We start from the raw sequence: 250795 nt of genomic DNA on the forward strand, positions 1-250795 counted from the left end.
GTAAATAAGTGTGGTGATTAATTAATGGAACGTGTTTGCTTTCACCCTGCCCTCAGCAGCTGCTTCAGGACCTGTGGCAGGTACGAGGCCGGGTTTTGGTGCCAGCAGTGCCGGGAAGGGGCAGAGCAGAGCTGGGCAAACACGACTCAGCCCTTCCCGCTGCCCCTGTCGCAACCGGCGTCGGCCAAGGCAGCTCCTGGGCTTTTTGTCCCAAACAAAACAGGATTTTTTTTCCCTTTGCTGCCCTCTTCTTTTGCCCCTTGCTCTTGCCCTCATCTTTCTCCTTTTCTCTCCCATCCTCCTTCCCCCCCCATCCCATTTTCCCTTTACTTTTTTTTCCTTCTTGCTCCCCAGCGCTGTGGCAGGATGGGCACTGGGATGGGGCAGCGCAGTTGGGAGCCAAGGGCATCCCAATTTTGTTGTGCATTTGGCATCAGGGGAAAGTATGGGGTGTGGGTTTGGCTCCTCAGGTCACCTGGGGGAACCCCTGGGAGATGGGGTATTTTTGCACCTCTTGCCCACCTAGTTTTTTTATGAAGAACCAAAAAGAAAAAAAACCAAACCATTCCAGTCCTGTTCCATTGCCTCAGTTTTAAATATTTATTTAAAGTTTAAAAAAAAAAAAAGGAAAAAGAAAAGAAAAAAAAAAAAGCTTTAAGAAGAACTAATGGTACCTGCAGCCTTGAGAAAACACAAAATCAATGGCATGGGATGAGAAATGGAGAGATCTGGAGTATGGGGGGTGTGCAGGGAGGCAGCAAATGATGGGTGGTGGTGATTTTGGCCTGGGGATGAGGTATTTCTGGCAGGGGCTGCGTGGAGGGCGAGGTATTAGGGACAGATCCTGTTAACCTTTTCTGATGGTGGTTGGGAACCAACCAGCAGGCAGTAGTGACAAAAAAAAATAAAAATACACGAAGAGAGACTCACAGATAATTTTTTTTCCCTCAAAAAAAATAAAATCCATAGTCCATATGAGACATGAAAACTCCAAACAGGCACTGAAGAGTTTCTGATACAGTACAGCTCTGATTACATCAATATTATTCCTTATATAGAATTAAAGATTACCATAATTATCCTCTTTAAAAAAAAAAAAATCCTCCAAATTTACATATAGAGACTAAATTTCTACAAAACTTAACAAAACAAAACCCTTCCAAGCTCAGCTGGATTCTGAAACAAGGTACCATCATGTCAGTCTTGACAGAGGGGCCGAGGGAAGAGTTGCAGAGCTTGGTTTAAATGTGAGCTTAGTCCAGGGAGTCATATGGGAACTCAGTACAGCCCAACTCAACCAACTCCAGAGGAGCTCTCTGAGACTCAACACTTCTGGATGAGCTGTGTCCTTCACTCCCCTCCCAAAGTAGTGAAGTGCTGATGAACAAAAAAAGAAAAAAAGCAAATTTGTTTGTAAATTTTCCCGTAAGTGATGTTGGCTTTGGTGTGAGTTGTGTTATTGACACCCATGGCCACTGAAGGATCCCTTTTAAGGATGGCTGTTTCTCTGATTTAACTGTAGAACATAATCTCCTCTCTTCCCAGAGAGGGCTTTATTCTATGGGGCTTTTTGTTTTTTTGGGTCTGTGGCAAGACATTGTAGCACCTTCACAACCTTAAATAAAGTCATATATATAAAATAACACACTTTTTTAAGAGCACCAGAGATTTCACAGTGAGAGGTAGAAACAAATCAGATGAGCCCATTCCCTCTCTCTATTTTAGCACCAATCTCTTCCCCTCTCCTCTTTCCATTCCCCCTTCTTTGCTTCATGACTCTCCCCTACTCCAACACCACACATTGAGAGGGGGAATGTTGATTAAACTCACGGAAGGAGGAACTTGGCTTTTTTTTTCTTTTTTTTTTTTTCTTTTTTTTTTCTGCTTTAAATAATATAATATATATATTTTGTTTCTTCTAATATTGCACATCAAAATGCTTCCTGTACACAGAGCAGCCAGATTCAACTTGCAGCTCCGCCTGGGAGACCTGATGCAGCATGTGGCTGTCCAGAAGGTGACAAGCTCTGAGGGAAGCTCTGTTTTTTTAATTATTTTTTTTCAATGGAAAGAGCATTTGGTAACTCAGGAACCAGACAAAAATGGGTGGGTGGGGTGGGTGGGTGGGGGGGGAAAGAACGAAAAAACCCACACGCTGCAAGTCGCTTGAGGTTTCTGTCAATGTTTTCTTTGGTCATGGAAAAGGCTTTGTGTGTGGAACCACAACATCCAGTCCCCTGCTCCCTTTTCACTGCTCACATCCTGACTGATGCCCGCTTCCCCCACGTCCTTGTTCTTCCTCCTTCCAACAACTGGCTGAGTTCAGTAGATCATGGGTTCTTGGAGACCTTGAGCCAAAGGCTGGAGCAAGAGTTGACCCAAAAGATACAGCCCAGCTGTCCTTGCTGCAGAGAGGGGGGAGAGCCCCTGTGAGGACAGGCCACTGGCGGGATTGGAGCCTCAGAGCCCGCGTTCCATAGCTTGGTTCAGAGGAAGCAGACGGGGCCGACCTCGAGGTGATACTGCTGTCCTGGCTCGGACGGGGGCAGGTTGTAGATGTTGACAATTGGCAGCTGCTGAGGGTCTTGTGTCCGAAAGGAAAAGAGGGTCCGATGCCAGCGCCCATCCTTGATCTGTGTGGGAGGGGGGACAGAGAGAAAACTGATTAACCAGGGGGTGAACCCTGCTGGAAAGGAATGTATTCCATGAGCTGTAAGCCTGAAAATCCCTCTGTGAGACAAGGGGCTGTCCCTTGGGCTGAGCAGGGCTGGGGTGGGTTTAGAGAGCATTTTGGGGAACCCTTTATCAGGCTGATGGAAACTGAGCTGGAGTGGTACCACCAAGACAAACTCCTAATGCTGTGGGCCCGAATGCAGCCCTGTGTCTCCTGACTCCACGTGGCACCAGACAAGAGCCAGGGTCACCACCCATGGGGAGCCATTTCCTCTTCTCTCATTTAACTGCTGCTATCCACGACCGGTAACTTCAGAATTTCATCTTTTGCTTTCTATTTGAAGGCCATCTGCTTCACAGGAGCTGCTGTAGCATCCCAGACTGGAAAATTACTGGAGAACTGGTAAACCTGATCCTTCTCCCTTGTAGGATGAACAGCATAGGTGTTACGTGAGCCCCAGAGTGGGCTCTGGGATCTCTCTCCATCTCTTCTCCCCTCTTTCACAACAACATACCTTGCAATCATCAGCTGCCACTTCTGGCCTGAGCTGCCCACTGGCTTCAAACATCTGCCCGTTCCAGGCCCTGAAGCGCACGGCTTTCTCCGAGGGTTTCTCAGCAGAGCCTTCGCGCCACACAGAGGTGTTCAGGCAGTGGATGGTGATGTGCTGCACCACCTCCGAGCTCAGCAGTCGCAGGAAGTTCATCTGGACTCTCCCGATGTCAAAATCCAGCTGTAAGGTGACAGAGAGGTCATAGGGGGACCCTGCAGAGGGGCTGAGGGGAGCAGGGATAGTGCAAGGTGGGATTGCAAAGGGGGTCCCTGTCCTCTGCTTCGGTCTGCACCAGGCTCCAAAGCTGGATCTGAGGTGAATATGGACAGGAGGGACAGATGCCAAGTCATTTTGGGAAGTTTTCATGGGGACACAGCAGGTCCTTTGCTTTGCAGAAAAAACTGGAAGGTCCTTGAGTAGGAAGAAAAGCATGTAAACTTTAAATTCAATACAACTTGCAAAGTGGGTTCCAGTTCATCTGCAAATGAGCCCAGATATTGCTATTTGTATTTTTAGTACAGGTACTTCCTCAACAAAAATCCCATAGCAGTAACTTCACTGGAAACTTGTGTATTTAAGCTGATCTCGCTTCTCCAGGTGCCGGAAAACAAAATGCGAGCGTGACCCAAACATAGGTCAATAAAGGATTTGGGAGCAGCATGTTTGTGAAATTACCGGTCATGTTAAGCCTGTGGGTTCATTAAACATCATTGTAACACATGGCTTTGTCTTGACAAGAGCCAATAACAGCCTTAGGTGTATTTTTTAACTCCTGAGGGCAGTTCTGGGTGCTGGAGCTGCACTAATCCTCCCCCAGCCTGTGCGCTGTGTCCTCGTGGTCACTGTCCGGTGTCCTGGGACAACACACGCTGCGTCAATATTGGGCAACATCAGTGTGGGGCTGAGCTGTGCCTACCTTGGAGACAGTGACAGGGCTGAGACACGTCTGGCCACCGTTGGTGAAGTTACAGATGACCTTTATGGTGTCTGAGGAACAGCCAAGGTTTGGGTCAATCCAGTAGGTACCTGAGGAAATGGAGGGTTCAGGGATTAACAAGGGCACTTAACCTTTCCAAATGAGAGTTTTGGTTTCTTTGTGACTGGGCCCAGGGAAGGAGACCACGTGAAACAGCCCTGTGGAGGATGCAGCCTTTGCACATTTGGGGCTTCCTACCATCGGTCATCTTCTCTTCACAGTTCATCAGGTCCCGGCAGATGCGCGCAGGGTTTTCCTTGGTTCCCAGGGGTCTTTTGATGCTCTGAATGAGGTTGCTGAGGTAGTGTAGAGTCTTAAAGATCTCCCCTCCATGGTCCAGCATGAGAAGGTCTGGATGTTGGTAACCCTGGAGAGACAAGAAGGTCAGTCAGGGGTGCCTTGGGGGCACCGGGTGCTACAACCACAAGGGCTTCTGCATCATTTTGAGAAAAATCAGTGGTCAAAGGCTGTGCTGGCATGGGGCCAGTGAGCCACAGGCCTTGTATTGTCCCAAACAGAACATAGCTGAAATGCTGGCAAAGTCACAATGGCAAAGTCAGGAGGTCTGAAGCTTCACAAATCAGTGACACAACAGAAATATATCCTTTGACTGGACCTTTGCCTGCATAAATTCCGGATATTCCACTAGAACAGTGACAAATCAGGGCTTTGTATAAATTTTCTGCACACAGAAAGCACTGATGAGACCATTCCCAGTCTCCAGATCAAGCAAAGGCCAGAGAGTTAAAAAATTCCCCTCGTACCTCTCTCTTGAGCGCGGTGTTGGAGTCGATCAGTGTCTGGAAAGCTGCCCCAAAGCCATCTTGCTGCTGGTGTGGTGTGAAAAGGATGGAAACTGAGACTGTTAGAAAATGAACATGCCCTGACACAGGAAAACACTTCTCAATCTAAGGCTGCAGTTTGAGCATTGCCCTGCTGACAGAGCAGGACCTGGTGTGTGTCTCAATGGGCCCTGCAGGACCTGTTATCATCATTAACAAAAATACAGAGAATGGCAACTTACAAATGAGGCTGGAACTCCTGGCAGTCCCTGGAAAGCAGAGGGGAAAAAAGGGGCATCAGCCAGAAAGCTGGGCAGTCACTGTTGCACAGATATTCAGCCATGGCCTTTTGAAATCCCCCTTCCCGTGGAGGGAAGTGAGAGAGGCAACAATGCTGGCTCTATGAAACTCTTGGATGGTTTGGACTAAAGCACAAGAAACACTGGTCCATTCACACACATGGTTTTGCATATGGGGAATGGGGCTAAGCTGTAATTTCCAGGGAGGGAGCAGTCCCTCTGGAGAGCATCACAGCAATCATTTCAGCTTCTTTCAGTCATGAACCCTTCCCACATCTACGTACCGGAGGGCCAGGGTGTCCTTGAGGGCCTGGAGGACCCTAAAGACAGAGTGGCATCAGTTAGTGAAATATCTTCAGTTTTTATTTCCATTTCTGTTTTTTACCAGCAGGAATCTGTTCCCAGCTGGATTTTTGACACCTCACAGCAGCCCCAAAACTTTCAAAGGACAAGGGGGTGGCCCCATTTTGCCCCTGCTCTGGGTACATCTGTCTGCACCTGGTCTATTCCTGCTGCATCCCTTGTTCCCAGCCCGTTAAGCTCCTCAGCTGTCACTAATGCCACGTCCCCAGGTACTCATCACATTCCATGTGTGCAATCACCCACCCTGCAGCTATACACTTGCTAAAAGCAACTGTTTTATTCAAATACAAACTATCAGTCAGAAAAAGGGGTGTCAGACACTTACCCTTGGACCTTGAAGACCCTGCAGGGTGAAAAAAAAAAGTGGAGAAGCTGTCAGAAAATGCTCATTACTGATCCCAAATCTCCCTGTGCTGTTCCCAAGGCACCTGTGTGAGGGCTGGGTGCTGTACTGGAGATACCACAGCTGTGGACAGCATGGTGAAGTGCTGCTGGGTTAAGGAAATGGAAATTTTACCAGCAGAGTAGTGTGGATGTGTGTGCACGTCTGTAATCAGTGTCTTGCCCTCGTGGGAGCCTGTGGTCACAGCAGAGCCGGGAGTGACTCTTGACTGTTCAAAGTCAGGGACCCTCTTAGGGGCACCGGGGTGGGACCAGCACTTACCATCTCCCCACGGCTGCCTTTGTCACCCTTGGGCCCCTGCAAAGCACAGGAGGTGGCTGTCACCGACCATTCACAACCTGCCTTGCTGGGTGCTGCCCCCCAGAAGCTCCTTGCAAGGACTCCAGTGCATCTCTAACTCATCAGCTCAGCTTGTCACGTTGGCCTCCCCATCCCAAAGCAAAAAATGTCATTACTGCCTGTTTTGGCAATGTTTGAGCTCATCTTATTGGTTTTTATCTCTGCCAGTAGCAGCCTCTGGACAGAGCTCTGAGTGGTGCTATGCTTGTGTTTTCATGAAGAGCTCACTTGATCTTTCATCTGTGGGGATCATCTTTGCCATTTTAGGGCAGGCAGGGATTTTCACCACTTCCCAAAATCAAGTGGTTCCCAGTTTAATACATTTAAAAAAAAAAAATTATTTAAATGTGTTCCTCCCCCACCCCAGGCCAAGTTCTTTGGAAAATCTGGCATTCAAAAGTCTTGTCTTCCATTCTATTGAAAATCTTGCACTTATGTATGGCTGCTCCTCACTTTTCAGCTAATACTCTGCCAGCAACTATCTGTGCAGCCAGAAACTAAGCCTGCACTTTTCTGAAGCTGCTGATCTTAAAACCCATTTTGTTTTCCTGATTATAGCAGGATTTGGAGGTTACTTATGCTGGCCTCAAGCATTTTGGATCTCACACAAACTCCTAAAAAGTACAGGCAGGGAAAAAGTGTGGATACTTACAGGACTTCCTGTGGGACCTTGAATGCCGAGAGGACCAATAATTCCTTCTTTTCCCTAGAAAAGACAAGATGTGTGACCCACCACGTGGGACCTGACAGTCATTTCCACTAGGGCAGACTCAGTGAAGACACTGAATCTCTGCTGCTTTTCACAACTTGGTGGTATTTGCTGTATCTGGAATAAAAAACCATTTCAAACTGCAAGTCCAAAGAGACAAGTCCTCACAGTATAGTTGTCCTGAGCCTTGTTAAACCTCAGAAATTCCATAAACAGAAGGATTTCAGTGTGGCTGGAGTGCTCTGTGCAGCGTGGCTGTCTCCAAGCCCTGTGCAGATGTGGTCACTGTGCTCCTCACAGCCCCTGCAGCCTGACAGAAACAGGCCTAAAGGAAGAAAATCCTCCCAAACCCACAAACTGGAAAATCACTCACCATGAGACCTGGTGGTCCACGTGGTCCCTGAATACCTTTGAACCCAAGGTCTCCTGGGGGGCCCTGTGAGCAAAAAATGAGATGTGAGGTCCACTAAATCACCAAGCCCTGTGTTTATGCCCTTGCTTAGAGCTCTGCTTTAAGGACAGGGGTGCTGCCTCTTGTCTATGGGACTGGGAAGATCCAAATTGTTGTAAATTCTTTTCCCACTCCTGTTTTGCAAGGATTTTGCTTTTGACAGAAAACAGTTTCCTCTTCACCTGGGAAATGATATGCTGATAAAATGAGTCAAGGCTCTCAGTGTTAGGGGTACACATCGGTGTCTCAGGTGCAGGCTGATGGTTCATGCTGGAAATATAAATGTCAGAAAGAGGGAAAACAGCCACAGAATCTCTAGGAGAGCCTTTTTCCTCCAACAAAGCATATGTAAGCACACACTCATTTAACAAATGGAGATTCATGAAGTAAAGAAAGTTTGGATCAAAATTCAATTTCCATAGTTTCTGCAGAGCTGCTAGAAATGCAACAAGTGTGGCACTGCCTGTCCCCAGTAAAGTGAGACTAGAAAACCAACTGGTCCCCAGCAGCCTCTTACCTTTGGCCCAAACAGTCCTGCAATCCCTGGAAATCCTGCCTCTCCAAAGTCGCCCTGCACGTGACAGCCAAGACAAATACAAGAACAAAGGACAACAGTAAATTCACACTGATGGCTGGGGATGTCATTCAGAGATGCACCAAGAGTTCAGCAGCTCCAGAGAAAGAGAAATCTCCAAGTATCCCTCAGTCTAAACAGGACTGATGAGAAAGCAGAAGGAAAAAACCCTGGAGGAGGAACTATACAAACATCAGGCTCGAAGCAACTCACTTGATCCCTTAGATCTCACCAATGCCACCTTTTTGCCGCCAAAATGGGAGGCAAACCTGCACTATTCCTAGCAGATGCTTCTCTGGCTTGGCCCAGCAGAAGCAGGATGCAGAGCATCTATTCTGAGATTTTATCTTGGAATTTCATGCTGCAAAATAACAGCCTCAAAGTTCTTTAAAACAAGCTCCTCTTTTATTTCTAATACAAACTGGACTGACCTACTGATCCAAACTGTATTTTTAAACTATGCTCATTCAAGCTGTTAAAATGTTCCTACAACATAACCTCCTACTCAAGCCCAGGATAACCATGCATATCCTCTAATTCTTTTCCTATTCTACTCTGTGGGGATTTTTCCTTAATTTCGTAAGAAAAATAATAATAAAATAGTTGAAAGACCATCAAGCTTGAATCAGCACATAGCATGTACTCTGAGAATAAAAAATCCACCCTGGGCAGCTTGTCCTTATGTAAACATCCTCCTTTCAGCATGTTTGACATGGTCATCCTTTGACATTTTTGGGCTTCTCAGATGTCAAAATTCAAGATGGTTCAACGTTTAAAAGAAAAAAAAAAAAAAAGGGATCATAAACCTTCACCAGATGATTCTTCTCCAGTGTTAGGAACATCAGAGACAGATAAGGCTTGTTTGGCCTTTTGGCAGGACTGTCTCACCCACTCTGACTGTACTTTTTGGGGTGTATTACTATGGCTTGTTCACTCAGTTGTTCTGCAATTGTGAATGACCCAAGTGATGTGACTTCCACCCCCTTTATTGCACAGTTGTTCCAGCATCAGCCTATAAACCTCATTGTTAGGAAGTTTCCCCTTGAAAAAAGGTCATGACAGTGAGAAACCGCTTGGCAAGAAAGGGATTGGTTGGACTTGGTGGAGCCTAAGAAACTTTCCAAGGATACAAATTGATTTAACTGCCCATTTCTGGGTCCTGGAAAGGAAAATTGCTACTAACAGGGGACTAAGGTCTTTCCTGCATTAGGAGAATCAACCAAGCCTCCTTTCTAGAGGAATTTCAGGCAAAAGCACGTGGCGAGTCAGAAGGGTTTAAATGTCATGGAGTCATCTCAGCCAAAGGGACATGGTCACTAGTCCTGCAGCAAATCAGACAGTGACAATAAGGGGCAGAGGAATGTGTCACTTGTGTCACAGAGACAAAATAATCTGTGAGATTGATCTGTGATCAATGACAAAATTAAATATGGTGGTGTTGGTTACTACCTTTCATCTTGAAAACTGTTAGCACGAGGTTTTATGTAAAATAGCCAGACAAGTGTATTTCAGTTGAGGTAGTTTGGGTTCATTCTGTGCCTTGGTTCGTATCAGTCCTCTCTCCCAAAATCATGCTCAAGCTGGATATGGGCTCCCCTGTAAAGACCCTCCCAGGATCACCCTGCTGTCCAAGGCTGTGGATCCGCACCCTCTCCTGCAGGAGAAGCCTGGAGTCAGCTCTGATCAGCTCCATCACCACTAACCAGCTGTCCTTTGGGTCCTGGGTCGCCAGGGCTCCCTGGAAGGCCCGTTCCTCCTGGTGATCCTCGCTTCCCTGTTTGGCCAGTCTGTCCAGGCAATCCTCTTTCACCCTACAAATAACAGAATTCAAGTGATTCCAAAGGACAGGAGCTAAATATAACAGCACTCAGCTGAAATAGCCATAGATGGAAGGCTGGAAAAGATGGCTCATTGGGATAAGGAATGTGGTTCCACCAGGGGATGCCCCAGGTTTGCTGAGGCAGGTTGTTCAGGATGCACAGGTGAGACCAAGGTGGGCATGGCTGTGTCCCCTCCTGGGCTGCCCACAGAGCAGGAGCCTCAGCAGAGCTCTCCCACCTGCATGGGGGGAGGCAGAGAAAGGGGCTCAAATGTTTTCTCTTTGCACTTCCTATGTTCTGTGTCCTGCCCGACAGTTTCCCATAATCTCTTCCCCCAGCAGGCTGGCAATTGATGATTAATTCATGGAAAATGCTGAAGGCATGCCAAGAGCAGGACTTCAATGCAAAGCCAACATTTCCCCTGTGTTAACTCTACAGCTTCCATCCCGAGAGGGCCCTCTGCCACCCAGCACCACGCTTTGCTCCCCACCTCCTCCTCTTGCCAAGCACCAGGAGCAGCACAAGCTCCAGCTCCTCAATCTGGGGCAGGCTGGGAGAGAGGAGTGAAGGCAGGGAGAGCCTAGGATGGTGGAACAGCCAGAAAAGGGGCAACAAATTCCCCTGGAGGCAGGGTGTGAGTGTGTGACAAGGACACAGTCTCAGTCACCTCCTGTTGTACTGCCCAAGGCAGCTGGAGGGCAGCAAGTGACAGATCAAGGGCGATGTGCTATGGAGCCCTAATTTAAATCAGATCCCAGAGCCTCTCCAAACCCAGCTGGAGTCTTCCTATTTACAGAGTCTTTATACAAACGACTGAATTGCTGTGGGTCTAGTTTAGATGCTGTGGTGAGCCTGGATCAGAGCAAGGACCAGGAAGAAACCCCAAAGTGACAAAAGCAGCTTGTCCCTGCTCCCACCCAGCGTGATGTCCAAGCCCATACTGGCTCCAGTAGTTCTAATCCAGTAATAATGCTAAAAACCAAGAAGCACAAATTTTCCTCCAGCAGTTCAGGTCTTGCAGAGCAGCCAGAACACCTGAATCTCCCATGGAGTCATCTGTTCTGGACATCCTACAGGCAGGCTGCAGCAGCTCCTCTGCAACTTCTCCATGTTTTTTCTAGCCAGGTTTCTAATAATAAAAGACTCAAGTGTTTGTAGTGTGAGTATGTGTGTCTGCAGGCTCCTCTGGTAGAGGAGGAAAGGTCTCTAAAACATTCAGCTGCTGTGTACATCTGGAAAATGGATGGAGGGATGGAGGGGAGGGAAGGATGAAAAGAAAGATCCACGGAGCCTCTAGCTAAGTGAAACAGGAACTGAGACCATTAGACCTTGGAGAGTTCAAGCTCAGAGGCATCAGGCTCACAGACTGGATCACTCACAGCAGCATCTTAGGGAGTCAGAAACTCACCTTGAATCCTGGTGGTCCCTGGGCCCCTGGGAGTCCTGGCACGCCGGGGTTCCCTCTCTTGCCTGACATCCCGGTCACACCTTCTTCCCCATCGTCACCCTGCTCTCCCTAGAAAGGAAACACACAAGAGGTTATGAAACAAAACCCTTTCACCTTTTGCACAGCTTCTGAGGGGACAGGGGACTGGTGGGGTTCTACCCTTACAAGAAGGGGATATGTTTGCAGGGGTGGGTTTGCAGATGTGGACAGAGTTGTGTGCATGTGAGTGTCTGTCAGGCTACAAACCCCACTTTATTTACAGATCTGGCCATGCAAAGGCAGCTGCTGCCTCTATGTGCAAGTGGTATGTGAAGAAGATCCACTCTGGGTACATATAAACTGGAATATCCATAACTGGATCATGATTTGTCCTGTGCTACCTTTCAGGTCTCCAGCTCCAGCGCTGTGTTTGCTGTCGATGCCACAAGGTTGAAGTTGAAGCTTACCAGCGTCCCAGGCACGCCGTCCTTCCCGGGCACTCCGTCCACTCCAGGGGCACCCTCCTGACCCTGCCTTCCCACCACTCCTCGAGGACCTGGTAGCCCAAGGATGCCCTGAAATCACAAAGGTATTAGAGAAGGAGCTCCCAGACAGCATTTCCTGGGGCAGAAAACTCAATTTTCACCTACCGGTGAGCCTCTGCTCCCTGCACTGCCCTGTGCTCCTTGCTTTCCTTTTTGACCCTGCAAGTAAAAAAAAAACAACAAAAACATCTAAAATTGCAGGCTCCACTTGGGACTGTGACTTCAGGGTGTGCTTTTGGATAATGACTGGAAAGAGTTTTATAAAAGGGAGATTTATAAAGTCAGTTGCTCCAGTGCTGGGGAATGAACTGCTACTTGGTTTTATTGCAAGTGATTCTTCGTATGTCTTGAGAGTTCTAGGGCAGGAATGAATAGCTAGAAGGCAAGGACCTGCATTTTTCCTAATACAGAGCAGATGAGGACAAATAAAGCAGGATGAACTCGAGGGAGGACTTGGTACACTGGCAAACATTAGAACAAGATGCTAAAACCCTGAGTGCTCTGTCAGTTTATTGACAGCAAACCCAGGACCCAGCGAGTCCTCCGAGGGTGTTCAGGGAGGGGCTTCTCTCTGAGAAGTAACTCTGTTTTGGAGAGCTAATGGAAATTAAAAAGGGTGTCTTCTGTCTGAAATTTGCAATGCTGTTTTGTGAATAGAGGCAGAAAAGAAATACTCCTGAGGTTTATTAGCTGTAAAAAGGATTAATTTGTGCAGAATGAATGGAAAACTCAGCCTCATCACCTTCACTAGGGCTCTCTTAGCGAGGTCATGTACTGAAGCACTTTTAAATTGAAGAACTCATTTTCTGTGCATTGTTTCTCCATCTGCAGAGGACCAGACTGGCCAGCTACATGAAAGAAATATTCCTGGGGGTGCTTCCCCTGCTATTCATTAGATCCAAAGGCAGTTCCAGCTTGTCTATCGATGGGAAGAATTTATTTACCTTATCACCTGGTACACCTCTTGCCAAGAAGACCTAAAACTATCTTCTGGCATTACCCCCAGCAGGGTCAGATTAAAAACCCTGACATTTGCCAAGAGAGAGCAGGAATTTGCTGAGTATTGAGGTCACATACTTATGTTTTAGCAAATAAAGTCCCTGGACTTTGAGAATAATTAACAAGCTGTCATTACAGCCAGATGTGGAGGTAGGAGTAGGTATGAAGTGCCCCACTGAACCTTGAAGGATCCATGTGTCCTGGGTTTTCTTGCTTAATAAGGACAAGAAGTTAGAGGGATTGTTCCAAGGAACAACTCCATGGATAAATGGACTCCAAACCCAGAAGGTTTCAAGCCAGAGAAGTTCATGGCTCAAATGAAAGGGAGAGACTCTTGACTGGCTCAGCCCTCCTTGGGGCTGGATGAGCCAGCTGTGTCTGGAGACAGCACAAACAGGGCATGGGAAAGAGACACAACCCATGGCAGGGACTAAAGACCTGCCCAAGAATCACCCATCATGCTGGAGCTGGAATTGTCTTAATCCTCCCCAGCTCCACAAAGCAAACAAACCACTGGGCTTAAAGTTTACAGCCATCCCACAAGGATCTCCACAGCCTTTCAAGGAACAGACCATAAGCAAAAATCCCACATGCTGGGCAAAACCATGAGAATCCTCTTAATTAGAGATTTTCTTTAAACTTGTGACACTGTAAATCCACCCTGCTGAAACCTACCACTTCACCTTTGGATCCCTTTGCTCCTGGCTTGCCTGGTGATCCAGGATCTCCCTACAAAACATAAACAAGAAAAATCTGCTTAAAATTCTCTTCTGGCAGTGTCTTGCATGAAGTACAAAGAACAGCATTTTTTGTGCCCTAGTAACGCTGACTGTATGGAAACAATTCAGGGAAACTGCCTGTACTCAGACAGGCCCCTGGGGAAAAAGGAGCAAGGAACTGTCTCCAGAGAGAATTTAACAGGGTGTCATTGGGGAAGAAGCAACTCTGCCCTGCACTTGGGTGGTGCCTGTATTTGTGGAAATCATTCACCAAATTCCAGATGGCTCCTGGACAGCAGTGCTGGGAAGGGGGCAGAAAGGAGCCTGTGTGCAGAACGAGCAGTTTTTACACAGAGGCTGCTGGTGCCACCTCCCTTTTGCACACTGCAGCCCTTGCCTTGGCTTCACCTGGGGGTCAGGTGTTAGAAAACTGCCTATGGAGTAAAGCAGAGAGGGTAAATCACTGCTCTCTTGCTGGTCTCTTCCCCATCACACCCATCTCAGCCTTTTCTCCTGGGCAGCCAGGTTGTTTTTTTGGTCTATATTTCTGTCAGTGGCAATTTATGGACTAACATCAAATAAATAGTTTGGAAGGACTCCCTGCAAAAACTCTCCTTTTTCAGCTTGTTTTTTGAGCCATGTTTCTAATGGACCTTTACTAAAGACAATCCAAAGTTCCTGCTTCCATCTGAATCATCTGAGGGGCTACAACCCCCAAATAAATGACATCCACTGGGGAATGCAGCAGCTCTACTCATTTCTGGGCCATATAACAGAGCACTACCATTTTAATCCCAAAATAGAGTCTGTTGCTCTTCCCAGCATCCTTACAAAGAGTGGGAATCGATTCAACTTTATTTCCCAATATGAACTACATTTAATGTGCTGCTGCACTCACAGTTGCCACATATAAAGATCAGATGCTACTGTATATAACAAGGGAATAACAAGTCCTTCCCTTGAGTTTGGATTTAATTTAGTTTTTCACAAAGTCTTCCACTAGTTTGAGAGTAAACAACCTGCAAGTAGAATAATATGGTTTCACCTCACACTGGACCAGCAGCACATCAAATGGATCACTACCAAGCAGACCTTCCCAGTGTCATTGTCATCTCCCACCACCCATCTCCTAAGATTTCTAGTCCCTGATGGACCATTCAGAAAGGATGGTTTTGGAAACAGGCACTGGGAGTGCTCCCTATTTTGTCACCCATTTATAAGTCTCAAATGTGGCTCAAAATGTCCATTCCATAGGCCTGGCTGATGGAAATGTCCACATTTCACACTCACCACACACTCCTAACTGCAGCCCTTCCCACTTCCCACTTTCTTCCCTGCCTGAGGCATTGGGTACCTCACAATAAACAGCATCTCTTACCGGTAAGCCTTGCTGCCCAGGTTTTCCTCTTTCTCCATCAAGCCCTTCCTGACCCTTAAATAAAAAAACAGAGAGGGAACATGTCTTTGTTCTTTTGTGGCAATGAGAAAGAAAAATGAATGTAACGTGATTTAAGGGGCAGGAGGAGACACATGTGCCTGCATTCTGCTGATACAGAAATGAAGTTGTGGGTAGTGCCCATGTTCCTGTGGATATGCTTTGGAAAGAGGAACTGCTCATCACCAGCTAAGCAGCAAAGAAGGTGTTCTAATGCATCCCAAAATACACACAGTACTAATGGAAGTGAACAGTTGGAGACAGCTGTCCTAGAAAATAAGGCAGCAGCACTGCTACTCTAATGAATTCAAAATCTTCTGTAAATTACTGTAATGGGTCACTCTGATCAGGTGCTTTTGAATGGAGGTAACAATTTATGGAGCCTTTGCAGATCAGCCCCAATCATCTGAAAATGTCCTGCAAAGAGGGTATAAGGAGCACAGCAGGATAATTCATAGCCCTGGTTTTGCTTTTGAGAGAAATCTTGCAAAGATTTTGGAAGTCTCCAAATCTTAAAGTTCACAGATCTTCCCATGGAAGAATCTACAGCCACGGGTACATCAGTCTTGAAATTTATCCAGCACTGATATGGACTCTCTTGCACACACCTTGTCTGGGATGTCTCCTTGATAATCACACAGACCTGTGCTCACATGGTCCTGCTCATTCTTTTAGCCTCACTCAGGCAGGTGCAGGGCAGGGTGAGGTGCTGACTTCCTTGCCTTCAGCAATGTTTTTACTGCTTTAGGTAAAGACAACTGAATTGTTCCTTGTCTGAATCACAGCCATGTGCAGCAGCTGACCAGGGACAACAGCAGGTTATGAACTGGGGCTGATGTGGACTGGGAGCACTTCCCCAAGGCAAACATTTTTGATTCATGCATTTGGAATAAGACTCACAGGATAACCAGTGTCTCCAGGCTCCCCTCGGTCACCTCTGTCACCAATGGGGCCCTAAAGAGCACAAAAAGACTTGAGGGGGATGTAAACAAGCTGTCATCTGCAATATCTCAGTGGCTTGTGCATGCTCAACAAGTAAGGCTGCAACCCAACTAATCCACCCATAAAAATCACTCCAGGATTGATTAGAGAAGGGATTTAACATCTTACTCTGTCTCCAGGTGGTCCTTGTGGGCCTTCTACCTTCCCGTCATCACCTTGTTGTCCCTGTGAATAAAATGTTAGTATTAATATAAACAGCAGATTTTAGAGCAGATGCTCCTGTACAGACCCAATCCAGTCCTTCTGTGTCATGGGAAGTCAAAGCCTCTGTTGAATTTACTCCCTTTTCATCCAAAGAAAGACTAAACAATTTTTTTTTGTTGTTTGTTTCACTGACTCTTCACATTGCTTTCCTGATTTCTGGTGGTTGTTTTTGCCTGGTCTAACTCTCCTCCTTAAGTAACCAGGTGCAAGGGGTTATTTTCAACAATTCCTAAAACTAAGCAAGCAGGATGTAATTACGACAATATGGGAAATAGCTCTCTGCCTCTGAATTTTATTGCTGACAGTTCAACCAAACTCTTTAATCAAGCATTTCCCCACCCTGGCTGAGTGCTGTCTGGGCTGCTGTGAGAGCACGGGTGGTCTGGATGGGCTCCTTGGTTGTGTGCCACCACTGTGGGCTTGTTTTACAATCAGCCAGGTGAGACAGCCACTTACACACTCCTCTCCTTGCTGGGATGCTCCCCAGCACGAGCTCAGAGCTCATGGATTGGCTGGTAGATAACATCACCCAGTTTATTTATGACTGAGGTCCCTCCAAAACATCCACAGAAAGATCCCTTAAGACTTAACAGAGACACTATCCTTTTAAATTCTGTTGTGAAAGTCACTCAGGGTCAAGATGTCCTGTTTTCTCTGGAGTCTAGCTCAGAGATGGCTGTTTCTCTGCTCCCCATGGAAGAATGTGACATTCCAGCTCCTCCAGCTTTTGACTGCTCCATAGCAGTCTCTGGCACTTTGGCTCCTTAGGATGAGCAAGTCTCAGAGCTCTTTTGATGCAGTCTGGGGGGTTCTGGCACAGTGGAGCTGCTGTATTGTGGGTGTTTGGGTGCTTCAAGAAGATCCAAATCTCCAAAGACTCCTTTGGACAAGTTTTTCACAGACCTGTGTAACTCTCAGTGGTTGTACCAGCCCTTTCTGGTGTATTTACATTTCTCTTTGATGTTCTCTCTGGCCTACTCTGCTGTTGGAGCTGCAACTGCGGATAGTAAGCACACTTGGGAAATTTCTAGGTGAGCCTGCCTGCCTCTGAGAGAAACTTGGGTGGCAGAGAAGAGAGGAGGGGAAGCAAACCCTCACAGGCTCTGCCGATGGTTTCCAGCGCTACTGAACTTGCTGCCGGAAGCCAGCAGCAAAACACCTGGCAACTGGTTTGCTTTCTAACCACTATCTGAGGAATGTTGACTAGAAGGAAAACAAAGCCACCATTTCTCAACTCTCAGGGAAAAAAAAAATCATCCCAGTGCATCTGTTGCTATGCAGAAGTCTTGGCACTGATTGCTTCTTCCCAAGCTGGATGTGCACACCTTTGCCATTTGGGAGCTGAGATGAGTGTGATGAACTCAGAGAAAACTCCTAATTCTGGGGACCCCTGAAGAGCATCAAGACTCACAGACTTTCTCCCCATTGTGGCTTTGTTTCCTCTTGGCTAATCCCCACCTTGTTCTCTGTCTCCTGCCTGAGAAAATCCTGCAGCCTGGTCAGCTTTAGGACTGCGAAACCGAGCTCCTCCAGAGCTTCCTGGTGCCTCAGCTGCTTGAGAGAGAGATGAAAGGTCTGCGCTAATTCTTCAGAAAGTTACAGTGAAAAAAGTTAGAGTAAAGGGCAGCAAAGTAAACATGTTAGGATACAAATGGAAAATGCATGGAGAAGAAGGGAAGGCTTGTTGTTGTTGGCTCCTGTCCCAAAGTGAGATACACCAGTTTGTAATTTTTAAAAGGATCCCATCTGGACTGCTTTAAGCAGCTGCCAAGAGCAGGCGTCTGTTGTGAGCAAGGCCTCTTTGAGGAGCTGCAAATGTATGAAATGTGGTGGAGTAGCTGGCTGGGATGGCACAAGGGAGCAGGATTCCACAGCAGTGCCTCTCTCCAAACTGCTTTCTTCTCTGACAAATGGAAGATCTTCCCCAGCATTTTATCCTCCCCTTCAGCACGGCTCCATTTACCACGTTACTTAAAGCTCACGGAGTACTCACAGCCCAGTTCCCATTTTCTCTTCCTTTCTTTCTCACTTTCAGGCTTCCATTTTTGTGTTCACACACTTGTGAGAGGTTACAGATGTCTGGAGGGAAGGAATCTGCCTGTCTTTAGGCTGGGATCCAGGCAACTCTTGGGAGATGAGGGAGGGCGGGTAGGAAAACTTCGATGCAAGATTTTGTGGAGCACCTGGATGCTGCAGGAAGCGGTGCTGGAGGCTCAGTACATGATTTTGTGCCCTCCTGGTTCAGCATCTCCTCCTTCTGCTCCCCAGCAAAGTGTCAGCAGACCCACTGGCATCCCAGGAGAGCATTAATGAGGAGATCTAGCTGTCAGTGGTCATTAACAGAGCTGACTGCTCTTAGCAGGGAGCATTGGATGCTTTGGTGGCTTCATCAGGCTTCAGCTTGGACACTTGCATGTAGAATTAATTTATCATAACGCTGCTGTGCTCTTTTGACACCAGATCCACTCAGGGGGTGCTTTTCTAGTGTCCTTTGCAGAGCAACATCTTGTTGGTGAAGGACAAAATGCTCTACTGAGCTCTTCAGATGAATAATTTGGGGATCATTTGCTACTGAAATTACAGGAGCTTTCAAGATGGCAACTTTAAATGTTTTCAAATAAAACTACAGCTGCAATTTAAGCAATAGACATACATATCTGCACATCTCAATCATGTAAATGTCTTAGTAGAACACAACAGCTTGCCCTGCCTCAGGGATTCCTGGGTGCATGGGGAATCTCCAGGCAGAGCACAATGTGAACAGGGTATCCTGACACCAGGAGCCTGAGCTGAAAGGATCCATTCAAAGCCCCAGCAAGGGCAAGTCCTTATAAACTCATTCTGTAAGTGATGAAGCTCCTGTCTGCACTACAGCTGCCCTCCCACCTGTGTGCAGAGGCAAAGCTGAATGCTGTCTTGGTGATGGGGAGTAGAAAATGAGCAGAAAGAGTTCATGCATCTCTCTTCTTCATGGGGACCTCACGACTGACCAGTCCCCATCACCATCACTTCCCTTCCCACACCAAGGGAGAATCACAGAATGGTCTGAGCTGAAAGGGACCTTAAAACCCATCTCCTTCCACCTTCCACCCCTTGCCATGGGCAGGGACACCTTCCACCAGACCAGGGTGCTCCAAGCCCCATCCAACCTGGTCTTGGACACTTCCAGGGATGGGGCAACCCTGGAATCCTCCTGATTAGAGAACTTCCTGACATCTAACCAAAATCTTTACACTTTTGTTTTGAAAGCATCCCCTCTTGTCCTATTGTAGGAAGCTGCTCCCCTCTTTTAGACAGCCCCCTTTAAGTTCTGGAAGGTCACAACAAGCTCTCCCCAGAGCCTTCTGCAGAGAGATCTCAGCGGGGAGGGAGGGAGCATGGCTGTGGAAGGCATGTGAAGGACACCATCAGCTCTGGGAGCGCCAAGGGGCCAGTGGAGCCGACAGGAAACCATTAAAGCATGAGTCACTGCTCCAGCCTGAACTGGTTATGGCTGTGCTGACTCAGCAAAAGGGGGAAAACACCAGGGAAAAGCCACCGTGGAAAGAGGGCTCTGAGTCAGGGCAGCTGCAGCCAGGGGGCTGTCGAAAGGTGGGGCACAAGGAACATGGAGCAAGGGCCATGCAGAGGAGAAACGCCAGCAGCTGAAGATCAGCTGTTTGTGTAGGGAGTTATTCTGACCCGATCACAGAAAGCTGCGGGTCTGATTCCTTCTGGCCTGGGGATTGAGCTGAATTCCTGTGGGTGCAGGGAGAACACATCCTCAGGGCTCCTGCAGGCCTCTGGCACGAGGGCATGTGGTGTCTGGGAAGCACGTGCTGGTGCCACGGGTGTCCTGGCACTGACTGGCAGAGGCAAGGCTTCAGCTTTGAGGGGTTGTGTAAGTGGCTGTGTGGTTGAGGAGGCACCTCTGCCACTGCCACAGGGTGAGGAGCGTGCAGATGCATGGGAGTTACAGCATTGGGACTCATTCAAGGGGAAATGAGATGGCCAAAGCCCTGAACCTACCTTTTCCCCCTTTGGCCCTGGTGGTCCAATCGGCCCCGGTGGTCCTGCATGTCCCTGTGGAGAGCAGACAGCATGTGAGGAGGCAGGAAAGAGCTGTGGGACTGAAAGTCCTCCCTGCTTCCCTGCCAGATCTCACAAGCCCTGGGTGGTTCATGCCAGCTTTGGAGGGACACGTGGGTCACATGGGCAGAGATGAACCAAATGCAGGTGGTGCAGATGGAGACTCAACAAAGAGCTAAACTCGAGATCAGAAATAAATCACGGTTTAAGAACAATTTGCATCCTGGAGTGGCAGTTTTGTTGTGTTTAAGAACAGATAAAAGCTGGGAGATGAATATAAAAACCTTACCTGGTAACCCTTTAAGCCTGGGTCCCCTTGAGCGCCCATCCTTCCTGGAGCTCCCTGGAGAGGCAAAGACAGAGGGACTGAGAGAGCAGCCCACGGTGTTGGCACGAGACGGGGATGCACTGGGCTGTGCAAAGCAAAGCTCAGCACCACGTGGGACTGTGGCTAGTTCTCATCCTGGCCACCAGTGAGCTCTGCTGCAGCCACCAGGACACCCCAGGAGGCCATTCTGTGCCTTTGCCAGCCTACAGCAAGAGATTCCTCACCTCACTCAGATTTGCTGTCAGAAATGGCTGCATTTGTGTGCTCCTCATCTGCCCTCCTGTATGTCTCTATATACAAATTAGTGTTGTGCTAGGAAGTCCACCTGACTTCCACAGACCAGAACAACATCTTTAGCAAAGTGAACAAAAGGGTTTAAATCAGATCATCAGATTAAAGTGAGTCACAGAATTTCCATTTAATTCCATTTAGCATGGAATAAAGCCATTTCCACAAGACAGAGACATGTCCACTCCAATAGAGTGTTGCTCAGATATTGCTTTTCTTCCTTGTGAAATAATCCATGGAGGCTTTGCCAAAAACTATTAAGGGAGAATATATGGTGAGGCCATAATTTTTAGTGCAGGAAAACACTATCAGCAGAACCTTCACTCCATCACTCATTTGCTACTGTTCTGAAATATCACCACTACTTCTAGTTCATAAATAACTCCTGATTTTGCACTAAGTTCTATCAAATAGAGTGTAAGAAGTTTCCTAACCAGCCTGTAATGCATGGGAGGTACTTTTATTTACCACTGCTGTCCCAATGTATTTTTCTCTTGGGCCTAAAACAAATTAACTTTCTCCCCTCTCTGCCATACTATGGCTGTTCTCTCTGGAAGCCTCACCTTCAGTACCCAGTTCAAACCCTTTCCATGCTATATTTCTTCTTGCTCCAAATGTTTTAGATAAGTAGATCAAGAGTGGGTGTAGAAACAGGGCAGAAATCCAAGGCAGAATTCCTTATAACAACACAGCTTGACTTGGAAGCAGCTCTTGCCATGAGTGTGCAGTCTCAAAGGGGAAGATCTTAGCAAAAAATAGCTTATCAGCTCACTCAGCTGAGGAAAAATCCCCAATATTTCAGCAATTTCAGCCTATCTGGGGAGTTGTGAAGAACTGCCTCAATGAAACGTGAGCTGGGCTCACGGGGCACCAACCCAACCACCCCCATGGACTCTCCCGTGCTGCTTGGAACAAGGGTTAAGATGTTTTGGCCAATTAAACCCATCTAACAGCATTTCCCTTTCAGTGTCCTGAAGCCTCTGCTGGGCTCTCTGCTCCATTCAGGCCTGTGCCCACCACTGCCAGGCAGGTTTCTCTGTGTTGTGTTCAACCGTTTGCAGAGCTCTTCTCACCATCGGTCCCAGGGTACCTCGGGATCCTTTAGGGCCTTGGTTCCCCTTCGGCCCCTGCTTCCCTGGGGATCCCATCCCACCGAGCTGCCCCTGGTAGCCTTTGCTGCCCTGCAGAGCAAAGGAACTGACATCAGTGTAGGACAAAACTTCTTCTGTAGGAAAATATCCGAGACGAGTAACGAAAGGGAGAACCGCAGGCTGTGATGTTAGCAAAGATGCTCCTACCTTCTGGCCAGGCTTGCCCTTTTCCCCCTGTTTTCCTGGTTTCCCTTCTGGTCCCTGGAAGAGGGAAAAAAGAACAACAAGCTGTTGGAATGGGAAAGCAATGAAGTCTCATCCCAACCAGCTACTCCCAAGGCATTTCCCTAGTACACACAAACCTGAGAGCATCCTCACCCACCCACGGGGGCCAACAAGGAGGCCAGGAAATGGTGCAGGTCACAATCCACAGGTGCTACAGCTGGGGTATGGCTGAGTTTGGCCTTTAGCTGCTCCAACACATGGAGGAAACCTCATTGCTTAAAGGTGGAAAGATCTTTGTGCTCAGGTGACTATTGGGCAACACAGCTGAAAGGTGATACTGTGATAATTTTGATGATGATGACTTTAAAATGACATCTTGAAGATAGGAGGGTCATGGAAAACTGCCATCAGATGTGTCCATCTGTCTCCAAGGGTGCAAAAGAAGGATTTCCAGAAATGCACCTACCCAGCCTCTGCTACAGAATGGGAGGAAATGTGGAAAACACATTTACCCTGATTCCCACAAAAGGTTTCCTCTGGTTTGCACCTGAGCTGCCATCTCTGCACCACTACTCTACCAAGAGCTGTATCCTTCATCAACTTTGGCACTAAATTAGGTATCAACCTTATTTATAACCTTTTTATATAGTTTTAGGGCCCTACCAATAGAACCTTTGATTCCACAGCACTTCTTATTTTTACCTCGTGAAAACAGACAATGGTTTCATCCTCTATCCACACACAACTTCCTGCTCACAGTGAACACCCCCTCCCTCTATTTCTATTATTACTGCCACATGCAGAAGCCACAATCTTCTGATCAAGCTTCTAGAAATGCAGTGGGATGCAAAACTTCAGGTGGGATCTGTGGCAAGCACAGACAGGAATGCTGAACTGCTTTCAGAACCTGCTGCCCCTCCTCACACCCACACCACAGAAATGTGCCATGATGAGCAGCTAAATTCAGCAGTCTCTCCTTAGGGACCTCAGGGAGCTCATTTTTTCCAGTGTTTGACCCTGTTGGCTGCAAGGGAGACAGAATATTTTGAATTTGACAAAAAGAAGCAAAAAGTATAACTGAAGAAAATAACTCACGCTTTTTGGCAATTTTGACAAACTTTTCAACAGCATCTCCACACCAGCACTACATCTCTCCCTCTTCTCCCCTCCCTCCCAGCTAAGGGAAGGTATAATTTTCACCATGATTAGTGCTGCAGTCTCAGCTGAATAAAAGCAACTTATAAAGAGAGACATATCAGGGGGTTTTCACTCTGATCTGAAACACAGGCCTCAGAAGTGCCTGCTCTGAACACAAAGCAGCAATTCAGATTTATTCCCACCCTAAAGACTTGTGCCAGTTCACTTCCCCAGAGGGAATAGCTCCATTTTACCTAAGTCAAACATTTCAGAAGCCCACCTTGCCAACACCATTAGGCTTCACAAAGGACAGGTCCCTGCTGAGGAGCACATGAGCCTTGTTCTGTGTCTCTTCCATACTGCTCAGGGTTTTTTTTTTGTGTGCTATTTTTTGCTGCCACTTTCCAAGAGATCACTTTTGGAACTACTTTCCCACAGATGCCGAGCAGCCGCAGTAGATGATGGGTGCCAAGCCTCCAGCATCACCCACATGATTTACACTTTTGACAGGAATACAGAGAAGCCCTCACTAATGAAAGCATCAGAAATGGTCAGACCCTTCCAGCTCTGCAGCAGCTCACTGTGGGACCTGCTGCTCAGCACCTGAAGCACGGTAACTCCCACAGCCCCTGCTCTGCAGCAGTGCCCTGGCACATTATGATTTAAAAATTTGGAGAGGGAAGAGTGGAATCACTCACAAAACTTTGCTGCCAAAACAAGATGTGACTGAATAAAGAGACAACTGGGGCTTTTAATCAGTTGCATACTGTTTTTCCATCAGTCTCCCTGGACTGTGCTTTAAGAGCTTGTGGAAGCACAAGCACTAGATGCTTCTGGAGATGGGAGAAAGCCCATTTTAAGATAGATCTGTTCCTAACATGGCCAAGCCCTTGGTCTTCTCCAGCAGAGCAGTTTTGCACACTCAGATGTGCTCCTGGAACTGCAGTGCTGTGGCAGCTCATGAAACAAAGATTTCCATGCAGAGGTTCCATCCCCAGGTTGAGAATGTATTCTGTTGTCTGTAAAAAATGCAGGTACCAGCACACTGATGAGACACACTCTTTGTCATTGGGCAGAGCAGGTGAACCCTGCTCATGGGGAGGTCACCAGGATCTCACAGCTAATTCAGAAGAGCCTGAAGTACAGCCTGGCTCCCTCCACCAGGATACATCTCCCATGGAAGTTTCATGACTGAAACTTGATTCTACCCTGCATTGGAAAATGCCTTTGTTTTTTGAGAAGTTTAAAGTTTAGGCTTTAAATTTTCCTATCTGAGAAACAAAATTTCCACACTGCTCCTAAAATCTGCCAGCATTCAGGTTCCTGCTTGCACTCACCATCATGGAGTACAAATAGAGGGGCTAGAGTCATCTGGGAGAGGGTAAACAACAGAAACCAAGCCAAACTTTGACAGTCCTGCTCACAAAAATGAGCTCAATCCACAGTGAGACTGTGCCATGTACAAACAGCTTCTCCAACTTCCTCAGGGCTCCTTCAGCTTGTCTTTTCCCTCGGTGGTGGATGTGAACACAGATATGGGCTGCAATGAACTCCTTGTACCATTTTCCCCTTATCATAGAGCAGGGATGTTCATCTGCTCCAGAAGGCTCTCCTGGATCCTCCAGCTGGGTGCAGCTCTTTCTCCATTGCTGAAGAAAGAAACATTGGCAGCATCACCAGCTCCTGTCAGTGATAGCGAGATGAGCTGTCACTCACAGGAAGCCATGGAGACCTCGTTCCAAGCCTCCCTTGCTGTTCTTGACTCTCATCCACTAGTTAAAAGCCTGGCTGGCATAAAAAAATGGGTCAAACCACTCTGGCGACACCACTGGCAGAGACGTGGCTCAGATTTTGACTCACTGAGTCATCTCCTCGGGAGGAATAAGCTCTATCAGTCAGGGATATTTCTGTGCTCTCCCAGCACACTTTCTAGGACTTCGGCCAGCAAGCTCTGCTGGTGAGTGGGAAGCCTACCATGTGTCTGATTTTCCTGGATATGCTTTCTCCAACTGCGCAGGAATTCTGCCCAGATGAATTTAGAGGCAGTTCAACACTTGTCTGGGGTTCCCAGATATGCGATATCTCTACTTGTGATGATCCAGATGTGGTTGCTGTTGCAATCCCAGATGTTCCCAGGGCACAAATGCAGAGGTTTGCACAGTTCCCAGAAATCACTGTACTGCCACACTCCACACATTGCACAGGGAAGAAAAAGCCCAGCAACATCTTTTGTAGCCTTCAGAAATAGTCCCATTCTTTCTGTCTCCATTCTTCTGACTCATCTGTCCAGTGATGAAAAATATCAGGGCAGAAAGAAAAATCAGAACAGGAAGAAGAAGAAAAAAACATAAAAATAAAATTCAATGAGATAGTATCTTCATCCAGGCTCTCGCCAAACTTCATTGGGAATGTGTCACCTTTTGGTACCTCTTCTACTGCAGTGTGAAGTTCCTAAGGTTCCTAAGATTTTTCCTCTCTTTAGCAGAAATAGGACTGAGGGCAGAAGACGTACAAAAGCCTGCACATCAAAATAATGAAATCCAAGTTCCCTTTGCTGGACTCACATCAGCTGGGTCACTGTGCCAAGGCACTGAACACTCAATGCTTTTGTTCCTGGGTTTGTACACATTTTGTTGTATGCTTTGGGTTACTGGTTTGCTGAGAAAATGTATCTTCTTTCCAAACTTCTTCTGTCAGTGGGACTATTTTTAAATGGTGATTTCTCTTTAGATTCTGCATTCTTTACTGGAGAAGCATATCAGTACCTCCAGATGATGATGGTATTTGTGACCAGGGACAGTGGAAAGCAGCAGTTTTATTAAGTCACATGCCTTCAGATATGCCAAAATATCCAAGGAAAGCAAAAAAAAAAAAAATATATATATAGTCTTAGGTCTAGCATGTTTAAAATTTCATTGTCATCTTCAGTAAGGACACAGATTTACAAGGATTTTTTTAAAGTATAGCCTTAGATATTCCCCTAAGGGAAAGAAGAATGGTTTATTTTCCAATGCAAATTGGTTAATTTTTAAAGAAAAAGAGACTTCCAGCTGCTGATGGCCTCAACAGAAAAGTCAGATCTATTGCCCAGCACAACAGCAACGTTTAGTGGGAGCAAATAGATGAGCAGCTCAGCTTTAAATTCTCCAGACATCAGCAGTTGAAATCTATGTTCTGACAACAACATCCAGAAAAACAAAACAAGGAAGTTGAATGAACTGCAGAGAGATATGCCCTGAACAGAGCCAAACAACAAACAGGGCAAAAATCCTGACCCAAACTTCCCCACACCCATTGATGCTCCTGCTGCAGGGAACGGGTCGGGGAAGTGGTAACAGAGATGTGACTCACCATCCTGCTTTGGCTCTTGGCATTCCAGAGGGCAAATATATTCCTGCCTTCCTTGCAGCACAGCACAGGAAGGAAGCTCTCGAGGGCACAGAACTGGTGGGAGAGCTTCCCAAAGCTTGCCTCAGGCTGTTCAGGGTTGCTCAGGACTGCTGTGGAGCAGCAGGACATTTTCAAACTATTTTTTTCTGGATGTCATTGAGTGAAGGTCTGAGGTCACTCCTCACTCCCAAAAAACGAGGCAGGAAGAAACAGAACCACCAGAATACAGCTAGTGAGCAGAGGAAAAGAAGTTACATGGTGATAGAAAAATAAAAAGAAAAAAAGTGATACTTTGAGGCACTGAATGAGAAAAAGGCAGGAAACCTAAAGCAGCAATAAAGGTAGGAAGCATGAACCATAGGATGACCATGCCCATATTGTCCAGGCCCAGCCAGTGAGCTCATTTAAAGGGAAATGAAAAAGCCCCATATAATTTCCTACTGCTCAGCAATGTCTCTACTTAATAAACTTTGATCGAGAGAAGCCTCCCCCCATGGAGGACAGTTCACAAGCACTCAGGAAATTAGTGGGATTATTTAGGCCGGGTATTTGAAGACATAAATGTTTTGGATTTATAAGAAACACATTTCATAATCACTCTGCCTAGCAGTAGTCTGGAAGGGGAGGAGACAGGGCAGCAGCTCCTGAATGAGTATGGGGAAAGAAGAAAGACTCAACTGTTCTCGAGAAGAAAGACCTGATTGTGCTGTGAGGTTCAGAGGGTTTCACTGGGAGCACTGGGAAGTAATGGGCTCTTGGCCTGCTTGTGGAAACCCGAGTGGGGAGTGCAGGTAGAGCTGGCTGGCTGAGCCCAAAGAAGCAGCAAATTGGGGAAATCCTATAAAAAGGTCTTGGATGGCAAGACTACAGCCAGAGTTGCTGTGACTTTCCTTTCAGATGAGCTCCTCAGCTTAAAATGGGGATCCAACCCAAAATTGTGTATCCTGAACTCTCTCCTTAAGAGCAAACTCTTATCTGCATGCAGCTGTTGCTCTGAAACTTGCTGCTTTCGGTTTTGAGGAGGAGGAGGTCTATTTAACTTGATTTTCCTAAGCAGTCACAGTGTAAGGCAGCAGAGTCATGTACAGAGCAGAGCTGTGTGCTGTGAGCTGCTCTGGGTCAGTCTGATAGCTCTGAACTGCCACTAATTAGCTGTTTCTGGGAAAATCCTTTTTATCCCCACTCTCTTTGCCTCTACTTCCTCCTCTTTAAGAGCACAGGAGACAAAGGTGACACTGAAATGCTTGATAGATGAGTGGGAAGTGTAGGAAAAGTGCAAGGCCTCATCCCCACTGAGCTGTGAAGATTTTATACACAATGCAACATAAATGCCCCAAAAAATTAGTAGCAGAATTTGACAATGGCAAAGAAAAGAATAGAGAGTACCTGGGTAGCACAAGTCTGACTGACACTCCCCCAAACACTAAGGGTTAATATCTTCCTTTTGAAGGACACAGATGCCCTGGGGCTGAGGAAGAGGAGGGGAATGAAATCCTGTCTTGCAATAAGGAGGGGAATCTTGGAGCAACTGCCCAAAAAGTGTGGCTCCTTCGTCTGAGTCAGGAAAGAAACCGTGCCAAGTCAATGGGATTTATTTCAAATTCTGGCTCATTTTGACTCCTATTAACTCTAAACGAAGACCAGCTGGGATCAGCCTGCCTCCCCCAGCAGCAGAGCCTGCGAGGGCCAAACGGCCCCTCAGCCGCAGGGGAGCAGCCTCAGCTGCTGCAAGCAGCAGTTCCCTTGGGATTGGGAAAGCCCTGTGACTCCCTGTAGGATGCACAGGGCTCACAGGCAACGCTGGCCTGCTCCAAAGGTTTCAATGGATTTGGTGGACTGAGTCACAGAGAGCAGAATAGCAAAAAAAAGGGGGAAAATCCCACACAATAGTATCACCCAAACAACAAAATCCAGCATGTACCTCTCCACTAAGTGGGGTGCTCAGAAAAGGCTGACCCTGGGGCCATCAGCACGGATTATCAAGGCAGGAGAAGCTGATTGCAGCTATGGGCTGAGGTGCCCAGGCATGATCAGGGAGACCCAGGCTTGCAGCTCCACAGAGAGGCATCACCCTGACTCCTGGTCTCATACTCTTTAAAGCAGAGGTTTTCAGCATATTTGACTGCACTTCTGAGCAACTTCATTCACCTTTGGTTTTTGATGCAGGACAAATACCTGCTTAAGGCTTTCCTGGGTGTTGATCTGCATGAGTAATGATACTCTAGGGCTGTAACTCAAGAGCAAACACCTTCAGCTCTGGAGACTGGGCTCCAGTATAGGAGCTGGCCCCACTGATACAGCAGCTACTGGAAAGGACAGGCTGTAGGGCAGGGGTATGGCCTGTTGTGATCTCCTGGGCCCCCTCTGCCACCACTGATCTCCTGCATGACCCTGGGCAAGCCACTTCACTATCTTGTGCATCTACTCCTAACACATTATTCAAGAGCAGGATTTGGAGTAACACCACTCATTTGCTAAGGTTAAGGGTGTGAGGATCTGGCTGATACCAGTGACACACTGCCCTGCCCTGCACACCAAGCCTGGTGCTCTCCATTCCTTCCTCTGCTCAGCCAGAGGGTGACCCCACACCCTCTAGCTGGGGGAGTTTAACAAATTTCTTTCAAGTAATTACTCCACAGACAGACCATGGTCCAGGGCACAAAAAACAGCTTTTCCAGGAAGCAACAGCTCAGTACATTATCAAAAAAACCCATACATTTCTGCATGGAGAGCAGAGATTAAAACCAGTGGTGACTCCAGGATTGTCCTTCGGCAACCTCAGTGTTTTCAGGGAGCTGAATGCCATGGATGTGGTGCTGCCAGCTGTGGCTCATGTGCATGCAGTGAATGGCTAGATTCAGTGACAGTAGAGCAAGGCACTTTGTTGCAGAAAACCTTTGAATCATGTTTTCAGTGGCAGGAAACAGAAAAGAACAAAGAGCAAAAACCACTCTGGGACAAATTCTGCTGTAAGTGATGTTTGGACAACTTTGTGCAAGAGCAATGTGTTGGATGAGAAGCTCCTGCTCTGCTCTGGCACTGCAGAGCCCAGACAGCAGCCCCATCTCAGCATGGCATTTGTGGAGCAGCTCTGCTAGCTCAGAGCAGAAGGTCCATCCTGGCCAGAAAGCCCTCCTACCACTTTAGAATTGGAGCCTGTAGATCAGAGAGGGACAAAAATGTGATGGGAAGGATCCTCAGGACACCATCCAGAGCTGTGTGTGGGGTTGCTGCTGCTCTGGGGAGTTACCACAGCACCAGAGCCAAGAGCCATGAGTTCACTCCATGCTCTGTACTGGGCTGGAGTGTGGCTTGATCCTGTGCATTTCCTCAAAAAACCTTCTCAGCTCTCCAGCCCAGCCCAGCTCTGTCACCCTACCCTACTCCTGAAGAGCAAATGAAAGGACTTTGGATCTTGTAGCACCAGAGCAAAAGGATTTACAGCCCTTCCAGCTCTTCTGGGCTGACGGTGCACATCTGCATGCCATAGCAGGGCCGGGAAATGCAGCAAGATCTTCTCTGATGTAATTGTTTATGGCAATTTAGACCATTGGAGTGTCTGGCTCAAAGCTTTCTAAGTCCTGACATGGCTCGAATGACACTGCAGATAGGATTTCAGGTTAAAATTGAAGTGGAAAGAACTTCACTCCCAGTTTTGCTGAACAATGAGGGAATTTCTAGTTTCAGAGCATGTTGTATTTCAGTACTTCCGGGCTCTCAAATTGCTTTCCTGGAACTGTAAACCCCTTGCTATCAGATGTCTGCCGTGTATGGCAACCAGCACACTGTAGAAACCACAGTGCAGAGCCACAGAGTGCAGCTGGAAACCCATCTCCTCCCTCCACCAACTGGCCTGGGCCTTCCTCAGCCACCCCTGGATCTGTCATCCTTCCAGGGAAGGGCTGAAATGTCACATTTTCTGTCACTGCAGAGGAGAAGCAGCAGAGGGAAGCACTTATTGCTCTCAGGGCCCACTTGCCTGTGCCCAGGTTGTTGGTGGCACACCAGTGACTTCAGCCCCTGGCTTTCACCATCGTCTGATGTAATGAGCAGCTCTGACGGGCAGTCAGGTCCTCTGTGAATGCAGGTTACTCTCCAGGGATGTTCTCTGGGTGTTTCAGGCTCTGTGGCAATATTCCCTCACAGCCTTACAGATGAGCACATAAAGGATCTTTTTATTCTGGCAAACCACACCATGACACCTGCTGATGGATGCCTTGCCAGAGTTCACCAGGCTGTTGTACTTTCCCGTGTCTCCACACACTGAGGAGAATATCCTTGTTCTGCCTTGCCCATACAAAAAGTCTGGATTTGCAGCCAGTCTCTGAATGCAGATGCCAAAACAGTCCCTGGTGCTCTGCAAGGGGAAGGGATTTTCAGCCTTTTGCTGTTCAAACCAGAGGGAAAATGGCCATGCTCAGAAGAGACTCAAGGTCAAGTGAAGGCAACAAGTTTGTGTTAGAAGACAGAAACCTCTGGGAGGAGATAATATGTGGGTGAGCAGCTCAGGAAAGGTGCACAGCTCTGGAAATTCCAGCTGGATCTTGCACTGATGCTCTGATTTCTCTCTCATGGCCAGGGGGACAACTGGCCCATCCCTCCACTGAGCAGGAACTGGGGCTGAATGGAGCAGTGTGAACTTGGACAAAGTGACCAAAAGATAGAGGATACTCATTTATCTCAGCTCCAGCTGCCTCGAGCCCTGCCAGCCACAGCTGTGAAGCTCATGGACCATCTCAGCTGCCAGGTTTGTTTGCAGAAATCCATTGGCATTGAAACACGTACAAACTACCCCTGGAGACTTGACTGGGGCCTCCCTGCTGCTTTCTGTTTGAGATTCAAAACCACAGTGGAAACCGGTTTTCAGATATGTTAATGCTGGAAATGGCTGAGCCAAGTTAAAGCTAAAGATCTCTGAAAAAACGTTTCCTGAGCACAGAGGGAAGTTTGGTTGTGCTCAGGCAGGCATGTGCTATCAGCATCAGGAAGATGCTCTGGAAAATGAAGCCCTGCTCAGGAAAGCCAGATGTGCCTGTGCTGACTCCATCAGTCACCAGGTGAGTGTCTCTCTTCTGCAGGACCCAAAAGGGTGGCACCTCTGTGCTTCCTCCAGCTTTCAGAGTTGCTCTGGGGTACATCCCTTCATCTGCCGTCTCCAGGGAGCTCCAGGACTGCAGATCCTCTGTTCTCCTGCCATCCTTCATGCTGGCCTGTTGCCATGTTAGGTGTGAGCTGGTCGTGCCAAATTCCCCAGCTCCTGTACCTGCTCTGCCAGCACCAGCCTCTGCTCCAGGCCAGGATATACAAAACGGGCTGAAAATGTACCAGCAGTGAAGTCAGATCATTTCAGAGCAATCTGGCACCTCATTTCCTACATCTGTCACAAGGACACTTGATAGTGAAGTGTCACATTCCTGTAGACATAAGCAAAATAAAGATTAAGACTAAACATTTCCTTGGCACTAAGGACAAACCTTCAAGACGTGGTGTGGCTGCAGAACCTTGTGATGAGAAAGGGTTTTCCAGATGTTGTTGCTGTCCAGGGAGGGCATGTCCCTGTGGGTCCCCCTTCTGGAGTAACACAGGGACAAGCCAAGGTTTAGTAGAACTTTGTTTGTGTCCACAATTGCAGATGGGCATCAGCTTCCTCAAACTAACACCAACCTCTTCCAGAAGCAGAAGATGAGCTTCACACCCCCAAATGGAGTTCAGTTTGTTGGCACAGGTAACTGCACAGATCCTTGTGTGTGCATCTCCCCTGCGAAGGGCACAGAAGCATCAACATCCTCCCTGTCCCCTTTGTAGCTGAGCAGGATTTCCCAACAAATACTGGAGCTGAGGAAAAGCCCAGGAAAACATCAGTGGATCCACGCAGGAAGGTGGTGAAGCACAGATGCAAGGACTTGGGGATGTGAGGAGAGGCCAAATGCAGGTGCAATAGCTAAAGATGAGGTCCTTAAAACCATCTAAACTGATTATTGGACAGCAGAACACAGTCACATCAGAAGTATTAAAACCATTCACAACAGGCTGGTGTGGAATCCCTCAGTATCTGCAGCACCCAAACCCAACATGCTCCCTCTCCCTGCAATCCAAGTGCCTCCAACACCTTCCCCAATGAATTTCCATGCCACCACACAAATCCTGGACAGGAGTTTGTCACCTTGACATCTGCCCTTGGGTGAACAACCTTCACGACTTCCCCATTACAAGACTTTTTTGTTATCTTAGTCCAGTAGCCTTAAAGACTTCTGTCTTTAACAGAACATTGCAGTTTGTGGTGGGCTATGCCTGTGGTGGCTTTTGCAGCACTCCAGAGGGTGGCTTGTCTGGATATTCCAGCTTCTAACCTTCAGCTGGAAAGGAGGGGCTTGCAGTTATCTCTAGCAGTTTGCACCTGTGAGCTGAAAACCTTGACAGAAATCTAAGGAAGATCCCACTGATATTTGTACTTTCCACTGGAATGCAGAATGTAATTCTCAGTAATGGGAGGAGGAAAATGCTTCTGTCAGAGGACTTCCATATTTAAATGACCTCAGTGAGCACAGGAACACCAGCCTGTGTATTAGGTAACAGTGTCTGGCAGGGGAGGCAGCACTATCTGGAGCCTATGCAGGTCTGAAAGTCTGCCTGAGTTTAAGCATAAGGAAATACAAAGAAGTATATTAGAATAGTAAATGGAAATATAGCACTCTGCAGTAAAAAAAAAAACCAAAAAAAAACCAACTGAAAGGGAGTGATTATGAGCAGGAATCATGGCTCTATTGACTCTTTTTTTTTTTTTAAATAAAACAGAAAACAGCATCATGTTCCCAGGGACATGCTGGCAAACAGCAGGGACAGAGTCTGAGAGAATCTGTATTTTATACTTTATAACTTAATATGGCTTTTGCATGATTTTAGTATTTTTATTGGTTCTTAAAACATACACAATATAAACACATGAACCAGCCAGAAGTACAGCACATGGAGGGCGACTGTCCAGCTGTGCCAGCCGGCAGCTGGGAAGGAGCTGGGGTGTTGGGGACCACCCTTGCCTGTGGTATGATCCCAGTCCTGAAAGGGCTCCCTGTTGGGTGCATGGCCTGTGGCCAAGGGTGGCCTTATTTGGGGCAGGACTACAGGCTTATTCTGCACATTTATGGTGCTGCACTACAGTATGAAGCCAATGTTTCCACTTTCTAGTCGAGTCAGTGCTCAAATCCCAACCTCAGCCCAAAAATAACATAAATCCAACTCTTTTGCTGCTTCCATCCCCTCACACCCTTTTCCCTGCCCTCCTTTTAGCCAGCCACAACACCACCAAAAGGAAAATCAGTGTTTCACCACGGAGCATCCACCCAGGGCTCGGCGGTACCTGCTGGCCCTGCTGCTTCCCACCCGGCCTGGGCTGGGATTTCAGAGCTGCCTTTAAACTTGGGCTTCTTGTTCCTTTTCCACAGATGAGTGGGGTTGGAGCTGGTGTGTTCCCCAGCTGCATGAGGGGTAAGCCACGTGCCATAGGGGAGCAGTGCATCCCACTGAGCTGGGCAGCCCCTCTGCGGAATGAGCCTTGCAAGCCCTTGCTGCTGATAACTCTGATCCAAGACAGCAATCACAATGAATAAACCATGTCATCAACCTGATAAACTCCACATTTCAAGCAGGAAGGCCTGACTTGCAGAGCAGCCCACTGGGGCACTGGGGCAGAGCTTTCTTCCACCTGTCACCACCCTCCTTCCTCTCATCTCAGGGCCAGAATCAACCTTTTTCTTTCTACAGCACCAAGATCAGACCTCTATGTGAACCAGACATGCCCAGGATATTCACTGAGGATTCAGGAGTCATATCCTCCTGATTTCTTCTAGTTGTTTTCTATATTTAATGGGGAAATCTTAGAAGGGAAGACCAGAAGCAAGCAAGTAACCATCGGAGAAGGCACAAGGTGGCCAATTCCAAGCTCCAGGCCCAAGCCAGCTGTGGCGACCAGGGAAAAACCAGCTCCTCTCTGGGCCTCCCCCTCTGACACTGTGTGGGCTCCATCTTACAGGTGTGTGGGAGGGAGGCACCCTTTCTCAAAACCTGTGGCAGATCAGATTCACACTCTCCATTCTCTAGCTGACAGACCAAAACATCTCCTGGACATAGATTTTCATGAAAACAACACACTTTACCGTAGTTTTTACAAGTTATGTCTCAGGTGACCTCCTGCCCTAAAGCAGTGTCCTGGTTCACAAACTCATCCCTACAGGAACCCACGGGTCACCAAGGGCTGGTTCACAGACTCACTCGGACACCTGGGATGCCGGGATATCCAGGAGGTCCTTCTTTTCCCTTCAGTCCTTCACTGCCTTTTTCTCCTTTCTCTCCTTCTGGGCCTTGCTCTCCTTTGTCTCCCTGTGGAAGAGAGGAGGGTGGGAGGTTTTCATACCCACACAATACATGGGTCAATGTGCAAAGCTCTTGCAAGGGAAAACACCACCACATAATTAATATTTCAGGAGTCTGAGAGGAAGAGAGCCTGCAAGCAAAAGGATGAATGAGGATGCGTCATAAATACGCTTGACATTTAAAAAAAGGAGCAAACCCAGGTTTCTTTTCCTTAAAATCTCTTGGCTGAAGGAGAAATAACTCACCCATTTCACAGAGTAACCTGAACCCCTTTGCTTCTCCTGAAATAAGGCCTGAACCTCCCACGTGAATGAGGCAGGCAGACAAGATTTGGAAGTCTCCCTTGCGTCATCCAGAAGCTCTGAGTTTGGGATGCTGAAAGACTTTTAATAGGATGGGTTTGTCTGGAGCGGCTGCTGGCTCCTGCTGCCAAACAGAAATCAGCCCAGGGCTCCAATAAACACTCTGTGAAACTGTGTCACTGTGCCCTGTAAAGGATCTATGGCCTGAGCAGTGGGTATCCTGTCAAATCACTGCTCTGACAATTATAGAATCATACAGTCAAAGAATCATTTGGGTTGGAAAAGATGTTTAAGATGAATGAATCCAAATTTCAACCCAGCACTGACAAGCCTACCACTAAACCATGTCCCCCAAGTGCCACTTCTAGGGATAGTGACTCCAGCACTTCCTGTTCTAATGCCTGGCCACCCTTTCAGCAAAGAAATTTTTCCCAATACCCACTTAAAGTTCCTCTGGTGAAGCCAGTCATTGAAATTTATGAAAAAAGTCTGTCAGATAATAAAATTTCAATGTTTGGCAAGATCAACCACGTGGAACGCAGACCAGAAATACAATCATAGAGGTGTAAGAAATAAACTTATAGCTGCTTTTCTTTTAACAAGATAAACAAAATATTGTAAATATTTTGTATTATTCAGTACCACCACTCAAAATTATATGGATACAATGATAAAGGCCAGTTTTATACTGAGAGCAGCATGTGCAGCCAAGCAGCCTTGAGCTGAACCATTTTCCTCTTGCACCTGTGTTGGGAGAGCTCAACAAGATCTCATCTGGGTAAGAGCACAGACACATCTGGTTAAGTGTCCAGAGACACATTTGGGGTGGAAAGAGCTGGCTTGGTTCAAGAGCTCCTGGGCACAGCCAGCAGTGCAAGAGAATACAGAAGCCTTGATTGTCCTTAAGGAAGAGATTTTTGGTCCAACAGTCAGAGATAAGCAGAAGTAGAGACACATGGCAAATAGTTTAACTAGATGAAGCAATAAACTACATTGTTGTGGGATGGGCTGCTCTTTCTTTCCATGGAACAAAACTGTTGGCCTGTTTGGAAAGGCTGGCTGTGCAGGGACAGGAATCAGAGCCCTGTTCCAAAGGCAAGGTAGCAAACTTATAGCAGTGAGACACAGAGTGAACCCTGAGTGAGATCCTGGGGCTTTGCCAAGGGAAGGGGATCTGGTTTCTTTACTCTCTAACATTGTTCTGGTCAGTGGTGCAGGGGAGAGTGATGGACAATTCTTGATTTCCCTTGCCAGGCCCAGGAATTCCTGATTAACTGGAAATTTGATCTGTAAAGACTCAAAACAGACAAATCGTTGGAAACCAGATTTTGAAGAACTTGACCTTTTTGGAGATCTGATCAGATGCCAAAAAACGTGGGTAGAGGAGTGAAACAGGAGGGGTTTGTTAAGTGTGCTTGCAGTCCTTAGAGATTGCAGGGCAGAGGTTTATTCCACAGAGGACCCAATAATCCCCTTGGCCTCATCCTGGCTCTGGGAATCACAGGGACCTGGGTACACAAAGCTGTGGGTGAGAGCTACAGCTCCATGGCAGTGAGGTTTACCTTGATCCCATCTGGCCCGAGCTGCCCGCTGTCCCCTTCCAGCCCGGGTTCTCCCTGTGGACAGAAGCAAACACCATAAGGCTGTGCCTAAATGTGTTTTTCCCTGAGCTTCCTGCAGCTGGCTCACAGCAGCAGCCAGGCTGCAGTGATGGGAGCCCAGCCCTGCACTCTGACACGTGTCTTATCTCATACCCTAATGCTGAACAAGCTCTTCCTGGAGCAAGAGAAGGAATTCAGCCTCTCACTCTATTCTGAGCCACAGCTTCTCCTCCCTGGACCTGCTGCTGGTCTGGGGGAAGCCCTCCTTCCCTGTGTAAGAGGAGCTCTGAGTCCATTGAACCTGGAGCTTCCTCCTCCTGCTCCATCCTCCTGACCTCAGTCCTGGGAAGGGACACAGCCCCTGCCAGCCTCAATCCACACATTCATCCCCCCCTCCCATGCCTACACAGTGTATCCAGTGTTTCCCTGCTTAAAGCTGCCTTCTGCTCCAGTGTGCCTGGCCCTGCATGGACACAGCCGCTGGCAAACAGGAGGGGTCTGTTCCCACATCTGTTCCCACACTGCTCCTCTCACACTCGGTGTCACAGTGGCATCTGAGAGCCTCAGGCTGCTGAGCTGCGGCTGATGGGCTCTGTGGGGAAGGTACTTCCACGACCCGCAGAAGGAACAGGGGCTGGGAGGGTCATGGGATGCAGAGAACAGGGTCAGCCCTTGCAGGCTGTGGGAGAGCAAGGACAGGACCTCTGGGGAACTGATGAGGCACAGAAGCCCCACCAGAAGATGGCCATACTCACCCTTGGGCCAACGAGACCTTGCTCTCCAGGGATTCCTAACAGGCCAGGATCACCCTAAAAAGAAGGAAGCACATATGGGGAGACAAGATGTTTACTGACAGTGAGGGAGCATCAAGTACTTCCCATCCCACTCCTAATTTTGACTATTTCTTTCTTTCTCCCACACAAACACCTTCAGCTGTGTTTTCAAGGGCCCAGCAGAGAAGGACACATTTCACAGGCTCTGTTGCAATGATGCTTGGCAGGGCAAGGGTCACAGAGGGGTCTGAGCTGCCTGAAGCTGCAGATCCAGAAGGAATTCTCTGGCATGATCCTTCACAGACAAGCAGCAGGGTGGGTGCAATGTGGTGTGGTGGCAGTGAGGGAGGAAAAAAGCCCCAACAGCTCTTTTAGCCCCAGTTCCAGAAGGACCTGAATCTTTGACAGCAGTTAGATGAGTGAACAGAAGGCGGTGGAGCTGGCAAAGAAATGGAGCTTGCCAATGTGGCAGTGGGGGTAGGATGGCCATAGGGCAGCTCTCTGCCATCCTGCCCACCCAACGATCTGCTTTGCATGGAAGAGAGCTCAGAAAATGCAGAAGATTCAAGGAAAAAAGATTTTGAGTCATCCATAAACCTCATCCCACAGCAAACTGCTCTTGGTCCAACTCCTTCCAGCTTGGAGAAGGAGCAGGACAGGACTCTGACTCCAAAACTTCCCAGCAAGGCCAGCAGGTAAAGGGGTGTCTGTGCAAATCATCATGTCCTGCTCCAAGGAGGGCCAGCTGGGAGCACTGGAGTTGAAACACTCATGCAGTATCAGGATGCCAGAGACAGGGTAGCTCCAGTGAAGTGTCAGAAGATTTGCCAAGGAAAACATGGCAGAGGATGGGGTGGGGGGTGGGAGTGAAGAGCAGCACAGAGGAAATTGCATTTAATCCCCACATAGAATTTGTTCAAAAGCTCTGTTCACAGGAGCAAATCTTCAGACCAAGGGGGTTAGGATTAAATAAAGCCCCCTCTGAGCTGCTCAGCACTGGGATTTTACTCAGACAAAGAGATGGCTTTTATGTGGACAAGAAGGTGCATTCATGGTCTGAAGCAGGTCAACCTTCCCCCTTAACCATCAGAGGATTTCAGTCCCCAGAGAGGTGAGGCTTGGAAACTGTGTCAGGACCTTGTCTGAGGGTATTTTTAAGTCTGAGACCTTCCAAAGACTCTTCTGGTTTCAAATTAGAAGCTGCCTGGATCTCTGAGTCTCAAGGACTCCTCTCTCCATTGAGATTTCGATCTGCAAAGAGTTGAGCTTCATTTCCAAGGTCCTTCACAGCTCTTGAGGCACAAGATCCCTGGGATGGGGCTTCTCCCCAGCACTGACAGCCTCTCCCTCGGGATGGGGCTCAGGAATTTGTAAAAATGGCTAAAATTTACCCAGTTTTAGACTTTTTAAACTTCATCTTTTATTGAATGCACTATAAGCTTTGGCTGCTGAAGGGTAAACCTGCAATGTCACTCAGCCCTTCAGGAACACAAGCTGGCATTTATCTCCCCAGTCTGACAGAGAAATTACACTTGGTGTTTTTCTTACCTTCATGCCAGGTTCACCTGCAAGACCAGGTTGTCCCATTGAGCCTGGTGGTCCCTGGGAAAAAAAACCCAACAAGATAGTGAAAGAACCCATTGTAGCGGAGCAGAAAGCAAGATCAAAGACATAACTCCTTTAGCAGTCCTCTCCTGGGACAGCCAAGCCCTGGTTGCAATGCAATTACCTCCCTGGAGCTGGCTCAGGGTCCAAAGCATCAAAGAGGCCCCTCGTGCCTGGATGTTGGGAGGGCTCTGATCAACTCTCACACCTCCCCTCTCCCCAGCCTCTTCTGCCAAGCACCTTTCTCTGCCTCCTTCCAACCCCTCTGCTTTCTAAGGTTAGTAACCCCACCAGGGAGCAGCACTGGAACCAGCTGGGATAGAAGGGCAAAGGTCCAGAATTAGACTTGGAAGCTCTTTGTGAGGGTCCAGCAGGCTGGGCTGGTACAGTGGGTAACAGAAAGGTTTGGCTGTGCTCTTGCTCCCTGCAGCCCCACATCTCCATTCCCACTGGTGTGAGCACATCCTCTGCACCAACAGGCTCCTTCTGATGAGGGTCAAGCTGCCCCACAGGCCACATCTTCCAGCTGAGCCCTTGCCCCCCATTCCCAGAGAGGCAGGGGCACGATGGTGCTGCCAGCTAAAGGGAGGTGAGGGCAGCAAGGTGACACTCCAGCACAAGTTTTGGCCAGATGAGCATTGATATCCATCAGCCAGCTGTCTCTGGCTGTACAGGGCCAGCAAACATCCAAAGGCCAATGCCTGGGCTCAGACCAGAATCCACAGCCCAGGCTGGACTGGCTGAGAGGAAGTTTCTCACTCTTGTGTGAGCACAGACTCTGGTAGGGGGGTTTGGCACCCCCCAAAGAGCCAAAAGTGCGTGTTTGACCTGGGAAAAGACAGGAATTAAGATAGAAAGATGGAAGATGTGAGAATGACCTTGCAAACTATTCTCACTCAGTCCAGCTCCATGTGCAGCCCCTGATAGTGGGGTCACAGTCATTCACTATCTTTAGTACCAAGATCTGTTGGGAGCTTTAATCTTTGTACATTTGGTCCTACCTCTGGGAAGTGTGGGGAATGAGAGTCTGTAAAACAAGCCCCAAGATGGGACAGTAAAGCTTCTCTTTAAAGGATTTGAGTGGTTTATTTACTTATGATATTTGCATTCCAGACAACAATCTCCCTTCTCTTTACAGTTGGGAATAAAGGAAAAAAGAGCACATAGTCAAGGGAGCTACCCAGGGAATAAAGCCAGCTCCTGGCTTGCTGAACTGGATTCAAGCAGAGGAGGGAGCAGGGTGTGTGTTGGGTTTGTGAACAAATGGTCATGTCACGCAATGAGAAAATTCAAGCTCCAATGAAAGCAAAAATCCTGCTTTGGTTTCTCCAGAGGTGCCAGTGCAGAGAAAGGCTCCTGGAGGAGTTACAGATTTGAATGAAGGTCTGTACTTTCTTGGTTGGCAGCATCCAGAGTGGCTAAGTAGCTGCTTTCCAGCTTCCTAGTGTGGTTTACCATGCTGAGAGCTCGCTCCATCCAGTCCAGCAGCCATGAGAATGGAAACTTTCATGACTCATACACTTTGCATAGACTGCATTCAAAGCCACCTTCATGTCTGTGTTACAGCTCAGGACCTGCAGAAAGGAGCTGTACAAGGGGCACTGGCACATGTGATAGAAAGAGCCAAGACTATATTATTTTAAGAGGACTGAAATGAAGCCAAAAGTGCAGAGGAGTTGGGGGAAACCATGGAGGCATCCCCTGCACTCCACTGGGGCACAGTTTGGCAGCTGCTGCTGGGTTTTGGTGTGTTTGTGTCACTGCTTCATGGCAACCACAGCCCAGCAGCACCGTCAGCAGCAAAGGCGTCTCTGAGCTTCTTGCAGTGGCTGCAGCAGCCTCTGCCCTGCCATGGCCATCTGGGTGGGCTGGCAAACCTGTGGTGTGTCAGCAACAGCACCAGGGAGAGGGAAAGACTGGTACTCAGTCTGATTTGTGCTTGTATTGGCTCCCTGACTGTGCACCCTGGTGCAAAAAGTTGGTCCCTGCTGTGGTCACCCTTGAAATGTATCTTCTGTTGAGAAGATGGGTCTGCACTTCCACCAGCTGGGTATCTGTGGCCTGTGATGAAAAGGGTGCTTGAATTTCTGATTTTTGCTGTTTGTTTTGGAAGCTGGCTTTCAGATTTTAGGGGAATCCTTCCTGATCGTTCCACACTGCAAGGTGTGTGGAGGGATGTTCCCACATGTTTACTCCTCCCTCAGTCCTGCCACTCCTGATTGGAAAACAAACAGGAACAAAGGTCAGACCTACCTTATGCCCCATTTCTCCCAAAGGCCCGGGTGGCCCCTGTGGTCCTTGGGGACCCTGCAAAATAGAGACACAAGGCTCTCTTCATACAGCTGCTTTCATCTCTGAGGGGCCATCACTTCCATGGTCTGTAGGATAAAACACCAGTTCCCTCCCACATCTCAGAGGAGTTCTCACTGTGCAAGATCTGGCTAGTGGGATGGAGAGACCAGCAGTGGGTGTGCAGAGTCACCTTAGCAGGCAAAGAGCTCAGAAGATTCTTCATCTTCCTGGGTCCCATCTAAAACAGCTGCAGTGGGTAATCTGAAAGTGTCTGGTTAACTCTCTCCCTTCACAGTCCAGCACTGCTGGCCCCCCTTGAGGTCTGTGTCTTTCCCCAGTGACTCCCCCAAAGCTGTGGGCTCAGTTCTGACACCATCAGCCTCCCTCCTGCTCCCCCTTCCACTCTACTACCTACACTCCAGATCTTCTGTTACATCTGACCCTGTCCCAGACCCAGCCTTGCCCTTCTTTTCTACCTTCCCTTCCAAAACCCACCCCAGGCTGTATCCTACACTCTCCCTGGTAGATCCATGGCTCCCTTTTGCTTTCCAGGGGTCTGACCTTGTCTTTCCTTATGGCTCCTAGGACTCTAGCCAAGTCTTTCACATCTCTGACCACGCTGGAGTTGGCAAGGACAGAGAAGCTGGGAATGGGATAAGTGGTGGGGAAGAGACAGAGAAAGAAATGAAGTGTCTGTGTGCAAGGAAAGACAGATGGAGAGAGAGTGATAAGAGACTTGCCGGGTCTCCTGGAGCCCCTTTTGCTCCTGGAGGTCCAGAAGGTCCTTGGATACCCTAGAAAAATTAGAAACACCAGGGTCAGCTTCAACCTAGCAGCAATCCTTCACATCTCTTGGCAGAAATGTGCACCTCAAAAATGCTCCAGTGAAAGGAGGGGAAGAGTTGGCCCTGTAGGTGTGAGATGTGGTCCAGATTTTTCCTCCTGGACCAGGACTCAAAACTTAAGGACTTGAGGTTATGAAAGGAAGTGGAAGGTATGGACACTTACTGGGAAGCCACGTGCTCCAGTCTCCCCAGTCTCCCCCATCTTGCCCTGTGAAGACACAGTTACAGCAGTTATCAGCTGGCGATGTGCTGACACACCCGTGGTGCTTTGGCCTGGAGGGCTCTGAGGACATGTGGGTGTCCCCAGGGCTGGCAGCTGTGGTTCTCACAGAGGACATACCTGCAGCCCATCTGGGCCCACCCTGCCTGGCTCCCCTGGTCGGCCCTGCAAAACAAAGAGACAAAGACGCGTCAGCAGGAGCACAAGCTGTTGGGGATGCTCTTCTGCCCCAGCCCATCTGCTCTTGCATTTTTGTGCCTCAAATTTCCCTTCCAGCTCCCTGTAGCTTTTGAGAGGCCAAACACCCGCGATTGTGCGCCAAGGAACACCCCAGCCAGCTGGGAGTGTGGGCAAGGGCCCTGATACCGGTGCTGGGTAGATTTTACTCTGGTTGCAAGACAAAATCATCCCTGCTGGTTGATCCTCGTGGAGCAATTGAACATCCCTGTTCCTGGATGTGACCTTGAGCATTTCACAACACAGCTGAGAGCAGCCTTGGCACTTACCTTGACACCTCGCGACCCTGGCTCGCCTACGGGTCCATCAGGCCCTCTGGCACCCTAGAGGGAGGCAAAAGAGTGGCAAAAATAAGAAGACAGAGGATATGGCTCACTGGAAAAATCCAGCTGTCACTTCAGCCTTGGCCACCAGGACAGTCCATGAGATCAATCCTGGCTAAGCCAACTTGTACCTGCTCGGGTTGAGCACAGCAGCTCAGAGCCCAGGACTAAAAAGATTCTTTCTCTGTTTTATTGCTTCATTTCTCACCGTTACCAGCACACAGCACTTTTTATTCTTGTTAAACCAACTACCAAGCCAGAGGAGAAAAGCAGGCCAGGAACAGCCTTATTTTCTGACAATAGTTTTGCAATGCACAGGCAAACTTGCAGCTCCAGCCTTATTGACAACAAACATTTTCCTTCCTAGAAACCTTGCTTGTCCAACACCTTTGTCCTTAACCCTTGCCACACCCCAGTGTCATACAGTGGTGGCATAGAGGTGCACAACCCCCAGTGTACAGGACTTTCACACTGTCTTGAGCCCCAAACTCCTCCCAAAGAGAAAGGTGTATTTGCTGGCAGCTGAACTCCAAGGCCTCAGCTACAGCTATGTGATATTTGAAGATCTGGCTGCTGTTCAGGACGAGGCAGATGCTTGTGGATGTGGAAGTGGAGGTGGGGAGGGTCTGGTGCCATGGCCAGCATCTGCTCCTGGGTGTGTGAGTGGGCAGTGGGCACAGGGACCTCGGGAGGTGTGTGGGACACACATCCTGCTGCAAATGAGCAGGTGTGAGTAGCTAAAATTAAACAGCTCATGGTCCAGCTTGGGCATCACTGAGGAAGGGGCACCCTCGCTCTTTTAGAGGGTTCCAAGTGAGGGCTCCTAGGAAAATGGTAAAGATATGATCAGAGAATCACAGAAAAAATGGTTTGGGTTGAAAGGGACTTTAAAGACCATCTATATTTCAAGCTTATTTCACAAAAGCCGAACACACAACCCTCTGCAGCATTTGACCCCTAGAGACTAGTGCATCACACTGACAGAGAATAAAGAGCCGCAGTGAAAGAAAATAAGAGTCAAAAAAGGCCATATGAAGAGACTCTGCTAACAGATGTCATGTTTGTAATCAGTTCATGAGCTCAGTTAGGACTCTTAGGCACTACTGCAATATAAATAATAAATAAAAACACAGAGCGGTGCTAGATTGTAGTGGTAAGAGGAATTCTGAGAGCTGGCCAGTGCAGAAAGGGAAAACAGGAGCCAATGTGCTTAATCAGGATGCAAACCCAGTGCCAAAAGTAATAACAGGGCTAGGGAGCCAGTGTGTTAGAAAAGCAACTCCAGGATGACAGGCAAAGAGAGACACTCACAAAGAAAAGCAGTGTACAGCAGAAATGTATAGGAACCCCAGCCAAATTATTACAGCAGACAAACATTGTCAATATAAAATAATGCAAAAACTCCTACTGAGCTTGGCAAAGCCCTGTGCTGCTCAGAGGAGCAGGGAGTGAATAACCAAGAGCCTGTATTGCACTGCCAGTATGGCACAGCAGAGTGCTCAGCCTGGCCTCCAGGACAGACAGACAGACAGACAGAGGGCTGTGCCCCAGATGGGATCCCCACAACCAAAGGGGTGTTTCACAGCTGGGCTGTGCTGCACAAATGTCACAGCACCTCTCACCAGCCCCACATCCCAAGTGCTGTGGCTCATGCTGGCCCCTAGATCAGAGAGAAATAAAGACCAAAAGCTTTATTAAGCCATGTCCCTATAAACCTCAAAGCACAATGACAAAGACCAGAAGGTCACTTAAAAGCAGGGCTACTGACAGCTTGAGTCAGACAGCCCTGTTACTTGGGGTGGTGGAAGAGCAGGGCCTGGAGGCATCTTGGAGGCTGCCTGGGGTGACTGGGACATGCAGCAAATCCCAGACCTGCACTGGGAAGGGAGGTGTCAGCATGGGAATGATGCTGGGAAAACATCCTCAACAACCTAATGCTTATCCTCCCTGGAAAACAAACTGTTGCCCTTTCCTTTGAGCAGCCACTTGGATATTTTGTGCAACTACATCTTTGCTATCTGAGATGATGTGGTGACCTGCTAGTGAAGCAGGGGAAGGATGTGCAGAGGGCAAGAATTCCTTTAGCTCAGGCCTGGAAGAAGGAGCAGGGATCAGAAATAAGTGGGACATGGAAATTACAGTGATGATCTGGGTTGGGAAATTGGGCAGGAAACTGGAATGAGCCCCTCCAGACCCATCTTCTGTAGCCTGTCCTGCCCTGTCCAGCCCCTTTGCCAGTGCAGGGGCTACTCTGAGCCAGGTAGAGGCTGTCAGGTGCTCAGTGATGACTGTGGCTCTCACCAGGCTGGCTGGGGAAGTGTTTACAGCATCCTCACCTCTTCCAGCACAGCCCTGTCACCAGCATGGCAAGATGTGCCAGGGCAATCTCACTTCACAGCAGTCACCTGCCAAATCCCATCACAACACATCTCATCTGCATCTGACCTGAAGAAGGAGAAAGTGACTCTCTATCCTCAAATGTGTGTGGCAAGCTTCATCTTCTCCAGCCTCCTGGGCTGAAACCTGGGCTAAAGGCTTCCCCTAATCCACCCTGACAGGAAAAGCTACATGTAGTCAATTAGTTAAATTTTTAAATCTCTCTTTTACTGACAACACTGGTTAGAGATGAGTGAGTGAGGTCCTGGCAGCTTCCCAGGGAGTGTCCCAAAGCCAGGAGCCTCAAGGTTCCTCAAGGTGCCTTCCCCCTGCAGACTTGGCAGCCTGGCCTTGCCAGCAGGGCTGAGCGCAACCCCTGGGGTCCCCTTGGACCCTCAGTGCCCTTTGGTCAGTGGAGGCCAGGCCAGCATTTCCCAGTGCTTAACAACACCAAGCAGCGCTATCAGATACCCCAGACTAAACACGGGGTTGTGATGGTGCCTGGATGTGAATGGCTCACAAAGGCAGGGGAACTCAGCTCCAGGCTTTGTCACTGCAGGTGAGGCAACAGGGATATATCTTGCTGCTAAAGTGGACAATATTCCTGCAGAACTGTGTGTTCAACAGGGTGTTCCTGCAGAGCAGAGCTGCATTCCCTCCTGTTAAACACCTACTCAGAGCTCAGAGACAGTGACCAGCCTCTGAACTGCAGCATGAAGGAGCACTCAGTAGCTCCTCTCCAGAAACCCAAGGCTCTTTCCTTACCCAGTTATCCAAATATTGGTATTTCGCTATCACAGTCTGGCCAAACAACAAAGCAAGCAGATGCCTTGAGTGAAGCCAAAGGGAGACATCCCTGGCCATGGATCTGGAACGAGCTTTTCCTCAAACACTTCTAAGGCTTTCTCAGTCAACTAGAAAGATCCCTGGAAGCCAAACAATACCCTCCACTTCTCCATGAACAACAACTCAACTGGGCTTGGAAAGGCAAATATTTTCAGGTTTGTTTAGATAACACCACTTTACAAATCCCTGGCATTTACAAATTGCTGGAGTTGGTGATGCTGGAAATCATCAGGTCCACGTGGCAGAGGCAGCAATTCTTTCCCTCTGGCACGGAGCAGCAAAGGGCCTGGAGTGCAGGTGTGCTCCCCTTATCTTGGATTTGCAGGCTTCACCTGGGCAGCAGCTGATGCAGGAGCTGGATGAATGAATGGCAAAGTGGAAAAGAGAAATGTGCTTTGGGATTTGAAAAGCTCCTCTGTATCACCTGAGCCAAAACCCAGCAGAGAGAGGATAAAATTATAGAAATAATGACAAGCACCTTGGCCAGGAGAATAGGGCAAGGTAAGGCACTTTACAGTAGGATTTCACCTTTATAATGTGAGTTACAAAATCATGGCTCTGGTTGATATTCAGCCTTTCATAGAGATTCCCAGTCTTTTTGATGACATTATCCTTACCACACATCCTCCTGCTGTGAGGAGCTGATTAACAGAAATGTGCTTTAGGATTTAAGTGACATAGGGCGAGGGGCTTGCTGGACCAACTGCCTCCAAATTTAAACCTTGATTTGGTTCAGTAATTAGGTTTAAGCATGTACGTAGCTGTCACTAGCTGCATGTTAAGCACATATCCAGTAAGTGCTACACTGAGTACAGATGAAGGGAAATGAACCTGGGCTCACATCTCCAAGTTTCTTCTCCTTGGGGAAGAGGAGAAAGGAAAATAATGTTTGAGGAAGATTGCTCAGCATCAGTTTGGTGGAATAAACAAAGACTTGTGAAGGAACAATAGCTCTTGTCAGGATTAAAAAGAAGGCTACAATTTTTTAAAAGCTTTTCTTTTTAAAATATACATATCTTGACAATATAAAACCTATCACAACATAAGTGCAGACCCCAAAAAGTCTCCATTGTTCTTTACAATCAAAACCATATTTGCTACTTACGTTTCCTTCAAAAGCAGAATAACTTTAATGAAGCATCTACAAACAGAGCTCATAGAATCCACAAACATCTGGCAGGGGCTGCATTCATGTTTCCACTCTGAACTGAATTACATCCCTTCTGTAAGCTAGGATTGACAGAGGGTAATGTCTGAAATTACAATTGGGGGGTCATTTCCCCATCCTGAGTGAAGCAAGAGCCGGAATCACAGGAGCAAGTAAGCAAACATAGGATACTATGTGCCTGGAATATCTTCTAAGAGTATGAAGAGAAGGAAAATGTGAATGAGAGAGATTCAAACCAGAAATCCTCCAGGCAGGAGACCTGCTGGTTCTTACAATACTGACTTCTCTACATCATATCCACTGAAATCTGTAGAATTTCACAGCAAAGCCCAGGTTCCTCCTTCCTGCTGGGGATCTCAGAGAGCACATCCCTCTGCCTCACAAATTCTGTGTGGATTATATCAGTGCAGTGCTCAAACAACACCAGCTCTCCACCACAGCACAGCCCAGCAATGGGAGCTGAGAGCAGGAGCACCAGCAGCAGATCCAGAGGCTCAGTTCTTGCTGGTAGAGCTTTAGGCAGAGTTTTACCCCGCTCCAATACCGCTGCAGGAGAAGCAGAAAGTGGGAGTAGGTAAAATGTATAGTTTACTCCAGTGTATGTCCTTGAAAATGAAACAAGGAAACAGATACTTGGAGGGAGAAATGCAAAATATGTTGTTGTTGGGGACTTCAGCAGAACTCATGTATGCTTGCTATTAATACTTTGTAAAGCAGCTGGACAAGGAAAAACAATCCAAGCAGGAATGCTCCTGCAATAAATATCCCGTTGGAGAAGAAAGATTGAAGAGCTCAGTGGGACGGGGGCTGGATGTCACAGGCAGGAAAACAAGCAGCTTTGGCAGGTCTAGAGGTCAGTGTCCTGTCGGCTGTCACCCAAACAGGGTGGGGAGAACCACACAAGAACTGACTCTGAGTGAATGTGAGCTCTTTGTTGGGGGAAATGGGAACTGATAGCACTGCCAGTGGTGCCAGGCAGGGTGAGGAGTCACCTGTGCTTACAGGGTGGCTCTGTTGAGGTATGTACACATAAAATCAGGGCTGGAAAAATCCTTAGAAAGGCAAAGGACATGCTTATAATATGATCTACTGACAATGCAAAGCACACTTTCCTCACATGCCTGTGGAGCCCTGCCCGGAGAAGTCAATCCTGTGGGACTGAGGGGAACACATGGGTAGAACAGCCCAGCTCCATTTCTGTCAGCCTGGTCTCTTAATTCTATGTCATGACATACCCTTTCCTCCTTCATCTGCCTCTGGTTATATCACAGCACTTCATATCTCAGCTATTTTTTTCTCCCATAGCAATGAAAGCACCTTTTCTGGTTTTCTACCTGCACCCTTTCCCACAGCCCATCTATATCTTCAGGCAATTATATCTTCATCAATCTCACCAGAAGCATCCATAAACTGTGTTTTGACATGGCAGCTAGTTGGAAAAGACAGGCTGGACCACTTCCATGATAACCTGTACTCTGGACACCCCTCTGCCCTTACACATCCTTTGCAGTCACTTCCCTGTTAAGATTTATTTCAAGGACCACACAGCCTTTATGTGCAGCAGAAACGTGGGGGTGCTGCCCAACTTCTGCTCATCTTCACACCCCCAGACTAGACCTCCAGATTGTTTTTCCAGTGTCTGGAAGAGGAGAGGGATGAAAGCTCATGGAGAGCGCTTACCCTGCGGCCTTTCATTCCTCGGACCCCTGGTGCACCACGGGCTCCTGCCGGACCCTGCAAGGGGAAAAAGGAAACAAAATGAGGAAGGCAGAAGCTTTGGTAAGACCCTAAATTCCTATATGATCTGCAGGGCCCTCAGATGCAGACCCTTGACCAGCAGATTGATTCATTAAACACTTGCTAAAAACATCACCATTTTTACTTGTCTATAAATGGTGGTTTTTTTTTTTTTAAAGTCATGGATTGTCTTTGGATTGTGAACATTTAGGCCAAAGATCCTGGCTGAGGTTTGTATGCTTAATGACCTGCAGCCTGTTACCTGTGTCAGTGGTGTGATGTAAAGAGAAATTGAACATCCAGAATCCTCTGAATCTATTAAAAGCAGCTGTTGCTCAGCATCTGTTCAAAAATAATAATAACTGAGATCTGGTTTTTAGATGTCCAAATACAAAATCAGACACCTCATCTTTGGTATCCAAGTTTGATCTTTTCAGCTAAATACTATCTTAAAATAACTGTTGCCCTGTTAATGCTGCATAAATATTGATACTGGCAGACAGATATTAATTTAATGCGAACTGTTGGTGTTGTGGATGATCCTGTTCTTAAAATTAGAGAAAGACTTCAGGTTTTCTTTTAATCTGGATTTGTACACACATGATTCATTAATGTGCATACAGAAAATAGAGAAAACCAGGTTTTTTCCTAAAATATTTATCAGAGTAGAAAAAAAAGGATGTATTTATTTAACATGATGTAGTTCTGTATCACAGCTTTTAAACCTGATATTTAAAGTTAGTTAGTGCCTTTCTGCTGTCAGAAGAGAAAACCTCAAAATGACACATTCACTCCTTGCTCTCTCAAACATCCCACATCAAATTTGGCTGTTTACATATTAATAGCTTTTACCAACTGTCAGCCCTGCAAACTCCACCATGGATCAGAGGAGAATTGGACTGTGATCTTCCTACTGCTCCTACTGCTGCAATTTATGAAGATTTTGCTTTTGTGCATGGCATGTAAGTTCAGGATATAAATGCTGAGCTGTTCTCAGTATGGAAAAGTCAGCTGACTGTAACTGCATTTGTGATCACAGCACATCTCAGTTTTGGTAGTGAGGATAGCAATGACTGGCACAGGCAGTGGATGTGTTTGATGCCTGTTTTATAGAGATTTTGATGATAACCATGGACTGAAATGAAGTCCTTAGTTGGTATTTGGAATCTCTGGAAGTCTCAGCCTGTCCCAAATACCTTATGGAAATACAAGGACAGAAACATTCATGATGGCAAATGTTGAGGGAACAGCTAGATACCCTGCTGGAATTTCAATGAACTGTTTAGGAGAAGATACATGGCCAATATTCCTATATATACACATTATTTTCAAAACTGTATATTAACAGAAAAGATGCAGCATAATGGTAAGAAGAGGAAAAAGGAATTCACATGCCTCAGAAAGCTGAAACCAAGGGCAAAGTTTCCTACCACTGACTTTGCTTCCCATTTCCAGTCATCCTTTGTTGAATTAATCACCCATCACTGCTAAGGCTCATTCAAAGATTTTAACAGTTTAGGACAAACAACAATTGCATGCCTCAGGTCTGGCTTGAAAGGCAAATAAGGAATGTTTGGTGGAAAAACAGCTGGAGTTAATGAGTGGGGATTTGATATTAGGAGATTATTTGATTTACTGGCTCTGTGGGGAAGTTTGGCTTATTGAATTATGACTTTTTAAAATGCAGTTGTGGAGCAAACATTTTGCTTGGACGAATTTGTTATTTGCCTGCAGGAGAAGAGGGAACTGAAGGAAGCGGAAGGACCCAGGGACCGCCTCAGCTCCCAGAGCCTTGCTGAGAGGTTTTGGTATCTCCACCTGGATCTGATGCCTCAGCTCATGTTATTGTTATGGCCCAGTGAAGACAGACAAAATTTGGCTTCAGTTGAATGTACATTTAGTGGTGCAGGGATGGTGCTCAGGGCTTGAGCTCTCTGTCACAGAAACTGCCTCGGCCATGGGTGCTCACAGGCCTGGAGCAGGAGGGAGCCCACTGCTTCAGCTGTCCCCAACTCAGGGAGCTGCTAACATGATGGGAAGGTGCTAAAAATGGGACATCTACAGATATCCAGCTGCCCCCTCGGCTTCTGTCAACAGCAAGTGCTGCCATGAGGGGTCACAGAGCAGCTCAGGGCTGGGGGCTGCGGGTGGCATCATGCTGCTTTTACTGTAAGGACCTGGCTGGTGCCACGTTGCTGCTCTCCAGGCAGAGATGAGTCACCATGAGTGCTGCTTCACCTCAGATTTTCTCTTTTTTTCACCTCCACTCGCTTGATACTGCACAGTCTGTGCCCAGGCAGCAGCTGCCTGCAGCCAGTGTACCCAGAGCATCCTCGAGCTCCTGGCAGTGGCAGAATTGACCCTGGTTTGGAGGCCACACCTTTGGCACTTCCCAGGCATTTCACTGCTGTGCTCTTCCTCCCAGTTACCAGCACTGTGGGAATTCACACACTGAGCAAAATCCATTCCCTGCATCCACCCAGGGCTCTCTTTTTGTTGGCTCCAGCAACACTTGTGATGCTGGGAGAGCCCAAACTACATCTAAAGAACATCTGTGGGAAACTGGAGCCAGGCTAAAATCTGCCTCCATGGCAATTGCATGCTCCAGCCACGGCTGCAGTGTGCCAGATGAGCCTGTCCAGATGGAGGGACTGTCTGGGGAAGCTGCTCTGCTGCTCCTCTCATGCCAGCAGGGCTTTGACCACGCAGGACAGTCACACTGCATGACGTGGTCACTGTGATAAATGTGATAAATGACTGTGATGCATCACTGTGGTGTGATCACCACACTGCCAACCATTCCCAGCCCACAACACCTTGAACTAGGGAGCTTGTGTCCTGCTAAAAGATTGAGGCTGGATTGCGACTTCTGCATCCCTCCTTAGGGAAATGGGCTACAGCTTTTTGAATTAAGCACTGTTCTTTTCCTGTGTCTCTTTCCATGTTGCTCCCACCCATGTCCCATCCCTTTCCCCATATCTCTTGTTCATATCAAACTCAAACTGGAATACAGTTGCTTGACTTAGCCCATTACAAGGTGATGATAGCCTTTACTTACTGTTGGTCCAGGGATCCCAGGAAAACCCACTCCTCCTGGCATCCCAGGGTGCCCCTAAAAGGGAAGGAAGAAGAACATGCCTGCTGTGAATATCCACAATCTGCACAGACCTTCTTCCTCCAAGTGGGAAGACAGGGAAATGGCATTGTTGGTTGCTTGCAAGGTCAGGCAGAACTGATATTTTCAGGGTAAAATTGCTCAGGGGCAGAAGGAAATGGCCAGGCTGTCACTACCCCAGCTCCAACCCAGCCAGCAACATCAGCAGCAAGATTTTCTGAACAGCATAGAAGAGAATGGACTGAAGTAATATGAAAATATGTCTTTGGGTCTTGTACTATGGTAGACAGGAAACGAGTGTCAGAGCAAGACAAGATCCAGCTGAGGTCCCCACTGTTAAATTCCTAAATGTAGATCCCCGAAAGGCAGCGCACAGCAAGGCACAGTGACTGTGCTGCCCAAGCACCCTGCACTTCCAGCTGCTCTGGGCAGCTTGGACAGATCCTTGTTGGTGGGCACTGTGTGTTCCAGAGCCAGGATGCTTGGGAACAGGCAGTCCTTCAGCTGATGGAGCCACAGAACACACCTCAAAACTGAAGGGGAAACTGCTGGACACAACTTCTGGGGACAGGCTACGCCTCAATATCCACCCAGTCAAATGCCCATTCCCATCCCCACAGACATGGGAAGAAATTGCAGCTGTTGCCATGAAACTGAAAGACCAGGAGAAGCCGCACCTTTGGCTAGGACAGAGACAGAGGCAGCAGCAAGAGTGAGAGAATGCAGACTTACTCCTTACCATCGACCCCTTGACTCCTGGAGGGCCTGGGGGTCCCACTGAGCCACGGTCACCCTGGAGAGAGACAGGTGCATAGGGAAGAGTGATCCAGAGCAATGAAACAACTAAAAAAATTCACCAATTCATGTCTATGCCATCAGCTTTCTACCAGAAATGCTTCCAGTATTACTCTCTTTCCATCCCTCTCATCAGAGTAGGGAAGGATTGCAGGAATTAACTAATCCTCCACATCCCAAGAGAGGGGACTTTACTCCTGCCATCAAAACCACCAAGGTGTGAAGAAAACAGGCACATCACCTTCAATTCCAAACAGTGCTAGGACTGAACCCAAGGAAATCTCCAGCCCTTCCCACCCAAGGCATGACATGCCTGTTCTACAGTATCACAATCCCTACGTGTGCTGGCAGTTTCAGAGCCATGGATTTAGAGGCCCTGCTGAGAGCAGGGAATCAAGGTGGAAAAAAACAGAGGTGCTGCCTGGTGCTTTCAGAGGAGACTGTGGGTGTTTTGGGGGAACTTCCAGTCCTGTGGCTCATGCTGAGACCACAGTGCCAGCAACAATGACCTGGAGGTCTGATTTATGAGGGGCTTGGAGCTGGATGACTCCTCAGCCCACCTTAAAGGTAGGATCCCTTCTAAAACAAGTGGTTGAAAAGCTTTATGTACCAAGACATCGCTTATTCACCACAAAAGTCTTCTTTATCCCCTCATGCAGACCATCTCACTTGCCATGAATACATCCTTGACCCAAAGGTAGGAGACAAAATGGTTAAGCCCCCAGGAGCACCACCACAACCTGTTGATGTGAGGGTGACATGAAGGTGTGGCTTTAGTAATGGGACACATCTCCTTTGGGACACATCTCCTTTGGGACCCATCTCCTTTGGGACACATCTCCTTTGGGACACATCTCCTTTAGGACACATCTCCTTTTGGACTCATCTCCTTTGGGACATAGCTCCTTTGGGACACATCTCCTTTTGGACTCATCTCCTTTGGGACACATCTCCTTTGGGATACATCTCCTTTTGGACTCATCTCCTTTGGGACACAGCTCCTTTGGGAGATGGTGGCAATTCCCACACAACTGTCTGTAGTCTCCCTCTGGCCCCAGGGATGCACTGGGAATTAGGTGTGTTAGATTTGTATGCTCAGGGGGATGAGGAAGGAGGATTTAGCAAATGCTGCCAATTAGTTTAAGCCCAAAATCTGTCCTACCTTCCAACAGCAAAAAGCATAAGGGGAAATCCCTTCTGGGCTCTAAGGAGCTTATTAAAAACAAACCCCAGAGTTTGTGTTGTCACCAGTTGGCCCTTGTAAACCAATGTACGGATTTTTTTCTCCCTGAATGGATGGATTTTATTAAGTGTGTATTTACTGTATTGTTCTCTTTGATAATCTTTGGATTCTGCTGGCTTCAGTCTTAAGTTTTGCAGCTCTCAGGATGGAGATTGCTGACTCAGCTATGTCTAATGGAAGCATATTTCCCACTTCATTTAGCTCACAAGAGCGTAGTAAGCTGTAGGATACTATGCCAACTGGAGGCCTGATTGAGGTTTTGATTTGATGATAGCTATTTCTGTCATCCCTAAGTTTGTCCTGGTAGAGAAGCCTGATGGAAATCCCAGCTGTGCTGAGGATCTCCAAGGGCAGATTTTCAAAGGGCAGCCCGGGTTTGCCTTGACACTGATGTAACATCACATTACAGAGCTGATCTGGAAGCTGAGGATACCTCATGTGGTCAAGGCTTTGGCACAGAAGGCACAGGGGCAGATGTGAACTTAATGGAATAGAGAAAAAGATCTTCCCATGTCTCCTGCATGGCAAATGCCTTATTCTTCATTCAATTCAGGGCTGCAGCTGCCAATGAGACAGCTCACTCAAGCACCAATTTTCTGTGTAACCACCCTGGACACATCACAGACTCTTTATTCCTCTGTTTTCCTTCTCTAAAATGCAGCCCACATCATGTCATTCCTTTTAGTTCTTGTGGGCCTTGACAGCTTGGACTGAGATTGGTTCTGCTACTGCCCCGCCGGGGCCCACAGGATGGAAAGGCTGCTGTGGACAGACGATAAAATGGATCTGCAGCAAACACAGTATAACTGTCACAGAGTCTTTACATCATTACCCACAGGACAGGGCTTGAGGCAATAAAAGTGAGAAAGAGAGCACTGATGTGTGGAATGCATCGTTTTATGCTCTTCACTATCTTTATGGCTGCACTGTGAATAATTAAACCACCAATGAAAACCAGCAGCGTGCGAGTGAGATACAATGAGTGACACAGATGATTTGTCTTTGGGAGCTGCCTCTGAATAAAAGTTTACACTCTAATAGAAAACAAATTAACGTCCTTTTACATTTTTATGTGAAATAAAGCCCTTTTTATTCCCCTGGAAGAGGTTTGTTTCTGTACTGTACCCAAGAGGGCACCAGCCCTGAGTGTGCCCAAAGCAACCAGGGGCAGTCAGATAGGATGGTCCTCACCAGATCAGAAGGGAAATATTTGGACTAGCCTTTGCTCAGATGGGTGGCTGCACTCTTGTGCACCTGAGAAATTGCTGTTCAATGCAGGCTCAGCCCTGGTCCAGCATGACCCCCCTGGCAACCCAGAGCACACCTCTACAGAAATCTGTAACCTCAATCCCATGGACTCCTCCCATGACCAGCAACACAGGGCTGATGGATCCCTCATTGCCATAAAAAACAGAGCTGACTGTTAAATACAAACTGCCTGGCACATTATGAATGAAGAAAGTTAATTTTTCAAGGAATATTTGACAGCATCTCCCTGGAGGGCAGCACATGTTAATTCCTGAATGAGAAATGGATGATTTTGGCCTGGTCCTAGTCTAGCTCAGACACCCTGGACATGCTTCATTCCCAGCTGGGTGTTGCACTCACATGTCAACTTAAATCTCCACAACCCTTCTCCCGCCTCAGCCTCCCCATCCTGCAAAAATTACAACAACCATTTCATCGCAATCCTACCTTTTCTCCTGCTATTCCAGGCTCCCCCACCGGACCAATGAAACCCATTAGACCCTGAGGAAAGAGGAGAGCACAACTAATTTTCAGTTTTCATTTGCTGAGAAAGTAAACAGTTCCTTTGGTCCACCTTGCTGGTTGCAATAGCACAGCATCCCTCGTATAATGCTCAGTAATTCCTACTGGCTACCAGAGTGGACGGAGTTGCTCCCGGCCATGGGAATGTCTAACTCCACAGCTGGTTCTGCTTTAGGCGCCAGCTGGAACAGCAGCACGAGGATCTGCAAGAACCACAACACACAGCAGAGTGGATGAGTGGAGGAAGAGAGGCTGAGTCCACAGTGTGGCTTTGTTCTGTGAGCTTTTCCCCAAACAGCTTCCCCAGGAGATCTGCAGCAGGAGCTCCTGGGTTGCACAGACTTACCATCATTTTAGTGGCTGGACTGGGTAAGCTTCCTCTGGGTTAATCCAAGCTGCCTCAGCCCTTTGTGCAGACTAATTTTGCCCTGGATAGTGTCATGCTGGTGGGATGCCAGGAGGAAATAAAGGTTCCTGCAGCCAGAGAGGCCAGCAGGGCAGTGGATCTCACACACTACTCAGAAACCATCTTGGAACAAACCTCTAGTCTAAGCTCAGGGTTTAACAACGTTCAGGATAACGAAGAGGCAAACAGAACTGCTTCTAATTAGGAAGATGGAAACAGATACAATCTCAAGCAAAGATGCCTGAGAATTAAGATACAGCAACCTCCCTACAGCTCCAGTGGTTTCTGGCTCTGGAGATGCAAGGGACCATCCCCTCAGCCACTGCTGGTGCTCAGTCTCCTCTGTGCCATGATGGAAATACCCATTAGCCATGGGATGACAGCTACAAACAGAGAAGCTCCACTATCCTGCAGGGGTGTCACCAGCCTTTCTGAAATGTTCTTTGTTTTGAAATGGCCTTTGTGTCTGAAGCTGAGGCAGTCCTGGAGCACAAGAGTGTCATCGTGGCCAGGCTGCCCAGACCAGACACCCCTGAGACAGAGCTGGACTCGGCACAGATTGCCCAGTGCAGGAATCAATGGGAGAGCAGAAAACTCTGCAACATCTGCCTATGCAAGGTTGCCACTGGGTGGCATTGCTGAAGGCTGCTGATCAATTGTCCTCTCAAGCAGACACAAGTGCAGGTACACAACTGCATCGTTTCCAAATTCTTCCAATAGCCCAAGGCCATGAAGAAGACAAATGTTATGGCAGAGAATGCAAAGCAATGAGATGCATCAGGGAAACGCATTGCTAGGCAAAAATAGACAATAAAGCAAGAAAGAGTATGTCTCTTGTTCATTTCCAATTTCTTGGAAAACCATAGAACTCTTTCTCTTTCTCCTGTGAATATGCTCTTTAAGAAATTTCTGGTTCCTTAGGCCAGTCCCTCAGAAGAGGGATCCCTGCTCTGCAGCAAGTGTTGATCCCATTGAGAACAAAACTGTTTCAAACTCCCTTCCAGGGATGCTGCATATCCAAGCTCAGGCTCGAAGGTCAATCTGCAGATCCACTGTCCATGGCAGCATCAGCTTCCACCCTCAAAAGCCTCTCAGGAATCCAGGTCCTGAAACCAGGTGTACTGGTGGTACTTCCCAGAGGGATTTGCAGGGATCTGAGCACACCAAGAGCCCTCAGTGCCGCCCTGAGACCCCCTCAGATGTGCTGCTTGTTAAGGCAGCTTGTGCAGAAACCTGCTGGAACATCAACATTGGCCCTGCTGCACACATCAACTTTGGGATGGAAGGGAGCACAGCCAACATTTCAGCCCAAACCCAGGGAAAATTCTGCCTGTGCTGGTGCATTGTGGTACAGCACAGGGGAAGATGTCACTGCTCCCCACGTGAGAGGACAGTTCCTTGGTGTGAACGTGAGATGCAGAGCAGGGTTCTTGTAGCTTCCAGCACAGTAGCTCTGCAGTGTTTGCAGCCAGCACTGTCTGCTCTGGGCTAAATTAACCAACATTGCTGTGTCTGCAAGCAGACACAAACAGAGATAGATATGTCTATGCCAAGTAAATCTCAGTAAATTATCAGGAGTATAAGAAAAAAACACGGGGAGATTGGGTAATGATGCTCTTCACTGGCCAAAATGGGATAGACACTAAAGGCAAGGAGATTTAGGTTTTAAGACAGAAAGATTTAGGTTTTAAGAACCAGAAGAGCTGCCAATGGCAAATATTTAATCAAAGCAGACATGAATGGTGGTCATTACACTGAAATGGCTGTGGCACAACATATTTTTCTCAGGTTCCCAGGGTTGAAAAGAGGGCCTGCATCAAACACGGCTCCGGGCAGTGTGTGTAATGATGCACGTGAAGTCCCAGCAGCGCTGGCTGCCCGGATAAAGGCCCACACTATACAGGAAAGAATGTAAAACATTTATATTAGACGGGAGTTCAGCATGTCGCTCATGATTCAGTCTGCTGTATTCCCCAGCCAAGGGCATGGTGGAAAAGGGATGGAGATTGTTAAAAAGTTGCTGGGGGCTTGGGGGGGTGGGGGAAAGGAAGGGAGGGGGGACTGGTGGGTTGTAATTCCTAACTCCTGTCTCGCTTTCCCCATTTATTGTCCAGCCCTGTCATAATTAAGCCCCCCCTCTTGGCTCCATCAACGGAGAGCAAGTCAGCAATGAAGCCTTGCATAAATCATAGCCCATTTGAGAGAAACAAGCGGCTGGCGAGCCCAGTGTGAGCAGGGTCTCCCAGGGACGGGACTGCTAGTCGCTCCCAGCGGGAACCGATCACGGCCTTTCTGTTTTACTGGTTCGCTAGAACTCAAAACAAAACAAACCAGGGACAAAGGACGGGAGGGAGTAAATGTACAATCCTCCCATTCAGATGAAAGAAAGGGAAAGTAAAACAGTAAATATCACAGTTTAAAGGAGGACGCTCTGACCCGCAAAGAACAGCCATGTGGTTTAACCCCCTGTGCACCGGGCTCAGCCCTGCCCTGGGCCCGTGTTGGGCTCTCAACACCGTGTCACATCAAAGAGGTTGTGAACACCATGGTGCCTGAAAATCCCTGATGGAGATGTCTGGAGGTCAGAGATGCCCTGGAGGAGAAGGTAAATGGGTTGGAAAGGAGCAGCGTTAACTTGTGGGAAGCACCAGTGCAGTTCCCTGCTCCGTTCTTGGTGACCCTCTTGACCTTGGTTAATACAATCAGGACCTCCCCACCTGCAAACCTGACATTACAGACCCTCTCCTCTGGAAGGAGAAATACATGAAGGAGATGGTGCTGGTGTCTTTGACAAATTATCTCAAAAAGCTGATATTGAGACAACATACTTTGATCTTAAAGGACAAGAGACCTTCAAGGGGCCTTGGCTGTCCCTCCCAGCACGGAGGGATGGGTCTGTGGCTAACCCTGACACAGCCCCATGAGTGAGCAGGGCTGTCACTTCTTGTACAGGGGAAGGGACTCAAACAGCTGCTCCTGCTATGGCAGGACCTCCCCAGTCCCATTAAGGACATAAATCAATTGAAGCCTCTTTCAGCTGGCACAACTCTTCACTGGGATTTTCTAGTGCCAAGTAGGGGCTCCCTGGGATGGCAGAACCTTCCTGTTACTTCTCCCACAGGGCTCTCTGACCTTCAGCATGGACATTTTGGTGACATTCTCCTGCTGTGGATTCCCAGCTCTGGGACAGGAAGGCTGGTGGCTCTCCTGGCCTGAGGCCCCGTATTCCTCTTTGTATCCTTCTGACTCCATTTGCAGGCAAGGAAGGGTTAACCCACACATTTCCAGGGTACTGGGGCACCCTGTGGCTGGAATCCTTCCAGCACATGGAGACAACAAGCATCTCATGAATGATCTTCCCCAGTCTGTGTCCTTGCAATGGAAAAACAATGCATCAGGGACTGCCCTGTGGCTTAAAACCTCATTTTTCAATGAGAGCTCAAGTATCACTGGAAACCCACAGAAACTCACATGTTTTCCTAAACAGATGTCCCTAAGAAAGGGAAGAAATCTCCAGTAAGATGAATGGCTGATCTCTTCTCATGCTGTTATGCTGAGATTTTCTCCTCTGAGAGAACCCATTTGTGGGGCAGAGCAGCAGGATTGAGAAGTGAGACCACCCTTACTGTGGAATAGAAAACACCAAGGTCTCCACAAGAAAAAACAGGGTGAGGTGATGGTGTCTTCAGTGGCAAGGGCCTGAGCCCATCCTCTCAGGGCCCTGCAAAAAACCAACCTGGCCCAAACAGCAGCTGCTGAAGTTTAAGTGGAGGGAGGAAGGAAACCCCAACACTCCAGCATCGTTCAGTGGAGGTGTGATGGGAGAGGAGGTTATTTCTCGTTAGTCTGGTGAAACATTTTTGTTCTAATGACTTGACTGGCTCAGAAATGGAAATTTTCTGTGTGATATTTCTAGACAGAGACTAATTGACTAAGAATAACACAGGCAGCTTTCCTACCACTGTGCTGGTTTCAGTGTCAGCAGAGGCCAGCTGTGTTTTCTTTTCGATGAGCAGTGCCTACAGTTCTCATCCAAGGTCAGTCCTGAGGGAAGTTAAAGAATAATAATCCTAATGATGCTTTACCCTTCAAGGACAATGTCTGGTTAAGGATCTCAAAGCACTTCTGAATATTCATTTTTAACAGTATCCACAGGTGCCACTTCAGAACAGGAGGCACTGGGCTAAGCTCTGCTCAGGGCTGTCTCACACCTTCCACAGGAGGGGAAGCTGAGGCACAAAGCACTGGAAAGTATTCCCTGAGATCGTGCAGAGTCTGATAAAGCTGCATGTAGAACTCAGATGTGAGGAATAGCTTTGCTCCTTTGCTCTTCATGGAGCAAATTAACAACCATAACACAGAAATGGCTCTAATTTCCAAACAGAAGTTCTAATTTCCAAACCTTTGATAGATACTGAGGCTGGTATCAGACTGTTGGTACTGAAAAGGATCCACCTTGACTTTTTTGGACTTGTTTGGTCAGAAACCCTTGGTGGAAGTGACCCCTGGCTGTTGCACACAGGGTAAAGAAGAGCCAGAGAGGCTGACAAGCTAAACCAAAGCAGACCAAGCATGCTGACCCCAGCAGGGAAAGTGTTGGGAAGGACAGCAGTGGTGAGAAGCAACACCCACAGCGCCAGGGCCAGCTGCCACAGCCTGCTCGGTGTGGTGGTGCAGGAACACACAGAGTACATTGGAGGCCCCGTGGTTTCACTTTCAGGGTTGTTGGTGGACAAGTTTGTTGGTTTCAATGACAGAGATGTGGGAACAATTGCTGCTTTCTCCTTGATGTCTCCTTGATGTTTGTGGTTCCCCCAAAGCCTACAGGGATAATGCATGTCCTGGGTTATGCCAGCAGAATGTTCTCTGTGGAATTACAATGAAATGCAGCTCAGTGTTTCTCTCCCCCAGTGTTTTGTTTCTTCAGCTGCTATCTCCTCTACTCCCTAGAAAAATTTAGGGGAAGCAAAAGCAACATAGCACCCAAAGCAGATAATCCTGTCCTTAAAAACTACATTGGCAAAGCCTGGAACCTGGAGCACCAGGGCTGTGGGCCGCTTTGAGGTGGCCAGAAGTCCTTGGCCACTGCCCTCTGCCTGCACTCTGGGCACCCAGGGCGTGTTGTACAGAGGAGATCACATCAAGGGGACAAGGAAAATAAGGAATTTACCTGCTCACCAACTTTTCCTGGTCGGCCACGGTTTCCTGGCTCACCCTGCAGGACAAGGAGACAAAGGCACAAGGGTTACTTGGCACTGCCAGCCAGGCCCTGGGCACAACGTGGCTCTTTGTACACCCATTATTTGGGCTGCAAAGGGTGAATCGGGGAAAATCTGTGAGAAATAACGTCTTACAAAACCAACTGTGACTTGGAGGATAATCCAAAGCAGGAAACACTATTGACACAAACATGGAGCAAACACTCGCAGTTCTGGAGCGAAACGCCCCAAAAGCTGGTCCTGCTGTAGTAAAATATCCTTCAGAGAACCACATTGAAACATAAGGTATCTACTGCCCTGTGTCACAGACCCAGCCCAGTCCTAGTGACTTTATCCCAAAGTTTTACAAAGCTTAAGAAAAGGAAACCCAACTATTCCCAGGCAATGCTGCACCCTGATTCTGTTGCTACAAAACCTCAGAGAGGCTCACGTTACTGTCACATGGAGCACCCACAGGAAAACCACAGCAAGAACTTACATGAGATAAATCCCAGTGCAGGAAGGAGTTCAGAACATGAAAACAATGAGGGGTGAAGGAGAAAGCAGAAGGAGAAGGGTTTCAAAGCCACCAGGGATAAGGGCAGCTGTGGCAGCGCGTGGAGGCAGTCGGAGTGCCCCTGGATGGGCCATCACAGGCTCACCAGTGTCTCCAGGACAGCAGCTGTATTTTCTCAGTAGGCAGATACTCCAGATACGCTGCCAGACCATATTTTTGCTATTTACTGTTTGAAGAGGTTGTTTTTGTTGGGTTTTCTCTTTCCTTTCGAGTGTGGGTTTGTGGAGTGCATTGGGATGGCTCCTGCTGATAATTAGGCAGCAAAGATAGGAATGATGTGCATTGTTTTAGAACAAAACCATGGAGAAGCGATGGAAAATGAGATGATGATGGAGGGAGAAGTTGGTTAATATCAAAAGAGGAACACTTTTGTTTATAATGGCTTAAGAAATGCACCATCATTCTTTTTGAAGAAAGAAACAGAAGCTAAGACCCCAAAATTCTGAGAAAAAGAGAAACCCTCTTGTTCTCTCTGGAATGAATACTTGGGAGAGTGGTAAAGGTGAGGAATGATATTTCCCTCTTCCTTTCTTCCCTTCTACGCAGTGCTTCCCAAATCAGGAACAAGCTCTTTTCTTACCTTTGGACCATTGGGACCAGGTGTTCCCGGAAATCCCTTCCGACCAGATCGACCCTGAAATACATGGAAAAACCATAAACATCAAAAGCTTGCAGCTGCTTTGGTCAAAGGTGCAGCTTACATGCTTATAAAATAAAAGATAAAGATATAACATTCATTTTCTGATCTATCTGTTACCAATTTTGGGATATTTTACTATCCTGAAGTGACAATTCTGTACAAACCCATTACAAAATCCTGAGCTGGCAAGCTCACAGATATGACAATATTCTTTTTGCTTCTTCTAACTGTGTTTCTCTGATAGATCACAGAGGGCAAAAGGACTCTCTCTGACTGCCCAGTCTTTTTTCTTTCTTTTTCCTCTACTCATTTAAAAATACTATAAATCTAGGAAGAAACACAAGGGCTGGTTATGGAGATGGTTTCCAATCAAAGCCATTTATCTTGAGGATGAACTGTTTAAACATTAGAGAGTTTTTCAAGGTTTGAGACTTTAGGCAAGTCATAAACTCGACACCCTGTGCAAGACACTTCCTGGACTTTCAGCCATCCTGGATCAAGCAATTAATCAAGCCCTGGACAAGACAATTATTCATAGCAGGGCAGATTAGCTTCCCAAACCAGGAGGGTTGAAGCTTTATGAGAAATTAACTACAATTCCATTGCAAGGTCATCAGAGCTGGTAATAACTGAGTGAATAAATGACTGAAACCTACCTCTGGACCAGGGACTCCTGGTGGTCCTAAGGGTCCTTCATCTCCCTGAGGTGAAAAGAAATTAAAATAAAAGGTGAAGTAGTGACAAAATTTGGACTCACCACGTAGCAGGAATGAAATGCCTGCAGTGTGAGCAGCAGTTAAACACAGGCTGTGTGCTCAGCTGTCACATTTCAACAGCTGAGCCCTTCTCTATCTTAAAACAGCCTCTGAGCTTTCTCAAGAAAAAAAGATCTCAAGTCAAGTCCTGCCAGTAAAAGCCATCCAAAATTTAACCAAGGCAACACCAGTTGATTTGGTCTATGATGGGCTGGATTTGGCCACTAGGGTACCCTGGACATGCTGCCTTAACTCTGCTTCTTTTGATTTGGCAGGGATGTGAATGCTATAGAGTTCCCTTTTTCTTTCTTCCCCCCTTTCCTCTCCCTTCCCCCCAAAAAAGCATGTTCCAAAATTTCCCACACAACCATTTGGCAACTGTATGAACGTTTCCCTTTTGCTTTCAGCTGGGACTACACATGCTGCAGGATGGAGCTATCACAAAATCTCACACAGCAATTGGACTCGGTCCTTTCCCTTGGCTCCACACCAATTTCTAATGTGATAGGATCAGATCTACAGTTTCTAAGAGACCTTCAATTAAGCTTCACAAAAATTATCTCAAGTGTTTAAAACCAACTGCCAAGAGAGAAATTAAAAGCGCCCTTGGCAGCCACAGCCTGGCTGCTCTCATTTCGGTGGTCAGCCGTGGTAATGAAGGGGCACTGACAGGCTGAGGGTGGGATTGGGGGTCAGGAACCCAGCTCCAAGGGCTCAGACAAGCCACCACAATACACCACATTTCCAGTGAGATGTAATTCAGAGCCCTGACCCAATGCCCTGGGTGACCGTGGTGGTAGGAGCACAGTGCTGTGCTCTGCTGCACACTCAAAGTCCTTCAGCACAGCTTGCACCAAACTCCATATCCATGTCTTTGGGTTTACTTTTACACTCACTAACTAGAGTAAATTGAAGGCAGCTTGGTCACGCCTGCCTGAACCTGGAATGCAGGGCTTCGATTCCCTTTGTATTTTGGCTGGAATATTTTTTTTCCTATTTCACTGCAAATAAATGAGCTAATTTGCATTAATCCCATTTAGAGAACAAGCAGAAGAGTTCCCAGAAAAAGTTAAGAATTATTAGTGCTATTAAAACGAGCTCCTACCCATGCATGTGCTCAGTATTATTTACACAATGTCTCGTGACTCTGGACAAATAGCTTACACTGGCCTGAGTGAGAGGAAATTACACCAATGTCACTGGAGTTACAACAGGATAAACAGGGAACCCAGACATTCTCTGCTGCTCCCATAATGTATTTTCAGATCCAGGACAATTAAATCAATGACAAGTGTTCCCTTCTTAATGGCTGCAAGTGGAATGATGCTTCAGGTTCTGAGGTGAAGTGGTGAGTGAAAGCTGCAAGCTCTGAGGTGCTGGGCAAATGAATTTCTGCAGAGCAGCAATTCCCATTTCCTTCTCTTTTTACAGAGGGATGTTTCTCCGTGTGAGAGAGCAGAGTCTGAAGGTCTCATGGTTGAAAAGGAGCACATTTAAAAGGAGCAGAAAGCAAAAACCAGGCCAGGGCATGTCTGTGCAAGGGGATGTGCAGGGAAAAGGGCTCCAACACCCATCTGGGGGTGGGGGAACAGGCTTTAAAAGAAAAGCCAAGGCAGAATTTAGGGTCAGCAGATGCCAGCAGTGACTGGAAACAGAGATCACAGGACTTGGAGATCACACAGCTTAGAGGAAGCTCCTCTTCTGCAGGTCTCTGATCACTCAGTGTAAGCACCTGCTTCCAGATTCAGAGGGATCAGAGCATTTTAAACCACGGACACCATTTCACCATGCATTAATTTACAAAGTTCAGCATTTTTCTTTAAATCAAACCTCTTTTCAGCTTAGGACACTCACCTCTTGTCCAGGCAGTCCTCTTGGCCCAGGTAAACCTCGTGCTCCCGGCTTTCCCTGAGAAAGAGCCAAAGGAAAAGATAGTCAGAAAATAGAAACATAAGCTCAGAAGGGCAATTAAAATGAGAAAGTCTCTTTCACAGCCATGGGACATTATCCAATGTCAATTTTGTTACAGAAAAAAAATCTGAAGAAAAGAAAACGCTGCACTTGGAGGGACCTCAAGCCAAACAGACCAAGCTGAGATGCTGGCCAGGACAATCTTTCGGAATCTCCTGAGGTTTCTCTCTTCCCCCCTTCCCACTACTTTGTTTTCCCTGGCTGCTTCCAACCCCACACGGAGCTGCAGTCTCTGCTCCACTCACCTTCAGACCTTCGGGACCGTTTTCTCCTGGTGGGCCAATGTCGCCTGGGAAGCCCTGGAGAAAATGAGGAACAGTCAGGGTGCACAGGTGGGATTCTGCAGGCAGTGTCAGGCTCTGTGAGGGGTTGAGTTAAAGGCTGAGGGACAAGATGTGTTACACGCTGGCAGCGTCCGTGTGGGGGCCACCACGGCTTCGGGAGGACACGATGGAGCACCCCAAGGGTTTGATGGAAGAGCAGCCTCTCCCAGCAACTCCCTTCAGGTCCATCTTACAAGATTTATTGCAGTGAGGGCCTCCCTGTCATCACACAGCTAAAAGCAGTGATTGGGGTTCTCATTAATCTTTGTGAGTCAGCACATAACCTCTGTGTTCCGAGGAAGGAGCTGCAGCCTCGGCGGCAGGGGGAAGCAGGAGAGGAATTAGGAAAGGTGCTGACACCCTCATTAGCTGCTGTCATCCTGGCATGGTTCCTCCCCACCCACCCACCCATCCATCGAGGAGGAAACAAAGGAATCCAAGCTTATTTCCAATAGCAACCAAGAGGAATAGATTGCTCAGTGGCAGCACTCAGCTGAGAGCCCTTCCAGACCCCTGGGAAATGCCAGAACGCTGCTGAGGGGAAAGCAGAACATCAGGTGTGCTGCAAGTGGCTCTCTGGCATCTTACAGACCTTGTCTGGTCGCTTAGGAAGGAGAAAAATGATGCAGTGCTGGGGGAAGCTCAGCCTGCATCTAAGGTATCACTGTGACTGTTTTTTGGTAAGGGAAGTAAGAGGATTTTCTGCTTTAAATGGTGTTTTGAGGGGGAAAAACTGAAAAAAACTCCTCCATTTTATCTATGACAAAAAAGGGGAAGGAAAAAATCAGGAAACCAGAAGTAGAATGGGTCATGAACCCATCTTGAGCCTTTCTCACCACTTATGTGCCATCATATCCCAGCAGGGAAGTGAAGCCCTGGGCTGGAAGGATGTGAGAAGGAGGTGGTGGGACATACCTCAGGGCCAGGTGGTCCTGGAAACCCAACTGGTCCTTTGTCACCGACTTTTCCCTGCAGAAATCAGAAAAACATGGGGAAAAGTGAGCTGGCTCCTGGTTGTAAGATTTCCTGTTTAGAACAGAACACCCCTGCCAAGCTGTCTTTCCAGCTGGGCATGGAACCTTTGGAAAGGGGGATTAGGAAGCAGAAGGTACTTGGTTACTTACCAGGGGGCCTGCCTTCCCTCGTGCCCCAGGGACCCCAGGCAAGCCCTGGCTGCCCTGAGAGAGACACATTTTTTCAGAACACAATGAGGCATCAAAAAAATTCCAATTCCCCAGGCTCCAGCTTTGCTGCAGAATGAGGAGCATCTCCCAAAGGCTGGACTCAACCCTGCGGGGAGCTGGGACAGCTGCACTAATGTCAGTGAGATGTTTCTGAAGACAGCCCCGAATTTAGCCCCAAAGAACACGAGCTGCTGCAGTTGGCTGTGGCTCAGAGCCACACAGGCTCCAGCACAGGGTTGTGTGCAACATTTGTCAGCTACAGTCAGTATCACATTAATTCACAGGGGAGAAGTCATTTGATCAGAAGTTATACAGAGCATTAAGTGCTTTCCTGGGTCAGGGTTTAAGTTGCTGCACTGAGCAGACAAAATCTCCTGAGTCTGCAGCCGCTGGACCACACACATTCACACACATCCCCATCAATCCCATCACTTCCAATCTCTGCTAGAAGACATATCCCCTACAGATAGACGCCTGCAGAACTGCTTTTACTATGAGTGACTACAAAATCCCTATTCTGACATGGATTTTAGAAAGGCACAGCATAGCCCAAATGGGAGCTATCCAAGCAGGGGAACCTGACAGCAGGATGCAGCTAATTCCAGCTCCTGGTGGAGGAACTGGGAAAACTGGTGACCACTGCTATGAAAGGGGAAAAGAATGATGGAGAAAAGAAAAACAATTACCTTGTCTCCTTGGAAGCCAATATCTCCTGGAACACCTGCTCTTCCCTGATCACCCTGGGTACACATCACCAGAGAGTTAAAATAGGCAACAGCAACAGCCAAAATGCCCAGGTCGATGCTTAGAAGGTGTTTTGTACAGCAAAAGTCTCAACTCAAAACCAAACTGCTGGCAAGCTGCAGACCACAATGAATGTAGCAACAACCCTGAACAAAGTGTGTATTTCCCAACTTGATCCCAAGGTGAGAAAGGAAACTGTGGGAGAGTGAAACCCAGGAATTCCCAAGCATTGTGTATCTACAGAAGCTGCAAGAAGAGAGAGAGTTCCTCTGGCTCACAGGGACCATGATGCTGGTGAAGTGTTAAATTCAGTTGAACAGAAGGGTTCAGTTTTCAATGAATGAACCTTTTTTCTCACAAGGCTCTATAGAAAAGAAAACAATCCTCAGGGTTTCTATGAGCATATCCTAGTCCTGACATCAAACATCAATCCTCTTTCACAAGAAAACAAGAGCAACTTCTGGTAATGCTTTAGTACCACCTCACTGCCAATATCTGAGCTGAGATTCCCTGGGAGGGGTTGGCTGGTGTTCACTGGGATGGGGAGCCCATCACTGACAGTATTTCTCACCAAGCTGTCTGTCTGTCCTCTCGTTGGACCAACAGAACACATCCTGACTCCCTGAAGGCTTTCCAAGGAGCAGTGGGCTACCTTGCACTGGCTCTTAGCCCTGCTGTGAGCAGCTCTGGACCAAATTACCTCCTGATGCCCCTTCCAACTTCATGTATTTAGTGATTTACTTAAACAAAGGATGAGTCAATGATGGGGCAGAGAAAGGAAAATTCTACTTGGGAAGTCAAGGGAGGAATGACTACAATAACTTGGTACAATGACAAGACCCAACAAAAATAACTGCTGGAGGAACTCTGTCCCATGAACTTGGCTTCCCAGCAAGGGAATGAACCACTCCAGAGCTATATGTTCAAACACAGTCCACATGGAAGACATATGGAGCCCTGCAACAGAGCCAAAGTCCACAGAGAGATGTCAGAGAAAGTCCACTTCACTCCAGAAAAACCACCCACTTGTTATCAGAGAGTTGAAATAATTATAACTACTTCAGTAACATGCAGGGGATAATGAAATTGTGGACAGTTCAGGTTTGAGTTGGTAAAGGCTTTTCAAACACAATTTTTCAGAAGAAAATAATTATGAACTAAACAGATTCAATGATGGAAACATTTCATGGATTCATGCTAAATTTGCTTAAATGTTTTGGCAAATGTTCCCAGAACATTTCGCTGAACCATCTTCAAAACAAATCTCTTACATAGAAAAATCAAAATGTTGCTCTTAAAAATGTTAAATTGATTTTACTCGTTTGGTTTTTAACCTAAAATATTTTAATTTGAGTCAAATAACCAACATTTTGTTTCATCTAAGCTATTTTCCATATTTTTTTTTTTTTGGCAATGCAAAATGGAAACAATCAGCTCTTCACACAGCTTCAGTTCGGAAGAACCCCAAGTATTAGATACAACAGAAATGGCAAAAAATAACTACTGTGTGACCCAGCTCCTTCACAGATTTCTCTCATCTTCTCTCAATTTTCTACTTATTTTATGTATTCCAAGGCTTAAAACATTGAAATCTACTTAATTCTGGCTCCTGACTGAAGCCAGCATGAAAACAGCTTTTCTGGAAGTGACAGGTTGGCTCTGAGGTTTGCCTTTATCATCAATTCTGAGGGTCAAAAAAAAAAGGTTATATTTTTTATTAAACAATTTTCTACCCAGACAGTACAAGTGGCCATTGAAATACTGTTTTGGAGGAAATACTTGGACACTAAGTAATAACTGCTAAAATAAAAGTTTCCTGAGCATAGCAAAATGCAGGAACAAACCTTTGCTTCCAACCTTTAGGAAAAGTGGGGCATGAATGAAATGAAACTAGTTTTCAAACAACTCTGAGAAATGGGCAACTGAGGGCTGGGGCCTCACCTTTTACCTGCCCTGGAACTGGGACTTGGGATCTGTGTCCTTAATATGAGGGAAAAATTACAGAGGAAAGAGGTCAGGCATGTTTGTAATTAAAAACTGCAATGCTGAGATGACGAAATGGGTCTGCAAGGACTCGGTTCGTGGGGCAGGAAAAGGAATGTAGAATCTGAAATTACAAACAGGCTCTTGCCCATGGGATGCTGCCTGTGCTTCGTGTTTCACCTATAAAAAGAAATGCAGCTTCAGACACCCCGAGGCCCTTTGTAACCCAACACAAACAGAGGGGCTACAAGGGAAGGGACCAAATGCACAGCTGTGGGATGTGTTTGCTGTCTGTGGGATGCAGAGGAGGTTGTTGTGCAAAATCCCCTCAATTTTCCTCGATTGGAAGTCTCTGTTCCCAAGACTTCCTGCTCAGCATTGCAAAGGGAGCTAAAGCCACACAACTCCAGAGGTATTTGCCTGAGCCATGTCCTCCACAAGCTACAGATGTCCTGATTCATAAAACTCCTTTGTGAGAACAAGTAGCTGGGATTTCCTCTGCTTCCTCCACCTTTCCCCTGCACTCATCACCCCACGTGGTCTTCTCAAGGCTACTCTTTATTTCAGAGTCACACAGCAATTCCACTTCTCCCTGTAAGAGCAGATACAACCCTCTCCTCCTCCTCCTCCTCCTCCTGTCGTTGCCTCCATGAAAACACAGGAATGGAAACAGAAGGATGACCTGGACCTGCCTGTCTAGCTGCTAGATAAAAAGATGTGATTTCTGCTGGAGGAGTGAGGTGTTGTCCCTTATTCTGGTTCACACCTGGCCATGTGGTGAGAGGACATTCTCCCCGGTGGATTGAGCTGGCAGCTCCAGGGACATTCCCACTGCCTCCATGCACCATCCAGCCACCCTGTCATTATTCTCAGCTTTTACCAGCATCCATCTCACTGCTGCTGACTGAAGGGAGATTTCCTCAGCCATAAAAAGACAAACCTGTACAAGGCCATGTGTTCTGGATGTGACCAAGACAGATGGGATTAACAGGAGCTTGCAGGCATCCAATTAAATCTTCATCAACCCATCCCCAGGAAGGCAGGATGACCTGCAGCCTGGAGCTTGCAGGGGGAGACAGCTGGGAGGGGAAGGAAAAGGTTTCCTGTACCTCAGGAGTGTGGGATTGTTGGGAGGATGGATAATTCCACACTTGGGAGTATCGGATGGATAACTCCAGAGAGAGCCACAAACCATTTGGTTACTGTGACAGCAGTGGCTGGGGAAATACTGGGCATAAACTGAGCAGTTCTATAAAGTGATGGAGACTGAATTGTCCAGGAAGGTTCATTTTGCTAAACAATGATTTAGATTCTGGTGATTCTTAAGATATTTAGCCATTTCTCCCAAGGAGTGGATGGAGGAGTCTGTGGACTCCAGGATCTGGGGTTTAGTCCAGAAACCAGCTACAATGTCTTAAGCTTGTCCTAAAGAAAAAGTCCTTCTCGTGCCTTGTCACTACTCTAAAGAAGTGGAAAGGCAGCACAAGGGAGAAATGGAAATTGCAGACACAGGAGTCCTGGCAAAGAGCTGCTATAACATAAGAAGAGTTGAACCAACTGGTTTGACACTGCTTCCCCCCTGTGCACTTTTGGGCTGCTAAATCATTCTCTGAAAGCAAACATCTAAAAAGAGAATAAAACATCCAACAGGAGGAGGAGAATACACTTAATGGTCATTTTCCACTGCCCTCCTGAGCAATCAGAGCCAGCAATAAATAACAGCACCTCCCACTCTTTCAGACTAAATAAATCCTACAGCTGAATATCTGTAGGAGGAGGTTCTTGTGACAGTGAGACATTTACACACACAGCTTCATGCTGATCTAGCTGAAGCTGCGTGGTTTTGTGCCAGCACCACTAAATCACTGCAATCAAGGCCCCTCTCCATTTTGCTTTTTCTAAAGTGATTTATATCAGTTTGGGACAAGGCAATGTCCTCTCAGTAGGAAGCTGAACTGAGGTGAGGCTCCTTGAGCAGGAGCAGAGGTATCCAACACCCAACAGTTTTTCCAGGGGATCCACCTGGTTTGATACAGGGCTGCTTTTTCACAACACATCTTTCCCCCAAATGCATTAATGCAAACTCACTGGATCATCTTCTCCCCATCCCATCACGTAAACAACATAAAACCAGTGGAACACCAGATAACTCCACAATTACTGTCATCATCAGCGGGAGGCAGGAGCTCCAAAGAGGATCTGAGCATAACTTATCTATACTCCATGGAAAAAGGGATGGGGCAGATATCAAAGAAAGAAAAATTAAAACTAGAGTGTCACGAAAGGAGGGAGAGTGAGAGGATGGGGCAGAGCTGGCCAGAGTGGAACCAGCACTACAATGCTGAATAAGAAACTAGAAAGGGGGTTTTACATGCAAAATTAAAACACAGTGCAATAAGGGAGTATTCAGATCACCTTATCACCTTTCAGTCCATGTTCTCCAGGGTTTCCCATCAGCCCCTGAAACAAAAGAAAGTTCGGAGTGAGGCTGAGCCATGGTGAAGACTTGCTCAGGTCTGTGACATTGCTGTTTACTGATGGGGCTGGTGGCTCAGACCCACAGCACCGGCCTGGCACAGTCTCAGGGTCAAATGCCAGGCTGCTCCCAAAGTGTGCTCCATCACACATTCTTCATGTGCTGCAGGCACACTGGGAAATGCTTCTGGAATTCTCCACTGACTTACAGCCACTGCAGAGCACCAGTGGGATGTTGTGTTCAGCAGCCCTGTGCCTGCACACACATCACTGCTGCCCAGCCCTTCTCTCAGCACAGTCACCACTGCCCAAAGGAGGAATGGAATAACCTTCAGCCCAGCTATGGAGGGATGAGAGCTCAGAGAGCTCAGATATTCCCTCACCTTTAATCCTTTTGGTCCTGGGTAGCCAATTGGTCCAACAGGGCCCATGTCACCCTAGTGAGAGAAAGAAAATTACCACAGTCATTAGGGGCAAACCCAACAGATGCCTGCACGTGGCGTGAAATTCCTCTGATATCCAGTCTCAGTGTCCCTGAAGAAATGCACTACTGATGTCAACAGAAGCAGCATCCTGGCCTGAGTCAAAGCTCTTTGAGTGTGCAGACAGCCCCTAAATAAAGGCAGCACTCAAAGGAAAGAGAGGAGAGACAGGAGGTGGGGGACAGAGGTGTCTCGTCCTGCTGCAGTGAGAAGTCAGCGTGGCATTGTGTGTTGGGACTCAGGAGGACAGCAGAGCTCCGGCTGCTGTGGGCACCCATGTGTGATGTACAACAGAAACCCTTCAGTGCTGGTGTTGAAATGGGCTCTGGCTGCTCTGTGCCATGAAGAGAGGCAGTGACAGGGTGCACCAGCCTGGCCTCAGTGTGTAAATAAACAGGGCAGGCTCCCTGAAGGAGCGATTCTCCAGCCGCAGCCCTGGGGCTGCGGTCACGCAGAGAGAGCTGGGCTGCAGCAGCCCCAACAGAGCCCTTTTCATACCTCCTAGCATAAAGGCTGCTTGTAGAAATGCATTTACTTAGAGCTCTGCCCACATGGTTAATTAGGAGAGCAAGAGGCTTTAGTTACACCTAATTCTGCTCTTCAGCCTCTCTTACACCGTGAACCAAACTCTGCAGGGTGTGTGAGGCAGCCAGAGCCTGGCTGGTCCCCAGGGTGGCTGCAGGTCGCAAGGGAGAGACACAACAGGAGCCATGTGTCACCTTCTGCATGTCCTGCAGTGTGGGCCCCGTCTGCACACCCTGGGGAAGGAGCTGGAGCTGTCCTCCACAGGGGGAGGATGGATGTGCTCCCTTCTCCCCAGGAGGATGGAGGAGGTTAATCTCGGTCTATCCCACTAGAGATGCTTCAGCATCCTGAATTCAGGAGGTGCATGTGACCCTGGAACACAAGGTCTGACTCAGTTTGACCTGAATCTCAGTTTGAGGTTTGGCTAGGCTGGTGTGATGGGGAGGACAGGCAGCTTCTGACTCCAGCATCTCCAGAAGGACCACGGTCACATTTACCATCTCTGACCTTACGCTTTCTAGCAGACAAAATATCTGTGAGATTACCACAACAAGGAAAAAATAAATCTTTCCAAAAGCAAGGAGGAATATAATTCAATCTGGAAAACACCTTCAGTGGTATTGTTTTAAATAGCAATCTTCATTTTCCAGCTTTTTGATGGGAGCACATCCTTTCTACTGCTATGGCTAAAGTAGCTACTTCCATCTCCACTCCCCAATGAGGGGAAACAGACCTAATTCCTGGTTCCATAGAAAACCTTCCTCTCAATCCACTTCTTCCCCAATCCCCCATCTCCAAGACAGGTGTTCCACCCATATTCCCTGCTGTTCTTCCAAGGAATGTAAAATTTCTGGGTTTGTGCAATGTCTCGTGCAGTGGATCTAAGCTGACACACACTCCTATAATTTAAGCTATGGAAAGGCAAAAGGGGAAGGTTTTTAACCATTCCTTGCAAGCCAAGTCTCCATGGATTATCACAGCTGAGGAGGAATCATTACAAAAGAATGCTGTAGTAGTAACAGAGCCTACCAATTTTTGTGCATGGAAGGGAATAACCTGAAGCAAGTCCTGAGACCTAAAAATAAACCATACTATGTTCAGCTGGGCATTCCCTAAGCCCCAGCACTGCTGCCAGGGGAGGAGCTGCCACCCATCCTTACAGCCATTTATCTCCTGCTGGGGAAAAAGTGGAATGAAGGGTGGAATTTGGCTCAGTACAAAATGCTCTGGATTAGTGATGGGATGGTGAGAGTGCATGTAAAATTCCTGTCTACCCAGACAAACTGTTCCTGCCCTCAGACTCTCTGGTGAACAAGAACTGCGTGTCCCCGAGGTCACTGCTTACAGGGACTTGCTTTTTCAGAGATCCTGGTGTGGAATGAAAGCTGCATCTTTGAAGAAATACTTTGGCAAATGTTATCAAAAGGGAAAGTTATCACGAAAGAAAAAGACACTAACAACAGACTTCTAATCTGTTTCCTTTTGCTTGGAAAGGGTTTGCCCTCCTCCACCTCCCAATGCACCGGGAAACCCACTCTCTCCCCAGATGTCACACCTCCCCCATACAAACGGTATCCTGCTCACTGGAAGAAGAAAATCTGTGTGTAGTTAGGCAGGTTGAAAGGGTTAAAGCCCGACAAGCCAGATCCCCATTTGTTTTTGTACTTACAATGAGTCCAAGGACTCCAGGAGGACCTGGAGCTCCCAATTCTCCCTAAAAGGAAAGACAAACCCACACGGTTACGGATACTTTATAGACAAGCATAGACTGAAAGGCAGCTCAGTGTTTCAAGGGCTTGAGGGAAGGGAAAAGACCGTCCCTCCCCCTTCCATCCACAGCCCCTTTCCCCACCAAAGTGATCCAGAACTTCCACCTTGGGGAGTGCACTTGTGAGCACATCCTGGGAAGACACAGGCTGCTTGCTGTTGGGCAGTTATTCCCAGGGCTGACCTCCCTCCCAGGAGCAGGCTGGATGAAAGGAACATTTCACTGTGCAGGGGAGAGGTGGGAGCCTGCCCCAGGTGAGATCCAGCCACTGGCAGGGAGAGGGACCAGAGCAGGGAGGGGACATGGGGAGAGAAAGGCTAAGGTGGGAAGGAGAGGAAAGCTGCTGCTTTAACATTGGGAAAGGTGAGTTTTTGGGAGTGGTTAAGTAATAATAAAACTCAGAGGAAAAGGAAGACCTGCATGAAAATGAAACTGGGTAGTTTGGGGAGAGGGTATGGCAGCTTCTGGTGCTGGCAAAAAGGTCCTGGGAGTGTATTTGGCACCTTGGAGCTCACCATTCCAAGGGTCAGACTGCTGATGGGGCATGTGGAGCTGGTTTGGCTTCTCAGCTTCACCACAGACTTTCTCTCTCTGAGCTCTCCAAAGACATGCAGAAGCACTGGCGGGTGCCTGGTGGCATCTTCAAGTGAAGCCCAGCAGAGAAGCTCTGCCAGCCCCCCACAACTCACCTATCCAGGCCCCTGAGCAGTTCAGCAACCACGGGGTGCTCAGCCTGTCCCGTGTCCCCCTTGGTGGCCTCCCTGGCCACGCTAACAGTGAGCTGCTTGTCAGGGCAAGGACCTGCTCTTACACACCTCCATCTCCAACAGGGCCCCTCAAAACAAGTGCATTGGAAATGCTGAACTTCCTGTTAATTCAGACAGTCCTGCCCCTGCTCTGGATCATGCTGGCTACTTTCTTTGACAGCCCTGCTCAGTTTATGGTGCACATCTGGTGGAGTCCCCTCCAGTGCAATATAGCTCCCCTTTTATGGAAGGATTTGCCTACTGGAAGAAGGAAAGAGAAGGGGACACAACGTGACTGAATGTGCTCAGGGCTCCTTGGGTAAAGGGTTACGTGTGTTTATTTTATGAAAAGTGGAGTAAAGGACTATTGGGCAAGTACACACACAAAAAAGTGTTTCATAATCTCAACCAGCCTAAAATTGCTTTTTTTTTTATGGCCAGTTCCTTTCCTGCATACTTGGGACATCTGTGGAGCAATTGTTCCTCATGGGTGGGATTTCTGCGTCCTCAGAGCTACTGTTATAAGGTCAGTGACAAGCTTTTAGCCAAGGGCTGGCATTACTGGCTCAGGAAGGAGGGGGAGTACCCCGGGAATGCTGAGCACAGGAGCTGCACGGTGGCCTGGGTTTCCCAGGAAGTTCTGCAGGCTTCCAGGGTGGCTGGGCTGCAGGATGGGTGCATGGTCAGCTCTTGGTCCCACCAGTTTCACGAGGCACTTCCCAGATTTCTGACTCGTGTCGTATTGATATTCCCCAAGAGAACGGATGTATGTGGAAATGCATGACCTCACAGCCAAGGGAAGAGGATTTCCTCTGGGAATAGGACTCCCCTGAGAGATGTGGACAGGACTACTTGTTAATTTGAGCTATTCCCTGGTCTAGGAAGTGGAGGATTTACAAGTGGCCTTTCCTGTCTATCAGTCCCTGGCCTGTCAGGGAAACCAGGCTCTATTCTCCTTTTTCAGTGCATGAACCGGGCACGGGGACAAGAGAGAAGATGAATCAACAGCCCTTTCCCACGTCTAATTCCTGTGATTAAGAGCCTAATTGGAGTGGCTAAAGCACTCGGGGGCACATGGGATCTGGAATGCAATGGCTCAACAGTTCTCATGGGCTGGTAGGAGGGCAGAAGGCCCCTGGAGCTGGAAGAGCCTGTGCTGTGCCCGGAGGGGATGGAAAGGAGATCAGAGACTGTCGGGTTCAGCCTTCCCCACTCGAGCAGGGATCAGAGGATGTGGCAGCCCGTGCTCCTGCCTCTGACAGCTCAGCTGCACACCCCACCTACCAGACCTAGTATATTTGTGTGCACCACAAACAGACTTTCTGGCATTTTTCTGCGTCTGTGACTCCGCTTGTGACCCTGTGAACCTCCCTTTAAGTCAGCCCAAACAGTCTGTTTTCATTCTTCGATCGCCAAGGCACATTAATATTTAAGAGCCGTTGATAAGATGAAAGAGGAGCCATCCTTCTGGATGAATTAATGGGACATTTGCTGCTCTCCCAGGCTCTGGGAACTGCCATTCAGCTGACTGGCACCGAGGACATCTTCTGAATGGGGCTTAGACAACTTGCATATTCAAAAGAAAACAAAGTAAGTTATTTGGGGGGGAAAAAAAAGTCTTCCTGTCCTCCAGGATTCCTGCTCTTCCTGGTGGGCTGGCTGGAAACAGCAGAACAATCAGAAAGTTTTCTACTTTGGGACTACTGGTTCCACTCTGACCCATGGCTTAAGTTGACTGAAGGATGGGAAAAGTCCTGCAGAAGTATTCCTTGGGAACATCATTCCTTCAGTTCACTGCATTTATGATTCTTGTGCTGAATTCCCACAAAGGCTGGAGTTGTAACTGAGCTTGGCTTGGTGATTGGAGTCGGTTGTGAAAATAACTTTTATGCTGCATATATGACAAATGGGAACTTGCAGGCACATGTGGAGTGGGTTGCTTCACACAAATCATCCCATCCAACCCCAGAGCAGCACGGTGATTATGTGTGAATAACCAAGGCAGCAGGAATTTCGAAGATGAATCAGTGCTGCTCACATGCTAATTCAGGGAGAACCAACAAAGTAATTCAGAAAACAGTTTAGGATAATTAATACATCTGAGAACTGTTGCAAACCACGAGGACACGTTCTGTGAGCAGTGGCAAACTCTACACATCCCCACAGCTTAGTGCTACAAGAGCAGAGCAAATTAAACCTTATCAGCACCCAGCTGCTAAATGACCTCTGTGACCATCCTGACCCAATTCCCAGGAGACACATCCCACTCTTAGGGAGTCAGCAGGGGTCAGATGAAGAGAGAAGGGAGGCCAAGAACTCAGGAGACTGGAGACTTAGTCCCCATGCAGTCCCAGGGCTGGCAGAGGGATGGGGCAGGCTGGGCAGGCTGTCCCTCAGTGCTCCCAGACTGGAGCAGGGAATCTGTGCCCTGTGGTATGGACAACATGGTCCAACACTGCCTATTCTGCCAGAGCAACATCCCTTTTCTCTTGATTTTCTCCTAGTCACACCTTCTGGATAAGAAAGCGCCTATCAAGACTGAGGTGCAAGGAAGGCAAGAGATGGAGACAGAAAACTGATGGTAAATGACTCGACAGTTACAGGAACCAAACACAGGAGCTTTCAGCTGGGCAGGGATGTACATCTGTTTTTCAGGAGGGACAAAATCAGCCAGAAGCTGCCACCAAGCGTAAAAGCTTCACTCAGCTCTAACTAGCACGATGCAGTACAGTGCCAACTGCAAAAGGATAAAAGAAAGGAAAATGTAATGAACTTACAGGGTTCCCATCGATGCCTGGAGGTCCTCGCTCTCCAAAATTACCAGGAAAACCCTGAGAAGAGGAGGCAAATATGAATGTTAGTTATTGAGGCTCCCTGGTGTAGAAAGTCAGTTACAAACCACTCCCCTTGAACCCGGTGCAGCACTTTGGAAAGCAGCAGAACACAGGGACACATGGGACAACCAGCCTGCCTGTCCTCATCCAAGGCACTCCTGCCACACCAGCACAGCTCCACAAGGCCAAAACCCCTGATTCATAAACCTCACTGCAGTGACTATTAAAAAATGGGCTGTCAATCTGAATTATTTAGTGCTATCTACTAGCAGGATAATTTGAGCAGCACCCCCTCCTCTCAGGATAGCTGGACAGCACAAAGCCTGTTGGAGCCCATGCAGATGCTTAATGGAGCTGATCGGAGATGCCTGGTGAATTCACTCCCTTTCAGCTTGCCAGAGGAGCAAATGCTTCCAAACTCATTACAGTCCACACCCCAGAGCTGTGAAAGGCCATGTTTACTACATGAAAAAGTCACCACAAAAGACGACTTCATCTCATTATATCCGATGCAAGTTTGGAAGACTTCAGACAATTATAGAGAAGGGAGTGGAGGTACTGAGCCAGAGCCAGAACATGGTGGTGTGACACGTTCTCTCTCACTCTTGGACAGATCCTGTGCTCCTCTAAGCCCTCCCCATCCAATTCCCTGCTACAACCAAATCCCAAAGCAGCTTCCTCTTCCCTGTCCTGCCATGCTCTGTCTCCCACAGAACTGGGAGTCAGAGTAGAAGTGCTTTATCCCCTTCTCTGGCTCACCAGAAATACAAAGGACATGTTCTGGAATACCTGGGAGCTCAAGAGACAGGGATGAAGCAGACAGAGAGAGGAATTTCTCCTGTCCTGCCCCCTTCCCTATGTACTACAAACACTGGTTATCTGGGAAAAGCAAATCTGAGGGAAGTGGAATGCAACAGCCAATGCCTTATCTGGAAACCCATCAGCAACAATGAAAACTGAAATGATCACAGCAGACAGAACAGGAGAACTACACTGGGAAACTGTCATCCAAGACCTCCCTTGACCTTTGAGGGTTTAACTCCTGGTGAACAGAAAAGGTAAAAAGTTACATGGTAAAATTTAAGGTGAGAGATGGGAGGCCTGGCTTAAGCCAACAAAAGTTCTGCCGCTGCCCTCAGAGCCAGCATTTCAGCTCTTCTGTACCAATTCCCTACAGCATGAAGGACTGAACTCACATGAGCTACTGCTTGCTCGGATTCAACACTTCTGTTTTGTGGGAATCACTGTGAATAGGAAAGTTGTCTGCCTTTCTCCAGCTAGGCACTACATCCCTGAGGCCTGTGCACATGCCAAGAAGCTGTGGTAAGCAACCACTGGAAACAGCCTTCTGCCATCTAGAGACAAAGATGTCAAATATAACAAGAAGGCAGGGGGGCTACAATTTTCTTTAATGAAAAAGAAGGGGAAAAATAACTCTGCTACATGCTGAATCGATCAGATCAGAAGAGAGATGTGCAGGGAAAAATCATTGCTCAGGCAAGACAAAAAAATAAAATAAGATTGCCAGAATATTTTGCTGTTTACAGTCATGTGGCTTGCCAAGGAAAATATGAGTGTGCATAGACTGATACTGTACTTACGCTGCTGCAGATTTCAGTCACAGCCTTCAGCATTCCCCAGCTGCATCCTTCCTTCCTCAGAGCTGGGCATGGAGTGACCCATGGATGCCACTGAGCAGCAGTCTGGCCCTGTGGCTGCTGGGGTATCTGCTATGGAGCTGAGCTTTTGCCAACATGGGGAGATTTCACTACTTTGAATGGTACAACAAAAACAATATTGCTACAGCAGCATCATAGCAGCCAGGGGAATGCTTGCTCCAGACTAAAACACCATTGTCTGAATTTGATTTAAAAGTCTTGCAATGTGACATAAACAATGTGCTCCTGTGCCAGAATAGAAGAAGCCAGATAAGGAACTATTTAAATGCATATGTTTCACACGTGTTTCACTCTTTTCTTTATACCTCAGTTTCCAGCATTAACCATGCTGCTTAAAGACAGGAAATTTGAGGCACTTGGTGATAGAGTTAATAGAGGTCTAACTTTTACACAGGTTTTCCAGCAATAGTTCTCCAAATATCCAAATACCTTGAAAACCAGATTTATTCCTATGCTTGGCCAATGCCACCCATCAACCAAGTGATTCAGCATTAAAGCCTGTTCACAGCAGGCTGTGACTGCCCACAGAGTTCAGGGTTCTTCCAGCCCTCAAGATGGGGTGGAAAAGGGTCAAAGTGGGAGGAAGCTGAGAAGCAGAACAGGCCCAGGAAAAGACTCAGCACCAAAGCTCCATTTTTGCCAACACCTTTTTTGTCCTTAACACACCATCTGCACTGCTGGCACAAGCAACCCCCAGCTCACCCCTTGCTGGGGTGCTTTTTGGCCCAAGCTGTAAAAGAAAGCCAGAGGAGACTAATGGAAAGATTCAATTCAACTAACCCCAGGCATCCTAGTCCAGAAGTCAAGCTTAGCACACAAGCACAGGTTTGGCACATTAAGTGAGGCTAAGGCTGGTGGCTGTGGCAAAGGAGAGGGATATTTCAGCATCCATACAGTCTGCAAAGACCCAAACCAGGTTGTGAAAGCTATCCCAGCACAGCTCTTGCACAGCAGGAAACAATCAATCTTTTAAGCCCCTAATGAAAAAGAAAGCACTTTGTTTCCATGGGGTAAGCAGCAACAGTTTAAACCACAATAACAGTTCCAGTGACCACAGTGTCCTAATTTATGGGATCTCACACGTCTGTTAAAGCTGTTTTTTTGGTGCCTCTCCTGCTTGAGCCTCAAGGAGAGAGATGTTCCCCAGGAACAGAACTAGCACTATTCAACTAAAACAACCTGCCTAGAAGTTACAAGCAGACTTTGTTATCCCGCTGGTTTCATTCCCCAAAGCAGTGACACCTCTGCTCTCCCATGCACTGCTCCAAGAGCCTGAGGAGCCCAGACTGGGGGAGAACACATGGGGCAGGAAACTCATTTTATGGTGCTGTAAGACGGGCAGGTCACAACTGGCAGCCCATTACAGGAGACTTTTGAAAGAGATTAAAGAATCCAGCAGAATCAGAGTCTCCTGTGAGTGCAGAAGGGATTTTGGTATAGAAAATCCATCGTTTTTCAAGGTGTTTTTTTTCAAACCAGTCCCTGGAAATTATGCTTAAGAATTGGGACAGAAAAGGAAAACACCTCAGTGAAAAACACAGAGCCACGCATCCTGCCCACTCTGTGGGAGGGACGGGATGTACAGAGAAGGACCAGGACAGGGAAGGCAAATGGCAGCAGAACTAGGAAGAAAATGTTTGACTAACAAGTTGTGTTGGCCAAGAGCCGGCGGGGTGCTCCTCCGCAGTGCTCCGGTCAGCTATGACAAAACTTTTGGCTCTATCTCACAGCTGGGAAATTCAGAGAGGAGGTGGGGGAAAATGTCCAGCTGAATGGATTTCACATTGTCTGAAGGAGAAGTTCAATGAAAGAAGCAAGATGATGCTTGGGGAGGAGTTGGAGAGAGAGAACAGATGCTTTGCAGCTAGCGAGGTCTGGGTGCTCTGTGCTCCCTGTCCCCAGCCCAAGCAGAGCTTTTCAGGGGTTGCACAATTTGTCCTCGCCGCACTCGGTGAACTGAGACACAGACAGATACAAACTGATTTATCCCAGGTTACACTGACAAGTAACAAAGTCTCTATCTTTGAGATGTTCCAATAGCGCCTTAATTCCTTTTCATCCCCACTCCCTGCAAAGGGCATCCTTTCATACACCAGGAGACTCCTGCTGAGAACAACCAGACCCAGACAGACACTGGAACCAGCTCCTCCTGCACCAGGGGATTACATCCCCCTCCACCTCCCCTTCCTTTCTTCCTCAGTTGAAAGCAAACAGAGCAGCCTGCCCTTTCTGCTGCCTGTTGTCAGCCAAAGCTCCTGGTCGGAGCAGACACCACTGCTCCTTGTCCCTGGAAGCAGCTGTCCTCAGGAGGCAGGGACAGGTGACACACACGGTGTCCTTTGCTGCCCAATGTCCTTCCAGGTGCTCACGTGTGGGTGGGTGTGTTGTGTGGATACAACATCTGATTCCATTTAAAGCGCTTTCCCTGCAGGAGTAAGGGAGGCAGTCTGGCAGCTGCTGCTCTGAAGAATCCTGGCAGGTCTTCATGCCAACAAAATCGTTCTCCAAAAATAGGATTTTATTTTCCTGTTGGCTGAAGGTGCTCAAACCAACCAGCCCTCCTGTCTTGTCTGCAAAAGACTCTATTTGCCAGTTGGCTCCAGCCAGGTGAATCACTGCCCAGGAGCCTCCCCAGGGATGGAACTTGCAAGTCAAACAATTTAAGTAAGGAAAAAGAAAGAAAAAAAAAAAGGTGGTGGAGAAGCAGGGCTGAGGGTGAGAGAAAGCCTTCATTGGAAAAAAATAAGGAGAATAAAACAAACAAGTGTAGCTTATGTTGGCAGCTCATACCTCTGAGAGAATTCCTGGTGTGGAGAGCAGACTGAGCCCCTTCACAGGTGGGCAGGGGCTGGCTCAACCCCAGCAGGAGTCACCCCAAAGGGAGACTGGCAGAGCCTGTGCTCCTGCTGTGCCTCCCCCCAGCTGTCACCCAAGAGCTGCACAGGGACCTCTCCCTTCCCCTGGCTCTAGGCAGTTTTCATCCCTGCAAAAGGGAGATGCCACATGCTGGGCATGGAGTGGGGGTCCTGCTGCAGCCCTGCTCCTCTGCCACCTGACAGGAAGCTTTCCTCTCTCCCCCAGGAGACTTCACAGCTCCATGTCACCTCTTGGGACAGAGATTTCAGGGCATTTTTAAACATAACTATCCCTCCAGCTGTGGGAGTACAGCAGGAGCAACACAAGAAAAATTTCCTGAAGCCCCTCCAGGCAAACATCACTCAAGTGAAGTGCCAGCCCCTCCACACTCCTGCTCTATTCCTTTTCCACTGGAAGAGGATCTTTTCCTGATCTGCAGAGCTCTAACCCAGCTACCATTGCACAGACACGTTGGGCAGAGAGCACTGAGCCTGCCACTGCTCCTCCTTGTCTGTGGCCAACATTTCCAAGTCAAGCAGCTTTAGGGGTCAAAAGGCTTTCAGACTCATAGGTGACAATTGCATTACTTTTCCTTATGATTTCTAATAAGAATAATTTTTGAGCTTTTATTTATGAATGAGCTTTTCCCTGAAGGATTAAAGATGCCTGGAAGACCTTGGTTCAGCTCCTCATGAGAATTCTGAATTGTGATGGACAAGTCACTTAGGAGCATTCTTGGAAAAAAAATACCTTCGGGATTGTTTCTTTCCTTTCAGTGGAAGTTACAGCTCTTGGCACCTTTCAAACCCTTCTTCCTGTGTTTTCAGTACTTTGTTTTGCCTGTTCTTTAAAAAATGAAATACATATTGGTATTGTCCACCTCGCCAGGTTATTTGGATGGTGTAATCATGGACATAGGAACATGTGAGAAGTAACCATGCAAGCACCTCACCACAGAGATTTGGGAAACTCCAGACATGTGGAACACAGCTCAGGCCAAATAGAGATGGTGACATTTGCTCTGGGCTCACGCCTGCATTTCAGAGTGGTGAGCCAGGCCAAGAGGGGTGGAGAGACCAGACCAGCTGCCCAGCTTCAGTGTCCAACTTCAGCATTAAAAAAAGTCACTGATTGCTCAAACCACATCTATTTTAAAAATTCAGGTTAACAAAGCAAAAAAAAAAAAAAAAAAATAAAGCAAAGAATTTACTTAAATGGCTAACAGGAAACATCTGATCCATGGGCTAAACCTCTCTCATTAAAAGAGGAGCTTTATTCATGGCTAGTTTTCAGGACCTCCACTGGACTTTTCATGCAAACAGAATGATTACAAGCATATTACATTTTTAAATTAATCAGTTCCTGAAAAAGGCATGAAACATTTTGGTGCTATGCTGGGGTACTGGCACAGACAGTGCTACCCAAGTCCTGTCCACCAGCTCCTACAGACCATTTGTGCTCCTTCCTGCAGCTCATCTTGTGGATTTAGGTGTACACCAGGCCTTCAGCCCACACATTTCTCCTCTGGCTTTAGCTGGCCACATCTGAGAGTACTATGAGATGCTGTTACCAGTTTCCCAAATCTCAGCTCATGTGGTGCAGGAGACTCTTGGCTCACTCCAAATGCAAAGAAGGGTCTCAGCTGCATCCAAAGCAGAGAAAAGATTGGAGCAAGAGAGGAGATGTTTATCATCTTGGTCCCTCCAGAGAGTAGCAACATTTGTTTTGCCAGTGACCTGAGGTTGTGCCAGCCTGGCCAGACACGTGGCAGAGCGTGTGTCCCCACTGTTTGCATGGACAACAGCTGAGCCTGTGTACCTTGGCAAAGCCCCATGCTCTGACATTCAGGATGGATCTATCTTAGCCCTCCATCAAAAGGTTGGGGAGGCTACAAAATGAAACCTTCCTGACCCAGAGGAAGCCCTGCTTTTTGGCTATCCAGTCTCCCATGAGATGATGCCTTTTCATGATGCAAGAGCCTGCTCATGCTGGTGGGGAGGGCAGGGGTATCACATGACCTTCTGACAGCTTGTCAGATGAAGAAAAACCAATATATTGTAACTTGGTGCTCACTGGAGGCAGGAGTTACTGCATGATAAGCCACCACAGAAGAGGAGAGCACACATGAGAAACAGCCTGGTGAGAAGGTGCCACTGAGGTGCCACAAGTGAGAGGGGGATCCTGCCTGTGTTCCTGGCACTGCACTGCTGCTCCCAGCAAACCCTGAGCTTGGTTCCAGTGGCTGCCAGGTCACTGCTGGCTCTCTGCTGTGGGTGACAGAGGGGAGGGACCTGGACTCACTCACATGCTGATCCTTGTTACTTCAAATCCATCTTATAGCACCTCTTCCTTGACACATGAGCTGTCATCCTTGGCATTTCCATGCTAGGCTTCAGCTGCTGAGCCCGGGAGAGAGCTCTCCAAGGACTGTGTGTTATCCCTGTTTTGCACAGAGCTGGAAGAGCCAAGCAGCCTGTGTGACACTGCATGTCACGGACAAAAACCAGAACGATGAGCACAGAAACGGGCAAGGAAGCAGAAGTATCTGTTAATGGCTTGTGCTGCTGTTACCAAATCCTTCCAGCCTTGGGGATGGTCTGATCCTGTCCTGCTTTGTAGACTCTTTGGGCCAGGGCTTTTTCTTTTGTTTGCATGATACCTGACCCAGTGAGGATCTGAGCACAGGAACAGAAGCACTACCAGGTTCTTAGAAAAATGTAAGGAAACCTCAGTTGTGTTTAACTCACTTGTGAATAGACCTCAGATGAACTTTAAAATTACTAACTATGTCTTCGAATTAAATTTCTTCTCCTTCTTTTCTATCCCTTTAAAAAGAATACTACTAACAAAACAGTTTGTAAAAATCATAGATATAAAATAGCACAGCTGGTGCAGTACTGACACTCCATGCGAAAAAGAGAGAGATAAGCACACATCAAAACCAAAGATGAACCAAAAAAGAGCTCAGAGCTCTTTGGATATCTTTCCTGAAGTTTTGCCTTTAAGTATTTTCTTCTAGCAGAGCTTAAGAACTTCTGACAATATTCCACTCTATTTGAAGTTTAATACAATCTGCAGTGCAGACAGTTCTGATTGTGGCTAGCCATCTCCCACAGCATAAGAACAGCTTGGTGTTCCTTGAGCTAGTTCTATCTCCTACTCTTCCTATGAGTCATTTCCTACAGTGGCAGCACATCTTCTTCCTAGAGATGAACCAGGACTGACACATTTCCTCTGCATGGCAAGACACGCTATCAACAGCTTCTCTCACTCTTCCCCCAGCACCCCTGATGGAGTCTTGTTTTTATATTTTTTTTTTTCCCCAGCTGCTCAGCTGAACACCATAAAAATCCACAAAAAACACAAAAAAAGACATTTTTTTCCAGCCACTGCGCTGGCAAGACTGAAGGTTTAAGCAAACAGCTGCATCAGCTCCAGCCCCCCAGCCCACCTCTAACACAGGCAGATCCAGAGACGTACAGACTCCTGTTATTTCAGCCTCCTTCGTGCACTGGACTCCAACCATAACTCTGCCCCAGACCACCCCCAGCCCTCTCCTTCTCCAGGGCCCAAATGTTGGGATGCACTGGCCTCCTGCATCGCTGATGTTGGGCAGGGAGAGCCAAGCGGGAGGTGGAGTCAGCTCTTTCCACCACAAACTCACCGTGTCCCTCACAGCTCTACAAAACTTAACTTGCCTGGAAGGATTTCAAGATCTGACTCATGTCCAGTTCCTCTATTTTAATCATTCCCTCTTACATCATTCTCAGAGGCCCACGGTGTCACATGCAACCTCCCGAAGCCCCCTTGGCTGAGCACTGATCCACTGCCAGCTCTCATCCCAAACAATGCTAGGTACAGAAATATGTGTGATACCAACTCTCTTCCTCCTCCCCAGAGCATTCACCAGCTCTGAAGGCAGCTAATAAGGGCTTCCAAGAGCTCTCCCCTGCAATGACAACACGGAGCTAGCAGAGGAACAGCAGCGACACCAGCAAATCTAAGGCTGCAGGGATGGGAAAGACCAGGGAAATCCCAGAAGGCTCACAAAAACCCCAAAGCAGCTGGGAGGCAGCACTGGCCAGGAGATAGGTGTTGGGAAGAGAATCAGGTCAGCTGGTTCCTGCTTTTTTTTCCATTTTTCCCAGAGACTTCCTGAATAACCGTGGATGTCACTTAATCTTTCTGTTCACGCTCGGAAGTTCAAATCATCAGCATCGGTCCATTCAAGATTTCCTATTAAACCTGATACCATAAAACAGGGATGCAGCCAGAACTCTCCGAAGGAGCCAAGCAGAACAAGGGTGCTCATGTGTAGCCATTTAATCCCTTCCCCAGATCCCAGCCTAAATGCCTCCACAGCTGAGAGATTCCCTGCTGATCTCAGGGGAGCCCCTTGCTCGTAGCAGTGACCGCCAGACCGAAACCCTTGCCTGGAAGATTACAAATCCTGGCCAGCCAACAGCTGGAAGGCTTTGAGCCCGCAGTGTGCTCTGTGCAGAGAGCAGAGCCCCTGCCCCTAACTACAGTTGCTGTGTTTGTTTTGCCCTGGTCAGTGAGTCATGGTTACACCAGGGGCTCTGCACTTATTCAGCACAGGGGTTTCTGGTGCAACCAGCAGCTTGCAAAAGATCTGGTGTAGATTGGCAGCACCCCTCCAGAAAATCTGCTCGACCAGTCCCCATGTCAGGCACAGGACAGGCGGGATGGACAGGGCACTGCTGAGGTGTGTGCATGGATTCTGCAGTGAGGACACCAGTGAGCCGTGGGCTGGGACTCCTGGGCAGGATGTGCTCCAGGCCTGGGGGGCATGGGGAAATGGATTTTTCCATGTGTGGGTGAGTGGGCACTTTGCAAGAAGCCTGTGAGTGCAATGATGTCCAGAGATCAGAGGAAAATCAAGCTAACATGAAGGACAAGGTGCAAAGGCAATGAGACACAGCAGAGCTCCAACATGCCTGAGCTCTCTGCTGATTCCTGCAGCAAAAAGCTTTATCCAGCTTCCTAAAGGAGGCATACAGAACTGCTTGGAAGGAGGTTGATGGGGTAAAGTCTTTCCTTTCTGTCCTTTCCCTGTTTCCTCTGCTCATTTCAGTCTTTTTCCCACTTGCTCCACAGCCTCACACTTGTCTTCAGCCCTGCTTGCAAACACCTCTTCCTCCTGGCCGAGCTCTCACATCTACCTGGTCTCCTTGCTCCTCAAACACATCTTCCCCAATCTGGTACACCACCAAGGACAAAAACGTTTCTATACAAAACCACACTTGCATTACACAAACCAGGATGGGACAAGGGTTGGAGAGAGTCACAGCAAGAAGAGGATAATGTGATGGAACTGGTGGGGGTGCAAAGCAGGAGATGGAACAGAGCCTGCAGTCATGATTGGGAATTAAAAAGTGCATCTAGGGAAGCGACTGGCCAGAGGCAGGACAGGAGGGAAGATGTAGAAGAAAATCTGAGAATTGTGAGAACCAAGGGAGCATGGGAAAAGAGCACTAATGCCTGTGAATTCAGCAGAGCATGGTAGAGAGGAAGAGAGCAATGTCTCTATCTTTGGTTTTCTTCCTGCTTGAGCAGACAGACATGGAAAAGTTTGTTTGAAGATATGAAGGGACCCAGCCAAAAGCCAGATGTCTTGTTCCCAGTTTCATTCAACAAAGTCTGCATAATAGACGAGGAAAAACTTTACCGGCCTACCCATCTTGCCCCTCTTCCCAGGAACTCCAGGGATCCCCTGCAAGGAAAAAACACAGAGAGAGAAAAAAAAAAAAAAAAAAAAAGTTCTGGTTGAGAAATCAAACAGCCAACCAACAATACAAAGCAAAATGAGAAGAGAAAGGAGAATGCAAAAGAGGCTAATGACTGTGGCATTGTTTGGGAATCGAAATGTCAGCTACTTGCAGTCGGCTGGGAGAGCAGAAGACAATTAACCTTCACCCATTAACTATGGCCTCCCGAGGACACGCGCAGGCAGCATCCCCAGGCTGGGGCTGTGCTTAGCAGGAGCAGTCATTAAGCTACTGGTCTGGAACCAAATGCAGGCCACCGCCGAGGCACTCGCTGCAGAACTTGTGTTTATGTTTCTTATTTAGTTATACAAGCATTAAATCAGCGTCGCCAGAGCGCAGGGCAGGCCCCTCCCAGGCAGGCACGCTCCCACATGGTCCCGGGGCCTCTCTGCGTTCTGGAGCTTGCATTTGAGGGAGGAAAGGCTGGAATCAAACAGTGTTCGTCTTCCAGTGACCTTTTTAGGAGCTCTTGTAGCGGGGAGAAGGGGATCCTTGGATAGGAAGAGATCGGGCTGGTGGGAGGATGTGGAGTTGGAGAGTGGAAAAGCAAGGGATGAACTATAAAGCTCTGAAAACTTGGGCTGTTTGGGAAGGCATGATGGAAAGGACGGGAAGAAGGGAGGACACAGCCACAGCTGCCCACTTACAGCCCCATGCTTGACTGCCCAACTCAATGCAACTGGAAATAAAGCCATTTTCAGAAAGCTCAGCATTGTCCCTTGCAAGAGCCAGGCTCTTTCCAGACATCTCCAGTCAGACACAAAATGCTGAGTCAGCGTGGCTGGGAGGTGATTCCTGTGGGAGCAGGGAATCTCCATGTACGTTCTCCTCACCCTGCCCCACCTCACTAAAGTGAGCTGGCGAGGGGGAGAGGGAAGGCAGGTTTTTAAGTGAAGGAGAATATAGAAAAACTCCTCTATAGTCACCAGCAAGGTCTGATGGCCCTGCCTGAAGCCTGGGTTCTCCTCAGCTGAACATCAGCCTTATACAGGGACACAGGTCTTCATTTAAGGGTAGGAAGAGGCTAAGGAAGGATTGTTAAGCATTAGGCGTGCTTGCCTCCTTCCTCAGGAACTAGGGAGAGAGAAGGTTACATCAGGCTCTGAAGAACTGCATTCAACCAACACACCAAGGTTTTCTTCACAAAATACTCACTCGTTCTCCATCAGCCCCTGGTAGCCCAAATAGTCCTGGGAGACCAATATACCCCTACAAAAAAGAGGAAACAAACAGTCAAATATGTTCCTCCGTTAGCACCCAGTCAGTCTGTGTTTCCTGAAGAGCAGAGCAACCTCCAGCGTTGGTCAGTGGCAGCCGTGATGAAATAAACCTTGAGGCAAGTGTATATGCCCATGGACTGCATGGTGCTGGCTTCCACGATGTAGTCCAAGGGCACATACCCTCACACCAGGGATCAGGAGGACTCCAGGCAGGAAGAGGACAGCCAGAAGAAACCTTACCTGGGCTGGCTTTAAGCGTACCTGAGGGAAATGGAGCTTGGTTCGAGGTTAGCAAAAGTGACAGCAAAAGCAATCCACAGACCTCCACCTCCTTTCATCTCTGTCTTTGCTTTTGACACTCATTTCCAGCTGTCCTGTCATATCAAGCCCTTTCTGTCCCCTGGTGGTCACACACTGCAGCCCCTTCTGAGGCAAAGCCCCCCTTTTCCTGGCACCAGGGCTGCCACCACCCTGCAGTCAGTCCTGGCTCTGCCCAAAGCCTATCCCTGCACCACCAAGACCTTGTGCAAACCTCCATCATCCCAGGCACTGAAGGGCCTGCATGGGCTGGGAGAGGCTGAACCTGACATTCCAGGCTTGGGGGATTGACGTGAGGCTCAGCCTGCACATCCACACAGATCCACCCTACAGGGAAAGCACCTTTTCACCAACACATTTCACATAAAACCCACTGCTTCCACACTCATCAGGAACATTGTGTTTCCAGGTTTCTCTGTGGCCTGGGGGTCCTGCTGAGACAGGACATGAAACAGTGTTTCCCTTCCCTTCCCACAATGGCAGCCTTGTGTTTAATCCCTTTGCTCAGCAGCCTGGACAAAGTTACCTTGTGTGCTGGGCCTCTGCAATGGCCCAGCTGGTGCCAAACATGCCGAATCCAGAGGAAGTGAATTTCAGCAGGGAGCCCCCTCCATGGCACCTCACTCTCACAGGAGCCAAGTGCTAACACTGCTTTTCTCTCATCTTCCTTTCTCCATCATTGCTAAATCTCTATCTGCCAACCCCACCAAACTTTTTCACCAGTCCATCTCTCCCTGTGGGTTGTGTTTCCCTAAGGGATAACACCTAGCTGGGAAATAATGCTACATTAACATGATCCTGTCTGCCTTTGCCTCCTGAATCCTAAAAGAAACCACGTAACTCCCAAACTTTTCCTGGAGAAGGCAAAAGTAGAGGTGGAGGATGAAGAAGAGTCCAGAGCTGGCTCCCTTTAAACCACAAAATGCACATATCTTACCTTAGCACCCAATTATGACTAACTGTGGTTGAACTGAGAAAGGGCTTCCTTGGGGTTTTATAAATATTTCAGTCCTCACCACTCAGGGGTGCAAAATGGAGATTAACTTCCAAATCTTACATTCTGCACATCTACCACCTGATAATTACACAAGGTCCTGGTTAGAGCAGAGAAGGAGATGCCCCAGGGGAAACCTAAGCCCTAGCAGAAGTGGGGTGAGCAAGCTGTGCTCTCAGATTTTCCTCTCTTCTGCAGGAACTGAACGTGCCCTCTCCCTTCCCAGCTCAAGAATATTGCTAGCTACAGGGTCAGCATTTGTTTATTCCTTGCAGTTTTCCTAGTGATGAAAGCCAGCTGCTTGAATTTACTGCATATAGAGAAAGTATCACATGTTAGAGAAATGGGGATTTATTGGCTTAGAATCACATTGTGAATTTATAATTGCAGGAAAAGAACAAAATGTGATTAACAAGAGCCTTAAGTAGTAATAAAAAAAGAATCCTTTGCAGTGAGAATAAAACCTCAGCAATTATTTTTGGTGAGCAAAACCAGACAGGACGGAGATATTGTTTGTATTTGCACATGGCTTCAAGATGCTGGCTTGCTGTTGTGCATAACGATTTAAATCACTCCCAAACCAGGCCTGTACCCAAATGAGCCCATATTCAGCATGGTCAAAGACCACTGAACCACACTGATTGAAACCAAAGAGGCCTTTGGGACGTGGGGCTTGCAGGCTTTGATAGGAATTTGTAAGCCATTCTTTCCTCTCCTGCAATGTGAGCTCTGGAGGGGCTCACTTCATCTTCAGCACTATTGGGGAACTTTGATCACAGTACATTCCATGTTTCATTTAAAAAACTTAACAGTGCTTCAATAAACAAGCGGTGTGCAGCTCAAATCCCCCAAACACAACAAATTAAAGCAACCAGCTTCGGAATTGCAACATCAAGCCTAAAGTTTCTTGAGAAGCCTTTGATAAAAACAAGAGAAAAGACAAATGAAAGGTTCCTTACCCGAGTTCCTTTTGGGCCAGATTCCCCTATGGGGCCAGGTAAACCCTAGAACAGAAGGGAAAAAACAAAGACAAATGTGGACCAGTTTTAACTTAAAATAACAAGCAGTGCCAACCCCCCAAGCACCATCCCTGCATGGTTCTGCTTTAAGAGCTTTTTAAAGCTTTAAGTGCTGCATGGTTCTGCTTTAAGGTTTTGCTTTAAGCGTCCAAGGAGTATCAACAAAGGAGAAAAAAAGACAAAATGATACAAATAACAGATCTGCCATTGTTGGGGAGCTGGGATTCGGCAGAACCTGAGACTGCTGCACACAGTGAGCCTTCCCTGGGGCTGAAGTGGAGATTTCTGATGATAAAGACCATAAGGGCTGATGCAGTGGGGTGCCCAGAGGTTGTGTTACACTTGGGATGTGAGGCACAGTGATGCTCTGTGCCCAACAGCTTCCTGCCTAAGCAAACACAGGCATAGCAAATGTATTCCAATACCTGCAATGGGAACACTGATGCAATGAGAAATTTCTACAGCCTAGAAAGTCACTTAGCAATGCAGGTACTGTATCTCTATATCTCTAACCCTTTGCAGCATCAGCTATGGAAATAATTGAAAATTCATTCCCCATTTTTATTCTATGCCTAATGCTGCTCACTCAAAACACTGCAAAGAAGAAAAGTGTGAAAATGCAAAATAAATTTTCATGTTTATTGCCTTCTAGAAAGTTTCTAGATCAAATTTTTTTTTTCTAGTTCCAAATTTTGATGGGATTTTCTGGGGAGGGGGGTGGGGGCAGAAAAAAAAGGCTAAGTCCATATTTTCTTCAGCTAGCAGCACTGCAGGCTCAGGCTGGGATGTGAAAGTTGGGTTGTGCTCTTTCCTGGCTCCTGCATCATTGCCAAAGATTTCAGGCATCAGGGTGAAGTTACAATCCTGCCTGTGATGCACAAACCAAACCCCAGCCAAGCACTCTCCCATCGCTGCAGAGCCAGCACAGCTGACAGGAGTAACAAGTAGTAAAATCTCAGTAAAGTAAACAGCTCTGATGCAGGATACACACAGCATTCAGATAGGCTGAAAAAAACTGCCTTAAAAAAATAAAAAAGTCACTTTCCTGACCCAAACCACGTTTTTAAGAAGGCAGATTTGTTCTTTGAATGTCAAGGCACAGATTTCATCCTGCTTATCTGATGGGCTGAATTGATGAACAGCATTCATTAACCTTGTATGTCCAAAATCTCTTGGACCTTTTCTTATTAGTCATCTAACACACATTCACACCTAGAAGACTCTTTGGCATGCTCAGCTCTAACAGCCTTTCAGAGTATGAATGGAGCCTTTAGTCAGGTGCATAAAGCTCCCATCCAGTTCTGCCATCTGCTCTCTCCAGTGTGCTAAGCAAGGTATCAGTTTGATTTTCAATTTAAAATGGGTCATGCATTATTGACAGTCTGAGGCAGAGAGTCACAGACTCGTTCTGCAGGTCTAGTTCATGTTTAATCCAATAACCTACACATCTGCATAAAAAATTCACATCCAAACTCATGATAAGTCTGAAAGCTCAGGACAGAGCGTTTGGGATCTTTGACATCTGCCTGGACTCTTGAATTACAGATAAACGTGGCAGAATCCAACGTTAAATGTGTCCATTTTAGAAACCCCTGACAAAACTCACTTCACCACAAAATGTTATGGGGCTGCATGTTCTGTCCTCCAAGAGATTCCATTTTTTAGGGTCTTACATTACATTACAAATTCTCCTCTTTCCTTTACACTACTCAGCATCTTACATCAGTAGGAGAACAAAGTGTCCAATCTTGATCCATTACCCAATGCACACTCCTCCATTCCCAAAGTTGTCTTTGTGTAATTTTTTTCAGCATGAGAACAGTGACTTGATTGTCTCTCATCATATTTTTTGCAGCTGCAAATATGATTTTTATATATATATATATATATTTACAGTTCATGCATAACTTTGTGTGTGTATACATAGGTTTATGCCAGTGCATTTTACTAGGGAGAGTTCATCTAAATCTCCTCCTCCAATAGTAAATACACCTTTTTTCCATCCCAGGTTTCTAATTTGTCCAACATTAGGTGCAAAATATGTCTAGAAAAGAAGGGTTAGCAGCATGCATGTGTTTTTCTCTGCTCTGCTGTTCTGCTTTCTCCCTGTTGTTATACTGAAGAAGAATCTGTCATAATTTGCTGTAGGAATTCAGGTTTTATCTACCATAGGCACAAAATACTTTCTAACAGCATTTCAGAGTTGAAAGACTGTGTTACTGGCACAACATCTTGAGGGGGAAAAGAATGAAAATATTCCGAGGTCAAATGTGCAGATATACCAACATTTTCTAGAGGACTGCACTGTCCTTAGTGGGGCATATCTTTAGCTACCTGCACACCCAAATCCCTACTCTGTGCACAGCACGATGAGATTTACTGCACCTGCCTGCCAGGATAACCTTTGGCACCTGGACTTCCAGCTGGTCCTCGCTCGCCCTTTGGAGAGAAAAAAAGAAAAGGCACAAAAAGTCAAGTGAATGTCCCACCTGGGGAGTGTTTTTATCTGAATGATTGTGGAATTTATTAACCTGATTAACATTTATAGAGAGGAAAACAATAGTAAGAGTAGATAATGAAGTAAATTAACAAGGGGAGAAGACACACTGAAGCCAAGTCAACAGGTCCATGCACTGAGCAAGTGCTGCTGTTTCTCCTTCTCCCTTCATTTGGGGAAAAGCAGCAGAGAATCTGGAACAAGGACACTAAGAGAAGGTGTAAGGCTGCATCTATATCTGGCATATGGAACCGTTTTGCTGGTGGGAAAGCACTGCCAAAATTCTTCAAAACTAAATGGATTCATGTATAATATCCTTTAACATCATTGCTAACAGGGCCTGCTATTCATTGCCTTTTTTTTCTTTTCTTTTTTTTTTTTACTGCATTGCAAACATCAAACTTAACCAAATAGTGAAGGGGGAGAAAGGGGAGGGGTGAATGGGCTTTGGGAAGTGAATCACATATACTCAACACAGTGTGGTTACTAAAGTCCAGGTGAAATTAATGTAAAAAGACAAATAAAGGGGAGGATGACAAGCTGGTTTTTCTTCCCCCAAGTAAACTTAGTGTGGCTGAGCAGTAAAAATTAGAAATTAAATTTAGAAACTCCAAGGCAATCTCCTCCCGCCATGCCATTGATGGTGGGTCCTGTGTGTGTGCACAGATCCCAGTGTGTGTGCACAGATCCCAGTGTGTGTGTAGCCAGCTCCCCATGCGTGCCCACCTGCCCTGGAAGGACCTGGCTGTCCACACCAAGCAGGCTGCACCAGAGCCAAACCAGCATCACAGCCAGAAAATCCATCCCTCCTTAAAGCTCCCCTGTTGGGAAGTGGGAAAACTCACCTGGTCTCCAGGGTGACCCAGTGGTCCAGGGTAGCCTTTATATCCCTGTCAAAATAGGATGGAAGAGATGAATACTAAGAAACAAAAATACAGTAAAAAAATCAGAGTTTGGTTTTTATTTCTCTTTGCAGGTAGAAATAAAGTTCTGGGGAGAAGCAGGATTTTAGACAGCATTACACAACCACGACAACTTTTATCAAGCTGCTTTGTGTTTGCACCACACAAACAGCTGATGTGCCCTGCTGTGGTCTGGGGTGGTACATACTCCAGAAGGAATTGCTCCATGAACACATTTGGAGTGATCTCCACACTCAGATCTATTCGTAATCTACACCTTGAGCAGGGCTGCCCTTAATCCTCAGGAAACCACAGACCCACAGAATGAAATATTGGCTTTGGACTACAGCAACATGAGCCACTTGTGTTTCAGAGCTCTTACTTTTGCTTTAGAGTTTGAAATGCCACAGGAAACACCAAAACAAGCATGTACTGTCACAGGAAACTCCAATTTTTCTACCTTGAACTTGTCTAGCTTCCAGCTTTTCTAATCTAATTATTACAAGATCCAGAGTCTTTCATTATGAAGCTACTAAAAATTGTAAGCGAGCTGCCTCTCAACCTGCCCTCGCTGCTGAATTAATTAGAATGAGTTCCTTAATCCACCTTGCTTACTGGCAAGGGTTTCAGGCTTCAAATCATTCTCACAGGTCTTTCATAATCCTGCTTCAGTTTGTCAGTATTCTGCATTTTTGGGGGTTGTAGACACTGAAGCAGGACAAGGGCAGGCTGTTTGACTGCAGACTGGGCACTGTGTGTCTTTTAAGGGAGTTTGCTTTCTCCTGGATTTACATAGAGTTTTCCCTTCAAACAGAGTGAATTCTGTATGTGATGGACACATCAGATTTTTTCCCTCTTTATTATCCTGGTTCAGCTGTTTAAAACAAACTTCCATCAAGAGAAGCAGATCAGGAGATTAAATACAGTTTAAACAGATGACTGTTTAGATGGGCTGTCAGCAAGATTAAAAAAAAAAAAAAAAAAAAAAAAAAGCAGAAAATTTAACTTGAAACAAATGGGAGAGAAAAAAATGAACATGGAACAATCCTTGCACAAATACTAGAGAAATAACAAATTGCTTTCAAGAGTAGGTTACAACTACTTGTAGCTCAGTCCCTGCTACTCACCCTTGTCCTGGCCAGGGCTGCAGCTCATCTCACCTGTGTGTGAGCCCCTCAGGGAGTGTCCCTGCTCTGAAAGTCATCACCAGTCACAGGGTGACTGAGCCCTTGGCCTTTGGCTCCACTCACCACACGAACCCAGGACTGTTTCTGCTCCCAGATCCACACCTCTGATTAACAGCTTTTTTATTCTTCCCACAGGTTATTCCAGACCTGCAGCCTGAGCCTTTGCTGGCAGGGTGTGCAACGCTCTCAGCCGTCCTGGCCACTACCTGCTCCCCTTTGCATTCCTCCTGCCTTGTTATTTCAGACAGTCTGGCCTGGAAGGATGTTGATTCCCTTCTCCCAGTTCTGTCCTGCTTGGTTTTGCTGATATACCATGGCTCTGGACAGAGCTGCACCTTCTGACCAGGCTGACCTGAAAGATCTGTGTTTGAACCGCCTCGAGAGTCCTTTTTCCAAATGCTGTTGAGAGCATTTCAGTCAGAGGCTCCTCACTGGAGCAGGACCAGCACAGAGCATTCCCTGCCCCTCTCCAGGAATCTGCCCCATCAAATGCTCTCCTGCTCATCCTCTCCCTGGCTCCCTGACAGAGGCTCAGCAGAAAGGAGGGAGGATGCTCCACCCTGGTTGGGTGTCTGGCCTGAAGGTGAGAGCTGCCAACAGAAACATCCCTGGGTTCAGCATCCCCAGTCATTCCCTGGAATTTAGATTTCCATGGGGTTTTCTCCTGGGACCTCTGCCCAGTTCTTCCAGTCTGGAGCAGGAGCTATCTTGTCTCTAGGCAACTGGAGCACCAAGCTTAGAAATATCTGTCTTTTCCACTGATAAGAAATATGTGCCTGGCTTGGCTGCTCTGACCCATTCTGCTCCAGGCTGGGTTTCTGCAGGATGGGTGTTTTGAGCCTGTAATGTCCACCCAAAGTAGGTGATGGCATGATGGTCCCTTGAGATGCTCAAAGCACATCCTGAACTAAATTCTGCACCAGTTCTGTAGTGGTAAGTGAATGGCACTTAGGTTAAATATGAAGACATCCTGCTACTGTTCTGTTACATTAAATATCCTCCTCACTACATATTCTGGGCTCAGGAGAGTTTCAAACGTATTTCTTCACAATATACCCCAGTTATTTCTGCCTCAGGTGAATTGCAATAAGGGAAAACGAAAAAAGCTTCTGTATGTTAAAGCGGGCTGCAGTGTGAAAGTATTTACCTGCTAAAATCCTCTTCAAATAGCACTAAAATGACAGGGCAGAGGGTATGAAAACAACTCCATTTGCTCTTTTATCTGAACACTTCCTGATGATTACAGGGCACTCCACACAAAGGGCTGTGATTTAGAAAGGAAATTGCAGTCCAGTGAAGAATTTACTCATCTGTGATGATATTTATAATCTACTCTCTCCTAGCTAAAGGGATCATCCTGCACTTTGGTAGGAAATGTGAAGAATAAAGGGGCCAGGGAATGAGACCTGCATTCAGGATGTTTTGAAGCAGTGACCACTTCCCAGCTCTGTCTTTGCTCTCTGACTCTAATGAAGCTTTGCCTCTCTCACTGCTGTTTTCTCCTCTGGAGCAATGATGCTGCTCTGCTGAGATCTATCTCCAAGGCAGCTGTGGTCTGCAGCCCCAAACCAATAGCCAAAGCCCACAGATACCTCACAGGCACCAGAGAGAACATCCTGCCACCCTTCCTGGTCTGCAAAAGCACCATTTGCTCTGAGGAGGATGAGAAATACACCTGCTGCTTCTAAGGAAGTTTCATGTACTCGTAGGTGTGTGGAGCTACAATGACTTCAAGGGTGCTGTGAGATCAGCCTGTCCAGTCCTGCAAGCCCAATCTGTCAGCATTCCCAAGGCAGGCACTGAGGAGTGAGCCACACTATCCAAAACCACATGCTGCTGCTTGTGGCTCCAGCTCACGCTGCTGAGATGTGGTTTCATTTAGTGGAAAAGCATTTTGCTTCTCCTGGTGAAATATTTTGCCCATTTGAAGGTTTCTACATGGTGTTCTCTGATCAAAGCCCTGAGAGCCCTCTTTGCAGCGCCTCCATGGAGTGAGAAGAGGGATGTCCATTTCCAAGGTGCTGCTGTTTTCCAGTAGCCAAGCACCAGTGTATTTTCAGTGGGAGAATGCCAGCAGGGAACCCAGATTAAAAAAAAAAAAAAAGAATTTTTTTTCCCAAACATTTCTCCAACAGCTGTAAATTTTTCTTAATGCAAGATGCTAATAAAAGCCAGGTTACACCAAACCCACTGCCAGACTAGTGCTACTGGGAGGTGTTTTTAAGCTGCACCAAAGGAAAAGTTTCAACATCCAACTTGCTCATTACTTGAAGAAACAGAAGCATACCCCTGCCTTTACCCTGTCCTGTGGGAGCTAAGATCAGATGTGAAGGCCATGTGCTGGACTTGGGAATGTTTGTTCAATCTCCTATTCCTTTTCTGCTTTTTCCACTATGAGTGCTTGCACTCCTGACATTGCATTTTGCTGATCGTAACCACAAGGTTTCGTTTTATGAGCTGTTATACCAGGAAAATGGTATTCTTTGCACCCTATTAGTTAGAACTTGTTTGTGACAGCAAAAGATCCGTAATTAATCACTCAATTGCTCCTACTCCACACGGCACCCCAAGCGTGACCAGCCTTGGAGGAGAAAAATAAACTCAGCCCTCCTCTTGGCAATTTGGTTCTAGTATAAAGCGTACAACAACTAATCGTGGAGAGGGAGGGTTCCTTCCAGCCTCCTCCACACCTTCTTTCTCTCCTTGGAGTCTTAAAACATACCCAAGGAGGTGTTTGTGTGCAGCTCATTGACCTGAGGAGTAGTGTATGGTCAATGGCCCATTGACTGATGAAGTGATTGAAACAAGATGCCAGTTTTAACTGTTCCATTTAGCTGTGGCAATATTGGCTTGCTCAGAAGGGGAGTCATGGCCACTGAGCCCCACTCAAACAGCTCCCTGCCACAGGCCCTGCTTCCAAAGAAAGAAACCAACCTACCAATCATGGAAGACTGAGCTGAAATATCCTTGATCTATGGAAGACCTGAGCTACAGGTGTGGATGGCTGAGGTACTGCTGTGCAGGCTTGAATGCATGGATAGAGACACACACCCTACTGCCTCAGGAAAACAGGGATGCATCTGGTGTTCTATCCTTACATACCCTTTTCTAGGCATAAATTGTGTTGTTTGTGATGTTAATGGTGTTGAAGCACAAATATGGAAGCAAATAAAGGAAAACCTGACCAGTGCTGACAAGCAAAATAAAGAGGGAAGGCACACAGGTACGTTTTTGAAATGTGCTTTACCAGGATAACAGTTGTGGTTTCCTTGGAATGCTAGTACTTTTCTGAATCCATCTTTTGAGTATTGCTGTTGTTTGGAGATCCCTTTAAATAATGCACTGGCTGTACCAGGCCTAAATTGGGCTTGCTGAGTGTCAGGGTGCAGAGAGATACAGAATACAAAGAAGGAACAGAATTCTGTACCCAGAATTTCATTTTGTACTTTTACATAGTTTTTAGGCAGTTGTTTCAGCCTATCTCCCTAGGTTTTACACCTGCTAAACAGGCATAAGGCTCCTTGGATGCATACTGGGACTTTAATAAAATCTTTCAGGCAGAGTTAAAGAAGAAAATTTTAAAATAAAATTACTGATCTAATTCACTAAAAAAGAACACTCTTACCTTTCTACCAGGTGGTCCAGGGAACCCAGTTAAACCAGGTAAGCCCACGTCTCCCTGTAGGAAGGAAGCAAGTCCAATTAGTTTTCAGCAACATTTTCCCTGTGCCTACTACAGTTACCGCAATTATTTTGCTGACACCAGCCCCCAGCTACTGATATTTCTGGTTCTAATCACAACTCCTCAAAACCTGACTGGATAAGAAGAGTAGATTTAAACAACATCTCTATTAACTGGCTCATATAAATAATAACCCCAGTTAATTAATGGCAGCTGCTGCTGGAGTCCAGCTTTTCGCAAGCAGAATGAATGCGCTTTTTTTCCCCTCAATGATCTCATTCAGTCACATGCTTCATTCGCCTTTCAATAGGCATTGAAATCGCCAAGGCAAGGAAATTTTAGACTTTAAATGCAATAAGAACAACAGGTACCTCCTGCCAAATCCTGTGATTTGCTCTCACACTCTGCTACTGGCCTGGCTCAGCCCATGGCTCCCGTTCGGATGGTGCTGGTGCTGCAATTATTTAACCTGCCCGTCTGACATGGATTGAACCTTTGCAGGCTGCTGTGGGAGGGTTTGTTCAGTGGTCTGTACTTCTGAAAAGGGATTGCATCACATCCCAGCTGGCAAACCCAAACCATCTCAGAACGGATGAGCGCATTGCTGTGAGACCTCTCCAACACCCAACCCGCCTGTGTGAGCCCACTTGGCCTCCTCTGATCTGGATCAAAAAACCCTGGAGTGCCTTCTTACTGAAATCCAACAAATTTCCAGTATCTAGCTTGAAAATTAGGCATCACTCCAAACTCCTGCTGGAAACTCCTTATTCTGACTGCTATCAGGAATAAAGCCTTGTTAACACAAGCTAAAGGTGATCTGGATCTCTCCCTTTTTTACACCAACATTGTCTTCAAGAAAAGCGTTCCAGACCCTAAATGTGGATGATTTCCACATGATGCACTACCAGAAATTTCAAAAGACATCTCATGGTGTTAAGTTAAAGCCTTATTTCAGGCCAAGCCTTCTGAATGTTTTCTAGCATCGCCTTCATGGAGGCATCTGGTGTCAAATGAAGGGCCCAAGCTCCTTATGGCTGGTGCTTTCTATGAGCTGTGCATTTATAGCAAGGTTTGTGGTGAGAGGAAGAGAACCAGGCTTCTGCCCTGGCCACGAGTTTCCAAGGATTGTGCAGGCATCACTGAAAGAGCTAACTGGGGTAGATGATGTGGAGCCCTGATTGCCCTACTGCTCATTTCTAGAATTCTGTGAGGGCTTGTTGCCTCAGTAAAAATCACCCAGGGGCGAAACAGCAAAAATGGGAGTTGTAACTTATTGAAAGGAATTAGCAGAACTCTGATCCTAAAAACTGCTAGACCCAGAAAGCAGCTTTCCTTCCCAGCTGGGTGCTTCGTGTTGGTTTGAGCAGCCCTTGGTGGAAGCCCCTCAGTGAGATCTCATACGTCTCCACCAAGAAATTCTACCCTGATGGGGCTGCAGCAGGAGGCAAACCCCTGTTCCTCAGCTCCTCGGCAAGAACATCCTTTCCTTGGCCTCCAAGGTTTTTCTTCCTTACACTGGGATTGCCTCTTGCTGCAGCTGCATGCCCAGAGTGTGGATGTACCTCAGATGTGCCACTTGAAACACTTGGCTGAAGCAGCCACGTGCCTGTGGCAGCAGGGACTTCAGCTGGGCTGCAGATTGTGGATAAACTGGAGAAACACTCAGACAACACCACCATGGCAGGTGGCACCCCAGTGCACTATGATCACTGACAGCTCCCTCTCTTCAGTCCTGAATCCAAGATCTAAGCCTTATTTCTCAGTCCTAAGTCTACTTGAGCAGCTGGGATGCTTGTGGCTGCAGTACAGACCCCTGTGTGTGTGCACACTTCTAAAAGCCCACCATGGCCTCGGGGTGACATCTCACCTTCTGCCCATTGCGAGCTTTTCCTGGTGACAGCCCAGGATCACCCTTCTGACCCTGAAATGAAAAACTTGCATTAGTGACATAATCCAAGGGCCCAGCCCACAGATGTGGTTCTGCTTTCACCAAGCCTCCAAATTAGAAAAACATTTTGTTTTATCCCAGTCTTCCCTGACATCACAAATGTATTAAAGTGGCCTGGAATAGCTGTTTTGCTGGGGGTGGATTTGGTGAGTGATTGCTGCTGCTTAAGAGTTGAGTTTTAAATAGTAGTTGACAGTATTCAATTGGCTAAAGAAAGGATGACTGGAAGAAAGCAATGTCAGGACTTTTGATACTTATTAGACCAGACAGCTGCGATTCCTTCCTTGTCTACAACTACCATCACAAAAATAATTACCAAGCCTATTACTGGGGCTGAACCATCCTTCTCGACAATTCACTAGATGCTGTTGCTTTTTTAACTGTGAGGAACAGATGAGACCACAGAGAAAGTTGTACTAATTAGACACCCCCAACAGGCAGAGCAATTGTGAGGCTCCCAGGCTGGCAGAGAGCGGCACACTTGACCTTAAGTGGCAGTATTCCTTATTTTCCTCCTTAACAACCGTGATGAGGGAAATTACTGTTTGAGGCTGTGATCTTCTGACAAACACAGGCTGGAATCTCAGCAGCATTTGATCATCTAATTCCAGCAGATTCCTTTGGAAATCCCACTTCAGATTCTCAAGAGGTGGAAAGGCAATGTGAGGACCTAACAGGGAGAGATGCAAGTAGAAAAATCTAGAAGAGACTGAAGTGTGCCAGCTTCTTTGGGTAGGGGAGAGATAAAGCTTAGCACACATCTCTTCTGGCACAGCCAAGATGGGTATCTCCCAGGATCAGTCACTATTTAACACCCCATGAATCATAAACAAGCCACAACCTCTGCGTGCCACATCAGCACGGGACAGCTGGGAACCTTAATTAATGTCTTGGAGGGAAGGGGAGACCCAGAAAAGAGCAATACTGGTTATTAACTGGCATTTCTCATGAGTAGCACAGAGCTCTGGTCACAGCCAGCTGAGCTGCTTTTCTACACAGTACATTCCACGTGTATTTCCCACCTTGCACTGGGTGTAATCCCCCATTCTCCTCCTCCTCCAGCATCCACTGCAAGCTGTGAGACTCAGGAGTGAGACTGCTTGGCTCTGGACTGTAGGGAGCACTGCTGATCCAAGGCAGATGTATCTGCACAAATTCTGAATGAAGGCTGCCGGCTTTCCAAACAGTAAATGAAGTCATGCAGATAATCTTGCTTTGCATGCAGCTGTTATCAGGGCAATTCTCCCACTCCTTGAGCCTCAGAACAGTCAGTGGGTGCTGCCACTGCTGGGAACAGATTAGAGCAGCCCTGGGTGTTCATTTCTACTCTGCAAAATTAATTTGCTTCAGCAGGTAAACACCCACCACTTTCCCTGATTCTTCCCATGTGCTCCATGCAATGACTTTGAGACGTGGAAAAGAACTTGTGTTTTCTCCTGGGAAGCTGCAGATCACATTAGCCAAATATCTGCTTTGCACTGGTTCTGTGTTCAGCACTGCTGAGACCATCACACAGGTGGAGAACTCAGCCACAAGCAGGATCAGATGTCCCCAAGATCAAGCAATGGGACCAGCTGGATGTGAGGGCTGAAATTTTGGATTAATTGCTTTAGTCTTCTTACACAGCAACAGGGGAATTAACCTAAGTCTTGTCCATAATCAAGCGAGAGCACCTTTCTCACAAGCTTCTCTCTTTCTCCTCCTAACTTACTGAGAACACTTCTTCCTCTTGTAAAGGAAGAAACTGTTTTCTTCTGGGATTTTTTCCTACCTGGGAGATGTCTAGAGCTGTGAAATTTAAACATCTCAGTTTTGCAACCCCACTAATACTATTTTAAACATCAGTGAGCCAAACTGATGAGCTAGCTTGGAGAGAAAAATCATTCACTAAAATGAAAATTCAATATTTTTCAAGTGCTTTAAGAAGAGATTTATCCAGAGCATCAAATCATCCTAACACCTGATGCCAAAAGCCTCCAGGTGAGAGATGCAAACCCAACTCTTGCAATGGCTTTTGAAAACACACCTTGTCTGACCATCTTCCCCATCTCAAATGCTTTTAGGGCATCCTGAGAGCTACATCCAGTGGTTAGCAAAAACTCCCTCCTGTCCCCCTGCAGCTTTCAGGTGACAGACCCAGTCAGGACCCCAGCCCAGCCTGTGGCTACAGCTGCTGCAGAGGTTATCTGCAATAATCAGTCTCTGCCAACCAGATGCAATTTTACAGCTGCCAAGGACAACAGGCAGAATGCAGAAAGCATCAAGAATCCCCCTTTAAGAAATTTCACATCATGAATTGCTGAGCTAAGCACCACAGGCCAAATCCCCAGGTGGGACAAGCAGGTGTAATGCCACTGGAGTCAGTGGAACCATGCCCAAGCAGATCAGCAGGATTTTGGCTCAAGAGCTACAAACAGCTCTGTGCAAAAGATCAGCTTCCTAAGTCCAGGGAATTACAAGTGCTCAGCTCCAGTGGTGAGAATAAAGTGGGCTCTGCACAGGGTTGACTGTGAAATGCAGAAACACAGCTAAAACACTACAGCCAGGCAGGAGAGACAGAGAAACACCCAGAGCCTGCAGTGCCACAGCACAGCCCTTGCACAGGGCTGCCCAACCTTACAAGGGCTCTGGTTCAGCTGATAAAAATTACATTCAGCTGATAAAAATTATGCTCCTGGGTCCCCTCTTAAATGACAATGACTTGGTGTTAGTCATGGTTTCCAGGCTGTATCTATCTGGAAACTTCAATTTCCTTTCTTAGATTGCTTGTTTTTTTTCTGTGGCATTAACTGCTGTCTAAGGCAGACCAAGCCCAGCAGCCACTTGATGGCTCTCAGCAAGAGAAGCTCCACTTGGAGCTGCTTTGCCCTGTTGTGGAGGCTGAGCTTTCAAAAATCCTTAATTTCTGCCATGTGCTGGGTCTGTTAAGAAGATTCCCACCTCTGAAAGTGTCCAAGGCCAGGTTGGATGGAGCTCTGAGTGACCTGGGCTGTCCCTACTCATGGCAGGGGGCTGGAGTGAGATGATATTTCAGGTTCCAACCCAAACCATTCTTTGGTGATCTTATGATGAAGGCATCCGTTCCCAGGTGAAGTTTTACAGGCAGTTAAAACACAAGGGGGTGAAAACCACTTTTGGGGGCAAAGTCCATTTTCTGGGACCGCTGTAGCACCAGAGAATTGAAGGGAAGGAGGGGAGTCAAAACTCTGGCATCTGATCCACACCTTCCAAAGAGCATTTCTGAGGCAGAGATGATGTCACCACAGCTCACCAGGCTCTCCCTGCTAGAGGTGAACCTTCCCCGTGGCCTGGGCTGAGCTCCAGCTCTCACATCCCATTGCAAACCTAATATTTCCTTTGACAAAGCACCGTGAACAGACCAATGCTGCAAATGGTGGCTGGACAAAATTAAAATATATCACAGATCCTGATGACACCAGTTTTCTGCTGCAGACTTACAGCTCTCCATCCACTGAGACTTCCTGCTGCCAGACTGCACTGAGATGGAGGAAAAATGCTTATAGTAAGACTTAATTTTTATAAGGTGACCAACTGAATGTAGCTTTATAGCCAAATGATGATTTCTAACAAGTCATTAGACTGAAAGTGTTTTAAAAAGATCCTGTAACATAGAATCATAGTTTGACTCTACAGCTTGGACCAGGCTGGATTTTCAGGCCTGGAAGTTAGATAAAAGAAGTTTGATTTGACTTATAAAACTCAACAAGTGTGATCTGGAAGTCATTGATGGAGAATAAATGCAGAGCACTAAGATGTAGAACTTTTACAGGCTCACTTTTCAGGCCATATGTGGAATTTAAACCAGCTGCTGTTCACCAGCATGTCTCCAGTGCCTAATTTTTAATCACGTAGAGGCAGCATGCCAAGTTTCCAGAATCTTTTTCCCAGAGCATCAATAGTGCTCATAACATCTCTGCCTACTGATGAGATCATGAAAAGACAGAACTGTTGCTCTCACCTTTCTCTGTTTGGCTGAGCGTCCCTGGTACTGAAAAATCTCTGCTAAGTATTGCCTTTCCAAACTCTGTTGTTCTTTAGTCCAACACAGATGTTATAAAATATAAACCTATTCCTTTGTAAACAATCATACCAAAGCAATCCAAACCAGTTTTCCAGGAACTGAAGTCTTTAGGTAACACAAAGCCTTATACACAGACTGAGCTGGGGATTAAAACACCTTTTGGAAGTGTTTTGCTGCACACTGGGTTAGGACCCCTCCAGAGCCACATCTGTGCTCAATCCCAGGAAAAGGGAGAGGGTCCAGCTGCAGGGGGTGACTCCCACCTCGCTGTGCCCCAGGAGGGAATGAGTGTGCAGGAGAAAAGGACAAAACACAGAGCCCCTGGCACTGCAGGAGGTCTGTGAGCCCTCCTGGGAGAGGTGAGGGCATCTAGGAGGAAGCCATGAGATCGGTTTGGGAGGACTGATGGAGCTCAGAGTTTCAAGAAACTCTGGAGAGGGAAAGACAGAGGAAGGAGTTTCAGGAGCAGGAAAGCAGAGGAAGATGCTGGGTGCTGCCAGGCACTCCTGCCACTACCCAGACACAAAGGGAGAGGAGCAAGCTGCAAAATCCAGAGGAGGGAAATGAGAAAGCAAAGAAATTCAGAGCATGTGGAGCTCTGGAGGAAGGACTCCACTGCCCTTAGCATAGCAGTTTGTGCCCTGGCACAGGCATAGCTTAAGCAGGATCCTCATTTGGCAGTCTGAAATTCAGGAGAAGCAAGGATGGAGGCACAGAGCAGGGTCTGGCACAGGAAAAGGCCTCAGCTGTGCTGCTGGAGAACCCCTGTGAGAGCAGGAGGCAGGGAGAGATGGCTTCAGCTACTGTCTTTTTGTCCAGAGCAGGAGGAAAGGAATCTGTCCTTCCCCCAGGATGTCCTGTGGGATGGGGAGGTGAAAGCTCCTCGCACCAGCTAATACTTACTTTCAGTCCTGGGGGGCCAGGTGAGCCAGGGTTTCCATGGGGACCTGGAGGACCCTAAAACACACAACAAACACAAAAAAGAGTCAGAAGGAGATGGGGGGAATCTGCATGAATCCTGGAGCAGCCAAAAGCCTCTGGCTTGGCTGTGCCAGACTTTAGCCCCAGAGCCCTGGGGTGCCCTGGCAGGGGATGGTGGCACCGGGACTCTCCTGGCACCCATGGAGGGAAACTCAGCTGTGGGTTCCCACCGGCCTCTGGGGAAGGGGATGTGTGTCTGTCACCACAGGACATGTCATGACACTGAGATAATTTGGGTAAACCAAACATTCCACAGGTCAGGGGAGTCCAAGCTCCAGCAGAAGGGGATGGTAGCAGGCAGAGGGGAGCGGAAGTGTGCGGGGGTGTTAACTACTTTTTTTTTTTTTGCTTAGAATTGAAGAGAACAGAAGTAATTACTAAAGGAAAATTGTTCAGTTCTTTGGGGTCAAGTCATTTTCCCTACAAGCCAACCGGATTTTTGCCTTTAGAGGTTAGAAAGAAAATGGATAATCAGACAGCAAAACAGTAGGAATAGCAGTAAGTCCCTGTAAACCCTTTAAATCCATATTTCACATAGTTAAATCTTTTTTTTTCCTTAGTTCTCACAAGACAGTGACACTGTCAGAGTATCTACCTCAAATCACATACACCAGTATCTCATTTTACATCATATTTTAAAAGCACCCTGCATATTTTCCAAAGACTATTTAAGGAGTTATCTGGAATAAGCAGCTAAGAATAGTTTATGCCTGGATTATACACAGCACAGAAGATCTTCTAACCTTTCAGGCAGAGTAATAACAATTCTAAGTCCTCTTGAACACGTTCCTGGGAGATGAAACAACCTGAAAATTCAACTCAAGAATTCTGCCAAGAACGTGTGAGAGCTCTACACTATCACGAGGAGGTCTTTATGTACCCTCAGGTTAGGGGAGTACAGGCAAGGGGATAAAAAAACACTCAGCAAGCTGTAGGATTTCCAATGAGCATTTTGGGGCCAAAATCTTCAGGGTCTGATTTCCGAGGAAAATCACTGCAGTTCAACATGCCACTGCCAACCAAGTTCAGTGCCCTTGCTGTCTTCCTAGAGAATATCACTGCACTGATCTCTATTCAGTTTTATTTTTACTGCATTTTAATAGAAAATAATGCCTTTTTTAATTGCATCTTGTGGTACAGACAGTTGCTGAATGCTCAGTGATATTTTGCAACATGCTGCTCTTCTGCAAGAGGCTGCTTAATTAAAATATTGAGACTGAACTTTTCAAATGGCAGATTTTACCTAAATTAACATCCCATTCTTAAACTCATTCCAAATTTTCAGCCTGAACCCAAATACATTTATTGCCCCATTCTTAATTTCCTTCAAAATTTTCACCTGATATTCTCCTGTTTGGCCTGTCTGTGAATTTCCAGTGAAACTGAAAGAGCTTTAATTAAAATTAAGGTGCTTGAGTATCATCTCCTCACTTGAAAACCCATACAGCTGCTGTAGCCAGAGCACCTGGACACTGAGCAAAATTCATCTTCCCAGCAAAACCTGTCCACCTTTTTGGGTGGAACACTGAAACAGAGACTGAATGTGCTGCTTAAGGTAATTCAATAAGTCTGTGGTGGCAAAAATGCTTCAGCCCAAGTCTTTCAAGTCTCAGATATGTAGGAAAATGAATAATAAGTGACACAAATCAGGCCAGCAAAGTCTCTATAAAAGATGAGTTCCTAAAAAGCTTTTACACATAAGCAATAATCGAGGTAGCTCTGAACAGGGTTCATAAATCCAGCCTGCTGCTGGATTTGAGGAGGGAATTCAGCTGTAATTCAACTTTGGAGTGAGGCAGCTTGGCCCAAAGCCCACAGCAGTGCAGTCATTTGAAGTTTGTGCTCCACCACAGCCCAGGGCAGGCTTACAGCAGTGTCAGGCTGGAGGGAGCAGCTCGGTGTGGGGTGACTCCCAGATGAAAGTGATGGTTTCCCGGAGGAAATCTGGAACGTGGGAAGCTCAGCTGCCAATCCAGAGCCCTGGATAAAAGACTAATCACACACCCAGCAAAATCTGGTGCAGGTTCTTCCAGAGTAAACCCAAGCACAGCAACAAAATCCTAAAAAGCTTTAACCAGACAGAGGGGAGAAGGGAGGAAGAATCCAGTCACAGTTTCTAGTGATTAAAAGTGTGATTATGAAAACAGAGACTCTTGAGATAAAAAAGAGTCTTCACCACCGAGTTCAATGAGTCTGACAAAGTGCATCCAGTGTAATCCTGGCAAAGGAGGGTCAGAGACTCATCCTGTCCCTGAAGACCAATGTGGTCTTATCCTGGTGATGAAATGATAGTGGGAAGTCCAGTCTGGCATGAAGGAAACTGCTGTGACCAGTTCTGGGGCTTGTGTTAGACATCTGAAACTGCTCTGGCAACCATGGAGAGAAAAGGGTGTAGTCTGCCAGCAGTCCAAAAAATTGTAAAAAATAATTAATTGATCCTGATGTGTTCCAACATGGTGAGTCCTGAATCTGGGATTCCACCCACATTCTTGGCAGAGGAGGACGATGCTGTGTGGTACAGTTAGATGGGCTGAGTAACAAAAAGCACAGGATAGCAGCTGCCTCAGGAGCTGTCAGCAACAGCTAATTGCTATATTGGATTAATTCAATTTACCACTCCCACCTAGAAATTTGGATTCTCCCAAATATATTTATCATCAATACATTGGTTTTGCTCCTCTTATCTACACCCAGGGTAGGACAATGCTGAGACCACTAAATGAAAAAAATCCCAGTGCATGTGTCACTATTTGCTCTGGTGCTCATTTCCCCACCTTTTTGCTTCCTATATCTGCTGGAGCAATCCAATCTAGCAGCAGGCAGACTTGCATCTCTGAAACCTTCCAAGCCTTGTACCAGAAACCCCATGGAAAATTTTACCATGGGACAGCAGCAGCCTGAGGCTGCCCCATGGCACGGAGACAGAACAATCCCTGAATGTGTTCTCCAAGTGAGGAGGGGTTTCCCCTCTCCCTGGAATGCCTTCTGCATGAAAGATGCTACTTGAGGAGGACACTGAGCCACCCAGTTCAGCTTGGGGATGCCTGGAGATGGGACCCTGCTCACAGAAGCGCTTTTATGCCTGGTGGTTCACAGCCCACAAAGATTAACAAAAGTATAACTGTGCATTTTCCCTCCACAACCCTCTAGCATTCACAGTGAAGGGGAAAAAAAATCCTCCCAGCTCCTGCTAAATGCTAGAGAGCTCCAGTCAGAGGAATGACCGCTCATTTGAAACTCATTATGTCTTGGGGTTTCACTGAGTAAAGCAACTTTTTCTGCTTTTGACCTACAGATCCCACTGTGACCTCTGGCTTGCTGAAAAAGAGCTAAATATTTGAAGTGAAGCCAAACAAACTGTTTCTTTAAACACTTTTCAGAAATTGGAAAATCTTCCTAATGGCATGAGGATACTGGGGAATCTCCACAGCTGACTGAGCTGCTTGTTTCAGGAGGGAAGCCCTGCATTTTGAAGGAAAGGGAGATTTTTTCCAACCACAGGCCAAATGTAACAGGGACATGTTACACTGGGACCTCCCAGTCTTTCAAGCTGCTGTGGTTCACAGGAGGATGGCAAGTGCATCCTGGAGCATCAGGGAGTGCACATGTGTATTCCCTTCACCCATCCATTTGGATTTCCCCCTTGGTGTCTCAGAGTTTAAATAAACCAAGAGCAATTCCAGCATGTCAGGCTTGTTATTGCTGATCCTGCCTCTGACAAGTTCTGTGGATGAAATACTTCTTGTAGCTGTGTCTGCTCACCTGCCAGAGGAGTGACTTCCAGTGGGACCTGGCTTCCTCAATTATTTCAGTGTTTTGGAAAATTTGGCTGTTGCTCTTTTCTTGCTGTCCTGAGGGCTGAGCAAACAACCAAGGCCAGGTTGTTCAGGGCTTGGAGCAGCCTGGTCTAGTGGAAGGTTCCCTGGCCATGGTGTCAGTTTGGAACAAGATGAGTTTTAAGGTCCCTTTCAACCCAAAACCATCCCATGAACTGGACTCCTGTCTGGCATGTACCTGAGACTTGCTGTTTCCTTCATGCAGAGGCAAAACAGGTGACTGGATTTGCACAGCCTCATCTGGAAGGCAGAGTTTAAGACCAAGTGTCACTCCTCACAGCACTTTTCTGCAGCCCTGCACAAGCTGTGGGTACTTTGCTGGTCAAACTACACATGGGGAATGAGCCACAATTGGTGGTGGCTGCAGATGTGCTGTCCAAAGCCCTTCATGCAGACAGCACTGGGTGAAGCTCACAGAGCCTGGGCTGAGGCAGGAACGAGCTACAGTGGTGAAGGAATTATTGCTCCAGTGAGAGCCCTTTGTTGACAGCTCCTTGTAGAGCTTGTTGGCACATCCCTGAGAGCAAATCCCAGCCTCTGCCTCCCTGGGAGACCCTGATGCTTGAAGAAATGCAAAGGTCAGAAAGAAAAGCTCAACACACACGGCTTGCACAGAACTGGGGGTGTCACCCTGTGCACCCCCAGTGCCACCACTCACACTTTGCACCACGGAAAAGCCATCCCGTGACCTGCCTGCCATTTCACATCATATAAAGCTAGGGAGATCCTTCCTTGCTAGCCACTCCCTTAGATCTTACACAGACACTTGTTCAGGCACACAGCACATTTATGTAAGAACAAACTGTGTGGACAAACCTCTTCTTATGTCTCAAATTCTTTAATGCAGACATGAAAGTTGAAAACCATCCTAACGATATGGACAGAGAAACCCTTCCATCTACAGCAATATCTCTAGAGATTGGAGAGCTCCTGAGATAGTGTTATTAGCCATTCCTATTGCAATTTTAAACTCATTTCTCTTGCAGTCCCTCAGGAAATAATGAGAAGAAGAAACACCCAGTTTTCACTTGTTATGAAAATTTGCTTTCATAGCTGCAGAGAGCAGAGCACAGGAATAGCCTGAATCTGTCTCAGTTGGCCCCTGCTGCTGGAGTGATAGGGTGTACAACAAATTCCATGCTCCTGGAATGGGGACTGGCTTTTAAAAATGGAGAAATTGTTATTTTCAACAAGACTACCACACTATCCACACTGCTACCTTGCCTTGAATTGCCTCTGATTGCTCTTGAATATTGAGATATGTCCTAATCAGAGCCTCTCCCATGCTGTTACAGAGTCTGGGATGTGTTTTTGCAAAGCAGGTGGCATTGCCTACATGGAAGAGCCACCCTCAGACTACACAGGCAGGTCTGGTGATACTCATCTGCTGAAAACCAGATCCATGGGAACAGCCAGATTTTCTTACAAACTCTCACCCACCACAGTCTCACTCTCAAGGCAAAGGCTGATCAGAGATTTTATTTTCATCCTGACCAATATGGGAGGAACAAAGGGAGGAGACAATATGGGGTGGAAATTCTGCACTACACATCAACATGAGGCAACTTCACAGCTACAGAAAGGCACAAATCAAATGCTGCTACTGGATTTTCAAATGTGTCAGGCAACTGTTATAAGCATTAATATTACACAAGTTACAACAAGGGCAATTAATTTCATGCATAAATTGCACTGGTGACAAAAAGACCCTTCCTTTCCTCTGCATCCAGCACTGCAAAGTTGCCTGCAATGCCCACCTCTCCTCTGGAGCTCCAAACTTGGGCTGTAGCCTGATGGGACACCTCATGGCTTATCCATGGGCTGGTGCAAGAACTCTGCAGCTGCTTTTTTGGAGGATCAGGTTAGGAGAGGTAGAACATGACCCCTGAAATCTTGCACATTTATTTTTAAGTTTTTCAAGCACAGCAAAAGCAAAAGATGCAAGAATTCCCCTAAGCCTGTCTTAGTTCCTGGCAGCTCCACTTTCCAATGAAATCCCTAAACCCCAAAGAGACACAAGAAAAAATTACCAGAAGAAACACATCCCAAAGTCAAAACAATTTAGGCACAGAGAAGTCCTGTCTCCAGTGCTCCAGGCCAGACATTCATAGAGTGACCCTTCTGCCCCCTCCCAAAATTAGCACAGCCTCTTTGTAGAGGTCTGAGCCAAGCCAGGCTCAGCTGTGCTGAGCACTTCCTAACTGGGAACTCTTTCCTGTACCAATTCTCAGCACCTCTGGCAGGGACTGAGCTCAGAAACCTTCTGTTTCTTATTGTCTTTCAGAGGAGCATCTTAAATATAGGATGGAGCATGCCACAGCTGGGCAATAACAGACAACTGTGACACAGCTTCCATGATGATATTTCCTTCAGAAGAAACTCAGGTGGAATGGGGATGTAGAGCTGAAATTTGGCCACTCATACAGCAGGCAGGGGATGCAGCTGGGGACTCCAGACCTGGAGTTTAGTTTGCAAACCACAGGATTGCCAGAAGTAACACCAAACACCCCTCAAAAGCAATGAGCTGGGGTAGGAACCAATTTCCAGCTTTAATGGAGATGCCAAGAAATGGCAGCTCCGGGCAATCTACTGATGTGGGAGCTGCTTGGGCACTTGTGACAGAAGATATCAGGGCTGATGCTTCACTAAAAACTTCTCTAAAATGGAACAGTTTGTCCCATCCATAAACAAGAGCCTGGTGCTGCCTAACCCCGCTCACTTACAGCCCAAATCAGCTTTCAGGGCTGTTCACACAGGCCCAGGCTCCAGGGGTGCTGCAGACCTGCATTTTCCTGTTGGAGAAAGGAGCTGAGTTTATTTTTGCTGGTTACTGTGAGATCTCACAGGAGTGTAACAAGTGTCCTGGGGGAATGCCGAGCCTCCTAGCTCTCAGCCTCTTGCTTGTTCTTTAAAGACATTACACGGGGGTTGAGTTTTAGCCAAGTATGTGTGAGGAAATCTCCCTCTGCTGCCAGGCCAGGATGCTGCCTGGATCACAGATCCAAATATTCCCTTCTTCCAGCCTCAGAGGCTCACACCTTTGGATTCCCAGCCCACACCAGTGCAGGGCTGAGGGAAGGGGCTCCATGGCTGTACCCTGTAGGACAGCACTGGAAAAGAGCAGTGTGCTCCCAGGAAAAGAGCAGTGTGCTGCCAGGAGAACAGTGCCAGCACTTCGCTGTATCCAGGTCAGGCACACTGCCCAGCCCTGGGAGAGCTAGGCCAGCGCAGAAGGCTTTTCTCACAGCTAGCTGCAGCACTCAGCTCCAGATGTTTCCTCAGTACAGCACTCAGTGTTCAAAGATCTGCATCAGAATTTCATTTGGGGAGGAAGAAGTTCTGTGAGAGCCATTGCAAATTCCTGAGCAGATAAGGCATTCTGCTTTAAAGCTTGATAAGGAGTCAGAGAGCAGGTCTCAGTCTGGGGAACAAAAAACCTCATCTCTGTGTGTGTTGTGTCCTTGGTCCTGGACCATGGTCACACTGATTAAGAACCTTGAACTAAACAATTTGTCAAGCTGGGGAGAGCGAAGGGGAGTACAAAAAGCAGCCAAAGCTAATATTCAGCAGTGGGTTTGCAAGAAGGAACAGATACTGGAAACAAAACGAGACAGACAGATCTCATTCTTCTGACAGCCATTTGGAAACATCCATCCCCAGCCCTTGCCAATGACAAACCTTAGCTCAGGGAGGCTGCAAATCACCAGTGTGGCCTCCTGAAAACCTCCAACAGGGTATGAGAGAAAAGGAGACCAGATCTCAACAGAGAGGGGCCTGAAGAAACCATTACTCAGCCACAGGAACTACAACAGCCCTTGGAACCACAGGACAGGCAAATTCAAATTCAAATACAAATACAAATGGATGGAAGTTTTTAAAGCACTTACTCGAGAACCTCTCTTGCCAGGGGGTCCTGGTAAGCCTGGCAGACCTGGTGGGCCCTAGAAAAACAAAAACAGGTGTTAGTGATGGTTCTGTAACAGGATAGTGCTCATCAGTGCTTCACAGAGACCCATAACACAATCATTCAGAGAAGACATGGGGAGAAGGACTAATCACAGCACCACAGCCAAAATCTCCCTTCAACTTATGCTATTACTAAAAAGGGATAAAAAGCCACACACAAAAACATCTGCAGGAACGCGTATTTCCACGGAGTAGAGACAGAGCATCCCCATCTTTCTGCTGCAGCCTGCATTCCCAGGATCACAGCTGTGTCTCGTGCTTCCCCTCTCCTGGGCCTGTGCTGGATCACAGGGGTAACACAACTCTCCCAGCTTTGGGTTTTCCTGCTCTGTGTTAGCACCTTGGCAAGGGAAGCACTCTATGTGTTCTAATCTCTATCAGCTGGACACGTGCAGCTCTTGGTATTGGAGGTTCCTACATGAGTTACAACATAATCTGTGATTATGTGTAACCCAGGCACTTCATATTTTAGAGCAGCAAGTTATGAAATGTAATAAAATTGGTGTCAATGCTGGAAATTCTTAAATATGGTTCTGTAGCAAAGGAAAGGTCGAGTAATACATGTCAGAGAAGTGGGGGCTCTTGGAAGAGGTAGGAACAAAGTGGAGATATTAGGAGCCCAGCTGTGCACTGATCTGAAACAGGTTAGGAAAAAATACTTAACCAATGAGGTTTGAACTCCTTTGAATTTGTTCATCTATTTATTCTTTTTTTTTCAATGGGCTGGAGAATTCAGATTTCTGAAGAGCCATCTGCAACTCCTAGTAACTCCTCAAAACTTCTTTTTCCCCAAGCCAAACATGTCTGACAAGAATAACTGTTAATTAAAGCGTCTCCCAGAGGATTTATATTCTGGTAGCTTGCTACAAAAGACAAGTTTCCACTGCATTCAGTGGAGAGACACATCCAGAGCAGCTGGCTGAAGGCTCTTTGGAAGGCAGCCTGAGCTCTTCGACTCCATGGCGGGTGGGACAGCAGGTCCAGGAGCAACATTCCACAGGGATGAAGGTGCGGTGCATGGAGCAGATGCAGGATGAGCCCCATGGCCACATCCTGGCCTTGCTCCCTTCCCACTGGGCCATCCATCCCTGTGGGATCTCCTCCCTGCACGAAGCCACCGCCAGGCTGGTCCTGCTGCTCAGAGCTGCTCAGGCTGCTACTGCCCATCAGCAGGAGCAAAAAAATCTCATGATGTCTACTGCAGCTCCCAGGAGTCATCAAGGGCATGATTCAGTAAGAAAAAAAATCAACCCAGGAGATCCCTACCCTAAATCTCATTCTTTTTTCTCAGGAAGAGATTTTAGAAAGAGAAAGCTTGCCTGAACCATACAGGTAACTGATGGATAAATACTCCCCTGATATTTTACACCAACCCTCACCTAAAGCTGCACATTAAATTGTATAAAAGTGATTTATTTTAAGAGCCAAACTTGGCACAGTAGAAAAAAAAGTCAAGGAAGGCATAAGCAAAGACCAGAGTCCTCTGCCCTATTAATTTATCAGCACAACAACAAAATGGTAAATATAACAAGAAAAGGCCTGTTTTAATAGAACCTACACAGCACAGAAGAGCTAATGTCCCTCCCTGTGACACACAGGGATGGACTTCTGTCACCATATGAGCCACTGCTGCTGCCCAGCCCTGCCTGCCCCGGAGATGTCCAGTCTCCATAGCGCGGGACACTTCATCTGACCCCTCTGCCAGCTGCTTACTGCTGGCTAACACAGTATTACTGCTCTTTGTATTAACAACCCTCATTGATACAGCTGACCCCCATTTTAGCAATATCCCAGTGTTTTAACCTGCCATTGTGCCAGCTCAGGGCCCCATGCATAATGTAATTATACAGCTGTGCAAAGAGACACGTAATTGTAGGGGTTTTTAAAGCCTCGTGTATAATTGTGCTCCAGAATCCCAGCTTTTATTAAAAATATCCCCCTGCCCTTAGTTGGGACGATGACTATCAAACCACAAATCCAGTGCAACTGAGGCAGCAATGGTTTTAATAGGGTTTATCAGAGATTAATCCAAGTCCTTAATCTCTCCTCCACCAAAACCCATCCCCATTTACACCCTTAGAAGAAGTAAAAGAGGAGATGCAACTGTCTGAGCACGGTGTTCTCCGTGTACCAGAATTGAGGTGACCTTTTCCACCTTCCTGCTAACAGCGGCTGCAATTGTACTTGGCCACTTGAGCAAAAACCTTCTCCAAAAATGTGTGCTGCTCAGAACAGACTGAAGCTAACACAAAAATAAGGAGAGAGTTAATACCAGCACTGGAGTGGGAATACAGAGTTGAGAGAAAGGCTTCTAGCTGGAAAAGCACAGAGCAGTGCACAATTCAGGAGGCCCCGCCACTGTGCTTGGATTTGTCATCCCTTCAGACTTATTTTTGCCTTTCTTGGGGAGTAAGAGGGTAAGGTGACAGTGGGATGACTGGCTAAAAGGTGCCAGCCACTAATGAACTGCAGAAGGTAAGTATGTGACCACTTCTAAATTTGAAGCCAAGGTGGAAGAGGGCTGGGGCAGTGGATGGACACAGTGAGAAGTGACACAGCGTGAGGCCACTTTGTACTTCTCCCCTTTCCCAGTTCCTTGGTAGCTGGGTTGGATGGGACATGGACTGTGCCTTCCCAGTGACTCATTTCCCCTCTGCCTCAGCATCACCCAGCCCACGTTCTCAGGGAAGAGCCCCACATCCACAAGTGGCTTTGCCTGGGGAGAGCAATGCTGAGATACACTTGGGGAAAATGTGCATCTGGAGAGGCAGAGGAGAATGGGCCTGGATCGGGGCCCAGCTGCTCACAAATGATGGATGCAGTCCTGCTCCAGCACAGGGTTCCACAGGGAGAGCAGGAGATGTCTGTCAGCGAGGTGCCCACACAGCCCCTGCCCTCACCAGAGACACCTCCACCCCCAGCTCAGGCCACACAGCCTCCAGCGACCTCACACAGCCCCTGCCCTCACCAGAGACACCGCCACCCCCAGCTCAGGCCACACAGCCTCCAGCGACCTCTCCTCTGTCCCTTCAGGGCAGCCCTGGGGAATTCCATCAGGAGCAGAGGGGAGTGCTCCAAGGGGCAGGAAGATTTCCTGCTGCTGGCAGGGATGAGGACAGCAGTGCTGTGCCCCTGCCCTCCCATTGCAGGGACAGCAAAGCTGAGGCCTCCTGTGGCGAGCGACTGCTCCTGGCACCTCGGCTCTTGTCTCTTTGTCTCTCTGGCTCCTCGCCCGCTCCCGCAAACTGATGGCAGAGAACACCCACCCTGTTATCACACAAAGCAAGATCACAGATCAAGGAGAAACTCAGCAGCAGCAGATACTCTCTCTTCTGAAGCCAAACAGCTGAGCTGTTAACCAGCCCGAGCAGCTCCTGAAGCAGCTCGTGGCAGCCACAATAAAGTTTAACCCTTCTCAGTTTCCCACGGTAGCATTAGCAATGATGACCGATCCCGCCAGATGATTACAGGATTTATTCTAAGCTGCTGCTGGGAAACTTTCTGGTGCAAAAGGGACTTTTTTTTTTTTTTTTTTTTTTTTAATCTCAGCTCTCTGAGCTTCAAATTGCAAATGGAAAATCAAACGAACTTGTCTGAAAGGAAAATACATCGGAGCCTGAGGATATGGGGAATCTTGCCATTTCCTCTTGCTGCTAATTTATACCTCCGCCTCTCCCACACTGTGACCCCCCTCACACTGCTTCCTCTGCCCACAGCAGTGCTGCAGGGAGCAAGGTGCCTTCTGAGCTCCAAACTCAGCAAGGCCAAACCTGCTGTGGAAGACTTGAATTAAAACGCACTGAGTACAAGAACTGGTGCTGGAAATTGGGAAATGACTCCTGAATCAACTTGGTCAGATAGCAAAGGATTCCTGTAATTGTTTCCCCAGGGGTGAGTACTCAGCCTGGCAGCAAAGAGCTGAGACTTCCCAGGAAATTATTAAACTGATATTCTAGTGCATATTGACAGATGGACATACCTACTTTAGGGCCTTCCCAAGGTATTTCTGCCCAGCCACTAGTGGCACAGTTCTCCTGTGTCCCAGAAAAGTATTTCAGAGTGCAAAACACTGCTAGGACTGAGGACAGAAGAGAGAACATTATTCTTTCTCAGGTGCTAATGCCTCTGGTAAAAGTCAACTTAAAAAGGTGTTCAGAAAACACATCAAAAGCTTCTCCCCACATTGGCACCAAGTTCTGAGCAGTGAGTGACATTCCCCCTGCAGATAAAGGACCTGAACTGTTTTCTTCCAAGAAGAAAAGGAATATTCCTACAGGAAAAATGGCCACTGCCACAAATCTACCCTTTTAGCCTTATATATCTGGGAAGCACCAGCAAGGAAGGGCTGAACAGCTACAGGGACAGCACTGGAATTCAAAATTCCCTGCTTGGGAGAATAGAAGGAGAAAAAACCCTCATCTTCAACAGCCTGCCCAACCTCTCGTCACCTTCCCATCATTGCCAGGCACTGCATGGCTTCAAAGCCTGCCTAAAACAAAGCTAGAATTTTAGGGGGGAAAAAGCCCCCAGCACTTTGGCTACTTTCTTCTCCAAGGCAAGCTTATCGTATTAAAATTTGGACACGTCTGGGTTTCAACCAGTCTAAAAACAAAAAGCCCTCATAATTCTGGCAGGAGCTGAGCTGCTGGTGGAGAGCCAGCCTTATAACACGATTTCCTCGCTAGGCACAGATGTTTGCTCTGGGTCTGTGTGATACCTATCACACAAAGGTCCTTGTCCACAACTGGGTTCCTCACAGAGAAGCAGCACAATACATAACAAAATATGAATGTTCCAGCTTGATGGAAGCCACTTTTCTATGGAGAAATTTCAGGAACAGGCTCTGCAGGGGGTGCTTTGGACGCTGGAGCAATCCCAGACCTTGGAAGGCAGCCTGAAAGGCTGGGAAGGAATAGAGGGATCACCTACTCTACTACTCACTTTCTATTTTTAAAAAATTATAAAAATACTTGTATATATTTGTACAATCCTAGATCCTTTGCAGCACATTTATCTTGAACACACTAGCAGCTATCTCTCTTCAAAATTAACTTCATTTTACACAAATAGACCTCTCTGACGCTTGGTCATTTGCCTGCAAGATTTCCCTTCAGGGATATTTCTGGTTAAATTACCAAAACAATTTGATCCAATTATGTGAGCAAGGATAAAACTTTCCCCATGCACTATACAAAGCATGCAGTCTCCCCTTTTTTATTATTAATATGGCTCACTCATTAATAGATATTCAAACACGTTGTGTGTTCCTTAATTTATCATGGACTGGCAGCTCAAATAGCCTTTTGTGGTGTGAGGAGGACTGGAAATAGGCACTTCATATGTTTTATCGGCGTTTCCAGTCACCTCTCTTCCCTGCCCACTGATTGAATTGGCTGGGATTGCTTCTTTGGGGAAGGAGCTGGGCTCCAAGACAAACTGCTCGTGCGGAGGATGGCAGCTGGAGCAGTCTAGACTGGGGACGCGCCTGGAAGCACATGTGCCTTGCAGAGAGGAGGGAGAAGGAGCTGCCTGCCAGGCACCACCACTGCCTCTGACCTGGGGCTGCTGGCCCTGGCCATGTGGATGGAGCTCAGGGCCCCCCATCCTCTGACTGGGATATTGGGGGTGTCCTTGACACACACTCTCTGCTCCTCTTATGTTACTCAGTGCTTCCACAGCCTTTCAGTGATCCCTCTGCCTGCACGTTCAGCATAAGGGGTGGTTTTCTTAAAAATAACCCTTAGACTTGTGAAGAGGCTTGGCTGTAGGGGCTATAAAGCTATAGAATTGCAGCTTTATATAGGAAGAGAAAGGTCTGACTTAGGGTATGCTGTGCTAGACCTCAGCCACACCAGGGCAAGGGGTTTAGCACAGCTTTACCTGGCAGACGGTTCTGCTGGACAGGGGAGAGGCTACAGTAGCACCCCAAAATCTCCCTGCCAAACCTGCTGCTGGTTTGACAAGCAAATGATAACCCGTCCACTGGGGGATTCAAACATCCATCACATCACAGCCTTAGTTCAGGAGTTCGACATGCTCACAACACATGCTATTTTTCAGTATGCATTTTTCTTTTCAAGGAGGTTTTAGGCTACTTCCAGCCATGTGCTGGGGTCATGCTGTAGGGCCTGGAGCTCTGGAGCAAGGCTGGTTGAGATGCTTTGGGCAGTGGGGATGATTCAGAGGGACTTTTGCCAGCTGCTGAGTCAGTGCTGCATTACTGACTTCGCACGATATCTGGGTGTCCTTTTGTTATTTCTCCCCTCTGAAAAAACCATAGAGCTGAGATCCCAAATGCTTGTGGTTATTAATGGCTCCCAAGAAATTTTTCTTTTTTAAGAACATATTGCCCTCCTCTCCCCTAGCTGCTCAGCAAACCCATCACTCCTGAAGAATTAATGCTCTGCCAGGAGTTGCATGTGGGATGCAGCATCTCCGTTTCCTTTTGCACAGCATCCAGGTGGTCCTTCAGGACTGATTAATACATGGAGGGTGCTGAATTTTATTCCTAAATAAATCCTTTCAGTCCTTTGCTCACACTTCTCTAACCATCAAACCCTCCCTCTATTGTTGGATAGGGCCTTTCTGCACAGCTAAGATTATTCTATTGGTTATTTTAGTAGAATTCACAAAGCCTCAAATGCAGACACCACAGAGCCTGAGTCATCACTGCCTTGCTCCATGGCTGCCATTGGGATGATCAGGATGAACAATAATCCTTTCTCTCTAGGTAGAAGGGTTCTGTGGCTGCCAGTCTGCCCAGAAATCACAGCCAAGGTGGCCCCAATCCTTGCTGAACAGGCAGAAGGCAGTTCCACCCCGCCACCTCCCTGCCCAGGCTGACAATCTTCCTGAAGAGACCTTGTATCAGGAAGCAACTGGAAAACCTAATTAATCACCTTATCCTTCCCTCGGTGTGCCAGACAGCAGATGACATTCCCAGCCCACAGGCTGCCCTGGCCAGGCCGAGCTGGGATATCACTGACCTCATCAGAAACGCCTGCCCGGCAGCACGAGTGTGGCGCCAGGTAATTACTCAAGCACAGAACATTTATCAGCACTTGCTCTGAAACATGCTCATCTGGCCATGGACGTGCTGCATTAATTTCTCAACATGTCATCCCCATTCTGATCTTTCCTCCTCTTTCCCTTCCCACGTCAGAGACATCCAAGGAAGTGTGGTACAGAGATCTCGGAGTGAGTCACAGAGCTGCTGAGCACCGTGTGGCAGCCAGCTCCAGCCAAGCCATAACCTTTCCCTCCCCAAGCCCTGATTTTGTTTCCAGCAGTCAAAGAGAATAAGGCCAGACAGAGCCTCAGAAAGTTGTCCTTTCCCTCAGTTCAGGACTCCAGTTGTTCTCAGACAGGATGGAAAAATCCTGCCATCTCTTCCCTCAGCCCTCCACAGCCTGAATCCATTTCTATGCTATGATTCACAAGCTTGAGAGAGATTTTCCACTCCAGTTCAATAATAAACTCTTTACATTGCAGGGGCTTAGAGCTTGGTCACCCTCATGACACTTGAAGAGCAAGAAGGTGGCAGAGGTCAGGATTTTGGTGGGCTTGGAGCAGGCACCCAGATTCACCCCTTAAAGCTAAGTGATGCTTTAAGGGAAATGCACAACTGCTGAATTTCTTCTCTTGGAAATATACCTGAAATTACTCTCCACAAAACACAGAAGCCTGCTCAAAGTTCAAATTGCTGGAGCTTTTCTGTCTACTCAGGGATTTAGCAGAACTTCTCCAGGCACCAAGACTCCACCAGGGATGGGTGCCTGCAGCCCACGCTCAACCCCTGCCCAGGCACCACCTTCACCTCTCCCAGGGGCAGGATCCTGGGAACAGAACACCACCCTGGGCGATTCCACACCCAAAGAACAGGAGAGAAATCACCACCCAGCTTTGAGATGGGACAGGAGGAAACACAAACTGCTAAGCTCCCATTGAGGACTTGGGGGCGCCCAACCATTCTGCTTTAGGTGTTACTTGCACCATGGAGCAGCTCTGCAGGGACAAGTGCTGGTCATGCCTTACGCCAGCCTCAATATTTCCACTGTAAACTCTTCTTCCACTATTTTAAGAAGTCAGCTGTAAAAATTCCCTCCAGGCTGGATCTTGGCAACCAAAGGCTCTGTCTGGGAGAAACTTATTTTACATGTACAACCCCTCTCTGCTATTGACAGTTTGGTTTGGAACACCAAATCCCCCTAAAAGTTGGCCAGTTTAAAGATCATGTTTTCATTCTCAAATTCGGAAAAAAAAAAGAAAAAAAAAACAGCTAGCAGATAATTAGTGGGGCCTGAGTGCTTTTAGCATTACAAAACGTGTGTATGCTTTTACAATGGCCAATATACACAACCTGAAAGGGGGTATTTTTTATGTGGAATGCAGTAGTTAAATTTATAAAGGAAACTTTTTGCATGTTTTAAGTGCAGAGTATGAGAAATAAAAAACAGAACAAAACACCCAAGCAGAACTTATACCATAAAAACAGATGAGACTTTGTTTAAAAAAATAAATCCTGAAGCCATCTCTCCACTTGCATTTGCTGGAACAGGGCATTTTCTTGATTTGTGAATATCAGATCAAAACAAATTAATAACTAGTGCCAAGAAATAGTTAACTTGAGGTTTGTTTTTAAGGTATTTGGCTTTTCTGTGGAAGATAAACCAAGGGTGTAGAAGGTAGCCCCAACCTGGCCATTAAAATTTTAGCCAGCAATTTAAAGGAAAAGAAAATGGGATTTCTTTTTTTTTTTTTTTTTTTAGAGCTAACATTAAGCAGCAGCTTTAACCACAAATATTTCATGACATCCACCATCACTGAACACTTGGGTTCAAACTGAGATTTATGCTAAAATTGTGACGATCGGGAATGCAGCACTGCTTGGCTGCCACACTTGGAGAAGCTTCACAGAAACCCTTGGAGGCTGTGATCCGCCAGCCCTTGAGCCGAGCTGTGACGGGGAACAGCCACCATGAGGAGCCTGAACATACCTGAGGTCCTCTCTCTCCTTTCACTCCTGGATATCCCAGTACAAATGGAAACGGAGTGGGTCCCAAGGGGTCAAAGATTTGATAGCCATCAGTGGCAACTGGGGTTGTGAGGTTGAAGGCCTGTGCCCTGGCTCTGGAGGCAGGCTGGGCAGACCCCAGGGGTGGCTTGGTGTACACCAGAGGGATGCTACTGGGATCCACTCTCCTGGTGGGGGACGGCACGTGCTTCTTTGGGATGGGCCCACGGCTTGGGTTTTGCTTTAGGGTAACAAGGTGGACATTGCTCGTTGTGTTATCAGTCACCCTCCTCATTGGCTTTACAGTGCTGGGCACTTCAGGGGGCTCCACGGTTGGTTTTTGGTTGATCTTCTTTTTGGTCTCTTGCTTGGACTCCTTCCTGCTGGCCGTGACCAGGCTCTGGCTCGTTGGTGGGGCCCTTCTGGCAGTGGGAAGGGGAGTTTTCTCCCTGTGTGTGCTGGGAGTGGGCTGAGCCTCCCTGAAGGCTGTCCCTGTGCCCTGAGGGAGCGAGCACAGGGTGGGTACCTGTGATTTGGTACTCGACGGAACAGGTGGGGCCACTGTCACCTTGGTGGCCTTGGTAGTCAGTCTCGGCCGTGATGGTGGGGTTGACAGCAATGTGATGGTTGTTGCACCTGAACCCCTCGTCTTGAGGGGTGCAGTGACCCTGCCAAACTCCACATTTGGGGCAGCAGTGGTCAGGTTTTTCAGACCCTGCAGCAAGGGCTCTGTACGCTGTGGGGTGCTGGGGGAGGCACTGGGGTCCCTGGGCAGGAGGGGGATGAGTGGGGGCAAGTTTGGCCGGTAGGTATCTGCCTGCCTGCACTGTTTTTTCAGGTATTTACAGTAATGATGAGCTGCCTTGGCGGAAGGATAAATATCAAACTGGCAGATGGCTCCTTCGAACTGCACGGAGTGCTGGCTTATCTTCCCAAAGAGGAAAGATCCGTGTGGATCCAACGCCTCGTCCTTTTTAAAATGCAAATCCGCATGTACTCTGCGCTTCCCACAAGAAGTAAATAAAGTGACTGTCTGGCCACGAATGTTGATGGCCATATTGTGCCACTGGCCATCGTGGACATTGTAATCAAAATATACAGAGCGCTTGTGGCCCACATACACGATGATCTTCCCAGGCACAAACTGGACCCCCAGCTGCAGTTTTTTCTTTTTGCTCCTGACAGCAAAGAGAAAAGCGTTGTTGATGCGGTGGGAGCAGAGGCTCAGCACCAGCAGCAGGTCAGAGGTGGAGCCTGCGGGGAGGAGGGTGCTGAGCGGTGCTTCGACACGGGCTCGCTGAGTGAAGATGACCCCTGATTTGAAAGGAATGACTCCTTGAGGAACTACACGTGAGGAGGACCATCCACTCGATGGCCTTTTCCCTGACAGGCCCAGTCTCTGAAGAACATCCACATCTGAAAGGGAATCACAAAGATTATGTCAGGTGCTGGGCGACCCCAGGGCTAGATAGGTGTGGAGGGAAATCAAACCAATCCAGGCACAAAGGTAACAGGATACAGGAAGTCCCAGCTCACATATCTAATCCCACCCTCTCATGTATTTATTCCCATAGCCAGCACAGAGAACTCTTCTCACATTGTGTGAGGAGCAAGTGCATGCTCAACGTGATTACCAGCAATTGCCAAAATGCATCAGCTCCATGGTGCATCTGGTGAGTTCTCCTGTCCCACCAGGGACCAGCTCAGATGTTCTGGAGGGAGCTGACCTCACTACAAGGAAATTTCCCACTGAGCACCACTAGTCCTCTTCCTGGGATTTAATTCTGAGTACTGACCACATAGCTGGAAAGGAATTCGAACAGATTGAGCTGGGATTGCAAAATTTTATATCCCCAGAGGGCAAGTAACAAAACTTCCAAAGGGAGCAAAAGATCTGTCTCTGTCTTTCTCCAAGCTACCAAGCAGCAGCTTTTGATCTTTGGAGAGTTTAGGAAATTGCAGGTGCCTCCCAGCATGAAAAAACTGCACCTAGATTTCAGTGAACTGCTCAAGGCTCTCAGCAGTAGTACTTTTTTTCCCAGCAGATCATCTTACAGCATTAAATTATTTTAATAGTTTGGAACCAGACTTGGTTTGTGAAGAGCTTAGAAATAGGTTACGGCAGCCACTGAGTAGTGGAGGTTAAGATTTGCCTCCTGTATAATGTCACCTAGGAGCCAGGTGCTCAGGACTGGAGGAAAGGGACTGAGACCCAGAGGATCTTTCTCCCCCAGCTCCAGGAGGAATTTGCAATGGACAGAATCCCCTGCTTTCTGCCCCTGAGGTCTATCAGGAGTCACTCACAGCTCAGATTAGCAGGCAACAGCTACACAAACTGGGGCCAGCTGGCAGCAGCCTCAGCTGAATTAGTTAACTGGAGGAGATGCCGAGGTCTACGTGAGCAAAGCTGCAAAGGTAAATGTGCCCAGACCTGAAAAAGGCCCTGTGTTAAGCAGCTAAAGGAGCTCAGCCTAGAGGAAAAGGAGGCTCAGGGGAGAACTTCTCACTCTACAACTCCCTAAAAGGAGTTTTTACTCGGGTGGGGGACAGGTTCTGCTCCCAAGTAACTAGCAATAGGATGAGAGGAAAAGCCCTCAAGTTGTGCTGGCGGTGGAGGGAAGGGGGTGTTAGAATGAAGAGTAGGAAAGATTTCTTCACCAAAAGGTTTGTAAAGCACTGGAACAAGCTGCCCAGTGAAGTGGTGGAGTCACCATCCGTGGAAGTATTCAAAAGACATTAGATGTGGCACCTGGGGACATCTACCTGGGTTAACAGTTGCATTTGATAACTCTAAGGGTTTTCCAACCCAAATGAGCCTGTGAAGGTGATCATGATTCCTGTGACGCCAGTTGACAGTGAGCTAGGATAACTGCACTTCCTCCCCATCACTCCCAGACCAGCTAACTCTCTCACTTCACTGCTCTTTGGGGAAGCCAGTCAGGGCTGTATAACCCAAATGCTAATGTTGCAAGGCAAGAGTTTAACACTCAGAAAGGTGGTGGCTCCAATCATTGCTAACGCCATGGGATTGCAACTTTCCTCAATTAAAATTAAATCAACAGCCCTCCAAAGGAAAAAGAAAACCCACAAGCTCCTTTTCTAAAGGGGCCTTGGTATTTGGCTGCTTTCAGCCTTAACTATTAAATGTTCTGCACAAAGCACAGTATTTGGAGAACTGGCACTTAAAGAGCCCCTTGGTGTTGGCCAGAAGAGTTGTAGACTCAAGCAGTCTGAGACCTGTAATGCTGCTGGCCAGGAAGGAAGAACGATGAGAAAACCTCTGTTCCTTGACTTTGGCAAAAACCTCAGCCATTTTTGTATGTAAGAACGAGTGAACTGGTATTTACTTTGCTTGAGTTTTGCTTTATTCCCACCTTCCTTTTTTAAAGCAGCTTGACTCATTTTCTAGCAGACACTACCCTGGAGAAGGTGTGTCAGATGTAGAAAAGGATGGAAACATTCCCACTCTGTGCAGAGGAGTAATTTATCGCACAACATGTTCAAGTGTTAACGACAGTATTTCTCCCATACTCTGAAATCCCTGGCTCCCCACTGTTTTTATTCCATATTGTCCAACAGGTCTGTCTCTCAGCATGGCCTTCCCCTCTCTGCACTGAGCAGAGGAATCATGGCAGTGTCTTCATTCTGGATAATCTCCAGAGCCCATGAAACAGCAAAGGCCAAAGCCTTTGGCTTTAGTGAACTGAAGTGGGACCCTTGCCACAGACTTCAAAGGCATCAGGATTTATCCCTAAGGAAATAAATTTACCACTTAAGCAAGCAGTTAGTCTCCAGCTTCCAATTTCTAAGTGTATTTTTAGGTTCTCCCTCAGAGGCAGACAGGGGCTGTCTCTGCTAGGGATGCTGCACACTCCAGGAGTTATTTATTTGGTAGCTGCTCTGATGTTTCCCTGCTCAGAGGATGCTGCTGCTGTTTGCAATCCCAATCCAAGTGCCTCGTTAGCAACGGCATCCAGGAGTGCTCAAGGAAAAAAAGCACAACCCAAACACTCCTCTCCCTCAAAACCCACTAAGGTGGAGCCAAACTCTGGAGGCCTACGCAAAATCCGATTAAAGAGCCCTCATGCAGGACACGTATGTGGACTTTCCAGCACTAGGTCCAGGCACAGAGCTCAGGGCTTCTGTGCAAAAAGCCCATCTCCTCTCCATCCCATCCAGCTGTCCTGGGCTGTTGGGGCACATCTCCTGGGATACGGGATGTCATCAACTAATGTAAAATGCAAGGTAATTCTGACTTCCTGAAGCAGCTCCAAGTTTCGCAGAGGATTTTTTCCCCTTCAAACTTTTTCCTCTGGGGATTTTTCCATCAAAACACATTATTTAAAAAGAACATTCACTTAGAGCTGCCTGATCCCAGGTGCCTCAAAGCTAGTAACAACATTCCTGTAGCAACTTTTGAGCAACTGGGAAAAACTCTTCTATCATACTGTCTATGAAGTGAGATACACAGAGATTCCTGAACAACCACAAGATCATCTCTGAAAATGGGGGAAAAAAAATATTTTATTGCTCTCATTCCCATCTCTTTCTTTCCCTCCCCCTTTCCCACACAAAAAGCTGTATAAGAAAAAGAAGCCAAAAGGCAGGAGAGAAATAACTTGCAGCTTCCCAGATTCCAACAGCCAAGATGTGATGCCCACAGCTAAAATTGGGTTGAATAAGCGCAGCAGTTCCAAAAGTTACTGCCCAGACCCTTAGTCAGCACACAGCAAATTAACTCACCCCACAATCTTTTGGATTTGTAACACTTCTGGAAAGATCATCCTCTGTATTCTCTGATTTTCCTGCATACAGGAAGACTCCTAATCCTTAGAGTAACAGCCACAGTGTTTTCCAAAACCCACAGCACTGGCTTAATTTCATCCTCACACCAACCTATGAACAAGTTCTGCTTCTGAATCTCATGTTTGAAAATCCTGGGTGATAACACAGCCTCAAGTCACCAATGTTTTCTTACAGCCTTTACTTCCTCGGAAGGTTTTATTTTCTGGCACCCAGAAGGAAATGCTCTCTCTCACTGTGTGGAAACCAGGCAAGTTTTTAAAAGTTCTTTTATCACAGAGAAAGTATCTCAGAGGGGAGTAATCAACTACACCAAGGTAAACACAATGAGAGTGAAATTAAAGAGTTTGCTTTAATTGATGGTAACAAAAGACATGGCCCCATCCCATAATTACCATAGGAGTAAAATGACAGATAGAGGTGAATCTAAACAGCATATTATAATCTACTTGAAAAGCTAGATGCCAAGACACAGTATTTGTTCTGCCTCTTTATGAGCTGACATGAAACTTGCTCTGAAAACTGCTTGACTAAGTAATTCAGCCAGATGTTCACCTCCTTTGTATGGAGGCAGAATTTGGAAAATATTACATTTTTCAAAATTGCTGATGGCAGGGATCTACTCTCCCCCCCCTCCCCCAGTAAAAAGTGGTCCATGGGCTGGCTGACAGCTGAGTGTTGACCAAATTTCTATTTTTCCTTCATGTTTTAGAGACTGAGATGAGAGCCCTGGAGCCTGCTAGTCCACTTAGTGTTGTCTGCTGACGGCAGGGGAAGCTGTTCACTTCCAGCAAACAGCCGTGTAAAGCATCCATGTGGGAAAGGTGTTGCTATTTTAAGAGGAGAAGGCTCCTTCACAAACAGATATTGCAGAGATGCTCAGCACCCACTACCAGCTGTTAAAGATGAGTTATTTTTTTGTGTGTTTCTGTTGATTTTGAAGCTTTTCACCTTCTTTTGTAGGGTCATTGATTATTGTACCTCAGCCTAGTCCTGCTCCTGGCAGCACCAGGGGGGTGATAAGGACAGGCTGAAGGTGTCACTCTTCTATAGAATATTGCCTTACAGCACAGGGATTGAACCAGATACAGTCATTCTATTTTCAACCAACCCTGTGGGATTTTCCTCCCTTAAATTTGCTTTCACCTTTAGAACTCACATTTTTTCTGTATGCCTGACATCCTCTGTGCTGGCAGGGGCACGCCTGGGGTGCACCAAAGTCAAAGAAAAATCTGTCTGCCAGAGACATTTAATTCCATAAAGCCCCAGTCCCAAGGGGCAGTTTCTAAAAGCAGTTAAGTTCTGGCAAGTGCAGGTAGACGCCAGTGACATTTTAGACACAAAGTGCTTCACTCCCACCAGTTCCACCAGACAGACAGACTGAAAATCCCGTGGGACACGTAATCACCTGTACAAAACCTGGTTCTTTTGCCAGCTGTTAACTGCACCATCTATATCATCCATACTGCAACCATCTCAATAAATGCATCTAACTGTGCTCTGGGCTCAGACATTGATTGCTAAGTTATAATCCTACACTGGTACCATAGCACTTGACTTTTACTTTTGTTGAAAGAGAAACAAAGAAAAAAAGTAATTTACCTTCAGAATTTCCCTGTGTGAATCCCAGGAACCAGGTAAAACACAATATAGTCCAGAGAAAGCAGAATCCCCTAAAATTGGAAGAGAAGAAAAAAAACAATGCATTTCTACAAGAGCAGTAACAAAACCAATTCCATTGCTAAAGGTCTTCTCCTTGGTCCCAAGACTAGCAAAGGCAGTGAGAGTGTCAGCATGACTCCAGGAAGCAGATTCTGGCTGAGACCTTATTTTTCTGCTTCAAAGTCATCTAAAGCCCACTGAACTTCGTGGAGAGGTTTCCCAATGGTATTAGGAGCCTTGAACAAGGAGCAGTGTTTTGAGAGGCAGGGTCATCGCTGCTGGGTCAATCAGTGCCTTTGCTACTGCTGCTCTTTGGCACTCACCCCACCAGAAATGCAAGAGAATGGAGAAATCATTCAAAGCTGGGAGGCCTAAAGCCCTGCCAGGAGTGCACCTGCAGGGCTGTGGGGACACAGGTAGGAAATGGGCTGACACTCAGTGTCCTGTCACCTCAGCAAACAATTCCTGAGCCCTAATGCTTTACTGTGTGCTTAACAATATCCTAAGCATGCAAAATCCCACGTGGATCTGTTTCTCATTTTACACCCAGCTGCAAAGATGGGGGCAGCTTCTGACCACTCAGCACCCTGTGCTGAGCCACTGAGAACCTCCTCACAAGCCTGGTATGGCAGGAAGGTTTAGAAAGTGAGAGATCCATGGACTTCCAACCCTGTGCTCTCACAGACCCTTTCACGCCTGAGAGGGAATCTGACAAACCTCTCTGTTAGCTCAGCTTTAAGCCTTCAAGTGCCACTGAAAACAGCAGCTCAGGGAAAAAACCTTTTACCAGAAAGGTAGCTACACCCCCTCTTCACCCATCAGCTTCCTTGATTTGTAGCCAGCTAAAGAACATGGGAAACTCCTTGGTTAGGCTCACTTAAATCTGTCATTGGAAAGTTTGAAGATTGAATTCCCTCATCTTCTAGAAAGGATATTTAACAGCTTCATCAGCAAAGGTTGCTGGAAGAACTGACAGAAAGGAGGAGACAGCAGTGTGGGACACGCACAGGTTGTCACTTCAGCCCAGCCAGTGTGATCACCGGGCTGTGCAAAGCCAAAGTGCAGCTTGCCCATCTCTCCACATCTGACACACAAGTGATACATCTAACCACACCTCTCCTGCCATCAAGCCTCAGCTTTAGCCCAAGAAAGCATCTTGAGACAATGTATTACCCTGGGCCAGTCCTCCCTGGTGCAGGAGACCCTTTCCCACAGCTAAACCAAAGCCACAGTGATTTACATCAGTGGGGAAACCTGGCCTTCAGTGTAAAAAGCCATCCAGGAATCCAGCCACTAACTAACATTTTAAGGTTTGAAGAGATAAAATACTGGAGTGGTTCCACATCAACTGGGAAATAAATGAGCTGAAGCAATCCATGTCCTCCTTTGCTGTTTCCATTACCCTGACCGGGCTGCGCATTTCAGGAGTGCTGGGACTGCTTTAGTTTATGAAAGAACATCCAGGAATAGCCCAATCCTGCTGCTCTTTTGCCATGTCCTACAACCAGCCATATCCTAACCAGGAAACTCTCACCACGCTCCAGAGAGCTCCAGCTGGGGAGCCTTGGTTCTTTTCTGACAGCTCCATCCCTTGGGACACAGCTGTCAGGCTGAAGGCACTGCCAGGTCCAAGGAGAGCTGCTGTCCAGTACATTCAGGGAGTGGAGGAAGGGAACCAGAATAGGATGATTCTTCATGCCCATCTCTGGCAGTATTTTTGAATAGGATGATTCTTCATGCCCACCTCTGGCAGTATTTTTTTTAATTTTTTTTTTTTTTTTTTGCATGAGAGAGGCTAAAATCCACTTCACAAGACAACCTGAAATTCTGTGCTCGTCTCCAACAGAGTTTGAGATGTGGACACAGCTGCAAGTGTGCATGGAGCAAAGACCTGACTGAGTATCATCATCTGGGCTTGACTGCCTGATGAGAGCACAGGAGGGCAGGGAAGGGGGGTCATCACCAGCAGCAGTCCCTTAAGAACCTGTGATCTGGTGAGGATCAGATCCACACAACCACTGCTGCTCACAACACACTGACGTCCACTTTTTGGATTTTTTGAGTGGTACCATCACAAACCAAACTCCCTGTTGACTGACACAATGAGGAGAGCGAGTCCTGGGGGAAAATGCAGCACGTAATTTCATTCCAGCGACACTCTCGGGCTATAAAGCAGACGAATGCACAGTGTGGGATCCAGCTGGCCCCAGCCCTTCTCCTGGACCCCTCTCATGACCAACACCGTTGAGTTGAGAGCGGGGCCGGGTGCCAAAACGCTGAAGAAAAACACTTTGGCAAAATTTACCAACTTAATGGAAAAAGCAAAAACAGCTTCCAAATGGCAGCCGTGTGAGTGATGGGGCTGTTAATTATCCCAGGATTTTTAATGCAGGCTCTTTTTCCGTTACAGCTCGGCAGGGACAGAGCTGCATAAGCAGCTTGAGTAGCGAGGGTAAAGAAGATTTTTCTCCTTATATAGAGCTATCAAACCCACCTTGCCTTTATCTCAGCTTTTTCCCATGAGCAATGACTTCCACTAAGACTCTATCAAGAGGTACCACTAAAGGTGTTTATTTCTTTTATTCATAGGGCCTGTGAATACCACAAACAGGATCCTGGGGCTGTTTGCCAGGAGAAGAGAATGCTCAAGAGAGATTTTAGAGCACCTTCCAGTGCCTGAAGAGGCTCCAAGAGAGATGGAGAGTGACTTTGGACAGGGGCATAGAGGGACAGGACAAAGAGGAAGGCTTTAAACTGAAGGTGGGAAGATTTAGAATCAATATTAAAAAGAAATTGTTCCCTGTGAGGGTGGGCAGGCTCTGGCACCGGTTGCCCAGAGAAGCTGTGGCTGCCCCATCCTGGCAGTGTCCAAGGCCAGGCTGGACAGGGCTTGGAGCAGCCTGGGATAGTGGAAAGTGTCCCTGCCCATGGCAGGGGGTGGAATGAAGATGAACTTTTATGGTCCCTTCCAAGCCAAACCACTGCTGCAGTCCCTGGGTGTAGAGGTGCCCCACAGCACACATGATGTAAGCTCACATGAGCCTTAAGTTTTCCAATGCAGACACAAACTCCCTTTATAGCAAACTGAACTTACTGACTACAGCTTAATTTTACTTCCCTACTTTTGGCAAACTCCTGTGGATCAGTCCACGGGAACTGACCAGTGCCAGAAGTCCACGGAGAAGTGCAAGAGAGGGACAGAGAAGCACAAACACCCTTATTCCCTTCTAATTCTAATTCTAACCAGACAAGTGCTGGAATAAAGCCCTGCACGGAACTGAGGACAACAGGAACACAACACAGCCTTCAGGGTAAACTTGGTCACAAATTATCCTCAAGGAAGTGCCAGTTTGACAAAGCTGAGGCAACCTGTAAAATAATTGTGATCAGCTAATTCCCTACTATTTCTGGAATTGGTTTGGAGCAATTTCAGCGTTTTTTTAATTAAAAGGTTTGCCCTGCGTTAAAATAAGAAGTCCAAATGATTCTGACATCTTGTTTGTTCTGATGGCAGGTTGAAGCTGAAAGAAATATTTCAAGGGCCCATGGAAGCATTTAATTTTTTATTTTATTTTCTCCCTCATTTACAGTGGGGAAATGGCTTTGAAATTGCAAGCATTACTTCAAGGTGGAAAAACAATTCCCCACCATTTTTCTCCATTCAGGTGTACTTTCTTCCTGTTCAAAAGACCACAAAGCCAGCTGGAGGCTGAAAATTGCTTTTCAAGAAAAGCAAATCTGCATTTCTAGCTGTAGATCAGACAGTGTATCTTAAAAAGGAGAAAATGTACATGTGGCTTAAGATCCTTTGCACGTGACTGGAGGTGATATTCTGTAAGACACCCAAGCAGTTCTGACAGACAACAGGAAGCAAATCACAACCTATAAACTGATGCTTTAAATTGTACTGTGCATCAATTCCATCCCAGCTTTTTGGGGCAGAAATCTTATTTTATAGCAGTAACCTCCTCTGTGGAGCTTCTGGGGCTTCTGGAAATGATGGCATTTCTCCACTCCCCCTCCATTTCTGGCAAGAGCAATGGAAACACACAACTATGTAGATGTCCCCATATTGACCCTGCTCAGTCCTTTTCTTCTCCTCTCCTGCAGTATAAACGAGGTATTGACTTACACCTCCAGGCAAAGATTTTGTACACAGGCAGTGCTGCAAACCCCAGTGTGATAAGGGCAAAGTTTCTGAACCAATTGAAATACTATTAGTTTTTAATCCTCATTCAGCAACTACATTTTAAAGGGAAAGAATTGAGCAGGCAAAGAGATATGGCCCATAGAAATCCATTCTTAAGGTCATTTAAAAGCAGTAAGAAAACAGAGTGATCTAGAAAATGTCAATATTAAGTAAGGAAAAATTAAATCCCTATTCCTGGAAGTGTTCAAGGCCAGGTTGGATAGGGCTTAGACCATCCTGGTCTACTGGGAGGTGTAGCAGGGGAGCTGGATCCATAAAAGCCTGCATTCGATATTTGCTCATCTGGCACCTACAGCTCCTCTTTGGATGTCTCCAGGAGGGCCATTCCGACCTGCAGTGCACAGGAGGTGGGCATGGAGCTCAGCATAGCCAGGGTGACCTCCTGCAGACACCTCACACCGCCTCTCAGGGGGTTAAGTTGGCATCTGCAGGCAGAGGCTGAAGGGTCCCAAACCACTGGTCCCTGTCCCCCTGACTGTGGGGACAGGAATACACAGGAACCAGAGCCTGTGAATTCACTGCCCAGAGCTGAGCTCCTCCTGGTGCCAACCTGCTTCCTCCCCTGAGGGATGCCAGACTGATGTGACCCTAACACCTCCAGGCAGCTCCCAGCAGCTCTCCACAGCCGGGATCTTCCCTGGGAACCCATTACTCGGCCTCCCCTTCTCTCCCCATCCCTGCCTGTCTGGGATATTGACTTTGCTGCTGTGTGAAGTGACAACACTCAGTGCCAGCCCTGGCTTTTGTGTTCTCCAGTAACTGGAGCCCTCGACAAACACAAGTGCTAAGCGTGATCTGTCATCTAACTCCCTTTTTGTCCTTCCAACAAACGCCTTTGCATTCCTTCATTTTGTGAATGGGGTTTGGCAGAGCCATATAGAATTCCCCGTTGTTTCCATTTGCACTTCAGCAAAAGCGTCCATCATTTCTACTTATGCCCCCAACAAACTGGCAAAGAAAGGGAAGGGAAAAAACCAAACCCACAAATTCTGTGTTTGTCCCTGGGCAGAGATTTCCGACAACCTCTCACCACAAACCTGGGCAGCGTTCAGTCAGTAACACAATCTCCATGAACACAAATATTAAGAAGGGCAGATTTTGACCCCTCAACCCATTGCAGAAAGGAGCTGAAGTTGGAGCTTTATTTTAATAAAGCACATGCTCAGACTCCTGGGAATAGCAGGAGAGGGTGGTCCTGGACTATGATGCTGTCTATCCCTCATGGGACACATCTCCAGGTGCAATTGCCTCTTCTCTACCCCCAAGCACCCAGCACACACGTCATTTGCCACCCTATTGCTGAATTTGTCCAGCAGTGCCATAATCTGTCCCCAAACCACCTTCCCAGCTTGCAAGCAATCTTCTTTTCCTCCTAGAAAGAGTCCATGCCTCCTTTCAGGCCTTCCCAGGGGCTGCCCAACCTTGATGGATGCTGTAGTACCACGTGTGCAGCTTTCTCATCCAGCACACAGATGGGCCAGGCAGCCCCAGAGCAGCACTGTGCCAACACTCCAAGGCTGTGACAGCAGGCTGTCACCATCAGAGGTCTCCAGGAGCATCGAGCCTCCTCCATGGCCAGCACCTGGAACTGGGGCTAGAATGGGCAGCACAACCACACTGATACAGCCTGGACACATGCTCGATGTGCAGTGGAATGCAAAGCCTCCCCTATGTTCTGGGGGGCCTCACCAAAAATGCATCAGCAGAAATGACCAAGAGGGGCACATTAAGCTTGAAGAGCCTGTAAAATGTTGTGTTCTTCTGGTTTTACAAACTTTGGCAGCTCAAGTCTTCAAGCATACTCTGTGACTGCTGCTCCTCTCCTGGGGAGCCAGCCCTCCCTCTGTCACCCGCAGGTCTCCTGTACATGCCCCAGCTCCCCAAGCACCAGCCCTGCTCCAGAAGAAACCCCAGGAGCGATGGCACAAGAGGGACCCGCGGTGCCACACAGGAATGCACCAGAACATTCCCATCACAAGCTGCCTTCGGGCGGCACAGCCCTCACCCACGGCAGGAGCCCAGGACACGGCAGCCCGGACAGAGGTGGCTCAGAGCACCTCTCCAAGGTGTCTCCATGAGCCGCGGGGGCGGGGGGATGCGGGGCGCTCTGTCAAACTCCTGCAGCAGAAATCCCTCCGGGAGATGATGCGAAGGACAACAAGCGACCTCTGCTGAGGAGGGACCGCAGCAGCACATGGCAGGGGGACAGGCCAGGGAAGCCCCTGGAACAAAAGGCGCTGGTTCCGAGGCACCGGGACGGGGCAAAGGCAGATTTCCCACGGCACCGCAGGGCTCCGAGCCCGCAGCAGGGCTGTGGCAGCCCGGGACACCCTGAGCAGAACCGGGAGCAGATCTCCGGCAGGCCGGGAGCCACGCTGCCAGCTCCTGGTGCCCTCCTTGCTAAACCTGTGCTCACACGGCTCCGATTTGTCCTCAAGCAGGACCTGGGAGCCGAGCAGGATCTCCGTGTGCTCATCTGTAGCGCGATCCCGGCCGGGCTGAGCAGCTGGTGCTGTGTCCGTGGCTGTGCCAAGTGTCTGTCCGGCACCGCAGCCCGTCCCCTCGCTGTGACACGCTACTCGTGCTCTTTCAAAGGAACCTTTATCTGCCTGCTCCCCTTTGGGCTGCTCCCTTCCTGCTGCCAGCCACCCTTGCACGGCTCTCCCAGAGTACATGCCCAGCTGTAAAGATGTAACTGGGAGATGCTGCAGTGACCAGCGTCTCCAGACACGCCACAGCCACATCCACGCAAAAAAAAAACCCCAAACATAAACCCCACACCACAAGAGCCCTAAAGCACTGAAATTCAGTCCTTGTGAGTATATAAACACACAGAAAACTTGTCAAGGAGAGCAGCTGCAGCCCCTGGGAAGGGGTCTGGGCTCTCCGTGTAACTCCACACACAGACTGAGCCTCCAAAGGGAGCTGCACATTCATCCATCTCCGGCTTTGGGAAAGGGGCGGCAGCAGGATGACCCCGGGGGAGGAGGGGGCTGCCCCCAAATCCCCTCGCCCCGTTCCCCTTCTTTCCCCCATCTCCCAGCCCAGCCGAGGGATCCTGTACACAACTTTTTCAAACTGCCAGGCAGAAGAATCCCAGCCTTTCCAAGGGAGTGTCGGTAAATCATCAGTACATCCGACAACGCAGCCAGAGGGATTAACCCTTTGCGGGCTCCCAGGGAAATAATAACAACAACAAATCCACCCCCAACAAGGCATTTAACAGTGAAAACAGTAAAATTTGGTCCCAGCTGTGGGGGAAGGGGGACGGGCAGGGTGTGTGCCGGGATCTTTTCATACACACACGGATGGAGAGGGAGCAGCGTTTTGTGCGTGCCGAGCACATGAAGAGCTGCCACCGCTCACCTCCGCCGTGCCTCAGCCCTCCGGGCTCTCCCACCTCCCGCGGTCAGACCCAGGTCCCCGTGTCCCCGGCTGAGGAGCAGCAGCCGCCGCTGCCAGGAGGGGCTGGGACCCCCCCGTGCCCGGGCAGGGGGAGGGCTGCGAGGGGCAGCGGATCTCCAGCTCCTGCATCTGCCTGGGGGCTACCCCAGGGCAGCTCCCGGCGCTGGGAGCCCCTCTCCCGGTGCGTGGCAATTTTGGGGCTGGGGGGCTCCTCCCGGCCGTCCCCCCGCACACCGCAGCCCCGTTTCCTCCTCTCCCGCTCCGCAGCGTGGCCTCCCTGCTCCCAGCCCATTCTCCTCTCCAGACCAGGAGTTTTCACATCATCCCCTGGCAGAGGAATGTCTTTCCCCACCCCGCTCCCAAATCCCGGGATCCCGCGGCTCCCCGGCACCCCCAGCCCGCCCGGGATTCCCTTCCCCAGCGCCGGGAGTAGCGGAGTTTGTACTCACCCCCTGCCTGCCGCTGTAGCTCTGAGTCTGGAGACCGGCTCTGATTCCGGCTCCATCACGTTTATTGCATTGTCTCTGTCGGGCAATTTTTGCGGCAATCCATCAGAAATCGGGGGATAAGCCGGTTTGTGGGTACATCCTTCCCAGGAGCTCGGCTCTCTGCCTCGCTAAGGGGTTCAGCTGTGTCACAGACACCCCTGGCCCGGACGGCTCACTCCTTCCTCCTTCTCTTCTGGGTCCTTTTGCTTACACAGATCTTTTAATCCCATTTAACTCCCTCTCGGCAGACTGCAATTACCTTGGAAAAAGGAGAGAGAACACAAAGTACACTCTAGGAAGCCAGGCTGGCCCATGGTCGCTGGATTTCTTGCCTTTTTTTTCCTCTCCTTATAAATAGTGCAATTTCTGTGATCTCTGATTCCCAAAGTCCGTGATTTCAAGTGTTTTTTCTTAGCTGTTACTTTTTTTGTTGTTGGTTGGTTGGTGGTTGTAATTATTATTTTTATTTGCAATGCAGATGTGCCTCCCACCCCCCAAGGATCTCTCCTCTGGACTTAGAGAGAAGAGGAAAAGGCAGATTTTGAGAAATGAAAATTATTTAAGGATGTCCTTACTTTCTCTCTCTGCTGCCCTCCTCTGTAATAGCGAAGCATTTACGAGAAATTATACAAAATAAATAAATAATTTGGGGAAAAAAAAAAGAAAAAAAAAGAAAAAAAAAAAAAAAGAAAAAAAAGGAAAGAGACTCTTTTGGCCAGAAGAACTGTGGGGAAAGAACTGAAGACCCCGTCCAGGGGCCAGAGAGGGAAGCACAGGCCCTTCTTTAGGGAGGCTGCTGATGGAAATTGCAGCCCCCTGCACTCACCTGTCCAGGGCCAGGAGCCCCAAACTGGCCTCGACCCACCTTATAAAGTACCTGACATGGCTTTTCCCTTGGGACCAGCGCTTGCTGCAGGCAGCTGGGAGCCTGTGGATGGGACTCATTCCCCCAAAGCCCTGTTCCCCTCCTTGCACTGCTCTGCTTCCCCAGGGCATCTCCAGAGCCCCTCTGCCCCAGCACCAAGGGATGGAATCTGCATCCCGGAAGGCAGGAACAGGGACGTGAGTTTTCCTAAGGAAGGTCCACCAGAACAAGTTGGATCCCAAGTCTGCTTGGCCAGCTCTGCCAGGAGAGGGGACTTCCACACGCGGATAAAACCTTCATCCCTGCTTCCCCTCCTCATCCAAAGTCCCACCCAGCCAACCGTGGAGCCCCAGGTCGTTCTTGTCCCCAGCAAACGCTGCAGCTCCCTGGGATCCCCTGAGGCAGGTGAGGGCAGCTCCGAGCTGCAGTCCCACCTTGTCCTGGCACCCCTGGGTGCCCCTGCCCCGCTGCCTCCCCCCGGCAGCACCTCTGCCCTGGCACTTACTCTGCAGAGAGGCGAGAGGCTGAGCAGCATCTCCGGGCAACCCCATGGCCGCGGGCATTCATTTGTCCCAGCAGCTCACAGCAATTGCTACTTCTTAAAAAAATAATAATGATAACAATAAAAAAAAAATTAAAGAAAAAAAAAAAAGGAGGAAAAAGGAAAACTCAAACAAAGCCCTTTCCTCCCTCCTTCCCCTTCAAGGTGTCTCCGAGAGCCCGGGAGAGGTGGCCTGGGTGAGGGGCCCGGAGCCAGCCGGGGCTCTCTGGGGTCCCCCCAAATTCAGCAGATAATCCTTCCCCGGGGCTGCCGCGGACTCGTCCCCCTCGGGCCGTCGCTCCACTCGTGGGTCATGGATGCTGCAGGGATCCAGGAGAGAAGGGCGGTTGGGAGCGGGCGCTGGGAGGGACATGGATGTGAAAGAGGTGGAAGTTCTGAGGCTGCCCTTGTCCTTTTAAATAGCTGCAGCCCGGGGACTCCGGGTTGGCGGGGGTGCCCCAGGTATCCGGTTTCAGCAAACAGCAGCTAATGAGCAGAGATCCAGCCTCCGAGGGGCAGGATCAGCGCTGCCGCCGGGCAGGGGCACCCCGGGCACCCCACCAGGAGGGGAGGGCTGCGGGTCAGGGGCTGCGTGGGCACTGGCAGGGCAGGGAACCGGGCTGCAGGGGCTGCAGGACCCCCAGGGCAAGGGGACAGGGCTGCAGGGCAAGGGGACAGGGCTGCAGGACCCCCAGGGCAAGGGGACAGGGCTGCAGGGGCTGCAGAACCCCCAGGGCAAGGGGACAGGGCTGCAGGGCAAGGGGACAGGGCTGCAGGGCAAGGGGACAGGGCTGCAGGGCAAGGGGACAGGGCTGCAGGGGCTGCAGAACCCCCAGGGCAAGGGAACCGGGCTGCAGGGGCTACAGGACCCTCAGGGCAAGGGGATGGGGCTGCAGGGCAAAGGGACAGGGCTGCAGGGACTACAGGACCCCCAGGGCAAGGGGATGGGGCTGCAGGGCACAGGACAGATGGGAGACACCAGTCTGGGTCTGCCATCAGAGCTGCCATCCCACCCCAGGGGCTCCCTCCACAAAGGTGTTCTGTATCTCACTGCATTGCCCCCTGAGATGGAAAAGGGCTCAGACCTGGGCACGGGCACTAGACTTAAACACTCCCCATGAAAAATACACAGCCACAAACAAGACCCCACATCGACCCAGGTACCTGAACTTGAGGCTAGAGGGGAGTGATGTGACATCACATTTACACCAGAAAATGTGAGGACCCACTGGCCTGACTCAGCAATGCAGGCTTTACTCAAAAACCTGACCTCAGAGCGTGGCCAAAAGCTGAGGTTTCCACCATAAATCAGATCTCCCATATGACATCTTCTGCCACCATGCATGCTAAGGGCTTCTCTCCCTTACTGCATATACTTGGCTTAGTTGTGGTTGCTTGCTGGGGCTGTGGTTTTGCATCTCCCAGTTTCTATAGGCAGAAGATTTTATTCATACCTTTGCTCTGAAGTATCTACATTTTGCTTCCTTTCTTGCTAAAGCAGATGAGTAGTTTTAAGTAGTTTTATGTAGTTTTAAGTAGCAACGGCAAAACAATTTGAAACAAGCAGCGTTGGGACTGGGGTTAACTAACAGCCTCCCAGCTCCTCTGCCCTTCAGAAAACCACCTCAGAAGGGTGCAGCTAAGTTACACATCCAGATATTTGTAAAAAATTCCTATTCACAGAAAAATGTGTCTCAAACCCTTCTGAAAGCCCAGGAACTCAGATGACCCAAAACAGTCCAGCTTTGAGGACTGTGACTTTAGGGACAACAGGCAGTGACACAGCTTGTCAGAAACACCATAAAATCTCTACTTTTCTTAGCTATTTTTTCCCCCAGCTGTTCTTTCCATGTCACTCAGTCACACATTCCTCACAGAGAAACATATTCTAGCCATGCTGAAGTGTTTAAGATAAAGCTTTAATCAATTAAATAAACCCCCAACTTTGCAAATAATTGTGGGTTAATCTCTCTGCTGCTGAATGCACCTCGGATTCTCCTGCTTATTTCTACCTTTTCTCTCTTCTGAATGCAGCAAATATTTAGTAAACTCCTTTTCCCTCAGAAAAACCCAAACCCCACCCTGCCCAGAAAGGAACAAGGCCTGGCTTTTCAGAGAGAGGGACAAAAAGAAAAGGAAAATGATGTGCTACATCTTTTTGCAAAAACTTATCCAAAGTGGGTGTGCACTGGGAAAGGACTGATGGTGCTTCAGGTCCACAGCATCTCACCAAGGACCACCATAAAACTCACTGACAGCCTCATCCTCAAGTCCTCTGCTCATATTTGCTCCAATGAACATTTTCAAACCAAACACATGCCTAAAAGCTTTGCTAGCACGAAGACATAAATGTATCCCAGCAGTAGGAAAAAGGGAATTAGTTTAAAACAAAAGGAAACCCAGCATTGCTGAAGCCAAGACTTGTGCCAAGTGAATTCAGGTTCAAAAATTAGACCTCATTCTTCAAAAAGAGAAAAGCCACAACATATGATCTGAATAGAAATATTTAGTGGATTTATTTTTCTTCCCTTCCAAATTTAAATAGAAGCCATTTAAAAACACTAAATAAACTGAAGTAAAACAGCACAGCAGTGAAATGAAAAAAAAAAAAAAAGAGGGAAGAAAAAGAAAAAAGGGAATTGGAATTGAATAGTTTAATTAGCCAAAAAATAAAAAGTACAGGGGAGGAGGAAATACCACCACACAACAGGGGTAATATGGAACAGAACACTTGCTTTTGATGAAACACTCTCAAAAAAAGCAGCTTGTCATTACAGCCTGCACAAATACAGCATCTTAAATATTCACTCGTATTTAGCCACTTTCCAGAAGAACCAGTACCCACCTCTCCTCAGGAGCTGTAGCTGGTTAAGCATCAAGACTCTCATTAATATAATTTTGTCTCTTTGCTCCTCTCAGAAAACCGAGTGTGGAGGCAGCTGGGAGCCACGGCAAGTGGTGCCACAGCTCTCCTGTGTGACAGAGCCAGCTCCAGAGGAATCCCAGACTAACCCAGACCTTCCAGCCCACTCTGGCTTGGCCTGCAGGACAGCTCTGGATCACACTTCCAAGTCCAGAAAGTACCCTGGATCACTCGCTGCCCTCAGAGCTCACAAGGAATTATAGGGATGTGTTTGGATATATTTAGATAAATACTCCATTCAGGTTTAAAAACCGTGGCATAACCAGGCAGAAAGCGAAAACCACGGCACAGGAAAAACCCGTGGGAGGGATCAAACAAACACACGAAAGAAAGGTGGGATAAAGAGCCTTTCACTCCCTGCTGGGCTGAGGATCCAGCCGGGAGCAGGAGCATCCAGAGGCGCAGGAGAAGGGAAGCAGCTCTGCCATGGGGGAGATGCTCCCATGGCAGGGGGGCACAGTCCCAGCTTCTGCACGGAGCAGGGCACTGGGCAGGGCTCATCCACGCCTGTAGGGCCGGCAGGGATAGAACACTGGTGGGCACAAAGCGGGGCTCAGCCAGCCCAGCCCAGGCAGGGGCACGGGGGGGGGGGGGGGGGGGTGGGTGGGGAAGGACTGCTGACTCAGCAAACAGCAGCAGCCTCGGCAGCCAGAGCCCCCCGGGCAGGGACTGAGCACTGGGCTGGCACTGAGGTGTTTCTGCCAAAGCTGCCATTTCTATCCCTATTTTTCCCCACACTTGGCTGCAGTGCTCTCTCAGGTATGTAATTCCCTGTGTAGGATTTCCTAATCCCTACACGATTTTCTATTCAGATCCTGCACGTAACATGGCTCTACCAGCACTCCTCACATCCATGAGCTCTACTCAAATGCCTGGCACTAGCTCAAACCCTGGATTAAAGTCTTCCCTACCCTGTAGGGACATGACCACGAGCAGAAACCTGCTGAAGAGCTTCATGTGCCTGCTGAGAAGTCTCACCATCCATGGCAGGGTCAAGATCTCAAGGAAGGCAGAAGGTGGCCCAGCTGGGACCTGGTCCATGGATGCTCCTAATTTGCTCTCTCTGGTTTCAGCCATCACTGCAAGATTAGGAGGTTTCTGCAGAGGAGCAGAATGTGCAGCACTCCTGGTTTTAGGGTTTGCTGTTTGACAGCTATTCATGATCCAAAAGCTGCTGTGGGTCGTGTTTATTGTTCCCAGTGCACTGTGGAAAGTATTAATTATAGAGGAGATGTACAGAAAGCTTGAAAATCATGTATGTAACAGAATTGCTGCTCAGTGTTATTTCCCCCCCTCTCCACAGCCTTCCTGACAAAGCCATTCCTGTCCTGTGCCACAGGCTGCCGGTGACATGTTTGAACTTCTGCAGCCTTTTGATGTAAAATGTTTTAAATTCTTTTTGGGAACACTAAAGGCTTTTGTCTCCTGGCCGGTGCTGTGGGGATGCCACGTCTGGCAGAGACTGATCTTTCTGTGCTTTCCAACTGCACCATATCACACCGGGCTGCCCAGCCAGCCGAGAGGTGGGAATGGCTGTTAATCATTAAATACAGCCTTCTCCCCTCGCAATGAAAGGGAACACAATGCAGCAACACAAGTCCAAGCCCACCCTTCCCGAGTTAAGGCTGCCCTGCTGGTTACAGCTCTGTCCTACCCTTGCACTTAGGTATTTGGAGAGCTCCATTTTTACAGGATGGCTGTGAAATGATTGTTCAGCTGATGGCAGCAGCAGCAGCGTTGGGCTGACAGGTCAGCCCTGACTACATAATGCATCACCAGGCTTTGACAGGAAGATATTACAGTCCCTAAATCCTGAGTGCCTTTAAGGTACCAGGCAAAGACTGCCTGGTTTTGTGAACATCCCTTTATTTCCCTGTTTGTCCATCTGTTCTCTCTCTGGTTTAGGACCTATTCAGTCACTGGTGCTAGTGGGAAAACACAAGAGAATCAACACCAGCAGCCAGTTTGGAGCTGTGTTCTCCAGTCTAAGCACCAGACCAGGCTGCTCTGCTGCCTGTGGCTGATCCTGCATTTCAACAGAAGAATACCAAGATGTATTTTACCCTTTTGTCATGGAGAGGAAAAAATAATTCACCATTAAATGCCCTCTGGGTTGCTGCACACAGGTACAGGGAGCAGTTCTCCCTGTCTGGAGGTTTGCTAGTTAAATGCAACAATGTATCAGCAAGCACAAGCACTTTTCCCACCAGTGTGCCAAAGGAGTTTGTTCATGCCAGGGGTTCATGGAGATGGCTTAGTGCTGTCCTGGATGAGTGCAGGTAACATGAGCTCTCTAAAGAGCCAGCATATCTCTTCTTCATGAAACAGAACCACCCTGAGAGTGCCTTCCCCCTCAGCAAAGAAATGGCACCAGCACGTAAAAGTGCCTGCTGATCTAAATAATTTCCTGCAGATTAAGGACAAAAGGACAACTGCCACTGTGGCTGCTGCTGCTATGACAGCAATTTGCCATGGCAGGGAGCACACACCAGTGTGCAGAATTTCAGTGTGGATTCTGCAGGTCACACATGCACAACCCTTATGACTGTCAGGCAGCACTGCCCAGTCCCAGTGGGGTCTGCCAGCGCTCTGGATATCCCAGTGACACTGGTGCAGGTGTGGGCCAGCCACAGCCCTGCACCCACAGCACACAGCTGATGTGGGAGAGGTGAACCTGACCTGTTCTGAACACTCTGGGCTTGGGAGCTGCAGTCACTCCAGGTCCTTCTGGAGCAGGGATGCTGTTTGCTCTGAGGATGAGGAACAAGCCTAAGGGTGAGAACACAGTGCTGGGGGCAGCTGGAGCTCATGTGCACACCCAGGCAGCCTCAAGGCAGAGTTCAAAGGGAGATGGAAATCGGTACAAGGTCTTGGCCTTCAAGAGAAGGCGGTGTGTTACAGCACAAATGCCTGGAACAAAGGTTTTGTGCAAGGCAGAAACTAAGCCTGAGTCAGATTCTGAGTAGTTTCAGTGGGGAAGGGAGAGGGAAAACAGCTTAAAAAACATCAAAGCAAATGTTGGTCATGACAAAAAGTTAAGGTAATAGTATTTAAATCCAAAAGGTAGTTTTTCTACTGTCTAAGCAAGATGTATTCTTTGTTTCCCACTGCTGTAGGAAGATAACCCTGTGTCCTGTTTCTGGGCAGGCCTGTGGGAGCAGTTTGCTGTGCAAAGGGAAATCATACCTGCAGGAAGAAGCTGAAGTGGAAATGATAAGTCCAGGGCAAAGTGAAGGAGGGGTGAGACTGGCCAGATCTGAGATGAGAATTTCTGCACTGGGCTCACTGAAAGCTCCTTTAGCAGTGACAAGGAGGAGGCAGCTCTTGCACAAACACATGTGTACATTAAGTAAAAGCCTGTGCTCTGCTACATCCTGAAGTATCAACACCAAAAAACAACTGCAATTTGGTTTGTGTAATCAGAGTAATTTTAAGATATGACCCAGCCATAACAAGGAATTGCTGAACCTAATCTAAGGCACAACTGCTGCAGCACCACTTCCTCCTGCAGTGGTGCTCAGCTGTTCCTGTGAGCATCTGCTCACCTCTGCTGCGATGAGAAGTGCTGGGGTTGGAGAAGGGGTCACTCCTGCCGTGGAGGTGCTGAGCATGCTGAGGCTCACACACTAACCTAGATCCCAGCAGGGTTCAGGTTTGGCTTTCACTGCTCCAGTGACCTGCAGCAACTTAAACCATTGCTTTTGTGCCATTATTTTCTCGTCTCTAAAGTGAAGCTTGTGATATAGATCATCTTATGTGTAAAGAGGTTGAAGACCTTCAGACAGCAAGCACTGCCAGTGGCTGTTATTACTTCACTGTGCAGCTGGCAGCAGCCCCTGATGCAGGAGCAAGTGTAAATCTATTTCCCAACCAGTTTTATATTCAGCACAACCTGCCATCCTCCAGATGCACAGTTCGTTAGAGACTGCTCAGTTTTACCTGGCTGTAAAGGCCTGTGTATAAAACAAAAAAAGCCCTGCTGATTAAACATGCAATTCAAATCCATCTCCTGGAGCGGAGCAGACAGTTCCTGGTGCTTTATCTGCGCCGACTGAAACGCAATCTGTGCACTTAGGGCAGAACAATGCTCGATTTCTTCATACTTCACTCAAATTGTTAACACATAAAGCAGAAACACAGCCCATTTCCACAGAGAAGGTCTCTTCTGACATACTCAGTGTGTTAACCCAGAGTATACAAATCTGCTTCAAAGCTAATAGGCTTTTTTTCCTTTCTGCAAACACACTTCTCCACATCTGCACACTCTCTCTCTCTCTACTTCAACAGCAATAGTATTTGGCAAAGCTCTCCAAACAGGACCACTGCAGAAAGGCAGTATTTACTGATGTTTGGGTAAGAACTAATAAGAGACCTGGTTGTGTCTCTCTTCCTAAAAAAATAAAAATAATAATAAAAAAAATCTAGTCAATAAGTCAATATTTATACACCCACTGGTGAAATAAATCCCACCCTCCCCCAGAAGTGGGAAATAAAATGAATTGATTGAATCAGGATTTTATGGAAGGGGACTTGGTTTGCTTATTTGTTTTTAGAGTTTGGGATGTTTGGGATTTTAAAAAAAATAAAATTGTCATTTGAATGCAATTGTACTGTGCAGAGCCCATCAGAGCAGCTTCACAGGGGGACTTGTAACTGAGGATCCCAAAAATAAAAAATAAACGGGGGGGGTGCAATGAGATGATCCTCAAAGGTCCGACTCCAGAGCATTCTACAACTGTGTTCTGTGATTCTGTGATATTTCAGAAATGTAGCCATGGGAGTAAGTCCTCATTTGCAGCATGCAGTGGCATCACTGTAGAGGAGCCTTTCTACAGACCAAATCAGGACATTTTTATTTCCATTCTCCCAGAATCCGTGGGATTGAAGAGCCTTGTCACCGATCACAGTTAGCTCAGGGTCAAGTTTGACACTCCAAAAACCAAGGAAAAAAATGCTGTTTACTCTCCAGTTTCTTAGAAAACAGTCAAATCCCTCTTCACATGGAACTTCTCATTTGTGTGTCATCAGCAAACTTTTCCACTGGCAAATTCACCACAGGTAAACAAAGTTTATGCTTTATCATTGGAATCTCCCTTCACAGCCAGCCTGACCTGCCCTGCTTCTGTCATATTGCTTTTCTCTGACTTTTCTTCATTATGAACTAAGGTTAAGCTATTTCTTGTTTAGCTTAAAAAGGACAACTTTTAATCTCATTTTTCTGCTCAGTGTGTCTTGAGATGTTCTTCTCTGAACAGCTCTGACTCCTTTCCCATCAAACCCCACATTTAGCATGCAAACCAGACCAAAACTCACGGCAAAACTTGCATTAATCAGCAGAATGGGGTAAATGAGACTACTTAGTATTTTACATCTTCAAAAGCCTTGAATAAGCAGCAGTGCTCTGTTAATATTCCTGTCAGTGGCCGTGCCCCAGGCAGGTTCAGTATTTGCACCTGACACCTCGTTATTAAAAGGCCAACACGACCCCAGTCATTACCTGATGTGGGTAAGAGGCTCTGCCTTCCTGGAACCAGCACAGAACACCCCAAACAGCATCATCTGGTGAACAGGTCATGAGCACAATCCCCCCCCCAACTTTGATGTCCCTTAGGTGCCTTTCATCAGTCCACCCTCAAAGCGCCTCGCAAGGATTGCTGCGATCATTGATTCATCCCCCCCAGGCAGCTTTCCCCAGTTCCCAGCTGGACGTGCAGGCACAGAGAGGGGTAATTCTGTGCCGGGGCGTTCTCTGGGAGCTGCATTCATCACCCCAGCTTCAGAAATAAAACCAGACCCTTTGTAACTTGTCCCATCCCAGTGAGAAGCAAAGCAAGGAGAGCCCAGGAATCCGCGCCCTCCCTGCCCTTGACACTGCTGCTCTGGGGAGGTACTGGAAACTCTCCTGTCCTATGCACATATTCAGCAAAGGGACCTTGTGCAGAAAATAAAGTTTCTCTGTATCCTTCACCCCTTCATCCTGAGCTGGCTTTTACTTCTTTTTTCCCTGACATGCAATTATTAAACAACAGGAACAAACTAACTTCTGGGTAAAACTTCCCCTAAAGTAGTTGAAAGACACCAAGGAATGCCAACATTTCTATTGCCCTCCTTCTTTAAAGGGGAAATAACATTAAATTTAAATATTTATAAATGCCACTGATTAGCATTTTATTTTATAGCTTTGATTTTAAAAATTATTTCTATTTTTTAGTCCAACAAAGACCCCCTTTCCCTGTAGCAATGCTAGGAGGGGACTCTGCTGAAAATTATAGATTCCAGCATTTGCAAGAGAACCACAAAGGCTTAATTATAGTTATTGACATTCCAAACACCCACTGAAGGCCTAATCTTCCCTTGGCCAGAAATAACCACATAAAGTGAAGGTAGAAAATGAACATCAAACCACCTCAACCAGGGACAGCTGATTGCTGCAGTGGGGCACAGAGGGATGTCCTGGTCCCTCCTGGAGGGGACACTGGTTTCCTTAGGGGGATTTATCCCCCATAAAGCAGGGCTGCACAAGGAAAGGGCCTGAAGGAGTTCCTGTCTCTGCTGTGGGATTCATTCCCTGGGTCCTGTGTTTTTAATGCACTTGTGCTGCTCCCAGTCCCTATGGGTGCAGCCCATCCTCCTGGGGACCTTTGGCAAAGGTGCTGGCTGGAAGGAAGGCTCTTCAGAGAGAGGTGTGACAGTCCCTGGGGACAGCAAGCTCCCCAGCTGGCCCCCACAGGACAGAAAAAAAGCTTTTGTCACAAGGGGAAGGTCAGGATTAACCCTTTTCTCCATGGCACAGGCACCCAGGAAATTTGTCACTCAGCAGCAGTGCCCATCCCATGCCCTCGCTAACCCTGAGTCACAGGTGGCATCAGCAGCCCCAGACACAACCAGGAGGCCGATGGAAAACTTCTGAAGAAAAGAGATTGGGAAGCAGAATGGTGGTACCAACACCCAGATCTCGTGGTTACAGCAAATGCTTGGTGCTCTCATTTACAAGAGTGATCAAATAAATCTCCTTAAATCTGGAAGAGAGAAAGTAAATGGAGTAAAAGCTAAAACTGAGCAGGCTGGTTATTGAAAACAGCAGTATTATACTTATTTGTTTCTCCTCTCCCGTGCACCAGCTTTTGTCCACTGAATAGCTACAGAATTCACTGGCATTATTCCTAATTTTACAATGATTTGGAAGAAGAGGAGACAAAGGCAAGCAAACAAAGCTAATTGCCTTCAGTGTTTTGTTTATCTGGGTTTTGTTCAGCCAAACAAAGAGGACGTTCAGGTCCAAGCTGAGTGTGGAGCCACAGATCTCTTTTGCTTGGCTGGTCTGTTTCAAAACAGTTTGCAATTTTGGCATCCAGCATCTCCAGCAACTACCACTTGCATCTACTTTCTTATCTCCATCTGGTCACTATAGAAACTCTGGTCACTCCAGCCACTATTACTACAGATTAATCAACCTTGCAAAGCCCCTCCAAAAAAGCAGGAAGTCCTCCATGAGCCAATCCCTTGGTCATAAAAATAACAAAGCCAGCAGGAGATTAATCACTGGATGCTATTTCCAATGGAAGAGTCCTAGCAGGAAAAGTCCCAATTTTAATAACAAAGCTATGCATTGTCACCCATCCATACCAGCAGGCGTTTGTTCTTGGAGCCAGGCAAGAACACACTGAGCACAAATGTAAATAAAATTGCAGGGACAGCGTGCTGCTGGCAACAGTCCCCACGACATGGACTGCAGGAACCACAACCAACCAGTTCTGTGGTCGCTTTCCCTGCATCTCAGATTTCCAAGCGCAGTCTGAGGGAGGCACAGCAGGATTTCCAGGCATCAGGCAGAGGAGAAAAGCAAGGAAGAGGAGTCTGGGAAGGCAAATCCAGCTTGCTGTAGTTGCTGCATTTGTTTGAACACAGATGTGCCAAGAACTGAGGTCTCCTATACCTGCGGAGCCCTAAGAGAGATTCTAACAAAAGATCACCAGATGTTAATTATGCAGGTGAGAAACAGTGCCAGGTATCTCCACAGGTCTCTAAAGACTGCAGGTGTGTCTCAGCACTGCAAGGTGGGACTGGAGAGCCTTCACAGAGCTTCAGGAGATTCCCAAGAGTGTCACCTGTCCCAAAGTGCCAGCAGGATGCAGGGCTTGGGAACAGCCCATGGTGTTGCAGATCAACAGCTTGGTTCAGCCTTTGCATTTTCTCAGACAGGGAGCAGTGGTGTGGAATCTGTTCTCTTAATTCTTAGACATGTGCAAGAATAGAGGTTTCCTAAAGCTTGGCAATGTGTGTAATGTTCAGAAGGAAAAAAAGGTGTTGGTAATAATTTCTATTTCTAGAAGGGAAACTGAAAAAGTTAAGTTTGAGAACCTTGCTGTGCTCACTGCCTTGAACACCTTCTTCAAAAAGATTTAATGTTTCAAGTTACATTGGGATCTTGGGAATAATTTGTAGGTTAGGCTCCTGGAGGTTCTGATGTTTCTGGAGTACCACAGGCTGCCCTGTGATATGAAATAAAGATGCATTTGGATGAGGCTTTTGCAGTGTCCAGGACAGACAAGGAAAAGGTTCCTGATCAGCTCAAGGCTTGTTGCTCAGTAACCAGAGCTGGTACAGTGCTGACTCTACAGGAATTTGCCATTGATCCTTCCAGCTTAATTATAAAAAGGCACTTTTTAAAAAAAGAGTTAATTTATTTATTATTTTTGTGTTTGCACAGGCTATTCTCAGAGTGGGCTCACAAAGAGCACAGGAAGGTAAGAAACAAGGAGAAGCCAATGCAAACAGTTTGGGAGGGACCTCTGGAAATCAGGCGAGGTTCAAAGCTTTCTCTTTCAAGTGGCCTTCACTCTCCTCACATCAGGGAGGGAGCACAGAGGAACTGGGTCACTGAATCCAGGGAAAAGTCAAACAAGCAAATCTCAGCTGAAAGCCCCAAGGCTGGCATGTCATGATCCTGTTTCCAAAGGGTGAGTTTCTGCTAAGCTTGGCTGAAACGTGAGCAAGATGGGCTTTAAATAAACTAAAGGGGTGGAACACATGAAATCCTGCCCAGCTTGCTTTTAAATATCGAGGAAAATGAGAAAGAAAAATTAGGTGCAAGGCATTGGGTAACCAGACCCCCATTTTGCATTGGGATGGAAGCCAGGAGGGGAAAGGAGAGCAGCAGCCCACTCTAAAGTCATGCTGAACTCAGACCTGCATTTGGCAAAGGGATTTGGGGTCTTTAGTTAGTTGTCAGGCTCTTAAACCTCAGCTTTCAGTAACATAGTGGAAATTCAACTCTTAATCTCAGTTTGTAAACACAGATGGAGACAGACACACAAATGCCAAAGACTTCAAAAATGACTGGGTCAAGGTGCTTCCACTTTGGTAACTTTACTTGGAATCCCAGAGGAAAAAACCCTGTTTCCAAAAACACTCCTCATCTGCATCCAGAAATTATCCTGTTCATAGGAAAGGGTGATTTTTAATAATGGAATTAAATTTATAATTAAAAATAAATAAATTAAATTAATAATTAGATACACTAAGGTGCCCATCTTCTCCATTTATCCCTTACTTTTTCCTTCTGATTGTACAACATTGATAAAATGATGCTCAGTGTTTGTCAGTATTAAGATGTGAAATTCCTCCTTTTTCTCTTACACGAAACAGGCACAAAAGCACAGTGCTCCAGCACAAGCTAAGGTTACTGTCATTTCCAAGATTGTTGCCAAGGTGATGATCTCTTCCCTCCTCACAAATTACCCCCAGAACAATTGGATGCTCCCCTGGTTTGACTGGTGTTGGGGGGCAGGGGGCGTGACAAGAGCAGCTGTTTTGAAAATGCCTTGGCTGCCTTTGGAAGATCCCTGCTCCTGCTTTTCCTCCCTCCTTTAGCCACGGGCCAAGCCCAGGCTCTGGGATGAAAGAGACTCACACAAACCAGCAAATCCAGCTCAATTTTCCACAGTCTGTGGTGCTCCTGCTGGACCTCCTGGGCTGGAGGTGCCCTGGGTGTCTGAGCCTCCCAAACACAGCCTGCTGGCAAAAGGAGCTGATATCACACTGCTCCATCCTGGGACTGCCCCAGGACAGGTCCAGGGCTCACCTCAGGTGCTCTCACTGCCTGCATTTCTGCCTGACACTTCCCAGATGTTTCCTCACCATGAGGCTTGGCAGCTGCAGCATCTGCAAGATTCTTCCTGGTTAGAGCATCTCAGAGCAGGGATTTGCCAGAGTTCAGAGATCCAGCGGCAAGAGACATTCACAATGGATTTGGGAGGCTCAGAGTAGACCTTGCACCTTCTTCCTGGACTTGCAATACCTATGGTTGCTTTAACAGATGTCTCTTCCTCACCTCTGCATCGTTGCGTTAACCTTTTTCACATTACTTACATCTTTCCTCCACATCCTTTGAATTGTAATAGATTGATTTATTTTGAATGTGCTGTTATATCTCACACAGCCCAACAGAAATGATTGATTTTCTTAGGACATGTGTGCATACAGCAAAGTATATTCACACTACACTGCACCAAAAGAAGCCTCATCTCATCCAAGCTCCTGTTATTCCACACTTTACAGAAACTCCAAGCACCCAACTGGGACCTCTTTGTGCTCAGCCTGGACAAGTGCAAAGAGAACATTCCCAGCACTCAAAACTCCAGGACTGAAATTCTGGAGAAAAGGAGGGAAAGGAGCCCTGAGGGAACACTAACCCCAGCCCCTCACATAAACCACACCTTTCACATCACACCTCATTCCCCTTCCATATGGATGAGGCAGCCTTAGGAACAACCAAAGGCTTGGATAAGCTGAGCAAGCCCTGCACAGCACGTTTTTAGTGCACTGAGCAAAAGAAACACTCATTATAACCTCTTCAGGCCACTCAAGTATCACATCATGGTGATTATTCCCTGTTTTCACGTGAGTATGGCAGGATTTGCACACATCAGCCATGTGCTGAAGGGAAAAAGTTCCCACAAATCTGCCTTTTTATTTTTGGAAAGGGCCTGACACAACTATCAGCTTCTATCTTTGTCCCCCTCTCCTGGGGAAAACCTTATTCACAATAAGCAGAATATTTGAAGAATGCCAACAAAGAAGAAAAAAAAAATAAAAAAAAAATATAAAGATAGAATTAATTCCAACATCACAGAAGTTCTGGTACTGGGGACAGCAGGGATGCCACAAAGCTACAGGCAGTCACTGCACCTTCTGCAGAGCTTGTGATGGAGCTTCACCACATTCATTATCATGGAGAGAAGCGTGGAGCTCATCCATGGTTCCTTGCCCTTTGCACGTTCCTCCCTCCCTGTTCCAAATTAGGGAGTTTCTGCTCACTCAGCAGAAATTAGACTGGTTTGCTTTAAAAAAAAAAAAGTAGCAGTTATTAACCTCTGCTTTTGCTTCTCCTGTGCCAGGTGAGAGCAAGAGGAGAAAGCAGAGAGGTGGAGTTGGAGAGGTATGGGACTTTCCAGGCATCCAGCTTCCAGTGTTAGCAAAGGTGTCAGCTGTAAAAACTCTGTGCAGTTCTAGGTTCCTCTGCAAGCATCTTAAAATCTCTAGAAAGCTTCACTCTTATCCCAGAAATCAAATTCTATCCTTAAACTACAAAAATATGAACCTGTCTTTATTTATAAAGCACCGTCGCTTGTTGGCAGTTGGTCCTAAACTTGCCACAAGCTAGAAAGATTTAAAACATTGTCTGGAGGAAAAAAAAAAAAAAAAAAAAGAAAAAAGGCATAATGCCCCAAAGGATTATTTGATGGCCCTATCTTAATATTTCATTACTTTAGCAGACTTCAGTCAAGTCTTCAGACACGGGGAAGCATTTCAGGATTCCTCCTCTGTTCCCTATGAAAGGGAACTGGGCATGCTCTCACTTTGCCAAGACCTGAATTTCTGCCTTTTCTCCCATCTGCACCCACTCTCCAGCAGGACAGAAACAGCCCAGGCCCTGCTGGGGGGCAAGGGGACATCCAGAGGGACACAAAGGCTCCCAGGTCCTCATGGATAATGAAAGTTTTAGCCATGGGTGCCCCCTTGTGCCTTGGTGAGTAACTCTGCACAGCCGAGGGAGTGAGAGCCATGGGATGGTTTGGGTTAGAACACACCTTAAAGCTCATCTCATTTCCCCTTCAGAGGGAAAACTGAATATCCAGGGGGCTTGGACTTCATGACCAAGGCCAGGCTGGACAGGGCTGGGAGCACCCTGCTCTAGAGGAAGGGGGCTGGAACTGGGTGGGTTTTCAGGTCCCCCCAGCCCAAACCACTCCACAATTCTGTGCTCCAGCTGCTGCAGGTTGATGCACACAGTGGGGTGAAGGCAGCCACTGGAGCCAGTGGCAGGACCACAGGACGGCTGTGCCTTCCCACCTCTCTCTCAACAGCATCATTCAAGCTCTCTGGCATTTTGGCACAACTAAAGATGGATTTTTCCGCTTCCCCTCCTTGGCAGCCCATTGCTGGGGGCTGTCTGTCTCTCTCCTGCTGGTTCTGCTGCAGAAGGCAGCAGAATCCTATCTCTCCTAATCTGCTCTGCTCTGAATCTCTCGGCAGATAGGGGCAGAGTCACTCTGTGTCTCTGAATCCAACAGCAGTCACTTCACTGCTGAGCCTCAATCAATGCTTTAATGGGCCTAATTTTCCAGCTTTTGATCAAAATGCCTTGAGAGCAGCACATCTTCAGCTACTGCCTCTGGCATTCCAAATAAGCAGAAAGAACAAGATAACCTTTGTGAGGCTTCTCTCCCTACAATCTATAGCTGAATCTACACAACCTCATTTTAGTTTCTCCTTAACCCAGGCTGGTACATGAGAGCTGAGGAAAGCTGGATGTGAAATGGCTCCCAGCCTCTCAACTTGCTTATTATCTTTTTTGGGAAGGCATGGCAATTTCTTCATCTCTGAAAAGATTAATGGATATTTTGTCTCTGGAACCTCCCCACCCCAGCATGCAGATTAAACATCTGAAGTCCAAGCTAAATTATGTTGTAAACACTTACCCAAGTCAAAGGGTCTGGCTTTGGGATATCAATGAAAGCATGAAAAATATAGAAACACTCTAAACCCCTCCAAAACTATTGTCCTGGTGTTTGAATCCCTCAGCACAGACAGATCAGGGAAACAATATCAGGGAATTTTAGGTTGTTTTTATAATTTATTCAATATTAACCGAACAGGCTTCTTTTAAGCCACAGCTAAAAAAAATAGTATTTTTTCAAGAGTCACCTATGAAGGTTAAGCCTGTTGAATACAGATATCAAAATGTAGTTATTTCTCTCTCATTGCCAAAGTTGCTGCATGTTTACATGGCTTTGGCTGCTTTAGGACCTGGCAGAACCTTACCAGGCTTCACTGCTTTGGTGCAAATGCAGAAGGAGAAGTTTTGGGAAACCAGTTTCAGGATCATATCAGTCAATATCACCGTCCTTATAGGATAAACTGCTTCCCCTTCAGAAACATGGAAATTCCAATGGTAAAGATTCCCAGGGGTTTGCACCAGGTTTTTGGCACAGTCAGGCTGTTTTTGTCAGCACCACCAGTGCTGAGAGCACACAACACTCTGGCCATAAAAGCCCAAGAATTTCATGTTGAACCAAAACTTTCTGATCAGTTTTCAAAGTTTGCTTCAGAAAAAATATGAAATGAGAAAAGGTAATGCTTCAGTGTTCAAAGGCTAAGGAAAATGTCCTGGGTTTGCTTCAGCTTTTCCTTCTCCAGCTGAAAAGCACTTCAGAGTTGGGCACGATTCATAAATACCTTTGGTTGACCTAAAGTGAAAAACTTTCAGCATGTACATAATTCATGTAGAAATCCTTGCCCAGTTCTGAAATTACACCTCTCCAGAGCGATTTCTCACAGTGCAGGTGGACAAGCAGCACCTACACACGAGGCTCTGGACCTGCACCATCCACATCAGGATCATCTCCCTGGTGCTTTGGCTTCAGGTTAGGGTCAATTCCCAAGGCAAAGCTGATACCTGAAGCACCCAGAATTCACATTTATTTGCATCTCTCCTGTTTGGTGAGGACTTCAAAGCCACTCAATAAATCCACATTCCAGGTTCCCCTTCCACAAAGGAGCAAACCATGTTCTGATATTTGCTCTTACTGCCCAGAAAAGCAACATCAGCTCAGGGGACTGGGGCATCAAGGGGGTGACAGGATTATTCACACATTACCAGTTGAGTACTTTGAAGCAATTTCAGAGATGTACACATGGATTTCTGGTCCTCATTAAAATTAATGAAAGGTTTGTATTCAAATGCCAATGCTCCCTCAGAAACCTCACTCATTACGGCTCAGAAGTTGCCTGTGTCATACAAAACCTCTCAGGATGATTTACAAAGCTGTACATGAGTTATTTATATTTCAGGTCACAATTATTATCTAAGGTTAAATTACATACTGGAAAGAGGAAGAAAAGGCTCCAGGACAGACAGATGGAGCCGTCACTAAAGTGGAGTGCAGTGTTTTAGGGGCTGAGGCATCAACAGCACAAGGGCTTTAGAAAGCAAAGAGCACAAAAAGCAGCTGGACTGAGCACAGCAGAGGCAGCAGGGACTCCTCAGATCCCTGTGCTCAGGTTTTGCTTGAAAGTTCACAGAGCCAAAAAGGAAAAGAAACAGCAGCAGGAGCAGTGCAGCCAGCCTCTCTCACACTCAGGCACAGAAAGTGCATCTCCAAATACTTCTATTAACCTCATACTTTACACACACACAAACCCCATTCCTCCCCCTCATATGATCATATTTTCACAGGAATCACTTCTCTGGCTCTGTTGCCAAAAGCTTCTGCTTCTCACCAGGCTCCTGCTCCCAGCAGAGTGGAATGGGAGTGAAATGAATCCTGAGCAGAGTCAGGCTCCAAAGATTGCCATTACCTAATCTTGTACCATTACACAAATGTATTTGCTAGGAATATTCCAGGAGGGAATATTGTTTTGGGAAAAGGCTTACAACAGTTTGCAGTGTTCCTGTGCCCACCACGAACACTGCCTTGATCCATGGTGGAACCACGTCTGCACTCCTACATGGAAAAGGCAGGGAATTACAGCAAACCTCAGAAATGCTGAGGAAAAATTCCTTCAAACTCTGAAAAGATTGGCTTATTATGTTATTACAATTCCCTGGAAATTGCTGCGTAGTCATCAGTAGAGCATAAAATTTCATCAGGAGCCTCTGTAACATTCCTGCATATGGATTCCAGGAGAAGCTTTAAAAAAGCCTCATATGCACAGAGGATCACAACAAACCTCTCATCCACACCAGAGCGTGCATCTGGCACCGCACAACTGTTTGATTGCAGCCACGCACCAAATGGATTTTTGATTAGCCACGTTGTTTAAGCCAACCACAAACCTTTATAGCAAAGCCTGGGCTGCCAGGCAAAGGATCAGTCCCGAAGCTCAGCCCAACGTCACAGAATCCTTCCACTGGTTTTGGACTGAAGTTCAAGTGAACCTCTAGATGGGGAGATGGGTTTCAGTTTAGAGTTGGCAACCCTATCAAAAGTCTCATGATGCTGGCATATGGATTAAAACCCCAGCTCTTGGGATCTTGTGCAAGAAATTTGACTTCTGCTTAAAAACCCCAAAACCTCTCTTCATATGTAAGTGTCCTGCAGACCTGAGACATGAGCTGTGCAGAATTACCCTGCAGAAGTCAGAGGAAAGAATGATACATGACGTATCATTTAAGTGTCCTTGGTTTTGGGAAACGTATTGATGACTCTATTTAAACATCTGGTATTAATAGTGTGTTTCTGGAATCATTACATGAAAATTTTCTTTCAAAACCCTGACTTTAACTTGCTTGCTTTAAAATTCTGGATATATTAAAGCAAAGGAAAATGCAAAAGGAGAGAAAGGGAAATGAAACAGCAGCAAACATTCAAATAGTTTTAAAAGCAGAATGAACTATTTCCTCTCTAAAACAAACTGCTGCACTTATTTTGCTGCGGGTTGAGATATTCCTGAGTGACCTACAGCCTCTAGAATGTGATAAGTTGAGCAGGACCCTGGGGTAAATCATCTTGAAGTCCTAGTCAATGATCTGCTTTAAAGCTGCAGACTGACTCCAAATAATCCCACAAAATCTGCACCAGCCACCATACCTGAAGCCAATTTATGAACAGTGACTGTAATTTAGGGCCCAACAGAGCTCTACCTGTGATCTCCCTCTGGCTTCTCTAACAGCATTTACTTTCCAGCACTGGTTTTATCTTTCCCTTTTCATCCCTCCCCGTCTCCCCCTCCCTCCTCACACAGTGGCTCTTTCATCTGCTCTCAATAGGTGCTGCTCTACGTAATTAATTGAGTACTTAACAAGTGCACTTTCTAATTAAAGTAAATAAGCCTGTACTGGGAACAGTGGCTCAGTGTTACTCAGCCCTCCTTCCTCAGGAACAGGATATTATGGGCTCCACCTCCTCAGTGGCAAATTAATGTATTAAACTAATAGAGAAAAAGAGAGAAAAAAAGAAGTCTCTTCAATCATTTAGAAAAATTATTCTAAACCAAAGCAATTTCCAGCTTTGAGTCTCTGCAGCCAATGAGATCAATATTATTTAGCAGAGAATCAGCCTTTAGGAAGAGGGAAAACAAAAAGCCACAGATCTCATTTGCAAACCCAAACTCCTGTTTGGTTCTTCCAGTGCTCCTGGATGGGTTGGGAGGAGGCTGGAGGAAGAGGCTGGGGAACAGAATCACAGTGGGGTATCTCTGTTCCCCCTGTGGTGCCTAAAGGGCTAAATGTGTCCCAAAATAACACCCAATATTAGGACTTTCCTCCTTTAGGGTTGCTTCTGTGCTATGAATGCAAGAAGAAAATTTATAGGGGTTGTTTGGGAAAATTCCCATCTGTCCTCACCCTTGATCTGTATCTGAAATTTTATGTGGGTCTCCACCTCTGCTGTTAAACTCGTGATGATATCCTTAATGTACAAATGACTCAAAACAGATGCATTTAAAAGTAAACTGGTTTCTAATCCCACCACTTCCTCTAGGTTAAGCTGGGACATTCTCTGTCTCTTTTATGGAACAGGTCAGGTTGTGAAAGCATCTGCAAAAGCTGAGCTCAGCTGAAGGAGGGAATCTGAAGCAGGAGAGAATAGAGAGGTCAAATACAGTAGGCAATGTTCTGGCAGGGAGGAAAAAACCCACTTTTTCTTATCCTCCTCCAGTGTAAGCAGTGAAAAGCAGCAGCAGGAGTTTGGGGATGGTGGTGGCAGGCTCCACCTGCAACAGGAACAGCACCATCTGCAATTCCAGCCAGGCAAAAAATCCCCCAGAAAACCCAGGCAAAAGGTAGATTTCCAAAACAAATCAAGTTAGGCACCATCTTCCATTATTGAAGACCTTTCTGTAGCACTAAGGATGAAACCAAAATCCTGAGGATTTCACAGTATCCCATAAATGGTCAAAAGTGCTTCCAAATCAGCACTTGAATTTTTCTCAGTTTGTTTCCACAGATGGGCTGGGAGAAAAACTGTCTCAGTTTAGGCCTTAAGTACCTGAAGGTCATTAAAGCAAAGGAAAGCTTTGTGTCTTTCCTTGGATTTTGGATGAGCCTTCAGGTTTCAATGGCTCAGACAGGAAGAAGTAATAGGAAAGAGGGAATAGAGATGCATGGGGCAATGAGGAGCGTGAAAAGAACTGCATTTTGCATGAAATTATTCTCTGCTTCTTGTAAGCTCCTGAGTAGTTAAGTCCAGAAATAAAGATTTATTTGTGTTCTTCACAGTGTCTCCCTGTTGAGGAGGCCAGACAGAAAGCCAAACAAAATTGTGCTCTTCTCACTGCATTTCCTTCAGCCATAAACACCTTCATTTATGTGTATTTAAAAAAAAAAAAAAAAGTAAACAAAAAAGCCAGTAAAGTGCAGTTTAAATCTTATTTAGCTATATGAAAGACTCAGCCAGAGCCCAGGCAGAACAGTTGCGCAGATCCTGGCTTCAAGCTCTAGTCTTTAATATTAATTCAATCTCAATATTCTTGCGTGCTTTGGTTTCACAAAAAAAGTAGGAAAAAAAGAGATCCCTCAAAAATTCATTGGAGTTTGGATGAGCACAGCTCTCAGAGCTCATTTGTCTGCCAGCCAGAGCCCTTGGTATAACTCTTTCCTCCATATGCCACATGGTCTGGGCATTGGTAGCACAGATGCGTCCACTAAAATAAAAACAAATTTTAAAATATTTATTTTGAAATAAAACTATTTTAATAAATAAAATTAGTTAATTATTATATTTATAATTGTTAAATTATTGTTTAATTATTATATTAGAATTATTTAATAAATTTAATTGTTTAAAGAAATCAGGAATTATTTTCTCTGCCTGAGACTCTCGGTCACACTCGCTTTTCCGGGGGAAGCTGCTGTTTCTCAGCTGCTCCAAAGCCTCAAGTTACCCCTTCAAATGGAAATCCACTTGCCTTTCCTAGAATTAAAGCCAGTGGAGAAACAATAACTCTGCTCCAGCCTGACATCCTGAGCCGTGAGAGGGAGTGAGGGGTGCAGGAGGGATGGAGCAGAGAGGGAGTAAAGTTACACTCAGAGCAGTGCCCAGCAGCTCCCAAACCCACTGCTCTGTGTTCTCGTGTTAGCACTGGAAGCAGGACATGAAAAGCATCGTTTTAGCTGCATTATGTTATTAATTTGGCTAAAAGCCACCCCCTTCTCCAGATTGTATTAAAACAACCCTTTCCTGCTGAAATAGAAACGTTTTTTTTCCCTGCCCAGCCAAATAATGAAAGCAGTTGGGTTTGGGGATGTGTAGGAGAAAAGGGCCCCCAGGTTTTTTCCAGTTTTTAGGCCTGTGGAAACTTAAGAGAACACACACACAAAAGTGATGAAAGTCCAAAGGGCCGCAGGGTTTGGTGCTTGTTTTTGTTCCCTCCCTGCCAAGGCAGCAGCAGTTGCCTGTTCTTTCCTTCGTGCCTGGCACTGGCAGGACCAGCCTCTGCTCTTGGTACCACCACAGCCCCTTGGCAGCCACTTGCAGGCCTGCTGTCCTGAGCTGATCCTTTTATTCCATGGCACTCACCTCAGATGGATTTCAGCTGGCTTGGTGGCCTTGCTATTAAAATAAAAACCAGGATGAATCACCTCCAGTTTATATACGGAGACAGTCACAAGCTTGCTGCTCCTGTTAGCCACTGTTTGTCCCACATGCCAAAATATCCACCCTTTTCTGGGCATTTCAGCCACCAGAGCCACCAAAAAACCCCTCTTTTCAACAGGGTGGGTGTTTTCAACGTTTATTTTAGCCCTTTAAGAAAACAATCTTGACTTCTCCCTGTTGACTTGCTCCTGAGAGCAGCCTCCTCACACTAATTTTATTATTTATTTCCAAGTTCTGGTCCTTTGGAAGTCTTTTCTGTTCATTTGATGCTGAAGCAAAAACCCTTGGGTTATTTTTATTCTGTAAACACCAATATTTGCTCTTGCAGTGACCTAAAGAGTAAGGATGCTTTTCAGCAAAAAGAAGGTCAGGAAGGATGGGAACTTGAGACAGACTTCAGACTGTGCTGAGACCTCCTCACCAAATGCAGCAGAACAGGAGCCTCATTTTGTTATTTATATTTAAAGCCTGTCAAACTCTTTGTGTAAGCCTGATCCTGTTCAGCAGTTATTCCTGCTGCCACTGAAACTGAGTTTTGTGATCCTATGGAAATATGACACAGAGGTCTCACACAACCCTACCAAGAGTTTTGTTGTCAGAGCCAGAATTTTCCTGCAGATCTCTCAGTAGCAGAAATACAGATTTGTTCTGTTGACAGAGAGGCTTGAGCTGGCAGAAGAAAAGAGGATTATCAGTAGCATGTCAACAAAGCCACTGCATTAAACTGTGACACCTGGCCAGGACCCAGCAGAGGGGTCCAGAATAGGTAGAATAGAGAGAATATGTGAAAGAAATGCTGTGAGCTCAATCCAGGCAACATTCACAGGATCCTCTCCACCACATTAAACTGCTATCGATGCAACCAAGGTGTCAGATCCAGCACACAGACTAACTAGAGCTTGATAGCATCAATACAGGTCTGAAAATCAGATCCAACCCTGGCAAAGCACAGTCAGAGGGAGCAGCCCCTCAGTGAAACTCAACATGCAGTTAAACTGTGCTATTAAATATTATATATTATTTATAATTAAATTAAATAAGAATTAAATACATATTAATAATATATATATTTAAAATAAATGTGCAACTGATTGCTACAGAATATCTTGGAAAGCAGTTGGAAAAATCTGGCCATGGGGGTTAAATAAAAAAGGCACCATCACAAAAAAAAAAAGCAACAAACCCCTAGGCTGAAGTCACTGGGAAAAAAACCCCAAACATGTAGGAAAACTGTGCTGTCACCCTCTGGCTGGGGACAGGGCCATGAGACTGGACACATTTACACTGTGAGTGCTTCTTCATCCTCAGGGTCTTTGACCTGGGGACAGGCACTGCCCTCACCCCAAAGCAGCATTGCTGATTTTACTAAACAAGATTAAGGTCAATGCACAGCTTTGTGCTCCTGCCACCTGACTCTGAAACCAGGACTTGGCCTGCACGGGGAGTGCAAGCACAGGGGCAATAGGGAGGGAGCAGAATCATCATAAACAGGGGATTTGCACATCATCTGTTAAAGCTTTCTGGGCAGGGACCATCCTGCTGGCACAGGGACATTGCCTACAGGACATGTGTGTGCCTTTGATTGCAAACAGACAAGGCTAGAAGTTTTGGGTGGTTTTTTTCCCCCACAGGTCTGCACTTATTTTCTTCTTGTCCAAGCTAACAAGATCTGTCCCCAAAGAGTGAAAAAATAAATCTCTTTTCATGTAATGTGAACACACAGAGAAACCCCAAACCCTTGAACAGGGCTTGTAGAGAGTCCAAGAAAGCCACAGGTACATGATGCAAGGAGACACGAGGGTTACACCTGTTTGGCACCTGGGGAAAGTGAACCTCCAGCTCTGCTGGAGCACCAGGGATGGATGCAGGTCAGGAAGCAGATTACTGTCCCCAGGAAAAAAAAAAAAAAGACTGGGAAGGAAGAAACCCCTTGAGCTGTGAACCTCCTGGGTCACAAAACACATCACTGAATCCTGGGCAAGGAGATTGGGCACCTCCCTGCTCCCACTGGGGAACCCATTTTCTCAAAAAAAAAAAAAAAAGCAAAAGGCTTCTCAGATTGGTTGTCCACTCCCCAGAGTAAGGATTTACCCACATCAGGGATTTTAGGGATGGAAGGGGCCTGTTACAAATGCCCAGCTGCTGTCTCTAGCTGCCCTGACACCCCTAAGGGTGCTCTTTCCAACCAGTTTACCTGGCTGGTAAAAGCCCTTCTCTTCCAATACCACAACAAGCAACCTTGGGACACTCAAGGACATGAGGGATGTGAACCCAAACTATTAAACAGCATTTTTAAGGCAGCAAATGAGCCAGCACAGCCATCTCCCACGAGAGAGAAAAAGGGAAAGGGTTTGAACTCAAGGTCTTCCAAGAAGACGTGAGCCCATCAACAGATGAAGGATTTTTGGATGTGTTTCACCACTTTACCATGGCACAAGAGTTTAGGGCAGTGTTTGGATCTGTCCCAGTCACCCCCTTTTCAGTCACCCCCTTTTCCTACTCCTGTAGAGCCAAGAGGAGGATTGCTCCTCTGGTGTCTCATGCACCCCAGTGCAGAGCTCAGACCCCAAGGACCAATCTCCTCTTCAAGCAGGAATTTCCCAAGTGCCCTTCCTGACCTGTTCTTTCTAATCCTCTACTTCTCAGAAACCTTTAAATATATATTTTAAATTCCAACCAGATTCTCGGACTTGGCAGATAAACTATGGGTCCCATAAGAGTTATATTTTCTTTGAAAGCCTTGAATGAAGCCTTTATAAAAAACTTCATTAATATTGCTACCTATATGCCCGCTCCCCACTTCCTGCACAAATCCAAACAGATTCTCCACACAGAAAGACTTTTGAAATTCACATATTTACTTCCCCCAAACAGTGAGAGTGTTACTGAGGAGTTTGTGGTAGAGTCAGGCCACATGTGCCTTGTCCTGCTGGAGTTTAAAAAGATGAAGCCTTCTATTCATTGGAGATGAAAAAAGTGGATGCAAGAGGGGAGGACATAAAGCTGGGGAGATCAGAGCTGTGGCCTCCTGTGTCCTGGCTCCGTGCCTTTGGCACAGTTTGGCCCATTTTTGCTATTAGATTATATGACAGTAAAGAGTCATTACAGATCATGTAGTACCGTGTGTACAAGAGTGTTAAAGCCCCCTTTGCCAAACTAGCCAAAATTAGTAAAGGTGTTGTTTCAAAAGTAGCACAGACCTTTTTTTCTTAAAAAAAAAAAAAAAACCACAAACACGTCCCCCCCCCCCAAACTCTTCTGCTTTATCCATCAAGATCCAACCACTCCCTTGAGGAACCGTGTCCCCCAAATCAATCCTGCACCCACTCCAGTCAGAGGGTGCAGGACACCCAGCTGAAAAAGGGGTTGGCAACAACTGGGGTGCAGAGGTTGGAGTAAAACACTGCCTGAGGGCAACAGGAATCCAACACCTCGTAGTATTTCTGTTTTTAAAAGTCAGCTTCTTCCAGGGGCGTTATCAAAGTGTGGGCACAGCAGCAAAGGGCAGCACGCTGGGTGAAGCTGGGCAGAGAGCACAGCAGGCACCTGGGCCAGCCCCACTTCTCTCCTCCACTACATTTTCAATTTCCATTTTCCCATTCAAGGCCAAAAAGATACGTAACTCTTCTTGAAAAGCTGCAGCCTACATGCCATGACATGCAAGTAATCCCTCTGAAGACTACTTAAATGTTTAAAATTATTCATGCTTGTAAATAGATCTCAGGCAAGGCAGTTGGTACGAGGGGGACGGGGAAATGTTTCAGAGCTTCACATAGCCTCAGTGTGATGTGTGGGGCTGACAGCCAAGTGTGCACACACTGAGGACACCGAGCAATTCCAGACCTCCTTGTGGACAGCATTAGAGCCAGCAGAATTCAAGGAGAGGACCCTCAATTGGGCACCAAACCTCCTACACCTCGAAATGACTTTGTGGTGTCATTTCCTTTTGCCAGGCTTTGACTGATGGCTTTAGAAATTCTCCTTTGACACAAACTGCCCAGATGTTTGAACCCTTGAACAGAGAGCAAGGCTCATTACTGGCCAGGTATCAGAAAAAGAACCACAGACCCAACCTTCAAACAGGACTAAAAAGGGGGAGATGCTTTGGGTATCTCAGTAGGCCTTGTTGTCCTTGTTAAAACAGGGTTTCAGCTTGTTTTAAACTGAGCTTTTTAAATTAAAATGCAGCAAGCAAGGGAAAACAAACTAGGAAAGAAAATCCATTTGAACTTCCTCAGTTGGAAATTAGATTTCTGATTAAGGGTTGTGAGATATTCCCTTCTGAAGGAACACCAGAAAATTCTGAACAAAACATGAAATATCTCACAGGAAGTTGAATAAGTTATTCAAAATCCCTCTGCTCCTCCCCAGGCTGCATTCCCAGCACAGACCATCCTCCCAGCACCACTGCTGGGGGCTCCCATGACACAAACACAGGGAAGTGCTTTGGAGAACAGGCACGGAGGTCTGTTGGAGAACAGTGAGAGCACAGAGTGTCACAGAAGAATTGAAATATTCTGGACTGGAGCTTTCCTTAAGAAAAAAAAAAATTTAAAAAAATCCCTATTGGGCAGCTCTTTTTTAATTATTTGTCAGGGATAGTTGCAGCCCACTCCAGTTTGTTTGGCACAAATAATCCAAATCAGAATTGCATCAGATTTTGGCTGCAGGAGGCAGATACGGGGTTGCTGTTTCTACTCCAGGCTGGGAGAGCTCTCTCCCACCCTCTTCTATCCCAGTGCTTCAGCCAAGCTGCCCTTCAGCTCAAGCCCCCCTTGCTCTGTGCCCCAGGCCTTGGCAGATGCTGCTCTGGGCACCTCACCAGAATCCCCAGCAAAGCCAATTCCATCCCTCGCCCTTCTGGTCCTCAGTGACACTTTTTCCATGGTCAACTTCCCCAGGTAGGTTGGGAAGGTGCTTTTTTGGCACCTGGAAGGCAGTTTGACCCTCTGAGATAGGAAAACCACAAGATTACTGTGATGCAGATTGGAAATCGCCCTGAAAAACTTTTCTACCATAAAATTCTCTTAGGGACTACCTTGGAAGGAGCTGAGCACCTCACAGAAATCAAAAAACCTTCCTGGGGAAGAGATTCCATCAGGAGGAGCCCCTGTGTGCCAGTACCACCACACCTGCCTGTGCTGTAACCCAACATTTCCAACTGGAAATAACACATTAAATTTGAACTACTGCAGCTGTGGATAAGAGTTCTGTTTTAATGGGAACCCACTGCGAGGGGAGAGCAAACTCCAGCACTGGCTGGTTCTTAGAAAGGAGCAAAGGCCAGCAATATCTCAGCAGAGAGTATGGGAAGGGGAAATATGCGTGTGCAGCACAGCCAAGGACTGTTGTCTAGAAATTCTTTACAGAACAAATGAAAGGTTGAAACCTTAAGAAGTTTGAGGCTGTTTTTTCTTCCCCCCCCCTCCCCCTCTATTTTTAAGGAACAAACATCTGTGGGAAGTATTTATGAGATATATAATGCACCTCACAGAGCACCCTAAGGGCCATCTTTAGAGTGGAAATAAAGCTTCCATGCTTGGAGTTTGTTAACATTGCACAGCAATCAGATGCAAACACAAAAACTCGCTTGTTTTGTAATGACTTGCTGAGATAAGTGTCCCTTATCAGCAATACTGTTTTCTTTTGGAAAGGAAGGGGCTCTGTGTGTACAAGCAGGGGATGGAAGTCAATGAAAACAGAAGGCTGGAGAGGTCTGAATGGGTATTTTGTACTGTAATTCTAGCTTGGGGCTGCTTTTTTGGGTGTGGAAATATCAAACACTGACCTCCCACTGATGGTCCTTGGCAGTGGGATAAGTCACCCATTTATTTTTGCTCAGCCACAAAGCTGCTGTGTAACATGGCAAGGTCCTTCCCGAGTTCCACAGGGCGGATACATCTCCCAGCAAACCCAGCTCCGCTCCCAGCCCTCCACTGCCCCTGCTCAAAATATCACCCAGCTCCTGCCCACAGCCAGGGAACCCCCACAGCAGCACTGCTCAGGCAGCTCTTGCAGTTTGGGAAGAAAAGAAGATCTGTGCAGAAGAAATGAGGGGGCTTTGGTGGAGGATCTGGGACCTTTTCTGCTTCTGACCCAGAAACCCAAAATGCAGCAAGCTGGAATGAGCTTCGTGAAAGCATCACACGCACAGGAGAAGGGTTGGCAGGAACTCCTCTGTCCAAATAGTCACAACATTCTTTTAAATGAGGAGGAAAGGGTCTACAGAGATCATCTCTGGTCTGAGATTTGCTCAGCAGGAGGGTGTCCATGGACTCTTTTGGCATCCACAAGGAGCTTAACCTTGGCCTTGGAGCCACTTTAATACCTGAGAGTGATCTGTTATAGACTGATGATACCTGAATTAAGTGAGAACCTACAGGGAAGTGCTGGGCTCTTCTCCTGAGCAGCACAAACTCAGAAACTAGCACATTGCACCAAGATTCAGGATAATTAAAGCAGAACCACAACAATGAGGAGTTCTGATCAGAAAATGAATAAACTTGGCATCTCTGCTCTCAGGAGAGCATTTCAGACATTTCTGATGCATCAGGAGGTTCAACCAAATCAATCAAGAGCTCTCTTAAGACACCAGCACAACAGCAGCACCTCTGACATTCCAGAGACCACCACAGCCTACTCAAGCAGCAGCACAACTTCAGCATGTGCTGTCACCAGATCACAAGAGGTTTTCCCTCTGCCCACATCAGTTTATCCCCCAGTAATTGTATTGGCAGGTCTGAATTTAAGGTGGAGCTGTAGCACAGTCTGGATAGAGAAGCATGGGATCCATCAGCAGGATCCATCAGCAATCCTGCATCAACAGCCCGTGGCAGACACTCGCTGGTTCCCAGGCGCGTCATCCCCACAAGGCACGGGCTGTGCACGGTCACACACGGATCCTTAGGCAGAGGGAGGCTGAAAAGTCTGGATTAAATAAAAGGAAAACAGCCCTGATAACCATCAATGCATCAGTGAACACTGCATTTCCCCACTGGCTTCACACATACAGAGAGGAAAGGGTGCAAGCGAAGAGGAAGCGTTCACTGTTGTCTTGTCGGGCAGCAGAAGCCAACAGACTGCAGGAATGGCTGTGCTGTCATCCCCCACAGCCAAGGCACCGTGGATAACTGGCCAAAACACCATGGCTGAGGTTTGAATTTTCATATTCAAGGCTACCCAGCTCAGCCCCATTCTGCCTCCAGAGTGATCCAGGCTGGAACATCCTCAGAGCAATCATGAGGACGTGATTTCTTTGACCTGTGCCAAGTACTGCTGAAAATCCAGTCTGACACTGTGATGCATTTTTGCTCCTCCATTTCTAATTCAGACACTAATACCTACACAGACTCTGTTCCACAAACAAGTCTGGAACTAGACAGGGGGGATCAAGGGATTTTGTGGGATTCAGATGATACAGCCAAGGAATGCTCTAACACCATCCATCAGAGACAAAAATTAAAAAGACAGGTTGAAGGAAAGATATCCACCAGGAAAGCACTCATGGGCAAAGAAAGGAGTGGCTGGAACTTGAAATAATTCTCACTTCAAAACACTTTCTCTGTGTCTGTTGTGGATTTGGCACTTGGCTTGCCACGAGAAGGTCACCATGAAATAATTGGCTGTAAGTAAGCAAATGCCAGCTCCCTGAGACTGAGATACTCCTACTCTAGCAGGCTCCTGTCAAGACTGGCAGCCAGGGGAAGAATGAGAACAACCCAAAGCCCTCGTGATCCCATCCACAACAGCCAGCTGTGTGCTGCAGAAGCACCTGCTACAACAGAGACAGCAGATGAGGAAGCTGTGAGACAAAAGCAAGGAGGGCTCTGCATCAACTGCTGCATGAAGAAATCCAAAAAGTTGCTTTCTGCCTACAAACCAGGAGCAGAAACAGAATCAGGCATTTTGGTGCAGTCTCACTCCCTTCAGTGTGAATTTGATCATCTAGTTCTTTACTGTTTGTATAAAGTGATCCTAAAATCCAGACAAAGCACCCACTGCTCTGCTCTTTACCTCCTTGGAGCCTGGAAACGACTTCTTACCTCCAGTCTGGCAATATTCTGAGAGTAATGAGTAATCTGGAAAAACAAACTGCTGCCCTGCACATTACCACAATCTACATCACACTAGTTTGATTACAAGAACATCAAGTACTGAAAATGTCAAAAACCTTACCTGCATCATCATCTACTGCTCCTCCCCATCCACACACCCTTCCTGCCATATCACCAAAACAAACTTGCATGATTTAACAGGTTCAATTTCTGACAAAGCCTTGTCACCCCTCAGCAGCCATCAGCCATTCCCTTATTGCAGAAGCCAGAGCTACTCTGCTCCACAGCTCCTGAATTCTTCCCCCACACCCAGTTCTTAAAGCAGAGTTTGCTCTTTCAGTTCTGAGTAGCATCACTCATCCCCAGGAGTCTTTGAAGGGAGCCAAGAGCCAAACTGGTGCTCAGAACCCTCTTTGGGACTGTTCTGGGTACTTCAGGGTGGATAATTGGCTAGGATAAAATTCAAGTACCTCTAGAGTGAGCCCACACCATCGATGCCTGCAGAGCAGTGACTGGAGTATCATGCTGCAGTTATACAGGTTTGGATGGATGTTCTGAAAACACGGAATGTTCTGGCCTCTTTTACCATGCAGCTGGGCAGAGGGTGGCTGATCACTCTCATTCACAATGATTCTTCTTTCCACTGTGTTTTTTTTTAAGGTATGTCTATTTGTTTGATCTAGTTTCTACCTTTTTCTCTTTGTCCTTCCTGTTGTATTCTCAGGGCACTGAGCAGCTCCCAGCTCAGCTGAGCTGATCTCTTTTTTCACTCCCTCCCTTTCCTTTCACAAGGATAATTTGTGCTTCTATCCCTTATAAGTCAGTCTTTTCCACTTTACAGCAATAAATCTGAGATGATCTGAGAGAAACAAGACAAAAATCACTGTGTTCTGGGAGGCATGTGAAGATACCAGAGGCTATATATTCCCATCCCCAAACAGAATGTAACTTAGGCTTTCCATCACAACTTGCTGCTACAGAAGCCTCTTTTATCCAGCTTAAACCTAAGCTGGTGAAGTCTCAGCTCCCAAATAGGAGGCCAGCATCCCTCAGCTGGAAAAAGGGTGTGGTCTGTGGTCAGGGAGGAGCAGACAGGACCTGCCATCCCCAAGCCCCACATATCCTGCTCAAGCCACAGCCACTTGTGCAGAAGCAGCCCTGCAGGGAGCAGCCTCCTCCTGGCCACAAAGGTACTTGGGGACTCATGCCATGGAGCCATGCTGTGCATGTGGCACTGTGTGTGTCTGCATCACAGCCTCCCAGCCCTGCAGCTGTGCTCTCTTTTCCAGATGTGTTTTGGAAGCCACTGGCAGCCACAGCAGGCTGGGGTCACCCTGTGTGCCAAGCCCCTGCTGATGGACACCATCCAAGCCTGGTGCCTGTGCCTGGGGGAAGGCAGAACTACAGCCACACTTCTCCCAGCTCATCAGCCCACTCCTGCTGAGCCTGAGTCCAAGCCATGAGGCAATGACAGCCCATCACCACCTCCAGCAGTATTTAATCTTTACCATCTTATCACACAGGTTTCTTCACCTGCTGCTGATTTCTCATTTCTATTCTCCGCAACACAGAGCCTTCTATCCAGCCTTATTCCAGTTAAACTCTTCACCTCTCTCCCCACACTCCATAAAGCCTCCCCATGGCTCTTTGATTGCTGTGCACCACCAGCTTCACTCCTGCAGCACCCTGGCCACGGCTGCAGCTCGGTGGGCTCACTCCCTGCTACCCAACTCGATCTAAGTGCAGTAACCCTGGGGGGCTCACAGCCCCTCCAACAACCCTGTAAGGCTCACCGCTCCTCCAACAGCCCTGGGGGGCTCACCGCCCCTCCAACAGCCCTGGGGGGCTCACCGCCCCTCCAACAGCCCTGGGGGGCTCACCGCCCCTCCAACAGCCCTGGGGGGCTCACCGCCCCTCCAACAGCCCTGGGGGGCTCACCGCCCCTCCAACAGCCCTGGGGGGCTCACCGCCCCTCCAACAGCCCTGGGGGGCTCACTGCCCCTCCAATGTGACCTCCCACAGTCCCCACCCTGCCAAGCCCCCGCTCAGGTCCCACGTGTTGCCTCATCCTCCCATGGCTGCATCTGCCTCTGCTCTGGCTTTGGCTGAGGTTTTGCCTCTGCTCGTATCTGCCTGGAACAGCACTGGGATTTGGTTTTAAATCTGTTTGCTTCCCCCCAGTAATTCTCCTTTTCCTTTTATCTTTTGACGCCCTCTTTGGCACCCAAGGCAAAGCCACTTCCCTGCACCCTCGAGGACCCTTCAGAGCCCCACCACAAACAGCAGCAAAGTGCACCCCTCTCCTACCTCAGAGCTTTTCCAACTCTTTCCTCTCTGATACCTCCAAGAAAATCCCCCCAAGCAGCCACGCTGCCGCTGTGCCAAGGCCACTGCTGCTCCTGAAAGACACAGGTTGCTCTTGTTGCTCCCAAGCTCAGTGTCCACATCACCGTGGGCTCCATCCTTCTGTCCACACTGTCCCTGTCCCCACCTGGGACCTCCCCCTGCAGCAGCAGAGCTGATAATCTGCGTGTCGGGAAGACTCGTGCATCCAAACAAACTCCAATTTCTTCCATCTCCCTCGTAAAGGAAAAATTCATCCTTTGCAATTTCTTTTTATGAGACCAGCTTTTACAGACCCTCCAGCTCTCGTTATGGAAAATAAGTGGAAACTCCTGGCAGGGGATTATATTCTTTGGGTTTTTTTTTTTAATATATACAAGCAAAAGCGTATATTATGCGCTGCCTACATTGGCTTTGCCAACAAAATTTGCTGATGCTTGCAAAAACTATAGGATAGTTGTCCAAATTTGCCTGCCACTTGCTACTCATAGACAGTCATGAATTGTCCCTCTTGCTGACAAGTTAATGTTGCATCATAAACTGCAAGTTTTGTTGCTATAACACATGACTGAATTCAATATGTCAGGAAAATGATTAATTGCCCCAGAGATTTGGATCTTTAAATATAGCATAAATTCAAAAGCCCAATGTTCTTTATTCTAATGCTGGTAGAATTTACATCACGGTTAATAAATAACAGGCCTCTTCAGAAATTAGGTCATTAGATTATTCTATTTGCAAACAAAAATTCAATCAGATGGAACTGGTAAGATCTAGGATACACTGATGAGACTATTGTGACATCTCAAAAGCTTATGGGGATAATTTCAAGGAAATCCTGGTCTGACTTTCATGTGTTTGCAAGTTTAGGTGCTCCAGCATTGGGGAAAGATTAAAACAAACAAACAAACAAAGCTCTTTGCAGCAACTCAGAAATTCGTATCTGATTACACCCCAAAAGAATGGTGCAGGTTGTCACAAGGGGCAGACACTGATCTCTCTGTGACAGGACCCAAGGGAACAGCTGCAGCTGTGTCAGGAAAGGTTTAGGTTGAATATCAAGGCAAGGTTCTTCCCCCAGATGTACTGGCACTGCCCAGGCTCCCCAGGGAATGGGCACAGCCCCGAGGCTGCCAGGGCTCCAGGGATGCCCAGGGTGGGATGTTGGGGGGGTCTGGGCAGGGCTGAGAGCTGGATTGATGATCCTGGTGGGTCCCTTCCTACCCAGGATATTCCAGGAAAACAGGACATGTGCTCTCAGCATTTGGAGCTGCAGCTGCAAGAGGTTCTTCCAAGCCCTGTCTGCATTGTTCAGCACCATTATGACAAATGTGCTCTGAACTCACACCTTCTGCAGTGGTTCTGCTGCTTTTTGTGTAGCTGGGATGCACGAGACCATAACCAAAGGACCTCATTCCAGGGTGACACACGATTTTGAGTGCTCTGCTGAGCACAGCCATGCAGCACCACAACAAAACCCAGCCTCTCCCCACCAAAACAACCAAACCATTGCACAACAGCTGGGTTACTGCACCAGAACCAAGGGATTTGCCCATCCCAAAGACAAGCACTTTCTCCAGTGCATCCACAGCCATCACAGATGGCTTTTGCCAGTGCTTGACAGCAAATCTCCAGAGGGAACTGCTTCTGGTGGGATGCTCAGGCAAACCCAGAGACAGGCAGGAAGGGGCCACATTTCCCTTCCTGAGCCAATCCTGTCCATTTTCACACACCTCTCCTGCACAGAGCAGCCTTCCCAGACCCAGCACCCCACCAAGAGCCTGGGAAGAGCTGCTGTTGCCAGGAGGCACATGGAAAAATAGAAGCCAATTATAAGTGATGGCTGGGCTGACAGTGAGCACTTTTAATACAGCTGCCACCCACGAATGCCAATACACTGGACTGAATCCCTTTCTCATCAGCCCTTTGTATGCTGCAGGCTGCCAAGGGGAGCACGGCCCCCAGCACGACAGAGCCTGACCTCAGGGCTGCCTTCCCGGGGTGTGGGATGGGGGAATCGGCGCTCTGAGGCTGCAGGAAGCAGATGTGGATAAAATCCACTGGGACATTATCAGTTTGTTAAGCTGCTACCTGTGTCTGCTTTGTTTCTCAGAAGTCCTGGCAATGCAGGAAGAATCAATATTTCCCCAGCATTAGAGGATGCCTGGAATTAGAACAGGCTGCTTTTACCCAGAGCACACCTATTCCCAAGAGCTGCAGGGAAATTTGGCACGTAAATGCATTTGATTGAACAGCTTTGTCATAATACAGACCTGGGGTCACACTGGGGGGAGGAGAGGGGAATGCCCTGGGGGCCTGCAGGGAGACCTTGTCTCCTGCAAAGGGACACAGCAGCTGATGGAGACCCCAGAGGGGAGCTGCATCAGGGCTCTCCATCCCTCTGCTCCTGCCCTAGGGCCAGGGCTGGCTCTGGCAGCAGCCACCAGCACCAGCCTTCGTGTTAAACAACACATCTGGCAGCCTGCAGCCTATGCTCTCACAGCCCAGCGCTCCAGAAAACACCAGCAGCTCTCAGGACAGAGGGCTCTTTCCTATTTTCTCTTTAAATGCCTCCCTGCTTCTCTTGGGGCAGAGGAAGGTTGGTAAATAGAGCCCATGCTAGCACAGAAACACAAGCCTGGCCTGTACCTGGGTTGTTTTTTCAGAAAATGTTCTCCACTGAGGCTTTTCTGTTCCCTCCAGTCTCCACACCGGGACCCCAAGCTTTGGCCAAGCCTCTGCTCCTAACACTTTTTTGTTTTCTTAAATGGACTGAGAAGCCCTTTCATAAAGTTCACTTGAGGAAAACACATTCATCCCAGGGTCCTAGCAGGATTTCAGCTCAGCCCCTCACTCACATCAGCAATGAACCCATCTCATAACAATGTTCTGGCCTCAAAGAACCACATCCATGCACAAAAAAATCCTTTCTGAGAAGATTTTTGCATCCATGGAGCTGCAAGGACTTAGAGCAGTTCTCTCACCACAGCTCTCCAGGTGATGGACACCAACCTGAGGCTCTCCCTCAGCTGCCCCTGCCTGCTGCTGATGTGGTCTTTGGGAAAACACAGCATTTAAGACATCTTCCCCATTTTCAAGTCTGGGCACCTAAGTGTTAACACAAGTATCTGTTTTTGACAGTGCCCTGTAGTTTTTCCAACCCTGAAGTGTGGAAAGCAATGCTTAAAAAATGGGTAGAATGTAAAATGTAAAATTGTCAGATTCATGTTTCAGACCTGGGCTATTCCACACTATTTTTTGAAGGGCAAATTCTCACTGCTGGAGGAAGGCACAATAAAGTCCAAAATAAAGTGCTTTACAGGGTGACTCATCCTGACCCAACAAACAGGTCCTGGGACTAACCCTGAGCCTGTTGTATGGACCTGGCCAGACAATTTGCCCATCTCCTGTCAGATTTCCATCAGAATTTAGGAAAGGCACAGAAATGAGCAAGATGACAACAAGCAGATGCAGAAACACCTGGAAAATAAACCCCTGGCTGCAAAACAATTTAGTGAAGTCACAAATAAGCCCAGCAGAATGAGTTGTCTTTCCTGGCTGTCCAGTCACAGCCACCTCCCAGGAAGTATGAAACATCAGTATGGGATGGAGATGAGTTTCCCAGAAGTCCAAGTAGGAAGGGACCAGGAGTGGAGGCAGCAGAGAAAGTTTGGTGTCCCAGGGGAGCAGCCACACACTGCTCCAAAAGCTGACCTTCCAGTCCTGTACAATGAGGGGGAGGCTTTAACCATTGCTAAGAAAAGCAGGCAGATGGGAAGGGGCAGATGTAATAATCTGGGGGTAATAATAGATATAATAGATGTAATAATCATCTGTGAAGATGAGTGGGCACCACAGGAATGAGAAATGAAGCTCAACACAGAGGTGGAGTCTGCCTGAAAGCTGGCACAACACGCCACTGCTCTGAAGGATTTCAGTTCTCACATGCTCCATTTTTCCAACCCAACTAGATGAATTTTTCCACAGAAGCAGATGCTTTTCTTGAAAGATTTCTTTCAGCAGAAATGCCAAATTCTCCATCAGGAAACTGTTCTGATGGAAGCATTTTCAACCAGTCCCATTCGAGGTCTATTTCAGGACTGGCCTTTGCTGGCCTGAGTCAGTTCTTTAACTCATCATGGGTTGTTTTTCCTGCCATTACATACTTTTAAATTGAGAGTGTCTCTGCTTTAACTGAGCTCCTGCTACTGTTTAGACAAGTCCTTGTTCTGAGTCAGGTCATGAACACGGAGCACGGCAGCCCTGGTGTGAGCAGGGCCTGCCAGGCAACCATCACCTCCCGGTAGGGAATCCCTTTCCCAGCAGGACTGTGGCTGCTGCACAGGGATTGCTCATCCCTCCACACTTTTCTCCCACCCTCCCCTCTCTGAAAATCCAACTATTTCTGAGCAGTTTTAAGGCATTTTTCAGCCCACTCCACCCACTTCCAGCGTGATGTCAGTACAGTTTAAAACCATTGTCTGGTTCCACAGGGTCATTTCCACTGACATTGCCACAGAAGAGCTGGGAATGATTTCTTTCTCTGCTCAGTTCCAGCTCAGCATTCTGCTGCATCCATGCTGCATCCCCTGCCCTCCAAGAGCAGGAGGACCAGGGTACCAAGGAGCAGCAGATGTCACCAGGACAGCAAGGTACGGCATCAAGCAGCTTGGGATGCTCCAACCACGTCTCCAGGCCCCACTTGAGTGTTTTGCCAGCCTTCCCAAGGAGGGCTTTGACCAAACCCACGTGTTTTCCATTACTGGGATGGGATCTGGGCAAGCTGAGCTGCAGACAATTAACAGGACAAAGTCCCATAGCTCTGACCATAGAGAGCAGCAACCTCTGCCTTGAGCCACAAAACAGAGAAGCACCCAGCAGCAATTTCCTACATTTCCATTTAGGTTGGCAAAGACCTTTAGTTCATCATTTCCAACTGTTAGCCCAGCAGCACCACGTCCAGAAAAATCACATCCCTAAGTGCCCACCTTTTGGAATTCTCCCAAAGATGGCAATTCCACCCCTTCCCTGGGCAGCCCGTTCAGTGCCTGACCACCTTGTCAGTGAAACAATTCTCCCTAATATCCCAATCTAAACTCCCCCAGCATGACATCAGAACATCTAATTCTGTTTAATTGTTTGTTACTTGGGAGAAGGGACTGATCCCCACCTTGCTCTCCTCAGCTGCCTGAAAGGAGGTTGTGGTGAGAAGGTCCCTACTCAGCCTCCTTTTCTCCCAACTAAAAACCAAGTTGCCTCAGCCACTTCTCTCAAGACTTGTGCTCCAGACCCTTCACCCTTCTTTGGAAGCACAACAATTAATAAATTTAACAACAGCATTTAACAAACGCCACCAAATTACTCCCCGTTGAGAAAGCCAGCGGCACAGCTGTCCCTGCCCTGCCCAGGGGCGGTGAGGACCTCTTCCCACACCTCAGCCTTTCTCGCATCTTCTCCCAGGAGGAAGCAGAGGATTTGTGGCCTCCGCTTGCCCTCTTGTGGTGCAGCTCCAGCCAGGCATCGCAGCGCTTTTCAATATTTACCCGCAGCTGGAAGCTCAAGTCTCCAGGTCACACCTGGAAACATCAGCGTGTTTTCCCGAGGTAACTTCAGACCTCTCCAAAGCACCGGCTGTGCCGAGCTGTCTCTGCAGCTCACAGCAGCATCCTTCCACTCAATGCTGGTTTTCATAGAAGCATTAAAAAAAAACCCAAAAAATTCTATGCGTAAGAGGATTGGATTTCCAGTAAAAACTCCAGCCAAAAACCATTTGAAAGTTTGTGTTTGTTTGTTTTCTTTAAACAAATCATAACAAACTCTGCTTTAGCCAAGAACTGAACCAGAAAGTTATTCTTGTCTCTCCACAAATAAGTCCTGTGGAACACTGGATCCTTTCAAACCAACAACAAAAGCTGTACCATAAATAGAGATTACTTGTTTTCACTTCTATCATTTCCATTACAAAGACACTTCATCTTTTATTGAACCAGCTCGTGGTTTAAATTAAAATTTGTTTTTAAATAGAAATATTGTTCCCTTCACTGAGTGGTGAAGGCACACCAGGGTGGGAGATTAATAGCACTGGTGGCTTTAGACTCCCCCTGTCATTTGGGAAGGTAGTTAAATTCACAGCACTGCCTGCAGCGAGTTAAAAACATCTCTACAGAGGATCTTAGACACTGGGACCTTGGAGTGTTGGGTCTCCTGAGCTCAGCCTCACCTCCAGCTCTCTCTAGAAACCTGCAGTTGTTCTGGTGCCCCAATGGCACAGGGATGTATTTGGTTTTGCTGGATGACCTTTGGAAAGGCCCTGCACATCCCACACCCAACTCCTCCCTTCATTGGAACCCCTGGGATCCACAAGACTCAAGCGTGTGCTGTGACCTCCAAACTAGAAACACTGGAGTAGAGCACAGAGATATCCCACATCCCATCCAACTCCATTCCTGGAGGTGTTCTAGGTGCACAGGACTCCAAAGAACCTGGCCTAGTGGAAGGTGTCCCTGCCTGTGGATACAAGATCTTTGAGGTCCCTTCCAACCCAAACCACCCTAATGTTCTAGGATTTACAAGACAAGCAAACCCTGCAAGTGTAGTCACCATTCCCCAAAACAAAACAGCCTCCAGGCAGAGAAATCTGCTGTGGTTGAACTCCAGCTCAGGACACAGCCCAGAGGATGAAGCTGCATGTCCTGTGCAGGCAAGGCCTGATGATTTAATAGCTCTTTCGAGATCTGCTCTTAGAATTTGAATTTCAGAAAAACAACAATCCCAAGAAAATCAATGGAAAAGCAATTTGCTGAATGGCTAAGACATAAGAACCAATCCATACTTTGACCAGCCCATCACAAGCACACCAAGGACTTTAAAAAGCCATTAATACTCCAGCTTCCAAACAGCATAAAGCACAAAGGGAGAAAAAGCAGATTTAAACGCCGAGATGCACAGGAGCCAGGAGTGCTCTGCTGCCATCTCCAGTGCAGAGAGAAAACCTGCCTGTGCCTCGTGATCTGGTGGATGCTACACACATTTTGCAAGTTAGAGAAACCCACGGGCCACTTGCCATTTGAGCTTTCCTTATAGTGCCCTGCCTGAAAAGCATCTCCTTCTGCTACAGCTGCACACTTTGGTCTGATCCCCTTGGGGCATTTCCTGCTTCCCAGATTTGGGCACTGTCCCCTGTGATCACGCTGGAGGAGAGGTGAGAGGCCTGCAGAGATGCCATAACCACTGGGACACAGAGCTCCCACCAGGACACAAGTGGTTCTTTTGTGAGCATCACCCAAACACCACCATCAATCAACAAACACAAACACCACCGCATGTTTGGGCTGGAGCTTTGCTCTCCAAGCCTGACTGAGCTCATTAAGGGGGCTCCAGGGTGCCCTAGGCACCGCTCGGGCTCCGTGCTCTTTCACCCGAGCAGGAGACAGCGGGCAGGGCTCTTTACACCCTGGCACTGAGCTGTCAGCCTGAACTGGGAACAAGCAAAACGACCAAACAACACTAATTGGTTCATTGCATCCCCTGACAGGGATGTGGCAGCTTTTGGGCGCCACCACCAGCACCTCCAGGCTGGGTTGGTGCTGCACCACAGGAGGGCAGGGACTGCAGGGATGTATTTCTCCTGGCTGCCTGTCTGCAAGGACCTTCCCGAGATTTGCACCCACTACAGATTCAGAGTCTTATGGGAAAAACAGAAATCTGGCATTCCACAGAGGAAAACAAACCAAACAAGCCCAGGTATGGCTGCTGGAGCCCTGCCAGCCCCAGGAGTGGTGGCATGAGCTCCTCACCAGCTGCACGTGGCCACCAGCTCCCCTCCCGTGTCACCCTCTGTCCAGAGGGCTCAGCTCACCCATCAGGACCCCCTATGGCACTCCCAAACCCCACTGCCCCCCTCACCCACCCTGACATGGAGCCAGGAGGATGCTCAGTGCCTCTGGCACACACTCCCTGCTGAGGCAGGACCACCCAGCCTCAGGAGCTGCCCAGCCCGGCCCGGGAGCAGATGGAGGCCAAGTTCTCATTACTGCAGATCATTAGCTGGACGGGAAGAGCCTCCCCTTATCGCTTTCCCACGTTGACACCAAAGGAGCTGCATCCCTCTGCTCCCACCCGGAACGTCTGCTGGCTCAGGTCGAGGTGAGCCTCAACCCAAGGGCATTAACCCTTTCTGCACCACTGCAGCTCCTTTCATTGCTGTTTCAGTCCCTGAGGGCATCCCTGGGGAGCCAAGCAACTTAAAGCGGCAGCTGGGCACGTTTCACTGGTACATAATTTCAGGACTGACATAGTTTAACCAGAACCAAAATCCCACCTGAAAGGTGATTACTGTCAAACTGGAGCCATGCCAACTGCTGTCCGGGACTCTTCATTTTCCCTTACCAACAACCAGGCCAGGTGCCAGGGGGATCAAAATAACTGTGGGTAAAGCCTTGCTCAGCCCCCTCAGCCATCAGTGCCAGCACAGCCAAGGGGAGAAGGAAGCTCAGGAAGGCCTAAAGCTTGTATTTCCATCACAATTTAGTGATGATTTAACTTACTGCCTGACAGCTCTTTTGGCAGCAAGAATTTTTATCAATAGAGCAAACTGGGGAAGCTTTGCAAGTCAGTGAGAGCAGAGGCACAGGTACAGAGCAGTGAAGGTGACAGAGAAGCCATAACCACCCTCAGTGGCACCAGAAACCACTGACACAGGCTCAGAGGTCTGAAACAGGTATGGACATTCCCACGGGGCAAACAAATGCCCCACAGCCCTGCAGCAAATCCCTCACCTGGGCAGGGGAGTGCTCCATCCCTGGGAGGCTGAGCCCTTCATTAACCCCCTCCTCTGGGTGAGGGGACACTCTGGCACCAGAGCATGGCACAGCAGCTCCAGCCCACAGCAAAACCACCCTCACACTCACCCCAGGAAATCCCAATCTGGGCAATAGCTGGAATGGGGCTCCCAGGGCCACAGCTCACTCAAAACACCTACTCAAACCCAAACCCCACCTTGGCTTAACTCAGCTCAGCTGGGAGCAATTCAGCTCTATAACAGCTCTGCTCCTCCCTGGGGAGCCCCTGCAGCCCAGGGCTCTCTGCTTAATGTTCCCTGACCTTCCCTAGAGGAGTCAGAGTGCCCCTGACAGAGGCTTTGATCCCATTCCTGACTGCTGCTGTTCTCCTGAAGGGCACCTTGCTGTCCTCCCCCCAGCACCTTCTCCCTTTACACTCCCAAAATGCTTCTTTTTGTGTCCCAGGTATTTCCCATTGCTGTACCTCCTGCTCCTTTGGGCACAGCAGTCGAACAGCACCCAGCCCTCAGCCCCACACAGATTACAGCTCTCTGTGCTGGAGCTGCCCAGCCCCCGGCTGTATCCTCTGAACAATCTACCAGCTAATTAGTAATTAATTATTTGCACATCCCTAATGCTTCCTTTCCAGGCTAGCAGAGCATTTTATGAGCATAAAGAAACCAAAACCTATCATGCCCCAGAGCCAGCAGGGAGCCCAACACCCCCAGGGATGCCAAGAGCTGCTCTGCTGCTCACATCAGCTGCTGGGACACTGCAGTTTTGGGGCACAAGCCCCATCCTCAGGTTCACCATTCACATCCTTGAGCTACAGGCAATTTTCCTCTGTGCCCGTTATGCACCACTTCCATCCAATGCAGCCATGTGCAGCCACATCCACCACAGAACAGCAGTAACCCCTCTCCCCCCTCCTTTTTCTTCTCCCCTAACCCAACACAAACATTACATTCTTTTTGAGCCACAACTCTGGTGTTGAACACCGTGATTTAGGAGTCTAAACACCATTGAGAAGCACATAAGAACCCCCTGCTTGCTGCAGAAGCCTCTCTTCCCTCCCAGGGCTGCAGAGGGGAGAAGGACCCCAAATCAGCAGCACTTGCCAGCAGCAATTGGCATCCCAGCTGCAAATAACTCTCGCTTCCTTGGCCCTCATAAATAAGAGGAAAAAAGTTAAGAATTGCTTGGCCAGATGGTTGTAGATCATAAGCAATCTGTCAAAGGAAAAATAAACTGCTCACTGCTTTTCCCCACAGGACTGAAACATACCTGGATTTCCACTTCTATAACACCAGAAACCTCACCCATACTGGGAGAAACAATATTAACTTTGCAGGAGCTGCACGCCCATCACCCTCAATCCCTCTGTGCTTTGTGCCCCTTCCTGGTATTTATTTAGAAGTCAATAAGGCTTTCCCAGGAAATCTGAGTTTAACACACACCACAGGTACATGGGGTGGCCACATGGATCTGTGCTGGCCCCAGGACCAGCTCCCCTTCTTCGGCACACTCTGGATAGGCAAAACTCAGAGACCACTCTGCAGAAACCCATAAGCTGCAGCTGCTTGGAACCTGCTCCAGGAAGGCTTTTCACAGAGATTAAATGCCCCAAGCACTCTTTTGGCTTTAGAGCAGCAAATCGCAGCTATCCCAGGCAGGGCTATCTCTGCCTCAGCCCACCCTCTGCTGGGGCAAATCCCTCTGGACCAGCCTGTTGCTCTGGACCAGCAGCCACCTCCTAAACATCCCACACTCAGTGGCAGCACCAGAGGAGATGTGCTCTCTGTCCCTGAGGCTGGGGAGAGCAGGCTTTCCCACCCCAACACCCCCTGCACCCCACAAACACACAGAGCCCAATTCACCCCAAGCTCACAACCTTACCTGAAACCCAGCAGCTCGGGGCAGAGAGCTCTCCTTCCTCCTTCCCGTGGCAGAGGCACCTCCCTGCCCTTTGAAACTGCTCCCACCCCCTCCCACCAGCAGGCGATGCCCACTGGGGCTGGCCTTGACCACCAGCACCTGTGCAAGGGCAGGACAAAGGCTCAGGGCTCTGCTAGTACCTGCCACCCGCTGGTTTTCTGATTTGCGGCAGCTTTTGCAGGAGCTTGCAGGTCATCATAGCACCCCAGAATCAGGTGTGATCTCCAACTGGAAGGGATCCATAAGAATCATCCAGTCCAGCCCCTCCCTCTTTGCAGGAGCACCTCACACTGCACACTCCTTGCTGCCCTCAGGTGCTTTGGGCTACAGCTGCCACTTCACACTGGGAGGATCCCAGTCTGTGCTGGGACTATCCCAGTCTGTACTGGGACCTGGCCAGGGCATCCAGTTTGTCCTGTCCCTTTCAGGTCAGGACAGACCTTCCCCTGGGTCACTTCATCATATTTACACATCAATAAAGAAGTTTCCACAAATGCTAAAACTTGTGCTGGGCTCAGTAGAGAGCCATAGGGTTTCATCCAATGCTGTTCCTCTGTCTCTGTTTTTGAAGGAAACTAAACAGGAATTAGCCAGAAACAGCAGATCCTGAAGCTGGATCATTTCATAACACCTGCTCAAAAGGTGAGACAGAAGACACTGCTGTTCCCTGCCCCATTACAAACCCTTACCTCCAGCAGAGACCACAATGGGCCCAACATACCTGCCAGACTTCTTCCCAGATTTTTTGTTGCCAGATTTTTTAGAGTCTTTATGGGCCAGGCTGACTCAAGAGGCATCATCCAAATTTCCTTGTCCTGAGATTTCCCTTTTTCCCTGGTTTCTGGCCTCAGCCCACCTTGCCCACATCAAGCAGATGGTGCCCGAGCCTCGTGCTGGAAGTGCTGTTGGCCCAAATGAAGCGTAACACGCCGAGTTGTCCCTAACAAAGGGATCCTCTGTTTGGCTTTCCCGGGAGGGTTATTATAGCCGGCGTTTATTTTGGCCTGGGACCAAAACATGCATTAGTGTGCCTCATCCTGTGCACTTCTGTGTGCGGCTCTGACAGGCGTGGGGGGCTCTGCAGACGCCAGGCCAGGCTGGAGGGAAGGTTTTCAGGAGTTAAAAATCTTCTTCCCATACACGCCCTGTCCAGAGAAACGGCCCCAGGGCATCCTGGGGAAGGTCCATACTGGCCCCACGTGTGCCCATCCTTGCCCACTTTGCTGTGGGGCACGGGTGAGGGCCAGGGCCAGGCTCAGGGATCTGCCCCACAGTCCCAGCTGTGTTGCTGGGCCATGCAGTAATTAATTTTGGCTTCTCATAGCGGGATAATGATACTGAACCTGCATCATAAATGTTTTAGGAAGCAACAAGAAAAGCAACAGGTTCACACTGTGCTGGGAGGATGGTCCTACAGCAGCTGAAGGGGTTTTCCCATTCCCAGTGCACAGAGCTACTGGAGAAATGTCTCTCCACACCAGGAGATGCAGCTGCTGTCCCCCACCCATCAGTTTCTTTGAGGATGATGCCATCCTTTCCCTGCAAGCTGATGCACCTTTGACCAGGGTCAGGAGAGGCCTTTAAACTGCATTTTGTAGCCTCAAAAGAAACACCAGCAAGGTGCTGGGCAGCAGCAACAGCTCACCTGGGGTGCTGGGGTGGCAGGAGCCCCAGGACAGATGCTGGGACACTGAGTCCTGCCCCAGTGCTGCTGCCACAGGTGCTGCCACTGCATCCCTGTGTGAGCAGCTCCCTCGCTGGGCTTTTGGCACATCCTTTGCTGGGTTGTAAACGTCAAAGCAGACGGCATCTGCTCTCTGTGCCTTGCTGTAATTAGGAAACAATACTATTAAAACCACTTCCCATCTCTGCTTTCTTTTCATCTCCCCTCCTTTTCCTTGTTGCTCTATTCTCTCCCTGCAGCCCGTGGCCCTTGGGCTGAATGCTGATGAGCTGTTGTTTGGTCTAATCTGCAGTGCTTGTTAACGGGGTTGTTAACACAGTTTCGAACCACCTGCTCTGGGTTGGCTTCCCCCAACTCCTGCCCCCTCAAATCAGAGCCCATGGCTGGGAGGTGCTGGGGTTATTGCTCTTTTCTGCTCCAGATGCTCAGGGGGGCACCAGCTCTGCCACCCACGTTGAAACCGAGCTCTGCCCAAATCCACGCGTTTTGCTGTGAGGGCATCTGTGCCAGCGTGACTCTTTTTTTGTAAATCACAGCATAAAGGCATTGCATGAATATCTGTACACCCAGCCTTGTAACCTCCCCCACAATTATTTGTTTCCAAAAGGAGCATGGCCAGAGCTGGCAGCCACCGAGGGGCTGCAGGGATGGAGCATCCTTCCTGTGAGGGGAGGAGGCTGAGAGAACTAGGTTAGTTCAGCCTGGAAAGGAGAAGGATTGAGACTCACCTTACTGTGGCCTTCCAGGGTCTGAGAGGAGCCTACAAGAAAGATGGAGAGGGGGCATGGAGTGACCAGACAAGGTGGAATGGCTTCAAACTGAAAGAGAGTAGGTTTACACAAGATATTAGGAAGAGATTCTTCCCTGGCAGGGTGGGCAGGCCCTGGCACAGGTGCCCAGAGCAGCTGTGGCTGCCCCTGGATCCCTGGCAGTGTCCAAGGCCAGGTTGGACAGGGCTTGGAGCAGCCTGGGACAGTGGAAGGTGTCCCTGGCCATGGCAGGGGGTGGAATGAGATGATCTTTAGGGTCCTTTCCAAACCAAACCAGTCTGTGATTCTATGATTTCTCCCGGGCCATTTGCTCCCGCCTGAGACATCCAAGTGCCAACACTGGATGAGGGATGCTTTCCAACACTCTTTGCATAGCAAGGATTTTACCTTCAATTCATGCATCTTACAGTCAAATTTCAAATGTAAAATGTGGGCACAACAGCCACAGATACCCCTCCCGCTGCTGAGTGAGCTGAGTGAGAAGATGCAGACAGCAAGTGAGGAGGAACGGGGCTGCAGGAAGGGACAGGAACAGCCAGGTGACCCAGGAGAAGAGATCCCAGTGGAGCTGAGACCTTGTGGAGTTACTGGGCCAGGGAACTGGAGTCTCCTCTCTGCCAGACACAGCAGGCTCACACCTCCCTAAGAACAGCTCTGAGCTCACTGGGCAGCAGCTGGGCTAGGGGAGTTGAGCACTATTTGCACATGGCACTCCAGGTGTGTTAAGATGACATTTCAGCCCCAGTTCAACATCCTTTGTGACACCCCAGCTCTGAGTTACCCCACCTGGGGCTGCTCTGAGGGCTGGGAGGGAAGCCAGCTGCAGTTTTCTGCAGGAGAAGCAGCTGGAAAGGCTCTTCCACCTGTCAGCCAGAGCACATCTGGGTCTCTTGTTTTAGTTTCACTTCAGTCTAGGAGTAGGTGAAAAGTTCTAGAAGTTGAGGTAACTTTCTAAGAACAAAAAGAGTACCAAAAGTGTATTGAAGACATTTGTACCATTTTCCTTCCCAATTTTCTCCTTTTGTTGAGCGCTGTGTTTTGGGCTAGATGAGAGCCCTGGTCTCTACAGAGTGCTCCTGTAGCTGGTACTGGGATCTGGAGCTGCAGACATCAGTTTGCCAAGCACAGAGATGCCTTTGAACCTAATAACTTGCAGACAATAATACTCTTTTACATGCTAATAGATAGGATTGTTCTTCAAATGTCTGACATTTATGGCAGTATAATATCTCAGGTGGAAAGCATGCCAGGGATAGGCACGACTTCCCAAGGCAAGTGCTGGGGAAGGAAAGGGATGGAATAGGAATTAATAGACAAGATTTGTGACTGAATTTCACTTTAGGTTTCCTCCAGTTGCTGCTGTTTCCTTCCCATATTTCAAAAGCTATGACTACCCTGGAAGGTAATTCACACAAAACCCCCTAAACAAAGCCATGTAAATAGAGCAGCAAATGGAGATGGGCTGTAAATCAGCATCATCCACCTGGAAGCTTTCCTGGCTGGAATCCAACTGAAAAATCAGGGCCAGGCCTCAGTAGCTCTGCTTAGTATCAAAGAGACAATAGGCAGGAATGCCTGCCTGGAGATGTTTGCTTGAAACTGATGAATTATTAATAAACTTATTGTTATTTGTTATTGTTCTTAAGCAGCTTGTCTCGGTACACATGTTAAAGTGGATTTCAGTCTTTCCTTATTATGCCTAACAAATATTTGTGTCCAGATGCAAAGCAGGGATGGTATCTAAATTCTGCTGAGCGATGCCCAGAGGGAATTTGTGTGTATGGGGCAGTGGGAAATCTGGGTTTGTGTTTTCATCCCTGCCCACCTGAGGTTACTTGAGTCAAGAATCTTTCCAGAGGCCAGCCAGCCCATAAAATTGTTGGAAAACCTGCTAGGAGAAGATGTGCAGAAGCTCTGAGGGGCAGAGCTGGCGCTGCACCCAAAACTCCAGGTGACTCCTTCCCCAGGCTGAGTCCTGCCAATATCTCTGCAGCATTTCCAGTGGAGAGGAGGGCTTGAGGAACAGCAAGCCTTACGTTTTTGGTGCTAGCTCATGGCTGAGACAGGAGTGGGAATATTGCCATGATGTCTACTAAATAAATATCTGCTACTGCTGCTCTCATTTGTCTGAACAGTTTTGGAGGAGTTGCAGATGGCCCTTTAAATACTTGCAAGGCCTGCGGCTTTTCCAGAGTGGATTTTTTTCCCCCTTTCTCCAAGCTACTTGGCTCCCTACAGTAATTAATATTATATAATGGGGTGAAAAGCAAAGCAAAGCCTTCATATTTGAGATTATTCACACAAACAAAAATGTAAACAGCTGTCTGAGAGAGAAGGAAGAAAAGAGCTCTGAGACAGGACCCTGCAGGAATGAGCTGCCTGGAGCTGTACAAAAGCCTGTGTGCCAGCATGTTTGGTGCCCACTGGGCACAGCCAAGAGATGCTGTGCTGCCACATCCTGGACAAGGACTGGGTCCACTAGCAGCCCCAGGACACTGCCCAGGGGGTTTGATTCCCTAGAAATCTCAATTCCCACAAAATCCGCTCCTCTCCAATGCCAAAACATCACTGTGCTCATCCTGGCTGAAAGCTTCTCTTTCTGTCCCTGCTGTGATTTTTCTGTGAGATGGCCATGACTTTTTGCTGTTCTTATTTTGCCACACCTGCATTGTCCAACGAGTGGTGGCTCTGGAAGTGGCTTTTCCAAGCACCTGCACCAAGAGCTGAATTTCTGCTGTTTGCAGGCAGAACAGGCGAGAGGCTGTGGGCATCATCACCATGGATATTCCCTGCAGAGTGAAATCGTGCATCGTGGGGAATGCACTTTATGTAACTCCCTGGCTGAGGGAATATTTCCCAAGTTTTTGTTACAGCCACTGAACAAATCTCTTGGCTGCACAGAAGCATCCCTGTAGTACAAAACTGGGGAGGAGAAGGCCAGACCCAGCTCAGGGAGCAGGGAGAGCCAAGCTGCAGCCAAAATATGGTTCTGAGCTTCCAAAACATTCTGGTGGTCCAGTGGCTGCCAGGTTGGAGCCTCCTGTTTGTTCTCTGGCAGCCACCAGGCAGTTTGTGAGGCCATTCCTAACTGCAGAGCTGATGCTCACAGGATTTGAGCAAGTCAAGCCCTTGGAAGCTCTGGGGGAGGGAGCCTTGCAGGATGGCAGTCCCAGGATTTGATTTCTGCCATCTAGCCCATTGTGCAGCTGCTGCTGAGGCTCTGGGGTGGTGTAGGCTCTGGATACACAGGCTTACTTGTGCTGGGGGGTTCTCCCAGCATCTCCATGGGCTCCCCATGGCTCTGCCTCAGCCCCTGGCTCAGCAGTGCAGCCCTTCATGCTCATCCTTTCCTGCTGCTCATACTTGAGGTGTGAGTAATCTGCCCCAGAGCCTCCCTTGTGGCTCATGGAGCCTCTTGGGCTGACCAGAACAGGGTCACGGATTTCTGCTGCTTTCACAGCTCCAGCTTGATGGCTCCCTGTTGGGTTCAGGGTTTGGCCTGTCATCTCCCTGGAGCACAGCAGTGTTTTGTGGATACTGCTCTAGCAAATGGTTTTGTAATAAAAAAAGTGCTGATTAACCCTATTCCAGCAGTGTCTGTGGGACTCAGAGTGTGATGGGTTTCAGGACACTCTCAGGCAATGTCCATGCCAGCTGCTGGACTTCCTCTGCAACAAGTGATGCTGTGCAACAAGCTCTACTGCTAACACTAATCTTGCATAGGAAAAACCCCCAATGCTATTTAGTCATTCCCCTCAGCTCCCACTGGTGTCCCTTTGGGACAGGTATTAGGGAAATTCTAGCTCTGAGAGCTTTGACAAATAAATCCTCATTGTAAGGCTGGAAAGTCTCCCACCTTTCCACTTCTGGAGGCCAGGAAACGAAGCACAGAGAAATGATCTGGAGGATGGCCTTTCTTCCAGAGCCCAGCACCGGTTCTTCTGAAGGGAGAGGGAACTGCCTCACTTCATTCCTGGTGAAACACCTGGACAAGCTTTTCTGGCTGATTGTAGGACTCAGGCATGAAGCCAACAAATCCACAGCCTCTGAATTCAACACCTCCCTCTGCCCCAAAGTCAACAAGAGCTTTGTTCACCTCGGACAGCTGAATTTCCACTTTATAAATCCAGCCCCCTTCTAACCTGGCATGGGGCACCATCAGTACCGTTATTCCATTAAATCAGAGTAAAATTATTATCTTTAGTTTCCCTTTCCTTGAAGCCACGAGTCCATCCTGGCACCTGTGTGGTTAATCCCAGACCTGATTCTGCAGGTGGGGAGTCTGTGAGTTCCCAGGACAATGTGTTTCCTCCAGTGGCCACGACACTTTTCAGCTTTTCCCTCACACCTTTAGTGATACTTCTTTGAGACGATGGGTATAAAATGTTACCAAGGCAATGGAAAATCCAGGCTCCATATTGAAGATTTCCTCTCCAGCAGGACTTGGAGGGAATGGGGGAGGAGTCAAGAGCATTATTATTGAATTCATTGTTATTGAATTCATTATTATTGAATTCATTGTTATTGAATTAATTGTTATTGAATTCAGAGGGAGCTCCATGAGACTGGTGGGGAGGGTTGAGCTCCCCACAATGCTGACCCTGGCAAAAATTACTCACTACAGGCCCCTGGGATCCCTGCAAACCCCTGGGGTTCCTGCAAACCCCTGGGATCCCTGCAAACCCCTGGGGATCCCTGCAAACCCTGGGGATCCCTGCAAACCCTGGGGATCCCTGCAATCCCCTGGGTTTCCTGCAAACCCCTGGGATCCCTGCAAACCCCTGGGATCCCTGCAAACCCTGGGGATCCCTGCAAACCCTGGGGATCCCTGCGAACCCCTGTGATCCCTGCAAACCCCTGTGATCCCTGCAAACCCCTGGGATCCCTGGAAACCCTGGGGATCCCTGTGAACCCCTGGGATCCCTGCAAACCCCTGGGATCCCTGCAAACCCCTGGGGGTCCCTGCAAACCCCTAGGATCCCTGCAAACCCCTGGGGATCCCTGAAAACCCTGGGATCCCTGGAAACCCCTGGGGGTTTCTGCAAACCCCTGGGATCCCTGCAAACCCACGTGCTTCGGGTGCCGGCGGAGCCGCTCCCAGATGTTGCACAGCTGGACGGGCTGTGCGGAGCAACACTGACATGCAGCGGTCGGCAGCTGCATCTCTGCCTGCCCCTGCCCTCCCCAGCTCAGCCTCACCACGGATGGCCCCAGGCCAAACCCTCCGTTGCTTCCCAAAAAGTTTAGCTACTTCCCTGTGGAAGATCTCCATCCCGGCTGGTGATTTTCCTCCCACAAAAGCAGTGTTTGCCACAGGGAAATCACCTGCTGGTTAAAGAGAGGGGGAATTACTACCAAAACTGGATTTTTTTCAGCGTGTTATTTAAATTCCTGTAAAAGTGTCCCGTAACACTGCCTGTAAGTGACCACGCTGCACCCCAGAGGGTGCTGACAGGCAGTTGTTCCCAGACGGAAAAGTCGTTGCAATGCTGAGCCAGGGAAGGAAAAGACTGGGAGGAGAGTAATTTCAGATGTTTGAGCTCTCTGCAGCTCTGGGTGTGATGTTGGCAGCTACAGTGCTCAGAAGAGTTTGGCCTCACTGGGTGCCTGTGCTGAAAATCTGTCCCTTTTATCAGTGCTGATGTGTTTTGAAAGCTGGCCAGGGAAATGGTGCTGGGGCTACCCTGGCTGCCAGCCCTGCTCCCCAGAGCTGTGTCATGGTCACGGTGTCAGCTCGTGTGGCACCTGGAATGAGCCAGCTGTGGCCAGCTGTTCCCATCCTCTGCTCTGCAAGGGTCCTCAGACTTGAGCCCAGCTGTGGATGGATGTCTGCCAGCCTGAAGCACCAAAACCCAGGAGTGGTGATGACAGGGAACACACAAAAAGAGAAAATGGGGAAATGATAACATCTGATGCAAGAAAAATCTCTCTTTTCCCAGGTTGAGTGTCCAGTGTTTAGCAAACCAGGCATTTACAGTAAAAGTCCAAAAGATGCTGTTGTGGCATGAGAAATTGGAGCAGTTCAAGGAGGAACACTTAGGAAGGAAGAAGGAGCTCCAGTCTTTGCAAAGGGGATGCTTTGGCTGGTTTGGTTCTGTATAAGGAGTCAAGCCAGGGCTATAGCAGAGCACCAGCTCAATGGAAACTTCCTGGCAAGGTGTGGTGTTTTAGGCAAAAGACTGAATAAGATTCTTCAATGTGTGAGAGGGGAAACAGTGAGTAGGTGCTGGGAGAGGATTTTATCTTTGTGTGTGGCTGGGGAGACTTATTCAGGAATTTTGCATCCAGTTCAGGTGTCTGCATTTAAGAGAGGGTGTTGGAGAGTGTTGAAAAGAGCTACAAAAATGATTGAAAGACTGGAGAAACAGCTTTACAGGGGAGAGAACTTAAAGACCTCCATCTGTTTGCATTATTAAAAAAAGAGGTTGAGAGGTGACTTGATGACAGTGTATAAATACCTTCAGAGGGAGAAAAGAGTGGGCATTGCAGGATTTGTAATTTAGCAGGGGAAAAACCACGGATGGCTGGAAGCAAGAGCCAGATGAAATCAAACTGGAAATTAATCACCTTCATTGTTTAAAAAAACCCCAACAGGTCCAACATTTTGGAAACAATTCAAAGGAAAAGGGTGGTTTTCTTCAGTCTCAGTGTCGGAAAATGAAGACTGGGAGCTTTTCTCAAAGACCTGTGTTAGTTAAGGCACAAATTAGCACAGAATGGCTGCAGCTTAATGTGGAGATTATTGGGTTGACAGGATTGTGTAGATACACCCAGCATTGCAGTGGCATCCCAGAAAATGCACTAGCACATAACTTTGGGCTTATCCACTGGGTTCCTGAGCAGGAATAATGAAGAATGTTAACTCAGGAGCAAGGATGAAGTGAAGAAAAGAAAGAGAAAAAAAAAAAATCCATCATGGAGTTGATGGCTTTTAAGGCAAAGAAAAAATAAATAAAAAATCAGAGACAAGGAAGAGCAGCCCCCTTGATGCAGATACCTGCAGGTGGAGCAGCTGGCCAGGTAGGGTCAGTCAGAATAACCCTCTGGACGTGGCAGGATGAGTTGCTGTCCTGAATTAATGAGTTGGAGAAGGGGTTTAGCTGTGCTGGTGTAGAACACACTCCTAATGACAGCCTTGAGGCCCTTCTGAGTGCAAACACCAGATCTGGCTGTGGGAGGGGGTGATTTTCCCTAGCCTAGGTGCACATCTGGTGCTTTGCTCTGGACAATGGAACAGCTCCTTCCTCTGCACTCCCACCCTTGCTGCCATTCCTGGTCCTGTTCCCACTTGAGCCCCTGGCTCCTCTCAGGCTCCTCACACCCACCCTGCTCCCAGCAGCTGGGAGCAGTTGGATTTTGGGATGTGGTGGTGCCGGGCTGTGGGTTCTCATTGCAGCAGGGAAGCTCAAGCATGAGCATTTGGTGGAGAAGCAGAAATAAAAGGTTTAGCTTTGTTGGCTGGTGGATTGTCCAGTGTTAGAGCCCAAATGGCCACTCAAGTGTCCCACCTGCCCCCCTGGGAATATCAAGGACTTGGTGTCCTGCCTTCACACTGACACTTTCCTAAATTATTCAGGGGTTACAGGGTTTGGCAGCTGAAAAGGTCAAACGCTGACAGGCGTGTTGTCCCCAGCACTGTCCTTGGCTGAGCTTTATTTCCCAACTCTTGCTGCTCCTGTGATGCTCCAGCACTGCCCTTGCTGGGGCCTCCTGGGGAATCATTGAAACAAAAATGTGGAAGGATCAAACACCTTGAGTGTTTTAGGAGGGAGCTTGGGCTCTGCGGATAGCACCTGGCTCTGTGGTCAGTCCCCTGCCTTAGGCAATGTGGGAATAGCTAATAGCCTCTCTAATTTGGACAGGCCCCTCAATCCCTAATCCCTTCCCTCCTCATGTCCCAGGTAATAACATGCTTTCAGTGAAAAAACCTGAGTGAAAGTGAGTGAAAGGAGAAATGTCTGTGGTGGAAAGCAAGAGATTGAAAGTGTTAACAGAGCTTTAGGGTGGGTAATAGCAGGAGATTTGTAAAAAGGATCTGGAAGAAAAGTCCCTTTTCAAAGGAATTGTATAATCACTGGTAGCTCAGTGTTTCACGCTCAAGGATTGCCTTCACGATCTGCCATCAGAGGAGAGGATTTGCTGCTCTCTTCTGTAGATGAGCACTACAGAAACCCTTCCCACACCGCTTTTCTAAATCTTCTTTGAAGGGATGCTCCTCTCCCCCTGCTGAGTGTCAGGGCTGTCCCTGTTTTGTGACACACATTTGCAGAAATCATCAGGAATAAGAAGGGGAGCAGAAAGCGCCTGCCATGGAGGGGTGCCCCTCCGAATCCCAGTGTCCCCAGAGCCAGGGACTGGGGAGAGGGGTCCAGGGCAATGCTGGGGGCTGCACTGGAGAGGAAATATGCCCCATTTGTAGATCTGTGGGCTTCTCAGCTGCAGGCAGAGCTCTTTTGGCAGCAGGAAGGATAGAAAGGGTTTCAGTGGAAATGATCTTTATTGGCACTCGCAGCCTTGCTGAAATCAACCCATTTTGTGGGAACACGTAGGAAACTATTGATGGGAAAAAAAAATCTGAGCCATTCATTTTGACCTTCAGAGGAGATTTTTTTTCTTCCAAAGCATTTAATTTCAGCAAATTGTTCAGTTTAGTTTTGACATTACCGCTGAAATTGATGCCATTTTAATCTTCCACATGTGTGAGCTGCTGGTTCCTGGCTCACCCTGGCAGTGCTGAGCTCCAGCGGCACCCACAGCACCTTTCCATGCCACACCAAAGGAATCCTTCCCCACTGACGCTTCTGAAAGCCTTCTCCAGCAAATTTGGGAGGGACAAGAGGATTTGGAGATGAAAACACATCTGAAAGCGCCACAATTTCCTGTGGAAGAGAAACTGTACTTAGCAAACACTCTGAGTCAGCAGTGCAGAACCTGACCCTCCCTGCTCAGCCCTTCTGATCCAACCTCTCAGAGAACAGAAATACACATATATATTTGCCAATTTATTCTGTGTTTTGCATTTGTAGAACACTTTTGATGTGAAAAGGAGCTTAGCTTTAAATTTGTGTGACCTTGACGTGCTTAAAGTTAAGCTGCTCTTTAAGCCTGTGTAGAACTGGGACCTGTTCATGGTCCACATCCCCCCCACCGTGTCCTGGTGGTGTCCCCCTGGCAAGAGAGGGTGGTCTGGCAGCTGATGGCATCGATCTGAGGTGGCAGCAGACCTGTGCCAGTGCTGGGTTTGTTTATGCTCATGTAGGAGTGGGGGTGGCTGCAGCACAGTGTTCACAGCCCTGCTCACCAGGACTTTTGCTGCTGTCTGGGAAGTTACAACAAGGACAACAACTGTTCCCTGTTTCATCCCTGCAGTGCTTTGTGCAGATGTAAAAGGTGTGTGAGGCTGCAGAGGCCGCGGGGAGCTCATGGCGTGTCCCTTCTCATGCACAGCTGGGACCCAAGGCTCCTCCTGGGTGGATTTGCAGGGAGCTGGAGGGAGGGATGCTCAGGGCTCAGTGACAGGGCTCTCCTAGGCTCAGCCTTAAAGCAACATCATTATTTCAGAGACACGTACAAGGGCAGGTTCCCTGTGAGCACAGCGTGGGAGCGAGCTGGACCCAGTCAAGGAGGAATTCGTCACCTTTGGGAGCTCGGTGGTGCTGGGGATGCTCCTCCTGCACACCGAGGCAAGGCTCCAGGCCTCTGCCCACCCAGCCCTGCCACCAGCAGCTGTAGGCCTGCAGAGACAATTCCCCAGGCTCCGTTTTTAACTCACTTGCTTTCATTTATATTCAAATCAGAGGATAAATGTAGGCAATGCGTGCGCTCAGCTCAGGCAAGGCTGCTGCTCCAAAGCAACCACAGAGAAGGTGTTTTATTTTTAAAATAGATAAAGGAAGAGATGAATACAGGGAGTTCTGCACTCTAAGCATCGCCTTCTTGTTGCTAATGTTGGCCTGGTCATGAAAACAGAAAGATTTGTGAAAATTATTTGTTTTCCAACACATGTGCTGTTTACTTGGTTCTGGCAGGGAAAATAAAGGCTTCTGTTTGTGCTTTAAGTCAGTTCCTGTGTCTCATGACCAGGTTTGTAGAAAAGCTCCTGGGGATTTTAACTTCCAATCACTCTTTATTTGATGATTTAAATAAATGATAGATATGCATATGGAAAAATGAAAATATTCATGGGAGAAATGCAGCCTAAAGAATATATTGATCTGCCTTGAATCAGGGCAATGCCTGACAGAGCTCTGCAAGAGGAGTGGAGGGCACCCTGCTCAGGGGCAAGCCCTGCAAAAACCCACTGAGCCAGGCTCTTAAATGACGGTGGAATGAGCCACTGTGTGTGGCTCAGTCTCACAAGCTGTGTGCCCTGACAAGGCACATGGGATCTCACCAACAACCCTCTGCATTTAGAGCAGAATTCTGCCCTAAAAGATGATCCTGACGTTCTTAAAAGTGACAGTGCCCTTTTGCAGTGTGTTTTAAGCACATGTGTGCTGACACCTCCATGTGTTGACCAGGCTGGACTCAGCCTTGTGCCTCAGTCCCCACAGCAGAGTTGTGCTGCCTTGTCTTTTCTGGGCTTTGCCCACCCCAGAGCACACAGAATTGTCAAAACCTACTTAATACATGTTGAATTAATGGGAGCTGTGCAGCAAAATGCTGCTGGGTGCTTGGAATGCAAAGTCTGTGCAGAGGATTCATTACTCCTGGATTGCAATTAATGATAATTAAAAAAAAAAAAAAGAAGTTTTTGTATTGAGAGTTATGCTGGATGTCAGAATTAACATCTCATTGAATTACCAACGCTTTCAAGTAGTGGGTGGTGGAGAGTGGCTTGGGGCTTGCAAATAGGTCAGAGAAAGAGCTGCTTGCTAAATATCTGATAGAAACTTTCCACTGGGGAAGAAAATCTTGCTGATTTGATGGAATAGGAACAATTCTTGGGAGGATGTCTATTCTCTTAAAACTCATGGAAAAAGCAGGCATGGAGGCTGGGCTGCCTGCATAAGACCTGGGCTCTGTGGCTTGTTCCCCGGGGATCCCTCCTGCTCACATATGCATTACTCCCCTTCTCACTGCAAAATGAAAACACAAAAAGAAGGGAAGCGTGAACATTTTGGTGGCGTGGTGCCAGCACAGGTCTGCTCTGTGCCTTTGGCATCTCCAGCTGTACACCCTGGAAAGCAGCCACTGGTTTTTCGGGCGTTTGTGTTTTTAGGTTCGGCCAGGGATGGTTTGGGACCGGTGCTCTGGGCTGTGGAGCACTTGCAACTCTGCGTGACATCAACAGGGGGAGCGGCAGGTCCTGTGGAACTGTCCCTGCGCCGGGCCTGGGACGTGCCATCCTCCATCCCTTTCATCCAGCATCCTCCATCCCTTCACCAGCATCCTCCATCCCTTCACCAGCATCCTCCATCCCTTTCATCCAGCATCCTCCATCCCTTCACCAGCATCCTCCATCCCTTTCATCCAGCATCCTCCATCCCTTCACCAGCATCCTCCATCCCTTTCATCCAGCATCCTCCATCCCTTCACCAGCATCCTCCATCCCTTCACCAGCATCCTCCATCCCTTTCACCCAGCATCCTCCATCCCTTCACCAGCATCCTCCATCCCTTTCATCCAGCATCCTCCATCCCTTCACCAGCATCCTCCATCCCTTTCATCCAGCATCCTCCATCCCTTCACCAGCATCCTCCATCCCTTCACCAGCATCCTCCATCCCTTTCATCCAGCATCCTCCATCCCTTCACCAGCATCCTCCATCCCTTTCACCCAGCATCTTTCATCCCTTTCACCCAGCATCCTCCATCCCTTCACCAGCATCCTCCATCCCTTTCATCCAGCATCCTCCATCCCTTCACCAGCATCCTCCATCCCTTCACCAGCATCCTCCATCCCTTTCACCCAGCATCTTTCATCCCTTTCACCCAGCATCCTCCATCCCTTTCATCCAGCATCCTCCATCCCTTCACCAGCATTCTTCATCCCATTCACCAGCATCCTCCATCCCTTTCACCAGCATCCTCCATCCCTTCACCAGCATCCTCCATCCCTTCACCAGCATCCTCCATCCCTTTAATCCAGCATCCTCCATCCCTTTCATCCAGCATCCTCCATCCCTTCACCAGCATTCTTCATCCCATTCACCAGCATACTCCACCCCTTTCTTCCAGCATACTTTATCTCCTTTATCTAACATTTTCCATCCCCTTCGCCCAGCATCTCCCCCAGCCTTTCTCCAGCCTTCAACCCTGCCTTCTCCTGGTAGCTTGAGGGGCTGGCAGTGGTTTTCACCTTGGTGGGAATTCATCCCTCAGGTTTTCCACTGGGATATGGCATTACCATGAAGGCTTTGGGTTGTGTGTACCCACAATGTGGCAGAGACAGTAAATTTTATTGTTGTGGCTCTTTGTATTGATTCTCATAATAATTCAGCATTGAAATCAGCCACCTGGGCAGATGGAGTCTCTGTTTCTGCATGTGATCCCACCTCCAAGGGGTGGCCAGTCCTTTTTCATGGGTCCTGCTGGGTTAAAGATGCCTCTGACACTGCCAGGATCTTCTTGTCCCCCTCCTTTGTTGGGGTGACAGCAGAGGGCCACCTGAAGATAAAGAGATGGACTGACATGTTTAACCTGCTCCTCCCAAGCAGAGGTGAGAATGTAATATTTTGGGAACCAGATGAGCAGATCTGGCAGCCTGTGCTGTGCCGGCCCTTGTGGGAGCAGCCCTGAGCCAAGAGGTGGCACAGGGTCCATCCTTTAGCTCCTGAGGCTGTGTAACTTCTATTTCAAACTAAGGAATTTCTTTGTTCCAGGTAACTATTTCCTTAGTCTTTCCTCTGCTTGGCTTCTTCTTCCTGTTCCCATAGACAACAACCTTGTGTGAACTGTTGGAGGAGACAGTGGCTCAGTAAACCCTCCTGCCTCCCTGCCAGCTGTGTTCCTCCTGATCAGAGGGACCCTCTGGTCCCATGGGGAGCGACAGGCTGGCAGTGATTATGGAAAGCAGATCTCAGAAGGGTTTGTCTCCGTGGGGGAAACGGTGCAGCAGAGTTGCTGGGGAATAATAATTATATTATTATGCAGGAATAAAGTCCTGCTTATTTTTGAGAAGGGGATGGGGGAAGAGCAGTGAGTGATTGCAGAGTCATTATCCCACAGCAGCTATGCTGGGCAGTGTAGGCAACTCCTACATATTGTGCTAGAGAAGGACTGGCAGCCTGAACCATGTGGTGGGTGAAGGTGGGGCTGTCCCATCCCAACGGGCACTCGTCAGCATCCATCGGCTCCTGCAGGAACAAGAGACGATGCAAACATTCACCTGGCAGTGCCACACACCTGCGGGCAGGGCCGGATGCTCCCAGCGCTCCCCTTTCCCGCAGAGGGATGTGTAGGGATGCTGCTGTCCGGCCCACCCGGCTCCTCCAGCACATCCCAGCCTTGCTTCCACGTGCCTTTGTGTCGATCAGAGCGGCGCGGGGCTGGCAGCGCATTCCTGCCTGGCTTCACCACGCGTGGATCACCCAGCTGGGTGTCGTGAATAATGAATATCTGTGTCACTGTGCTTCCTCCGCCCGCGGCGCTGCCGAGCGCTCCTCCGGGACCGGGGGATGTGGCCAAGGTCACGGTGTCGGCCCCGAGAGCCTGTCCCAGGTGTCATTGTCCTTCTGGCTGTTCCCGCATCCCTGCGGGGTGGGGAAGGCTCCATCCCCGGGAGAGGAGCAGCACAAAGGGGACCGGCATCGCTGCAAGCCCGGGATGGGGGAGGCGGCCAGGGGGACACGGATGCAGGTGGCTGCCGGGGACGGGGGTCGTGCCGAGGGTTGTTGATCCCCCCCGACCTGCCAGGCCCCTCCAGAAACCTGCAGCGCGATGCCAGGAGCATCGCTCCTTTCTGAGAACCGCTTTGTGTCCCGACGCGATTCGCCGGCGCCTTTCTCGTTGTTTCCCAAAACTGAGGCCGAGGACGATGGGGGGAAAACGCAAATTTTTTTTAAATAAAAATTTTAAACATAACAAAAAGTTAAAACCTATAGAACCCTGTATTCTTACAAATCGAGCACACACACCCCTAAGAAAGGCAAGGCTCGCGTCCGCCCTCCGCCGCTCCGGGGGCACGGCAGCCCCGGCCCCTCACGCCCGCACAATGCCGCCCCCTCCCCGCCGCGCGCCGCCCCTCGGCCCGCCCTCGCCAGCCGCTGATTGGCTGCGCCGCGCCGTCAGGTGGGGGGGGCGCGGGGCGGGTTGGGCGCGGCGCGCGGGGGGGGGGGGGCGGGGCGCTGCCAGCGGGGGCGGGGCGCGACCCGCCGGAGGGGCGCGGGCGCGGCATGGCTGGCTGAGGCGGCGGGAGGAGCCGCCGCCGCCCGGCGCCGCTCCCGGCCGCGCTCGGTGCATGTGCGAGCGCCCGCGTCAATGAGCGAGTGCATGGCGGAGTCCCGCGCCGCACCATGAGGCGCCGGCCGAGCACCGCGCTCGCCCTGCTGTGCCTCGCCGCCCTCCTGGCCGCCGCCACCGCCGCGCTGCCCGCCAGCGCCGCGCCGCCCGCCGAGCCCGGCGGCGGCAGCGGCGGCCCCGCTGAGAGCGGCCCGGGCACGCTGCCGCCCGCACGGCCCCGCGGCACCGCCGCGCCCGCACGGGGCAGCCCGGCGCCGCCGCTGCCACCGGAGGAGGAGGAGGAGGAGGCGGTGGCGGAGGAGGAGGAAGAGGAGCAGGAGGAGGAGGCTGCGGGGAGCGGCCCCGCAGGGGAGCGGGCCGCGCGGGTCCGTGGCGAGGCGCTGTCAGTGGGGCCACCGGCGGGGAGCGGGACGGGGCTGCGCCCCATCCTCCGCCGGGCGGACAAAGGCGCGGCCGGGACGGGGCGGCGGCGGCTCCTGGGGCCCCTCCGGCGGCGACGACCCCTGTGTAGGGTGGGCGAGGGGACCCCCGGAGCATCGCCCGGTTCCGGCCTCCCTGCGGGGCTGGCTGCGGGGCTGCCGCGGCCGTGCCGCCCCTGGTGCGGTCTGGAGGAGCAGCTGTGCCCAGCCCGTGCCCTGCCGGGGCTGTTGGCGGCGCTTTTGGGGAGCGGAACGGCAGGTGCCGGTGCGGGCTACCCGAAGCGTCCTTCAGGCCATGATCCCTGGCATGCACTGTAGACAGGTCCTTCCCATCGCCGTGCATCCAGATGGGGTCCGACAGGGTGGAGGCTGGCCTCGGGCATCCCCCGATGGGACTTGGTAGGCCGAGTTGCTCCACAACCATCAAGCGTCTCCGGTGTCCTACCTGGACGTGCTGGCAGTGGAGAGACGGCAGGGTTAGTGATGACAGAGCCCGTGTTCGTACCAGTGTCAGGAGGTGTATTTGCAGCTCAGTGGGTGCTGGGGGGCACCCACATGATGGGTGTGCAAGGAAAGAAACGAGCCGACAGCTTTACCTGTAAATGATGTGTCTCAGTGCAGCCTGTGCGAGGCCTCATCCTGCCCCTGTGGTGGTCGGGGCTTTTGCAGAGCTGAGGAAGGTGCTATGGCAACAGAAATAAATGGAATTGTCAGTGTAGGGTGTAAGGAGGAGAGAGGTGAAGGGTGGATGGGAGGGCTGTGCTCTCAGGTGAAGCTCCTTCTGGGTGTAGCACACACTGACAGCACTGGTCACTCACTGGGAGGTGAAGCACTGATGCTCTTCAAAGCTGAGACTTCAGTTTACCTATAGATTAAATAGGCAAAACTGTGTTGGAGTCCAAGGATGGACCTTTATCTGCTTATTTACTGGAGAACTTGGCTTCAGTCTGCAGTTCCAAAGCTTTATCTTCAGACACGTGCAAAGACTATAGCACTGATTCTTTCCTGTTTTATATTTATTTTTTTCTCTTTGCCTGGAAGATGTTTGGCTTAAATACAGTGAGCTGCCTCTGATATGAAAGGGATGCATTCTGTTGTTCTGGTAGTGTTAGCAGTCTGAACAAGGGGATTCATCAACTTTCTGCATTTGGTTAGAAATAAAATAAACTAAAGAGCTGGAGTTGCTTGTTTTCCAGACTTCAATTTACTTTTTTTCCTGTTGAGTTTTCTCTCTTTGCTTTTTCTGGAAGAAACAGAATAGCTTAAGATTGGGAATTGCTGATAAAGGTAGGATGAGTTGAGTGTGCTTAAAGCAAAAGCAATTTCTTCTCTTGTGCCATGATCAGACAGAATGATGAACTCAGGTGCAGCACAGTGTGACCCTCTGGGTGCCAGCCAGGGGATCCACATACACAGCCTAAGCTTCCTCCAGCACATTTCCCTCACTGACCCCTGTGTTGTGTTTGTTTCCATTGGTATTGGTATTTATTGGCACTGGATCTCCCACCCTGGGCTTCATCAAGAGCATCTTGCTCCTGCAGGCAGAGTGACAAGTGCATGAGGTGGGTTTAGCAGTGGCTCTGGGATGCTCCCAGATTCCATGTAAGATGCTTACATAACATCCTCTATGTCTTCTGCCATTGGAGCTGTCAGGGATGGGAGTCTGGGGAATTTGGTGTTTAATCCCTGTGCTCCCACGGGCTGCCCTCACCCCTGTGTATCAGTTCTCACTCGGGAAAAGGGAGCATCAAGGATGAGCACTCCCCACCACCACCCCTGGGTTTGCTGAGTCTGTATTGTGGAAGCAAACATCACCCTCTGAAGTTTTAATGTGCTAATTATTAATGGCTACAGCCACTTAATTGCAGAATTGCTCTCTGGTGCCTTTACACTGTGGTGATGGCCAGGGCAGGGGCACATGGGCAGGTTATGTCTTCTCCAAGAGGCTGCTTTGTTAGTCCTGAGTGTGACAGGTTGAGATTAGCCCTGGCTCAGGGGGGATTGCTGGTGTGCTCCAGGGCTGGGTGGGTTTTAGGGTGGGTGAGACAGCATCAGGAGGAGATGCTGGGCTTGGCAGAACCCCCTGTGTGATGGGGGAGCCTGGGCTGGTGTTATGGATGGATGGTACAGCTGTGATCTGTGTGGGAGCTGCTCTCTGTGGGTTTTGTGGGGTTTTCTGTGCTGCCCCATCTGCTGTGAATTGTGCAGGGGTTTGCTCTCAAAGACTGTTATGCACCAAAGCCACAGCAAAGCCAGTGGACATAATGGGCTTAGCTGAAACCCTCCGTTTGCTTTAACTCAAGCATGTTTTCAACATCACTTTTCCAACTCAGTAGGTAATTAATGCATTATGTGCTCTGTTGCATTAAACAAATGGGCCTTTTCTCATGCACATTATTAGAAAGGCTTCCCTTAATGTTCACAGCGTTATCACTGATAAGAGGTTGGTGTGAGAGGCCTCAGGGTCAGTTGTGTTCAGAGCTACCAAGATTTCAATTCTGACTTTGGTGCATTTCTCATTCCAGTTTAAGAAGCACTTCAGTTTTCCTTGAGCTGCCTGCTTGCTGTGTTCTTGTCCTTCTCCTTTTCCCAGTTTCACAATGTTTATTTTTCTTTTCAAGCTTGTGATCATGTTAAAATCCTGGATTTTGTTTCTAAGGGAAGTAAATTGCTAATCCTTATGTTTGTGGAGACAAGCTTAGAAGTATTCCCTGCCTTATCGCCAAAGCCTCTAGCACCCACTGTGGAGATTCTGCCTCTTCATTTTATCCCCAGCAGTCTCATTTGAAGCAGGAGCTGGAGCTTTGCTGGGGAATCTGCCTTGGGAACAGCTGCTGCTGGGGTGGATGCTTGTGTTGGAGCAGAGATGCAGCTGCTGTGGCCAGCATGGTCCTGGGTGGACTTTCCCTGCCTAGGGAACCAAAATCCTCAGCTCCACGTGGTTCTTAGGGCAGCGTTGAGTAACATGGGTTTCTTTGAAGAACATTTTGTTGCGACTCTCTTCCAGCCTCATGCACAGCAGGTGGGTGGGCTGAAAAACCCAAATTTCCTTTCACAGCCTTGCTGTGCTGGATCAGCAGGAGAACTGCATCCAAACCCCGGGTTTTGGTGTCTTCAGACTGTGCTGAGTGCTTCAGATCCTGACAGTTGTTGTCTTCTCTCCTCACTGGTGTTTTGTCTTGCTTCACCTGCTTTCCTGAGTTACCAGCTCCCAGAGGTGACATTGGGTCTGAGTCCTCACCTCTGCACCGTGTAGGAGGGGACAAGGAACAATATCTGCTGCAGCCACAGGGCCGGAAATGCAGGTGGCTTGGAGCAGTAACCACGGGAAGGTGTCGCACGCTGCCACGGAAATGTGTGCAAGCTGAGTCAGGGGTGGCTGCTGGGTCCCCAGCCACCAGTGTGGGGCTACCTTGGGCTGGCTGCTGCTGCTTGGATGGAGGAGGTGCAGCCAGAGCCCCTCAATGGGTGGTGGCTGCAGCTTTGTGTGGGATTAGTTGATGGGTTTAGCTTGTGAAGAGGAGCCTGGCAAATCCCTGGGGGCGTTGGGATGACCTGGGTAATTGGCTGGGCACAGGGAAGGTGACAGGTTGAGGAGGGGACTGGTGGGTGCTGGGGAGGTGGAGGGTTTTGCTTTTGTGCAGGGCACATGGAGAAAGGTCTGTGCATCCTGTTCCAGCAGGAGGTGTGGTGAGGGCAGGTTTGGGGGGTCCCCACAGCACTCACAGTATTGTTGTACAGGAAAGAGTGGTCCAAGCCATGGAGCCATCAGCAGCCAGACCCTGCCACACTGGGGGTTGGGAGCTCTCAAATCCTGGTAGGACAGAAAAAGCTGAGTTGTTGAAGGTAGCTTCAGGACCTTCATCCCTTTTGCAGCTCTGGGTGACTCCTCCTCTCATCCAGCCATTAGATCCTTTGGAAGAAGTCTTCCCACCTGCAGATGGGTTCACCTACCTGAATGCCCCTGCTCTGCCTCTGACCCCGTGGGGGACAGGCAGGAGGAGCCAGGGAGGGTGAGCTGGAGCTTTCCTCCTGCTCATCACTTGGGGAGGCAGCTTAAGTCTTCCTTGTTTGAGGGCTCAGGGTTGTGTTCCATGTGGTTACAGAGATAACTTCTGTTCAAGGTGCCAGCAGGATTTAAATTTATTTAAAGAAATGGAAATGAAGGCATGGATGTGAAAGCTGAGGATAAGGAGGATGGTCTTGTTCCTCAGGATCAGCACGGGAGCAGCCAGAGCCGAGAGTGCCTTTTTCAATCAAATAATAAGTTTGTATCTTTGAGCTTTAAATAAAGACATGTTGCCCTGAGCAGAAAATGTCACTCCCTTACCTTCATCCTTGCCTCCACTCTCCCATCTGAATCATTCTTGAGTCAGATGCATCCAACTCAAACTCAAGATTGAGATTCTGGGATTTAGCAATGCTCATGAAAATCAGGATATTTCTGGGAGGATCTGTAGAGCATTGAGGGTCTTGTTTGTTAGCTTCTCTCTGCTGGGATTTTGCTTTCTGTTTTTATTTTAAACTATAGCTGAGATTCAGACATACCACTGAGCTGCCACTTGGAAAATGCCATCTGTAAAATGGCACCACCACTGGGAGGTGATGTTATTTATTTGGCTGCTGTTTGCCATACCCAAACACCAGCCTGTGGGGAGGCAAAGGTACTGGAGCATTGAAAAATATGGTTTGTCTGAGGCTGTGTGGTGGCAGATGTCCAGTCCCTTTGCTGATGCCAGTGGGGACAGTGCTGGGGTGCCACCAAAGGGACTCCTGTGACACAGACAGGGCTTTGCACAGGGTGCAAAGGTTGTGCCTGTCCAGACAGCTGGGGAATGCGTGGCCAAGCGTGGGATGGGCTTCCTTGGACAGTGGTTCTGCCCTTGGAGCACCTCCCTGGTGCTGCCTGTTCCCCACGAGGCACCCTGACCTTGACCCTGCCAGGCTGGGCCAGAGGGGACAGGACTGCTGTGGTCAAGGAGTGATGGTGTCACAGGCTGCACCGAGGTGTCACCCCATCCCTGAGGGGACTCTGCTGTGGCCCTGCAGGTGGCTGCAGCATCCTGGGATCTGCCCACCTGGGCAGTGGTGATGGTGATGGTGGGCATTGAGCCTGTCCCCAGGTGTGTCCTCACTGCTGCAGGTGAACTCAGGGACATCCAGGACATGCAGTGCCCCGTGGCTGTGGGCACAGACGCACAGAACAGGCTGTTCCTGAGGAGCTGAGGTCCCCGATGCAAAGTTCTGCTGAAGTCAGGGGAAAGACTCCAGAGGTTTTTTGACGAGAGCCCTATAAATACCCCAGGCTGAGGCTCTGTGTGCTGGTGACATTTGTGGAGCTAACACCAGCTGACTGTCAGGGAGCGCTGCTGCGGATCTGAGGTGCTCGCTGGTGCCTCCAAGAAGCAGCCGAGCTCTTCGTGGCGGTGTGATGCATCTGCCAGCTTTGGGAATAAACCCGTGCCAAGGCCGGCTGCTGAAGGCAGGGATCCTTTTACAGCCGTCTGGCTCCTTCTGCTTTTCTGCTTTACCTCTGACAAGCACTTAAAAAAAGAAAGGAATGATGTTGAGGAGCTGGATTTTTGTACAGCACCTTGGCTGCACCTGAGACTTCCCTGAGATCTTGGATGAGGATGGAGCAAGGGCTCGGACTTGCTTTAAAAATCCTGGAAAGCTACAGGCTGTGTTGCTGGCAGGTGCTGCATGTCTGAGCTCAACAGGGCTGCCTTGTGCAGCGAGGCATCACTGGGTGGGAGTGAGCCCAGAGGGGCAGAGTCTGGCATTTTATAATTGCTTGGGGATATTAATGTATTTTACAAGCTGAAGGCTAGATTGCAATCCGGCCATCTGCCCTGCCTTGGGGAGTCGCGTGTCTCCAGCACCCCAGGAGAACAGAACCAGTTGCAATTCAGTCTCATTAAACTGGCTAAAACCCAGATTTCTGGTTCACAGGAAATTATTTTCTTTTTTTTTTTTTTTAATTTTGACTTTTGCGTTGTGTCAGACTGAAATGGAATGGTTGTTCTTGCTTTGCTTCTGCTTTAGCTCCAAGTGAGCTCGAGTGTCCTGTGCCTTGAGGCTGCCCTGTACAATTGTTGTGCCTGGGGCTAAATCCATCCCCAGTGAGGGGCTGGGGGCTGCTGGGTCTCTGCCAGGGGAAAATGCTCCCAAAATCACAGCAGGGCTTGTCTGGAAGGGTCTTTTATTGGATTAGAGCTTGTCAGTCTGGAAGCATTTCCAACAAGACATTCTAGACTTGGAATAATTGAACCTCATTTGTCTGGCAGAACATTTTCCCCCCTTACTGAATAGGAACCTTCCCGATGGTGCTGGTGCTGGCTCGCCACAGCTGCCATTCCTGGAGGATCAGGCAGGCTGTCACCTCTCCTGACAGGGCTGTCACCTCTCCTGACAGGGCTGTCACCTCTCCTGACAGGGTCACTCACTCCCCCTCGGCTCCTGTCCCTGCATCGAGGGATGCAGGGAAAATGGTCCAGCTCCTGCATCCCAGCTGGCTGCTGGCCTGGTGCTGAGGGGCTGGCAGCAGCTTGGCTCTCTCCTCTTGTCCTCTCTGGCCATTTAATAAAGGCAGGGAGCAGGGAGGGGGCTGCTCGACCCGCCTGGTTTCCCGGGATTTCACCGAGCTGCCTGTGAAGAACAGACCCTCCAAGCCCTGCCGGGGCTGTAATTGCCTGGGGACCGATTGAGCTGCCCAAAGCGGCTCTTTTGTTGGAGGCTGAATTCCTCCTCTGGCTGGTGCTCATCTGCATCTTCCCATGCAAAATTCCTATTGCCCTCTGTCTCCCAAGCTCCCAAGCAGGGTCGGGATGCTGTGTGGGGTGCTGTGTGCGCTGCCAGCCCCCGGATTTGGGAGCAGCTCTGCTCCAGCCCTTCAGGGCTTTCCCTCCTTCCCCCCACCCAACTCTGGATGAGGTTTTTGAGGTCTCTGCTCCTCATTCACACACACGGGTTCTATTTCAGTGAATGAGGAGCTTCCCCGGAGCTGCATCAACTAATGCAAAGCCTTGGTTTGGTCTTGTGCTGCTTAAAGGAGGATTTTTATTTTTTTTGTATTTCTGAACACCTGCTGTATGAATTAAAATTTGCCTTGTAAATGTAACCAATTCAGAGTCTGAGCATGAGCGATGGGTGTTTGCCTTTTGCCTGGAAAAAGAAAAAAGCAAAAACCTTTAAGGTTTTTCTCTTCTGGCAACTTGGCTTTAGAGCAGAGAAGCTTGAGACACTTCTTTTTTAACCGTTTTTAATTTAGTTGCCCCCTGTCCTTATAAATAAACCCCCAGAAACATGACGAGGCAAGCGTCCCTGCTATTTATAGCTCTGCTTCACATGCCTGTTTTAAAAATCGGGCAGCTAAATGGCTCTGCAGACTTTCAGCAAAAGGCCTAATGACACAGGCATTTTCTATGCATGGATGGCTGGATGTTTAAAGGCTGTTGGTGCTGAGCCTTCACCCTGAGCTGGCAGGATGGTTTTCACAGCAGGGAGATTTTTCCTGAGCAAAGGGGAGCTCCTTGGCACTGCCCCAGCCATGGAGAAGGGGTTTGGGGTGGGCTATACCCCATGGGCCACCCCTGCTCCAGCAGGGTCAGTCCTCCCACCTGTCCCCCACACCTTGATCCTTCTTGAGGTTACCACTAGGCAAGACATATTGATATTTCCCAAGTTGTTTGGGTATTTTTTTAATAATTTGTTAAGGCTGTATTAACCACTTTTTTCTTTTTTTTCCTCCTTTGTGGCATTACCTCCCTCTAATGACGAGGCTGCTGGTAACCTTTACCCGTTTAACTGGTCATGCCACTTCTCAGATGAATCTGCTTTATTCCTGGCAAATTATACAGCCACAGTTTTCAGGCAGCTTTACTCTATTTTGACTGACTGGCTGACTATATTAACTGATAGTGCTGCTTGGGCTGCTTTGATCCTGTATTATTTATGGAAATGATGCCACATAAATCTTTGTAGCTGATTAATGCTGCATGTATTTTTAATATGCTAGTTCTCCTGTTTGATCTGTGCTAAATGATTATTCTCTGATGTGTTCCTGGGTTCATTTTGGCTCTTTATGAGAAGGAGATTGAAATGGACTGTTTGTTTTGTTGCCTTTTTTTTTTTTCTTCCTCCCAGTGGTCTCATCGTGGGCTGCTTTTTCAGCTTTCACAGGTCGTTTTCCCCAGCAGGGCTCTGCCTGCCACGTGGAGCACTTACAGTTTATTGCTATTAATCTGAGCTCTTTGTTGGTGACATTGCTCTGAATTCATCCCTGTGTGTGCAGTTGTGGGAGATTTTGGGAACATAGAAGGAACAACAGCCTTCTAGGTGATGCTCAGTCCTTCTTTCTGTGCAGTTGCTGGATGAGACTGTGACTGTCACCGAGTGGGACTCAGGTCCAGCAGCACCTGAATGAGAAGAAAACCAGTCTAAATTGGTAAGGCAATAATTCATATTTTCTGTGGCCTGTCACAGGAAGGCTGGGACTGGTTGGTATTAAGAAGATAACTTTAATTGTCAGGGATGTGTGTGCTCAACCCACAGCTTCCTCTCCTGCAGTGTGGGATGTGGTCATGGCTGGGGAGGGATCTGTGGGCAAAGGTGGTGTTTCATCCCAGGAAATACCCACTGCATCCCATGGCATGTGCAGTGCTGCTGGCACTGACGTGGAGGAGGGAGGCTGTTCTCCTTCATCCCTCCTCCAAAATCCACCCCCAGCACTAGATGTGGCTGACAGGGTGGAAACCAGGAGGTTGTTCCAGGAGAACCATCTGTGAGCTGGAAGATCAGCATTTCCTCTTCCCAAGGGCCTGGTGGAAGGGAAGGAAGTTGATGATTTTTTTTTAATATGTATTTTTCTTCTCCTGCCTTTTGTAATAACTGCTCATTTTCATGGCACAGGCAAGGGTTGTCTCCAAAGCCCTGCCCTCACCCTGCAGGTGGTCAGATCTACCTTCTCTCTGGTCACGCTGTGTTCCAGCAGTAACAGGTTTGTGAGAATGCTTTCATGAGCAGTGCTGTAAAGGTGCAAAAGCAATGCTCAAAACCTTCAAATGAAAGCTTTTCTTCCCCTCCTCTGAACAGTCCTTTGTGTCAAAATCAGCAAAATATATATCTTTCTGCAAAAGATCCCTTTTTCTTTAATGGGCTTTTCCATTGAAAACAGTTTAAACTTGATGTTCTGTTCCTTCCCTCCAAATTTTTCAAAGCTCCTTGGGCTATGAAAACTTCAATGATTCAATTTTCTTTCCCTCTTTTTTTTTTAAAAAAAGTATAGGTATATGTATATAATTTCTGCTATCTAAAGCTTTTGCCTTTTATCACAAAGCAGACATTACAGACTGGGTTTTAGGGTGTTCTTTCTCTGCCCCAAAATAGACACAGTCACTTGAGCAGTTATTTGGGGGGAAAAAGCAGGATGAATGCAACATGCTGGGCTCTGAGGGAGCAGGCAGGATTTTGGGATAAGGCCCCTACAAACCCAGCTGCCTCCCCAAAACACATCTGGATGGCAGTTGTGTGACTAATGGGGCAGAGGCACCCACGCCTTTACCGTGCCGCAGGTTTGGAGCGTTCCTGGATGGGGAAAGGACACGGAGCTTGCACAATGCCCCAGCTGGCAGTGCCTGTGGGACGGGAGGAGGTGTTGCCATGCACCCCTTCCCACCCCAAACTGCAGCCTGCTCTGTGGGGAGCTGGGCTGGGTGTGATTGGGGGCACCAGGAGAGCCCAAGGAGGATGTGTTCCAGTGGTTTGTCCAGGCTGGAAGGTGACTGGAGTTGAAATGGGCTGTTGGTTTCTGCCTGGCTCGGGTGTTTGCTCACTTGCTGCCAACACTGCTGCAGTGTCTTTGCTGGAGTCTCCTCAGCTTCTGCTTTGCCCTTCCCTGCCAAGGCCAGTGATTTTTTTTTCCAGGTCCCAATACTTGAGGAAGGACCTGGGTGGGAATTTGCCATGTTTTCCAGCTCCCCACATGACTTGGACATGAGTGCTCCCAGCACTCCCCTCCCTGTGAACATCCATATCAGACTGGGATCTGCCCTGTGAGGTTTTCCAGCAATGCTCCCCAGTTCCCAGGCAGGGCTGGGGGTGCCCCAGTTTGGGTCTGGGGAGCTGCTGGGCTGCCTGGCATGGCTGTGGCTGCCTCAGCATCCCCTGGGCCGCAGGGCCAGCTGGCACAGGGAGCAGATGGGGAGGTGGAGCTGGGTGCTTGGCCAGGTTTCAGGCTATGATAAAGCAAAGTGACGTAGAAAACTAAATACCTGTTATCAGAGAAAGACAAACAGCACCTTCACCTGCCTCCAGCCTTTCTCCCTTCAAGGGCAGGCTGCTCGCCTCGCAGGTAGCTCCTCGGAAAAGATGTTCCCTTACTAATGTGCTTGCTTTGGCTTGGCAGTGTTGTTGAGTAATCCAAGTTTGACTCCATATAATGAATGACAAACATTTATCTGGTCTTAACTATTTTATTGTGAGTGGTTTTTTTTTTTTACTCCTGGAAGTTTACAGTGAGTTGTTGACAGCGTGCCCTTTGATGTGGATTAGTGCTGACGCTTGGCAGTTGAATCTTCCCATCCTTTCCACATCTTGGTTGTTCCTTTTCAAGGGAGGATTTTGTACATGTCTAATCCATTTAAAATGAAACATAAACAACAAATGGACCGGTCTCTGAAGGGACAGTCGGTTTCAAGGGTGGTACTGACTATCCTGCGGAAGGCAGCAAGCTCTGTTTGGGATGGATGGAATGACCAGAGAGAGCCTTTCCCCCAGCACCTCAGTTTGGTGTCAGGGGATGCCTGGAACAGTGGCTATCCCTGATTTTTGGTTTACAAACCCCTTAAAAGGTTTCCAGGAGGTGTGTGGATGGCAAGTTCAAGTTTATGGACTGGAGAGTTGATGCTTTCCTCTCTTTGCTTCACCATCTGTTGTTTTGTGATCCCTCTGAGAGGATCCCCTGTGTCCACTGTCAGGATGTACATGAGTTTTGTGCACAAACTTTGCCTTGGAGCTGACATCTCTCCCACCTGTATATCTGTAATTCCAGGTGATATGCTTGTATTTTCAGTGGGTGCAGTATTGGCCCTGTCAAAGTAGAGTCTCAGGGCTGTGTCAGGTACCAGCAGCTCTCTGGGTTCGGTAGGGTTTTGGATGCCTCTTTGTAGGTGGGACTCAGATCCTCCTTTCACCATGTTTCACTTTGACAGCAGAGCTGGTGGAAGAGGAGTCACCACTCCTCCTCCTGAAATTCCAAAACAGTCATTATGAAGCCCTCAAAAATGAGGAAATGGTCAAGCTAGAAATGTCAACAAACCTCTCCTAGCTGACCCATTGGCTGCAGAGGAAGCTTTGTGGTTTTGAGCATTTCTTTGGCTTGGGATCAGGCTTGGTTTTGCCAGCCCCAGACTGAGCGTGCTGCTGTTGCTGAGGGTAATTCCCCCTTGGTGATGCTGGAGGGCTCAGCTCTGACTCTGCAAACACTACTTTGGTTCAGCATCTTGGCTCAGACTTGGTCTCAGCCTGGTGCCTGAGCTGTGGGTGAGGTGGGGAATGCTGCTCAGGGAACCTGAAACCCTTGTGCCTGGCTGCCTCCATCCTTCCATCACACTTTTAAGGGTTTTGCCTATTTGGGTAATCTGTGGGACAGGGCTGTTGCCTGTTGTACTTCCCTGCATGACCTGGTATTTATTGTGGAGGTTTCAGAGAATTGGCTTAGGCTTTAAGTTACTGTTTGTTTGTGGTTGCTGAACTTGTGCTGTTTAATGGAAACATTTCCCTTTGGTAGGAGGGCTATTGCTGGAAATAAATACAGGTAATAAATAACCTCGTGGCTGAGGCAGGAGCTGGGAATGGATGGAGCTGCAGTGTCCATCCACAGTGACTCAGGAGGGAGGAATGAAAAGTTGATGTTCAGCCCTGGCTGGAGTCATTCATCTGCTGCAGGGCTTGGGGCTCAAAGCAGAGATGAGGGGAGCCAGGGGCTCCAGCTGCCCACAAAGCCCTGTGGGTGGGCTCTGCCCCTGCTCTCTGTGCAGGGAGGGATTTATGCTCTCTAAATTCATGGCATGGCTGCAGTTGCTGGTTGAAGTTTTGGAGCAGAGCTGAGCTGCACCATGCTGGCTGCTCCCCCTCAGCAGGTCCTCAGCAGATGATACTGGATCTGCCGCAGTCCCCGTTTCCAGTGATAAGTGATGACTTTCTCCATCCAGGTGTCTTTTTCCGTGACGTGTCCTAACCCATATCAGTTCCCTCTTTGAAAGCTTGGCTTCTCTTCCATGGATTTGCCATCAAATTTTGTCTGGCTGCAGTATCTGTGACCCAGTTTGGCAGGTGCTGGGTGAGAGCAAAGATGTGAAACAAGTTCTGAGTGTGGGAATTTAAGTCACTCACATGAGCTGGAGGTAAAGGCGTCACTGTGTCCTTTGCAAAGTATAGCAGGGCAAGTGTGAGGCTGCATTATAAAATAAGGGAATAAAACGTAAGGAACAGGAAACTTCTCTTCCCAGCTCGGGTGACATTTTCCTTGCTCTGGCCCAGCAGCTCTCCCTGCTTGCAGCACGTAACTTACAACTCCTTGTCTGGCAGGAGTTCTGGTACTCCAAACCAGCCCACAGCACTATGTCATCATAACCTTGAAACAGGACCCAAATGGCAAAACCTGCCCAAAACCAGTTGTGATTACTCATGCTCTGTGCTATCCCTTTCCCCCGCTGGGCTTTCTGCTATGGTAATTCCACTTATTAAGCAAGGAGACAAAACACCTTTATTAAACTTGGAACCAAGCTTGGGAGCAATGAGAGGAACAGGACTTGCTGGCTGTAGGCTGTCAAAGAGTTTTCTTTTCTCGTCTTCCTTCCTCTGCATGGTCTGTAAAGTGAGTGAGAGAGGAACAAAGGTACTTTGCTGTTTGTGATGAATAAAAGTCTGCATTTAAACATGTTTGTTTAGAGTAGAAAAAGAATTAGGAATGTGTATTGGGAATGAATCCTGGGATTCGTTTGGGCTTTGCTTCATCTCCAAGCTTGAAAATGCAGAGCTGAGATGAGCTGGGGTCGTGGCTCAGGCTCTGGAAAGCTTCTTTTTATTAACACTTTCAGTTAGTGTTTATTAACACCGTGGATAAAAGGCGCCTTTGTTAACGGGTCTGTCCCTTTGCTGCTGGCTGAATCTTGAAAGGAACTGCTCTGGGCACCTGCTGGAGTTACTGATGAAAGTTTCCATTCCAGATTTTCGCCACAGGCTTAGACATAAAATAGCCTGAAACCCTCCAAAGCAAGTCTTCCTTCTCTTTCTCATTAAAAAAAAGTTAAAAAAAAAGTTGTAAAAATGTCTCTTGCTGCCTGTGTGCTGAGCCATGAGTGATGGGCCCCTTCCCTGTGTGGAGAGCATTTCATCTCACAGCAGTGTGATTCCCTCCTTGGTCCATCTTCCATCTCTTGTGGGTGTCCACAGTCTCTCTTTGAGTGCATCCCTCGGCCTGGGGGATGATTAGAGCAGTTTAAAAATCACTCCTGCATGCTTGGAGAGAAAGCTGGGCCTGATGCTTGTGCTGCCCCTAAAGGTGATGACCATCCCCAGAGGCTGTGTGTGCCCCAGAGCAGGGTGGGGGGCTGTGGCAGCCATCCAAGGAGCAGCTCCTGCTTCCAGGGGATGCAGAGCACTCCTGCTGGGGAGGGATGCACTTCCAAGCATTTTTACACTGAATTATGGGTTGACTGCACCATTGCTGTTGGCATCTCTTGCTTTTGTTCTGTCTTCTCTCCTGATGTAAGAGTGCTGAAAATGAGGGGGAAAGGCAGGATAACTTCCTGCCACATTCCTTCCAGGCTGGGCTGAGCTTTGGAAGCTCTGCCCAAGGTCAGAGAGGCGAAGCTGCAGCTCTCTTCATACACCAGTGAAGGACCCGGTTACACCTGGAGTAAAGAAATTGGGTTATGACTTGGCAACAAAAGAAGTGCTGCATTTTGCAGTGGGATTGGCCTTTTGTGTTTGCCACCTCCCTGGGAAAGCTCCCCAGCCCTGCAGACCCTACGTGATGTACCTGCAGTGAGAGAGGGAGGATGTCACCATCCTCAACAGCTCCCTCCCTTCAGCAGCGTGCAGCAGCTGATGGTGCTGAAGCAGATGTGTTACCACCTACTCTGTGATTTCTGTACTAAGCAAAAAATGCCTTTCCAGCCTTCTGGACTTGGCCATTCTCTTTCCTTCTCCCAGGCAGTGTGACCATGGCTGGGGATGACAAGCCCTGCTTGCCTGTACCCACGGAGCTCTCGGGCTGGATGTTCTGGGGGTGCTCAGCACCAAGCTGGCTCTGGAAGGAGGAGGTTGGAGGTCCCATCCATTCCTGCCAAAGCTGAAGTTGACACTGAGAGCATGAGGAGTTAATTGCAGTGGCTCGGGAGAGGAGGATCTGTTGTATCTGCAGGCAAGGTCTGGAGGGGAGAAGGCTCTGGAAGGCTGCATGCCTTGCAGCAGTGGATTTTGGTTTGAAGTAGCTTAATTGTGTCAGACAAATGTGCAGGCAGGAGGGAGCTCCTGTCACTGGGCAGATCAGTTCCTTGCAAGCTGGACAAAGTCCTGGGAGCTGAGGCTGGCAGGGAAGGCAGGGCTGTGCCGCTGCACCTGCTCTTCCCTGGGATCTGCCAGAGCAGCAGGAACAGAAAGTTTTGATTCTCAGCAATCAGCAAACCTGGCTGTTACTCAAACAAAAAGTCTGACCCTGTTCTCCTCAGTCTTGCTCACTGGGGGCCCTGCTGGGAAGGGTAGGATGTGATCGAGGGGTGTTACCTGAGCTCATCTCTGTTTTCTTGCTGGTTATTCACGCAGCACAACTTCACAGCCCAAACACAAACAGTTGGAAGGATGGTTCCTGCTCAGGGTTTTCTCTGAAGAGCCTTAAATCTCCCATAAATTAACGTGTTCATTCATTAGTTGCAACTCCCCAAAGCACTGAGCAAAGTTTGTGTGTTTAATTACTTTTTGCAGGAATCGGAGCACGCAGAGCCTTCAGCAGATGATTATAGTTCATATTATTCGTGTGGCTCTTCATAATCCCTTCCTCTGCTAGGCTGTGGTCGATAGAGACTAAAATTGGAATCTGCTCATAAATTCCCAGCCCCATCCCGTGTGAGGTGTCTTGATCTTGCAGTGAAAGCATTTTGCTGACAAAACAATTCAGTTTCCTAAGAGGTGCCACACAAGTGTATCTGTCAGGAGGAACGAGCTGCCAGGGCTCTGTGTGCTGGTGGGGAGGTGTTTGCCAAAGTTAGTTTTCACCCTGTTTATCTCTAAACCCGGACTTGGGCTGCCTGTGTCACACTCTGGGTGGTAAAAATACAGAGATTTTCAAACAGAAACATGGAATATTTATATGGTTGCAGATGTTTGTGGAAATATTAGTGGGAAAATCTAATCAACTAAAGTAGAATGCCAACAAAACTATTTTAAAATTAATTAAAAGGCTTGGATTCTTCTTTTTTTTTAAACTGTGGAGGTTTTAATCCTCAAGTATGTTTGGTCTATTTGAAGTAGCTTCTTGGATCATAAACATTTTAGGGCCACATTCCTCTTTGTGCACAGTCTGCTTCGTAAGAGACCCCGGAGGGTTTGTCTGCCTGTGGAAACTTATTGTTATATAGGAATGAATAATTCCTCAGCTGCAGCTGTGTAATCCCCCCTGCACAGCTTTTCTGCCTTATATCCTGGATCTTAATGACTCCAGGACCCCTCCTGCTTCTCCTGACAGCTCCTTGTCCCATCCATGGGCTCCTCAGGTTGTGCTGCAGCAGAGCTGTGAGCTGGGGATCTCCCAGTGCAGGAGGAACACCAAGTTAATAAGAATCCATATTTTTCTTCTTTTTTTCCCCTTGATGTTTACAGGGCTTTATTCTTTAGTTTCCCAAGACAGCTTTATACCTGTGAGTCTGACTTTTGATGCAGGTTTACTGGGGAAGGAGCTGGTTCAAAGCTCTGTGCACAGGTTGCTGGCTTGTTTAGCATCAAAAAGGAGGAAAAAGCAACAAAATTACTCTGTGTGGAGGAGCTTTCAGGAGCTCCTCAGAAACCACATCCCTGCAGATTCCATCACAGGTGCAGGGAAGGAACAGGAATAACCAGGCCCAGGGAGTGAGCAGCCTTTGCCTTTGAGGGGGGGTCTGAGGGTCCTGCTTTGCTCACGGCTGGGGAGGCAGGAGGGCTGGGAGCTGTGGTGGGAAGGGATGCTCCATCCCTTTGGAAGGGCGGGGGGCTGACACAGTTGAGGCTGAGCTGGAATTTGGCTGAAGCCCCAAACTCGTCTTCTTCAGGGTGATGAAAAGTGCTCGTGCAGCTGCTGGTGACCCCAACAGTTGGGACCTTGGCTTTGTACTTCTCTCCAAGTGATAAGTGAGACACTTAATCTGATAAAATATTCCTCAACAGATGTGTTTAATCTTCTAATGACATTACAAGTGATGTATATGCATTGAGAAATTCTTGTCTTTTCCCCCTTGTTGACCCATAAAAGCCTTTTATGGAACAATACAAGCAACTCTGTAACACTCCTAGCAGCATTAATGTGAATGAAGTTCTCTTCACCATCGGTATCTGACTCTGCAGAGCCTGGAGTTTGATGGAGGCTTTAAGTGCCCAGAATGTGGTGCACTCAGTAATAAAGTGAATGCAAAATAACAGAAGACACTCATATGTATATAAATTTTTTGGGGGGTGGGTGGAGATACTCTTCCTACCACTTTGCCTTTGCATTGTTGCCTCAAGTGAGAGTAAATTGCAGGTCTGGGCACTTTAATGCACCTTTGTGACGCAAGAGCTGACTCTTATTTTGTGCTGAGTTCTGTCTGAATGGGAATGAGTCCTGGGACTTGGCAGAAGTCCTCTCTTTTGGAAGCTACAGTGCATCAGCTCCTCTCTGGCCTGTTCTTGCAGGAGCTCCTAGCCCATGGCAGATGTTCCCCAGCTCCCTGAGAGAGAGCTCAGCTGGGCTGTGCCCTCTCAGATCTGCTGCAGCCATGGGGGAAGGTTGGAGGCCAAAGCATCCTTGCACTGGGATAACAACTCCTGAACTCAGAGCATCAGTGGAGTTGCGCCCAAGTGAGGAGTGATGGAGCTGAACCCAAATCCAGTCCAGGGCTAGAGTGGACCACACTGAGATGGTGCATCAGAGATGTGGAAGAGATGGGCTGGAGCTCAGGGAAATTACAAGGGCTGGGGAGGATGGGACCTTCCCTTTTAACAGCTGGCTCATGCTTGCTCTCATCATCCCGTGCTGGAACAGCATTGTCCTGACCCTCATCCCATTGCTGGGGCAGGTTTGGCACATCAGTGGATTGTACTGAGGGGATGAAGTGTCTTCTCAGGGGGAAGGGAAAGACTGAGCAGTGGTGCAGCACAGCTGTGCCTTTGGCTGTAATGAGGAAAAATTCCCAGTGAAACAGCAGTGTCTAACTCTTCAAGGGGGATTTGTGTGTTTGGGGGAAGAACTGGAACTGCCACCATCCCTGAGCAGTGCAAACAAGGAGAAAACAGAACTGCCAGGCTGGCTCAGAACAAAGCTTCACCCACCCAAGAAAGGTCAGAAGATGCCAAGAAGACAGGGTATGATCCTGACTTTTCTGGATGGAATTTCAGGGCCTTTCCCATCAGGATGCTTCTTCCAGATCCCTGTATTTAACAGCCACCATTGGACCTGTCCTCTGTGAGCTTTTCCAGTCCTGCTTTGAAGCCATAGGTATTTCTGGCAGCCAGAACATCCCCTGACAATGAGTTCCACAATTTAATTACAAGGAGAAAGGAAATGACCTTGGATAGATTTTTAAACCTGCTGCCTGATCCCTTTATTCCTGTCTTGTCAGGAGTGGTGCCTGGAGAGGGACTGAGAAGGGGAAATGGGAGAGAAAGTAGGGCTTGAATTTGGGAATGAAATCTGGGGAAGAGGGAAAACTGCTTAATTAATCTGAAAACAAAGCCTTTCCAGGGATAGGATACTGTTGTGTGTGGTGGTTTAAATCCAGTGGTATATCTGGGGAGTATTTGGGAAGTGAGGTTCTTCTTGGGCTGGGTTCATTTCAGCACTGCAGGTGCCACAGTGGGGCTGCACCTCTGGCTCCCAAAAACCCAACAGTACCTCCAGGTTAGAATTTCATTTTCCCCCCCTTATCTAGTCCAGAGAAAATGTCTGTCTCCTTGGGGCTGCTTTTGCAGCAGGACAATAAATAGCATCTGTGGGGCTCTACAGCTTGCTCTTACAGCTGCATGTTTTTATAACCAAAAATGTGCATCTTGGGTTTTCCAGACTGGCTCCCAGGGATTAGGTGAGTTCATTCAGGATCTGCACTGGTTCAGGATGTCCCCAGCTAATGTGGTTTCACAGAGACCTTCGTGCCTTTCACAGTGTTGGCTTCTTTACCCTTTGTAAATATTTCACCTGTTTTCTAAATTATTCATTCATTAAGTGGCTTAGAAAGGAGGAGGAATCACGCTTATAATATGTGTGAAGACTTAAAACACTGCAAAGCTGAAAGGATGTGAAAAAAATAATTTGAGGAAGGTTTTTTACATCAAAACAAGCCCTGTTTAAGTACTAGGAGGGGATGGGAGATGAAGGGATGTGGGGTCTTGATGGATCTGGAACAGGCTGGAATGTTGCTGGGATTTGCAGAGTTGGGGTTTGCATTGGGATGGGATTTGGAGGCTGAGATCTTTATTAGGGATGGATGAGGGAGCTGGCACAGAGTCTGAGGTGGCCACACTGAGGTTGACGTGGCCACAGTGGGGTCACAGGGCACCCTCACGCCTGGAGGTTCTTGGTTGTGTCAGAGCTATTTACAGCTGTGGTATGGATTCAATACAATATAAAACATCTATTCTCCAGTTTATTGGTAACCTATGGCTTTTGCATACTAAAAATGAATCAATTTTAGGTTGGGGCTAACTGAAATTGGATATTAAATCTGTCTTCACACAGCAGTGTGCCCCTTGCTTCCCAAATGAATTTCCTTCCAATTCAGCTTCCTCTAAACAAGAACCAATAAAGTATTGTTCCTGAATAGAGAGGTGTTTGTTTGTTTTTTTTTTTTGTTTGAAGGGTAACATGGCAGTGACACACAGTTTTATGGTGCCTTGATTCTTGGACCTCAAAACGTCATTAGGCTGTTAATTAATTAAAGCCTGTCAGTCCTTTCAGGAGCAAAGGTAGTGAGTTTTATCTGTGATAACCATGTGCTTGGAGCTGTTGTGTAGTGCTTTGTGGGGAAGGAAGGGGAACTGTGATGGTTTAGCAATGGGGAATAGGCAGAGACAAGCAGGGCTGGGGGGCAGGGGAACACCCTGAGATGGGGAAACTGAGGCAGAGCAAGGGTGAGTCAGGATAGCAAACTGGGAAGAATCAGAGCTTGGACCAGTGCCTCATTCCTGAGCAGTCTTTGCCCTTGGCTCCCTTGCTGGTGGTGTTATCCAGCCTCAGCACAGCGCTCTGGCTGTGACTGTGCAGTCTGGAGTGGGACAGTCCTGTGGCTCAGCCATCCTGTTCCTTCCTTTGCCTTCACAGAAGCTCTCAGTGAGGTATTTTTGAAGGTTATCTTCAAAAGCAAAACATCAGCTTGAGAAAACTGAAAAAAGGCTGGTAAAACCCGGGCTCTGGCCAGAAGCCAGGACCATGTTTCCCAGTTTTCTTCTGCAGTGCTCATCCTCTTTGCCGTGTTCCTGGACTCCAGGGCAGATGTTTGTTATCGCGTTCCCGTTCTGGCTGAGGACTGTTCGCGCCTTCTGCCACCCGGCTGCTGTGGGGACATCAAAGTGTCCTTCAAATTGGACCTCGGGTGTTCATAGCCTGCTACAGCCCCGTGTCAGCCCTTGGCCTCGATGCCATGGAGTTCAGATTTCAGTGCTGCTGTCTGAGTCTCCTCCACTGCCCAACCCACACGGTTCCGGGGCATTTTGGGGCTGCATCCATGTGTGAGCTGGGCTGAATGCGTTTGGGGAGGGTAGGGACCCTGTGGGATGCTGTTCCCCTACCTGGGACCACCATTCCTCCCTGAAGATCTCTGGGGTACTTGGAGGAGGTGGGGTCTTCAAGGAATCGTCCTTTTTGGGAGACACCTTCTGGATCTGTTGTGTTGTGCCTTATCACTCCCTTGGGGTGATTTTGCAGCAGGCAGGCTCAGCTCCTGTCCCCATCTCTAGCAGAACCAGGCTCCACCAGCCTCCCAAGCAAAAAGTGCTTTTGCCGGTGTTATTTTGGATTATTACAGCATTTCTCACTCCTGGGGAACCGGCATTGCAGTGGTGTCTGTGTTGCTGTTGGATTTGGCAGCTAAGGCAGAGCCTGACCTGAATTGGGGCAATTTTGATGGGCTGGAGCATTGGATGGAAAGCAGTGGGTGCTACAAATTCAGATTTGAGCCCAAAGTGCTGCCATCCTGCTGGAGCATAAGTGATGGGGCAGAGCTCCATCGTGTGACAGGGACCATCCTCAAGCACTGCCCCACTCCTGCCTTCTTCATCCAGCCTCAGGTGGTGGCTCTGGCTTTCATCTCCTGGGGCACAAGGATGGTCTCCACATGGAGCAGCTCATCCCCCTGTGTGGGACCTGCCCTGTCAGTGCCTCCCATGCTGTTAGAACAGACACAATGCTCGTTTGCTTTCCTTAATCGAGTCTGGCAGGTCTAATGGCACCACATGTTGAGTTCTGAAAGGGAAATTTGTTTTGATGCGTGTTTGACAAACTCCAAAGTGCTTTTGCTCAACAAGTTTTTGTGGTTTCTGTTCTGGTGGTGGGGAAAAGCCCAAGTGCCCAAATCAATATGGTTCTGCTTGGATAACTGAGCTGGGAATTTAGTTCGTTATGTGAAGTGGCTGCTGAAGTGGATAATTGTGATCTTGAGGTGTTTGTCCTATTTGATAGTTTGGATTGAAGAAAATTTAGGTGCAATTTCACAGGTGTATAGGGACAACATGGCTTCTGTGGGGATCCTATGGTGGAGTAATAAAGCTAAATAACTCACATTTCTTAGTGAATTAGAGAACATGTATGACAAGGGAAAGAGATGTAAGTCAAGTTTTCTTGGGATGGGGACCTGGCCTCTCCTCTCTCCCTGAAGTGCCCTGAATACTGTCTCTTCTCAGGCAATAACAAACACCAGCAGTTGTGTAAAACCCCTGATGCTTTATGCACTGTATCTGCAAATAATCCTTGTTTATAATTCAGTCTTGGCAGAAGAAGACTTTAAATTATTAAGGCACTAAATATTTTGCAGTGAAAGAACAGAGATAAAGCTCTTGGCAGAAACAAATTGCCAGGGAGAAGTTGTTCTCTTCAGTGCATTTGGGGCTTGAAAGTATTAGCAGAAATAACGTGCAGGGAGACTGGGAATTCATCACTTGATCAAAAGATTTGCTTCTCTCTTAAAAAATGAGCTGTTCAGTGCAAGCTTTCCAGCACCCCTGGAAATACAGAGTCCCCAAAGACCGTGACTGTGTTCCCAGAGCCTTCCCCTCTCTCCACAGGACTGAGGAGGGTCGGTTTTAGGTGGTGGAGGTCTCTGTCCTGCCTCCAGCTCTACCACAGCTTTTAAAGTGATTTTCATGCACTTGGTGCTCCTCTGAGGGGGTATTTTCAGGGGATTCTGTATCCCTTCTTCAGGAGTGGGAGATGCTGCTGCCAGTGTCAGTGTATGTTTTGTGGTAAATCAAGGGTGTTCCAGTGGTGTGGAATGGAGGCTCTTAGAATTAATGGTTTTGCAACCTGTTGCTGATTTTATCCTGATATTACACAGTTACTGCTTGTCAGCTCCTGGAGTCAGACAACCATAAGGGTGGATAGGTGTGTGTATATACATAAAGACATTGTATACAGCATTGTATTAGGTAGTTATGCCTATAATCCCGTATCTCTTCTTTGGAGACATTTCAAGCATGAACTGTGGTGTTTCAAACCCCAGGGTGCTCCCAGTGTGATTTTTCCCCATCATCTCAGCATTTTAAAACAGAAATCATTCTTAAAGTGATGATGGGGGTATGCAAAGGGAGTGCTGAGGCCATGGCTCAGGTTGCCCAGAGAAGCTGTGGCTGCCGCATCCCTGGAAGCGTCCAAGGCCAGGTTGGATGGGGTTTGGATCAACCTGGAAGCTGTGCCAGCCCACGGCAGGGAGTTTGGAATGAGATAGTCTTTAAGGCCCCTTCCAGCCCAAACCGTTCTGCAGTTCTGTGATTCCATGCCTCTGTTTCCCTTTCCCTTGCAGGCGACCTGTGCAACTGCAGCTCGGTGGGCAGCGCCGGATGCAACCGCACGACGGGGCAATGCCGCTGCCTGGCCGGCTACGCGGGGCCGCGCTGCCACAGCTGTGCCCGCGGCTTCTTCCCCGAGCAGGGTGGCCAGCAGTGCCAGCCCTGCAGCTGCAGCCCTGCTGGAGCCACCAGTGACCAGTGTGACCAGTGAGTAGCGGGTTCTGCACGCAAGGCGTCGTGGTTTGGTGTGCTTCGGGTTTTGGGCAAGAGCGGGTCTTGTCGTCTGTGCTGCTGTTTAAAAGGATAAAAAAAAATAAGCAGGAAGGAAGCTGGTCGTATAAAAATTAATGGAGATTATTCTTCCTCTTTCAAGGGCTGAATTATAAAAATATCCATGGCTGTGGCAAAAGCCCTGGCAGTCCCCAAGGGAGTTGACTTGTGTTTCGGAGTTGCATGGAAGCAGAACCTCTCCTAATGCCTTGTGCATCTGTTAGTCCCTCTTGGGCAGGGCTGCCTTCACGCCTGAGCTGGGAGGGGAGCGGAGGCTGGGGTGGAGCACGGGGGCTTTGGAGAGGTTTGTTTTCCAAAGGGAAAGGTTTCATGCCAGAGGCAGGCAAAGCTTTGTGCTCTGCCCTTGCTGAGCATTGGGGTGGAAGCGGCGGCCTGACAGCAGGGTTGGCTCCTGCCTTGCCTGGTGTTTGCAGTCACCAGAGCTGATGCTTGGAGCTCTTGTATAATGAATGTGTTCCTCTTCATTTCACCTCACCCACCCTCACATCTTGCCTTGTAAAAGCTGGCACGCAATTATTTTCCAAGCAGTGATCCGTCAGCCATTAGAGATGTGTGGCTGGGCTGAGGGGATCGCTGTTCCTGCACCATCAGACCGAGCAGCAGCCTGACCCACTGGGTCTCCAACCTGTGCTCACAGGACAGCAAGTTTCCAAGTCTCTCCCTGGAGGAGACCTCAACAACCACCCTGCAGCAACTTCCAGTCTTCCCAGGCTCCTGCTGCCTTATTGTCTTCTAGGGCTGGGTCTGGGCTCAGCGTGTGTTGAACACCTGCAGTTCTCTGCCAGGGCAGGGGCTGAGTCAGAGTCCAAGTGCTCTGCAGGGACATGCTGCCTGTAATTATTTTATACATTATCTTTTCCCAAACGCCCAAACCCTCTGTTGATGTCCTTCCTTTTTTGTTTCAATGCTGCATTTTTGTGCTTGCATAACTCTGACAATTCAGAACTTAAAAGTAATGCTCTGGTTGAGGAGAGTGACCTTCTTACTAAAAGAGGTGATTCTTGGGGGTGGAAAGTATGAAGTTTTTCTACCTTCTTTTTTTTTTTCTTTGGTGGCAGTTTTAGATATGGGAAGATGTGCCTGGAAGCATCAGGGTTTGCCACAGACTTGACAGTGTGATTTTGGTCAGATCTACTGGAAAGGCAGTTTGGGCAGAAAGGCAGATGGGGAAAATCTTGTCTTTGAGAACTTGGAGAGGAGGGAAGGTGCTGCTGGAGCAACTGGGTTAACTGGAGGGGAGCATTCTTACCGCAGCTCTGAGTTACTGGGCAGTGGGTGAAGCACGGACATGTCAGGTGTCTCCCCATGTCTTTCTGCATGGGGTGAGCCAAGGAACGCCGTTGGGAGCGTCACGGGAGATGCTCTGAGTTGTGAAGGAGAATGAGGTGGAGTTGGAGCCTTCTACATGGAGCCAAAATCAGCAGGGACCTCCCCAGCCTCTCCTCAGCACCATTTCACAGCCTTGAGGGACATGAGAGAAGCTCATTCTCAGCAATTTAGAAGAGACAGCACAGGGCAAGACATGGAGGGAGATTTGGGGAGGGGGGATGTTGCTAACAGAGATCACTCTGTTTCCCTTCCCTCCTCAGAGGGGTTTGCTGCAGACAGAGATGACCTCTGGGTGTTTAAAAAGAGAAAAATTAGGTCAGTTGTCTGTGTTGCAGGGCTGGGGGCATCAGAAGGGCTGAGAGATGGGCAGCCTGGTGCTGTGATGTGTGTGGGAAGATGGAGTGGGACACAAAGGCCAGCAGGGCAGGCACTTCCCTTATTCCTGTTGTTAAAGTGGGCACAGGGCTGGGCACAGCTCCTGCCTGCCTGCAGCTGGGCTGGCTGGGGGCAGGCACCAGGGCTGTGCTGCACCCCTGCAGTGGGACCTGTCCTGCTGGGTGGGAGAGCCTCTCGTGCATTGCAGGGAAATGTGTGCCAGGAATGGGATTTTTGGCTTTCCTGCAGGAGCCCTGGGTGGCTGCTGAGGAGTCCCTGGAGGAGCAGTACATGTCCCTTGGGCAGTCTGTGCTCGGGATGAGGCACGCAGGCATTGCCCAACACCAGCAAACAGCTACTGTTTTGTTGGCATGGAAAACCCTGTAAGTTGTGCTATTTATTTATTTAATAAAGCACCAGCCCAGCTCGACTTGCACAAGTGAATTCCTGTGTGAGGCTTCAGAGGAAAGCCATGGCTGTTCCAGTCGGGCTCTGGGCAAAACAGCAGCAGAGATTTTGGACTCTGACCCTTTTGAAGGGTGGCTGATTGGAGGGGCAGAGTGCCCGAAGGCCAAGCCCTCAGGGTGCACAAAGATGCCTCTTAGCTTTCAGTCAGCTCATCCATGCTTTTGTAAAAGTGCTTTTTAAAGCACCACCATATGATGATTATTAGTATTATTTCTCAGCTCGCTCTTGGGCTGGCCAGATGGCAACCCAAGTCCCCTGTTTGTTAACTAGACCTCAAATGCAGACCATCAAACAAAAATTAAAAAAATCCCTTTCCTGAGGCGCAGAGTTGATTTTGGGAGTGAACATTGACCTGACATGCTGTCGCTATGAATGGGCTCCATGGCTGCTAATCAAAGGTCTGTTTTGGTGGTGGTTTAGATTTGATTATCTAGGAAGATCCACACAGATCCCCCTGTGGGATGGCAGAGGATTTCTGTGCTCTGGTGTGGGTGGGTTTTTCTTTGTTAGATGGAAAGCTGTGTGTGGCTCAAGCTGGAGCTTGCTGTGGGGCTGGATGGAGTCTTGGGCTGCTCAGAGAGGGCTGACACATCTTGGAGAGGGGGAATGAATTGTCCCTGCTGCAGTTAACGCCTAGAAACCTCAGAAAAAAACACATTTCTTTGGATTGGATGCTGTGCAGATGCTTGCTAAAGATAGCTGTGGCCTGGAAGTGTTCACAGTCCATAGAGGAAGGGTGGAGAAAGAAGCTGAAGTTTCAAGGGCCATGGTCAAGGTCAGAGTGGTGGAGAATGAGGACAGTGACTCATGTGGGTGCACGGGCTGAGCTGGAAGGGCTGTGTTCCTGCTGCAGAGCTCTGGGGACAGTGGCAAGTGGGGAGGGTGCCTGACAGTGGCCTCAGCCCACAGTGATGTAGCCCCAGCCAAGAGCTGCCCCCACCAGCTGCATCTCTCACCATCTTTTGGGCCCCTGGAGTTGAAGGCTCTGCTGTTGTCCTCTGAGGAAACCAGACCCTCCCAGCCTGGTGGAGGAGTGAAGGTGATGATATACAAGAAGGTCACCATGCCCAGGCTGGCCAGCCCTGTACGAGTCTTTCTCCTCTTTTCCTTCATGTGAGCTGAGTCCTGTGCCTGAGCTCTCATCTCTCGCTCCCTAAGGAGCCAAGGCAGAGGCAGCAGCAGTGGGCTGGGGTCGGTGGTCTCCAGTCCCAGTAGCCAGGGCAGTACTGTGAGCTCTGGGGCTCCTCACAGTGTTTGTGGCCCCCTGTACCCGGCACAGCTTTGCCCAAAGTGCCAGCCACGTTCCCAGCTGAGTGATGGCAGCGTGAGCAAGCAGGGCAGGCCTGGGGTGAGCAGGGTGAGGAGGTTTGCTTTGAGGAAGCCTTGAACTGTGCAGCCCTCATGCCCTGGCGTGGGGAGCTATGCAGGCACAGCTCTGTAAACACCCACTGAGAATTCTCTGTGTCAACCTGTCCTCTGGCTGAGGGGTTTGTAGGAGCAGGACTGCAGGCAGCACGAGGCCAGCCTGGCTGAGGCAGCATCCCCCTCCTGGGGAGCAGGAGATGGCAGATGACTCTGCAGTTTTTGGTTTGTTTATTTTTACCTTGCTGCCCATCCCCATGTGGGACTGCAGATGCTGGCCCAGGGCAGCCCAGTGTGACCCAGCTCATCTGCAGGAGGGCTGACCTGGATTTACCTTCTGTGAGGTGTTTATCCCAACTTTTCCCAGCCCAGCACTGGGGTGTCTGTGGCTTTTCCTTTCCTGAAGCTGTGGGGGCAGCGTGTTTAGCCCACAAGCAGCTGTCCCTGTGTGGGTGCTCTTGTGGGTTTGGGATGTGAACGGGGGAGTGGAGCTGTGAAGCAGAGATGCTGCTATGAGATGCTGCTACTGGGTCCAGCCCTCAGTTCAGTTTCCCTGGGAGGTTTTGTTGGTTAAACTTGTCCTGGTTCTAGGGAAGAAAAGTGATGCACCAGTACCTGTGCCAGTGAATATGAAGGGACCCACCAGGATCATCCAGTCCAACTCATGACCCTGCACAGACACCCCAATAATCTCACTCTGTGCCTGAGGGTGCTGTCCAAACATTCTTGGAGCTCTGGAAGCCTTGGGGCTGTGCCCATTTCCAGCCTAAACCTCCCCTGTCACAACTTTGCCACACAGTTTATCTAAACCCAGCTTAGCCATCTCTACTGGGTTTGGTTTTTCCAGCTCCCATAAAAAGCTCAAAACTAATCATACACCTATGCTGCCATGGTCCCTAGTGCAAACAGATGCCTGTTAAACTGGGGTCTGTGGATCAATTTTAGTTGCTCCCTCTGCCTGTGCCTCAGTTTCCCCACAGGTGGAAGGGCAGTGGGAAGCAGAAGCTCGAGGAGACAGCTTGGAGGTGATGTCTGGCCTCCTTTGGTTGCTGTAGGCTGAAACCCCACGCCCAAGGTGTGCTGTGCTCTGCCTCTTTGCTGTCTCTGCAGCCTTCCCTTATTGCTGGCTGCAGAGACAGCCCTGTGATCCTAATTCCTGCAAGGCTTGTGCTGCAGGCTTGGCACAAGGCATGTGAGAGAGAACTCCTGTCACTCATTTCCAGTGGGAGAAAAGGGGGGAAAAAAAGATAATGCACACATATAAATGCCCAAGTGTTAATTCAGAGATGCTTTGCCCCCTGAAGGGGACCTCAGGCTTTGTGTTCCTATTAAAAGGAGTGAAGGCAGTGTCCCTGGAGCTCTGTACATGGCTGTCCTCTGGAGCAGGGATGCTGCGAGGCCAGGCAGGGAGGGCAGTGGCTGTCCCTGTGTGCTGCCTTTGTGGTGGGATTCTGTGTGGAGAGGCTGATCTTGTGACCCCAGCTCGTGGGGATTTGCAGGAGCCTGGCTGCTGAGGGTAAGGTCAGCAGCACTGGACAAAGAGCTTTGTTGGGGCCTTTGAATAAGGGCTGGGGGTTCTGTGGGAGCTTGGGAAGCTGGGCAGGGAGAGCCACACACTGGGATTGTGGGGCTGGTGGGATGTGGGAAGATGCCAAGAGACTGTGGGGAGCAGCCTGGTGTGGCACAGTCTGGACACACCTGGAACCTCATGTGAGGCAGGATTTGGTGGGGTTTTTTTAGTGGTCAGGAAATGCAGGTCCATTGAAATTCAAGGTTTTTGTGGAGCTTCACCGGCCTGCAGGGCTGCTGGCCATCCCAGACCCTGGAGGTTATTTGGGGGAAGTGATGGGCTTCTTGTTTTGCATGGATAAAATCTTCATTTTCTGTCTGCAGACTGTCATCACATTTTTGAAATGTCTCTCTTTTGCGTGGGATCTGTCTCTCCATTCTGCTGTATTTTAGCAGTCCAGTAAACCACATTAGGCACTGCTCCCCTTTGGAGATGTGACCTTGGGAGCTGAAATCCTCAAGGACTTATGCTTTAAAAACCCCCCAAAACCAGACAAACCCCCTTTTTCTCTTTAAAAAGACTGCTCTCCCTTTTATAGATCAGATGAGCACAACTGGTGGCTCATTATCTCCCAGTAATGCCTTGTCAGCATCACTCTGCAGAGAACAGATCTTGTTTTGTAGCGGAAATTATTACATGTGGACGTCAGAAAAGCAGAAGAATACCCTGTTAAAGCCTATTTTTCTGCATGCTTTAATTATCTAAATCTCTCCCCTATTCCAGCCTCTCGCATCCTTTACATCTGATTAGCTCTCCTCCTCTCTCCCCCCACAAGAAGGTGGAGATACCTGAACCCATTTTTATTCAGTTGCAGACAGGAATGGGAAATGAATGAGTGACTGGACACAGCAGCAGGGAAAAGTGGATTGTTGTCATCTCCCCTACAGTAATTATGGCTTCTCAGAAATCCTGTTATTTTGTGGATTTTCCAGCAGGCTTTGCCGTTCCTGTGTTGTCTGTTGCAAACTTTGCAGCTCTGGCAAGCACTGACGGCCCTCAAAAGGAAATACGGGCTCAAACTGTTTAAGGTTTTGTGGCTAAATTCTGGCTGGGGGGTGGTGCCCAGGGTGTGCTTCAGGCACTGCTTGTACCCTGAGTCTTCTTGTGCTGTCTGAGCAGAGGCACCAGCAGAGGTCTGGGGATGGAGGCACCACTTTGGGCAAAGCAGGTGTGTTCAGTGGAGACCAGCCCCATCTCCCTGGCATCCCCACTGATGTGTCCTTACCTGCACTCAGGCTCCCTGGCCCATCCCTGCACGTGATCCCCAGAGGTTACTCTGGGAAACCAGGACCTGCCAGCTGAGGCTGAGTGAGGCTTTAACTCATGGAACTGTGCAGGACCTCTCCATTCTCCCTCTGCAGGGTCAGTGTGGGCTTTCCATTGCCTCCCTCCCCTGCCTTCACGGGCAGCTGGAGGGGACAGCACAGGCTGGAGGTTCCTGGCTTTCCACAGCCCTGCTGGAGATTCCCGGCTCTCCCTGGCGGGGGAGCTGGGGCCGCGGAGGCCACGGTGGCCAGACAAGGTGGCCCTTTGACATTTACAGAGTGGCCTTTCAGAGCTGTGAAGTGTCCCCGCTCCGTCGAGGGCTGCCCTACAAAACAGCTGCCGTGGCCCAGCACGGAGCGAGGAATGTGGCACACAATGGGCCAGTGTTGGCCCCCATAAAGCTCTGCTTCTTGTGCCCTCCACAAAGGGGCTCAGAGCGGGCAGGGCTTGGCCCTGGCCCCACTGACTCTCCCACAGAGCTGCCAGCAGCTTTGGGTTGAGCTGAGGGAGTGGGGAGGAGAAACCCAACGTGGGGCTTTTTCCTGCCCTCCCCTTCCCCACGTGCTGATATTCCAATAACTGACTGACTGAAAAGTCAGCACTTGGGCTGTGAGGGTTCTTGGCTTCCTCAGGATGAGAGGACCTGGCTTCAAGCTGCACCAGGGGAGGTTAGGTTGGACATCAGGAAGAATTTTTTCATGGAAAGTGTTGTGAAGCACTGGAAGAGGCTGCCCAGGGAGGTGGTGGAGACCTCATCCCTGAAGGTGTTCAGCAAACTGGACATGGCATTCAGTGCTCTGGTGGTGATCAGTCAAAGGTTGGACTCAGCGACCTTGGAGGCCTTTTCCACCTAAATGAATCTATGATTCCGAGTGTTAACAGCATTGCTTTCCCACCAAAGTGTCTTGGAGCATTTAGCTTTCAAATGTGAACTTTTCCACGTTGCCCAGGAAAGTGTAAGAGAGATTTATCCCCTGGCTGCTGTCAGACATCACAGAAAATCAGCACTAAAGGATCCCTGCTCGCTGGAGGAACGCACCATTCTTGGAGACATCTCTTCTGAATCCTCCTAATCTTGTGCAGAATCCTTTTGTCTTATCCCATCAAAGTGTGACAAAGCCTTTTCATGGGGTTTGTTTTAGAGGTGCTCATAGTTCAAGGCGATTTCCCTCACTGGCAGGAGCGCTGTCACTGCTGTTAATTGTGTCTGTTCCAGGGACACCCTGGGCCCTGCTGGCATGACTGAGGGGCATTGCTGTCACTGCAGATTCCCAGGGGGACAGGGCACAGGTGAAGCTGGAGATGCCATCAGGAGATGTGCAGGAAGGGCTGGTGTAGCCCTCAGTTTCCTCTTTCTTAGGGCAGTGTGTCCCTCCCCAGCTCTGCTCCAGGGGGATGCTGAGCTGGGCAGGGTGTGGGGTGTGCTCTGTGCTTCAAGGTGAACACAGTAAATGGATTTGGCAAGACTCTTGTAGGTTTTGCTTGGCTCATCTGCAGGGCATGCCCTGATTTGAGACCCATGGAAGCTCCCTCCTTCTCTGATTCTACCCAAAAATCTTACCAATCTCTATGTTTTGAAAATAAAGGCACAAGAGCTTGGTGCTGTGCTGGTTTGGCTGGGTCTGACATGACCAGGGAGTCACTGGGCTCAGTCTGGGACATCCAGGTTTTCTGGTGTCTGGGAATATATTCAAAATTAATTTCTCTCTTCCTCTTCCTTGTGAAAAAAAAAAAAAAAAAAAAAGCGAAGGAAGAAAAGGAATGATTGGAGCTTGCTGGGGGCTTTCTGTTAGACCATTAACTGTGCACAGCTTGACTCCCAACAGCCCCTAAGGCCATGGTCCTTCATCCTCCCATCCATCTTGTGCCTGTCATGTCCCTGCTAAAATCAAGATGTTTCTGTGGAGGAGGAGTGGAGACCCCTTGCAGATGTGGCTGCACATTGTGCTCTGTCTCAGATCACAGATACTTTAATGCTTTTTTCCCCTTGTGATGAGGCCTTGAGCTTCTGTGCAGTCTGTGCTGAGCAGTGCAAAGTGAGGGCACTGCCCAAGCTCCCAAGCCCATCCCCTTTTCCTTCCCCAGCCACCAGACCTGGCAGAAAATCATCTGCAGGGTGCTCTGTGGCTCCAGGGGTTGTTCCTTGCTCCTGAGACACTTCTCAGTGGGGTCAAAACTGTCTGCAGTCCTCCTCTTTGCCAGTATTCAGGGGAGGGCTGGGGTGTCTCTGGTGTGTCCTCTTGACCTCTGTACCTGTAAAGCTGCAGTCCTGTGTAAAATCCCACCTCAGGGAACACGTGGTTGCCACCCGTGGCACAAATCACTTGGCAAGTGATGGGATCCTGTGGCTCTTTCCCCTTGAGAGGAGTGGGAGCTGTGGGGACTGGGAATGAAACCAGGCTGGCTTTTGCAGACATATTTTGGGGTGTAGGCTGTCCTCTGCCCCAATATTTTGCTTTTATTTACACTGCCCTGCCCCATGTCTGTGGGAATGCTGCTGCCTGGGGTGGCTGTGTCCTAGTCCAGCCCCAGGCTGTCTCCTGAGGCAGAACACTGAGGGATGAGGCTGCTCAGGTGAACAAGCTCCTGCCTTGGGGGGATCCCAAAGCTGGCATGTGTCCCTGGAGGGTCAGATCCAAGCCCTGGATGTGGCTGTGCCCTGACCAGCAATCACTGCCTGCTCCTTTTGCCGGTGCCTCGTGTGCTGGTGATGGTTTTAATCGGCAGGAAACATCTGTAAAGTTGATGGATGATGTGATGGTGATACACACCACCTACACGGTCTCCAGAGTGAGTGTATTCATAAAAATCTGGGAGAAACCAATGCTGGCAGGAGATTTTGGTTACTGGAAGTCTGGTTTTATCCCAACATGTATTTGTATCAATTCTTTGTGAGAGCTGAACATTGGCTGGCTTCAGAGGGGTTAATCATCATCTGAAGTGGAGTAATTGATGTTGCTGCATCAAAACGTTTCCCTCTTCCCATCCCCCTCATTCCCCCCACTTCCCCCCAAAAAGAAATTCTTGGCTGATACTCAAAATCCAGTTCAGTTCTCACTGTGCAAGTATTAAACTGTGGGTCTTTTCTTTCAAATTTCTGGATTTTTATGGGCACAATTGGTCTGTTAACGGGATTTTTTTTTTTTTTGTGGTTTCAAAGCATTTATATCATTGACCTTTGCTTTAAAAAGTGTCTGACAGACTTTGCTGGGCTGGAGCTATAAAAAGGAGTGTTGTAAGGGGGCTTTATTCTGTGGAGGCAATGACCACAGGCAAAGCTTTATATTTGCTGAGTGATTTAATTCTTGCACATGCAGGACTTGGCTCGGTGCCATGTGTAACATGTTGAGAAAAGGTCTGCTCAAGAGGCATTCTAACCAAACTTTCCAAACAGTCTTTTTTCTTTTTTTTTTTTTTTCCTTTTTTTTTTAAGCTTGCTTTCCTGTTATTTCTAAGCTAACGAGTAAAATCAAGGGACTGTGCCCCAAAATGCTGAATTGAGCTCTAGCAGGGTCATTGAGGAAATAAACCTCCTTGAAAGAAATGAAATGTGAGTCTGGGTGGAAGCAGGGAGGAAGAGGAGGGTGCCATTGAGAAAAAGGCTGGATCAGGGACAGGAGGGAGTCAAACAGAGCTCTCTGAACTCCACGAGGAAGCCACGGAGGCTGAAGATGATGCAGCTCAAATGCCTGGTCCTACAAAACCCTGCTCATACGGTGCAAGCCCAAAAGATGTATTTTCAGGCTAAACATCAGATTTTCCTCCTCATAGCACATGCTTTTCCCTGCCCTCTTACAGGAATAGCAGTCAGGAGCAAATAATAAAAAGCTGCTTTTTGTTTGCGCTTATTTTAAACACTGTGACAACGTTTGGATTAATGTTGGGTCTTGTGAAAAGCCCTTTAAAAGTCAAACACACTGAGCTGCTTACCAGCCAAACATACTGAGCTGCTTACCAGCGTGCCTTTGAATTTTGCATCTGCCCACTGCATTTCCAGATAATGGCCTGGAGAGCAAGGAAACATCGTATTTCTTCCTTCTTCTTGTAATCAGGCCATTAAATATGCTTGAGATTTCAGATTCTGCAACTATTTAATTGTGTAGCCCCTTGGGCTGAGGCCCATATTTTGGTGAGTAGTTCCTCTTCCTTTGGCAAACAAACAAACAACACAAATACTCAAATATGCTGATTTCTAACAGAAGCAATGTCATGCCCAAAACATCGCAATCTACTGCATTTTAGTTAAAAACAACACATCAACAGTGCATCAAACATCTATTAGTTTTAATCAGCAGATTTTTCTGGAGGCTTTTAGGAGCAAATTGTGCCTCGCTCACTCTTCCCAGGAGAGGGGGAACAACGGATGGGCTTTGTGCAGGCACAGAGAGCCCTGAAATGCTGACTTTAAAGGGTATTTCAAAGGTGTTTGAACAGGGTGGAGAGCTCAGAGGGTGCAGCACGTAAGGGCTGTCTGTGGGTGGTATCACCTCCTCTGCAGATAAATCCATCACCTGGAGGGGACCAAATGAGGTTTATTTGGGATGCAGCAGGCAGGGCTGGGGGTTCCTGCAGGTCTCCCAGGGCTGTTGGGGATGTGCAGAGGCACTGGGTGCTCTCTGTGCCTTGGCTGTTCCCGCTGTGCAGGTGGGATCAGCCACTTCCAGCAGCGGCTGTGCTCTGGGCTGGATGGGAAGGAGCATTATCCACTCCTGTGATTCCTCTGAGACTTGAGCTAAATGCTGCCAGTGTATAAAGTCTGTTATGAAAGCAAAGCATTGGAAGCCTCTGTGTGGAGAGAGTAGTGCGGAAAGCCAAAGGAATGAGGGTAACCTTTGCTTTTTATAGCTCCTGGTATTTGTTTGCTCATGGCAGCCACCAGCAATGCCCTCTGTGTTCACATCGCAGTGCTCCACCCTCCCTGCAGTCACACTGTGCCCAAGTAAACAGCTTCTGTCTCGGTCAGCTGGAGTGGAAGCCTCTGCTGGGGCAGGGAGAACCCTCTCCTGTCTCTCCCTGGCTTCACTGGGTAGAATTCAGCTGGAGAGAGGGGCCTTGCCCAAGTGTCCGTGGAGATGTGGAAGGGACAAATGGGATCATGGAGGAGCAAAGGAGGGAGTGCAGGTGGCTGACACCTGCCCTGGCTGGAGCCAAGCAGGACACATGAGCTGCTGCCCCAGCTCCCAGGGGGACCAGGAGAGCAGGTGGAGAGCAGGGAATTGTCTGTTCACACAAAAATCTGGGAGGTGCTGCTCGGCACTGACACATAGGGGAGGGGATGACCCGTGTGGGTGCTGTGGGATTGTTCAGGCACAGGGACCACGGGTGTGCCAGTGCCCTGCAGGACCCAGGGCTGCTGCAGGTGCTTGGTGGAGCAGGGGCTCCAGAGGGGCTGTGGGACCATCTGTTGGGGCTGATGCAAGATGGAGATGGCTCTGGGCCAGGGCTTTCTAGAATGAACAATGATTTCTGGTGCCCAGCTGGAAATTGCTGTCAGGGCAACTGGCTTGGCAGACACTCGTCCTTTCTTGAACTCCCCCATCACTTTTTGGAAACGGTTGCCCCTGGGTTTCATGTCCTGCTTCCAGCAGAAAGGAAGAAAGGGAGTCCAAAACCCTGCCTGCAGGTTTGTACCTTGGATGCCTCCCAGCACAGCCAGATCTCACTGTTTGTTTTTCCCCCTGCAGCTCTGGGAAGTGCCAGTGCAAAGCTGGTGTCACGGACCTGAAGTGTGACCGGTGCAGTGAGGGTTACTACAGGTTCAATGAGACCACGTGCGAGCCCTGCCAGTGCAACAACCACTCCCAAACCTGCGACAACTCCACAGGTGATGATGTCCTCTTGTGACCATGGGGCTGCAGACTTCACCTGCCCCCCCTCTGTCTCTGGTTTTTCTGTTCTCATTCAGCACACTCTGCTCTTATCCCCTTCACCTACATCTTTTTGCCTTGTGCACCCAAAATCTTTACCATAAAGCTGAAATGATCATGCAAGGTTGGGGTTGGTCTCTTTTGAAGGAAGGCAGTGAAGGCTGTGTGCTTTAGCCCAGGCTGCAGTGCAGAGCCCTAATTCATCAGAATCACCAGAATGAGAAACTGGGGCTCTATTGTTCTCTGCACTTACACAAACACACAACATGGGCTTTTAAAGACCTTTTGTTTAACTACTGTTTACCTGGAAGCATACACTGTGCTGGCACTGACGTAAGGAGACTTGCTGCCACAGATGATAGGATTAGAGCTGGTAAAAACTGGCAGCATCTAATTAACATTGCCCACTTTTTATAAATTTGCCTTGGTCATTTCTCTTGATTATTTCTTTGACTGCAAGTGTCGAGGCACCTGTGCTTGAGCAGCTTATGGGAGGGCAGGGGGGAGCTGAATTGCTTTGCCATCCTGACTGGAAGGAGAGATCCTGGAGGAGCACAGTTATGGCACTGCCTGCACATCCCCCACTTCAGCCACAGCACTCACTTCAAATTCCAAATTATCCTCAAAACTTCCAGGCTGAAAGGCAGTTCTGTAATATTTGTCCAGGAGCTTAGAAAGGGGTAATAATTAAAAGTAATGTTGCAGAATTTGTTGGCAGAGAGGCAGAGCTCATGAAATCAGGTATTTCTGGTCAATTTGTGCCCCTGTGTTCCCTCATAGTCTGTGTTTGCAGCCCTGGTCCGTGGGCACTGGGTCTGTGCTCCCTGAGGGTGAATTCCTGCATTCCCTTGAGGATGAATTACTGCATTCACTCCTGTACTGAACTCTGTGTGCTTATGTCCTATCAGTATTGAAGGATACGCGGCTGTCACTAAAGCTGTGCACACATCAGCTGTGTTACTGATTTGGAGCTGGGTGTGTGGGTTTTGTGAAGGAGGAGGATAATCTGCTCTTCCTTTTTTTCCCCTCAATGTTCCTCCTGCTCTTGATTTATCAAAGAAAACCCAGCACAGACCTTGCTCCTGGGATGGGGCTGCCCTTTCTGTTGGGACTGCCCAGTGCTGCCCACAGCATTGCAATGACCTTGCTTAATGACCTATTGTTGATTTTACTTCTATTTTATTTTTCTTTTTTCTTTCTTTTTTTTTTTTTTTTTAGTTTTCCTCCATCTGCTCTATTTGCTGCTGTGGCTGAGGGAACCAAACAAAACCAGAACAGAGAAAAAAGTTGATTAAAAATTAGATCGGACGCCTGCTCAAGGGTCTGCACTCTGTGTGACCTCCCCAGCTTTACATCAATTCTATGTAGCCTTTGTCCAATTTTCAAAGTTTTTTCCCATTAATTCTATACTTTGGGCTCCCTCTGCTGGCTCTGCAGCCGGCTCCTGCTTGGCATTGCTCTGTCCAGGAGGAATATTTAAAATTACTGGGCATAAATAAATAACTTGGGCAGCAGGAGCTCCCCAGCCGACAGCACTTCCTCTGCCACGACCCTTGTACTCCGTGGTGTGTCTGTGCACTGAGGTGGGCTGGTGCTTCCCAGCTGGGGTCCTGTGAGTTCTGATCCTTCCTGAGGGCATTATCAGCTTGAGAAGTGCTATTAATTATTAAGGCTCTCCACAGCGATACCTGCTTGCATGCTCGTGCGTGCTCTGCCTGGCTGAGCAACGTGCTGACTCAGGGACTCACAGCCATTTTGCAGGGCTGCTGGAGATGGATGTGGGTGATTTCTGCTGATGGGAAAGACATTGGTCCTGAAATGACCAAGGCAACACAGGTGTGATTCCAGAGTTATGCCCCTGTTAGTGCCTGGGGAGCACCATCCAAGGCAGCCTTGCTGTGATCAGTCAGATGAACTTCCCTGCCCAAAACATCCATCCCGCTGAAACAGTTGATCCAGGTTTACAGCTGGAGAAACCAAGCATAGCAGATAATTTTCCCCTCTAAACCTGACATCTCTCCCACAAAAACCACTGGCTCGTGCCTGGCAGGCTGCTGAGGGAAGAGCAAACAGTGTGTGGGAGGTGCTGCTGAGCAAGGGGTGCTGGCAGGGCCCTGCTGGCTGGGTGAATCAGCCGCTTCCCAGGTTTGCTTCCTGCCCTTGGCATCAGGGCTGGCTGCAAGGACACGCCAGGCTGGCTGGGGATGCTTGGCTGTGGAGTCATCACTGTGGGAATTGAGGAGCAGCAGCCGTGTCAGGCTTGTGAGGGAGCCAAAATCTTCTGATATTAGTAAGAAAATCTGCTGTGGTCTTTACGACAGTCAGCAGAAACCTCCATCGGGATTTTTTCCTGTGGTTGATGTTGATATGAGACTTTCCCACGCCCCAGCCAGCTCAGTGGATCTGTCTGTGCTCTCACACTGCTCTGGGCTACCCTGGTTTATAGAAAAGGCTGTTGCCTTTACAGAGTCTGGTACATGGGATTTAATCAAATCTTCCCTCAGCTCCCTGCCACCTCACCAAAAGCCAGCTGAATTACAGCATGTTCCTGGTGATGGATGGGCTTTATATAGAGGCTGTGCTTTTGTAACTAAGGAGATTTTTCTTCTTGGTCACAGTAGTATCAAAATGCAATTTGGAGGCCATTAGGACACAGTGCCTGTGAAGACACGGCACGTCGAGTTTGTGATTCAGGGGCTTCCCCAGGAAGGGCAGGTGGCTCACGTGAGCCCCCACTTCTCCTGTTTCTCTGGGAAGGTCAGTGACTGCTGCTGCCTTGTCCTGGGGTGGAGAAGCTGGAGCCACGCTGGTAGGATGGAGTTGCCTGCCCCCAAAGCAGGACAGGGGCATGTCCTCACCCCTGACCTCCAGCTCTGGTGTACAGGAAGAGGCTGCACACAAAAAACCAAAGGCATAAACCTGAGGGACCCCCCATGAGAGTTGAAGCAGCAGTGTTCCATCTCACTGGTACAAATGCAAACTGAAACTGCTTTCCTTGAGGAGAATTTGAACACTGATAACTCGTGTTTACCTGCAGTGACCTTTGCTGTGGGGTCTCTCTGCTGGGGCCTCCTGCTTTTCCACATTATCTGTGTACGTGTGGAGCGAGGGGATGAGCGTCAGAAGGTCATAAGAGGCCAGGATCATGTTTTGGCCAGAGGGCATCCAAAACCACCTGTGAGCTCTGATAATTGAGTGCGTTCCACGTGGATTCTTGCTCCAAATGTTCTGCTCCAGTTCCTGCTGCTGAATGTTTGCTTGTTCTCTGTTCTGCAGGCACCTGCCTGGACTGCCAGGAGAACACCAAGGGGAAGCACTGTGAGCTCTGCAAGGAGGGTTTCTATCGCAGCACTTACCCTGCCCACGGCTGCCAGCACTGCCCCTGCTCCATCGTGGCATCCACGGGCACCTGCCACATACGTGAGGCTCTTGTTTTGGTCTAGTTCCTCATAATGAAGGTTGCTCTCCTCAGTTAAATTGCCTCTCAGAGTGTGTCAGCCCAGCAAGGTGTTTTATAGCCTCTGGAGCTCCTGGGAGCAGCACCTGCTGTGATGGGTCCCTGGTGCTTGTGTTGCCTCTTGTGAGAGCAGCTGTGCAGGGGAGGGATCAGAATCACGGAATGGTTTGGCTTGGAAGGGATCTTGAAGTCTAGTTCCAGCTCCCAGTGTGTTGCTGCAGTCTGCTCTGAAGAACCTGCACAGTTCTGCAGAGAAGCTGCTGAGCTTGTGGCAGCCAGCACGGGGGCAGGGGGTGCTCAGCATGCAGCCCTCCATACTTCTGAGTCTGCTTCTGAACATCTCCATGGGACTCCATGCAGAGATTCCCCAGTGTAACTGAGAGAACTCAGAGCTTTAATAGCCACATGTAGGACTGTTTTTTGATATTTCCCTAATGAATTTTGCAAGCAAGCTGCTTCTGGCTTTGTACAGGTCCAAAAGTTCTTTTGGATTGCAAGTATCCCCGATATAGTTCCAGCTGTTCCCTTAAATTGCCTGTTTGAGATGGAAATGTTCAGGAATAATGATCTATTTCCTTAGCAACGTGCCGAGTTTGCTCTGTGAGGTTGGTACGAGGCATCAGAACTCCCCAAAGCTGTTTTTTCCCCTGCTAACAGAGAAAGTGCTGCAGTTCAAAAGTTGTGTTTTCAGCTCAAAATTTGAGATCGGTCATTACTTGGTGGCTGCTCATTTTTGTCAGGGTGCCTTGTGGTCAGGTCCCATTGAACAAACCCCACAGAACAATCCCACAGCACTGCAAGGGGCTGTGGCACATCCCTGCTTTGCTTTCTGTGTTCTCCAGAGCCTGGCGAGAGTGTCCCGAGGTGTGACAAGTGCAGACCAGGGTACACTGGCCTCAACTGCAACCAGTGTGACAAGGGCTACTACAACTCGGACAGCATCTGCGTGAGGTGCATGTGCAACGGCAACGTGGACCCGGCGCTGTCCCCCAGCGTGTGCCGGCCGGACAGCGGGGAGTGCATCGGCTGTCTGTACCACACCGCGGGCGTCCACTGTGAGCTGTGTCAGGAGGGCTACAGCAGGGACTCCGAGGGCACCAACTGCACCAGGAAAGGTAAAAAACACTGCTCAAGTCAGTGGTAAGGCTCACTGTGCAGCTGCCCAAAGGTTGGAGAGGGAATGCTGTTAGCTGTTCTCATTAGTTTAGATTCATCTGGCCTCTGGTGCAGAGAAGAAAATGAGATCTTTCTAACAGAATCACAGAATAGGTTGGACAAGACCTTTGAGATCATCTAGTCCAACCTATGACCTAACACTTCCTCATCAATTAAACCACGGCACTGAGTGCCACGTCCAGGCTTCTTGTAAATATGTCCAGGGATGGTGACTCCAGCACCTCCCTGGGTGGACGATTCCAGTTCCCAATTGTTGGTGCCTACTGGCCTTGAAGGGTGGTTTAGAGTTAGCTCTGTAACCACCCTGAGTCCAGACCCTGGCAAGCTGGAAAAACCCCAATCTGTTTGTAGTGTATTTAATGTAGAATGAGAGAAAATGGTTCTGAAGTTGCTCCTTCAGTGGTTATCTGGAGGTTGGTCTTCATGGTGGATGTCCATGCATGGCAACATCACCAGTGTGTGTATTAGGTGAAAGAACCCAGAGTTTAGGGAAGTATTTGGGCACCAGTTTGTGCCTGTCATGGACAGAGATTCAATTCAGATCTTCCCTCAGGAGCTAGTGTGGTCTTCCCTTCTGTGCTGCTCTCTGGGTGTGTAATCACAGAGTCCTTCCCTGCTCAAGGAGAGGATCAGTACAACAGAGTTGGATGCTCATTAGCTGTAACAGGGCTGGAAATGGCACTTTTATACCAGCTCATCCATTACCTCCCCCTACACAGCTCTGGCTTTGTGCAAGGATCCACATGACCTTTCTCCATTAAAATCCATATGTATGGCTTTGCTAGGGTACTTGCAGTTTTCACCATTCAGTTTTATTTAAATGGTGGTGTGGTAGTTTCTGATGTGGGGAAGGCCTGTCTGCTTTCAAGGGGGCTGGGACTTGCTCCTTGAGCTTTCCTCTCTCCCTGACACTTATGTTTTCCCTTTTTTATTAAGCAATTAAAAAGATGTCCAGCTTCTTTCCAGTTCCTTAAAAGAAAAATTGTCTAAAAACTGACATGCTGAGGTTACTGAGCATTAACTTGTTTTGGTTAAGATTTTCATAAGTCACCAGTGCATTTGACTGGCTTCTGGAGTGAAATCATCATCCAGGCTGTGTTTCAGTGGTTGCAGGTGAAATGAGACAGCAGGTTCCATGCAGCCAGGGCAAAGCTCATGTATCCACAGGGGCCATCCAGAGTCTCAAGCCTGACCAGGATTCTGGTGCTTCCAAAGCAGGTAGAGAGGATATTTAAAGGACCAAAGCGAGTGTTTCCAGCCCCAGAGCAGGCAGTGCTCCTGCTGCCGTGGGGAGGCACGGCAGGGGCTCGGTGCTGGTGCAGAGGGGCTGTGCCACCCAGCCAAGCACCGCAGCCTCCCCGGGAACAGGCGCGTGGCCTCCTGCCAGAGCTCCTCCACTGCAGGAGGCAGCAGCAGCTCCGCAGAGCCGGCGCTTCAATCAAGCAGCTGGATCTGAGGCTCCCGGCAAAGCTGCCAAAGCAGCCCATTGAGTGAGCAGCTGCTGCTCTCAAGGAGCTGCTCTGGGACATCTGGAGAGCTGGCACAGCCCTGGGAGCGGAACAGGCAGCGCCGTGTCACGGCCCGGAAGTGGCGCCGGGGCCAGAGCCCGGCACTTCACCGTGACGTTCTGGGAGCGCCAGGAAATGTCTTCACCCGAGGCCTCTGTGCCAGCCCGGAGCTGATGCTGACTCACAAATAAAGCCCAGAAAAGTGCTGTTTCCTTGCTGGTGAATCAGCCATTGTCTCAGTTCTGTTTTTTCCCTACTTATAGCTGCTGGCAGGGTTTGCCAGGGATTGAGTGTTGGTGAAGGAATTTGGAAAGGATGACCGAATTCCTCATGCCCTTTTCCCAAAGCCAAACGTTTTCCAGGAACCTCTTGCTCTTGTCACGTTGCTTCCTATTGCAAAATTTTGCCTGTCATGCCATAGAGAAATGCTTTCTGGCATTCAGCACTCATCCTGAGTGTCCTTATCAGCCTAAGGCAGGAGCTGTAGAGAGCAGAGGAGCTGCTGCAGGGAGTGAACTGGGCAGGAACCTCAGTTAGGTGTGTGATGCCCCTTCCAGAATAATTTTTTTCTCAGTTGCCTGAACTGGGAACATGACAGCCCAAAGTTAACTTGTGGGAGTTCCCCTGAGGGCCCGTGGCAGGACATGTGCTGAATATTTCCAGCTTCTGTTGCCATTGGAGATGTGACTTAGTGCAAAATTAGTCCTTCGGAAGTGATTCTCCTCCTCAATCATAATTAGTAGATGTTCAGGAAAGCTGGAAGCTGGATCCATACAGCATGGCACCATCAGCTGTAATTGCTGCAGCTGTAGATGGATTTAAAATGAAGTTGCTTTTCTGTTGGCAGGAAGAGAGTGGGAAAGAGGATGCAGAGAGTCCTGTGGAGCAATAGGTGCAGAGAACATTCTGACTGATTGAGGCTTCAGCTTGTGGAGTGTTCCTGTTGCCTGGACTTGAGAATCTAAAATAGATCAGGTTATTCATGTGAGGAAATGCTTTGTTAGCTACATTTGTGAGCTTAATACTACAGATTTATGGTGCTCTCTGGGGCCTGTAGCTCAGCAGGTTTGATGCAGGCGTAATGAATTCACATCCCACTTCTGAGAACTCAGGGTTAACCTGACTCCTGAACTGAGGAGGGAGTTATCCCATGGCTGCTGGAAGCAAGGCAGGTTCTTGGCTATTTAGTGCCAAGGAAAAGACAGAGTATAGTCTGGTAGTTCCCATGTTCTGATCCTTCCTGTGTGCACCTATGCCAGCAGCTGAAACCGAACCAGGATCCCAACTGGCCTCTGCTGTGTTCAAAAGCTTCTGAAGAACATCCACGGTCTTCTTTTGTTGTGTTTTGGTGACCTGCTTCTGGCTGTGTAGGCTGGGGGTTTCTGTATGGTTTGTGTACAACTTCATTTGAAAGCAGAACTGAGGTTATTTTGCCCCTTTACCTAAAGTGGTGCAAACACTGAACCTGCTACAAAATGCCAAGTACTTGTGGTTCATTTTTTTCAGTTTTGATCTTCTTGTTTGTACAAGTAGGACAAAAAAAATAATAGTGTGAACAAAATCCTACATCTGGTGCAGTGGTTGTGAAGGGTTTAAGCTCCTGGAGTTGCTGTGTCTGAATGTGCAGCCCACACAGACACCAAGGGACACGGTGGTTCAGAGTCTGAACTTGCTGAGCTTGGTAAAGCCCTATTTTCCTGGTCTGAACAGGAGCTGGACTGGGACTCGCTGTCATCATGACCTCCTGTGTTGAACCCTGAATCCTGATTACTGCACCTGTCTCTCAGCACTGGGCTTTCCGAGGAGTCCTGTAATCCATGGGCACTTAGCACACAGAATTATATTAAAAAACCCCAAACACAACCCTGGACAGATATATTCTAAATAGCTTTGAAAAAATACCTGTTTAGCAGTGTAGCCTTGTCATAATACCTGTGATAGAAATGTCAGATCTCTTATGTTTGTGTTTGATTTTCAGCTCAGCAGATTTTTTTATTGATTGTTTTTTAAAATTTATTTTGTAGAAACCACTCTTAGCCCAGAACCAACGGAGTTTACAACTTCTGCTCCAAATACCACCAAGGCCACATCCTTTTCCACAGCAGTGCTAAACAGTACTTTGTCACCAACAACTCTACAGACAATATTTCCAATAAGCTCCTCTGACAACAGCACCTCTGCTTTCGCAGACGTTTCGTGGACTCAGTTTAACATCATTATTTTGACAGTGATCATCATTGTTGTGGTTCTACTAATGGGCTTTGTGGGTGCTGTCTACATGTACCGTGAGTATCAGAACAGAAAACTTAATGCTCCCTTTTGGACCATTGAACTCAAAGAGGACAACATCAGTTTCAGCAGCTACCATGACAGCATTCCCAACGCTGACGTGTCGGGGCTGCTGGAAGATGATGGGAATGAGGTGGCCCCGAATGGACAGCTCACGCTGACGACTCCCATGCATAATTATAAAGCTTAGAAGTCATCCAGCTATTCCAAAGTTTGCTTCTCAAAAAGTTACAGGGCTTGTGGAAGGGGTGTCAGGATCTGTGCCAAGGCCCCACGCAGAGGAATTTGCTGCTCAGATACTCTCTGGTGCCAGGTATGCTGTAGCTTGCAGGTGGACAGAGGACAGTGTAGTACATCTGAATTGCAGGTAGTGTGGTGAAATGCATTCAGTGTCCTGTTCTCCATAAAGATCCATAGAATTCACTGTTGTTCTAAACTGGATTATGCTGAATTTAAACATTTTTTTATGAAGAGGTGGTGGGGTGGAGAGAGCAGAACCCGATGAGGAATCAGAAGCTACTTGGTTTCCAGCCAACCCAACACTTGTGTCTTCATCCTTTAGTTTGAGAAGTAGCTCATGAATTAACAGTGGAATTTCAGGAAACAGATCTTTGGAAAGGCATCATCTTCGTTCCTGATAGAAACTTGTTTGAAAAGGAGAACAAAAAAAAAAGGGAAGTAATTGTTCACTGTACTACCGAAAGGCAAGTAGGAGGAGTGAGTTGTACACTTAAAAAAATCACCATTATCTGTTCCCACTAAGCAAGGAAATGGGAAAAAAATCTTAAGAACGTTTGAGTTAGGGAAGAGACTAAGCTTTTCCCTTTCTGAGTATTTATACAGGGTGATGATGCTATTAAGACATAGCAATCCATTTTTTTCTAGAAGGAGTTAATGAACTTGTATAGTTTCTGTGCAAGGGAAGACGACAAGACATCTCAGGGTTGCCATGTAAAAATAAAAGCCAGGCTTAATACCCTACCCTGATAGAAATGGTGTGTTCTGTATATAAAATGTAATATATCTTCTTGGAATTGTATTTGTAATTATTTGTAAAAAAGACAAGCAACCAACTGACCAACCAAAAAATCCCCAACCACAAAACCACCAGCCCCTCCCCAACCTCCCCCACTCCCCAGGTCATGTTTTATCCTCTAGGTTTTAACTGTACAGCGGTTAGTGACATTGTTTAAAAAAGAAAAAAACATGAGGATTGTTTAAAATACTGTAAATGAGATGGCAATATTGTTGGAGCTGGGCCTCTGGCAAACATCAACTGCTTAAAGCTTTTCTTCCACTGTCATTGAATAACTTCTTTTTTAGAGAAAATGTGAGTGCTCCCTACTTGTATCTGTCAAATTTTGCCATTCCTTCAAATACAGAGTGAATACCAGTGTTGCCATGACTAGGGCTGAGTAGGTGTCCAGAAATTGGATGCACCAATGGATTCCTTGCTTTTAAGCCTCTAGACAAAATGCAAATACACTGTCACAAACATGCTGAGAGCCTGGGCTCAATGGCTGAGGTTCTCCCAGGTGGGAGCACCAGGTGGGTGCTCAAGGTGTGGAGGGATCCCACTGCCATCTCTGCTGAGCTGGAGGGCTGAGCTCAGTCCCCTGGCCTCCTGAGGGACAAGAGCAAAGGTCTCCTGGATTTGGGTGGAAACAGCTTTGGGATGAAGAGCTCGTGGGACCCGATCTGCACTTTGAGGCTCAGAAGGTAAAAGTGCACAGATGCTTTCAGAATTTAAAGTAGCACAAGGTGGTGGTGGTGAATCAGCTGTCCAAAAAGCACTACAGGGAGCAGGTTTTACAGATTCCCCTGGTTTTGGTGGGAGGCTGGGCAGCACTGCACAGGGAGGTCACACCACGGAGCTCCTGGGCAGGGGCTGTGCTCCCTGTGCCACCTGTCCCACCCTGGAAATCAAACTACTGCATGGAAACAGGGCAAGAAACAGATATTTCCCCTCACTCTTGCCCAGCCTCAGAGGTGCAGCTGTGTTGCTGTGTGTGGTGGGGCAATGGTGATCCAGGAGCTGGTGGAAGCATCCTCTGAGCCAGGAAAAAGTGAATATTTCTTCAGATGAGAAATGGTAGAGAGAACATGTTGGTTATTTATTTGTTTTTTGATGCTGTGAGGAGGTTTCTTGTATCTTTGGAAACTTGGGAGGGGGAGAAGTAGGTGATTCAAACACATGCTCAAAGATGCCATTTCTGCCTCAAGAACTTGCTACCTGATTTAAAGATGAGTCATGGCAAGTCAGAATGAAAATCATTGAGGATGACCTAGGGGAAATGGTGAGGGCAGAATTGGAATTGCATATAGGCCCAAGCTGATGGAAAAACTCCTGTTGCCTGTGGTGGGCCTGAGTGAGGCCCCATAATTCAGGTAATAAATCTGGCTCATGTCAATCAGAGCAATGTTACTTTTAGTTATAAATCGGGGGAGGACTGGAAGAGAAAATCTGGATATTGCTAATCTTTGAGTTACTCATCAAACTTTCAAAGAGCAGAGTGGTGACAAAACAGAAAATTTCCTAGAAGTTGTAATTGTTTAGAGGTGCTGATCTAGTGGTCCACTTGCACTTGGTCACTTCATGGGGTGGGGAAAGGTAATTTAGGAAGTGTTGGCTTCTGGGACTGATGCTAGTGAGCAAATCGAAGGACAGGTTGTTCACTTTAATGTTTCTAAAATACTTAAGCAGATTTTTTCATCTCTGCCACAAAACACCTCTTCCTTAAATTTTGCTGTGACTGTGGGCTGCTTTCTAACAGGAACAGGCTTGGATTTTGTCTCACTGTAGAAATGGGGACGATCTGCTCAAGCAGAGCGTGGGCTCGGGTGCTGAGCCGTCCTAGTCCCTGCCTGCCACAGCACAGGAGGTGTTGGCACCTGGGCTGCTTCTGACCCCCAAAGAAATCCAAAGGTTTGGTGTTTGGGAAGAGGAGGAGTCAGGGTGCCCTGCAGGGTGGGACAGCTGCTGTCTGTGGATTGCACAGCTGGATAAAGGGATGGAGACAGCCTGGAAAATGTGATGGGAAGCTTGGTTGGGCAGGGGGGACCTGGCTGCCCAGATTTGGATGGCACAGGATGTTCCTGAACGGGGAGCACAGTGAGGATGTGGCACTGGCACCGTGCTTGTCAAATGGCAGAATGACTCAGCAGGGACACAGCAGCCACCTCCTGCCAGCCAGGCCTTGACACACAGGAGCACCAGTAATAAAAGGAGATCGATGCCTCAGCAGGGAAAGAATAAACAGCTTCATGTTTGACTTTGGTGATGTGAGCTCAGATCATCCGTGCTCTTATCAGTTTCCCTGGCACCACAGGAGGGAGGAAGAAGCTGAGCTCATTCTGTCTCCAGTCACCTTGGGTTGGATTGGATGTGGAGGGGTAGCAGAGCTCAAACACTTGTGCCAGGGTTCTGAGGCCACCAGCACCAATGTGTCATCGCTCATCATGAGGCTTCCCAGGTGCTGAGGTTGGGGTAAGGGCAGGTAAATCAGAAGTGGACTCTCAGGGCTGCTTTGAGGCCCAGCTGAGCAGCCAGCCAGGCCAGGATAGGACATCTTGGTGACTTGTGGGGCTGGGGTGGCAATCCAGGAACACGTGGTGTTCCTGATGCACCTCCTGCCTGGGAATGCTGCCCAGCTGCTGCCGTGGGGCTGTCACAGGGCACTTGTGGGACAGCAGCTGCAGAGCAGAGAGGAGGTGTGACAGGGCAGGGGGGCTGATGAATGTGGGAAAGCAGCTCCAGGCATGATCCTTGGCACTGTGAGGGCTCAGCTGGCAGTAAAGGCAGGGACAGAATGAGCAGATGAAGGGCACAGAGCTGGGCTGGGGCAGGGCTGGGGCAGCCTGCAAGGCTCTCAGCCTGGGGGAGCGTTTGGTGAGCACCGACGTGCAGAAAAGTGGTGGGGCTAATGAGGAGAGATGATCCTGAATCTCGTGGACCATTGTAGCTGGAAATAGCTACGAGGAGCACTAGCCCTGGGGAGCTGTCAGGAGATGTCAGCCACTGGAATGATAATTCCCTTGGACCGGGCTGAGCAAACTTAGCAAGCATTTAGGAGAGAGGAGGGGATATATCCAGCATCCTTCAGGTATCGTGGGCCAGTTAACCACTGCTGTGCAGCATCATCCTCTTCAATGTTACAGGCATTGTAAATGTGCAGAAAGTTTGCACAGTCTCCTTTAAATAAAGGATATAAAAATAGTTTTTAAAGTGAAGTTTTAGAGTGAGCTCCCACAGGACTCTGCTCTTTATGTGTCAGAGGAATGGATTAAAATAAGAAAAATGTGGGCCTTAAAAGTTGTACTTGCTCCCATCTGAAACCCATCAGTCTCACTCTACATCCAAATACGGCGTCTCCCAAGCATATGCTATGCTTACAAATGCATTTCTAAAAAGAAAAAAAGTGTATGATTTGAATATATGTCAGAATTTATACAGAAGAATGTTATTTAAAATGAATAAAAATAAATGTATATAATTTGTATCTATGCCACTTGGATTTTTGCATTTGTGTTTTTGTTCATTGAATTTCAGTAAGAGTCTTTGCAGTGACAGAAAGGGTTGAATCCAATCTCATTCCAGTAATAACATTTGTTCCAAGAGAATTATTCCTTCATTATGCCCGTATGTGAGATGAGAACCAAGACACAAAAATGTTTTCTATCACAGATATTCATATGCACAGTTGACATTCTGTGTTGGAAAATCCACCTGAAAAATGAGCCCTCTGATCTCTTGTGTCTGCTATGAACCATCCCAGCCCTCAGCTGGGTTTGGGAGCTCCGCTGGCAATGACTGTTTTCCCACTCTTTTCTGTATCATTCACATGGACACATTTTGTCAGAGATGTGCATCATTAACAAGGAAACCCTCAGAGCAAAGCTGGAAACGGGATGAGGATATTGTATCAGATTTTTCTTCATGACCACAGGCTTCTTTCAAAGGCCATTTTTGTTATAGATACTCTGAAATCCACATCTGTGCCATCAGTTCTGGGGGTGTTTGCAGAGGGGCCTGTGGAAAACTTGAATTTCCTTCTCACTTGGCAGAGCTGGGGAATTGTTTTTTGTTTTGCAAACACAACTGCCAAAGGCTCTTTTTTTGGTGAAAGCTGTGTCTGATTCTTCAGCCCTTATTAAGCAAAGAACTTGGAGAGGTAAGGCTTCGTACACTGAGCGAGCACGTGGCATTAAGTGTTCATTCAGTTGTTTGACTGAGCCAGAGCTGTGTAGCTGCTGGAGGTGGGAAGATCTCAGGCTGCCTTGAGAGGAAGGAAAGTTCCAACACGGCTTCCTGGCATGAGGGTTTAGTGTAATCTCCCCAGATGTGCTACTAATGAACTTAAGGTTAAACAACATTAAGCAGATTATCCCAAGGCAAGTTGTTAAACGCTTCTAAACAACACATTTCCCAGTCCTTTCTGCCCCTTGCAGCTTCTTGGTGCTACTGCAGGTTGTAAAACTCTGGGCAGTGCAGTAAAATTTCCTAGGGAAATTTTCCATCCTGGCTTTGTGTGGACCACATAGGACCACAGAACGGTTTGGGTTGGAAAGGACCTAAAAATCATCTTGTTTCACCTCCTGCCATGGACAGGAACACCTTCCACTAGACCAGATTGCTCTAAGCCAGGGAAGATAGACAGGGATGTATCCCTATATATCCATATCTTTATCCATCAGCCTCTTAAGTAATAAACTTCACAAGGAGGGACCTGCTGATTTCCTTTTGACTAGAGTGTGTTGGACACGGGCTGTGACTGCAGACAGATGTGCTGTGTGTGCAGAGTGATTTACTCTGCACTTGTGGCTGATGGATGCTCATTTAAAGACCTACATCAAATATGTAACACCTTGCTGAAACCTTAAAAAAGAGCAAATTAGTATTATCCTTTCAAGTGAGTAGACTTACTCATTTTATGAAGATCTGTTCTGTAAATGAGGAAAACTCACATTTCAGCCTGGCTGATCAGATTCTGGTGCCATATGGCAGACCTGATTTTGTGAACTTAATTTCAGCTTGGCAGAGGCCACTGCAGAAGGATTTCAGTCACATAAGGTGACCAGTGTCTCTTGAGGTCTCTCACGGGGGAGTTGAAGGGACTGAATATCCCTCGGGGTCATCAGACCCCAAATGCCAAGCATGAGGCATGTCCAGTTGGACAGGAAGGAGATGGGCTTAAGAGCTCAGCTGTGCTAAGTAGTGCCTGGCACTTCCTGTCAGTTTGGGACTGCCGCAGCTCTATCACTCACTTGTACC

The 250795-nt window shown here is 48.3% G+C and overlaps 2 protein-coding genes across 10 annotated transcripts; one reads left to right on the forward strand and one right to left on the reverse strand.

Annotated features, from left to right (window-relative positions):
• Positions 1 to 2166: 2166 nt before the first annotated feature.
• COL27A1 (collagen type XXVII alpha 1 chain) lies at positions 2167 to 184316 on the reverse strand. 9 transcript variants are annotated; one of them, XM_088065669.1, is made up of 63 exons: positions 184208 to 184316; positions 139488 to 139785; positions 131364 to 131434; positions 124942 to 126374; positions 115867 to 115920; positions 108066 to 108119; positions 103040 to 103093; positions 101116 to 101169; positions 96247 to 96291; positions 95290 to 95343; positions 92845 to 92889; positions 90509 to 90562; positions 89254 to 89298; positions 78973 to 79026; positions 75351 to 75395; positions 73058 to 73111; positions 72615 to 72659; positions 68159 to 68212; positions 67413 to 67466; positions 67204 to 67257; positions 66211 to 66264; positions 65849 to 65902; positions 63896 to 63940; positions 63180 to 63233; positions 61995 to 62039; positions 56344 to 56397; positions 53350 to 53403; positions 52554 to 52607; positions 49439 to 49492; positions 43315 to 43368; positions 42929 to 42973; positions 42752 to 42796; positions 42484 to 42537; positions 41705 to 41758; positions 39395 to 39448; positions 37829 to 37882; positions 37035 to 37088; positions 35069 to 35176; positions 22256 to 22309; positions 22031 to 22138; positions 20631 to 20684; positions 20282 to 20335; positions 16178 to 16234; positions 15968 to 16021; positions 15011 to 15064; positions 13589 to 13642; positions 12020 to 12073; positions 11837 to 11944; positions 11352 to 11459; positions 9827 to 9934; positions 8067 to 8120; positions 7472 to 7534; positions 7042 to 7095; positions 6312 to 6347; positions 6076 to 6138; positions 5973 to 5990; positions 5569 to 5604; positions 5228 to 5254; positions 4968 to 5033; positions 4402 to 4570; positions 4144 to 4253; positions 3189 to 3407; positions 2167 to 2633 (listed from the first exon to the last, which is right to left on the reverse strand). In XM_088065669.1, the coding sequence occupies exons 2-63, from the start codon at positions 139541 to 139543 to the stop codon at positions 2487 to 2489; spliced, it is 5298 nt and encodes a 1765-aa protein (XP_087921795.1). In that variant the 5' UTR covers positions 139544 to 139785; positions 184208 to 184316; the 3' UTR covers positions 2167 to 2486. The 9 variants fall into 9 exon arrangements, with proteins under 9 accessions (XP_087921795.1, XP_087921794.1, XP_087921796.1 ...); XM_088065668.1 differs by lacking the exon at positions 184208 to 184316 and adding an exon at positions 184029 to 184139; XM_088065670.1 differs by lacking the exons at positions 6076 to 6138; positions 184208 to 184316 and adding an exon at positions 184029 to 184139.
• A 16660-nt stretch (positions 184317 to 200976) lies between these two features.
• On the forward strand, positions 200977 to 245552 carry MEGF9 (multiple EGF like domains 9). Its single transcript, XM_088065957.1, has 6 exons — positions 200977 to 201267; positions 223577 to 223773; positions 235912 to 236051; positions 239371 to 239514; positions 240394 to 240666; positions 244260 to 245552. The coding sequence occupies exons 1-6, from the start codon at positions 200977 to 200979 to the stop codon at positions 244712 to 244714; spliced, it is 1500 nt and encodes a 499-aa protein (XP_087922083.1). The 3' UTR covers positions 244715 to 245552.
• Positions 245553 to 250795: the final 5243 nt, after the last annotated feature.

This window comes from Pseudopodoces humilis, chromosome 22 (assembly GCF_049639895.1).
Source record: "Pseudopodoces humilis isolate 2021_Gansu_Grassland_sample_001 chromosome 22, ASM4963989v1, whole genome shotgun sequence".
NCBI classification, from domain to species: Eukaryota; Metazoa; Chordata; class Aves; order Passeriformes; family Paridae; genus Pseudopodoces; species Pseudopodoces humilis.

What these genes read in the sequence shown, in the direction of transcription:
- COL27A1 (XM_088065669.1), bottom strand. Translation starts at nt 139,543, where the DNA reads ATGGAGCCGGAATCAGAGCCGGTCTCCAGACTCAGAGCTACAGCGGCA. An exon ending in GCTACAGCGGCAGGCAGGGG is followed by an intron (nt 131,435 to 139,487) that starts GTGAGTACAAAC and finishes TTCCAATTTTAG; the next exon opens with GGGATTCTGCTTTCTCTGGA. An exon ending in CACACAGGGAAATTCTGAAG is followed by an intron (nt 126,375 to 131,363) that starts GTAAATTACTTT and finishes ATTCCCTTTCAG; the next exon opens with ATGTGGATGTTCTTCAGAGA.
- MEGF9 (XM_088065957.1), top strand. Translation starts at nt 200,977, where the DNA reads ATGAGGCGCCGGCCGAGCACCGCGCTCGCCCTGCTGTGCCTCGCCGCC. An exon ending in ACCAGTGACCAGTGTGACCA is followed by an intron (nt 223,774 to 235,911) that starts GTGAGTAGCGGG and finishes TTCCCCCTGCAG; the next exon opens with CTCTGGGAAGTGCCAGTGCA. An exon ending in CACCAACTGCACCAGGAAAG is followed by an intron (nt 240,667 to 244,259) that starts GTAAAAAACACT and finishes TTTATTTTGTAG; the next exon opens with AAACCACTCTTAGCCCAGAA.